Source organism: Ammospiza caudacuta, chromosome 2 (assembly GCF_027887145.1).
Source record: "Ammospiza caudacuta isolate bAmmCau1 chromosome 2, bAmmCau1.pri, whole genome shotgun sequence".
Taxonomy (NCBI): domain Eukaryota; kingdom Metazoa; phylum Chordata; class Aves; order Passeriformes; family Passerellidae; genus Ammospiza; species Ammospiza caudacuta.
Genome location: NC_080594.1, coordinates 46615189 through 46903546, shown reverse-complemented (window position 1 = coordinate 46903546; position 288358 = coordinate 46615189). Strand labels below are relative to the sequence as shown.

General features: G+C 39.9%; 2 protein-coding genes across 2 annotated transcripts; both read left to right on the top strand.

Annotated features, from left to right (window-relative positions):
• The first annotated feature begins 1827 nt into the window (after nt 1-1827).
• Nucleotides 1828-3519, top strand: LOC131572402 (vitelline membrane outer layer protein 1-like). Its single transcript, XM_058825574.1, has 3 exons — nt 1828-1995; nt 2450-2547; nt 3234-3519. The coding sequence occupies exons 1-3, from the start codon at nt 1828-1830 to the stop codon at nt 3517-3519; spliced, it is 552 nt and encodes a 183-aa protein (XP_058681557.1).
• A 48057-nt stretch (nt 3520-51576) lies between these two features.
• Nucleotides 51577-188626, top strand: GUCY1A2 (guanylate cyclase 1 soluble subunit alpha 2). The gene is made up of 8 exons (XM_058825719.1): nt 51577-51834; nt 66137-66198; nt 66674-66795; nt 78195-78913; nt 127386-127871; nt 145020-145163; nt 175625-175779; nt 186506-188626. The coding sequence occupies exons 1-8, from the start codon at nt 51577-51579 to the stop codon at nt 186711-186713; spliced, it is 2154 nt and encodes a 717-aa protein (XP_058681702.1). The 3' UTR covers nt 186714-188626.
• The last annotated feature ends 99732 nt before the right edge of the window (nt 188627-288358 follow it).

Genomic DNA, 288358 nt, shown 5'->3' with positions numbered 1-288358 from the left:
TAAGTGCTGTCTAAGCCATCTACTGTGAAATCAAGGCATCTCACATTTGGCAGCCCAGGTCACCAGCTGTTTGGGAAAATGATCCTTTCCAGGTCTTGGACTAATAGTTCTCTAATAGTTCTCCTCTTGAGCTTCAGTTTTCTCCTGGTTCTGTGAATTCTGCACAGGAGTCATTTCTCATGGCCAAATTCCTGAAGGTGCCCTCACCTCCTGCCTTGTCCTGCTCCCCTGCGCACTGCGGGCTCACTGTGCCCCAGGATCCTCCTCTGGCAATGGGAAAAGGCAGGAATCTTATGATTTGAGCAGAGTCTGAGAGGGAAGATGGGTCCTGCCAGGCTGTGGACCTGCATCACTGCTGCTAGAGGTGAAGTGATCAAAGGTGGTGGTTTAGGGCCAGCAAAGGAGAAATGGGAGGGAATCCTGCTCCTTTTGTAGCCATTTCCCAGCCAGGTCCCAGCCATTTCTTTCTGACTCCTTCTGCTCCTTTCCATCCATTTGCTGCCAAGGGCAGGTCTGAGTGTCCTCAGCTACCACTGTGTGACCCTGCCTAAACAAACACACTTGGTTTGCCAGATGTGATTGCACAGTCCTTGTGGGAGAAAACACATCTCCTCTGGACTTTGACATCCCTTTGGAGAAGTAAAACGAAAGTTCTGGTTTAGAAAGGAAAATGGGTTGTGCTTTCATCACGTGCTGTGCTCTCTCAGTGCCTTTCACTAAAAGGATCGTCCAACTTCCCATCATCTTAATTTTCATATATTGCCAACTATACAGACCACTGACAAGTGTAAGAGGAATGCAGAGTCAAAAATGGGAAAAGCAGCATCGCCCTTTAGTGGGACAGGAATAGATGGAGCAGAACAGGGATTGGAAGAGAAACTTAGAAGAGGGAAATTCTTTATCTTCTGTTGGTTCAAGATTTGGCACCTCATCTTGCTTTAACATCCTGAGGATCAAGATACTTCTCTAAAATGTACTCTCTCTTCTTTGCCTAATGATCTGAGTGAAAGCTTCTGCCAGATGCTGCAAGACCAGCCAAGGGCCCTCTGAAGCATTGGCTAACTCTGTGTTAAGGGAATCTCAGCTTCAGGGTTTTGAATTCCCCTCTCTCTGCATTGTGACATTCTCTAAGATGGTGCCCTCAGGCTCAGTGTCACCTTTTCACCTTTCTACTTTTCCCCAGTGGCACTTAGCCCTGAGAACCACAGTGGGCATCCCAGCATATCTGACTTTGGCTAAGCTTGCTGCAAAAGCAAAGCATACAGGGTTTTTGAGATTAAAAAGGCTGTTGAAAAGAAGGATATTAAAACCATAAATTACCTAATTTGTTTAGATTCCCAGGAATCCTATTCAGCAGAAGGTTTTGGGAGTCACGGGCCTTGAGTTTACTTACTCTTGTTCCAGGCCACATCCCTTATATTTCTTCGTCTAGTCTGAAGTTCCTTGCCAAATAGCAAGAGGTAAAATGGTTATGGCAGTTACTCTCAGAAGACAAACACTCCCATGGCCAAATATCTGCATAGCCAGAAGCAGAAATCAATATTAAGCTTCTACAGTAGGGAGCACACAGGTGCTCCCAAAGCCCTTCAGTGGCGGGGGATAGACCTATGGCCACAGGATCTGCTGCATGTCAGCTGCTGAGCTCCCAGAGGATCTCCTCATGGGCACTGTGAGAAGGTCAGCAAGTGCTGTGCCATGCCTGGCTGGAAATTATTGTTCCAGTGGTGTTTGTCAATGGGCTGCTAGGGAAAGGCAAGCAGCCTTGGGAGGGTACAAATTCCCCAGGCCATACACCAGCTCTCCTTCAGCAGAAGCAGAGCACAAGAGATGAAGTTCCTCATGCCAGCCACCCTCCTGCTGCTCCTCCTGTGCCCCCCAGGCTCAGGGGTGCGTGGTTACACCTCTGTCCTCTCTGTGCCCAACGGGGGCCACGGGGGCAAGTGGGGCAGCCAGCAGTTCTGCCATCATGGCTATGCCAATGGATTTGCACTGAAGGTAAAATTCTCTCCATTCCCTACCCTCCCTGTCCCTAAGGATTTTCTGCAGATTTTTCCTCTTCTTGAGTATGATGTTCTGTACATAAAGCTATGAGTCTCCTGGCAAATGTTGCCACTGTAGCTACACCAAAAAGTCTGCATGTGGCTGATGTTGCAGGGAGAAGTCATGTGGGTGAGAAAATCTGGATTCTGGGAGAGAAGCATCCACCACCAGTGTCTCTCCTGAGACTCTGCCTTACCTGTTGAGTCAGAAATAGAAAACACAAAGAACATGTTACAAGGGTTAAGTGGTTTCCCAGTGACAGCTGTCTTTTCCAATGTGCTTCCCAAGACATTTTCTCTTTCCCATTACAGAAAGGAGGTGGGACTGTTTACAACAGGTATGTAAAGGACTTTTCCTGGGTCCTTTTCCCCTTGCCTTTACCTCTGTCCCTGTGTGACTTCCATTGCAGGTGGAGCCTGACCAGTTTGGAAGTGATGACACGGCTCTGAATGGCATACACCTGCATTGTCAGGATGACTCAATCACCATTGAGTCCTTGGTGGGGGCGTAAGTGACACTGTGGTTTCTCTCCTGTTTGTCATCCCCAGCTCACAAACCACCCATGGCTGTGATCATTTGTAGGGGTCTCTTCTCTCTAACTTGCTGTATTCATAGTGCTGTAGTGTAGTGAATTAAAACAAGTGGTTAGGGGTTGTTTTCATTAATTTTGAGGGTTATTAAACAGGGTTTAATAACTTTAACTTAAGTTAAAGTAACGTAACTTTACTACATTTTGTTTGCCCTTGGATTTCACTGCAGAGCACGGTGAACACCAGGGTCAGAGTCTTTCTTTGGAAGAGTTTCTAAGCACGCATTTAGAAACTGCGAGGTCCAAGCCCTGGCCGTGCTGCAGGGAACAGTGCTGCACCTCTGGCTGCTCTCCTGGCTGCCTGCTGAGTACCCGTCACACATATCAGGGATGCATCATAAAACCTACACTCAGGCTGCCCTCAGAGTTTCCACCAGAACCATAAATATCCAATCTCAGGCTTCCTGGTGTTTTTCTGATGAGATATCAATGAAAAGTACATCTTTGGAAGGCAAGGAAAAGAAAATTAGAAACTAAGGGGCCCCAGACTGCAGCAGGATGCTGTGTCAGAGAAGTGTTAAGCTTCTGAGCAGCATGACAAGCAGAATGATCATTTCCCAGCAGCTCACAGAACCCAGACATTTTTCCATTTGCTTTTTGTCAGGTGGGGTTCCTGGACAAGCTTCCAAGTTTGCCCTGGAGGCTACCTGATCTCCTTTTCACTGAGAACAGAGAAGTCCCAAGGAGCAGGTGATGACACAGTAGCCAACAACATCCAGTTCAGATGCTCAGACGAAGCTGTGCTGGTTGGTGATGGACTCTCATGGGGCAGCTTTGGCCCATGGACCAACAGCTGCAAGATCTGTGGTCTCCAGACCAAGGTAGAGCCCCCACAGGGACTTCAGGATGACACAGCACTCAATGATGTGAAGTTCTTCTGCTACAAATGAGCACTTCCTCCCAGTTCCTCGCTGCCTACACATCCCATATCCCACAGCAAGTGAAGTGTCAGAAAGGCTTTGCTCTAGCTTTATCCTGGGACGTGCCCATGATGTTTTGACTGCTTGCATCTTGCTGTTCTGGCCAATGCCTTAGATGATGATGACTTTTACAGCTACTGCTAAGTTAGCATAGCCAAATCATTGCATCATGTACTGCTGGTATATTGCTCTGAAAATGCTCAATCTCTAGCAACAGCTCAGATCTTACAGATTTCTCAACTTTCCTCTGACTGGCCAGTTTCTTTGAGGTTTGGTCTGCCCATTTTCCCCTTATTTGAAGTAATACTTGATCTGTTGGTATGACAAACAGGGAAGAATGGGTATTTGAGTGCATTTGAATCTTCTGACCAAAGCCAAAATGAGTAATGAGAGACAAGCAGGGTGAAACAGAAGTTTGGGTGGGCTCATGAGAAGCATCAAAGGTTTGCTGTAATTTCCCACTCCTAGCTTGAATTGCCTCAAGATTTGTACATGCTTTTTGCAAGCAATCTGTTAGCTCCTGCCTGAGCTCCTGCCTTAGGAAACATGGCTAGAAAGTGTGTTTGCACTGTGCATTCATCTGTGTGGCACTGAACCACCTGGTGGGTCGCAGCTCCCCAGGCCTCCTGAGCTGCTGCTTTATAGTGTGCTCTGCTGGCTCACCTGGCTGCTAGTGCAAAACATTCTCGCGGACTTGGATTTTGTTTGTTGCCTCTGGGTTTCATGCTTTAAATAGAATGGGGGAGAATCCAAACTAAAAATAAACTCTATGTCATTCATCCATTTTTTATGCTCCAATATCCTGGTTAAGCTGGAAGTTATTACCTTGTCCTGATATGCTAGATGTAAAGAATGTACTCTCAGTTCAGGGAAAAATGTTTGGAGATCATTATCATGCTCAATCAAGCCACCAAGCCTCTCTGGCAAGAGGTTGAGAAGACTTGCTGCCTCTCTGGGCACCTCCTAGGAAGTGTAGCTGTTGCTTTTTCCTCAAAGCAAGGCATTATGCATCTTTGTGTGCTTGAAAAAAAGGTAGGGACATGGTGTTGGCATTCTCCAGGTGACTGCTGGGGTTGGGCTGTGGGATGTTGTGTCTGGGACCACAGCCATGTGGAGCAGCACAGAGCTGATGGTGGAGATTCCTTCTGCCAGTTCACATCCTCTCCTCAGCACACACATGGCAGCCATCTCCACTCTGGCTCTTCAGGTACACAAATTTTTCTTACTGTTGCTTACCTCAAAAAGTACTTCAATAATAACTGTATTTCCTTCCACTGAAGCACTTCAGCAAAGCTTCCATAGTGCACGAAGAATCTCAGAAAAATTCTTGCATTTGAATGATTTTATTAAAAAAAAATTATTATGAAATTTTCTAATCAGACCTCCTGCTGCAAATTTTCATAGTTCAAATTTGTTTAATCTCAGGATTTGACTTATTTCTTAACATTTGGTATTTCTAAATGATCCTTTAACTGCTGTCTCTCTTCCTCTTGATTGCAGACATTTTAAGTGTGCAAATGCTTTATTAAAGAAATGCTTACTTTGTAAAACCAGCCCAGTCATCACTTGAAATACTGATTATTATCTTCAAGGAACTGTTTTGTAGCTTCCATCTCAATTTAGCAGTTTCTGAAAAAATCCTTATTTATCATATATTCAGCTCTCTCTAAACATATAAATCCCTCAGCTCTAGCAATTAGCCAAAAAAAAAACCAAAACAAACTCTCCCACCCCCCCAAAAAAAAGCAACAAAAAACCAAAAACAAACAACCACAAAATCACAACCTCTTTTTAACAAGGGGAACCAAACTAAACTAAAACTAAATTCTGATGCTATCACAGTTAACTGGAGTTAGCAGTGCCCACACCATATCCTAACTTCCAAAATTACTATTTTCAAGCCCCACAAGAGGACATATTTTAGTTTGCATCTAGTTGCTTGGCTTTCATTTTCCTGTGAAACAGGAATAATTTCAGCTTGCAGGCTGACATCCAGTGTAATTAGTGAGGAAAAATTAGTGAGGCAATATTTGGGGACATAAAAGTAAAAATAGCTGCACTGATCTAAGCAAAACAGGCTTAATTTGATGAAAGTGAGCAGAAATCGTGGTGATACAATTATCTTCCAAAGCTTGGGAATCCCCTCGCTGAGGCAGAGGCAGCTCCATGCACTTCACAGAAGTCTTAGAGGGCCAACTGCTGGTCACCTTCCACCAGAGCACATTGGACAAGCACAAACCATCAACTATTAGTACTACAACACTCTGGGATCAGTGTCACCAGCAAATCTGGCAACAGGACATTCCAAGTGCTTTTGTTTCAGCAGTGGTTTTTTGAAAGATATACTGAGTGAACCTGTGTCATTTGTGCAGCCGATTACGTGAGGGAAAAGGGGCCAGGTAGCTCATCATCTCCATATAGAGAAAGTTTCTACGAGAGTTAATTTTTGGAATGACCTATGCCACTGAGATGAAGTGCTTGAAAGAAGGAATGGCACTTCTTTTGAGTGACTTGTTCAAGAAGAATTCTTATATATGTGTATGCACATGTAAATGTAGATGATGGAAAACTGGAGCTTCATATTGCGCATTTCTTCTCCAGAAGGTAATTCAGGCTGGAAGACTCTGATCATCTGCTCCTTCTTTGCAAATGAATGATTCAGTTAAATTTTGAGGTTTTGCTGTGGGAAGAATTATTCACAGCGCCAGCAAAACTGACCTTCTATGCTTTCCTGCTGCGCCAGGTGTGACACAGCTTCCTAATGGAGTGTGAATACACACTCCAAATGAGAGCTGTTCCAAGAAATGTTTGGAAAACAGAATACCATCTTCTCCTCACATAATTTCTCATGTACTTATCAGCAACTTGAAAATTGAATGGCTATTTTTTTATCATCTGGATATTGATGAACCAGCTGGGTCTCCTCTGATGGTCCACTTGCAAAACATGGATCATACACAAACTAGAAAGTAGATCTCAGGCATTTACTTCACTCAGAGTGGAGAAATCACTCTTATACCAGAAATGAAGGTATAAAACCATCATCTAAGTGTGCTGGAGCTGGTGTGGCTGAAAATGTGCATGGCTGGAATCTGTGAGTGGCAACATCTGCATGACTCAAGAAAGTGACTGTGTGTCTCTGGCACATCTACAAGTCAGGAATATGTTGCTAAAGAACTAACACATAGTCCCTGTGGAATGTTGGTGGACTAGTGGCAACACCAAGGACCAAGCAAGAATTATCCCTGAATCGACTGATAACGTGGCAATTTTGGATCTGGAGCATGAGTAGGCGTGGGGATGGCAAGGAGGAGTTTTCCACTGATCCCTGCATACATGGTACAGCTCCCAGGGAGACTGGCAGAAGCAGCAGACCTGGAGCTTTCCCAAAGTGATTTTTAAAAGCCAATTCTATTGAATAGGACTGAATCAGACCAAGACCAGACCTGCTGTTAGTGGTGCTCCACTGAACCAAGCTTTGAGTCTGCCTCTGAGAAAGATGACCATAGAAATCCTAGCCTTCATGGCCATATTGTTCCTGTTGCACAAGGAAAATAGATATTCCATTAATCAAAAATGCTCTGAGGCTTAAGGCTCTGAGGCTTGTTAATTTTTGTGAGATGCAGGGGAAACAACTGAAGATGCTTTAGCTGCCTTTCATTGTTAATACTATACATGATGAGTGCATCATGCAGCTCATGCTCAACCTGTCATAGTTAGCAAGTTTTCCAGCCCCATAAAACCAACCCTCATTAACTAGTGTGAATGCCAATGAAGAAACAACTAAAACCATCTGGTTTTGAATTTTCTGAATACCATTACTTGGGATTGGTATGTGAGGAGGAAAGAACATTAACCTATGGATCATGAAAAGAAAAACGTCAGGACTCTGGAGAGCTGATTCATGAAGGATTGAATTCTGGCTTCCATGCTCCCCACAACACTGTGGGCATGCCTGGGTCCTGCAGGACTGAATATATATGGTATTGTGCTTGAACCCTTACTTTTAGTCTGAGGAGCTGTTGTGTGGCTTGTACCTGCCTGCTCTGTCTTCATCTCTCTAGAAAGGGAGCCTTCCCAAGGCAGTCCAGGCTACAGAAAGTAATGTTGGAAGCTGTTGTCCTGGCAGGAAGAAGGAGTATCTGCTCAGTGAAAGCTGGGGGAACGCATGAGCTGTCTGGCAATGCATAAACACGATTAGCAGCAAGGCAGCAACACCAAATATAAGGAAAACATATTGCTCCTGGGCAGATAATGTAGAATCTTTCTTAGAGACTTTTGCATTTGGTGTGTGTTTCCTGAACTTTCCATGTTCTACTGGAGCAAAACTGGGTAAACATCAGCCACCTCATAACCCCTTCCAACACAGACTGACTCTGTACTGCTTGGTAAGGCTTGATGGCTTTGGCACAGGCCACCTAGCTGGGTGACATTTGGCTCCACTAGCACCTGGGCCTCTCCAACAGAGAGGCTTTTTTGAAATCCCAACAGAGATTTCTTTTTGATCACTCAAAACCAGTTCAACAGTAGCAATGGGATAATGGCAGTTTGATGCACTTCTTAATGAACATAAACCAGCAAAATGGACATCAATGACCTCTTCAGTGCTGTGTAGAAAGGGAAAAAATTACAGTGCCACGGGAACATGTGCAGGAGTTTATTAATTCGGTTTGTGAAAAAGAACATTTTCAGAGGGGACAGGACAGTATGAGAGGTCAGGTTACTGTGGGAGTCATTTCAGGATCAGATCCTGAAGAGGCCCAAGACATCCCCTTTGTGTTTCTGCTGTTCTCTTTCTCAGGGGGAGCATTCTGCTGCTGTCTGTGAATGACTTAGAAGTCCATGGACAAAACTGTACATCACTGCCTCATTGAAATCCAGAAAGGGCCACTTTTACCCTAAAGGAGTCTCTTCATACATTCAGAAATAATTTAACCAATTTCACTTTTGCAAGTAGTAAAAGTAGATTAAAATATTAATTCCCCAATCTGATGATGTGCCTAGCATGACCTTCAATCCTTGTACCAATTTTTGACAGTGAACTTTTTATAGTGAGATAACCAAAAGTAATATAAAAAGCAACTTTCTGTCCCAGCTTTTGCCACTTATCAAATAAGACCACATTTAGTAATTCTAGTTTATTGCTATAGAATCCACAACATGGCTAGAAGTGCTGTCAATTGAAAACATGAAATAGATTCTAAAAGTTGATTTGAACATGTTCTTTTCTGAGGAGAAAACACAAAAACAAATTTTGTCTCCTTCTAGCTACATTGTTTGTACTTCACTGTGACAGCAACTTCTGTGTGCTTGCTGGCAAGAGCAGTGTCAAGGGGACAAAGCTTTTCTACTTTTAAAGGACACTTTCATCTCAGGAAAAGTATTACCTAATGAAGAAAATATTACTTCTATGTCCAGGTTTTTTTCAAACAAATATCTGGGAACACATCAGTGTTTATGGAAAAAACATAACTGGGTTTCTCCTCTGGGTCATGCTAGTGAAGTTGCACATCTCTGAAGTAGGGGAGAAGTAAGAAAGACATAAACTTAGGAATCATTACTGTGTAAACAACCTGATGAAAAATTTCCTTTCAAGTCCAACCAAATGACTGCAACTTTCCATGTGAGATTATAACAGCCATGCTGCGGTGCTAAGTAGTTATCCAGCAGTACCTGCTGAGTCTCACTCCTATTAGAGGTGTAAGAAATCCACTGGTGTCCTCCTGGGCTTTAAAACCCAGCTGGAAGTTTATCAATGGGTTACCTCAGAGGTGGCTCACCTTGAATGAGATACAGTGTCACACTCTTGCTTGTTAAGCAGGCTTTTATATAAGTGTTATGGTTTCCATAGAAACATAACTAAATCTTTCCTCCAGCATAATCCCCAAAAGCTTTCACAGACCTGGAAAATACACAGTGAACAGTCAAATCATTTTTTATGCTGACAAAAAGAATGCCACAGTTGTCACCCAGTCAGGTTTCTCACATGGGGCAAAATAAGTTTAAATCCCACACAGCAGAATTGCCTTGCAGCATTCAGACATTTTCTGGAATCCGATTTCCCTGCAAGTTCAGTTTTAAAAAGCTCTAGAGAAACCTTACAGAACTGTGTGAGCTATAGGTGGGAAAGACCTTAATTGTGCTTCCCAAAGCATGTTGGTGAGTGCAAAACCCACGAGAACAGAAACAATAATTATGCTGAGGATCTCTTCCCTAGGCCTGTATTGCTTTCAGCTGTACATTTTCAAGTGTTCTTCATGATGAGTTTTAAATGTTCTCCTTCATAGCTGGGATTGCCAGCATGCAGCAGGGGTTCTCTGGGCTGAAGGATTTCCCCCTTACAGTCTGTTTTTCCTCTTGTGCAGTGTCACCCCACTTCTCTTAGCAGTTTAGGACCCCTAGGTCATGGCTGAAGATTTCCTTTAGCTTGGAGAAAAGGAGGCTCAGGAGGGACCTTATTGCCCTCTGAAAGGAGTTGTAGCGAAGTAGGGATCAGCCATTTCTCCCAGGCAGCCAGGGACAGGATAAGAGGAAATGTCCTCATCTTGTGCCAGGGGATGTTCAGCTTGAACATCAGGAAGAATTTTTTCCAAAGGGTTGTCAGGCACTGGAAGAGGCTCCCCAGGGAGGTGGTGGAGTCACCAGCCCTGGAAGTGCTCAAGAAATGACTGGACATCGCACTTCGCACTGTAGTTATTTGGTGTTTGGTCAAAGGTTGGACTTGAGGATCTTGGAGGTCTTTTCCAACCTAAATGATTCTGCTAATTCACTAGGAGGATGACTTCTTACAGATCTGTTTTTAACTCTGCCTGCTCTTTTAGTGTCTTCAAGAATGTGAGCAGAGCAAGTTGAAATAAAATCTGGACAAAACTATAATGATTCATCTAATTAACACTGTATGAAGTTATTTATTTTTTTGAAGTTTAAATATACAGCGCTGCTGCAATTCATTTAAGCAACTGAACAGAAGTTTAATGCAGGTGCACGGAGAGTTTTGTCACTTTCAGCACTTTAACAGTGGCAGGTGTTGAGCTGAATTTGCTTGCTAGATTATTTATTATGAATGACAGATATATGAACTGCAGTGCCCTCAGGTGGAACTTACCTAAATGAATATGGACACCTATCATTTATAGTCCATCAGTGACCATGTCCTTGTCTTCTGCTTCTGTTATGGAAACAGGTCTGATGTTTAGCAATAACCTAACCCTGTTTGTTCTCTGTTTAAAGGGTAAAATGCAGTTCTTTCAGCTTGTAGTTAGGTTGCACAATCCAGGCAGCGAAAGAAAAATCTTCCAAGGAGCTGGTTCAGGGCTGCTGGCTGTGGATGACCAATGGGTATTAATGGCAACTGATGGCTTGTTCACAGCCCCCCAGACTCTGGGGGCTCTCTGTGCATGCAGTCCCTGCTGCAAAGCAGATGGCCTCGTCCACAGCCAGGAGCCAGGCGGGTAGCGAGGGCTGGACACAAAATTCCCAGACTCTGCATCATCTCCACTTCGTGTGGGAGCACGGAGCAGTTGTCAGCTCACATTACATCCCTGTCAGTGAACTCAGTGCCTTCCCAGCTGGGCTAAAGCAGGGCTGGCTGGTGGAGACCCAAGGAATGGCAGCTGCTCTGGGGACTCTCAGCTTCCATGAGGCAAAATCCCTCCCCGGTTCACTGGCTGTCCTGCACGCTTTCCTTGGGGCAGAGCAGACAGGCAGGGAGAAGGGCAGTCCCTTCCATGCTCCTGGCATGGGGAGAGAAGGGGGGGTGAGCAGCCCTTGTTAGAGCTGTCCTGCTTCACCCTGGGGGTGACACCCAGCTCATGAGGACTCTGCAAAAGGGGAGTGAGTGGGGCTTGAGAAGGGACACAAACACTGTCTTGAGAAACAGCTGTGAGATGAGCTATTGTTTCATGTCCCCGTACTTACTGCCAGGAGTTACTTCCTGAAACTTTTTTTTGGAATCAATTAATTTAAACTTTAGTTCAAGATAGCTCAATGTCAGGAAGTCCCAGGCGGGTTGGCAGTTGATACAGATTTGCTCTGGCAAGGCCAGGGTATCCTAGGAGCTTGTTGAGAACTCTGCAGGGATGATCTACACATCTCTGCCAGGGTTGTGTTCCAGTCAAACTGTTGGACCTCCAGGTGAAGGGACTGATGGAAGAGCTGGATCCACTACACAGCATCAGGTAGGAGGAAGGGAAGCTGTCCCTTGAGGTGAGACCCCAAGCCCTGTGTTGCGTGGAGGGAGGAATGGCAAAGAGCAATCCCTGAACAAGTAGAGGATGGGGATTCCTGCGGTGGGACTGACTGGATGCTTGTGAGCTATTGCAGCAGGAGAAAGGCTCCTTCACCACCTGTGCAGGGCCTCAGTGGGTGAGACCAGAGGTTGTATTGGGGTAGGAGTCCAAGCTGGTTGAGTCTGATCCGTACTCTGGAGCAGTGTGAGCCTCCAAAGTGGTGTTTGTCGCTTCCAATGAGCTTCCTGCTGCTCTGCTTCTGCTCCTTTGCACTGGGCTTTCCTAAGAAGAAGCTAATCAGGATGCGTGTCCCTGAGCTGCAGGTATCAGTGGGTAGCACTGTTAGATGTGTTATGTGTATTCCCACTGTGAGAAACCATCCTGTTCTCAAATAGCCTAGAGTCAATCAATACAGGAAAAACATGGACAGGCAATGGTGGGTAGTGAGGCTGTGTCTTTGATGATGGCCAAAAATCAGTGGAAGAAATTATGGCATAAAAGCTGCAGGAAAACCAGGAGTGAATAGGCAATTATAGTTTAAACTCCTCTTCCCAAAGAGACCTGTGGTCTTTTTGCATAGATATTTATAGTGTTCAGTCTGCATTATAATTGTCCTTTGAGGGACTAAGCTTCGTGAGATGAATAAAGAACAGTAATACAATGAAGTAATTTAATTAGAGCGTTATTTCATACAATAACATGACAAGTGTCCTGCTTCCATTCTCCCTGGAAGCTGTGTCCTTGATGTCAGCACTGACAGTGATGCTGCAGGAGCAGCATCAAACTGGTGGTGATGTGGAGAGCCAGGCTCTCTGCTGTGCTGGGATGGATGCACCAGCTAGGAATGGCACTGTCTGACAGCACCACCTCTGGATGCAGGCAAATGCAGGCCACAGCCATGGGATTTGATGGCTTTGTGATGTGTCTAATGAAATGTGGGTCTCTGAGACATGTTCTTATGAACCTTTCTCCCAATTTCTGCTAGAGATCATGAAATAAGAGGAGCCACTGTCATGTAGGATATGTACCCCAATTGAACAAGGAACAGAGTGCTCAGCAGGATAGAAAGTGCTTCTCTAGCATTACTGCAAGTGCATGCCACCTCCTGGGATTGTGAGAGAAAGGAAAAAACTTCCCAAAACTCCACAAGCAGAAATTAAATACTTACTAAAGACCAGAGGCATGCAAATGCCAATGTCTCCCTTTTAAGTTTTAGAGCTAACTAGGAAGATAAAGCTATCAATCAGGTAAGCTGCAAGTCAGATCTCATGCTTTGGCTGATCCAAATGGCCAAAGATGACAATTTTATCTGAGGTGAGGCAATACCATCAGCTTTCCCAAGACACAGCATTGCAGAGACATTCCAGACCTGGTGAGGAGTCCTAGTCAGATTTTTCAGATGTGAAAAGAGTGGAGAACAAGGGAAAATTTTGATCCACTTTAGGAGGAAGGTTCACTGTCCCTATGACAAAACAGAGCAGTCATTGCCTGCAGCACTTGTCAGCTTCCTTAAAGACCCCAGACACACTGGGGCACACCTAACATAGCAAGAACTTCCAGAGTGCTAAGGATGCATACCTTCCTTCTTTGTAGCAACATTAACCACAAAGAAGTCCAATTGCTGCTTAGATAAAAGGACAAAGGCCCCTAGGAATCCAACATCTTGGGAAAGAGCTGTTTAGAGCCACGTAACAACAGCTTAGATGACTATTTACTGTGAAGTTGCAGTCTGAAGTGAGTATTGCTTTTATGGCCAAATTTTGATTTGGCACCAAGTGCCTCTTTGCTAAATGCCTGTGAGCCAAGGACCAGTTTGGGTTAGAGCTTGATTTGGGGATGCTTCAAAGCCTAGATACTTTTCCTGGACTTCTACTGAGGAGAAGTAGAGCTCTTTCCATGAACTCTTTCCGTCAGTCTCCATGTGCTTCCTACAGCATTTTCTCTTGTGGACCCTGAGAATCACCTCCAGGTGATCTTCAAAAGAAGTACTGGTTCATGTATTCCCAATCCTTTTAAGCACTTGCAGAAAAGGAATAATTTACCCATCACTGGAGATGGAGATATGCCATCCATGTGGTCACTCACCCTGCACCCTCTTTACTCTGTCTCTCAGAGCTCAGAATCATGCAGATGGTGACTGTGTGCCAACTCCAGCCATTATTCACCCTGTGGAGCACTGAGGCCATAGGATTAATCTCAAATCACCAAGGTACAGCAAAAGATCCCTAAAGGAAGAAGTCTCCTGCATGCTGTTGCAGGGAAGGAGGAGAACGCATTGCTGGGAAGGGCAAGAAACCTCCTGAAAACCTGCCTTGTCTGCAGGAGCACCTCTGTGACATCTTGGCTCTGCCAGGTTGTTGCCTTCATGCCCACAAAGTGGCATTTTGAGAAGAGGAGCATTGCATCCCTGATGGCACAGCTGTCCCCTTGCGAACTGACCCATTTGCCAGCAGTGACTCTGACTATGGAGCACAGCTGTGACCTGTGAGCTGCCTTGTCAGTGTGCAAACACTGGCTGTGTAATGGGACAGAAGAAAAGCAGCAAACATCGAACTTCCAGCCCAGAGTGAGATTCCTCTCTGTTGAGATTCCAGCTAGGGCTGGGGGAGTCATGAAAGAGGATGTGCAAACAGTGTTCTTCAAAATCCCTGACCTGTCTTGAAGTGGTTTGATGTGTTTTAGCTGATAGCACTTTCCATGTGCTGTCACAGACACTGACCATGCACAAGGTGCATGACCCCTGCAGCAGCCATCCTGCTGGGCTCACCAGCTGGACAATAGCTAGGGAAGTGCTGCAGCAGTTTCCCCTCAGTTTTGTATATTACACTGTGTACTACCACACTGTGTGTAGGTTCAGCAGGGGATTCCCATCAGGGATGACGTGCTGCAGATTGCCATGGCTGTCTGCCAGTACAGACAGCTCTGCTCAGACTTCCCTGCACACCGAGGCCAGCAGGAAAATCCCTGCCACAGATCAGACATCAAGGCATGGCCCCCATATCAAAGGTGAAGGTGTGGAGCAACCAAAACCTTTGGGAATACTGTCTGTGTTTCACAGCCCTGCTCCTCAGTTGCTGGTGTTCTACAGACATTACCCATCCAGGAATTGTAATAGCATGTAGGAATATGTGTCCTTTAACAGCTCAAACTTCAATTTATCTAAGTAAACAATTGCACTCATCTTGTTTTAAGTTAAATATTTGGCTCAAAGAACTTAACTGCACAAATACAGCAAAATCTTACGAGAAAGCTGGAAAGGAACTCTTTACAAGGGCATGTAGTGAGAGGACAACAAGCAATGATTTTAAAATGAAAGAGGGCAAGTTTAGATTAGATGCTAGGACGAAATTCTTCACTATGAGGGTGGTAATCATCTGAGCCAGGATCTTCTGCTGTCCTTTCAGTCTCTGAATGTGCTTTTGGGGAGGGACATGCTGCAGCCTAAAGCAGGGGCTTTATAAAGGATGCAGAAAGGCTGCTGAAAACACAGAAAACACCCCAAAAAAGGAATGTAATATGTAGAGGAAATGCTGAAATGTGTGAGCTTCAAAGGTTTTGGGATGTTCAGACTGCTGGAAATAAAATTGAAACATTGTTTGATTGTGACCTGGAAAGGAAGAAAATATCAGTTAGTGACTGGCTCGTTAAGCTCAGGGCAGAGAGGAAGGTTGGATGAGTTACAGTAGCTGGATGCTCAAGATGGAAAATTTGAGTAAGAAAAAATAAGGTGCTGATATGAACTTGACATGAAGAGCTGTTAGAGCAGGCAGACAGGAAAAGAACAGGGTCTCCACCTCTGGAGGACTCCCAACATCAGCAGGATATTTCTCTGGAAGACTGACAACACAGATTGCCAGGGCTTGAGGAGGAGAACAAGAATATCCTGCAGGAACTGTGACATCCCTGGTGAGGTGAGGGAACTCACTATTCCCAAAAGGACTTAAACTCTGGATCAGTGAATAAAAGGAGTGGGATCACATTTCATCTTGCTGCAGTCATCAATTGGTGCATCCATTCTGCACGTGCAGAAAGGCTGGTTGGGAGTACTGCCTGCTGCTGCACTGAGCTAGACACCTATGGGAGCTACAGAAATGCAAAATCTATTTATTAAATTAAATTAGTACCACTAAGGTGTCAATAGGTAGAATAGTCCGTTTTCCAGAAGGATGATTTGCTGCCAGAGGTACCATTTTCCTTTAAAATTAACCATTATGTGCCAGTAAGCCTTATACAACAAATACCAAGGAGTGGTTTGAGTGGAAGATGCAGAAAATAGGGCAGCCTAATCAGAGGCAGGCTGAAATCAATCTCCTGCTGTCCCTGACCCAGAGACACTCTGTGCTGAGATCTCTGCTGCATAAAGACAAGGCACGTCCTTGCCTGTGCCCTGCAAGGGAGGTCATCAGGGATTCACAGGAACGGCACAGGAGAATCTGAGACCTCACATTTGCATTCTGAGATTCACCACAGCACTAACCTCTGCCCTAGCAGAATGAACTAGTTTCAGCTTTATGCCACAGGTTCCCCTGCAATACCAAATCCAGGAAAGGGACTAAATTACCTGTGCAAAAACACACATCTGTGCATTCAGACATGGATCTGGTGCTTACCTTAATTTTCACACTAACAAGATAAATGCAATAATTTTAGCATATGGAAGAAATATTAAAATTTGCAGGACAGTAATGAACAACCCCTTTTGAAGTGGTCTGTCTTTCTCTCAAGAGAAGCTATTTTTGTCTGTTTTCATTAAGAAAATAATAAACGTATTTTTGGTGGCCAGCCAGTACAGAAAACAAACTGGCAGTGTTATGCTGAGCTGATCTATTAGTGTGGATACCAAGAGGCACTCTGCTCTTCGTTTACATTGTGAAGGAATGGCTTCACATGCTAATGCTCTCCTTCCATCAGTGTCCTACACATGGAATCATAACAGCACCTTGCAGTCTTGCCTGGGTGCTCACAATTGTGCAAAAATCTCAGCAGAAATCCTTGGTAAGTCCTTACGCGTCCCTCCTGAGAAGTGGGCAGCTTTTTAAAATAGACCCCAAACTGCCTCTGAGCACAGCAACCCCTGGAAGATGCATTATTTGTGTTCAATAATATTATTTTTGGTAGGGTTCATGTCAATTTGAAAGAGCATTTTAAAAAGGTAGAAGAGTTCTTTCCATAATTACAGCTACACCAGCTTAATTTACAAACTCCTATAAATCTGTTGACACTTGGTAACAGTGGTATTTAATCTTTGTTCTAATATCAGATTTATACTGGTTTGGTACACTCAGTGCCTTTCATTGCCAATTTCATCCCAAGTGCCCTTCATTTTTCAAAGATGGGTAAAGGAAAAATTTGTCTAAACTGTGAGTGTCTGGAAATGCACCATGGTACAGGTTTTTGTTCTGGGAGAATAAAACTGTTGTGCCAAAAGGGAAGGGAAGGGAAGGGAAGGGAAGGGAAGGGAAGGGAAGGGAAGGGAAGGGAAGGGAAGGGAAGGGAAGGGAAGGGAAGGGAAGGGAAGGGAAGGGAAGGGAAGGGAAGGGAAGGGAAGGGAAGGGAAGGGAAGGGAAGGGAAGGGAAGGGAAGGGAAGGGAAGGGAAGGGAAGGGGAAGAGGGATGACACTTAATTGATAACTGCTCAGAAACTTAGACTGGTCATAAAATGTTGAGTCTCAGCTATACAAAACCACTGACTCTTTGTCCCCTGCGATCCAGTTAGTAATTCTTAGACACCCTCGAGAATCTGGGCCTGAAATTCTGATTTGAGAAAGAAAAAACTGAAAATGTACTCTCTTTTCATCACAGTTTGGCCATGGAGGAACCAACAGATGCATTTTAGTTAGCAACAGAGTGCAGACAGATCTCTTGGTACTGAGAGCCATAAGTCAACTACTTCTGTTCTTGATGCTGCAATTAGTCAATACATTCTTCAAACTATCAGTTTTCCCCAAACAGATCAAATTACAATCTCCAAAATTCAGTCCCCAAATAGACTTATTTTTAAAAAACTATCAACCATCAACACATAGCATTGCTTTCCTTCTTACAAGCAACAATCCTTTTATAAGAGGATCAAGAAGGTAAAGTATACATGGCCTTTCTGCCCATGATGAAATTCTTAGTTAGTCCAGAGCACCCACTGAGCTCTACTGGAGCCATGGGTGATGCTGGCTTTCGCACTAGTGAGCTTGATGTTCAGGTGAGTTTGGCTCCCCAGGATGCACAGAGCCCCAGGATCAGTAGGAAGTCAGGAGCAGGGGTGGTGATTGGATGTGCAGCACAGTCCTGGGGTGCTTCTTGCCCCCTAGACCCACTCCAGGCAAACCTGGCCCTGGTGCGGTGCCGAGGGGAGCCTGGGTGCAGCTTCCCTGTATTTGTATGGGTCTGGCACCCACTGTCAGCTGCAGAAGTCAGAGGTCTCCACCCTTGAGTTGAAGCAGGGTTAGTGAAACCTTGCAGAGAGTAATAGGAACAATAAGGAAAAAATCATACATCTAAGAAATTAAATACATGGTCTGAAATATTTTGAATATAATTAAATTGCACTTAGAGTTTTCCCTCACATCAATCAAGCCAGCTATTAATTTTTTTTAATTTGAACCTTAGGAAGATTTGATGCTTTAAACCATTAAACCCAGATATTATAATTTCCCCCATGGCCAATATGAACATTGTATTAATCATGCAGCACCCACTGCAAGCTATTTCTACCGTGCTGCTTTTGTCCAGTCCCCTAAACTATTACCATCCATCTACTACATGAATTTCCTGTAATGGATTGTAAGAAGTCCACTGTGCAGCACACTGACTGAGTGATCAGAAGAATTGGAATTTTTTCCTTCCTTTTCAAAATTTTCATGCATTATCTTCAGTGACTCATAGGGTTCAGTTTTTTCCAGGTGTGCTTTAGGGAAAAATGAAAATAACCCACCTCCAGCATAGGCTCAGCCTCTTAGGAGAAACTGCAAGTTTTTTGTTATTACTATAAACAAGATTTTCTGTTTCAGAAGATCCGGTTAGAGCCATTACTGTTCCCTGTATCCTCTGGGCAGGAAGTCTCTTCTCAGGCTAATAATCGCTTGCAATTTTTTTCCTATGGAAAAACAATAAACAAAAAACCAAAGGATCCTCATTGGTAATGCTGCTCATATTACAGATTAAATTGCCAGAGGAAATATACAGTTAGGTATATTAAGATTTTTCTGTGAATCTATTACATAAGCATACAGATTTTCATTGCTGTCAGCGCAGCTGTTTGCAGGTCTGCATTCAGCAAAGAATGTCAATGCCAGCGCTGTGAAAGTGTCACTCAGCAGCTCTGCTGCTTCTGGGTCTGATGGTAATAGATTGTCTAAGAAATCTGGACACGTTCATTTTGCCAAGGGATCGTGTGTTGCTGGAGGTAATGCACATCAGATGAGATGTCACACTCTCAGAAGAAGTGCGGAGGCGTTAAGACAAGCCAAATTCTCGGCTGTTTATATTCTTCTTTACCAATCAGGGTATCAGGATGCAGACTGAATTTATAAATACTGGAGTGGGATTTGTTGCATGACAGAAGCTCTTGGAGAATGACATATAGGTTAGACCTTTTGCCTTATTATGCCTCAAAGAAAAGTGATTACCTGCGTTCACAGTTTAAATTAAATAAATATGTTTGGTTGTGGAGTGATAGAGAGATTTCAGGAGAAGAGTGCTTCAGACAGCACGTGCTGAAGGCTGTCGGGGGAAGCAGAGAACAGCAGCCAGCTGTGTTTTGTGCTGCACAGGTTTCTGAATGCTTCAGAGCAGCCCTGAGAAATTTTGCAAGTTTTAGAAACAACTGTCTCCACTAGTTCTTGGCTCTATTTGAAAGCTGGTTTTGGGTCACTGGTAACTTCCCTGAAGAAGGAGAGAGGAGAAAAAAACCCCTCTGTTGGGGATTAAATGAGAGCCAGAGACATGGGTGTAGCTTCCTTGTGGCTGTGCAGGCACTGGTGGAGCAAGGAGGCAGGATTGTGCTGGGGTGTTTTATTTGGTTTAGCTGGGGACAGCAAGAAGCAGCAAGAAGACAGAGTCTAACAGCATCTCCTTAGCTTTTTGCCTTTCAGTCTTTTTGCCTATCATGGTTTGACTAATCCTTTAAATATATTTTGCGTTCGTTTCTCAAATAACCAGCAGACATATGGTGCTAATGAGAATGAGAGAGGGTTTGTTTTTTTAATGAGAAAGAGCAGCTGGTAAGCAGAATATAAAATTAAAAATGGAGGGAAAAATAAGCTCAAGGGGATAGATAAGGTTATTAATCACAGCAGAATTCCTCAGCTCTCTCCTCTGATGAGAAGCATCAGGTGGAGTGGGACACCGGTGACCTTGGAACAAGTGTGTGACAGCCTTTTGCACTAGGTGAAAAACAAGTGAGTGATACATGCAGCTGTGTCACAGCTCTCCACGGCAGCAGAGATGCTCTTCCCTGTCCCTGTGCAGGCAGCCTGGCTGGTGGCAGCCCCTCCAGCTGCCCCAGACTGTCACAGCATGGTCCTTCATTCGGGACGGAAGCCTGACACACCTTGTGGGTGCCATCTGCAGAGGGACAGGTGAGCACAGACCAGCAGTGACACATCTGAAAGGGAAATAATTGGAAAGTGGAAAAAATTGCTCCAGTACATCCAGGGGTAAATTTGCCATTTCTGAGTGGTGCTGCATTGCTGGGAGGATTTGTGGCAGATGCTCACAGCTTTCTTTAAATGAAAACCACTTCATTTTCTGCTATTTAAACATGTCATCCTAAGCAATACAGAACAATAAGGGACTTTCCCAGGATGCACCACTGTCTGACTGAGAGGCTCAAAGTAACACAAAGAGCCCTCCTGCCCAGCAGCCCAAGGTTTCTGCTGCATCACACTGCTGTTTTTTAAAATCAAGCCTATTTCATTTAATGACTGGAGGCAGACAGAGCCCAGCTCACAGCTTCTGTGCTAACTTACATTCACCGGGATGCACAGGCTTTTCAATACTGCTGAATCAATCCGCCCTTTCCACTCAAAAGAACTTCTCTGGATTGTCTTGAAGCCTGCTCTTGCCAGCAGCCTGTTCCTGTCTTGAAGCCTGTTCCTGCCAGAAGCCTCCTGCTCACATGGTTACTGCTGGCCTGCAGTCAGGTGCCTCCTATCCCTTGCCAGACAACACCTGAGTCACAGGCAGTATCCATCCTGTGATGCAGGGAGCCCCAGGCTCTCAGGGGCCCCGAGCACCCCCAGCTGCACTGGTTCCATGGCTGAGGTTGTCTCTGTCTATCAGACCCTTTGCCTTTTCCAGAGAAACGTGTTTTTCCTAGGTATGCCTGACTCTTAGAGTCAAGTTGTCCTCTGCTCTTTGCACGTGCCTGGCCATGAACGATGGAAATGATCTGGTCTAGTTCTTGGTGTTTGTATGAGAGCCAGTTTGTTCCTGCAACTCAAGGACAGAGGAAGAAGGTGAGATTTGTCTCTCCTAATACAGACACAGCATTTTGGACAGGTTAGTAGCCTTAGAGACCTTTCCCTACTGTGGCCATGTCAAGGACAAAGGACAGTCCTATCCCTCCCTATGCTTACTGGAGCACACTTTGATCCCAGTAACTGTGGGGCAGAAACACAATTGTGATCCCAATTCCTTGCTCCTCTCAGCAGGCTAAGGACATTTATGGACACCAGTGCTGCTTTCAGTGTTGGTCCTTTTGGTGCTGACAGTGGTGGGGAGGGACAGGCATGGCCCTCTAGCTAACCCTTATTTGAAAGGATCCAGTTTGTATCCCCTGAGACACACTTTATGGTGTGCAGAAAAAGTGTGTGGCTGGCTGCAGTGTGCACTCTTGATCTGAGCTGCAGCACTGGTGGGGATGTACCTTAAGAGCATTTGACAGACTGCAGTGTGAACATTACCAATTGCTGGCTTCTATGACATTATTGATCTTATAATTATTATGCTGAGGGACGATGATGATTTGCACAAAACAAAAGCAGCCTCTTTTCTGAAAAGAATCTTTGGTAAATTGTTCATCCCTCAAATTTTGCCCAGAACCTGCCCTTAATTTCCAGAGTCAAATGCATGCTGCAGTAAAGAGACCACTCTGAGCAGGAGTCTGTGCCATGCCTTTTCCTCCTAGAGCAGTGCAGTCACCTTTTACTCCTCTGAGGGGAACTGAAGGTTGCTTTTTCTTATAATTGAGCAGAAAGTAAGGTAGAAGTAAGGTACAGCCACTGTAACAAAGGATTATGACTTCTTCACAGGGTGAAATCATAAGAATCTGGCTATATGGGAGGAAGTTCTTGTTTGAACATGCAATTTGAACAAGTAGCAAAGAGAATCCTCGCAGCTGAATGACACTAAGTGGTTTCTTCTGTTTAATAAATATACAAAATATCTATCTAGATCAGTTGGATGAGTAATGGAAGCACTCAAACCCTTTAGGGACACTTTTGCTGTCTTGCAGGCTTGCATCCTTTTGCACCTAGGATGAGAAGAATTGAAAAGGCAACAGTGGGAGATGATTGCTGCTGCTAGCAGCAGAGAAGAATGAGTGCAGATGTATTAGGTTTTACCCCCTACATGATAACAACTTTTCTAGGAACAAAGAGATTCTTTGTGCCATGGAATTTGGTGGAAAAGATGGGTGTGAAACTTCAGGGACATAGCTGAACATGCTGGGTTCAGAGAGAGGTGAAATCATTCCAAATCCATTTTCTTCTTATATCCATCTGTAAAGCCTTTGGTGGACATAAGCATCAGGCATGCTGTGGCAGCCCAGCTCTGTGCCTAGCAAATGCTCTCCTGCTGCATGCTCAGTCCCAGCAATCTCTTCAGGAAAAGACTCCATGTGGCTCACTCTCACCAGGACCCACAAGTGCCATTTGAGCTGTTTGTGCTGTGAGATTCCCACAAGCCCATTGTGGGGGATGCACATTTTCAAAGCCTGGCTGGGGCAGCTCTCTCTTGTTCACTCCCCTGGGGTAATCATAGGGCTATTTTTTGCTGCACACTGTGTGAGAGGGAAGGGTCCCATGGTGTGCCTGAATGCTGCACAGTGCAAAGCAGCACTGTGCTCCCTCCTGCCTCTCCCAGACCCCCCTCAATCTCCCAGAAGGGAGAAAAGGCTCACGTCAGAGGGATGTTTATGCTGATGTTATTCAAATAAGCAATGAACAAATAAAATGGTATTTAGGCACTGCCTTTGCTTCTCAATACATTTCTTCAGGCAAAATTACCCGCAGTGGTACTTAAACCGCCTTGGGGGTCTGTAGCTCTTGACAATGTTTTCTTTCCTGCCTGCTACAGTTTGAGGGGGAAAAAAATTCTTTATTGTACTAGCACAGCCCACAAACTTGCTGAGATACAGATGTGAAACTCTTGTCTTAGAAAGAGCAAGGAGGAAAAAGAAATCTGAAAATAGAGAAAAATGTCAAGGGAGACATTCGCAGTTATATAAAGTTCTTCTTCCCGATTTAAATATTTCTGTAACTTATTCTGAAATTCAATGTTTGTAAGTAAGAATAAAAACTCTTTGTATGGAACAGCTTCTGGATAACATGTTTGTGCAAAACAGAAATATTGAAGGGTGAAAAAATCGATACTCAGAGGGAACTGAATGGCTCAAGCTATGGCCAAGTGTATGGAGGCTGCCTTGAAGAGCTTAGCACTTCGAAATTCACCCTGGTCAGTAGAAATGGAAACTAATTTCCAGCTAGCATCTTTTCTGAGGCCATTTGTTAGAACCTGTCAAGCTGATATGACCTCTCTTTCCAATCTCAAGAGGGCAAATGCTTCTATTTCCTATTTACAGGGTGTTTATCACCAGGGCAAAAAGAAGTCTCAGCCATTAGACTGGGGAAAAAAAAAGCCTAGCCACAGAAATAGGTACAGTTCCTGCAAGGCAAATCAGTAAATGAGGTGTCACAAAGCACAGTCAGGAGAGGGGTTGCCTATTTGATTTTGAAGCTGCTTTGGTGTGAGTGATGCAGTAAAGGCATCGAGCCTCACCACCTGAGCCAAGGACTGAGCAGTCATCAAGGGCAGGTGACCAATTTGATTGATTACAGGATAGAAAGGCAGGAGAATAATACTGACAAATGACATTTTGAGGAAATGAAATTATTCTGGGAGAGCTTTGCTTTCACGGATTAAGAACCGAAGGGCTGCTGAGCATGGACTTATCTCAGTCATGTTAATTTCTCCAGCATAGTGGACTGGTCGAACTCTCCAAAGGAAAACCTCACTACTAAAATCCAGAATAAATTAGATGACAAGTGTAATCTATCAGCCATAATAATTTCAGCACACATTGGAACCAGAAAATTTTAGCTCTGCTTTAGTTCCCTGTATCTGGGAACTATTTGAGTTGGTGAGGAGGTCTGTCTTTGCCAGTGGAGAAAAGCTCCTTTCTATCCTGCTGCACCATGATTAATATACCCCCCAAATTATATCTCCTTCTCAGAAGATCAGTTGGAAAGTGTTGGCTGGGAGCAAGTCTATAGACCTGAAGGTCAGCCGTGCTCTTACCCCTGCAAGTCAGAGGTGGCAGAGCAGACAGAATTACGGCTGTGACTCATCTGGTGACATCCTGGAAGAAAGCCTGTTGTGAGAGGGCTTGGTGGCTGTCAGCCCCCATGAACTGCAGGACCACTGGGAATGGAAAGTGTGAAGCATCCCTCTCTGAGTTCACAGAATCACAGAACATGCTGAGCTGGACCCATCCGTATCCCCCAAGTCCAACTTCTGGCCCTGCACAGGAGGACCGATCTCACACCCAGGGCCTGAGCACACTGTCCAAATGTTCCTTGAACTCTGTCAGGCTTGGTGCTGTGACCACTTCCCTGGGGAGCCTGTTCCAGTGCTCGTCCCCTTTCTGGGTAGAGAACCTTCTCCTGATGTCTAATCTACACCTTCCCTGACACACTCTGAGGCCATTCCCCCAGGTCCTGTCACTGGGCACGAGAGTGAAGAGATCAGTGCCTGCCCCTCCTCCCCCCCATGAGGAATCTGCAGCCTGCCAGGAGGTCTCTCCTCAGTCTCCTCCTCTCCAGACTGAACAGAAAAAGTGACCTCAGCTGTTCCTCATAAGACTTCTTCTCAAGGCCCTTCACCACCCTCATTGCCCTCCTTTGGATACTCTCCCATAGTTTAATGTCTTTTTTTATGTTGTGGCACCCAGAACTGCCCCCAGCCCTGGAGGTGAGGCTGCCCCAGCCCAGAGCAGAGCAGGACAATCCCCTCCCTTGCCCAGCTGGCCGTGCTGTGCCTGATGCCCCCAGGACAGGGTTGGCCCTCCTGGCTGTCCAGTTCCAGTGAGAAAATGTCCATGCCAGCTATGGCTGCACTCACAGGCCATGTGTGAGGTCACTGGCATGTCCCATCTGGATGTCAGTCACCATGTTTTCAGTTGTTGTGAGGCACAGGTAATGCAGAGCACAGAAATCTGTGAGACTGTCCAAGACTTCACTAGAATGGCTCCCTTCTCCTGTGGGACTCAAGCTGGTAGTTTCGGATCCAGCAAGAGATTTCTACACGTCACATCACTTGGTTTCACTCCAAATTGATGGGTATAAACATATCAAACTCCCTTTGCATGCCCCACTTGGGAGAATATCATAACCCCCAAGTTCAAGCATCTACAAAGATTTAGACAGAGTGGTTGCTATTCCTCTTTTCCCACTGAGAAGGTGCTTTTGATTCCACAGTGCTCTCATTGCCTGACTGAGGCTGTGGGCAGCCTGTACTGTACCTGCTACTTGAGGCTTACAATAAGTTGTTCTCATTTACCTGGTGACCTACTTCCAGCTGTTGTTACCTGCAACAAGTGAGAAGTGGCCCATACCCCTTCTCTGCCTAAGATGAAGCCTGTATGTGTGCTGAAGGGCAGCGGGCCGTGCCCTGCTAGAGACTCCCAGCTGGCTGACAGCTTCCTATCCTCCCTGTGCGCTCCTCACAGGAGGTGACACTGCAGCCACCACAGCACGTCCCCTGGCAAGGCACAGCCTGCACAGGATGAAGCCCATATCAGCTTGCTGTGCTAGTTTCTTTCCTGAGCAAGGAGGAAGAAATACCTTCCTTTCTTTGCAAACTGACTGTATGTGCTGTAGATTATTTCCATCATACTCTCTGTCTGTATTACCGGCATTAATCCAGTACAGCGTGGGATGAAAATGTGCCCCTGAGACTAAGCATGCACGTAACTTTGACTACCAGCTGACAACATGGATGCAAAGTTGTCTCTTCAAACTACTCATAAAACCCTGTGGATAGTGACACTAAGTAGCTCTCTTTTATGCAATGCAGGCATTACATTTTTTTTTTAGTGTGTTGACACATCATTATATTTCTCAACAAGGCAAATTAGAGCAATGATATGAAGTTTTGTCTTGAGAGCCTTGAGGATTTTTTATGGTTCTGGGAGCCTTCATTAAGACAGACTGTAAAGTGGGGTGTAAATATTATAATGATGAGTTATTTCTTCCTGCTTGCTAAGAAGCAGCAGAACCACTGTAGAAGCCAGCATATCCCATATGGATTGCTTCTATTATATTTTACAACTGCTGCATGTACTAATTGCTTTTAGTTCATGGGGACCAAAGATAATGTTATGAATGCTCAAAGGAGAACTTATGTTGTACATGACAGCCATGGCTAAACATCTCCTTTCTCCTGCTCTTGCTGTAAAGACACCCAGGTGGGATTTCCTTTTCTGTTTCTTGTTTTCTGTCACCAGTTTTGATGTCACTGTGAGGATGCGCAATAGTCTTGAAACACTTGTTCCAGGGTCTAGCTGCATGACAATTTGTCCCAGAGGTGCCTACAAGGATGGATTGTCCATGCCCTTCTCATCAGGGGCAGGTGGGGTGTGTGCTGCCAGAGTCTCTGTGATACAACCTTGGGCCTGCACAGCCCTTTCTTCCCCTCAACCCCAAGAGCTGTGAGCATCATTCTGTCTGTGACAGCACAGCCTTTATAAGGAAAGAGGACTGGGACTGGGGAGGAGCGCAGCCACCATGCCATGTTACCTCTTTTGGGCACCACTTCTCCCTGCTGTCAGCCCATCTACTCTGACTAGCCAACAGGTATCCAAACAGACTTACTGTGCCACTCCTCACAGAAAGGACATTTCCACATGAAAGCTGACCAAGAAAATGTAGAAATTAATATTCCACAGGACCCCTCATTCCCTATGTAGAAACCTGCTTGGTTTCCCTTTTCTTGTTTCAAAGACGTGTAATTAAGCACGAAATTAAACAGGGCTGGAGCTCCTGAGATGTGCTGCAAATTCAGTGTGTCATGGACGTTTGTAGTTTAACTTGCACACTGCTAGGTGCTGGCATTTGCTTGGGCTGCACCCCACCTCCTTGTCAGGGGCAGGGGTGGGAGAGCACAACTGCATCCCCATTTTCCTAGGTTGAAAGCCTGACCACAGCAGCAGGGCACAGTGCTGTGTGCTCTTAGATAAGGAGGTCCCCTACCAGAAGAGTCAATTAATGACTAGTTAGTGAAAATCCAATTCTTAGCAAATTATATAAATTATATGGTTATTATATAACCATGAGTTCCACCCCCACCTGTCCCCACTCCCCCAAAATGTAGGGTCTCTTTAATGGTCAGTCTCTAAATTTCATTAGCTTTTCTCTACTGGTCGCAGCCAGGTGCAAGAATACTCCTGCCATCTTCTGGGAACTTTCCTCTGTGTGAGACACCCCACTGAGAACACACAGCATCCCCTGAAAATACTACCATGCAAAATGCCAAGAATTGAAAAATTCCTCAGTTTTGGTAACTTAAGTGCTCTGTGTGTAAAGCCCAGTGTGTTTTAAGCATCTAGCTCACACCAGTCCTTTGAGACTGGATGAAGTGTCCCTTTCTTTAAAGCTTTGTCTTTCTGAGGAGGAATGACAGCAGGTTTCAATTTTCAGTCTTTGTGATAGTTTTCAGTGAAATAAGTGTGACTTTTTCCTCAATCTGCCTTCAATCCTCCTCAATCTGCCTTCAATCCTCCTTTAATAAACATACATCAAAAGCAGCTAAGGCTGTATTTGGCACAACATTCACTTTTCTTCATTTACCTGTAACAGGACTGACTGCTGTAACATCCTTGATTTGCACATGACTGCTGACTTTCGCTCTGCAAAAGGCAAGATCTGGCCAAATGATGCCCTTGTACATTCCCATTGGCAAGCTTGGTCGCCAAATATCGGCTTGTTTTGTATATGCCAGGTTAATTTGCTATACATACATGACTTTGCTTCAAAATCCCTATGGAATACAAGTTCCTTTTTCTACACAGGCATAATTCTCTCAAGCTTCAGTGTCATCCATTAACAAGCTGCTAATAATAAATAAATTAATAATCAATTTAGAAAAACTACACGGAAAAGTAACCAGCATAAGAAAGGGCGATGTTCCCCAGCAATCTCAGCTTTTTCATACTGCACAGGCTTTCTTGTCTTTTTTTTTCCAGAACTATTTCAGACAGATGCCCCAGTAACCTCTGATGTTTCCTACAGATCTCTTCTTTTTGACACAGAAGTTATAAAAGCAGCACTCTCAAAGAAATTGGAAACCTTGTATTCTGCAAAAGCTCAGTTCTTGATGTTCTCCAAGGAAATAGAGTATACTCTAAGTCTCTAATCCAGATATAGCAAAAAGACCAGAAGGTGCCACATAAATTTATTTTCTGTACTATCTAATGTTATTTCTGCATCTGTATATTTAGAATTCCTGCTTTGTTAGTACCTTCACAATGTAAAAATTGAATGGAAGTGGTGTGAGTTATGTTTTGTTCCTGTCAGATGTAGCTCTGAGAAAAATGTGAGAGAGGTCATGGTCACCCAATAGAAGATGAACAAGAGGCTTGGACTGCCTTGGATGCCTGCCAGTGGATATTGGCTGATGCTCGTTGGACAACACACTTGTGTAAACAACTTTCTTCCTGCAGCAAGTGCTCAGAGGCTGTTGACACCCACGAAGTTGCCAGGACCTTGACTGCGCATCTCTTGTGAGGGGCGGCACCGTAACCAAGGCTGTGTGCAAGCACTGGTTCATAGTGCCACCTACAGAATCAGCACTTCCACTGGATGATGAATCGGATTGCCTCTCACTCCTTTCTCTCAATTTCATTTAACGTTACGAAGAAATTGTGAAGCAGAAGTTTCACAAACTTTAAGCATTAAATTACCAAAGATTTTCAAGTGGGCAATTACACAGTGCAACAGGGTATTTTTAAGCATCTCCCTTTAATCTAGCCTGTGATGAGGATATTCCTACCCTGGAAAGTAGAATAAAATTTCAATTAACTCAATTTCAAGTGGAAGGAAGAAAGGTCTGAAACATTAAGAAAAAGATAACCCCTAAGAGAGATGTGGGGACATTGAATGACATAGGAAAACATGTAACTTATTAGGCCTGAAATTGTGGAATCTACTTTTCATATTGAAGGATATTTTTATTAAAAAAAAAAAAGAAATGTGATCAATACACCTGTTTCCAAAAATGAAAATGCTCTTTTTATGAATGGAATCCTATGTGTACGATAGGATTATGTGTAGCAATATGTGTAAAGAGATGATATGTGCACCTGGAGAGCTGCATTCTAGAGCTATAGTCTAAAAGACATTCATGACAAAAGCTTTGGGCACCAGCCTATACCTTGAAGGAGTGACTCCTGTCATTGGCACAAAATGAAAGCTGTTATAAAGAGAGCTATTAAAATAATATATTGAGATGAAGAGACCTTGTGGAATGTCTTCCTTTCTTTAAGGTTAATATATAAATGTATAAATGAAGACAAGTAAACTGAACAATATGGGGAAATTTGGACTCCATACTCCTCTGGATTCCTCTTGTGTTAATTTATGCTTGCAGAATTGAAGGTCACTGTGAGAAATATAGAGATTCATCACCTGAGTTTGAGAAACCCAGTGGCATCACCAACAGGAAATGCATATTAATCCCTTGTGTGACCAGTTATTTTTGTATCAAGTGGGAAAGAGATAGGGTGATGCATGTTAGAGAATGATTTCAGTTTCAGACCTGTTCTCACAATGACTATTTTCAGTGAAAACTTACACACACACAGGTAATTGCACAGCAATTATGTGCTATATGTATGGTGAGACAACAGTAATTGCTTCTTGTTCCAGGTCAGGCCAGGTGCTGGGAAAGAGGTAAGCTCTGGTTTATCTTTATTTGCTATCCCTTGGTGCATACCACATCTTGGAGTTAGTCTTCTTGTATTGGAGTCCTGGGTACCTGTCCCAAGGACATTTGCCTGCCTCTGGTGTGTATGATGGGAAAGCCCTGGGAAAACAAATTGCATCTAAAGAGGAATAATTGAAAACAACAATATGTGAAGTCGTAGTATACAAGAGTACGAGCGCTCCTGCTACACCAAGCTTTAGTGTTGGAGAAAATCCTAAAAGAGATTGTGGAAGCTCTAGCAGTGAATTAATCGGCATATGATTCCCCACTGAGAGTAGTACTTGAGTGGGAAATTATTTAAAACAGGTGGAACAGAGTAGGTGTTATCAGTCTGACTGTCACTCTGTTCCGTTTGGGGAATCTTACTGGTCCCTAAGGAAAGAGAAATCACACTCATGCTGTGCTGGTAAAGGATGATATGTTCAAATTACTGGGAACATGTGTTGTATTCAGTAGACAGCAGAGAGAAGGAAGAGCTCCTGTAGCATCCCACTTTCTGAAGTACATATTTGTACAAACTGGGCTGAAAATTTATGAAATAGGAAAGAAAGAGCAAATAACTGAGAGAGGACTTTTTCAGCCCCTCTGTGAGTAGCTACAAGCTGCATTTCTACTGGGTTAAAAATTCTTGCACCTTTTATGTGTGATCTTTGTCATAATAAAGGCCAAGATGAGTTCCTTGCGGTTGAAGTATTTGACTTAATGTATGACAAGGTGTAAAATCAAAATACAAGAGGAAAAACTGAATTTAAAATACCCTTTTATTGCTATAAAGTAGACTGAAGTTGTATATCTTTTCTCATGTTTGCCCTTTAGCTTTTGATGCTCTTTAGATTTATGGCATAGTGCTGAGTGAAAATGATAAATAGGGTATAGATACTGGAAAATGGAAATGTTGCTTGCCAGCCTGAAAAATATGAGCAGCCATTCAGTCACTGGAAGATATTACAGGTTTAAATGTACTTTGTGATGCTTCTTTTAGCCCGACACCTTTTTTTTTCATGCCTCTTTCAGAGATACTATCTTACCATGAAATAGGTGCTCTAAGTAGCAAACCAGCAGCTCAGTTGTGGAAATTACTTTGCATTGCTCCCCTGCAGAAGTGTACCTCTCTGTAAGAAAGCACTGCAGCCTAATTGGAACAAAATCTTGGAGCATGAAAGTGAGGATGGCTTTGTTGCTGAATAGTCAGATCATTAACATAGAGAGGAGTCATAAACTATACTTTTCTTTAACTAAGTTGTGTTTGTGATTTACAAGTGATTGGGTACTTATTATTAACCCAGTAGCTGGGTAAATGTGTGATAAAGGAATATAAACTGAGAGCTCCATGGTGCAAAGACCAGGCATTCTTTCAGTCCTAGGTGAAGTCCCATGATGCTTTGGAGTCATGGAAATAAAATTTAGAAATTCCAATCAGTCATACATCTTTTAAAGATGGAGTGCCCTAACATGACAAGGATAGCCATAGCTCTGAGTGAGGAAGTCTGGGATCAAGTCTCCTTTCTGTTTGAGCCAGAATACTGTTGCAGTGAAGGCCAACCACATCTTTAAGACATGTGAGGATTGGGGTGGATTTTTCTCATCTGTCTTGTTGAAACTGTTCCAATCTTTGTCAGAATTTAAATCCTCTGGGGCCAGAACACAAACAAGAACATAAAATTAACTAAACTTCATACACTGGGCACTCAGATGAGGGAAAGGGAATGATGATTTGTATTCACCCTCTTTTCGAGGGATATGTTTATACACAAAACATCCTGTAACATCTGTGGTTGAACATTCCATAATATCTGTCCTCAGAAGGCTGATTCTCAGCACAGCTGTTTCTCATAGTTCATAAAGGAAGAAGTCTGGTGCTAATCTCAGGCAATAAAAAAGAGATCAGTAATGTGGTATTCAGATGATTATATCCCAAACTTCCTGTGTATTTTAGATACCAAAGGCCCTGAAATGTCAGGGTGTTTGGGAAAGAAAACGGATTATAAAAAGTTTTGTGCTTTGTTTTTTTTTTTTCTTCCTTAGCGTTGAATTTTAACAAGTGCTTAGTTACTTCCACACTCCTGGAAACATGAATTTTTTCATTTTAAAATGTCATGTACAAAATATGGATATTTCCAAAACATTTTCCTTCTCCTAGAGAAGAGAGAGAGTGAGGGAAATGTGAACAAATTCCACTATACCCACACTGCACATCAGTTTAAATATAATTAATGGAATCATAGAATGATTGGGGTTGAGAGGGACCTTAAAGATCATCTAGTTCCAACTCCTCTGTCATGGGTGAGGGCACTAGACTAGATTGCCCCATCCACACATCCAGCCTGGCCTTGAGCATTCCCAGGGGTAGGGCAAGTTTTCTGGGCAACTTGTTCCAGTGCCTCATCACCCTTAGCAGTGTAGAAATAGTAAAGATTTTCTTCTTAAAAAAAATCATATTGGTAAAACCAAAAAGCACAATTTTGGTAAATAACTTACTGATAGCCTCTCCTCCTTTCCTCCCTTTCCCCAAAGTTAAGGATTCCACAAACTCATAGATAATGTTAGAAGACTATAATCAGGAATGCCAAGCTAGACTTAAAAACAATGACAGGAGTAGCAATTAGTGATTAATGGGCTCCTTTTATTTGCCTTCAGTTTTTCTTTTGTGGGTTTCTTTGAAAAGAACTTTGCTGAAAACGAGTTGACCAATGGCTCCTCAGATTCCATTAGAGAAACCCCAACACTTAAACTAATGGAGAATTTTCATTATTTCTCTCAAAATACCATGGTGATGAACACTGGTGAAATGACTATTAATCATTTGTCAGCTTCAGGAGCAATATGATTTACTTTTATCAGGGATTTAACCATATGAGGACAAGAACAGCACAGGACAGACTGCTTAGTCTTTCACATCATTTCTCTCCAAAAGTCTTGGGTTTTCACTGGTCTGACAGAGGGTCTTGGGGAATCACTGGTGATGGCTGTGCCTGCGTGCAAGGTGAGTTATCAGTGAGCAGTGTCAACGCTGGAGTGAGGGTAGTGCCTGGGAAATGTGAGTCTTACAGACAGGAGGGTGGCAATGCCTCTGCTTTCCAAGGGAAGGCAGGAGGAGATGGGCTGGATGGCTGTAGATCAGTAGGGATGAATTGTTTCAACATAATTGCCCTAAGGAAAGGACTGAATGTCTTCCAAAGAAAAGGACTAAACAAGGCAATTTGCATATCAGAGGAATCCAGTAATGAAAACTTACATTAATGTGTTAACTTAGTAAATGTGAGAAAGGTGGGTGTGAGGTTGTCCAGTGAGATGCAAAGATCTGAGAGAAATGACCAACTGTGTCCCATAACAGTTACTCCACGACTGCCAGTCTGGAGGGCTGACACATCTACAGCTTCCCCCAAATCCCTGACTGTATCCTTTCTCCCACTGCACACACAGTCTTCTTCCTGGTTTGTCAGAATAACCGGGGTCTATCCAAACTTACTGCACCTGCAAATAGCCCTGAGCTGGTGATATTTTCCAGTTATTTTTCACCGTGGAGCCACCAGAAGCATTCATTAATAACAAGTTTCTTTGCGTGACTTGATTTTCATCAAGCTTTGATCAAACCTTCATGGAGAAGTTTGGGTTAGAGGTGCCCTGAGGAGAGTCACAGGCTCTATCCAGCCACTCTATCCCACCCTACAGTGCTGCAGAGGGTTGTTGTGGCCAAAGTGTAAGACCCAGTGCAATACCACTCATGTTTTCTGTGCAGCACCAGCATTGTGACATATTCAGGAAAAAATACTGCTCTAAGGAAAGCTAAGAAGACATCTTCTCCTGGCTCCTGCCCCCGTGAGTGTATCTTGCTGTGCCTAAAACCTTGCCTGGCTTCTGGACTTTCAGCCTACTCTTAAAAATCTTCCCTGATGGAGACCCTGGTGTCTCCCTACAGAGCCTGTTTTGGTCCCTAACTAGAGACAGACATTTCTTGCCTTGCTGCAACCATGGGGTCTACCCACTCTCCACAGAGCTATGGTGGCACCCAGCCCCTCGTCTGCAGTCACAGCTCAGCTGCAGACCAGCCATGGCTTGGCAATGCAGGGGAGTAAGTTGTTTAAAATTACACCTAAAAGAGCCCTAATCCTCCTCTCTGAACAAACGAGTAGTCCAAGTGAATTGCTTAGCTGCGGCGAGCTCTGTCACCTCATTCCAGCATGGATGACTAAGGAAGGAGTATGGCAAAAGTTTAAAATATTAGAACATATTTCTACCCTAATGTAGGCATGAGCACACTGTGATTTCCAGCCTGTGAGCAGCTGCTCACATTGGGTCAAGGCACACTGGCACTCTTATTTACTGTGGTCCTTCATTTCTGGGTTTGCATGGGAATGGCATGCAGGTTTTGTGACAGATGCCCTGCCTCTCGTGGGCTGAGCATCTGACTCAAGGCTTATTGGTGAAGCATTACTGCAAAGCATTACCTTTTGCCTTTCCTCAGCTGCTTGTTCTCCTTAAACTTGATCCTTAAAGAAAGCCATTCCCTCATCCCAAATTACCACTAAATCTGTTTAAGCCCAGACAACAAAAATGACCTTTTAAAGTACTATGTTAGTCAAAATATGATTAATTAGGGTTGAGTTCTTTTAATTCCAAATAGTTTAAATACTTATAAATTAAAATTTAAATAATTATAGTCTTCTCCGGATATTTTAAAGAAAGAGCTATGAAGTAGAAAGTTGAATTTTCAATGCCTCATTTAGCATGCTGAAAAGAAGGAAAAGAATAATATTAAAATATTTTATATCAGAGGTGTAAAACTGAAAAGAAAGAACTAGCATTCTGATTACTAATTAAGTTCTCATTTAACACAAATAAAGCATACGAGGTTGTAAGAAAGTTTGACAAAAAGAAAGCCTGCAGAGATCTGTGTTTTTTGTGCTATAATTATATTGGTATTTCTATATTATTATAGTCATTATCTTGCCAGTATCCAAGACAAAAAGCCACTATTAAATCCTCTGAAGTGGATAGTGGCTGCATATGTCTGTCTGTATGTGTGTAAAAGTGTGAAGAGTTGTAAAAATATTGAATGGGGTTCTGAAAATAGTCCAAATTTATGCAACCACTTAACTGCAGCTACTGCAGCTTGAGTTTGACTTTGTGTCTGTGAGAAATCCAACACAGACCCACTAGAGAAGAACCTTGCTCAAGTCATGCACGGCTACCTACCCTTGAGTTTGCAGGAATTCCAAGAGCAGGCAGGTGAATTACTGGCTGCAAACACAAAGCCTGATCTAGATATTGAATCCTACAGTTCTTTAAGGATGCTGGTTTGGCTGACAGCCCTTCACCCCCTGACTGTGAGCAGTGTGTCTCCTGAGAGCTCCTTCAGCATTGCTCTTGGCTGCAGGAGATGAAGAACAGAGCATGAGGCTGGCAGAGCAAAGTCTGACAGTGCTCACTGTCCCTTGCCTGCAAAATGTATGCAGCCACAGACAGGGGAAGCCTGTGGACTGCAGAAGCTGCCCAGTCTTGCCAGTCAAACCCACTGGTTCCAGCAGGGGTGTTCCAAGGTTACTTTGCTTCAGCTGAGGTGAGAAAGGAGTCCAGTATATCTTACGTGTTCCTCTTCAGCAGCCTCCATAATTCTCGTTATGTTGATTTTTATTACTGTAGTTTAATTTACTGAAGAGGATAGAAATGATTTGCGAGTGAGGCATGTAAATAATTTTTAAGAATGGAGTAAGAGTGATTCTTAACAAATACACTTGGATTTTTCTGGGAAGGCCATTTTTCCATTCACATTTAGATGCATTAAATTTCTTATGGAGAACATCATCATAAGTTGCAATGACATGAATGAGGGATGAGGACTTTTTTAAACTGTAAAGTAGAATAGCACTGATCAATAATTCGACTGGAAGTTAAAACTAACTGGAGTTTGGAGATTAATTTGAAAATGGTATATGTATTTTATTTTCAGGAACCTTTATGCATTCAAAGTGTGAACAAACTCAGGGCAATCAAGAGGAAAAGCAGCAGCTTGGGAAGATAACTTTTTATGACATTAGCATTATGTTTTCAGAATGAAGTTGCGAGCAAACCTCTTCAGCTTTAGTTGGAGAGTTTGTGCATTTAGGCCAAGCCAGATCTCACTTACAGAAGATTCTCCACAGCAGCAGGTTAGCTTTAGTAAAGTTGCAGAAGGGACTCCCCCTTTCAAACCTGCTCTGTCCATCTCTGATAAAGAAATCAGTCAAGCTGTGCTGATCCGTCTGCACATCAGGAGAGCAGGGAAGGTCTCTAGTGAGGAGGGCATCAGAGTCACTGAGCAATGGTCTAATGTTGGCCATGGGGGCCAGGTGTCACAGGGAGACCCAGGGAGGTTCACACCCCCACACAGACACTGCCATAGTACATCACAACATCATAGAACACTGCCATACCACATCACAACATCAGAAAATGGTTTGGATTGGAAGGAACCAAAAAGATAATTCAGTTCCAACCCCCTTCTGCCACGGGCAGGGACACCTTCCACTAGAGCAGGTTTCTCAAAGGCCCTTGGACACTTCCAAGGATAAGGTATCCACAACTTGTCTGAACAACAACTTCTATGCCATCTTCCTTGAAAATCAGAATAAAAAATACTATTGCTATATCAAGCAAAGGTCTCAGGAAGGTTTCCAGATTGAAGATTTCAGTTTAGGAGTTTTTCTTCCTTAGTGCTCAAATTAACAATACTTTGGTCATATGTGGCTAGCAGTTAGTTGGTAGATACCTCCACTTTGAAATCCATAGTATTTGCCTTCTAATCTTTTCTCATTAATTAACTTGAAGAGCCAGAGCCAGCCTGTCTGTGTGATCAGGTAACCCTTGTCACACCTCTACCATGGTCTGTGCTTTTTTTGCTCCGCTCTCCAACCACCCCCTGACCCAACATTTCCTTTATAAAGTGCTACTGCTGGGTGGATTAGCTGCAGAGCAATTTCCTCACTGGTCCCACAGTTCATGCCAGGCACAGCCCTGTGCACCATGGGGGCCTTCTCCCACAGCAGATAAAGAATATCCCCCTTGCTGTCATCCATATTTTGTTTATGTGTCAGCAAAGAAGCCAAGTAACATATTTGCTTTGTCTCTTGTGGCATTAACACACCCAAGAGACAGAGAAAAGTGTTATTCTGGAGACTAGTCCATGGCTGTGGAGCCCATGAAAGGAAAATGAGAGTGAGAGGTGAATGCTGGGGCTTGGGTGCCTGCTGCCACGTGCTCACAAAATGTTTTCCATGTGAAGGCCTCCTGGAGGGATCTCACACCAGGTGCCTGAGAGTGTTTTCCAAATGCTCCTTGAACTCTGTCAGGCTGGTCCTGTGACCGCTTCCCTGGGGAGCCTGATCCAGTGCTCATCCCCTTTCTGGATGAGGGAACCTTTCCCCAGTAACCAACCTAAACCTGCCCTGACACAGCTTCAGGCCATTCCCTCAGGTCCTGTCACTGTCACCACAGGGCAGAGATCAGTGCCTGCCTCTGCTCTTACCCTGGTGAGGGAGTTGCAGACTGCAATGAGGTCTCTCCTCAGCAAGTCCTCTTCCCCAGGCTGAGCAAGCCAAGTGACCTCAACAGCTCCTCATAAGGCTTCCCCTCCAAACCTTTAATCATCCTTTGTATACCCTCTAATGGCTTAATATCTTTTTTGTATTGTGGTGCCCAAAACTGCACAAAGGCACAAGAGAGACAGAAAATGAGCATAGGGTATCCTGAGGTGGGCCAACTATGAAGATTAGAGGAAGAAAAAAGGAACAGCGAGAAGGGAAAACCAGGGTAGAAAGAATATTTCATCAATTTTTGTCCAGGGAAGAAGAATTCCCCCAGCAGAGAGTGAAACCATATTGTAATGAATGGCAGCTCATGTGCATTAGCCAGCAGGGCTGACCCAGACTGTGGTGGGGCTGTGACCACTTCCCACTGGTCTCATACCCTGGCAAAGAGTGTTTCAGATGTTTACTGCAAGGCAGTGAATTGTTAAAGGCTACCTGGGGACTTTTCACACTCAGTTGGATTTTCTGCATGCAGAGATCATCTGCTTTCACCTGGCATCCTCGTTCTCAAAAGCATGACATCAGCCTGATTGTGATCTGCATGATGTCTCCCTCACTATTAATGCTTCCCTCAGTATTAGTACATTTCCCTTCTTAGCTCATTGCCAGTACAGCTTTCTGTTATCTCTTGGTCACTGTTTGGATTTTTTTTTCTCAGTAGTTTTGTGACAAAACCCAGATACAGGTGAAAGCTGCTGTGTAAAAAGCAGCCAAGCACAAAGGAGGAAAAACCACATCTCTCCTCAGTGGCAGGGAGCTTCTCTGTGATTCACGGTCCTGCTGCTGAGCTCACAGCTCTCTGCTGGCTTTTTAACTGCTGCAGGCAAAAGCCAGATCAATCTGTTTTAGGTGTTTGTTTCATTGTTATTCTGCGCTGTCAGTCACAAAGGCAAGGGACACTCTCCCAGAGACAAACAGATGATGGCAATTTTTGCTGCGCCAGATGGGGGTGTGCAATTCAACACTGAGAGGAACTGCCAACCAGAAAGGCCATCATAAATCACAGTACCCACATTTTCCATATGGTTAAGGTCTGTCAGGTCTCTGCCAGGCATAAATATCCACAAGCATGCTATCATTTGAATTTTGGAGCACTTTTCTGCACAAGGAGTTACCATTTTACACCTGAGTACTCCTTGGAGACTAAAACATGTTATCTGCCTGACTGAGGGATGGAGGAAATCCCCACAGGACTTTGGCACATGTGAACAGTACCTTCCCCCCGCTTTTTTCCAGGAAATCTCAGCTGGCTAGGACAAATTCAAATTCTGCCATTGCTGCAGGAATTTATGAAGTAAAAAACTGACCTTTGTCTTCAAAATTCGACAAACATCAGCAGAATATTTTTTACACCCTAATCCTACAGTGTGAAAGTCAATCTGATTTCCTTCTGACCCAGATATAATGACCTTAATTAGTTCTTCATGCTGTCATTGTTCAAGAGCAATCTTGCTCTTACAGAGTTTGCCCACAGCTGACACTTGGGGAAAGGTGAGATATCTGTGCCCTAGGGCTTGGAGTCAATGGGCTGTGGTCATCTGAATGCTGCAAGAGACAGATCCCTTTGGTATGGCAGCACTAAAGATGTGACCTCCCTGGCAGGGGCCAGTTGCTGAGTTCACCCACCATTATGACTCTCCCATGACTCTCTGTGCCTGAGTCTTACTCCAGCAGCTCTGCAGCGCAGGAAGATGACAGCGGATATGGCACAACCATGCAGCACATCTGGCCCTAACATATATTTGACTTGTAGGTAGGGTTTCTGTCACACAGGAAATACCTCCAGATCTATTAAGATCCAAAATCTTATCTTCTCTCAATACCAATCACAAAAATTCTGTGTGTGTTTGTTGTATTAAACTCCTTATGCGTGGAGGGTTGAGTAGTTATATTTGTAATGTTATTTAACCTTTTTGGAGGCATTATACAAATTTTTTCAGGTTCTTATTTAGTATGTTAGTGCAGAAAATATAATTTTGTATTACCTAATAAACATACTTATTAAAATCTATTTGATGGAGGGAACAAAAATCCAGTCTGTGAGCTGCAATAAAAGTTTGCAGAGGAACTTCCCCTGTCTTTATGAAAGATGCATGTAAAGATGATGTGAAGCACCTTTTCTTTGCATTGTGGCTGGGGAGTAGGATCATCTCATACAATTACAGATGTCTCTGGTGTAAGTCACCCTAGGTTCCTTTCAGAGTCAATTGAGAGAAGTAGGTATTTTCAAGAAGTGATTCACTTGACCTATTTGTAGCCATCTATTTTAGGATGAAATGATCGTCCCCCCACCCCCCCCAAGTGCCTATTTCTGTGCATTGACTGTAAAGAGCAGTGAAAGCACTAGCTGAAGGGTAAAACATTGCAGGTTTTTGCTTTTGGCCAAATGAATTAGTGCATCTTTAGATTTTTTTTTTACTTATTCTTGGCTCAGGCCCTAATGTTATAGTAATGGGTAGTTTTGGGGCAATGTAATCACACCAAGGACTGCTCTTTTTTGCCCCTTTTGTCTCTGCCTTTCATATTCTCATTTTCTGTTTCTCTTTTCTCTTTGTTGTCTTTCTGTATCTCTTCCTTTTCCCTGCAGCAGTTTCTAGTCCTTTCTTGTTCCCTGAAATTGTGTTAAATGAAATAATGAATACACTTCCTTAAAATATTATGAAGACTTTTAAGGTAGTATGCCAGTAGGAGTAATGGGAAGGGAGAGAGTTCATAACTCTCAGAATTCCTGTGCTGGTCAGGTTTCAAGGTTATCTTCCCAGTTAGTTAGATCTGGTTATCTTCCCAGTCAGAGGGATGGAAGTAAGCATCGTAAAATAAAAGCTTAAGCTGTTCAGAACCTGGACATTGCAGCACCAGAATATTACACCAAATACGCTTCACTCAGACCAACCTATTCCAGGGAGGAGCTGCTCAGTGTGTTGGCTGGACAATTACTGAAGACCATATTTCACTCATGGGTTTTTATAGTTGCTCTAGCTTGGGTACATTTCCTCCTGTCCCCTTTGCTGAGCTGACGGCAGTGAGGCTGGCAGTGTGAACCTTCCAGCAGGGCACTCAGGTCTGCAGCACTGCAGGGGTGGTGGTGGTGGCAGGAAGGTGATGGGGGCTGGGGCTGGCATGGGTGTGCTTGCATCCCAGCAGCCCAATGAAAGCAGGGACAGCTCTACCTGTCCCACCTAGTCCTGGCTCCAAACTGCATTCCCAGCCCTGGGCTGTGATGCCCAGGGCTGTGGTGCCCCCTGATATTTTTGGAGTGGGATCTTCTGTCTCCACTAACTCTACTCACTTGTCCAGGATGGAAGATGACTATTTCCGCCTCTGATTTTTTTCCTGCAAGCATAGTGGCTTGCTGCTTTTCTCATTTCCAACCAAATTATGCAAAACCTAGCATAAAAAGATTTAGTACCTCATCTTTACAAAATTCTGTTTCTTTTATGTCTATGGTTCAGTTGATCCCTTTAGTGCCTGATTTTCTTCCCTGTTAGTCATCTTTGTTTTCTTAGCTGGAAAAAAGCACTCAAACTTCATAAATTCCAGTCCTCTAAAATAATAAAGCTGTATTATTTGTGTTGTCTTTGATGCAGAGTCATACACACACATTATGCACGTTGCTCTCTCATCAACAGTAAAGGAACCCAAGGTATTTCAGAAGAAGAAATTAAGAATACAAATGTTGCAGCCCTTTATAACCTCTCTTTAAAGTTAAAGAAAATTAAGGAAGAGTTGCAAAGTTGCTTGAAGTTTACAGTGAACTCATTTCTGTTCCAGAATTTGCTAGCAAAATTAATTTTACATTGCTACGTTTTTTAATGTGGAATTATTGACAGATACTCAGCTTCTGGTTAGGCTCATAGAAGATAATGGGCTGTCGACAGGAAATAGAGATTTCCTTGGAGTGGCTTCTTGTTTCATGGAAAGCCAGAACTGGAATCTTTGAATAAAATTCAAAGAGGAAAAGAGAAGTTGACTCAAGATTTACAAGTTTAAATTGGTGGAACTTTTTCTTTGATAAAGTATAGATGAGTACTTTACCTATCCGTTTCTAATTGGTCCTTTGCAACATCAAACCTGCCTCTCTGCCTGTCTCTCACACTTATATTTCTGATCTACCAGAGATGAGGCTTTGCTCAGTACAGACCTTTCACACTATTTAAAATCCAATTACCCTGAAAATCCTTCTCTTCCCAGCTATGTCTCAAGTGTTCAGGTTATGATGAAATTGCTCTGCTTGACTGTAACAGGTGCACTTACCTTACTAATAAGAGTTTTTGCTTGTGTTTTATATATCTGTACACTTACACAAGTCTGCTTGAACCAAATGTTACTGTTTTTAATATTTAATGAGCTGTATTTTTTAATATAAATAACAGTGAACAGAATAGGACAGGAGAAGATGGGAAGGAAGACGAGAACAAATAATTTTGAAACATAAAATATTTAAGAATTACTGGCAGCTGTGGAGAAGGGGGAAGCTACCACAGACAGTAGCACTGTGCTTTCTGTTTCTTCTTCTCAGACTTGCTCAAAGAAGTTGTTTATTTAGGAACTTACTGTTGTACTATTCTTCAGATTCTTGGTTTTCATACCAGCCAGAATAATTCCGTGCTTCTTTTTCATGTCTCTATAATTTTTTGAATCTGACTTTTTCATTTTCAAATCTTGTCTGCATTAAGTAATTTTAATGCTTTTGTAGCAAGTAAAAATTAAATTTAAAAATTAATTTTTAATTAATTAAAATTATCTTAAATTAATTTCTAAAAAATTAAAAATTCTGCTATATGATGAAGTGAATGGGGTAACACTCTAATGCTATGCACTTCCTCTGAGTTTTCACCTGCAAGGAGTTCAAGATGCTTCTTAAAATCGAGGGAAGTGTTTGGCATTTGAGGTAGTATAGATGTTTTAATGTTAAGCTGCTTCTTTCTGCTGCAGAGCATTTGCTTTGTGTTGCCTTTGTGCCCAACGAACAAAACAATTGCTCTTTAACTTTTTTGACACCTTATCATGTTGAGTCATGTGAAGCATTAAACTGTTGTCAGGGGATGGAAAAGATCACACTTGAAGATAAAACATGAGGGCATGAGAGAAAAACCATGACATAAATTTGAGATTGTACAGCAGGAGTACATTTTACTTCATGGTAAAAAACAGGACAAGATACTTTGCAGAAACTTGGTGTTGTGCACAGATTAGTACTAAAAATAGTTTGAACCAACTGCGTTAGCACTTTCACCTCTCTGGAATCAAATTCTCATTGCTTTGCAGAAGCATCTGGAGTTTAGCTTTAGCTGAATCTTATTATTGAAGAATAAGGGGAAAAACTGATTGTATAGAAAACCATACCAGTGACCTGAACTACAGCACTCTCTTTACAAACCAGGCACTTGGCTGCACCACTGCAGAGAGAGCTAAGACTTTTTTGTCTTTTTAGAAGAAATATTCCAAAAATATGGTTTACTTATTGGTCTTACTAGCAAAATGTTATATTCTTTCAGGATTTTAATGGTACTTTTCTGTAAAAATAATTTCATATTTATCTATCCACAGAGAAAAGGTTTTTTCAACATTACTCTACTAGCAGCAAATGTTGGTAGATACAATTTATTTCTGCATTGCTACAAGCAGCCAAATTCCCATTATGTCAGTATGTGAATTTTTTTTTCCTGTAAAAGATTTTGAGATTGATTCACCCAGATTCAAAGAAGTCCTGAGGATTACTACAAGGTGCTGACCACCTCAGCCTACATCAGCAGGGATGAAAACTATAGGGTTTGGCCCACACTGCTCTCAACTCCCCACTGAAACCATTCTTTGTTTGAGCTTATTTACATTACATATTTGCTTTGTAATTGCTTGCAAATCACCTTGAGAAGTTTGGAATGAAACACATTGCAAAAGTGAAACATTCATGTTACGGCAAGCACGTTGCAACTCCCCCCACCCCCTGCCCCTTCTCAAGGTGTGCGATTCCCTCAAACTAGCCTACCTTTTTTTGACCTTTTCTTGCATAAAATATGTTGATATGAAAGAGAGCTTGAGAGTCCACTGAGTCTTCCATAGAGAAAAGGATTAGTCTTTCCTTCCTATATTTTCCATCTTTTGTTTCTTCATCTCCTTCCACTCCCCCTCAACAGAACATTTATAAAGATTTCGAATCAGATTGTGAAGCTGAAATTATACACACACATACACATATGTTTCTAGTTATGTCACCATTACAAAATACATTTATTTAAAAACTCCTAGTGCAGAACTTCCCTATTAGTATTCACACTAATCTCTGCATAGAAACATTCCTCTGGGGACTGACTGTCTGTTTTGCAAAGAGCACAAAAACCTGTGGAATAAGAAATGGTGGTATCCTGATGCTCAGTAACATCAGCAAGAGTGACAGTGCTGAGTGGCAGAGGCACTCATATCTGAAAATTGTGTTCCTTCACCAAAACTAACTTGACAGGAAAATACTTTATATTTGCCTGTAGCCTTGTTTTAAGGAGCCAAGTGAAAGTGAAGAATGAAGTTAAACAATCAATTAAGTTTCAAGTGCTAAAACTTTAGTCACCATATTTTGCAATGCTTTCAAATATTTCTCTAGAATATTAGGAATGTTTTAACACAAGTATCCACAGCAGGTTAGACAGCTGAACATTAGAAGGAAAAGGGATCTGAACACTATTAAGTACATAAAAGTGCTATGCACTACTAGGCACAGACAGACTGAAGTTCATGTTGAAGGTACATGTGATGAAAGACGCTGGGACAGCCATTGTAAGCAGCCACACACATTACATTTCACTTCTTGAAGAAGTGCTTTCACAACAGGATCCTTTGCCACCTCTTGGAGAAATAGAGTAGATTTTATTACAGTAGAGTTTATCTGGATGCTCAGTAGGATCTTTCATTTGGACAGCATTTTGGCTGACTCACTGTTCGTGAATAATATCCTGTAGGTAGACATGGTAGATAATTTTTCATTTACTCAGACACTATCTTAATGGTTTATTATCATCTACATCTATAACCATGTTCTTTCTCTCCCTCTCCTGTTGCTGAAACAATATAAAAGTAAAACCTCTCTCTTCCTTTTTGGCCTTCATAGAAGCAAGTCTTTGGGACAAATAAAAGAATTCAAAGAAGTTTCCAAGAGAAAATCTTCCCAGTCCTTATATGACAGAAAGTTTCACTTTTCAAGAAGTCTGGGTAAAATATAGTGGGATTTCCTGTCATTAAGATAAAATCGAAAAAGGTAATCTAATCAGACAAGATGTCAGTGTGAATTAATCTTAGACCAGTTGGTAAGGTGATATTGCCACATAGGTGGCAATAATTTACATTTTGGAACTTTTAAATAGGAAAATATCTGGTGGAAAGTTCAGTTTGAGAAGTAACAAGTGTGCGCAGTGTTTGTGGCAAGAGCCAGCTCGCCCAGACAAGAGAAAAGGAGCTGCAGTATGACACTCTGTGCTTGGCCTCCTCTGGTCCTGCTTCCAGCCAGGTCCTGCTGAGCTGCTGCAGAAAGCCCTCCTTACACCTCCTTACACCAGCTCTGCTGCAGGCTTGTCCCTTCCCAGATGCTGTGCAGCACTGCTGGCCTACAAAACTGCTCAGGTTCAAACCTAGTCACACCTGGTCAGTACTTTGTGATTACCCTGATTTTCCAGGACCTGCCTGCTAACTCCTTGCTTTTGCTTCCAGAGCTGCTACATGCTTTCCTGGTGCTTCTGGGATCACAGGGCTGCCTGGAGTGTGCTGTGAGAGACCACCAAAGGGAATTTCTACAGGCAAGCCAGAGGACTGGGAGAGACATGAGGGGCACCTTTCCTCATGGGCATCCCCTCTGCCTCTCCTCAGGAGAAAAGGCAGTCCTAGCAGACAGCTCAGGAAATTTGAGAGTCCTGGCTTAATTCAGCCTCTGTCCGGAGCATAAGAAGCTCTTAAAGCTCTTTCCATTTTGGATTCTCATGTTGTATGAAGAGTGGAAGGAGCTTCTCCAGAAGTCTGGAAAACGTGTCTATTTGAACTCCTGCTATGATACACAGGGTGCTTGAAAGCAAATTTGGTTCAATTTCATATGTACATGCCTAGAAACCACTGTATTTTCTTTGGCTTAGACTTGTGATGACATTGATATCCTTACAAAAAAACTGCTTATAGCAGGAAGTATGTCTGGGATAAATATGTTTGCGAGAGTGGAAACAAACTGGCTTTCTGTAGGGAGCTGTTCCGTAAACAGTGGCTTGACAAAGCTGCAAAGACTGCTGGGGTGAGGTAGCCCTAGACCATAAAAAATGCTCATCAGCATCTTCCTGTTTTAGAGTTTTAAATTAATTTCAGTGGGGTTTAGAGGTAACTCTGAGGCAGGACTTATGCTGCCCCTGCTGCCTGGTGTCCTCAGGGTAAAATACTCAGGACACAGAAGAAACACTGATCAAGAAAAGGTTCAGTTTACCTCATCCAGGGCTGAATTCAGCACATCTGCCTTTCCGTGCAAGTGGAATGGAAATAGGAGATTTTGAGTTCTGAGCTACAGTTTTTATTTTGCAGTTTGTAAGTTTTTAGGTCTGAATGTTTAGCCAGCTGAGTGTTCATTCTAAACAATTAGTTACAATTGTATACCATCACTTCTCCCTGAGATTTGCAATCTCAGTTTGACCTACTCATCTGGGTCAAAGCACTGCTATTTGGACACTCTTATTTTTCTCACTCCATCAGGCATTTCCTTCACCTTTTTTTTTTTTTTTTTGGTGTGTGAAATATTGATGATGTCAATATACCTTAGCTCTTTTTACAGCCCTGACATCTATTTTTGATCCTATTTTGGCAAGTCAGTATAGTGAAATCCCTAAATTTACAAGTGGATCTGATGCTGTCCATTCATGTTTCCAGCCAACTGATCCTGAATAAAGTTGTCTTGAAGTTGGATTAGGCAACAAGGAATTCCTGATTCTGCCATTGATCTGCTAGGTGGTGTGACTCTTGTGGTGTGTCACCAGTGCTTTGTTTGCTTTTCTCATCCACAAGAAAGAAGTCCTAATAGTGTGCTGAGGGTCACAGATTAAAGATATTTTATGAGCATTAGGACACTGATTCTTCTGCTTTCATTACACAATATGTCATCTTGCAGTGTAAAACAGATTTATTACTGCTTCAGTAACATGCTGGACTCTAACATAACCTGATGACTAGAACAACAACTTAGACCAATGTGAATTTGCTGCACTTTGCACATAAACTATATTTCTGAGTAGTTGAAATATAGAATTGATTTGTTCTTCAAGCCAGCTGTAATTCAACAGATCATTAATGACAAATGGCAGAACGCCCCAGCCATCCTTCCAGGCACTACTCCAGATGGAAGTCATTGGATAAAGAACAGGAAGGTTTGGCAGAATGTGAAAAAGAATAAATTCGCTGCACATCATTCATTTTGCCCGACTGCAATAAAGTAATTGTAGCACAATGTTGTCACAGGATAACAGTCTCCTGCTGCTTTAGAAATGCTTTGCAAAACAGGTGTTTACTTTCTCTGTGGGGACACATTGATCCCATGACAACAATCTTTTCTATTAAAGGAAAATTAAGTACTTGTAGGTTCAGCAGTACCATAAAAAAGATTATTATAAAAAGCCATATAATGTGAAATGATATGAACTATATATATGATATATGTGATATGTGCAACTAATAGAGGGATTAGTTAAAATACTTTCTTTTAGCAGCTTTACAGCCAACATTTTCTCAACAAAGGCAGATAGGACAATGCAATGCACTATGATGGAGTTGTTTTGCTATTTTAATCTTCCAAGGCTGTGTGACCTGTAGAAAAACAGCATTTGTGAATAAAAATAATATCAAAACTCCAGCATATGTCTGATGAGAAATGCATAGTTAATAGCAAATAAATAAAAAATCATGAATAATTAACAATAAAGTAACACACTCTAAATAATGGAAATTAAAGACCATGTATTTTCTGTCAGGACTGAAGTCAGTTTTGTAAATTTTGCTCATTAGCACTAAGACAAAAATGTGAAAATAGATAAAAAATATGAAAAAATTTGTGATTTTAATAATCTTTTCCTTAGAATCACAGAGACGCAGAATCATTTAGGTTGGGAAAGACCTCTAAGATCATTAAGTCTGACCTTTGACTGATCATAACCTTGTCAACTAAACCACAGCACTACTCCATCACCTCCAATCCAATACTTAACACCCTTTCTGTGGAAAAACAATCTTCCTGATGTCCAGCCTGGATCTCTCCTGGCACAACTTGAGGCAGTTTCCTCCTGTCCTGTCACTTGTTTCCTGGGAGAACAGGCTGACCCCACCTGGCTGCACGCTCCTGTCAGGCAGCTGCAGAGAGTGCTGAGGTGCCCCTGAGCCTCCTTTTCTCCAGGCTGAACACCCCCAGCTCCCTCAGCTGCCCCTCACAGCACTTGTGCTCCAGACCCTTCCCCAGCTCCGCTGCCCTTCCCTGGACACGCTCCAGCCCCTCAATGTCTCTCTGGCACTGAGGGGCCCAGAACTGAGCACAGGATTGGAGCTGTGGCCTCAGCAGTGCTGGGTACAGGGGGACGGTCCCTGCCCTACTCCTGCTGGCCACACCTGGCTGAGCCAGGCCAGGATGCCATCGGCCCTCTGGGCCACCTGGGCACACTCTGGATCATGTTCAGCTGCTGTCTAATGAGAAGAGTAATTATGCATTAGAAATTGTAAAAGAATTAAAAGTAGTCAAATTTTTTTCCGAAGCGTCTGTAATGTGAGACACATACATCACACTCTGTTGTAGTATGAGAGAAAAGTTGCATTGGCATTCTTTTAGTGAACCTTATTCATTTTACAGACATTCTGCTATTCACCCAATAATGTGCCAGCTACAGGTTGGGGCTGATGAGACATGTATAAAAGAAGAATATTTGTTCTCTTATATGCTGTAAATGTCTATGTCTATGGGCTCTCAAAGGCATTTGACTGCCAGATGAAGCAACCCCTGTGGTATTTATCCTTTGCCAAGGCTGCGTCTGGATCAAGAAAAATGAAATGAGAATAATTAACTGGGGACTGAATGACTTGTTTGCTCACCAGACTCACCTCTGGGATCTGCATCATCTTGAATCTTCTGCTGTCTATTTCTATTTAGCTAGAGACAACTTATGATGGTGTTTGGTATTTTTCCAGCTGGTTGCTCTATTCAGCTCTGTGCACTTCATATCATGAATCCCAAACAGAGTTGCAGTATGCACACTACTGGTATCCTTAGTAACTGTATTGGGCAGGTATGAGGCTTAATTTCACAAGCTTTAAAGGTTGTATCTAATCAGACTAGCCAACATGGTCTGGGTTTACTCAAAGGTCTGCTTCATCTGAAGAAAAATATACTTGAAGAACCTAATGGCATTTTTTTTGCTGAGTTGTGAACTTCACTATCTAGACATTGAAGGAAAATGTCCTTCATGTTCTTCAAAAGAGTTGGTTTGGTACAAGTACATTTGGTTATGATGTCCTGACCTCAGGAATAGTCACTGAGGCAGATAATTTTCTTTTCCACTTCAGGATCACTATATTATAGACATAAAAGGAATATGGCCATGAGGAGCATTAGGAAAGTAATTTTTAAAGCTGCAAAGGTAACTCAAAGCACTGTCAAATGCTACCAATAAGTTGCATTGGGAAGTGCTCCTTTAAACTTCAAGAAAAAGAGAAAACTGAAGACCTAAAAGGTGTAATTTTTGTCATGTTGAAACCCTCTTCCTTAGTGCTGAATAAAATGCAAAATGCCTCCAGGCAAGTTGCTTACCCTACAGCTGAAGTGCTGCACATGGAACCAGTTGACACTTTGGTATTTTTGCAGTTTAGAACTTATAAATATGTATTTGCATTTTCTGTGCTAAACCATGTGGCTCTTACACAGTTGTCACTGTCACTGCATCAGCCAGGAAACCAGTGGTATTTTACTTCACTGAGGAATATATGAAATGGTCTTTGAAAAGGAAGTAAATTTAATGGAAACTGGAGCATGTGAAGGATGTTAACATCTTAACACAGAGATGTTAGGGGGTGATGCTGTGCTAGGGGTGGTGCTTAGCACCAAAGGGCATCTTTCAGACCCCTTAGTTCCTGAGTCCCCACAATGGTGGGAGCTTGGCCTGCGGGCCAGCAAGGGCTTGTGCAGCTGATCTCAAAGAATCTGTGAAAAGGAAACACAGAGAAAGACAACAGACCTGAAGGTTTGTGTGTGAATTACTTGAATGCGAAGTCATGCCTGATTCATGTCCTAGGGCTGCTGAGGGAATCACCAGGACTGCAGAAAAAAAAGTCTGTGCATCCCAAGTGTAACACTTCCCATGGCAACAGAAGGTACTATGGAACACTCTGGCTTTACAGGACATCCTTTCAAGCCACAGGCTTCAATCACCAGACTCCATATCTATTTCTACTAAAAAAAAGAAAAGACACTATGCAAGTCAAGGGAAACAAGGATGACACACTGAAAGCAATGTCCTGGTTGTTGTGTCCCAGTTAAAAGCAGCATGTTCAGGCATAGACCTGTGCCCCCTCTGAGAGCAGACATCGGCTTGTGCTGCCTGGGGCCACGCTCAAAAGCTCCTTCACACCTGTGGAAATCTCCCTCGTTTCTTCAGTAAGTCCTTGTTTAGGCTGCATTCAGACATTTAAAAGGATAAGGTTGTAAAACATGTCATAGTACAGTGAAAAGGTAGAGTAAAAACTCCCTTAAAATAATTTCCTTTTAAAATAAGTTTTTTTTTTTTTTTTTAACAAAGGGAAAGTAATGACAAGCTGTCTTCATTGATGGTAGGACAAACCACTTCAGCTGAGATCACATTTCCTTGGAGCATTTTTGCTGAGGAGAACTACATGGGGTTATCACTATTGTAAAGAATCTCAAAAGGTGTCTTTAAACTGATAGCATGGGTCGGGAAAGTTGGGAAGAAGACACCTTGTGTGCCATCCGGGATCGAAGCTCCTCTGCTTTGGTCATCTCTCTTAGCCCAGCCCTTTCTCCCATTTCCAGGGCTGTAGCGAGAAAATGAATTTAGTTTCTTTGCAGTTTTGGACACAACCTAGAGTGCTAAAGGGAGGAGTGCTTGCACAAAGACGACAGCTTTTGATTCTGAAAGCTGATGGCCGGCATCCTGTCTCCCCAGTTTTTAAAATGATTTATTTTTTAAGCTTCAGCTTCCCTATTGTAATTTCAAAAGTTCGCAGGCGGGGAGGGCTGGCAGGGAGCGCGCACCGGCTTTCCCGGCCGCTGGAGCTGCCAGGGAGCTGTCCAGCACCGCGGCGGGACTGGAAGCGGCGGCGGCGGGGCGGCAGCCATGGGAGGGCCCCGGGATCGTCCCCATTCCCCGCGCTGGCACCGCCGCTCTCCGCGGAGCCGTGCGCGCTACCGGGCCACGTCCCCGCTTCCCCCAGCCCAGCTCCACAGCTCCAAAGCGCAGAGCGGAGCGCCTTGCCGCCCTCCCGGCACCGGCAGCGGCTGCGCGCCGGCCCTGCCCTCGGCCCTGCCCTCGGCCCGCCCCGCCGGGGGCATCTCCGCGGCGCGGGGCAGCGGGGCCGGCGGGGCCGGCGGGGCCGAGCGCGACAGGCGGCGAGCGGGGCGGGGGAGGCGGGAGGAGGTGGAGGAGGAGGAGGGGGAAAGGGCTCCAAACAACACGTGATCCCCGCGGAGCAGCGAGGGAGCCGGGGGAGGGGAGAGCGGGGCGGGCGGCCGAGGCAGAGGAGGGCAGCAGCCACCGCGGTCGCCGCCGCCGCCGCTTTAAAGGCTCCCGGCGCGGAGCGGCGCGGCACCCGCGCTCCCGGCCCGGCGCGGAGAGCCGCGTTGCGGGGCAGCGCCGCGGTCTGCGCCGCTCCGGCGCGGCGGCTCCGCCGCTGCCTCCCGCCCGCCCAGGGGCACCCGCGGCCATGCGAGGCGGCCGCCCCCGCGCCCGCCCAGCTCGGCGCTGCCCGCCGCGGCTGCCCGCCGCCCCGCGCTGAGCCCGCCGCCGCCCCGCGCCCGGCCCGCCCGCGGCACCATGTCCCGCCGCAAGATCTCGTCAGAGTCCTTCAGCTCGCTGGGCTCGGACTGCCCGGAGACGAGCCCCGAGGAGGAGGGCGAGTGTCCCCTGTCCCGCCTCTGCTGGAACGGCAGCCGCAGCCCCCCCGGCCCCGCTGACATCCCCTTCGCCGCCGCCGCCGCCGCTGCCAGCGCCGGGGCACGCCGCGCTCCGCGCCGCCGGCGGGTCAACCTGGACTCGCTGGGCGAGAGCATCCGCCGGCTGACGGCCCCCGCGGTGAGTGAGTGAGTGAGTGAGTGAGTGAGTGAGTGAGTGAGTGAGTGAGTGAGTGAGTGCCCCGCGCCCGGCTCCCGCCCGCGCCCGGCACTGCCCCGGGGCTCGGGTCCCTGTCGGGAGAGAGGCGGCGGAGCCCGCGCCCCCCGCCTGAGTGCTCCCGCCGGGTCGCTGGAGCCCGCTGCCTCTCCGTGCCCGCTCCGGCTGCCGGCTGCCAGCCACGCAGATCTGCGGGAGTGCAGCTCCCGGCAGCCCGGTGCTGGAAATCGGGTCGAGAGTCACGCTTAGGAGCAGCTGCCGCTTTGGCTGGGTTTATCGTTTCTGCCGAGTGTCTCTCTGAATGAAAACAGAGCAATAGAGTGTTTATAACTGGTACTAGCGACCGTTTTTTTTCTTATTTTTTTAATATATAAAAAGTTACATCTATATGATGCATGGCGTGCGCATTGTTCCTGAGCAGTGAGGGGATGTGAACTTCTTACATTTGTAGGGCTTCTCTGTACTGAATAGGGTAAAACAAAACAAAGTTCCGGCTGTGTGTTCGTAAATATTTCAGCAACAAATTTCCATGTGCCTCCTGGATGCGCAGACATTACTGACAGGTCAGTTTCTTTAAAGCTGACTTTGAAATCCACGACTTAATGATTGCCTAGATAGCTGCACCTGTAGTTGAGAGTCAGGGACGCATTGTCTGTACGCTGTAAACATCAGGAGCGAATTCAGGTAGAGCCTGTAACATATGCTGGTGTAATTCTGTAAGACTTACAGAAAAATCAGTGTCTCAGGAGTTCTCGTAGATTAGTGTAAAAAAGGTTTTTTCTCCAGCCTTTGTGTTAGGATTGCGCTATGCTCCTGTACATACGTCTGTGATCACTGCTAAAATTTCCTCCTGAAGTTTCAGCTGCAACTGAATATTTGTTTGGGCTCTGAGATAGTTTAATGTATTAAAGAATGAAACATTAATGGCAACAAGTAGTCATAATGTGCAGGGCAGCTGTATCTGCTATTGTGGCATCAGATCATATTTTTTCATATTACTGGGCAGGTCTGGAAATTCCTTACGAGTCTCATCACCATCAACTCTCAGTTTGCATTGGTTTTAGTATACTCTTTTCTGTTTGGAGTTCAAGTGCTGGACAGGAGTAGACAGGGTGTTTAATGGGAGAAGTTTTAGGGCATTAAACAGCTAATAGTCATCCAGCTGCAGTTAAGACTTTCCTTTCCCATTGAGTTTTTTTCCCCTCTCCACTGGGAATCTGGTCTTGTAATGCTGATATTAATAGATGATATTTCAGGTGACCTGTCTTGTTTTAGTATACTAAAAAAAGAGAGGAGCTATTTAATTTAATAGCAATGCAATGGTATAATTAGAGCATATGTTACCCCAAATATTTGAAGTATTCAGAAGTAGTTCAGCGCAGCATTTTGAGATAACCTTAGTATTTGTGTTTTCTAAGCTTTGACTGTTATTTCCTGTGTTATGTTGCTATAAGAGACAATTACAGTTTTACATATAAGTTGTTGAATTTGTTTTCAAAATAAACGCATTCCTTGAATTAAGACATTAATAAAACTCTGATAGATCCAAGTCCTTTTTCTTCCCTGCTCGCAGAGAAATTTTGTTTAAGAATGCAAAAATTTCATCTAACATGGTTTTGATGTCCCAAGCAACAGCATTCATGGTTTCCCTGGGAGGTAATTATAGCAACCCTTGTTGCTAAAAAATAGGTTATTTAAGAATTTTAATGTTATATACATTACTTAAAATTTCCCTTTTTATCTTGGCATCCTAACTACAGCTTCATTCCCATCTTACTCATTTTGGCATAAATTAATGTCTTTAAGTCAAAGAAGTCTTCTTGTCCTAGTCTTGGTTTAGGGAAAGAACCAAGTCCCCTGCCTTTTTATTTTTCACCCAGAGAAGCCACTGTTCAGATGCTTTGTTATTTTGGTGCTTTCTTACTGAGCTCTGTAGTACTGAATATATGCCTTCACGCAACAAGTCAAGTTCCCATATGTCTAACACTTTGGATCGGATTATTTTTTCACATCTACTGATATAAATCAGGAATAACTTTAATTGGAAGTAAAAAAAAACCCACTTTGATTTAATAGGATTCATTTATGTTGTTTGTTAAATTAGAAGGCAAGTGTGAAGGGAGCACTGGCAGATGTTCTTTCTAAATAAGAAGCTCTAATACTATTTTATAGATGTAGACAGATCTTCATTCCATTCTACTATAGATAGGGGTGTCTGATAAGTATATAAACATATCTGTGTGCATACAGATGTTTATACTGTATATCTAGCCTGCAAGGTTTAATGTTGTCTCTTCAGACATGAATGCAGCAGTTCTTTGTCCTCATTCCAACTTTCAAAGTTGAAGGATGCTACAGGTTCCTGATGTTTATACTTAGCTGTAGATTTTTGTGCTTTCCTTCAGCAGTGACTAGGATTATATACTCAGTGAAACACTGTTTTGTGTTTTCACTGAAGAAAAATTCTGTGTGTGTATTTAATATTACTGTACCATGCAGAGAGTTCTAAGTGGTAGCCGGAGCTACTGAGAGCTGCTCTGGGGATGTGGAGAGCATTGAACAGAATAGGAAGGAGCATCCAAGGGGAAAAAGAGCTTTGGGCACCCAAGAGGGGTGTCTGTAGGGCAGAGCAGCAAGAAGGCTTCATGTTAGGAGTGGTTGTGCAAAAATGTGTATGAAGTATTTCTTCTGTGCAATTAATTCATGAGTTAGTACAGCTACGAGATTCTGTACAAGATTCTGTACAAAGAAATGTACGAGATTCTCTACAAAGAAATGCAGTAATGAGATATTCAAGATATATTACACTAAAATACCATGAAAACAAGTTACTGCATTTTTTTTATCACTTGTAATCTTGGTTTCAATTTTAGCTGAATATGACTTTGCTCAAACATTACTTTTTGTGGAACTATGGGAAAACATCAAAAAGTGAATCTTGATGTGTTGCAGCATTGAATCCACCCCATTCTCCTTGCTCCAGGACAACAGCTTCTAGCACTTTCCAGCAGGCATGATATTCCACCTTTTCCCTTATATTGATTATTGGAGATTTTTTCCTGCAGTAGTTACACTAGAGGATGTAGGGACCTGATCCCTCTTTTGGCATGGGTTCATTTTATGTTCCTGTGGGTTTGTAAATGTTCCCTGACATGCCTGGATGGGTGAAGGATTGCTGCTGTTTGTCTGGAATGTGCTCACTGCAAGCTCCCTCTTTTCTGAGCCCCAGAACTAGAAGGATGATAGGGCTCACATCCCACCAAAACAGCTCTGTGTTTTGGGGAAAGTGTGTGGTGAGACTTCCATCTACATCTCACCGCTGGCATTTGTGAGTAAGCCGTGCTGGGGAAGCAGGGTGCACAGGCAGGGAGGCAGAGCAGCAACAATGCAAGGAGAGGCAGCTCTTTTGTCTCAGCTTCACTCAGCAAACTAACTGTGCATGTGCTGAACATGTCACCAAGCTGCTGCCCTGCTGCCTCCCCCAGAACCAGTTTGCTGTGTAGCCAAGTGCCCTGGCATCAGAAGGGTGGAGGCACAGCTTCTGTGGGGCTGGGGAGCTGTGCTCAGCACCTGGGTGTGACGATGATGGTTGGTGGGACCAAACTTTGCTGCCCAGTACAATAAACCCCAGGCTGTGCACACAGGTCTTGTGGCTCCATCGGCTCACGAGGTTCTGGCAGCAGTGCTCCCTGCAGATTGCCCCATGACTGTCCCTGCCCTCTCACAGCCTTTGATCCCTGTGATGTTCCCACAGCTCTGTGTAATTGTGAAGGCAGCTCCTATCCGTTCCAACATGTTCCTAAATCATGTTCCTGACAGAACACAGATGTCCCTCTGTCCTCCTTCATCTGAACCGCTGTCGAATGGTCTTTGGTTATGCACTCTGATCAGAGAAATCTGGAGCCAGATCCAGCTGCTCCCAAAACAAACAGTTGCCCTTGTCACCAGGCTGGGTTCAGTTTATTGGAGATAAATAATAAAATGTTGGGAACTTAATAGGGACATTGATTTATTGACCTTGTTTTAAAGAAATAACTTGGTAATTAAATGCACATCACAAGCAAATTTAATGATACATTCTCCTTTTGATTCCAGCTTTGTTATTGAGTTCTGTTTTAAAGGATGGATTTTACACCCACAAAGACATACATTTTGATTAATTATAAGTAGAGAACATGATGCTATATGATATTCATTATTAAAAAAAATTTTTCTTCCCTTAGAAGCTCTACTATAGGAGAACAGTATCCTGGCACCAGTTGACATAGCTTGAGTCTTTAAAAGTGCAGTTTAATATGTGGCTGAATTCTAGTTCCTTGCAGCAATTTTACTTTTGCTCCAGTTTTATTTTGACTTGTATCCAATACCAGGCTGAAAATAGAATCTAAATCAGAAAAACATAATTTGTCACTGATTTGAAAAGTCAAATACTCTGCTCCCATCTAAGAGGCATAGGCTGTCCCTAAAGGATCTGAGAGTGACTGGGTGTGCATTCAGAGGAATCTGTGTACCCCTGAGCACTGCACTGATCTTTCTGAAACACAAATTACAGCACAACACAGCATTAAACTGACTAACACTTCCATTTGATTTTATTTTCTGAAAGGCCAATGTAATGCATTGCTTACAAAACTGTTAAGTGAAAATCACTTCTGTTATACTTTTCTGTTCACTTAGAATTATTTCTGCTATTCTTTAAATGCCCAGTTCAAAACACATTAATGTAAGAACCCTATTTTTTTTTCTGTGTTATTTAGGAAGCTACTACTGGCTGCCGCCAAATAGTTTGAATTTAAGAACCGGCTTTCTGAATGCAGCCCTTTCCCTGCCAGTGGAAGAAAAGTGAATGTAAAAGCAGTCATTTATGTTGGTGTGTAGGCTATGACTTATGTCACAGAACTACTGTAACTTCAGATTGCTTAATTGCAAGTGAATCCTCCAGTGAGCGGAGGTGGGGTTTTGGCAGAGAAGTTGCAGTGTAGCAGCTTATATCAAACGTGGCTCCATCATAAACCTCTACCACTTAGTGTCCATGAGTACTACTCCTTTTATTAGCTTTTTACTTCTACCCCCTTAACAAGCTGCTGCCACTAGCAGGAGAGGTAGCAAATTGATTTTTGCATAAGATTTTGGAAAAAATTTGCACAAGTATTCTGAGCTCCCTATCACTTACATGAACACGTTGTGTATAGCTAAGCTCTGCTGTTGTAGAAAGGACTTCTGCCTGTCTTTCTGAATGAAATAAGGTAATGTCAAATGATACCCATATCAGTGCTGTGATGATCTTATTCACTTAGTAGCCCAGGCTGGATGACCTTCATACATGAGTAACATCCTTCTCAAGAATGTGGGTGTGAAGCATGACAATGGTGAAGAGAGGCACATTCTATGGGAAACTTTTAATTTCTCATTTCAGCAGGCGAACAGAATGATTTTTTGGAAAGTATAATAAAACCAGACTTTTGCTGAGTATCTTTTAACTCAACATAGACAAAAGTCAGTTATACAGAAGGTCACACAAGCAGTCTGTAGTCAGTCAATCTGTTATTTCATCATCAGCCTGAAATGGAGCTGTGATGTCTTAAACAGGAAAATTCAGGAAAATATCATCAATATGAGCATCACAGTGGGTTTTAGTTGTTTTTCTTGTTCAGCAGTTTAACATCTGATGCAAAGAAAGTTCAGCTTCAGCAAATAAAATACTGAAGAAATTATCTGGCCAAGGGCCTGCAGCATTGTATTGACCTTGATGAAATTTTATTGAGTGTGAGTTTAAGTATTTGACATCTAATGCTTAGACCAGTCATAGTAATATTGGCTTTCTTAATATTTGTGCTGTTCCAGGCTGAATCTTAACTTCCCTTCAGTGCTTGGAGAAAATGTGTCTCGGAAGCATTCATAGGTTGCAGACAAGTTTGCTGCCTGGGAGCAGTGAGCATATCCCTGCTGGGGAATAGGCTTTGCCCACGGGCAGATCAGACCTGCTGGCTGGCAGAGCAGAGCATGGCAGCACTAGTGGTGATCCCACAAAACTGATCTAAATTGCTTTGCACTTCTCTGCCTCTCCCCTGGCCAGAGTGTGCAGGTGCAAATAGAGAAAGGTGTAAGGGAGATGAGAATGTCAGGATCATTAATAAATGCCCCTACAAAAGCAGTGAGCCCTCATGGCTGCATCACAGTGAGCATGAATGTTTTTCATTTGAAACTGTTTGAGCAGAGCCATTTACCACCTCACAGCAGTTGGTTGTGCTCTGATAAAATGCAAAATGTTAATACAGAGGAAAGCTTGCTCTTGCCTTCTACCTCTTGCGCTAATGTTAAAGGCTGCTATGAAGTGCTTTGAGTAAAAGAAGTTATTCTGTCTTGTATCCAGATTTTTCGGTATGTGTCGCTTTGCAAACTCTCAAACTAAGTTTCAGAATGAAGATTAAAAACATCTGGGGTTTGTCTGTAGGTTTCAAAGGGATAAGTACCTATGCAGAGATGCATATGAAATTATGTCCAGTTACACTGGGGAAATTGGTTCTTCTTCTATCTCAGCAGAAAAAAAAAAATCCTTGAAAAGGACCGACCTATAAAGCTTTTCATTTCCTATCAGTCTGCTGGAGTAGCACTGATGATTTTATGTAGTAGATATCAGTTGCATTAAAAGATGAACAGGTAGTATTAGCAATAGATCATCTGTTATAATCTTACTGAGCACATTCTCTCTGCAGCACAGAACAGTTTTTCTGTCCATTTCAGACCAGGCTGAAATTCAGAGATTAACAAAGTGATTGCAGCTGGTGTTATAAGGGATAGCACCCTGAGATATTTATCCTTCACTGTCAAGGAGTTAGGCTAGATGATCTAATAGGCAATTCCATCCCTAATATCTGTGATTCTTCTAGCTGAAAGGCAGTTGGGGATGCAGAACTTACAATTTCTAGTCATTATTTAGCTCTGCTTTATTTCTTCACAGTGTTTGCATTGTTGCCATGAAATAGTATTGGGCAAAATTCTTAATCTCAATGCTGTTTATTAAATTAAGGCAATTCTCTGATGTGCTCCAGCATTTCTCTGTGAAGAGGACCCCAGTTTGTATGAACTGAGGAGCAGAAGTGTCTCAGGTTTGCCTGCCAGTCGCGCTGAGCTCGGGCACTGCCCCCTCGCACGGTCCCGTCTGGATCATCCTGAGCTGTTCCAGGCAGCTTGTTTGCCTCCAGCTGTCACTCACCCTGCCCTGGATCCCCAGACAGTCCACTCCTGGGGATTATGCATCTCCCTCTCTTGATACCGAATCTGCTGCTAGCCATGGAGGTCTGCAAGCAGGGAGTGCTTTCATCTGGAATTGGGAAGCTGGTCTTCATGAAGAAGATACATTTTTTAGCTCAAATAGAAGCAGTTAAAAAAATAGGTGCAACTTAAAATGTTCAGAATCTAGAGAGCTGACTTTTTTTTTTCCCTGGTTATATTATCAAAAACACTATTAAACCCCTAAATATTATTTCTTTTTTAAAATTTCAGATGATTGCTTATGTTGTAAAACTGTTTCTCCATTTCTGATTTCTGTCCCCTATCATTCCTTTCTTCAGCTCTTGGAATGGGACAGGGAGAGTGCTGACTGTGCAGGACCTGCTAGGGAGTTTTCTTCCTTTGTGCATCATCAGAACATTGCTGGATGCCAAAGGAGCCTTCCTTTTATTTTTCAGTTCTGCTTTTCCCTAGCTGCAGCAATTTCAGTGCTTATCTCTCCACTCCTGGCACTTGGGAGTGTTGATAAATGTTTGTCTTCAACTGGAGCCTTGATTCTTTGTTTACAACCTCTTTAATTCAATGTTTTGCAGACCAGAAGGACAGGGAGGGAACAGTTTTTCACTGCTTACATGATCATGGGGTAAATATTAAAAATACGCAGACTGAAAATGACTGTTTTGCCATTTATCTTCTTTCGGATGGGCCAGATGCACACCTGCTCGTGTGTGCTTAGAGATCTGCAGTCACCTAAGCACAAAGGCCTGACTAAAATTGGTTTTGAAATATGAAAAAGGAAATGTTTTTCATTAATGAATGATCACCAGCAGTGAATCTGGTGACTAAAATCATACACATCTGCTGAGTTTATGATTGAACACTTGAAATTTGAAGCATTTAAAACTTTCAGTGCTGATTTGGTGGAGGTCCACAGGCTCTCCTGCATGCAGGGGTGCAGATTCCTCTGGGAAGGACTTTGCAACTCCCCAGGGCACAACACTGTGGGAGAGCCTCCTGACCCAATGGACATACTTGAAGAAATTCTGATAGAAGCAAAGTGGTTTCTAGCAGAGCCTGTTATGCTCTTCAGTGCTTCAGTTTCCATGTTTAAAATTTTAAGCACTCAGGTTTTAACAGCATGACTGCTGAAGCCTTTGTGAAGCTCAGCTAGGAGCCACTTAGCTTTTCTGAGGAAAAAATATTTAAAACTTTGTGAGGGCTAAGGAGGAACTGTCTGTGTACCTGGCTGCTCTCTTGGCAGTGTTCTGTACAGGCCCTTTCTTCCCTAATTCCATCTGGGTATCTTAGGATGCAAAAGGAATGGCATGGAGAATTTTAAACTGCATTTATGTAAATTGAGACTGAGTCATCTGGGATACTGTGTGCAGTTCTGTCACCTCAGTGTGGGGTTTGTCTGTCCTTACCTAAACATTTTAAGATGTCGAAGTCTGTAGCAATCAATCAATGTCTCTTCTAGACAAAAGAAAGAAATGGGTATTTATAAAGACTGAGTCCTCAGGCACGTATTAGATGCCAACCAGAGGATTAAATTAATCACTGTGGGTGCCTGCAGTTGGGCAGATGAGCCCTACCGTTTATTTCCAAAGGTGTTGCAATCAAATGAAAGACATTTCAGAGGCAACAGAAAATGGCTAGAGAATAGGCTGAAATCTCAGTATTCTGAGAAGATTGGAAAGTTTATGTTTGAATGCCTTAGGAAAGACATTTGTAAGAAGGGATGCGGTAAGAAGGGATGCAGTTGAAGGGGAAATTTTTTCCCCTTTGCCTTGAAAACTGAGGCAATGATACTGCAGGAAGAGAAAACTGAACTCAGAAAAAGAAAAAAGCCCCACAGTTTAAACTAGAATCCTTTCTGCAAGAGAAGTTGTCTGAGTTTAAAAACCAGGAATACTTCAAGTTCATTTAGAAAAATGTCTTCATAAAGATTTTCTCCAGTTAGTTATAGAAAGAGTTTTTGAGGAACTATTACTCCTCTATCTTCAGGACTTGAACAAGTTTTGCACTACTGGGGAGCAGGATGAGATCCAGCAGGAAGGGCACATTTCTCTAGGAGTGCATCTTGTAACCAGTGGTGGCTGGCAGTGACAGTGGCTGTTGTGGCAGGGCTGCCACCGCCGGCATTGCGGCCTGGTGGTGCCAAAGGCCGGGCACTCTGGTCAGGGAGCAGTGAGGTGCCAGGGGGAAGAGCTGTCGTAGAATAGTGAGGGAGGATGGACAGATCTTTCCAGAGGCCCTGCAGAGCCAAGAAGCTGAGCTCCATCTTGAAAGAAAGGAGAGAAAAATAGAGATAATCTTTGAGAGTCAAGGGTGGAAACTTTCAAGATGGTGAGGGCTGGAGGTTGGTTACTGCTGACAGCATAACTAAGGCCCCTGTTCCACCTGTGATTCATCAGGTACAGAGAAGGTAAAGTGCCTGTGAAGAGGTGGGAGAGATGGCCTCCCTCCCTTCAGATGGGGCAGCAGATCCAGCAGAGCCTCAACCCTTAGAAGGTTCCAGCAGAGGAGGGTGTGGTAGGTATCAGAAGCTCTCTCCTGAGGAGACAGAAGCCATTGTGTGCCAGCCTGCTGTGCTGTCACAGGAGGTTTGCTGCTTGCCAACAGCTCACACATGAGCCTTGCAAAGAGGCTGCCAGAGCTTGTTTGTCTCCTGGACTATGACTGCTGCTGCTCATCCATGTGGGCACCCATGATGCAGCCAGGGAAGACCTTGAGGAGTCAGGAGTGACCACACAGCTCTGAGTGCAGGGGTGAAAGGTGCAGGTGCCCAGCTGGGGTCTCCTCAGTCCTGTTGGTGGAGGGGAGACGGCTCTGGCTGGTGCAGGCACATCTTGCAGGCAGTGATGGTGGTGTTGTTAGCCAGGCTGTGATCTCCAGGGACATGGGGGATGCTCTGAGGAGCAAGGACTGCTGAGCAAGAATCTGACAAAGTGAGCTGAGGTCATCTCTAATTGACTGCACAACCTTGTGAAGGTGGCTTTAAATGATGCTTATTGGGGAAGGGGGTTCATTCTCTGAAGAAGAGGGTGAGCAGAAAGATGCAGTCTACAGCTAAACTGAGCAGGGTGTGTAGGGAAGATGGAGCCAGGCTTTCCTTGGCGGTACAGAATGGAGGAAGGATGAGAGGCAAAAAAGATCGGAGTTTAAAATCAGAATTATGGAAAGAAATGGGACATCATGAGGGTGTCCAGATGCTGGCACAGGTTTCCCAGAGAAGTTGTAAGATCGCCATCCATGGAGAAACTCAAAACTTGTCTGAAGAATGACCTGAGCAACCAGTTTTAACTCAAATTACTTTGAGGAGGATGTTGGTCTAGGAGACCTCCAGACGTTCTTTCAAACCTGTATGACTCATTGATTCAGTAGTTTTTTACAAATTATTCTGACACATTAGGGTTAGCCATGGCCTGATATCTGAATTCAGAGTGATTTTAGTGAAGTCCTCTATTCTTTGCCACGCAACAGATCAATCTGAGTATCTCCAGTGTTTCCTTATACCTTACATGTCATCGTACCATATGGAGTTTGGATGTGATCTGGTATGGCAATCCTTGGATTAATTTACAGTTAGGAATAACAAGAATTTGTTTTACTTTGATTTGTCCTTAGGCACATGAGCAGATGTGACTACTCCTGTTGTGATGCATACAAATATTAGTTAATTATCATAATCAAAAGGAATTGTTGACATATAATTGTTTAGGTAATAGTCCCTGGCTTATACTTACATTAAATCCTATAATTTTAAGTAGCTATGAAACTTTACAATATCTTCAGTAAATTACTGGTACTGAACACCTAAATGGCATAACAGTGGAGGAGGTGGATGGTTAAAGGCTGTCTTTTACCTCCTTGAGTGATGGAGCTCTGTTTCTGGGAGAGGTCATGTATGCTATGCTGCTGGGAGAAGGTTTAGCTATTTTGCCTCCATCCATTCTTGTTACTGAATTAAAAAAAAGAAAAAGAAAAGAGGTGGAGATGTTTTCCTGCTCATTCTCTGTCTCATGAGCAATGTATTATCAGTAGTGGAAGAAGCAGTGCCCCAAACTGCCCTTGTAGGCAAACAGGTGTCATATCTCTTCTCACTGTTTTGTTTAGACATGGCCCTGGTAACGGAATTACATTTGTAGCAAAATGACATTCACCAGTGATGAAATACAGCAAACTGAGAAGGTGAGCATAGTGACACTCTTAACGATGCACAGCAATATGCCATCATAATTCTTGTCTGAGATGAAGAAAGGCTTTGTGACTCCTTGGATCGGTTTCCATTCTGGCTCTGAGGCATTACATCGAGCTCTGTTTATGACCCATGTTTTAATAGTAAATCCTGTTTTTTTCTGTATTAAATTTGTAAGATTTGATAAGAGTTGCTGGTGAAAAGTGGTGTGAGTTCATGGGGTTGTTTAGGATTGTCTGACAACAGCTAGGAAACTGATTTAGCTTTCAGGAGAGAAAGTTAACATGGGAATTTTTTTTTTTTCCATTCTGCACTGCAGGAGAAGGGATGTTTACCATTGAAATAAGTTCAGGACTAGGAGATTGCTTGTATTATCAGATCTTGAGGTAGTCAAAATTATTTTTCCCTGGTTTAGGAAACTTCTAACCCCGCTCCCTGGTTTAGGAGTGCAGTATGTGTTCCAGGCATGAGAAGGACTAAGACAATCTGTGGATGATTGCTCAGGTGTTCTAAGCTGCAAAACTTCTTGAGCAGACAAGAAGCAGTTTTTCTTCCTCTCTGTTGTGATACCAAGCATTGCTGCATTCCATATTCTTGCTGTAAAAGCACTTTGGGGCAACGAGAATGGAGATTCAATTTAGCAATGAAACATTTCTATTATTCCCTATTTCATGTCAGAGGAGTTGCTGGTGGAATACTGATATTCTGTGTGTAGAGAGTGGGGCTGAGGGAAATGCTCTATGGAGATGGGAAATGACAGGTCTCACTTCTTCACTTAAAGCTATTCTGCTTTGCTTTGTTGCTGCTGTGAGAAAATACATCTCTTCTAGACGTAGAGAATGGATTTTTCTGCCTTCTGAGCAGAGGAAAGCTTCTGAGTCTCAGTGAGAACATGCCATTAAATATGTTTGCAGCCCATTAGGCTTGAAGACTTCAACATGTGCTGTACCACTGAGAAGGAGATGTTTTTTTGATATGTGATGGTTTCACTCATATGGTGCTTCCATCATGTTTTACAAGAGAACATGCAATTTTTAAAGCCTTTTGGCACAGGTAGTTAGTTAGTTCCCACAGAGATGTAAAGTGATTACCTGATAGTTAACAAGAAAAACCTTTTCCAAGGTTTCCATCTAGGTTCTTTTTTTTTTTTTTTTTTTGTTAATGGGATCACAGAATAGTTTGGGTTGGAAGGGATCTTTGAAGGTCCTCTGTCCAGCCTCCCTAGAATGAGCAGGGGCATCTTCAGCCCAGAGAGAGCCCCATCTAACTTGACCTTGAATGAGTCACCTACCACTTCCCTGGACAATCTGTTCCAGTGTTTCACCACCTTGCTATAAATATCTTCTTTCTCATTTCTAGTCTAATTCTATCCTCTTCTAGTTCTAAAACATTGCCCTTGTCCTACTGCAACAGGACCTGCTAAAAAGCTTGTCCCCATCTTTCCTATAAGCCCTCTTACGCTCTTTTTGAGTGCATGCATTTAAATTTTAATTTTTACAATTTAATTAATTTAATTTTTAAATACAAAAGTGTAGACACTTTCTTACAGTTTGGTATTAGAAAATAAATTTTTTGCAGTTGTACAAACCTAGTGTAGCCTGGTATACAGTTTTTTCTTCCTGCTGTCATTAGGACAGATGACTCCTTCTGCAAACTCATGAGCAAGTGTTTGAGCAAGGTGGGAAGCTCAGCTCTTGAGCTGCTGAATCTGTAGGTCAGTAAGCAAAATTTGAGACTTTCAAAGGTGATTGTGGTTTTAGCATGATATTCCTCTAATTAAGGAGCATTTTGACTATTACTTTCTAAAACAATTAGATGTCTATTCCAAAAGGCAGCAAAAGACCAAACATCTCTAAAATTTCAGTGCATGTTGTTGTGAGTCTGATCAAAATGTCCATGTGTGCTTTCGATACAGAAGAAAAGCTTATAACTCTCAATTGCGTATCTCTGTCTGAATTCTGGCACCAGGTCAAAATAGACAGGTGAAGAACCTCGGATTTGATACAAGCTAGTAATTTTTGAGGAATAACATTTTGTCGTAAGTGACTTGGAAAATTCAAGAGAGAAAATTACATGGATATCACATGTCCTTTTTTTGCCAAAAGATCTCTCATGAATTCATTCAAATAATAGCAGCCTCAGCAGCAGTAATAGTAAGAAAATAAACATTTATATACATAAGTATTTTGGTGAACTCTGTAGTAGTGGTAATAATGCAAATAAAGACAATTATATATCTGTGTAGTTTGGTGAACACCTATTAAAGTGAAATAGCATAGAAGTGCTTGAAGCATGCCATGATTTTCTTCTGATGAACTTGACTTTCCTGGTAATACGAAAGATGACTGAAGAGTTATAGCTTGTAGGAAAATAAGCCGAAATAAATTGCATCTTTATAATATTCTTTATTAGAAAATGCTCTAGGGAGCATATAGAGTTTAAAAATTCAATGCCTTTTCCTGGTGATACTTTCATCACAAAATAAGGGCATTTTCTTGCAGACTATTTCAAATTAATTATTTTAAATTACTGAGATAGTTGGCGTGTTATAGTTTTTGAGAGCTGTTTTTGAGAGAGAAGTGGCTCCTTTGTTATGTGCAACTAGCCTTATAAGCAGTATTAATTATGCCACAATGTAAAATTCTTCCATTTAAATGGTGAAGTAAGATACAAGGAATGAATAATAATATTTAATATCTGTTGTTGCGATGGGCATATGGCAGGTAGAAGATAAAGAGGAGTAAAACTGAAGAAAAATAGTGCATGAAAAGATCTGTTAATTGAACTGTGCTCCAATTCCCTAATCTCACAATTTTTAAAATTATTCTTCCGTAGCCTCAGACCATTCGGCAGACTCTTCAAAAGACACTGCAGTATTTTGAGCATCAAGTTATTGGGTAAGTGTTAATGTGAGGTGGGGAAAGGTGCATGGTAATGCTTTGCTCTGTGCTTTCCAATTCACAGCCCTCCATGATAAGCTTTTAAATTTAATTTTTAACTTTTTCTCTCAAATTCTTAGAGTTGCTTTGGAATAGCAATACATAACCAAGATTGCTGTTCAATCTTGCTTCTGTACAATCCCCTCAGATGGCGACTGCTTAATGAACTGGAATGTTTCTTATAAAAAGAGAATAGCAACTCCTTTTCAGTCATAGAATATCAGGTTGGCAAGGGACCTCAAAGCTCATCTAGTCCAACCTTTCATGACAGAAGCATGGCCTAGACAAGATGGCTCAGCACTCTGTCCAGCTGAATCTTGAAATTGCCCATCACGGGGCAATTAATCCTTAATCCTTTGCCACCACTTCTGAAAGATATTTGTTGACTTTGCATTTGTATAAGGAGTTGTTATAACTTTTTTCTTTTCTGTAGTTACAGAGATGCAGAGAAGAATTTTCACAATATATCAAACAGATGCTCTTATACAGACTGCTCTGGCAATGAAGAAACTGAAGATGTCTCAGGAATTCTCCAGTGTACGGCTAATGTGCTTGGTATGTGTTTTTTCAAGGGAATTTGTTTCCTTTAGTTGCAAGGAAGTTTTACTGACCATCCTAATGCCAACAATGAAACAAGAAATTTTTGCTCCAACCACAGAAATTTAGAATATAGGCAGCAACATACCAGTGCACTGTTACTACATTTGTTTCCTTTTCTACATACATTTTGCACTTTTAAGACAATCCAGACGTGATTGTCAGTGGAGGCAATGAATGTGTATTGTGCAGTACCCAGTGATTTGAGAAGTTTCAAAGGCTTTTGGCAAGTGGACTTGCTTCTGTGCTGGCCTTGGAATTATCTTTAGTGTTTTTATAGGAGTTCTGAAGAAAAACAGACACTTTTATCATCTGTGGACCTGGTGAGTAGAGGGCCTGAGAAACAGCAGCAGGGTGTACCTGAGACATGAAACATTCTGGAAACTTAGATTTTCTCCAGCAAGAGGCAAAACACTGAAATCTGACTGTATGATAATTGAAGATAAGTTTTAACTTTCCATGTCAGGGGAATATGGTGAGGTGATAGTCTGCTCACATTATGGTCTTTACCCTTGTATCCTGCTGACTTAAAATACTTTTGGAGGATATGCATTGTGTATCTGTCTTTCTTACTGCAAACTGTTAAGCAGACTTGATGTGCTCTGTGAACAGCAAACATGATCTAGTTTTGGGATGACTGTGTTTCACTGACATTCAAAATGTTTTGTCTTTTTTTTTTTGCTATCCAGTGCTTTATTCTGTAAAATGCTAAATGCTCTCAGGGATGTTCTGTGTGTCTTTAGCTGCTGCTAGAAGGAGGTGGTGTTTTGTATTTTGCATGTGTGGTCATGGAGAGAATTTAGAACAAATCAAATTCTAAATGTGTCCAGTGTTATTTACCTTTTTTTTTTAATTCTAAAATTTTTGCATGCTAGTTCTCTAAAATAAATGCTATGAGTGATAAGGAAGGACTCATGCAAAGCAGAGACTTTTCATGTTATCAGGTGCACATTAATATTATAAAAAGCCAGACTAGACATTCAGTACTTGTTTCACCATGACACAAAATATGAGTTATATGAAACAGCTGTGAATAGTTTTTCACCTTCATAGTGCTTTTAAAGCAGTGTGTCAGTCCCAGTACCTCAGCATGGCTGAATAATGTGCAACCTGTTTCCTCAGTGGTATCCTCAAAATGCATGTTTATTAGGGGCAGATTGGGACCACAGTATAGGGATAACATCTAAGCATTACTATGTTGGGGAACTATTAAAGTGGGTTTTGTTGAAAATTAGGTTGCAGAGACTTTTTCTTGGACAAGTTTGCCTCTTAAAGAAAGACTTCTTAGCAAAAAAACTCCACTTCAGTATGAGCAAAACACTGTGATAATTTAAAAGCAATCCTTCTCCCTATCTGGGATAAGAACATAAGGGAATGAACAGTAAACCCAACTTATTTATTTTAATTGTAGCTCCTATCACAACAGGGAAAAAATTAATGGAGGCTGTGTAATTAATTCTCACATACACAGTTATTTTTCTTGTTGAATAAGGATTGGGAAGATCGGCCTCTGTGAAAGAGGGATGTAACCACTGGGGTGTGTACCTGGAGCAAGTGGCATTGCTGAGACAGGAGGCAAGCATGAATCTGGTTGTGATGAAGGCTAGAGAAACTGTTGAACCAAATCTGGCTCTTAGTTCATTTATATGAGCAGTAAGAGACACTTGGTGTCTAGGGCTGGAAGAAAATGTTTCCTTAAAGATGCTTGGAAGCATCTTCCTGCTCTCTGACCTTAGATACTGCCAACATAATTCACCTCTTCCAGTCTCCTAACCACCTCTAAAAAAGTCATTTGGCATTCCTTATTCATCAGAAGAGTGCAAATGCTGAGATCTCTGGTAAGCTTGGAGGACTCTGAGCAGATGCTTCACATTGTGGTCCTGGTGCTTGCGCTGCTCACAGGGAAGTGCTGACTGCAAGCTGTTCACTCAGCTCGGTGCATGTGATCCATCATGTATGAATGCTGCAATTTTCCACCTGTCAAGTCAGCACCAAAGTGTGTCACCATCTTCCTGCAGTGCAAGGACCTGGTTCTCCTTGTCTCCTTACTGAGTTGCTCTGCTACAAGTCTAGACATCAGTAGAAGTCTCCCTGCTTTAAACCACTGTAATGGAAGGAACCCATGTCCATCAGATTCACATGCTGTAAACTGTGTGTGGTATCAGATCAGTCCCACTGTTTTCCTTTACAAGGACAGCTTCTGAGGCTGGAGTATTTTATTTAACTTTCCATCCTTTCAAAAATAGTCCAGACAACTTCATGATGGACTCAGCTTTCATTAATTAGTGCATGCATACTTTTACAGTGTCCTTCATAAGCATGTAGAAACAGAGAATCCTTTAGGTTGAAAAAGACCTTTAAGATCATCAAGTCCAATTGTTAGTGCAGCACTGCCAAGTACACCACTAAACTGTGTTCAGAGGAGATTGACAGTGTCGGTTTGAACCTATTTTAGAAATAAATGATAAGAGAAAGATGTCCATGATGAAGTATGTTACGTGGATTACTACCACATTTCTTTCTTAGGTGACTATAAACTTATACTGAGGTATGTTAGAGAGAAAAGTTGTATCTGAAGAGATTCCTTATTTGACCTTGGGCAAGTTTTTATTCTTTCTGTGCCTCAATTTCCCATCTGTATAATGGAGATAACAGGATTTTTGTAATCCTTTAAACCACATGTCAGTGCTATTCAGATTTCAACCTTCTTGAAGTAAAGACATTTTCATACCCATTGTACATTCAGCATTTTGAACAATGACAGCAAATCTCGTTTGGGACTGCTTTTGTCCTCATGATTTAAAATAATTTGATTTCATGTAAGATTAGAGTGTGCATTTTTACTTAAATGCTTCCAGAATACAGCAGAAGACCTTCATGTAGCTGCAAATTAAAACTTTGGAACAGGAAATTATGGATGAAAACTTTTTTGTGTTTTTGTAACTGCTTTTAAGGAATTTATTCCAGGACATAAAGCCTTCATGACCTATCTCCTGTTTATTTCTTTGGCAGATATTCAAAGAAGGTCTGTGCTACTGAGTTGTACAAAGCAGTAGAGAAATGCTCGATTTTCTTTTTGAACTCCACTCTGTACTTCCAATATATCACATGATATTTCTCACATCCCAAATGCACAAGTTAGATAAAAAGGTGTACAACCTTCACTTCACCTCATCCAAACACTCTTTTCAGACACTGCAAACAATTAGTGTAGCCTTTGTGAATGTGAACTATTTTTCACTCTTCAGTCCTTCACAGGGAAAAAAAGAAAGGGAACTTCATTAAGGCAGTTATCTGTCTTTTAAATGGCATCGGTATTTCCTTTGGAGCCTCTCTGCATCTTGCTGAGGAATATGTAATCTGTCCTCACTTTGATAGTAAAACTAATGAAAAGTAACCTAAATTCATAGTCATATAAAAAGAGCTGTTGTGCAAAATCTGTAAAGCAGCAGTAACTGTTCACACCCAGTCTCTGACGACATGGAAGAAGTTGTCTTTGAAAGCCCATTTGTGTATTTTAAACTGAACTATCTAAATTGCATGTACTGCAGCACCATGTTAGATAAACTCTATAAATTACACTTGGTCACGCAGTCTGAAGTTACAAATACACTTGTATCAGATCATGGTTTCAGGAGAAAGGCCTGGAGAAGTAATTTTACCTATCTAACTTTCCATTGCTTAAGGCACTGAAAAAATTTCTCCTCCATTTTTTTAATTCAAGCAAATAATTTATACAACAGAATTATTTTTTGTCTCGTAAAAATTCAGCTTAAAAAATGCACAGCACATATCAATGGCTAAGTCAGCTCTGCATGTGGACTCAAGTGTATTGCAAGAATTTTTCCTATTAGGCATTTGTGACTTGTGGGATAATAATGCTCTTTCTTTAGATTTTGCTTCAGAGAGTGGCATGAAGAATTTGCTTGTCTGTCCATCTGTCTGGGCATCTTCTGTTTGGAGGATGATATGGTGCAGTGGCAATTCCCCAGGGATTCCCTAATACCCTGGTGATAAGGTGTATGGAATCCTGGCCCAGAGCCCTGTCCTGTCAGGGAGATAAATTGTGTTTCTGGATTCAGCTTCCCCAAGTCACCAAGGAGGAGGTGGAATCCATTGTTAGTGTAAGGTTTTAGAGAGTTCTTGCTCTGGGTGACATTTGCTTGTCACTACCAAAGAGAACATGTGCTGCAGGCTGCTTTATATAGGGCAGATCACTTCATGACTAAATATATCTTGCAGGGCTGATCCTTCATTTAGTACAAAGGGCATAATTCTATAAAAGTCATTTGTTGTCTGTACATTTGTCAGAGTTAAAGATCTGTGTTTCCTTTGTGAAACTAAGAAAATCTTAGCCCTTATATGAGACAATGGCATGAAGCTGTGTCAGGGCAAGTTTAGTCTGAATATTAGCAAAAGGTTAATCACCCAGAGGGTGGCTGAGAGCTTCACTGAGGTGAAGGCTGTTCAATTTTTATTGCTCCACTGCTGAGCACTTGGGAAGTGGTCACAGCACCAAACCTGACAGAATTCAAGAAGTGCTTGAACAGTGTTCTCAGGTATATGGTGTGATTCTTGGGGATGTCTTGTGCAGGGCCAGAAATTGGATTTTAATGATCCTTTTAGGTCCCTTCCAACTCAGAATATTCTATGCTTCTGTGATTCTCTGTTGTTAAAGAGATGTTTGGGATCATTCTGGTAACTACTAAATAACTGCTGAGAAATACTGTATTTGAAAAGGCAGGAAATCATTGAAAAGGACATGCCAGGACATATCTTAGCCTACCTTCTAACCATCTTAGACTAAGTGTAGTGTTTGGAAAAGGTAAACAAAGGTTTGGGACAAACAAAGTCAGCAGACTGACTGCTTGGGAGGTGTCTGAGAACTGTAAATGCTTAGATATTGAAAGTATATAAATTTTTATCACTTCCCTTTGCACTTAGAACTGCAACTAGTCATTAGGATGCAACTAATTTAGGATACACAGCCTGATTTATAATTAAAGTTGTTGGTTTACAAATGGCATAAAAGGAAATGTTACACGGCCCAGAGGATTTACAATACCAGTGGATTCTAATAATACTTTATCCTGGGGGGTCTCAGCTATACTCACAGGGCTCCTGTTATTTAGCAGATGTTACAGTGCACTGGCAACACAAAAGTAATCTAAACAAAAAGCACATAGTTCATGTGATTTTGAAACTGAGATGAGTACATCTCAATTAGAAAAGGACAAATGTTTATACCAAATGGCCTTAGACATCCCACTCTCCTCAAATCAGAGCTATTTATTGTTAGAAAGCAGATGAACTTCCAGCAGATAATGAGCGGTTTGGAATTATGATGTACAATAGCATCTTGTGGAAGTCTATTTATAAAGAACATTTTCTGGCCATGATTCATTGACTGAATGTAGGTGTTTGTCGTTATCTGAGGTGCTGTGAGGTACCTTTTGGCCTCTGTCAAACCTTCAGAAATGTGTAGGTCTCCCTTAGGTCCCTCGTCTTGGCAGATACAGTAACTATCTGTTGGTTCTTTTTCTGATGCCTTATGAAGACTCAAGGAGCATTAGATTTCTATATTTAGTCAGATGAGTTGAGCCCTTTATATATGTGAGGAGTTATGAGAGATAATTTTGCATTTCATGGGAAGAGCTTTTAGATTTCATTGCAATTTTATTCGTTCCAGGAAGTGCAGTTCTGCTCCCTGTGTTAATTTAAAGACATGTATATTTACTTTAATGAAAAAAAGCAAATTAAAAAAATCCTTATTGCTGTTTAATCTTTAGAGTTAGCATGAAACAAACCTGGTCTGCCTAATTTTTAGGAACTACCAATCTAATGACTGCAGTTTTCATTTAATGAGCCCTGTGCAAATATAAGAAGGGAGCCTCCCAGGTGGTGGTGGGGGACATAAAATCATGATAGTCTTGCTTCACATGGCTTGGCTTTGCTTCAGAATTGGCTGCTACTGAGAGCACTATATGGGGGCAAAACCCTCTTCCACTGCCTGTTCTTAATATCTCATGTGAGCTTCCTCTGTCAACAGTTTTGAGCAGAATCTTTTATATTTATGTTAAGAACTGGCGATCAGCTCCTCAGCAAGAGGCAATAATTACAGTGGTATTTCTATCACTGGTCAAAGGACGAGGAAAGAAACCACCTCATTAAAAGTGGATAAAAGAAATATTATAGGTGAACAAGTGTCAGGAGTTCTTTTTTTAACAGTAGTTCTCATTTATATTCTGTGAAAGATATGCAGGCCCTGCATGTCACTGTAAGAGAGGTGTTGTATAGATTTTTCAGTTGTGTCACAACCACATGTAAAAGCATAAAATGGTGTTACTGTATTTATATAAAAAGCACCAAAAAGGTAATATAAAAATGCAATCTGGATTCCCAGGATGATATAAATACACAATAATAATGAAGTAAAATCTAAGTCAGTTATACAATAATTAGATACTGGTACTAGGTTCACTTACAAGCCAAATGATTCATCTACTGTCCCTTCAGCATTAGTCTGAACACAAGAAAACCTTTTTTATTTAGAGACTAAATGTTGCTTTCCCTACCATCTGAAATAATTCTTTAAAATTCTGAGCTGCCACCTGTCTTTCTGTCCACAGGTCTGTTTAAGGAAAAGATGTTACTGATGCCAAAAATTTGGTAATCCAAAAACATTTAGGAGACACTTGCTATAACTGAGGGTGGCAAATTCTGCTTCTGTTCACAGTATGAGGTCTGGAATTGCATATTTAATTGTTCCAACCCCTTAAGGTTTGATATTTACAGATTCTGAATGGTATCTCAGAAAAAAAAAGTATTTTTCAATGCCAAATGAGTCAGATGCTGGCCACTCTGCAGCCATTGTCTTAATTATTTACTTTTAGGAAAAACTGGATGGCTTGTGACTGCTTCTGCATGCTGCACCAGTTAATGAATTACATTGACTTTTTTTTATCACATCACATAATAGTTTTTTATCACATTAGGTTTTTTATCTTCTGATTGCTTCTCAAGAGCCTATGATTTGCAATTGTCTTTATGGGAACAGAATCTTACCTAATTTCTCCACTTCATAATGTACAAAATACTTAAAAATAGTGCATTAATTCCTTGACATTTTGTAGTGTGTTTTCGGTTTACATTAACTGCTGAAAAGAAAGTGAAAATCTTTTGCTAGTATGTTATTATAGGATGAAGTCATCTATTTCTGCTCCAGTTCAGTGAAATACTTAATTTGTACTTTGAACCTGTGCTTAAAGACTTTGGTAATTTTGGATCTGGATAGCAAATATAGGATCCCTTCTCTTAATGTCTTTGAGACACAATTTCAAAGGATAATAATTTTTCACAAGTCCAAAAGTGCTTTTTAGTGGAGGTCTGTACCAATATTTTCATTCTGTGGTTGCTTTGCCTCAATTTCCAATGTGCATATTCAATTTATCTCCAATATGGACTAAAATAAAAGTGACATTGTAAGGAAAAGCAACAAAAAGAAACTACTAAGGAAAAACCATTAAAGTTGTGATATGTCCTCCTGATGTCAATTTAAGTAGTAGGAACACAGTAGATCCCTCTCCAGGAGGAAAACAAATTGAGACTAATGCATTTTTAGGACTTCATTTACAATATTAGTAGAAGGTTTGTAAAGAGTAGAAGCTCCAAATAATGAGTTACTTCAGCTGGGGAGCAGCAGAGAGTGTTGGGATGATTTTAACCACTTAGTGGGGTGTCTTGGTGAAACCAGGGAAGATCTTTTCCCCTCTGTGTTAATTGCAAGCCAGTGCTCATTAGGAAGCTGTGTTGGGGTCATACATGAGGTGATAATGGGAGTGCAGTGGCCTCTACATTTGGAAGTGCTGGGCTGTCCTACAGATATCAAATATATATTTTTTTTCCTGGGAAGCTGAATGAAAATTTTGCTTAGAGGTTCACAGTGAAAAAGAAAGAATGGAGATGCTGGCTTTTCAGAATGGAATCGCAAATTGTCAGTTTTGATGAACAGAAGTTGACTCACATTTTCAATGCCATATTCAGTCTGAATTAGTCCAGGGCAAAATCAAACAGAAAAACAATTGTTCAACAATTGAATGTAAGATGAGTTTGAGAAGATTGGACTTTTTATGTAGATGCATAATCTGAAGGTTATAAGATTATTTTAAGTTTGTTTGTATTTTCTCAGCATAAAAGAAAAAAACCAGGAAATACCATATATGTTGAAATTGGAAATCATACTGAATGTAATATTTAAGGATAATAACTAGCCCATGGAAATCTCTAAATGTAAGAAAGTGTGCATTATAGACACAATGAGTTCTGGGTTCTTTTTTTTTAGCATGAAGGTTTTTGTACTTGTCATAAAACTATCTCCCAGTCTGGTATTGTTTTGGATTTATCTGGGATACAGTTAATTTCTCCTCAGTAGCTGGTACTTTGCTGTGTTTTCGATTCAGTATGAGAATAATGTTGATAACGTACTCATGTTTTGGTTGTTGCTAAGTAGTGTTTATCCTAAGCCTAGGACGTTTTTTGTGTCTCATGCTCTGCCAATGAGGAAGGGCACAAGAAAGCTGGGAGGGAGCACAGCTGAGACCCAAACTGGCCAAAGGGACATTCCACACCATTAGAATGTCACGCCCAGTTTATAAACTGGGAGAGTGACCTGAACGAGGACAGGGACTGGCACTGGTGGTGAGCAATTGCATTGGGCATTGCTTGTCTTACTGTATGGATTTTTTTTTTTCTTTTATCATCATCATCATCATCATCATCATCATCATCATCATCATCATCATCATCATCATTATTATTATTATTATTATTATTATTATTATTATTATTATTATTATTATTATTATTATTATTATTATATTTTCATTTTGTTTCAATTATTAAACAGTTCTTATCTCAACCTACAAGTTTTACTTCTAATTCTCCTCCCCATTTCTCTGGGGTGGGGGAGCTGACCAAGTGGCTGTGTGGTGTTTACTTGCCAGCTGGGCTTAAACCACAACAGCTATGTGTAGAAATATGGGTAGGGAGAAAATCTACAAAAGATTTGCAAAAGGTTAGGATCATTTATATGGTAGCAAGTGAAAAGGTTATACTGAAGTATATACAGAATTAGTGCTAGGTGAGCATCTGTTCATCATTGGTTTAAACGAGAGGCAGGAATAATTCAGTAAAAAACACATATCAAATATTTTTTGCAACTTTACACAAAGACATCACTGGAGCAAATAGCTTTGCAGAGAAATACAGAAAAATTTAATCTGTGTGTTTGTGTAACAAGGAATTTATTAAATTAATATTTTTAATTCAAAGATAAACATCATGCTTCATGCAAAAATTACTGTCTTGTTGGTAAAGCTAAGGAAGAAGCTTCCTTGAAAGGAACATTATGATTTTTGGTTCTGAAGGTTGCTTAACTTAGTTTAATTTCCTTAGTATATCATAGTGTCTGTTCTTGTAGAGAAAATTCATGACTAACATAGACCAGCAGTTTGGTTGAGTTTGGTCATATCCATTTTTCTATTAGACCTGATCTGATTTTCTGCTGGTACTCTGTGTAACTCAATTCAAAGCTGAAATGTTCTTAAAAGTAGTGGGATGTCCTCAAGCCAGGTATAATTCCTGTTGCTTGGAGTCAGTGTGTTGCATCCAGACTGAACAGCCAGTTCTCCAGGATGGATAACAAGACCAATCTAAGACAATCGGCAAAACCTCAGGCCAAACACTGAGATAGAGTTCCCAGCAGTGATAATGAGGTGAGGCTTGCATGTGTAGCAGCAGAGTCCAGGAGTGATCAGTTCTGCAAACCTCATTTGCAGTCAGTGGCGCCAGGGCAGCTGCTGCACTGTATTTGTACAATACATTTGAAAAGCACTTCACCTATGCTGTCTTTTGGGTGGCTTTGTGGGATGTATTTGGCCATTTGTATCAATATCCCAGGGGTTTCTGGTGATGTTCTGTTCCCCTCTGCAGTCTTACAGCCTTGGGTGTCCCTGCTAGACTGCTCACTTTTACACACAGACTTCTAAAGTTGCTCACTATACAGGCAATGAGATTTAAAAGTATGAATATCTGTTTGTGTATACATATGAATATGATGATTTCTTAGCTATTTGCTATTAATATCCAGTTATGACATTATTGGTATGGGTTATAATTTAATTATTTTTGGACTATAGTGAGTATTTTTTGGTAAGATGTTACAATACCATGTTAAGCAGGCGTAATGGTAATGAGTCAGGAGTTGGCACACAGTCTTCTGAGTCAGGATATTAGGGGGCATTGTGTACCAGAGGTACTTTCTTTTGGCTTAGCTGTAGAGCTGACCATCTGTGGTCATAAAAGATCCTGGGAATATTTTTGTAATAACCTAGTTTAGTGACCAAATTTCTTTATGAGTAATGGCATTTGAATGAACTTTCCCAAATTATAGCTATTACTTCTTTTATAAAATATGCTTTGTCATGTTTTTATGTTGTCATATTTATATATGTAATTTTATGAATTTTAATTTGCTATTAATCATACATCATTGCAGACTGTAAAGCTGGGTAACCCTGAAATCCCTTGTGAATATTGTTTGTATTAACTATGCCTGTGTACATAGGTAGTTCAGACACTGCCTTGAGTTTATAAAAGGTTATTGTCTGCAAACAACATGACTTCTGTTCCCTGTTATACCTCAGGTATAAAAGTCACTAATCACTCTGTTCTTCCCAAATTGAAGGCCTAGAAGCAGTCTAAACAATGAGAAGTTCAGTGATCCACTGGGATATTACCAGTGTTATAAAGCATGCTGAATACACATTAAAATAAAGGGCCTGTTGTGCTCTCAGGAAAGAAATAACTGCCCTTCATTTCTGTTCAAATTCAAGAGAAATTTTAACGTGTTTCCCTAGTTGACTGACAGGTAATTCTGTATGATTTCAATGTAGTGAAGAAACTATGTTGTTAATTCCCAGATTACTTTCCTTTGAAAACTCTGGATATTTGTAATTCTCAGACAGGTGATATATACTTCCTTTTATTGTTACATCTTAAAACAATAAGATTAATTAAGTTAATTAATTAATTAACAATAAGGTTAATTTTGTAACAGTGAGGAAAAGGAAACAGGCCCTCTAATAACTGGCTGAGCCAGCAAGCTGAAACAATGAGGACTTAAAAAAAAATGGTTTCTAGGGTTACTCCCAACCACCACAGAAACCTATGGATTGGCATCTAGTGAAAAAGCTGCTCTCACTGTTTTGGAAAAATCCTGGGCAAATACAGGCAAAAAGGGAAAATGTGACATAGTAGCAATGCTATTTTGTTGATATCAGTGTCTCATTGTCCTATAGGTCTGAAGTTTGAGGAAATGCAGGAAAAGTTTGGGGAGGAATTCTTCAATATCTGCTTTGATGAGAATGAAAGAGTTCTTCGAGCTGTAGGTGGGACCCTTCAAGACTTCTTCAATGGCTTTGATGCTTTGCTGGAGCATATTAGAACTTCATTTGGAAGACAGGCCACCCTGGAATCTCCTTCTTTCCTATGCAAAGAACTCCCAGAAGGCAATCTCATGCTTCATTATTTTCACCCGCATCAGATTGTGGGATTTGCAATGACAGGAATGATAAAAGCGGCAGCAAAGAAGATTTACCGCTTGGAAGTGGAAGTAGAACAGGTCACAAACGATAAGTTGTGTTCAGAGGGGACAAACCCAGGTAACTGCAGTTGTTTGACTTTCCTTATCAAAGAACATGAAAATGCAAATACCACAAAAGCACTTCCACCAGGAACTTCCCAGTCCCCCTTAGACCTGAGGATTAGTATCAGCACCTTCTGCAGAGCTTTCCCCTTTCACCTGATGTTTGATCCAAACATGCTGGTTCTCCAGCTTGGAGAAGGTCTTAGGAAGCAGCTGAGATGTGACACTCATAAAACACTGAAATTCCAAGAGTGCTTTGACATAGTCTCTCCTAAAATCAGTGCCACATTTGAACGAGTTCTCCTGAGGTTATCTACACCCTTTGTCATCCGGACCAAACTTGAGGATTCTGATTCTGAAAGTAAAGATAAGGTAAGAATATTAATTTGGAAGTGGATGTGCTTATACGTGTGTGGTGGGAGAGGATTTTTTGCTCAGAGAAAGGCAGCTCAAGTCCTGTGTACTCTGGAATGCCCACTCATGCCTTGCAAACAGGGGCTAAGTGATATTCCCCAGCCAAGTGAATATTTTCCTAGATTATTTATAAGCTTTGTCTGTGAAGTTGTAGCAAATCCTGACATTTCCATTCAGAAAATTCTGCACAGTGGGGTTGACTAGTACAGCTTGAATAAAAGGGTGAGGAATTTTACAAAATACCTGTATCTTATCCTTAATTTCACTCTGGGTATGTTTTGATAAGAATAGGTTTTAAGCCATTTACTAGGACCTAGCTTGGAGTATTTATTTTGAAAGTTTCTCACCGCTAGTTTCACATTGCTACCTCAATGTATCTTATTTCCCTATTTTGGAATGCTGCTTTCCTATAGGTTTCTTCTTACCTCTCACCCTGCACTCAAGAAAACCAGGGCTGTAAGTGGTACTGAGTGTCACTTAAGTCAGTTTTATTGTGTTCCAGTCATTCAAACAGGCACTTGTCCTCCCACACTGCATCTTTCCTCCATGTTTTAGGAGACAGCTACCTTAACCAGTGAGCCCTGTGTTGAGTTCAGTGCATTCAGCTGAGTAGACTGAGAACATGTCTTTAGTGTGGAGTTCTCCAATGGTTGGATGGAATTTGTCTCAGTGCCTATCCTGGAATTACAGGGAAGTTTTTTGGTGTGAAGTAGGGTTCTGGGTTTTATGCACCAAAGTACTTGTACTTAATTAAAACTTGCTTAAAGGCTTGAAAGTCTGTGTGTGGGTGCCCTGAAAATACTGCTGCCCAAAGTGGAACTGGATGATCTTTAAGGTCCCTTCCAACCCAAACCATGCTATGGTTCTATGATTCTATGATAATTAAAAATATAGTTACTTCTTACAGCAGCAGTATTTCCAGCTCCTCTTTGGCACTATACTTTGGCACCAAAAAGCACACGTCTGCTGCATTTTCCTCTGGAATTAATATGTTCCCCCAAGAGAAACAAACTGGTGCTTTTCATTTTGTATTATTTGATGTCATTCAACCTTCTTGAAACCAAAAGGGAGTTTATTTTTCAGAACCAGTCCTCAGTGTCACCCTAGCCTTTAATTACAAGAAGGAAATGAGGTGTGAAAGGAGTGGAGGAGTTGGCTCTGAGCTACCTTATGATACACTTGTTTCTCCTTTGGAAGAGTCTGGTTTCACGACGCTTCCGGCAGAATGCACCTATCCCTCTCAGAAACCTTCCCCTCTCCCAGGACAGTCACAGCCCTTTGACTGTCTTCTGCTCTTCATGAATCTGCTGTAAATCACTCTGAAGAAGAAGAAGGTTTAGGTGGAGGAAGGAGACTTTCAAAGCCTTTTCCCCTGTTTAAGTTAAACACACAAAATACTCTCTTACCTGGACAGATTTCATATGGCTGTGGCTTGCGCTCAGGAGCAGTGGCAGGAGTGGGGCTGGTTGGAAGCAGGATTTTAGATTAGGCAGTACTAACACCAGGGACACAGGTGGAAGGGGACGGCAGCACAGGACATCCTTTTCCTGCCAGCAGCTGGGAGAAAAATTGTATCTTGAACAGTGAGGTGTGAATTAGAGTCAAAAGGGTGATGGTGAGGTGCAGGGGAGCTGTTCTGCTGAAGGCATGGGAATTAATTTGAGAACATCAGTTTATCTGAAGAGGTATTTTCTTCTGTCTCACCCATTTGATAATCACTTTCAAAAATGTATTGCTTGTGAATAGTTAAAAAAAGCTCAGCATAGGATGCATTTTGCTAGATATTTGCTTTTTAAAAAAAAGAATAGTTGCACAGATTCATAGGCTATGGTTGACTTGCTTACATAGATTTTGAGAGGAGAGACATAGCAATACAGTTTATGTCATGTCATTATCCATAAAAGTCCTTCATAGATAAAAAAAAGTAGACTGGGCCTTGGGAACTGCATGCTGTATTATTTTCCCATAGCTCATGTCACTCATTTTGGAATTCTTTTCAGTTTGCCAGCACTTGTTTGGAAGTTGAATATTGGGCAGGTAGATCAGTAGCTGTAAACATGACCCTGCTTAAAAGTTGCCAATAACTGACTTAGACATTTCCCTATTTCTCTGCCACACACCTCTCTTCAGTTCATAGTGGAATCACATCCCACTTAGAGCTATTTATCTTTAAAAAATAATAAATAAATCTGACTCTGCAATAACTGACACTTTTCAGGCTTGGTTACCTTCAATGGCAGCTGTAGGCATGTGACCCAGACAACTCTGCTGCAGTGTTGAACCTGTTCAGATGTCTTATTGCATTAAAAAAACCAAAAACTCAGAGGCTTTGCAATGAACAGATGCTGTTCCAGCCTCTCTTCAAAAGATGTTTATTTTCATTTCAATGCATAAATCATACATTTTTTTCAGACTAGCAGTGAGAAAGACAGAATCAGAAAACAGTTTTCATTTAGTCCTGACACCAGCTCTGTGTTCAGATGAAAGTAAGTCATAAACCATGATCTTTCCCTAACTAAACACCTACAAGCAAAATTAAAAAAAAACAATCCAAAACCCAGCACCTGTCCTTGCTTTCAGGGTTTTGAGTGCTTGTCCAGTTTATTTAAAGACTCATTTGTGTGTTTCACTTTACTGGTATTTGAATAATTGGAATAGATAATACTATCCTAAATTTCTGGTATAAGTCCTGTGAGGTCTGGGTGATAGGGAGCACTTCCTGAAAAGCTGTATTGCACCTTTGCAGAAGCACAACCTCATGCATTAATATCTTAGCAGGATTTTGTTAAGTTGGTATGTCACCACCTCTTCCTTGGAGCTCAGAGCATTTACAGGATCCCATTGTTCTAGGGACCAAGCAGGAAAAAAAGGACTCTCCACCTGAAGAACATGGATACCTAGTTTTAAACATGATTTTCAACACCATGTTTCCTGCTTTTTCATGCAGCTAAATGCTTGTTATTATCTTTTTTTCCTATGGTATGGTACTACCCAGATGTTGAAGGGCCCTGTTGCTGCTACTTCTTATATAAACATTCTGTGCTTTTCACATTTCACTCTAGTTTTTTGTTTTGTGTGTGTGTGTGTGTGTGTGTGTGTGTGTGTTTTTAACCAGGGACTTTCACTAGCATCCAGTTAGGTTTTCCAAATTTTGGATATTGTCCCAAAATATCAAGACAATGTTTGCTGTTTAACCCCTCTAAGGAAACTAATTCTACACTTCTCTATGGGAGCAATAATTTATTGCAACAATAAAAAATAAATTTATTGTCACAATTAACCATTTGGGATTGATCTCTTACAACTTCACGCATGGTTAGTACAACTGTACTGCGCAGAAGCTCAGTGAATGTTAGTGGAATCACATGTGGGATAAGAAATTACGAGGGCTGAGTCTGAGCTCGTGTGATGGAGTGTTCTGAAATCCATGTCAAGCCCTTCCACTGAGGTGGAGGTGCTGGCATGGGAGGGGGCTGATAACCCCCCCAGCAGTGAGTTGTGCATGCAGGGCAGGTTGGTGTCCCCCACCATTGCCTGCCCAGACAGGGGCTAGAAGCTCCCACAGGTACATCCTGAGTGCAGCCATTTTCAGACTGTAGTGATGAACAAGGCCATCTGTGACATGATATAAATACTCGTCTCCTTGACAGTACACTGAGGTGCCTGGAGCTGCTTCAATTTTTAGCTGAATGGGAACACAAGGAATTGTGTTTCTGGAACTGCTTTCACTCTTCCGGCACGTTCTCCTCACGTGCCCCTTGTGAGCCCTCAGTGCTGGGCAGATTGAGAGGAGATGGGGCTGCTCCCTCAGGGACCCACTGTCCCCGAGACCTCCATCCAGACCCAGCCCTCCTGGACCATGGATTGGCAGGATGAGCCCTGCCAGCACTTTTGGTGCCCACCAGTTCGTGGGCCTACATTTCTGAAACTGGGTTTCAGGTTCCCTGCCATATGCTGTGCATTTGTATTTTCCTTGTAGTGCTGCTCTTCAGCTCAAACTAACAGGCCTTTTCCACATTTGAAATAAATCAGTTTTTTAAGGATACTCACTGGCCTTTGACTTAGGCCTCTGGGCACTTTAGAAATTATCTAAGAATAAAGCTGGCACCTTAAACTGCATTACTGGAGATGCCCAGACATTTTTTTTTGATGGAATGTATTTGTTTTGAAGATTTTATTGAAAGCATAACTTCCCAGTTAACAGTTCAGCAAAATGTCTTCTGGCAAAAAATTACTTTTATTTATATACGTGAGTAAAATTTTTTCCGTAATTTTAGACATAAAATACTTTTATTAGGGAAGACAGTTTATCTTACAAATTATAATATGCCTAAAATATGAAACACTGGGTTTGACAAAAATGACCCTCTGAAATTTTTATGTTGGCATAAATTCCAAATGCCACATATAATTCAGATTTATGAATGGATTGAAACTCTGTCAGGGGAGGTTTAGGTTGGATCTTGGGAAAAAGTTCTTCACCCAGAGGGTGGTTGGGCACTGGAACAGATTCCCCAGGAATGGTCACAGCACCAGCCTGACAGAGTTCTAGAAGCACTCGTACAACACTCTCGGGCACATGGTGTGACTCTTGGGACTGTCCTGTGCAGGGCCAGGAGTTGGACTTTGATAATTCTTGTGGGTCCCTTCCAACTCAACATATTCAGTGATTCAGCGATGAAAAGTCCATCTAGACCAGTGCACTGATTCTCACAGTGACTGAGAGACAACCCTCTGTGAAATCGGTAAGACAAGGTTCAAGCCTGCAGCGTCCCTCTCTTTTAGCTCTCAGGGGAGGAAGCGCATCCTCTTGCAGTGGTATCCAGGATGTGGTAGGGGATAGCCCCCTCAGGACCAAGCCTCTATGATTTGATTTTCTCTACTGCTTATTAGCAGCTGTGAATGTGAGACCCCTCTGGCAACTCTCAGCCAGGTGTGCACATTGAACATGGAGTAAAACAGCTGGCAAAGAAGCCTGCTTGCCCCTTGCTTCAGCAAAGCACTTTCCCAGTGTGTTTTCCCAAGTGTGTTTGTTGATCACTGGAAACTGTAAAAAAGTAGTGCTTTTTAAGTGCTGGAAGGATGCTGTCCCCCTTTTTATATTGAGAGTCAGTTCTTTATCTCCTTCTGTATTTTTAGTCTGGACCAACTGAATGAGACAAGCAGTCCTGACACTAGCAGATTAATTTAAAACCCACTGTACACCATCTCATATTTTTCTTTTGCTCTGTAAACTGTTTTTCCTCTTCTCCTAATAAAATTAAAATGAAATGGCCTGAAAGTCATTCCGGCATAAGGGACATATGTCACTCATGATCTAGGAATTCTAATTTTTTTCCTAGAGTTGATTTATTCACAGTCAGACAGCTTTTGACAATAAGCTCCCGTTGCTTTGCAGGCTTGTGGAGCTCTTGGAATCAAATTTGTGTCTTCTGTTTCTGATAATGCTATTATCCCACCCATTTGTTTGTCAAAATGTGTATGGACTTTGATGGTTTTCAAGATGAATTGAGTTGGCTGGTTTGACTGCTTCTAGAGATTGTGGTGGGTTATGAGAAACAATAGATGACATGACTTTCTTATCTCACCAACAGTTGTGCATTGGAGAACTTTAATAACATTGTGAAATGGGCCCAGAATTGTTAGTAATGCTACTTTAGAACAGGCCAATAAAAATGCCATTTTGGAAGTGTTTTCAGTGATAGGACTGAAAAAGTTTAGCAACCTAAAGTTAAAATACATCCTTCTCATTTACATTAGCTGAAAAACAAGGAAGCTGTTTGGAAATTGTTTTGTCAAGTGAAGTGGTTGTTAAAACAATGTGACTCCATGTAAACTCTTCCTTATTATGATTTGTATAATGTTTTGATAAGGAAGCTGGTTGGACATGAAAATGTCCATATATCTCCTTTTGCTGCAAGACTTTTGCATGGGCTACTAAACTACACTATGTCATAACTGGAACAATATGCATTTCATGAATTTTTGCATTACATGATGGGAATATTTAGACACAACTCAGTTTGATTTTCAGGAATGGTTTTTTTTCCTACCTCTTTGTTCCACTGACTAAAATTAATTGTTGGTTATTCAAAATACATTTTCATGCTTTTCCTCATTTGCGTGTTTGAGTTGCTAAATGACTGTGCTTTTCATGGCATCTGATCTGAATGGGTGTGATGTCAGTGAAAAGCCCTTTTCCTTGGGGTGGTTGAATGAAAGCAGATGCATCCAGTCACTCCTTGCCTTGCTCCTTCCTGTCCTGGCGCTTGCAACGTGACAATGCATGAAGTCAGGCTAAGGTTTTATGGATGTGTCTCTTTGCAGAGGCTGAATGGACTTAGAAAGAAGGGGGAAAGCTGGAGTGTCTCCCTGTGGATTGAGTGAGCTTTGTGCAGGAGCTCTCCCAAGTGCATGGGTGGGAAGGCAGAGCCTGTGAGAACACCTGGGTGTGCCTCTGAGTTTAAACGTTGGGTTTATTGCTCTGAGGAGCAGTGAATGCAAGTGTGGCACTACTTGCATTGTCAGCTTTGGGTTGTAAGGCCACTTCTACCCAGCAATTGCCAAACCTCCTGCCAGCCCTGGAATATGCTCCGTGCCTGAAGGCAAGCCTGAGTTACCCCAGGTCACTTGCAGAACTGTCCTGCACAGCCAAAGAGTCCACTCAAAAGAGGAAGCTTATCACTTTCTCCCTCCACCTTAAATTTTGTCTTCAAACCTCAAATTGGGACCATGGGATTCCCTTCCTGTCTGGTTTTTAGTGTAGCTTAGTAGTTTTGGACCAGTTTTTGACTACTTAGCTTTTTTCCTCCAATCATGTCTCATAAATATCTAGTCTTTTGAATTTAAATTATAGTTGACAGCATGGTTTGACTCTAAATATTAATTTATTCATGCTCACTGGGCATGCATCTTGTTGTGAATTTTTCATGCTTTATTTCCATGGAAGCAAAGCTCTGAAGTTGTGAGACTGTGTATGAAACAAAAGCTTTACTGATGTTTTGTGGGGCCATGGACCCAGGTGGAATAGGCAGTTAAAAGAAATTTACTTTGCCTGAGACTTGTACCTGCATTGGAGCTATTTATATTCTGGGAATGTAGCTGAATCAGACATTGTAGACTGTGAAGGTCATAAAACTCTAATCAAGGGGAATACTACTAGGAAATAACACTTAGCTGGTTTTGCCTTAGGAATAATTAGTATGAAAGAGCAAGATAAGAGTGATTTGCAAAAGTCAGGACTCCAAAGCAGATGCTGATTTGCTGATACCCAGCCAGGTATTTCTGCTGTCTCTGAGCAGTACTGGAGATAAGTTTGACTAGATAACATTTTGCTGCCTTTACTCTTGCCAAGGATGTGTGATATTCACCCTGCTCTACTCCAAGGTCTTCCAAGAGACTGACAGTGTCAGTAGCAGCAGATCACCTGAGGTCAGGCAGGTGGCCCATGCCAGTGGTGCTAATCTTTGTTTCAGTTTGTGTTTTGCAGTGATGAAATGGCTGAGGAGGCCAGAGCACTCAGTCGGAAAGGATGAGCCTTTCCTTTGCAACTCTTTACTATGCTGAGGAGGGAGTCACAGTTCAAGTGTATATACCAGCCAGGCAGACCCAGTGGCTGAGTAACTGGATTTGCTCCTCTGGGAATATTCCTTTGCCACTTGAGGGTTTTTAGGGCATGCTGAAGCAGAAGTTACCTCACTAAGCAATATATGAGATGTAGAAGTTGCATAAACCACAGAGGTTTATTTAACTTATGTATGCTTAGAGGGAACACAGGGATGAGCCCAAGTTCTTCTGCCTGTGCTAAAGAATCACCAAAAAAAAAAAAAAAAAATTTAGATATTTGTAATGTGCTGTTGTGAGGATTCCCCAAATTTTGTAGGTTGTTTCATTTTTCATTTTTTTGAATATGCCTTTTACAACCCTATATGTTCACATTCTCTCCAGCTGGAACACCTAAGATACATTTCCTTTAAAAAAACATATAGTACCTCCCTCATATTGTCATGATTAAAGAGAGTGAAAGAACTTAACCCATAAAATAATATTTATACTATTTGTTCCTGTCACTAACCTTTGGCTTTTACAAGTAAGGACTGAGTATCTGAGAAAAGAATTAAATGTTCTTTTCCCACAGGCACAGGACAGGCATGCAAGATATTTCTAACACATAATTTTCCTCTTAAAAAATTTTTTTTTCTCTTTGCAGATTGCAAACAATTAATAAACGTTTTGTACTTTGACACCTCAGAAAGATGTAAACATTTTAAAATTTGGTCCTGGATGAAGGATATTGAAATATAATTTTCAACATTTTGAATAATGTGATTTTTGTCTGCCTTGTGAGTTTTATGTATTAGGGTTTACTGTTTTTCTTTCTTTCTTTCTAAGAACAGAAATCAATCTTTTTGTTCACATTAGACAGAAGCTTTTTCTATAATGATTCTCATTCTGCTGTGGGCTCACTGGAACAGCAGCATTTATGCAACCATCATGGGAATGAAAACATATTTCATTTTCATTTTCCCATTACCTTTCTTTTTCTTTGGCACTTTAATCTTTTTTTCCCTTTCTTATAAAGGGCCGTTATGTAGTTATTATGTGATCTTCATAAAAACAATTTCAGCTATTATTTTCTGTGTCTACCTGACAGCATCTTCATAGCAATATTCCAGTGGAGTGGCTGTAGTGGATTTCTCTCAACACTGGAGTTGGTAGGATCTGATCATGTCCTGTCTCAGTACTTCAGTCTTGTACTTCTCTCCTCAAATGTTGATCTGGTAGCTTTAAAAATGTCTGTTCTGATGAAGATGCAGGTCAAAAGGATCCTGCTTGAGACAGTACAGATAATAATATTGAAGTGTTTAAAAAAACCACTTACATTGACAGGTTGCAAAGATAACTGCCTTTGAAAATTCATAAAATAAAAGCTTAGAGCATAAAAATGTTTGGCCTGTGATGTGTTTGGAAGAATCTGAAGAATGACCTGAAATTTGCAAGCAGTCTATTAATAAATCAATTTCTTAAGCAGGTATTTTAATGGACAGAGATACTCAAAACTGAGATAACTTCAAAATCCTCATTCTTGGCTGTTGAAGGGAGATATGCCTGTCCCAAAACAGAAGTGAAGTCATGCCCCATGGCTAGAGGAAGAGTTGTTTTTTGTTCTGTCTGTGATGGGTGGGGTAGGGCCTCTCAGCCCTCGGCACGTGGTGCTGTTCTGGCTCAGTTTGGGCAGGGAAGTTAAGTGATGGTGAGACATGGGCTGCAGGATGGGCACCAGGTGTGCATCAGGGGATGCACTCATGTTCCCTCCTTCCACTGGTGTTAGGGGTCTTGGCAGCTTAAATTCTCCTTTTGATCCCACCCTCCCCCCCAGAAGGAGTGTTGTATTATTTCAGTTGTCAAGTAGCTTCTCCTTATCAGGACAACCTTGCTTAGAAAGGGATGGTATTAAAACTGATTTCATACAATACAGCACAGGCTGATTTCTTGTATTAGTGTAACATTTTCCAGTGAATGCTAAATTAATTATATTTTAAGTGTTTCACTTAATAGAATTGTTATACTTTTTTTGGATAAAACTGTTGGTATTTTCTGCTTGGTTACCTTAAAGGCACCCAGTAGAGGGAATGTTTGAATGGATTAACAGAGCCTGGGGATTGTTTTGGCTGTGCTTGCTGTGGCAAGCTCAGAGTCCTTTGCTGTGCTGTGCAGACTTTTGGATGACTCCCCTGTGGAAGTAGATTCTGCCTCCATGGTCATTGCACCTGGTAGAAGTCAGGCAAAAGTAATGAAGAGCTCCTGTATTCTCAGAGTTCTTTTACTGCCAGTAAAGGAGAACTACCAAGCAAAGAACAGATGAGGCTGTGTTAATTCCAGCTCCACTGAGACCCAAGGGGAAAAATACCAGTGCTTGGCAGGTATTAAAGGAGATTCTTCATATTGAAAGAACTTTGATTTTTCAGCTTCACTGAATTGTATTTAGTTTTTCATTTTAAAGGAAAAATTGCTATAAAAATATTGTCTAAAGCAGTGATGTGAGCGCCGTGCAGACAAGCGGTGTTGTTTAATTTCCATGTGAAAGAAGCATGGAACATATCATTAAAAGAGCATCAAATTTTCTCACTCATCTCAGAAGACTGCTGATTCAGTTTATTTCCTCTTTGCTCAGGAAGGCTTCAAATTCAGTTATTGGATAACTTCTGTGTCTTGAACATTCAGTTTCTGGCATTTGTTCCTGGGAATAGGAGCATAAAATAACAGAGAATATTTTCTGTCAGCCAAAAATGCAGAGACCTCTGAGAGGTTTCCTAGCTATGTTCAGCAGCATCAGAGGGTCCTGAAAGGCTGTTGGAACCATTTTGGGTGATGGGGAACTCCACAGAGAATTCCAAGGACATGGGAATAACACTAACAAATGTATAAACAGTATTTAAAAATAACTGACTTACTGCTCCAATTCTGTTTTTTTCCCATGGTGTTACATAATTATATTGGGGCTCACGGAATGTGTTGAACACACCAGGGTGCTCACTGGACTAGCAGGACTTGAAGGATCATCCTAGCAGCCCCCTGTTTGCACTGTCCAGAAATTACACATTGTTTTAGTAGGGTGTTCTGTGAGTGTTGGTGCAGTTGGGTAAAAACAAAGAATATAAAAATGATAGCATAAAACCAAAGAGAAGTACCAGTGGCTGTGGTCAGGACCTCCTGACCCCTAACTGATAACTGAAATCAAATTATAGTTCTAAACTAAGTTTATTGTGCTGCTACTATGGGACCAAAATCTGGTACCTTTGCTCAGGGTAAGTAAGACGTCACATCTTGATTTGCCTTACTAGTTATCATTAGCACAGGTGCAACAGGATTGCTTTGGGAGAAGGTATTTATTTTGAGTAAGGAGAAGAAAATAAAGTCTTATTTGGCATTGAGAGAGCTGGGGATGTTCAGCCTGAAACAGAGAAGGCTCCAGGGAGACCTTATAACACCTTCCAATACCTAAAGGGGATTACAAAAGAGATGGAGAGGGACTTTTTACATGTCGAGATAGGACAAGGCTTTAAAATAAAAAGAGAATAGGTTTAGAATAGGTGTTCATTCCTGTGAGGGTAGTGGGGCACAGGTTTCCCAGGGAAGCTGTGGATGCTCCATCCCTAGCCAGGTTGGATGGGGCTATGAGCAACTTGGTCTAGTGAAAGTGTCCCTGTCCATGGCAGATGATTGGATAATCTTTAGAGCTCCTTCCAACCCAAGGCTTTCGATGATGATGATGATGATGATGATGATGATGATGAAGTGCAGAAAATACATTTGGTGACTGCTCCTACAAATGCCTTGAATATGAGACTTTTGGTAACAGAAGTGACCCATATGGCATGTTCTGGGAACTAGACTTTTGTTTCTAAATTGGAGTCATTAACATCGTCAATACTGTATTGCTGATTTTTTATTTTAAGAGAAATGCAATCATAAATAATCCTCCTCTTTTCTTTTTTAGAAAAAAGCCTTTTTGTCTAAAAAAAGAATTTTCTATTCAACAAATTGTGACTTAAAATATTGTATAAGCTTTGTATTTTTGAATGTGTTAATTTGATTGACATTTTAAGACTTCTTTCTATAGTCACTGTAAAAGTAGAGATTGTAGCACTAATTATGGGAAATGTCCAAAGAATCACCAATTAATAATCAGAAGTGACTAACATGTTGTTTTGCATGTATGACAAAGTACAGCTCTACAAAATTGAGGTGAAAGAACTGTTTGATCACCCACCCAAATGTTTATTTCTGGATTTGTTTTAAGCTACAAATGACTTTTGTAGGCTAAACCAAAGGCTTCTTTCACTAAGAGATCTTGCAGTGATGTTGGAAAATGTTGCTCTGATTGATTACTAGGTAAGGATATAAATTACATGTGAAGTCAAGTAGAATTTGACCAAAGAATATCTAAGAAAATAGGGCAGATCCAAGATACTGTTTTAAGATGTTTTCATGGAAATATCTTAATATACTTTCATAAGCAGGAGTTATTTTGCAAATTCATAATATACAAGGAATTAACATGCAGTCTGCTAAGGGAAGCAACACCTGAGTGAGGTGTTAGAGATGATCAAATGAAAAATTTCATCTGTTGGCTTTTTTGTTGCACAGATAAAAATGTTCTCTATGAAATACCCTATCAGCAAGGCTCTTGGCATTGAATCTTCACTCAAAGGTGGCACCTCTGTGGGAATAGTCTTGCTGGGTGAAACTTGGAAGGATGTGTTAGCCCATTGCCCCAGCACATGGAACATTGGCAGGGCTGGCCAGGAGTATAGTGGGCACACAAAGAGCTCTAAAATACACCCTGTGGTATTGTGATGGAATCTGTGGGTGAGCTCCATCCACCTCTGCACTGGTGTCATGTGGCCAGTGAATGAGGAGCCAGGTCATGGCTGGTAGTGTGGTGTGTGATGCCCCAGCCATGCTGATGCCAGGGGTTGCTGACTGAGCACTGCTGCAGCCTTCCCCAACAGCAGGTCAGCAGCCTAATCAGTATCACTGGGAAGGCAGCCTCAGGAGGTCCCTGGGCATGGAAATTGTCCAGATTTCTCCCAGAGTGTGAGGGGCTGCTTAGGAGCTAATGATCTTACAGAAGTGCATCTGCCTCCAGACTGATTCTGTTGAGGAAGGGATGTTGTACATCTGGGTGAGCTCTTGTTTCTCAGCTGGAAGCTCCATTTCACACCTCAGGCTTCTTCCATATCTCAGCTGACTGAGGACCTTTGCTGCACGCCCGAGTCCTGCTGAAGTGCTGTTGCTTTTTGAAATTGTTACAGATATCCTTTAGTTCAGCCCATCCCAGGCTCCTTGCAGGTGAGCATCACTGAGTCAGATCAGTTGAATTCTGGTTTAGCAGACAGCTAACACTACTTTCTGTCAAAAGAAAGAGCTGTGATGAAGAATAATGTGTTTTAAAATTATGTTGCACATTAACTATATCAATTAGTAGTTAAATGAGCTGACTATATGCAAAGCAAAGAGCATATCTGTCTTCTTCTCTGACCCTTTCATTCATTTTCATGCTCTCCACTGTGCACGACGAGCTCTCTAAACCAGGACCCTGGCTCTTCACTTGCTGTGAAGAGTGGATGTTTCTGAAAAAGTATTTTGGGACATTTACCTCTCTGTTTGACTACCTTCTAATCCCTTTTTCTGTTACTCCCTTCAGTTTATCTGTGTTTCATGAGCAGCTTGGAGCAGAGGGAATCCTTGTCCCCTCTCTGTGGGCAAGGCTAACATGTGCAATATGCTTCTCCTTGAACAAAGAGGTTCTTCAGGGTTTCCAGGTCCTTGTCTGGTGGGAAGCCTCAACCCTTTAGCTCTGATAGCCCTGTTATTTGCAAATAATTGTGCCAGTGAGTGATCCAAAGTAATAGAAACACCACTACAAATTTTCACGCCCTTGAATAGTCTTCACAGGAGCCGATACTCAGGAGTCTTCTTTAAGCAGATGCAGGAGTATTTTCCGGCTGAGGGTCCTTTCCTGAAAGGAGGCTTCTTTGTAACACTTTTCCCAGCTGTGCAGTATTCAAATTCATGACAGAAATAGCCAGTTGCCAGATCAGAGATGGCCTTAAGCTTCCCCCTGTTAATTGCTTTATCTGGTGGGTTGTGCAGGCAGTGATAGTGGCTGCTGCTCAAGCAGAGCTTTCGCACATGACTGGGGAAGCAGAGGGATTACATGCAAAGGAAGAACAGATTCCATTTTCTAACAGGCTGCAGAGTTATTAGCATTTTTAGAGAATCTGCATGTGTTTCTGAATTGTGTCTGCTGAAGTGAAAGTTGTACAGATGATCAGTGTTTGATAATGTGTTGCGGAATTAGAAAAAAAGAGATAGTTTTTGATCCCTGCATAGATTAAAAAGCATGAGGCTTATTTCTTTGAAAGAAGTGATGTGTGAATCACAAAAAAAAGCTTTGGGTGTTCAAGCTTAACAGATCTTTTCCTGCATAATTCCTGAAGCATTTGTATTTGTATGTAGTCATCTACCAAAAGGCTGCCTGGTGCCTTCCCACTTGAGTTAGAGAAAATTAACAGAAATAAGGCATTCTGCTGAACAGGACTGATATCCCACAGCAGATTAAAAAGGCCATGAGTAAATCCATCTTCCCCTTAGCAGAATTAAGACTGAGAAATTAATTTAATTTATAGGTTTATTCCGTTTGAAGAAATGTATCAGTAAAGGGTATTTGTCAATCTGCTACTGCAGATCTGTGAGAAGAACCTAATAATATAACTCTCTGTTCTTGTTCATGAAAGTGATCTAGATTTAAAATAACCTCTCCCAGAGGAGTGGGAGTGGAAGGTTTGTTTTAAACTGGGGTCAGAAACATCTTGAAAAGTTTATCTGAGTGCCCTAGTTACTGGGACCCATTTACTGTTAATAAGTTTGTTACAGAAATATTTTTGCAAAACATAGGGAGTTGGAAAAAAAGCCAAAAAGCTGTAGGAAAAAAATTAGTTCTTACACAGGCAAACAATAACCTGAGACAGCCAGAGAGAGTCTTGCACTTGACACTGCACTTGTACATGAGCTTGGTGCAGAAGAGCTTAGAAGTGCTGATCTTTGTTGGAAGAAATGCCCTGTCTCCACTGAATTCAACAGGATTTGTTCAAATTACTAAAAAAGACACAGGCAGGATTTTAGCTAAGATGAAAACAAACAAAAATATATTCCTTCAAGTACCCTTTTGTTGGAATTACAGACCACCATGCTGTACAACTAAAATCAAATTGTAAGTCACTAAGTCTGATTTTCTGTTACCTTGTGTTTTGTTTAAGAGAGAATGAACAGTTCTATACCAGCCTTTCTTATCTGCTTGACCTTGGTGTCTGAAAAGAAGAGGCGAAGAAATATCTTTTTACTTACACAATTTGATGTAGTTGACAATCCATCAATGTACTTACTTTTAAGAGTACCAGTTTGCTCAATTTCTTTTTTTTTTTCATTTCTCATTGAAGAGTTTTCATTTTCTATTTAAAGATTTCTGCTAAGTAAATAGGAACACATGAGTAAAATCACCAGCACATATTTTGGCTATACGACTGTTGATATTTAAAAATTCAGAATTTTCTTACTTCTGAATGTGTTAATAACATAATATTTCAAAATTGTGTCTTCATTGATTTAAAATATGGCATGTATCCATGTCTGCATTCAGAAAAGCATTATGTGGGTAATCCTTTTTTATACTGTGGGCTTTACCTTTTAACACAGTGCACCTTCTGCAGACACTCTGGCAGTAGATGGGAAAACAGTATTGAGGCCATATATATCATTATTTACACGTGCTTGTATTGGGAATAACACTGAGAGATGAAAAGTGAACATAGATTTTAGGAGTTCACATTGCAACAGTGTGTAGTGTACCTTTGTCCTGTCAGGCATTTGCAAAATTTTCTTTTGAAGAGTTTGCCTGTCAGTGTCAAATGTAACAGTTCCTTCCTCCATCTTACCAAATAAAATCTTATTTATTTCCTATTAATGTAGGACACGGAAAGCAATTTGATATGGACTGCATTGAAAGTCTTCTTAGATGAAAGATAGTATTACCTCTCAGTAATTTAGACTTTTGTTCAGGACAGTAGGCATTGGAGGAAGCACCCATGAGGGGTAGAATTTCCCTTGAATTGCCCTCATTACTTATTTGGCATCACTGGTTTGGGATGCTACTGGTACTGGCTGGGAAATTCCCCTAATGGTTTTACTAAGTAGCTTTTAGTTAGAGTTATAAAATTTTTTTTTCTCTCTTATTTTTGAGAATACAGATGTCTTGAATCATGGATAGTCCAGTTAGTGTGTGAATTTCTTGTAAAATTAAGTGTTCAAAGTCTGTACAGCATTCTTTGTAAATCAGTAAGAGTCTGTATACATTAGACACTGCACAGGACTAAATAGAGTGGAGCTATTACAGCTCTGTCTCCAAATCTGAACCAACAAATGAACAAATACGGTTTGTATGAAAAGAAAGTTCTGAATCCTTTTTATGCATCTGGCAATCTTGCCATCTGCTCCAGGACTGAAGGGAGAAAAGCCCTGTGCTTTTGGGCTCACTCATGAAGCTCAGCACCTAGGCTCCTTGTTCTGTAAGGCAGCAGGTGTGATGAGCTGTTTTAATGTGAAATATTTTCTTTTCTGTACCTGATGTCCATAAAGAGGCTGATCTGCCACAAACCACCTCATTGTACTGTGTAACTTAGAAGTTTCACTGTCTCTTTTTTTAAAGAAGTTCTCAATGCTAGAAGTAGGAAGGGACAGAGGAACAGAAAAAAAATATTTTAAAAGGTCTAAATTTTTCTCATATAACTTGATGACTAGAGTGTAATTATAACATTTGACATTTTCTGTGGCTTTTTTCAGTTATGATGTGACTGTCTAAATATTATTTGTTTATTAATGGACTCTTTCAGAGGAGAGATAAGCTATAGTAATAAATACGATACTGGGATTTGAGAGAGTTGATGTATTTGGCCATTTCAAATATCCAATAAGAACAAAATGTTTTCTTTGTTTTGGTATGAAATATTGTTGGCTAAATACAACATCGCATGATAAGCCGTGCTATGTGTTGATACAAGGCCAACCAACAGTCCCAATATCATTTTCACAGTCCAAACCATTTATAGTTCTCAGACCCAGTCAACAAACTTGAGCTGAATCCATCTGCACAGACAACAGAAAGCTCTTCCAATTAGAAGCCCTTAAGAATATCTAAGAAAATTATACCATTTTAAACCAATTTTTTTTTTTTTTTTTTTTTAAATAAGAAAGATTTAATATCAAATGAGTATCAGGTAAAAAGCTGTAGTAAGACAGTGCTAGAATGGTGGGAAGCACAAGCCTAAAGCAGTAAGAAAGAGAAAAGTGCTTCAGCCTAAGGAAGACATGGCAGTGCAGGACGCGTTCTGGGTAACAATGGCAGCTCTTCAGAGTCTTTAGAGCTGAATCTGTCAGGAGAAAAAGCAATAGAAAACTCAACAAAATGGTTATAAAGTTATTAAAGTTGACTATCTTTTGAAACCGAAGCAAAAACGGCCTCTGTATTCTGCATTTGGAGGTTTGTGTGCAAGGGCCAGCCTTTAGAGCCAGAAAGGGCATCTGGAGCCCTGGTCAGCATAGCAGCCTGTGTGCCGTGCCGTGCTCTTGCTCTGCTCTGAGGCACTAAATACAGGGAGGCACACGTGTGTGCATCTTGCTTTTTCCTGCCCCTTTTAAAATTTAGCTTAGAATCCACTGTCTACATATACTCCTGTTTCGATTTACTGCTTCTGCAGTATAAAACTATTATCATATTACCAGTATGAAACTATTAACACCATAGCACATTTAGATTGGATCTTGGAGTTTTCTTAAAATACAATATCTTTTTATGGGGATGAAGGAGACAAGGAAAAATAAATACCTTTTCTTTTAATGGATTAGGTGGTTTAAATTTCAGGTTACACTGAGGATGCAAAGGGTCTGGGCTAATTCTAAGTCCTTCCAGGATTTATGGAAAGGGATATGGACCCCTGTACTCCTCCTCAGGTAGGTCTGTGTTATTTTCACGGTGAAGTTGAGTCTTTGAGGCACACAAAAAAATTCTGCTTTGTAGCTATTAGCATGATAAGTATGCAGTGCTGCAACCAAAATCTATCCTTTAATTCTTTGTTCAATTTTAATTGCTTTAATGAAATAAAGAATATTTATGAGTGATAATTAATGACTGCATGAAGCGCTATCCATTTCAAAGAGAGTACAAAGGAAGAAATGGAATTTAAGATAAAAGTTTGACCTTCATATCTGACAGAGAAAAAAACCCTCAAACTTAATATGGACTTCATACTGCTTGAGGCAGGATCATCTTTTTTGTCTGTAATATAGGACAACCAAGTACCAGTTGAATTAATTAGTTTCCTAGGCACACTAAAATGTTAAAAAATAAACTTAACTGATAAAACCACAGAATCAAGGAATGTCTAATTCATCAAGTTTGTTCTTCAGAATTTATGTCAACATAACAAAATTTATAATTTATAGGCACATCCCAAAGTTTGTAAATAATAGGCACACAAGCTGTTTCTAGGCTGCTGGGTCAGGAAGCAGCGTTCCTGGGTGCTCAGTGAGGTGGCTCCCTCGGGGGAGGGCTGTGAGGGTGGTGCTGCTCTGCTGAACGTGCCTATTCTGATTTCATTTCACCACACCCTCAACTGCATTTAAATCTTCTTTTATAAGACTAGTTATGACTCCCTCACACCCTCATCTTAGGGGGCTTTACAGCCTTGAAAAAATTTTTAAAAATCTCTGTTTTCTTCCTTATCACTTCACATTTTTAGAGTACTACTTTGCTTTTAATAAATCAGTTAATTTAATAAGTGTTTTACCTCGCTTCTAGGAGGTAAAACATACCGCAGTCTTTCTATGGAAATCTTTATTACTTGGGTTGTATTTAATGTTTGGTAATGTCACTATATTTCTCTTTAAAAAAAAAATCAAACCAACTATTTTAAAAATTCATAACAAAGAATGCTTCCTTTTCAAGTCTAAAGTTTTGGCTTAGAGTCACTCTGGAGCACATAAGAGACTGACGGGACATATTAGAGACATTAGGTATGTTTCAGATAAGTTCTGTCTAGTAAAATGGGCATTTGTCCCATTTGTAATTAACAAGGCCATAATTTAGAAAGAATAAATTAATTGCTCACAGCTATTAGGTAAGTAAACTATCTAAAGAATTGTAGTTATGTTCAGCTAATTTCTTCATTGTTTTAGCTATATTCAACTGTTTTAATACCTCTGTCTAGTTTTCCTAATACACCAATCTGTAATTTACTCCTTTTTCAATATTCTAGGTAGTTCCATTTTCCATTTCATCCTCTGTAACAATTCTTTTTGGGGTTTTTCCAGTTCTTCTGACTTTACTAAACCAAATTTTTATTGTGTTGACTGTTTTTCATTGTAATCCCAGTAACTGCATATTTTTAGGACCCTAAAGGCTACAGTTTCCTGTGATTGCAGCTAAATTTTTCATAAAATGAACAAGTGCTATTTTAAATTGTTCAGATTTTATTTTTTCGCCAGTTCTTCTACTCACAGCAATGTTCCAATATGTTACTCCCCTGATGGTTGGAGTAATTCTCTTCCTGTTTAAATATATTTGTTGTTATCTTGTGCGTGTTTATTGTGCAGAGTGTTGAAGGTACTGCTAAGACACAGTAATCTAGGTTCTGATGGCTTCTTACAAGATGCACAATATAGATGACCATGCCTTAGGCAGAGGAAGATTTCATTAATGTAAAAGACTCTCAGGTGACATATGAGACCAGTGGGAACAGTCATGTTCTTCATGTTCTTGCTCCCCTTCAGCTTAATCATAGCTTAGCTTATAATACTCTTCTATCTCAACCCAGTAAGCCTGTGGAAAGCTCTGAGGTTTGAGCTGTAAAGCTTTGAGGTGGCATGTATGGAAAGCTGATGCTCACTGCATGACTTTGAATTTCTTGGTGCTTTATTTTAATTGTGTGATGATTATGTTGGTTCTCCAGATCCTGTGTTTTTTTAAAGCCGTGTTCCATACATAGGGCTTTTTATTAATAAGAATTAGCTTAAACATTTTGCCCTGCCATCTTACATTTATGACATTCAGGGTGGCTGAGAACCAAAAATATTTTATTTGATGTGCTTTAAATGTGTGCTGAAAACCCCACATAGGATTTGTGTCACAAATGATCAGCAAAATGTAAGAATCAGAGTAGACCCATTTTCAAATAATAATGAAACCAAATCTTTGTGAATAAAACTAACTCCATATTTGAAAAACAAATTCCTAATTTTGTACCACAATTATTCTACTCATTTCAGAGCAATTACTCTGGTTTACATAAAATGTACGTAATTCTAAGGTCAAACTTTTAATGCAGCTCCTAATTCTGTCTCAGGAAATACTGCTGACTGAATGTCACATAACTTTTGTTTTGGTGTTTCCAAGGAAACACAGCTTGCTTCCACTGACATGTGTGGAAGATATGTATTTTTTTCTCATCTTATACTTCTCTGGATTGCTTTAAAATTCCCTTCTGTGGTTACTGCATATTTCACTCTGCATCTGCAGTGTCTTTGCATTGAATTGAACCAGGTTTCTATTCTAATCTTGATTTACTCAGGCACCACACAGATTCAGCTGTCTTCCAGCCACAGTACATTGTAGCTGATCTTACATTTTGGGATTTTGTTACTGGTTGGTTGGTTTTTTTCCCCATCACTAAATGCTTCCATCACTCAAGCTCTTTTGCTCCTACACACTTCTGCAAAACGGTTCCTATGGTGACACGGCTAAATACCTCTCTGTGTGCCTTGCATTGCCCTCTGTCATCTTTGCCTTCAGGAGAAAAGATGGCATCATGACATCCCATCCACACTGCTTTTATTACAAAGCTAAATTAACCTTTTTGGTATTTTTTTCTACAGAGCATTTTCAGTAGCATTTTTTATTCATAGAGGTTCTTAATTAAATAGCAGTACGCGTGAACTTTCAGTTCTTATTCACTCTCTCTGTGGCTTTGCCTATATTTCTTCACCTCTGTAGAACTTACTTTCGTAATTGCTCTCTGCCTGCAACACCTGACATCTCTAATGCAAAGGGCACCCTCCAGGACATGGCCATGCTCTTGACTTTTAAAGTGCTTCAAAGGCTTTATTACAATTTCTGTGAATGGCTTCATGTTTGTGAATGTTGCACTCATGCATATTTATGTTACTTTAGAGACCACAGTATAAAAAGGTGCATGGATCAGCTGCAAGATGTTCAGGATCAGCTTCATGGGAACATTTCCATAAGGGCACCAGTATTGTTTACAGGGCATGCACCAAGCCAACCTAACAGTTCACCTGCACACCTTTTGGGAGATGTAAAGGTGCTCGGACAGCTTTTGCTGAGTGTGATGCCTTAGAATTATTGTGAAGTAAAGCATGCCCTGCAGCACAGGTTATAGAACATTACAGCTGCTTTCTTCATGATGCATTTTTACTGTAGCCATTCCTATGCCTGACTTGGTTCCAAATCTAGTATTTCTGTGACTTTGTATGCATTTTGTGAATATTCCTCCAGCAGCATGCCAGTTTTGTCTGCCTATAGCTTGTTAAATACAAATATGCCGCAGCCCTGGGAATTATTACAGGATACTTTGCTTTCTTGCATGGAATAGTTCACCTTTGCTGTATTTACCCCAATTTGAGATTTTAAATTTTCTTTTCAATTGCTATTTTTAAAGCAAAATATTCTGGCAAGATAGTCTTTATTTATGCAATCAGTGGAATTCTGATATTTTTTATTATTTCCATGATTCAGAAGTGAGCATAGGGGAAATCTTCTCCAGAAATATTGCAAAGTATTCAAAATTCTGAAAGATTGTAATTGATTTGGTATTTTCAGCAGGATCTTTGCTGTAAAGTCTATTAACCTATCTTTGCAAATTGGAGTTAAAAGCTTGAAAGTCACATAGGTCCTTACTGCATCTTCAATAATATGCTTAACAGTTCTTAGTTTTTATCTTTGTACTTCTAGTAAGTCTTGGGGATTTTTGCTTATAAAGATTGTCAATAAATTGCTCAGGTCTGAGTGCTTTTTTTTTTTTGTGATATGGTAGAAATTGGAAAGCTAGAGCTTTGCATTGTTAACTACCAAAAATATGAATAGTGTTTCTGCATTGTAAGAAAAGTAGCTCAGTAACTTACTGTTGAGCAAATACAAGATAACTGTGCCCCCAAAGAGTGAGAAATATGCCTGAAAATACATTCTTGGGAAAAGGTAGATTTTATCTTATCTATCCAGCTCTCTTTCCCTCTCTCTTGATCTATATCACTATATTTATGTGTTTTATCTTTTTTTTGGTTTTTTTTTTTGTTATGTTTTGTTTTGTTCCAGAAGGGTGGGTAATTGTAGTATGTTCTGAGCCATCTCTTCACACTCAGTTCCTGTGTTTTCACCCAGCAGTGCACATAGTATCTGTGGTCTGGAATTGTCTGTCCAGACAATAGCAACACAGGCCGTATATCTGATGAAATGTGCTACCAGCTGTCTGATAAACCTGTTTTTAAAGGGTCTCTGCATCTGTTAATTTGGATGAGCTGACACAATGGCATAACCACATGCCTGATACAGATGGTAAATTCTAAATTCATGCTATTATGTGCAAAAGTACTGGAAATCACCAATGTAAGGGTTGTTATTTCCTACTGCATTAGGATTGATTTGCTGTAACCATGAGGACTTTCTGTTTGTTTGGTGGGGTTTTTTTAATGGTCCAAACCATTTTGGTGCAAATTCTCTAATGTCATGACAACCTGAGGGATATGCTGGAAATGGAAAATTTCAGCCTGAATGGTTCAAATATGACAAATTTATGAGCAATGGAAAATGAGATCTGTTAATGGGAAATGTTTGTCACCTTTTGTAGTAAAACAGGCTCATAATATTGCTTATGATGCAGATAGAGCAGCTTTTAGTCACTGTTTTTTAACCTTCTCAGCATGTGAAGAGTAATGCATTTGAAATGATTAGTTGGTTTTAGCTCATGCCAGTCAACAATTCATTACAGGTGTCATTAATAAAATAGATGATGGCCTTTGCCATCTGCTTAAGTTAGGTTTACAAGGAAAACACTTTCCCCACAGTGTAAGGACACAGGTAATTTTGTGTTGGCAACTTGATTACTTGTGAACATTTATACTAAAAACTCTTCACTCAGCCCCCACACTCTACCTCCCAAAAGAACCCTCAGCAGCCACAAAACATCATAGGTATGCATGTGTCGTGTGCATGTAATGTATTCACTGAGATGCCTGAATTCTCTGAAGATACTCAGTGACCCCCATGCCTGAGCCAAGGGTGGCTTTGTCAGTGCTCTGAGCTTTGTGTCTCTTTGGGATAGGAAACATGGGTTAGAAGATGATACTGAAGAGAAAAGAAGGCAAATAAACAGAGACCAGAGGTGATGATGACTCCATCTCTATATCTCTATTGCTCTTTACTTGTAGGATTGTGGATTTTAGGAAATACTCAAGACCCAGGGGCAATAAGTGTGTTGTCTGATGCTAAGTAATATTGTGGGGTTTGAGTTGGGTCCTTTGGGCCCCTTTGAATTATGCAGCTATCACACAAGTCTCTGTAGTTGTGAGATCGATATTCCTGGCAATCTTGAACCACAATGAGGTTCCTGGGATTCCTCCCCTTCCAGTGAGGTTAATGTCAAAATTGCCTTAAATCTCTTCTACCAGGAAGATGCCTGAAGATGCCTGAGTTACTGAGACATAAAGATTACCAGGCATTTGTGTTTTCAGCTTGCATTACCATTTTTCAGGAGAATATAATGGTATGAAGAACAGCAAGACGTGTATTTCTGAATAATTTGTCTGTACCATGACTGGCTGATTTAACCCAGGATGCTGTCTCTCTCAGTGACTGGCAGGATTTAACTGGAGGCAGTTAAAAGGAGGAATGCACACTAACTTATTTGGTGGGGAATTTTTTCTGACTTTCTGTCTAGTGTGAGGTGTGAAGGCAGTCTTTTATGGAATAACTTGGGATGTTTTATTACCCATGTAAAGTACTAAATGTACTTCTAGTGGTTACAAAATCCTTTGCTTGGACGAATATTTCCAATAGTGGAACAAGGTTATTTTTTCAGTGTTAATTAAAAAGAATATTCCCTATCCTGCTTTTAACTCTCTCTCTTCTTTCATTGAATGTCACCGTTCTCATTCATTACGACAGGATCATTAAACTTAAAGTCAGTACCTTTAATGTTTATATTACAGATCCCCTCCAGCCTTTCTGGCTGCTGACTTTATAGTTGTTAACTCTTAAGTTTTGCCATCTCAATATCGCTGTGGGAGGTTTTTGGTGGTTTTTAGATAATTGAGGAAAAACCAAATGCAATTTCTTTAAATATCATCATCTTAACGTACCTCCTCTGAAAAACTGGTCACTCTGTGTTCCCCATTCCTTCCCTTACCTTGCCTCTGAAATGAGAGAATACCAGCTAACCCAACAGATGTACTTCCTTTCTATCTTCCTATGAAAACCTTTGCCACGAGCTTCCAAGTGTTGTACATGTTTTCACCTTTTGCTGAGTGTTCCTTTCAATAGGATTCCATTCTTCAGAATTAAATACTTTGGAAAAATCATCCTATTTGCATTCTTGTATGTGTATCAAGGTGTGAAATAGTTCTATTTCAGTAATTTCATGATGAACAAACTAGTTAGGACTGAGCAAATGTTCTACTTGCCTACAGATCACATAGTCAAGCATGAAGCTTTTTAGCTGACTGAGCTGCTAGGAAAACAGGAAGAAAACAATGCAATGTCTTCTTGAACTCAGCTGAACACTGGTGTCATAAGAGATCACAGACCCCCTTATTCAGTACCTTCCCAGGCTGGTGGCTGTGAATATGTTGTGATTAAACCCATTTTTTTCTAGTACCAGCTCTTCTGACATCTTTCTCAGACTACTCCTCCTTAATCAGAGCTTCTTAGCATCCTATGTACGAGGAGAATTATGATAAAGGCATCATCTTACCTCCATGAAAATGTCCTTAGTCTCCTTAGTGAAGAGTTTTATATGTTTGAACACCATGTGTTGGTGTGGTTGAACTGTAAATTCATTGCTTCTTCCACAAATAGAAGTGTGAGAGGGTAAAGAAACTCTCCTGAGTGATTTGGAAAGCTGCCTACCATCTGGACCTACCTTGCTGTTGGTATGATGGTGGCAAGAAGCCTTATCATGTCTAAGCTTCCCTGGGTCTCCTGTAGGGCTGCAGCAGGTGGAACTGATGTGCAGCATGTGCTCAAAAATGGCAATTCATACATTTAGGAAAATTAACTATGTGATGGGATTGTCTCCCACAGGGAGCTCTGCAAAATCAAGTGGCAGATCTGTAATGACCTCTGAAGCAAGCTAATGAAAGGGATAGAGAAGTGTTCACAAAATGCCATGAGCATTTTATATTCACTTTGCTTTAGTGAAATGCATGGTGACACTTTCTTGGTTTAAGTCTGAGACTTCATAACCATGCAAAAAAAGCATATGAGACTGATGACAGACTGTAAGTTCTGTTCTAGAAATAATTTTTAAAAAACTTAGATACTTTATGTTTATCATAAAATACACCTGTATGTGGGCTGGAAAAATACTTTTCTGTGTCTCAATGCCTTACTAAAGGGCTGACATATTAAATACTGAATATCAGTTTTATAATGGATTTTATTGTGATTCAGGAATTGCAGAGCCAGCTGGCTTTGGGGACATAATACCAACTCTGTTTATTATTTGCAACCACATGACATGGATGTGACAAATTGATAGCTGAGGTAAGACCAAACTTTAAGTGCAATGGCAATAGCAAATGCAATAGCATTTTCAGTAGCTGTTGAGAATGAAGACCACACTGAAACTTAATATGACTCCAGAGCACTTTGGATGGTTTTGAAAATTCTATGTGTACTCTTAGGTAGTAAAACAAATAGAAATCCAGGATCACCACAGAAATGTAATATTTTCTGAAGCAGTTACATATTTGTGATAGATAAGCAGCACCTGCTAGCGGCAACTGGCAGTGTGGTTTTTTGAGAAACAGAAATGACTCAGGGCCTGATCCTCTGCTATGGCAGATCTTGGGTTCATGGACATTTAAACCTGGGTGAAGTGACATTCAGTCTATCAGGAGTGTGCTGCATTCATTTACTCTTCGCAAGATGACTGCTTGAGTTTCTAGGCAAGGAGGAATTGGGGTCATGACAATTTCATAGCTGGTTTCCAAGTTTAGCTTTACATACATATGCTAGCAAGTTTGCATAAATTTGAACTGGCGTAATGCAAGAGGCCTGCACTGCATGTCAGAAAGGGCATGTTAGACAGATTAGCCTACATGCAATTAACTCCCAAAATTATTCAAGAATTTACTTGATATAAACATAGTCATGACAGCTGACTGTATCTACACTAGTAAGCATTGTTGAGTGCTAGGAACAGACCTGGAGGGCAAAACAGCAACTGTTGACTACTCAGCGCTGACATTATTTGTATTTCTGTGGGTTTTACTGTGGATGGGCTCTCATCTAGTCCTGTGGGCTGGCTGCCCTTTGGAATGTGGAGTTCGGAAGGGAAACTCCTAGAGAACAGTCTGTGCTCTAAGCCTGCTCTGCCAGGCTTTGCTTCTGAAGTGAGATCTTGATCAAAATTAAAACACTATGGTAGATAAGCAGCATCTGAATCTACAAATTTACTGAAACAATTAAGTGTTTCAATCATAATTATTGTGCTATGACCTACATAAACTATTCATTCTTTTCTGTGCAGCCTCCAAGGGGAATTTGAAAGTTGCAGCTAGTTAGTTCAAATGAACCCTGATCTTTAAAAAAGACCTTTGAGTAGATAGTTTTGAATCCTGAAAACAACTCGTTGGAGTATCTACAAATAGGAAAAATCTTAAATCTCAGATTTACCATTGTTCTGTTACTGTTCTAGACAGTCTGTCTGTCTGCTAAACATACAGACTTTTCAGTTACCTTCTTGAGACACACGCGTCTCCCCAGGCAGTGCACAGGAAAACAGATACCTGGGGCTCAATTCAGTTTTCTACTCTGAATTAATTGTGTGCCTGAGATGCCCTACAGCACATAAGAAGGTCTCGTAGGGCTGGTGGAAGTGGGGGAGACCTGTGCTCTTCTGGAGCAGCAGTAGGAAGCCAAGAGCAATACCACAGAACACGTCAAATGCTATTAATGCAAATATATCAGCCAGTAAATTTAATACATACATTTTATGCTTTGTTGCACTATGCTTATTCAATGTAGAAAATGTTATTTGAGTATAACCCCCAAATTCATACAATTAGCAATGCCAAAAGCAGCGATGCTCCACTGTGAAATGGTAAGACACATGATTGTATCATAAAATAACACCTCAGGATGATGACGGCTCACCATGCGTTTGAATGAGTAGTTAGCAGGGATTTGTCATATTCATGATTATAGAAGTGTCCTTTTCCATTCACTATTAGTGAATAGTAGCTGGTTTTCTTTTGCATTGTTATGGTCTTTTTTGTGGTTTGGGTTTTTTTTAAGGAAAATTCTTTTCTGTTAGTTTGTTCCACATTTTCTAAGTTGTAAGTTTACAAAGTCTTCTGCACAGCAGCACAGTTGCAGTGCAAGATTCTGAATCTCATCTACATCTTTTGTTACATCTTTTTTTTGGTCTGGTTGTCAGCAGTTTAGTGTTTTAAGAGAGTATTTATTCCATGATAAGTCTATGTTTTGATAAAATAACATTACTATTCCTTTAAAATTAGATGATGTATGTTCCCTTTCTAACACATTTGTGTCCTAATTCAACCAATGGACTTCATGATCTTGGAGATCTATTCCAAACTTAATGATTCTGTGATCATTTGATAAAATGTTAAGCTTTTTAGAAATTTTTAAAACATGCTGGATCTTTAGATGTGCTTTCTAAGAGAAGAAAATCCATTCATTAACTTCTGTTGGCTTTCTCTCAATCTAGTATTGATTTTAGTAAAGTACTGCTACCCATCAGTAGCCCAGTTAGATTTAACAATTTAAGTGCATTCTTGAAGGTTGGAATATGCTTGAAATGGTTCTTTGAAAAGAGATAAACTGCCAAAAATACACCAGATTTCAAGGGTTTGACCACAAATAATGCTAGTTCCTGTCAAAAGATGTATTTGGGACAGAAAGGAGGTGTATTGACTCTTTCCTCAACTGGACAGATCAGAACACATTTAAATTATTTCCTGCAGAAAAGATAATACAATTTTTGTTATGAGTAGCAAATGATAAGCTTTAATTCCTAGTCAATCTTAGTTATTAATGACAGAATCAAATACTGCTGCATGTTTGGAAACTGTCTGCCCAGCATGTTTCATTTTCTGTGAAGAGCAACTGGAATTAGACACTAATTTGCAGCATACTTCACTTTCAGAGCAAATCCTAATGATAGTGACATTTAAAAAAATATATTTTTGCAATAATGCCATTACAAAGCCATTTAGGCTTCATATGAGTAGCAGAGGTTATTGTTTTCTGTTGAAATATCAGATTTCTTCTGGAGGAGAAAACTGGAATACATTTGTTAAATGTACCATAAAAGCAGAGTTACCCAAAGTTTTTAATTTTCCTTTTTAGCAGTCCAGTTTGATGAATTGTCCTGATTAGCTCTGAGGAAATAAATTTTAAAATTAGGTGGGACTAAAAGGAGAAAAATAGTGACATGCCTGGGAGTCGTCACAGACTGAATCACATGAAGAATTAGATGTGTCAGCTAGGAAGAGGCGCATTTATTCAGTTTGTTTTATTTACCTCACACCGAGAATCATGCTAACTGGTTCATTAGTGAATTCAGAAGCAGAGTATCATTGCCTGACCCATGCACTGGCCCAAACCTCCCTGTGTTGTGGTGTATCCCAGACCCGTGGGAGGTTTCCTCGCCCGGCACAGGAGCAGTGCCCGCAGGTCTCTCATGGGAGTGGGCGGGCAGCACATGCCAGGAGATGGCAAAGTGAGCTCTGCCAGCCCTGACCGGCTCCTAGCTGCTGGAGAGGACTGAAATCACAGGCCTGGTCTGGAAAGAGAGCCAAGCAGGGGTCTGGCTGCTGCAGACTCCGCTGGGGCACCCCTGGGCATGGGCACAGAGCCCTGCATCTGGTTTAGGGTCAGCAGGGAGATGCCTGGGGAACCCACGTGTCCCACACTGTGATGTGAGGCCTTGCACTGTTTAGCACTTGTGCAGAAAAGCTGCTGCAGAGCTGTTTAAGTTGTCTAAATCCTTTCTTTTTAGAGCTTCTTCTTGGTTCCTTCTGGCTAGCCAGAAGTAAAAATTGAGATAACAGAAATAACAATTTTGTGTAGCTCACATCTCAAGCCGCACATTTTGAAGAAAGGAGGGAAAATGTGTGTTGATGAAAAACAGCCTTCTGGTTTAGTTCTGTAAATCAGTAACAACAAAACAACTAGGGGAGTTTGCAATAAATTCAGAATGTACACTTTAATGTAGACCCTTCATGCACTCTGGTCTGCAATGGCAGGCTACTGGAAGACATTCTCCATGTTGTCATGCATTTTAGCTCCTTAATTTGACTATTCAGTTTGAACTACAAGTGCCTGGATTTTTAAGTGTAGAGAGACTACAAGTCTCTGGATTTTCAAACCCCTTGACTAACGGAGTAGATGGCTTCATCATTGCCTATGACAAAAAGGCATGCTAGAGGGTATGCCAAACTAACTTCATTTCTTTAATTTAAGAGGCACACATTGCTGGATGACAACTAGTGTGAAATTGGACATGGTTGGCTTACAGTAATGATATAATTTCTTATTTTTGCTTTATTATATCTGCCAAGTACAAATTTACGTGCAGAGTTTGGTCAAGAGGAAAAAATATCAAAAAATATTAGCATCCTACAGAAAAGGCTTTGTTAATTTTATTTCAGCAGTTCTTTTTCTTCATTAGTCTTTTTTTTTAAGAGACTTATTTTAAGAAAATATAACTAGTTCTTTTATATGGCTCCAGAGATTGTATTTTATAATTATCCTTCAAATATTTATAATCTTTTAATAGCTGGCTTTTTTCCTCGACAACATGACAATAATTGCTAGATTAAAAAAAAAGAGCAATTTGATCAAGCTTAAACGCTGGCTTGATCCTATTTCTGTGGAAGTCAGGGAGACTTCTTCAGTAAGAGGAAAGTTGGAATTTGCTTCATGATTGTTTCTCTTCTCCTGCCAAATCCTCTTTCACTCATCCAAGACAGCAAAGAGTTCTGCTTTCAGTCACAGTGCTGTAAATCTGGTCTATCTACATTGATTCAATGGGCTTATTTTTGTAGAGATCAGTATAAGTGAGAAAAGGATTTATCTCAGTTGGATTCATGCTTCTTGTTAGTGAGTCAATGTACTATATAATTGGTGCTGTCAATAAGACTTTCCCAGTATTGATTCCTTTTTCAGTATGGAAACAGAAGGAATATATCATAGGGTCTAACTGATATGAATGTACAGTATCTTGCAAAAAAAGAGAGAGTTTTTATTTGGCTGGGGCTTTTAATCTTTCATCCTGAGATTTTAAAATAGCAACAAAGTGACATATATCATTATCCATTGCTCATTTTGTGTTGTTCAACTTTCCTAGAAGTCACTGACAGAATTGTAACTGTTTGAAGGGTTGGATCCGAAAGCAGGAAGTGCACAAGGTGCTGCTTATTATTTATAGCGCCCACAAGGTGCTATGGATAGAATATCAGAAAACACATAATTTGAATGTTAGTCAATTCAAAGTTAATGAAAGAGAAGTCTATGAAGATAGCAACAAAATCTGACAAAACTCACATGCTCATAGCTTCATTGAGAATTGGCTTTTAGCTTGAAAAAATTATACTTGAGATAAAAAATGTTCTCTAATATAGCTATTAGAAAACAGGAAGGAGAGGGTCTTTTCCAGACAGATGGGAGAGCCTTAATACAAAATCTTAGAAGGAGCCTTATATTGTTTAACTTTGTGGAAAAACAGTTTTGAGTGGTTGCTTTGATAATGTGGGAGTTCTTAGGCAATCTCAGTTATTATATTTTAGAGCCAAGATTTCTTTGGCATGGATTTTTATATGGCCTTTGACATATTTATTTTTGCTGCAGTTTTTCCAAACCAGCAGGGACCATGCTTAGATTGTGCTTAGAAATCTGGAATATGTTCAAGCAATAAAAGAGGGAAAAAAGATAATTTTGTTCTTATAAGTTCTGATATAAAAAATAGCTAAAGGGGTCATTGATTTATGTGTTTGGTACTTCTTTTATGTTTTGGCAGATTTATATATGTGTATATATATTTTAACTCTTTTGCACTTGTGTATGTGTTACAAGAATTCATGCAACATAAATTAGTATGTATGTCCTGTCTGATATATTGTTTGTGAGGCAAGAGCCATTACACTATGTCATTTAGAGATTATAACACATTCAGGAAGTTTAAATTATTCATCTTTACAGAAGGAATACAAAATTAAATTCTGACTCGAGCATGCCATTTCAAACCACCTTGGTTCTCATTAGGGTTCTGATAATCTAATGTTAGATTCATTACCATCTAAAATTATTGCAATCTGCTGCCTTTTGTTTTGATTCAATGTCCATAATTGTTCCACGTGATGTCAGTAATTACTGAGGCTGCTTTTGGAAGATATGCAAAGACACGGCAAGAAAAGATGATCAAGCCAAGTTTAGGTTTGTTATCTGGTTGTACATGTGCGTCAGAAACTACATTTTAGTAGTGTATCTGTTTACAGTTGGTGTTGCATAGGTTCCAGAAAAGGAGGAATTATGCTGCAAGATAAGGAAAACAAATTAAATATAGTTTTGAATCATTCAAGATTGAAAGGAATGACTCCTGGCTGGATGAGGATGAAACTTCTGTTGTATTGAATAATTTTTTACTTTGATTTCTTTTAAAGACAATATATGCTCTTTCCTTTGTAGAATCTGCTCCCCCTCCATACAAAACAGAATAAAACAAACACTCATACCTGCTGAAAATGAATGCTTCTGACCCCAAATTACATTGCAGTTTATAGAATTCGAAACACAAAAATATTTACTCTCAATATATTTACTATAGTAATATGTTCTGCTAAGTTTTTCTTCTTTTTTGTAAATCAGTAAGGCTGTCACTGCACCCTTTATGAGTGGGTGGAGGAAAAGGAAGGATGAAGCAAACTGCATTTCTATCATTTGCATCCATATTCCTTATTATGAACATTTACTAATGTAACACTACATCACAGTCTGTTCCATCATCAGAAAAGTTATAGCTTTGAGACAGCCTGAATCCACTAAAGGGACAACACTGTGCGTAATGTTGCATCTCAGTTGTGTTTGGCAATGTTTAAAAAAAGTGGATATGAGAACTAAGACATGGAGGTATGATGGGGGATGCTATTTGAAAGATATTTTTCATCCCATAATTTTAGTTCTCTTAAATATTCAAATCTTGGTTGGCAGAAGCTTGTGAGAATTTTGATAATTTCCTCACTTTGTTCATTTGTTTGTCGGAGTTTTATTTTTTTTTTTTTTTTCTAGTATATATACCCACCTTTCTTTAGAAGCTTGTATTCTTTGAGAGACAGAAGGGGCTTATTTAGAGTAAATCAAAACAGAATCTCTGGCTAGACATACAATAGATTCAGCAGATCTTGTGTGTTTTAGTTTCTGATACATTCAATTAAAGGACTTTTTATGTTCTGTAGTTGGAATTAGAAAGAAGTAGCAGAAACCTGTAAAATGTTAGAGTTCTCAAACAGATGTATATTTATTGGACTACTTAACATGAAGAATGATTTAGGAAAATCAAATGGACACCTGTGAAAAAAAGCTGTTTGTTCTGGCTTTTGCATGAAGAAATGAAAAAGCATCAAGTTTGATGCCAGTAAACTGTCAATTTGTGGAAGCAGCTGTAAACCAAGTACTGCTTTATTGTATTGCTGCACATTTTGAATAAGCTGGATTACTGCAGTGGGAATTACTTTACATTTGTACTCCTGAACATGAAAACATGATGTTTCCTGAAATCACTAGCCAAAGCTTATGACAAAAGACAGAATTTACTAAGGAGAAGAAATAAAGAAAAGAAAAAAAAATCAATGTTAAAATCAGATTTTAAGAGATTACAATAAATAGCCTTGTGCTCTTACTTAGTTCTTAGTCTTATTTTATTAGGTTTAAGAGCTACCATTTATTTTGTATGATGTGGAAGAAGGAGAACAAGTATTGAAATATGCTAGAGACAAGTATGATGTCTTACTGTGTTAGAAAAGCAAGCTCCCTTTCCAGATTAAAGACTTTTTTCCAGAAATATACAAATGGCAGATTGTTGTTGATTGCCAGTAAGTATGATGAGAGAGAAGATGCTTGGAAATTTGCCCCAGATCACCTGGAAAATTCAGTAAGCAAAGAGATGAAACCACATTCTCTGGAGGCATTAAAACTTTTTACTCCCACTGTGGAACAAAGACTAATGCCAGTCATCCCATCAAAGAGTTTTCTGTCTCTATTTATAAGAAAGAGAAAGGAATTAGTGGCTAAGTAAAAAACAGATTACAGAACACCAGAAATTGGCTGTGTTGGAACAAAGCCTAGAACTTCTCACAGCAAAGCTGCTAAAATAGGAGAGAAGTTCTGCTTTTGCTGACTCTGAGCTCCCAGGGTGGCTTTGTTGTTAGCATCCCATGTGGGGCTATTTGGCTTTCTAGTTAGGTCAGTTTGGAATCCTGTTCTCTTCCTCCTCACCTCAAGCAGCAGCTGCTTAGACTTCTTTAAGATAGCTCTCAGGGAAAAAAAGCCCCACAACAGCAAAACGAAACAACCCCCCAAAATCACTTGAAAAACCCCCATAAAAGCAAACATGTCTCTTGGGCACAAAGTACATCAGCAGCCCTGGTCATTCTGTCTAGTGCTGGTCAGCAGCAGGCAGGGGGCAGGAGAATAGAGGACCACAGATTAGACTAACACAGCAAATCTAGTGCTGTAATTGTAGTGTTTTCACAGTGGCAGGAAAAAGTACATTATTAACTTCCTTCTGAAAAGAACCCCTTCTATTCCAAGGCTAATGTATGAATAAGCATGGGTAAATCATTACTTTTGCAAGGAATTGAGCCTGGCTAATCAGGAAATGTGTGAAGCTAATGCTGTTTGCCAAATACAGGCTGTTCATGGAATTGGTTGTTTAATGAGAGTAATAGCACAGCTGCATCAGCGTGAGAAAACACAGCATGTCGTGTTTGCAGGTCTAACTAAGAAAAATATGCTCTGATGTTACCTGGGGAGGTGTACAGAAGTCAAAATGAAGACAAAGAGGGGGAAATCACTTTGGCATTACTTAACCTAAGCAAAAGAATCAGTCTCTGTTAGCGGAATGCCAGCTAGGTTTGATAACGAATATTCAGTGGAAAGGTATGCCCACTATTAATCTGAAATGGATTTTTAGACATCTGCTGGGTTGCATCAGGACAGAGATTTTTCTATTTTCCTTGTCCCAAATCTGATAGTATTTGATATATCTGAAAATATAGTTTTTTCATCTGTTTATATTAAAAGATATTCCTACAAGTTATGCAGCCTTACTATCTTTTTTGATTGAAAGTGCCTGTTTCAATAAAACCATAACTTCTATATTTAATCACTTTATTTAGTCATTGTAGGATTGAGGAGTTTTGAATTTGAGTCCACATGGATACATATTTTGTTTTATCGTTTGGCTTAAGTAATGTATACCTGTGAAATATGTCTCTTTCCTTGAATTTTCATTTCCTGACACAAAAAGATATTTTGCTAGGGTGTCTTTGATCAGCTACTGTCAGTGTCTTCTGTAGCTATTAAGAGTGCATCTCCCAATCTTACCTTAGGGAAGGGACTGTTTTTGAGGGTGGCTGAAGAGCTTGCTAAAGTCGGCTTCACTGGAACTGTGTGCCTGCAACAACTCTGCATATGAAACTGTCACCAACTAGGAAAAACAGTAATGTTTAATATACATTCCTCAGATATATTCCCAGTTTGAAGTCTCATTCCAGAGGAAAAAAAAAATTGCAGGTTGTTACACTGATTAATTTTACTGCTAGGTTTATTTCTGGAAGATTTATTCTGTTAGAAACTAAAATATTTGGAACAATCTTGCTTATCCAAAATGTTTCATTTACTGTGTGATCTGATTTTAATACAAAATCAGAAATTTTAAGTTCTATAATGAGAATGTCCTGATATAACAGATTAAATGTTAAGGCACTGTGAGACAGCAAATGTTGTTGTAATTTTTTTTGTGTGAGTCAGAGACAGTTTTCCTGATGTTGTTGATTTACACACATGAAACTGAGATTTGATTGATCTTTGCAGAATTTAGGCATGTGGTGATGTGAAGTGAGCAAGACAACATATGGAAACTGATGTCTGGAAAGCTTTTCTAGAATGAGCTTTGATTTCATTTTTCTCCTGACTTCAATCATTATCTGCTCTTGTGAAATATGAGCATTAAAATGTTGTGAAACTTTGCAATCACTAGAGAATATATTTTATATACATGGTCATCCATGTTCAAATAGTGTATAATTTCAGAGCATGGGACAAAGCTGCAGTGGAGATCTCTGCATAGTTAAGTTGGCTGTTTATCCATTTATTTCACCGTGTCAGGATTTTTACTCTGGGGGCTTCAAAGCAATGAAATGCCTTGGTAATCTGTGATCATTTAACATACTTCAGTTAGGTTATTGTGTATGAAATACAATGGTGTTTTCAATTGACTGAGGGGCCATTAACCAAAGCAGAAAGGAAAGAAAGAAGTTTAATTCTTCCATCTTTTCACAACTCACTAATACCTCATAATGACTTTTCATAAATAATATCTTATTTTCTTGCCTGTTGAGCAAAGGGTGTTATTTCCTTTCACAAACATGTGTGGGAAGAAATTGGAGAAAATGGCTAGTTACACTGTTTAGGTATGACTGACAAATCACAAATGTCATCAGAGAGTTGTTTGTGCCAGACTTTCCATTTATTTCCACTGATGCAACATACACTTGTATGTACTGATAGATATAAGCTAGAATGTTTTGTGTGCTGCAATAAAAGGGGAACCTATTTTGATCATTTTAGAAAGGAGGGATTTTCCACTTATTTGTGACCCTGTGTCCTGGAGTGTGCTGCTGTCAAAAACAGCCTCTCCATTAATTCCAAATGATTTCAGACTATGCCTTTTCATTGCTCCAGCTCAAGAGCATCCCTTCTGGAGAGCCATGTGTTTTGAAAGCAATTGGAAAATTTGTTTAAACAAAAGATCTCATACTATCTTTAGAGAAAATTTGTCTCTTAGCAGAGAAATAGGCAATCATCAGTCTGCTTTTCTGTGTCATTTCTTCTTACCTGAAGCTCGGTAATCATCATCATTTTCTCTTACTTCCTCAACAGATATAAGAATAGTTTCTTATTTTTAAGGAATCAACTGATCTGTGTATAATGCCATTGATTTAAATCAAGACTGTTGCAGTGTGATTAAGGACTGCTAAATTTTACTGTCTTTTAAAAAAATTATTATTATTATTGTGGAATATTGTGCAAGAACACAGTATTTGAGAGAATTAGTTTAATTTATTTTAACTTTATAAAAAAATCATATGATCACACTTGAGAAGTCCAATATTCTGTATTCTCAATACATCAACCAGTGTTTTATTTCATATAATCATCAGCCTGATAATGCAACAACATTTAATATTCCTTTAATTGTTCTCTATAGTGTTAACACTTTATTAAAATTTTATGAAAAATAATGCAATTACAAAAATTAAGCATTCTGGAGGACACCATGTCTAGCCAAATATTGCAAGTTATATATGAAAACTAGGGAGAGATTCCTTGATTTTGTGTTTGTGTTAATTTGAGTACTACAAAATGTAAACTGCTAATATTCAGAGAATAGAGGATTTCCAGTGTAAATGTGTTGGAAAAATCTACATGTTATAGGATATGACAGCACTCTAGCCATATCTGGTATCAGTGCAAAATAATTTCCATGTAATACACAGCTGTGTGTGATTACACCAGTTCTTACTGCTCGTTGAATCCAAGTAGATCCTGACTTGTGCAGAAGGAAGAGAGCATTTATAAGAGCCTGTCCTTGTAAATGAAGTACAGGAGTCAATGACAGGCCATGTAAACCCCAATAAATTAAAATGCAGAACAGCTACTGAAGACACATGTATTATAGATGCTCAATAAAACTTAGTTCACAGTTTTAGCTGAAAAGGATGAAGATTTACAGGTCAAACCTGAAGAAAATAAGGTGAACTAATTTCCACAAAGAGAATGTTTTCTTTTTGGCTCTTCTCATAAGACCATTTTCATGGGAGACTTTAGGCAGGGCCCCCTCCTCAGCTGCACAGGGGAGAGAAAGTTGTGGGTCAAGATGAGGAGATAGGGAGAGATCACTCATCAATTACTGCCAGGGCCAGAACAGACTTGACTTGGGGCAGTTAGTTTAATTTATTACTAATCAAATCAGAGTAGGATAATGATAAGTATAACCAAATCTTAAACCTTCCCTGCTCCTTCTTCTTGGGCTTAACCACTCTTGAATTCCCTGCCTCTTCCCCTCCTTCTGACTCTTGCAAAGGGAGTAAATATCTGAAATGTGAAATTTTGAAAGGTGTCTAGATCTTAAAACTGACTTCTGAGGTACAGATTTTAGGCTTAACAGCTTTAATTCTCAAAAGAATTGTTGGAGTCAAAATGCTGAAAATGGGAAGGCTCATCAAATGCTCTGCTCTTTAGGGAATTCCCATCTCCAAATTAGCTGCAGGTCAGTATTTGCATTGGTTATGAATTGGTTAGAGTTGATCCTGTGGATGTGTGTACAGACAGCTTTTCATTAGCTCCACTGAGCCTGTCCTGGGTGAGCTGGCCATGTTCCAGCAGCAAGGTGGCTGTGTTAGCCTCCTGCTGTGCCTGAGCAAATATTTTCTGCTCCTCGTCAGGGTGTTTCAGCTGAGGCAGAGCACTGCTGGGGCAGCTCTGCCATTTCTGGGGCTGGCTGGCTGTGATCTGCCCAACACAGACAGTCCTGAGAAGCTGTGCAAAGCTGCCCTGGGGTGTCCAGGGGCAGGAGGAATCTGCAAGCTGAGTGGGGAGCTTCATGAGGCAGCAGTTCTCAGTATTATTAGACAGCAGATCACTTCTGTTGTCCTTCTTTGCTGTAAAGGCTGGGTCTCCCCATTCCATCCACACTCACACTTGCCCCATCCCACCACACTCCCTCCAGGCTTTGGTGGCTCCCATGCAGCAATGGGAAGCAGCGACTTGCTTAAATGCATTCTTCAATTTGTGCTAGAAAAGTCAAGGCAATAGAGAATGACCGTGCTTTGGTTTCAAAATATCACCTTCAACATTTTTTTTTCGCTTTCTTTACTACCATATCAAGGAAAAGTCAGTTAAAAGTAGTGAAGAAAATTTAAGCTAAACAGATATTTTAATGTGCACAGAAATGTGAATATTCATTACATCTGACTGTTCCTTCTCACACTATGTCCTATTTATAGTTAAATCAAAGGCATTTTAATGTTTTCATTTGCTTTTCATTTCTTGATGTGTTGTAAAATAAGTGCTTTGTGGAAAATGACACCCCTAACCTGAGGCTACTAAACCAGGCCAATGCATTTTTCCCAAATTCATTAATGCAGCGTGTAAGAGACTCCAAAAGGAGACTGTCTTTTACTGGTACCTCTCAAATATGCTACTTACAGCAGGTTATGGATGAAAGGTCTCTTAATGATAGGTGGATTATGTTGAACACTCTAAAAGAAATTCAACCTTTTTAAGAAATACAGAGAAAGTATAATTTTAAAGGCCTGGTACAGTTCTCACTAAAATCAGCTTGATATATTTACAGTGACTTCAGTGAGAGGTAGAATGGGTTTTTCTTATTATAACTAACTTAAGAATTATTGGACTGGGAAAAGAAGAAATTTCTTCTCCTCATGTTCTGAAAATTTATACTGCGCCAGGAGAGCAGAATTGATTAATCCCAATATCAAATTCTAATGATAAAGCCTTTTGTCAAAGCTGCAAAAGTACTTGATATATGGGTTAATAAAAATCAAAGCAAAGTAAAAATACCAACAGAGGACTCCAATTCTCATCAGCTTCCTTGGTGTGGTGCTGGCAGGAATTTCGAGCAGATTTATATACTTAAGATGAATTCGGGAAAGAGTCAGATTCTGAAAGTCCTGAAGTTGAAAAATTCTGCAGGCTAGCTAGTGCATGGGCTGAGAGATCTTTTAATCAGAGGAATTTTAAAATACCTAGGTTGGTGGTGAAATGTGATATCTCCTAATGGTTGCTATATATATCTGTTCTCACAGATCAAAGGGGAATGCTGCTTCTGCTGCTCCTTGCCCACTGTTTTTATGAATAAACATATGCACTTGTTTAACCATTTCACTGCTTTTTGCGAAGAACCATTTCCACAAAGAAACAAGTGAACCTGAATCTGAGAGAGAAAAGCACTTACTAAGAAATATCACATAAGTAAGAGTACTTCCTGCTAGTAGGACATCTCAGGCAGCTGGGACAGATCTCGTTCAGAGGAGAAGCCCTTGACAGGAGGTGAAGAGTCCTAGGGGAAGGATTAGGTGAAAGACTGATTCATCCACCCGCACAAATCTTGGGCCAAAGACAGTAAGAACTAATTCAGAAAGTAACAACACTGTGGAAAATGGCAACATCCACACTCCCTTCAGTGTACTGACACATTCCTCCATAATTTTGCTTGGTTGACATTGATAGAAATAAATAAAAAATATCTGTCTTTAACAAGCTGACACATAGTATTTGTCAGTTATAAAGGTTTTCCCAGTCATGAGATAATTAGAGATTTGATTATGTAAATGTATGTAACATTTTTTTTTAACCAGGTGTTTAACAAAAATTAATTGGAAATTGATATCTTTCATAGAGAATATTAAATATGGAAAATTTCCCTTCTACTTTGATTGATCTGTTGTAATTAAACTGTGGTGGGATCATAAGTACAAAGTGCATTTTGCTTTGGTTGAAATAGGAAATTAATGCAAGTGTGTGGCTTGGAGCATGTTATTGCTACCACCACTTTCATAGTTCACAGATCTTGAGCTTGTTGCCCAGAGTGGCTGTGGATGCCCTGGCCCTGGAATTCCCCAAGGCCAGGCTGGAAGGGGCCCTGAATAAGATGGTCTAGAGGAAGATGTCCCTGCCTGTGGTGGCGGTGGGGGGTTGGAACTTGATGATCTTTACTGTCCCTTCCGGCCTAAGCTATTCTAGGATTCTGTAATTCTAAACAAATGAGTGTGTCTCTGAAAATTGTTTCCACTCCTCTGCTCCTGACCAAAGCAGACTTTTTAAACACTGATACTGCATATTTTTAGCTTTGAGTTGTTGGAGTAAGATGGGCAGCTGAATATCTGCACAGAGTATCCTGGCTTTTAATAGAGAGACATGTATTGTTGAAATGTAAAACTCTAGCATGCTAATCAAGGTGTGTGCAACCTGAAAACAATCTTAGGGAATGAAATAGATTTTGCAGTAAAATGAAAACCACAAAATCATAGAATATCTTGAGTTGAAAGGGACCCATAAGGTTCCTCAAGTCCTACTCCCTGCTTCTCACAGGACTACCTAAAACTAAACCGTATGGCCAAGACCATTGTCCAGATGCTAATTGGTTGATAGGTGTTTCAGGTAAAATGTTTTCTGGATGCTCTCAGGGTAGTCAGTGTGCCAGGAGCTGTGGGAGTCTGCAGGCTGGAGGGGCAGCACCTGGCAGCCAAGACGTGTCCCAGGCACCCAGACTGGGAATGTGAGGGCAGCCCAGCACCAGCACTGGGACCTCCCTGGGGTTGGGGATGGGGAAAGACTGATATTGGGCTGGAACTCGGGCCCTTGGATGGGCCCATGGCCAGGGAGGGCAGGGCAGGGCTGTGAGAGCATGGCTAAGGCAGGACTGACAGCCCAGGGGGCTGGTGTGGGGTGCAGGGCCCTGGGCGGGGCCAGGGTGTCCTGGAAGCTGGACAGGGACTGACAGGCCAATGGGGCCTTTGGGACTCACACAGGTTGTGTTTAAGTATATGAAGTTATTTGTTCATGGAAAAAACATTCAGTCTGTTCTCGGTGGGTTGATATTCAAAGGGATTTTGAAATTCTCTTGGGAACACTGGTGAATTTCTTCTTGTGGTGTTGCCCATGCCATATTCTGCCTGTCTGCCCTGTTGAGTTCACCCACTCCTCTGCTTGAGAGCATCTGTAAGGGAAGCTGATCAAGGAGCACATAGAGGTGAATTCTGACTCTTTGCTGTCTTGTGTAGATAGATGTTCCTTTGAAGAAATTATTTTCCCATTGTTTTTATTCCACAGGGCTAGATTTATCTTGCACTTATCCATGTAGCAGGAGTACCTTCTTAAAAGCAATTTCTGTGTCTTGAAGCAGGAAAAAATAAACTGTAAATCGTCTTGACCTGTTTCAAGTGGAATCCACTGTTGCCTTTTGTTTCTCAACAGTTGGTTTGGCAGACTAATGTGTTAAGGATAGAGTCATCTCATTTACCTCTTCTCCTTTCCCCATTTCACATGTCCTTGCAGGTGGCTCCATGCTTTTGATATGTCATGCATACCTATGCTTCTTGTGGAGCAGATCCTATGTAACCCTAACTTGTTTGCTTTTAATCTGCCACACTTGCTCTTCTCATACCAAGAAGTTATTTTAGAAGTCCAAGTTAACAACTGAAAGATATCAATGTTTCTTTCATTATCACTTTCTCTCTCTTTTACATTATAGAAAATGAATGTACTCCCACCAAAATTTTGGATTTCTTAAAGGTACAATATTTTGCTGCCAGTCTGGGTTTATGAGGTATCTATGACATACAGAAAATCTTACATTTGGTCCCTTTGCTCTGAAGTCTGTTGCATGTTATGAAACACTCCAGGGTTTGCTATAAATAGTGAGAAATTTTTTACAGTCACTTTGCTGCTGTGTGGAATAATATTCTTTTGACAATGCAGTGAGCTGGAAATAAAAACTTGTAAGCAAATGCTGAGAGTTGCAATTTCACAAGAAGCCAAGCACATCCTGAGTTGTGCTGAGCAAACCTTATCTAGTTTATTCAATTGTATCAGGCATCGACTGAAAAGTTATTTTTCATTTCTGTGGAGATGATATGTATTTCTCTTTTTAAATAAAACATGGGTGTAATGGAAGATGATATTTTGTTATTTTTGTCTACAGAAAAAATAGCAAATCAGGGTTTCATTAGAATAAGATTTTTTTTCTTATTTTTATGAATCTTTCTCCACAGCTAGTTCTGCTTGCTGTGGCTCTGACTTACCCCACTCTACAAGCAGAGCAGGAGTATTGGAGAGGTTTTAATAGCTGTTTATTTTTCTGTCTTAAGGGTCAAAGTCATGCTTTGCCTATTTGGTGGTCAGCCAGCCACAGAGCAGCACTAAATTTACAGGCTTACCAAGACTTCATTTCGTTGAATTGAGTTTTGGAGCATTTAAAATAGAAATTAGTTAGAACAATTGAGAACTCATATTTCCCTTAATGTGCTTAACATATTGGCATTTAGGTACCTTTCAGTGCACAGCAGTACATTCACTCCTATGAATTAAGTTTATTCTGATAGGAGGTAGACTTAACCAGTACAGGCATGTATGTCCAAGCCTTGTGCTCCCTTCACAGCAGAGAAATGTAAGTATGTCTACACATGGGGCATGACTCATTTGACCATGACTTAGATGTGTCACATAGATCATGCAACTTTTATTCCAGAAGCACCTGTTTCTGTTGTTGCCTGTAGAAAGAGTCATAAACTGACTGAAGCAATGAATTCCACACTGACACTACGTTAATTATCCCAGAACTAACTTGTGTAGTTTTTGTTTGAATACAAAATGATACCCTACGATGTCTCCCCTTCCTGTTTCCACCTAAATTTCTGTTAAGTCACTGGTTAATTCCTCTGCTTTCCAGACAGATTGATCACCTTTGACAGGTCTCACAAATCAAATGCACAATCCAACTTCTCACCATAATCCAGCTCCTCACCAATGATGTTTCCTTTCTCACTCTCCCTATGAATACAAGAACATCCCACATTAAACTATTTTTTTCCAATTTGAGCTTTTTAGTTTTTGTTCATTTTATAGACTGAGGTTGGAAGGAACCAGTGGAGGTCATCTGATTCAACTTGCTCAACTTGCTCAAGCAGAGCCACCTAGAGTCAGTTTCCCAGGACCACATCCATGTGGCTTTTGAATATCTTCAAGGATGGAAACTGCACAATCTCTGCAGCCAACCTGTAGCACTGCTTGGTGTATAAAACAAGTGTTCTCTGCTGTTCAGAGGGAGCCTCCTTTGGCTAGTTTACGTCTATGGCCTCTGGTCCTGGGCACCACTGGAAAGATCTTGCTCTGTCATCCCTGATCCCTTCGAGTACTTATGTACATGGATAAGATCATCCTGAGCCTTCTCACCTCCAGGTTAAACAGTCCCAGCTCTCTCAGCCTTTCTTCATAGGGAAGAATGTCCCAGGTTCCTATCATCTTTGTTGACCTTTTCTGGACACTGTCCAGCATGTCCATGTGTCTCCTGTACTGTGGATCCCAGAACTGGACACAGGACTCCAGGTGTGGCCTCACCAGTTCTGAGCAGAAGGGAAGGATCACTTCCCTCCACCAGCTACAACATTCCTCCTTCCAGAGTCCAGAGTACTTCTAGTCTTTGATGGACCGTGTTCAATTTGCTGTCCACCAGGGACTTTCCTTAAAAGCTTTTGCCACAGGATTTGTGTTTGACCTCTTTACATTGGCACAAAGTGTTTTTTTCATATGCCCACACTCAGATTTTTCATCTTTGGGGCAAATCATCAAATGTTTTCAAATTTTTTTTGTAGGTCATATTTTTTAGACCTTCCATTGCCTTCATTGCTTTTCACCAGATTCTCCAATTGATCCACCTTTTTGTTATACTTTAAAAGGGACAGATTTGCCCTTCTGGGGTCTGAAAATTGGTGGTCACAGTATAAGGATAACTTCTGGTGTTTTGCAAACTGTATTTTTTGTTTACGTAGTCCTGTATAGTGTTTTATTTCTACATGACAGCATGCCGTGTTGGCTTACATTCATTTGTTCCACTCTGTGCACTCTGGGCCATCTTCTGAGGAACAGTTAGCCTGCCTGTACTTTTTGCATTTATTTCTATCTAAATATATTTATTGCCCTTATTTTGAATTCCAGCTTTAGCCCATTTTTCCTATTTAAGACATTTTTTTTTAATTCCAATGTTGTGTGTCATACTTTCAGCCCTTCTAGATCTGTCATGGAAACATAGCAAGAAAGTCATTGCATTTCTTTCTGCAAGTGTACTGTTGTAACTGTACCGTTTTGTCCAGTGTTCACAAAATCCGCTAAGCCTCTAACTCCTCAGATGTTATGAAATACCTTGCTGTAAATGTTCCTGAGGCACTGCTATGTATCCTATAGGACATTCAGAGAAGTCCAGTTGTTTTAAAATTTAGGTTGGCAGCTGGACCTCCTTTCTGGAAGTCACCCTAAACTCTTTGTACCTGGAAATTATGATGGTGATGGTGTTCAGGTTCAAGCTGATTTTGCCCCAGTCTTTCCATCCTCTAAATAACTATGAGCCTGATAAAGAAGCAGCTTTGTTTTCTCTTACTGAACTTGTCCATTGTATAAAATCAAGCATGGATGTGCAGCTGTGTATGAAAGTGTGGCCTAGCACTGTAAGTTTCTAACCTAATCCCAATTGATAAAACTAAAAAAAAAAGAAGACTGTAATCACAGTTTGGGAGGGTTTATGCACTGACCAAACTCAAAGGAGCAGCTCCATTGAAATTTGTGGATTGCAGAGGCTGCATAAAAGGTCTGGCCAATTAGAAGGCAAGTCCTTTTTAATCCCCCAGTTATTTCTCAGGGATACCATCCTGTATTTCCTTAATCTTTTTGAGGAGATGTGTACACCTTCTCTCAATCACTATTCTGAAACACACATCTTTGTATGAAGTAGTGTCATCCCTCAGTGCAACCCATGAAACTTTTCCCTGTGCTTTTCCTTAAAAATTAGGCAGTAGATTTGGCATTTGATTCATAAGTTTTTTGTTCCTGGGGTGGCTTGCATCCAGAGTATGCAGAGGTTGTGCAGAGGGTTGGATACTGTGTACCTAATGAAGGAGCTGGTGATGCGCTGCTCAGTGGGAGACTCTCCATGTTCCCAAAAAGCACCTTTAGAATCTGTCAGTGTTTCTGAGCTGGGTCTTTGGGGAGAGACACTGAAAGAGTTCCCTGGAATCAGGAACCATTTGCTCCCTTTCTTTCAGTGACAGGGTTTTTGTTTTTCATCCCAGAGCTACTTAGGCTGCGCTGTCATTTCACTGCAACATAAGACTGTAAAATATGATATATATAATTGCTCTTTTCAAAATGTTCTCTTGCACCACTGTAAATCAGTGGAATGTCCTCTGAAAATGGTAGAATTAGTCTCATTTTATTCAGTGAGAATATAATTAAAGAGACAGGAAGGCAACGAAATGTAGCAGTAATGAAATAAAACTGATGACAGAAATGTTTCTATCTTTCCCTGCTTACAAGGAAGATGGATGATGCCATCCTGCTTGCCTGTAGGCTTATGGTCCAGGTGTAAAGTTGTCCAGCTTTGGGGAGGTGCCCAGAAGTGTGACTTACTTTGGCAAGCTTCAGGCGAACTTGATACCGTGTAACATCAGCTATGTTTTTAGATAAAAAAGAAGAATATAAGAAGCACAGAAAAATCAAAGAAAATAGATGGAGGTCCTGCTGGATCACAGTTGCAGACTGAAGTCTGCTAGAAAATGTCTGTTTCATCTCTGAAACTTCTTTGGGAAGAAAAGGGCTTTGCAAAAGCTGATAAGAGTGATGCAGTCTTAACTCTTCTCTACTGTTGTTCTTTACAAGACCTTAGTGTTTTGCCCCAGGAAATCTGGAGCAGGTTTTTTTCTGCTGTCCTGTTCCCTGATTTGGCAACTTGAAGAGACTGGCAGGCCATTTTCTAAAACATTCATCAGTCATCAAGAGAGAGCAGGACGACAAAGTCACTAATGTAACATGAAAGAAATGATAGGAAACATCAACGATTCCTGTTAAATGGAACACGTGATAATTTGGGGGATAAAGCTGAAATATCACGGAACCTTTGGCAGTTTTAGGAAGCTAATCAGTTTTGTACTGAGAATATCTTTGCAGAAATTTCTCAGAATGCTCTGGAAACAACCTTGTTGAAGCAGAGGGCAGCTCACTTGTTTACTAGTAATTAGGCATTTTACAGGATGGTGTGTCTTTTATTGCTTTTCACACATAAGTCTCCAAGTGTCTTACAGGGTGGTCAATAGCATTGTTCCTGCTGTGCTGAAAGGCCACATAAGAAGTCAGGATTGATAATCTGCCTGAGGTTACCCAGAAGCAGAGCAGAGGACTCCAGAGTGCCTATTTTGTACATTATTTACACAGTCAGTGTTTCCTGAGAAAAGTCCACCCGGGGAAAGCTGGCACAATATATTAACACAGACAGTGATCACATCAAAGAGTTTAACACCTCAAATTGACAGAGGCGAAGTGGGAGCACAGGGGGATGCATTGATTTTCTTCTAGTCTCGCAGCAGGTTAACAGGAGAAACACACCTCCAAGCCAGGTGCCTTGCCTTGCTGACATGCAGCTCAAGCCCAGGCTAGGCTGGCTCGGCCAGGATCTGTGGTCACACTCTCTCTATCCTCCTGAGCTGAAAACACCCTGTTTTCACCTGGAGATGGAAGAGGCAAGTGAGGAAGTGATGGAAGAGGCAATATGAGATACTTTTATTTTGCACAAGAGTGAAAATCAACAAACAGAAAACTCTCCGGCGCAGGGGAACAAAATAGGAAGAGAATTTAGAAATGCTGTACCATGTATTTCATATTTGGCAACTTGTACTTCGGAGTTAAAACAATTTTGCATGTGCCCTTTTGGAAGCATGAGGCTGCATGCATGCAGAAAGCATCCTATTTCCCAGGGAGCCATGTTTCAAAAGTAGAAAAAGAGCACTTAGCCATGGAGCATTAAATCAGCTCATGCAGTTTGCTGACTGTCTTTCTCACTGAGATGAATGTCCCAGAGTGAAGCTGAGGAAGCAAGGCTTAGGAATGTAAATATTAGTAGGTGGGCAGGAAAATAAATTAGAAAATTTGACAATTTTAATGACTTGCATTTACTATTTTCACTTGCTGAGTTCCCTGGCTGACATCAGGAGCTGAATGTTAGGTTGCTAGCAGAGAAGGCAGAGGGCAATAGGGACAGGATAGGCTCAGTTCTCATGTTGCCATAGAGTTTACAATGACAGCATTATGTATAAAAATATTATGTAAAAACAACTGATAGAAAGAGGTGCTTCCTTAAATCTCCCCCAGACATGGAAGTACCATGTAGGATTACCTGTCACCTCAGCAGGAGCTTTCAGACCACTGGACACTTAAATCGCATCATTATTACAGACATCTCTGGATTCCCTGATGGAGGTTTTTCTATTTTGCTTGGTAGGATTATGGATGGAAGGAGGATTAAATGATAAGTGAATAATGTGACAGCAAGCAAATGGCTACATGATGAAAGAAATGGTCACTGGAGGAGGCCTTTTCATTTTAAGATATTATGTGGAATAGAAAACACAGATACAAGGCATTATGGTGCCTAACACTGCTTAGGTGAACAAGGTTTGTGTGTTGTGCCTGTATTGATTGTGAGATCCTCAGGGTAAGGTCTGTGGGTATTTCTAGATCACCTTGCACATTATTGCCCTGGTCTTTGTGCAGTCCTGGAAGGGAAACATTAATGGAGTTGTTTTTCATGATGGAGGCTATGGCAAGCTGTGTTTACAAAGAGATGCAGTTTGTCTGATTTAATTTAGTTTTCAGTGTCCATTTCAGTCTGGCAGTTCTGTGCTTGACTCCCATCATGGAGCAAGAGGTGACAATCCACGGCCTCAGTTATATCCACCCTTGGACAGTGCTCAAAACATCTAGACATCTAACAGGCTAATGCAAAAGCTATAAACCAGTTGTTTATAGCCTGATGCTCCTTCCCTACTGTACCTTCTGCTATTCCACAAATAGAAATTGGATGAAGCTCTGTTACCAAGAAATTTGTAGATTCTAACTTAGTCTGCATGTATGAGAAGGAAAGCAGGAAACAGGAGGACTAGTATGATATTTCCATGCCATTTGTTATTTTACAGAGCTGTTTTTCACATCTATTTTTATTTGATTCCTCCATAAAATGGCCACAATTGACTTGTATTAGATATTGTGCTGAAAAAGAACAGAAGGCACTTCATTTCACTAACCTGCTTTCAGACAGTTGCAATTTCTCTTCCCTTTTTTGCTTTTTCTAATTTATAGCTAAGTAACAGAGAAAGAACAACTCAGAAATTTGCTTGTAAGTCCAGGTACATCCAGGAGCATTATTTAGACAGCACTCTGAGAATACATATTATTGCTTTCTTATTTAATTGGGTACAAACAAAATCCAACATCTGATTTGGGAATACTTTTGTGTCAATTTAGTTTGTTTTCTGACTCAATTTGGTGAGCAGACTGTGAGTCTCATTACTTGAGTAGGTGAGTGCAAAAGGCTTCTGTATAAAAGGCTACAGTTAATTGTTTTAGCTGAAAAGACAGAGGAAGTAGAATGAGGATCCACATCTATTTAGTTGATTTTCCCCCTTGTCTAAACTCTTTCTTTTTGTTTTACAGGTGATGGAAATTAAAGGACAAATGATTCATGTGCCAGAATCAAACTCTATATTGTTTCTGGGTTCCCCCTGTGTGGACAAGCTGGATGAGCTGATGGGCCGAGGCCTCCATCTTTCGGACATACCTATCCATGATGCTACTCGTGATGTCATACTGGTTGGGGAGCAAGCAAAGGCACAGGATGGCTTGAAAAAACGAATGGATAAGCTGAAGGCAACGCTAGAATGTACACACCAAGCCCTGGAAGAGGAGAAAAAGAAGACAGTAGATCTCCTTATTTCTATTTTCCCCGAAGAGGTGGCTCAGCAGTTGTGGCAGGGGCAGCAGGTTCAGGCCAGGAAGTTTGATGATGTGACCATGCTCTTCTCGGACATTGTTGGCTTCACTGCCATCTGTGCCCAGTGCACGCCCATGCAGGTCATCAGCATGCTCAACGAGCTCTACACACGCTTCGACCACCAGTGTGGATTCCTTGACATCTACAAGGTAACAGCTCAAGTCCTAACCTAGCAAAACATAACTGAAATGAAGGCAAAAAAAAAATATCAGTTGCTTTTTTCATAAATTGCAGACCTTCCTCAGAAAAATATGGAGGCAATATTTTTGTTCCATATGTAAAAAAACCCAGATCTGAAATATGACCATTGAAACTCAAATGCTTGAATATGAAATGGTCATCGTGATACTCCCATGGGATTATTGGTCTCATATTCCCATTTTCTTGTAGAAATACACATCTCCTGTATTATAGCCTGGTTTCCTTTAAATGACACATCAGCCACAGCGTTCTAACAATGAAGAAGTGCACAGTGATGAATCCTAAGCCAGGCTTCAGCTCCTCAGAGGCATTCACCTTTGACTTGAATGGTTTAGGGCTTAGGCATTTATCTTTCCCTTGAAAGAAATAAATTTTCCATGAGGAGCAGAGCATTCACTAAAAAACGTTATTATAAGGAGTTTCAACTTCCACTGAAAAACAGGAAGAGGACAGCAGATGTCTATGCATAGTAAACGTAATGAATGGGACATGGTGCAGGTGTGCCATGCTCTAAAGGAAATGTCACACATGCTGGTCCCATTAGAGAACTCTTAGAGAGCTCATCTACACTTCTCTTAAATGGATTTGGTGTCCAGTATGTATTTGAGTGAAAAAAAGGGGGAGGTAGAATGTAATAAATGCACTGAAGATATTAGCAGTGTAATTATCTTGTGAAACCTACAGACTGTTTTGTATATGGAATGCCTTTAATATTGTGATAGAAGAAATAGAGCAAGTCTCTTTTTATATGTTAATGCACAAGAGAAAAGAGATGTGGTTGTAAAATTATATATTGACTTTATTACATGCCTGAGGTTTGCAAACTAACAGTTTTCAAACTATTTAATATAGTATTTGTTGATAGGCTGTAGAGAAAAAGGTCTCAAAAATGTCCTGCTCCTTTCATTTCTAGCCTTTAATGCACTTTAAAAGGAATTGAAAAATAATTACTACCCATCCAAATAATAATCATGGCTGAAAAGCTACAGCATGTACCACAGATAAAACTGAAAATGGTATAGCTAAAGGTTGGTAGGGCAGTTTACCAAAGTAAACAAGTACACTGTAAAGAAGTTTTGGGCTCCTGGTTTAGGGGTTTGTTTTCCTAATGCTCAGAAGCCAAAGGCCATCTTGGGACATGAATGCAGTGGAAGGTACCAGCCCTAATTTGAAAACTGATGTGGTGGTGCTGTTTGAAAAGATGGTGAGTGTGATCTCAATTTGTGTTAATCTAATGTTGCTGCACTGGATTATGACCCAGCTTCAGGAAGAGGACTTGAGGAAATGCTAACCCAGAGCCAGGAGGATACCTGGTGACCCTGCTTCACATGCTGTGTGTTCACTCACTGTGTTCCCAGGTGATTCATTTCAGCTGTTTTGAAGCATTCAGAATATCCTTTGTTGAAAATTACGGCTGTATGGGAATAGGATATAAAGTATGCAAAACTCTATGATCTAACTGCAGAGAAGGTTGGTTGAGTCCTCTGAGAACACTAAGAAGGAATATTTATGCATAGGAATAATCACCACCACAACAATTATGATTTTATAAGTTATTGTCAGGTAGTCAATTTTAGATACTTAATCACCACTACTTGTACCCAGGCCACCTCAAAGATATATTTGTGTAACTAGGCTACAGAAATTTATCATGTGACCTAAATACATATATTTTTAAATTTGCTTGTTTTTAAGCAGCATGGCAAGAATAATTTGCAAAGATTATTTGGTGGACACATCTGAAAACCAAATGCACCATTTTGTAAACAGAAAATTAAGTAAAATACAATAAATAAATTCCATGCTGTAAATTATTTACCCAGCTTTACTGTTACAGAATTTTGTGTTCAGAACCTCACTGCTTCTAATGCTGCAATGAATGTAGTATTTTCATTTGTCTCATGCTGTTCATCCAGGGATGTTTATAGAGAAATATGGCACAGAAAGAACAAAGATCCTCACATTTAACTAATCAGACATAGAGGGCAAGCATAATAAGCTTTTGGATACAGACTGAAAATGCTTGGAGAGAGCTGAAGGGTGATGAGTTAGACTTTGAAATTTCTTGGAAATCAAAGTAAGTAGCTATAACTGATGAGGTAGGGAAAGCTTATCCAATGGATGGAGGCACAGGTGAGAATGACACAGACAGATGATGGGCTCAGGAGATGAATTTCACAGCAGTATTTTGAATGGATAGCAATGATGACAGATTGCATTTGTCCAGGCTGAGGGAGAGCATTGCCGTAATTGAGAGGCACGGTGCTATGAGCCTGGGTGACAGTTTTAGCAATCTAGAAGAATCTGTGTTTTAGAGAGTGAAACTTAGGAAAGAATCTGCTGATATATAGCCTTGGTGAAAAGATTAGGAGGGACATGCTCATGATAATCACAGAAGAACAAGGAGGTGAAAGAGCTGAGACCTGGTGATGCATTTGGAAACTGGGGCTGCTGACTATCAGAGCTAGTTTATTTGGCTTGAGGTTGAGGAGTGGGAGAAAAAGTCAAGCAGGGAGTGCAGTCCAGGTCAGTGTAGCTGCAGATGCTTGGCAAGCTGGTGTTTGTGGACATGCAAGTAAAAGCATGGACTCCAGGAGCAGAAGTCATGGGAGAGATTTCTCAGTACATTTTGAAAGCTGTGGCTTTGGGTAAAATATGTACTTGTTGGCCTCTTTTGACCTGTTTTGCTCTGCCTCTGAGTTCCTGTTGTTTATCAGCCAAGGACTGGGAAATGGTGCTTCAGTTAAGCCATCTCTTTATCAAACAAGCTATTTAGATATGCTGCAGCCATGTCTTCTGGCATTTAGACTTAACCCTGCGGTCTGAAATCTTCCCTGCTTAAGATTCCCACAGCTTCTGTTTCTCCTTCATGTAATATGTATTTGACATTGGCTCATTTACAATATTTGTTTCTTGTTCAGTCCTTCTGCCTTTGTAGGCTTACTTTCTCAGCTCTTTCCCCCTCAGTTTCCCTTCTGAAGCATTTCCCTCTTGCACCCTTTAACTGTGTAAAGGCAGCATTTATTTAAAGGCAGCATTTATTGTGCACGTTTTTTTGGCTGCATAGCTGGGTAGTGTCAAGCCAAACAGAGCAGAACCAGGCCTGATCCTGTAGGTTTTAGTTTCTTTGTCCTTTCTCTAAACAGAGCAGAATTTGTCCTTGAAGACATAATAGATTTTCTCTGATGCTATACTTCACATTCTCTGAAGTCCTAAGTCCCGCTTTCCTTGTCTAAGCAGACAGTCCTAAATGTTTTTTGAAAATGAACTGTGGTCAGCTGCCAGAATTTCTTTGCTATACATCTTCATCGTAAACATTTTAATTGAAAGTTTATTGATTATTTATATGAGACAGTATAATTACAGACATTCATTTTGCAGTCAGAATCCGCCACTTCGCTGTGTGGATTCCTGCTTTCTTTTTGGTTTCATTATTTGGCTGAACTGGCACTCTCTCTGAGCGGTACCACATGCAGCTTCCATGGGTTTTTATTCCTGGCAACATGATACGCTTAGTATGTTACATCTTTATTTTCTGATTTTATATGCCTAACACTGTATACAGCCTTAATGTTTGCTCATTGTAAAGACCCAAGACTAAAAAATGATGGGAAATCTGAACTTACCTGCAATCATTCAAGACTGATACTCACCAGTTTTGAAAAATGTTTATATGTAAAAATGTTTGTATTTAAAATGTAATTTTAAACTCCCATTTTCTAAGAATATAACTTTGCATTTCTGTACTGGTAGTTCAAGTTGCAGAAATCTGTACTCGTTTCACAGAAAATACCAGTACATTCTCAGTGCCATGACCGTCCTCTCTTGAGAACTAATACATCTTGTACTCAAATACAAGTAGTTGTACATACTTGTACTCAAATAATTGTTCTCAACCTTACTATCAGTGCTATAATGACTAAAGAATAAGCAGTAAGCAGAGTCATGAGCTTCAGATTATTCTGAAGTTTTCCAGGCTTTATGTTTCATAAGTTAAAAAACATAGTCTCCAAGTTTTCATGTAAAATCTATGGCTACTATTGTTGCTATCTTTCCATCCAGCTTTAACCTTTTAAGTTCCGTGTAAAAACATGGCCATTTGAAGAAGTTTTAAAATTCTAAACTTCAGCTTAGGCATTTAGAAAATGCAAGAAATGCAATTAAGTTATATAAAATGATAGTGGTACTCTTACATGAGCAATACAGAACACATAAAATATTACAAGATACCTTTTTATAAAAATGGAATGGTGCAGTTCTGAGGATTACCAGTGAACCAGGTGTTGCTTCTTCCTGATAGCTTAAAGTCAGTGAGTTTTGAATGTGTAATAGAAGAAAATGGGCAATAGAAAAAAATTTGCATAGCCCAGAAGCTCGCTCTCTCTGCAGTCCACCCAGCCTGGTAGAGCTGCCTTCAGCACACTGCTCTGTTTGGGTCCCACCATGAAGGGTTCCTGAACCTTCTTTCTCCTGTGTCTGAGCTGGCAATGACACTTTCTCCTCCTTGAAGTCTTTGCCTGTACCTGGACTTGCTGGCACACTGGCATGTCTCACTCCAGTATGAAGTTAGAGCAAAGCCAGGGCAGCTCTCTCTTTGGGGAACTCAGAAGTGTTCTTGGGTTACGGGGAAGAAAAACCCTAAGGGAAGAAAAAAAGAAACACAAAATGTTCCACGGATTTTCTCTGCAGTTCTGGTGTAACACCACCCAAGAACTCAAGAATATTTTAAGACTTCCCATTCCTTTAAGCATATATTTTTCTCCAGCCTTGTGGACGATTTACACTTTCTGTCTTCAGGGAGATCTGCAAATGAAGCAAATAGACACTCAGGCTCCAGAAGAGTTATTCTTTGCTTTATAAACACACAGCCCTGCACAAGGCACTAAAACATCTGTGCATGTTCTCCTGCAATACATCACCCAAGAATCCTCTAAAGAGCCTGGGACTTCTGTTTCTGTATACAACTACTTCTCTACTTCTTCACTAATACCATACTTGTATATAGTTCCTTCTCTTTTTTTTTTCTTTTTTTGGTCTCTCTCCTTTCACTTTTCTCTCATCTGGAATGCACACTTTTGTTTGTAACTGCCCTGGTCCATTTCTCTCAAGTTGCATAGGAGCCTTAGAGTCTGTGTCCAGCTTACAGGTCCTGTGAGCACTTTCCAAGTCCTCAGTTTGTATGTGAAGCCTGGCTATAAGCTTTAACTTGAATAGGACCGAGAAGGGTGTCCTCCCTGCTCCAAACTGAGGAGCCAGCCCACATACTGCGGCCAGACAGGAGGCATGGCCAAGGGCATTCCCTCTTGCAGCACACAGATGCTATGTCCCTGATGCTATGTCCTTTGTTTTATTCTCTCCAGTTTTTCCACCTTCTAAATTTTGGTACCTCTGAGGGACTGGAGAAAATTAATTTCACTTTCCATCTGCTTTGGCCCTTTACATTTTTTAGCACTCTGGCTGGACTATCGTGTACCAAGATGGAACATTTTCATTCATGCAAATAGCTTTCATAACTGATCCTTAATTTATTAATTATTTAAATTAACATGGAGGATACTTAAGTAAGTTTATAGAAACTGGATGACATAGGAATTTCAGGACACATAAATTAAAGCCTGCATAACCTTGAGGAGGGTGTTCTGGTTCACTAGGAGTTTAAATACTGGAGATACCTCTGGCAAGTTAAGACCACACTTACGCTGAGAGGACAATCACATTAAACTGAAATGTGTGTCTTGGGTCGTACATGATTATTTTAATATTTTCATGTTTTGTTAAGTAGTTCTGCACTTCGATATTGCAGTAGGCAGAATGCCAGCCAGGAAGTTTTCTGTTCATCAGAGATAATTAGTCTGATTTTTGCAGTTTCATATTTTCCTACGGAAGAGAGAAATCATTTATACACTATGAATTTTGTATTCTGTGGCTGTTGTGTGCAAACCTGATGCTGGTGTCATGTAGACCGCAAGTCTTCTGGCATGACTCTTTTAACTACTGAAAAAAACCCCTCTTTTAAGATACTAGGTAGTAATTCTACATGGCAAATACTGTTTGCCTTTTTTCTTCTGTAAAGGAAGTAGCACTCTGAATTACAGTGTAGATGAAAGAGTTTCTCCATATATTGCATACTGAAAGATCTGTGCTTAAGACTGCTAAGTAGGTGCTTTAGAAAGAGTTCAAACACAGCTCTTCCTGCAAAATGCTCCTGAACTTGCCAGTGTGTAACATCATTAAATTCACTAAAAATAAGATGCCCTCAGGCCTGGTAAGAGCAATTGCTTCTTAATTAGGCTCCTGGGCAAGCAGCTTGGTTTTATAGGAAGTCACTTCTTTTGAAAAATGAGCTTTACAAGAATAACAGAGTTCTGAACTTCATAGGGGGATGCCTGTAATCCCTCCCTTCTCACACAGGAGGAGTTTTCCTGAAGAATTTCCAAAAGCGGAATGTCATGTCATAAAAAGTGTTGCAAAGTTACCTTGAAACTTGGGCACAAGATTTCACTGCTTAGGAATTGATTTTAAAAACATTAGAGACAGAAGCTAAGAGAGTGAAACACTAAGTAAAAACTGAAGGACATTCTTTGAAAGCAGTTGTGTTCTCAGATCCTATCTTGAAAACTTTATAATCCTTTCCAAAGCAGAAAGTTTTTTATAATATACCAGAGATTTGGAAATCTATAAGTAGTGCTGTATGCTGAAGGATATTGTTAAGCTTAAGCAGTGTTGCAAAATTCAACTGTTTCAAAGCTTTGCTGACAAATCTTTGCAGTAGAAAAAACTTAGAGAAAACTTCAAAATGCAAACAGAATTAGGCCTTAATTTGTATTCAGAAACAGCATAAAACCAAATAGATTTTATTTCATTTGAAAAAGGACAGTATTCACTCATTGCAATGTAGACAGAAATGTGTATCTAGACCTACCTCAGGATCAAGAATACCTAGTCCAAGCTCAGAGGAGGCTTTTCTCAACTGCACTTACACCACCTCCAGAGAAAGAGCACACACACTTAATGTCACAGGGAAATAACCTTATCTGGTTTCCCTCTGGCATGTTTATTTGTTATTTCTTTCCTTAGAATCTGTGTTTTAGATTAAATGACTTGTTCAAGTCTTTGTACCATAAGCTGCCCAAAATACTTCACATCTGCTCTCCCTGCACTTAGTGATTAATAACATCCGCTGACCTGCATGCCAAAATATGCGTGGCCAGAGCCAGGACTTTCTGAGCTAAGCAGGATCTTGCTGTTGTGCTGAGCAGTGGTATCGTAGCACTAGCAGTCAGCACACTCATGCAGTCCTTCTCCTGGCTTGGGGTATGCTGTGGGAGCAGGAACATGCCCACTGTGCTGCACTGTCAAAGGCACAGAGCTCCCCTAGAGTCTTCTGGGAGTCTCACAAACTAAGCCTGTGGCCCACATGAACCTGTTTTTCAGGCAATGCCCAGAAACGCATGCTGGTGACAGCATGGGAGGGGTCTTGCATATCAAGTGACAGTCTGGGCATGGATGCAGGCAATTAAGCAAAGACACACACATTTGCATCCTGCTGTAGGAAATGGGAAAAAAAGAGGTTTACAGAATTCAGGATGGAATGTGTCATGCCTTGAAAATTCATTTTTCTCTTCAGTTACTATAGAAAGAGTATAGATGAGTATACTGAATTAAAGCTTCATTTTTGTATGACTGACACTTGGTAATGTGAGCTCCATCATGAATTAGAACATTGTGAGGTTATGACTGATCTGCAGAGATACTGTGAGAATGATTTGGGTAGAAGGAAATATGGGAGATGTCAATAACATCTTGAGGTAGAATATGAATATCAAATAAATTGTTCCTGTGATGAGTGCTGAGATTGCTGACTTAAAAAAAGGACAGAATCTCCATTTTCTTCAGTTTTTGTCCCATACCAGTTAAACGCTGTCCTGTTTGCTGCTGGACTAGAAGTCATGGACAGGAATAATGAAGCCCAAATGAAAAGTCTGAAGCACCATGTTGCCACATACCACAGCCTTTTCTGTATTCTCCTGCTGTACAACTTAGGGCAGAAAACAGATGAAAGAAAAGCCACTGAGAGATACTAATAACTTCAAAGGTTTCCTTTACAGTTAGACTTGCAAGAATTTCATCTTGAAGCTGAATTTGACTGAATTCCTTTAGAAGGAAGACATTTCAGCTTTCATAAAAGAAGTACATAGTTTTGAGGTACTGTGTAGTTCAGTCTTGCAGATGGAATGAAATATGGATAAACAGGATAATGAATATTGTGTGAAAGCATAGGTCTTTACTGGAGGCTCTGATAATTTCCAGTGTTCATTCATATCCTGAATTTTGGCCTCATGCTGGGATGAAACTTACAAAACCATCGCCTTTAATATTTATATATGCTGCCATGGAAGTGCAGCCTGGGTGTGCAGGAAGCTAAGATGTGCTCCAGTAAGTCTAGGCTGAGGAGTACAAATAGAACTTTGACTTTGCTCATTAAGAAACCAATCCAGGTCTTCAAATCAAAATAATATGCTAGAAGGCTTTGATTTTGCTGTTAAGGTCATCATAAGAATCACTTAAGGTTTGCTGTTAAGGTCATCATAAGAATCACTTAAGGTTTATACCTCTAATAAATGCTTTTCTGGATTAATATCGAAGACAGGAAAGGAAACTGATCTCTGGAGTGTAGAAGGTTTTTCCACTGGTTCCTCTGGCAATCTAGAGATCAGCTTTCCTAAAGGACTGTTTGATTTTGCAGAACTTGCCATGTCCTCCTTTTAAAATTGACCTGCCCCTGTGACCTTCAGAGGTTCAATCTGCCCTTCTGCCTCTTCACATAGTCTTGCTAATTCTTCCTTTTCTACAGTTCTGAGGTAGAGGTGAAAATACGCTACTTTTAGCATAGAGTTAATAATTAGACTTATCCTCACAGTCAACAGAGGAATGTTTGATTTTATAGGGTAAGTGTGAATGTTTTTAAGTGGTAGACTTTTGTTTATGAAGGAGGTTCTTAGCCCAGGTCAGGTAACTGCAAGAGTTCCCATTGGGTTCATTGATCATGAAGAGAATTGCGAGTGAATAGCTCATATTCAAATTGCTATATTAGACATATTTCTGGTTAGGTGAACTGAATCTCACCTGTGTAGATTACAGCTGCTACATCTTGGCAGCTTACGGTCTGTAAGGTGCAGCTGCAGCTGAAATACTGCTTCTTTCTGCTAGTGCCATCTACTTTTCATGTGTTTTATGGTTATTTAATAATGTTATAGTTTGATGCCATGTTATAGTTAATGCACAGAGTGTATTTTAACTGGGCTAAAGGAATTTTTTTCTGCATTTTGATTTCTCTCATACAATCAGTATCCACTCAAGTTATTTCTTCCTGCCTTCCTTGATTTTTGTTATAGTGCCACTGGATTAACTCCCATCACCACTGGCATAGATATTCTGTTGTCTCTCAATAGGGTCCCTTAGAATACTTAAGTGATTAATTCAAAGCCTGAATTTCTATACATTATATGAATGAATGTGATGATTGTTGTCAAAACACCTCGTCATTGCTCAGTCCCACTGAAACAATTAGTAACGTAATTAATGGCTGTATTTGAGAACAGGGAATAGCATATAGTTATATCTTGGATTATTTTAGAATCTGCCAAAATAGTGCATTATAATGGTCTGCACTTGTACTGAATGTGGTTGCTTGAAGAAATAAAAGATGCTTTGTGAGCTACTTATGAAATGTCAGGCTCATACAGCAAATTTCTTTATAGCATTTTCATTTTGAGATTTACCACCTAAAATAAAAAGATTATGTTCCTTATCCCCATGTTTGCTGAAGTATCTATGGAAATCTTCACTGTCTGCAGATGCTTGATTGCTTTAAAAAGCTTCTTTTTATCTGAGTAAGACCTTTTTGTCAGTAAGTTTCACAGGTTTCCCTGTTTCCTAATTCATAAGGATGCTGATTTCATTTTTTCTCTTGCTCTCTCACCCTCCACCACTGTGGAAAGCCCACTTGTATCCCCTCAAGTGCCATGAAACCATGTCTGCTGCAGTCTGGATAAGCTCAGCTCTCCCAGCCTGTTTTCCCAGGTGCTCCAGCCCTGTCTTGCTGGCCCCAAAGAGTTGGATCCAGTTTATCAATCTCTGTCTTGCACTGAGGACCCCCAAAGTGGATGTGGTATCTGAGTCTAACAAGGGCTGAGTGGGGGCTGATTGGCACTTCCCTGGCCTCTGTTCATACATCCAGAATGTCACTGGCCCTCTTTGCTCCCAGGACTGGCTCCCGGCCCATGTGACATTGACTGCCCAGCAAGACCCCCGGGGTCTCTCCCAAAGAGCCACTCTTCAGGAAGTTGGCTGTATCAGCTCCAGAGAAATTCTTTCCCAGGGACAGGACTTTGCACATGTCCTTACTGAATTTCCTAAGCCTCATCCTGCCTGTTAAGTCACTCAGGATGGCAGCCCAGCCCTAGAGCAAATTGACAATTCACCTGTCTCCCCTTTTGGTATCAACTGTAGATTGATGCAGGTGCAAATAATGTTATTATCAGGAAAAACACCCCACAGATTTTCTTATAAAACACAGATATATTTTAAAATTCTAGATTTTCTTTAATATACTGTGTTTTGAAAAGTGTTAATGCTCAGTAAACATTTTATGCACTGAGAACAGTGTGTCTATTTTTGTGGGAGAAGGTAAAGATGCATAGGAAACAGGCAGAAGGAGAGGCAGGTTAAGGTGGAGAATAATGATCTTCAGTGCAGATTAAAAAAAGACCAAAAACTAGAAAAGTTAGTTTTCTCAGAGAGAATAGTTAAGTGATTAACAGAAGAGCATTAAACTGCAATTACCTAAAGCATTACCCCTTTCCCTGCTCATTATTTCTGTTTTTCTCACTTTCAAGCTCTTTAAGAGGAAACTGATGTAATTGCAACTGCTGTTTGTTATTATTTCAGTTTTACAAAATAAAGTTTTATAGACTATCTCCCAGCAGTAGGATAGTTTCAGGCTATTGGCAGATTACTCATATGTGATAAGAAACAATTTAGTAATGATCTTCTCTTCAGCTAAACATAGCATATACTTTGTACACTGTGTCTGTAAACAGGGTGTGGAGCATAGGAAAATTGTTTAATATTCCAAGTTTCCTTGCCAACTTAAAATTACAGTGATTATGAACACATACTTACTTAAGCAGAAATAAATATTTCTGGTGATTAAAATAGCAGAAAGGGGGGAGACCACAAGCAGGATTTGATGCATATGGAAACTCAATTCAATTGGAAGAAACATCTGTTACTCTATAAAAAGAAGGGTAAGAAATCAAGACATGGCTAAAGAATATCTAAGTCTGGTTATTCTATCTAAACTGTATGTGTATGATACACTTATATAGATTACCCATATATATATTTTTCCTCAAATATGACCCTTTTTTCAACGAAGAGAAACCTTTAACAAACATTTGATATGAAATTTGTATATATTTGCTTTCCAAAGTAATCCTATATTCTGGTCATTTGTGTGTAGCAGGAATATCCTGTGGTTCTTTATCCTGAACTGGAAAGCAGTGTCACTTTTTATTTCCAATTTATTTTTTAAAAAAACACCATTGAACCAGGCTATAAAGGACAGTGACATAAATTATTTTAGGTTAAATGGGTACTAGATATTGCAACCCTTATGAGTGAGATAATAGATCTGTATGCAACCCTGTGAGTATTTTAGAGATGAAAACAATAGTACATAAGTACCCTTCAGAGGAAGGTGAAGGATCTACAAAAGACATGCTGTTAAAGGTAGGTTTTCTTCTTGAAAAAAGACAGAAACTTTTGAATTTTCAGACCCATTTTTGGTATGTATTTCATTTTGATTATAAACAAAGAAGCCTGATTAATATGAGTCTAATTTAACCCATTAAAAACACACAAACTGCACTCAGATTTATTTATGTCTCTCACCTGAAAAAAATAGTAGTGAGTACTCCATTGTAACAGTTCTAATACAAATTATATATTAGGTTTTCACAGGAAACCTGCTGAGAGAGACAGGACTAAAACTACAGCCTGTTCTCCCTCCAGCTACTTCTTTCAATGTATTTAATATTTCTGATTGCAGTAGAAATTTCAGATTAGAATTGCCTCAAAGTGACCTGTGCAATTACATTTTTTATGTTTATTTCCAAGCTGTGCTTTGAAAAAGGTTCTGAGTAGGACTCATTAGAATTGAGTGTTTGAATTCCTGAGTATTTTAGGTGAAAAATCTTCAGCCTGCTATTTCAGGTTTTACTTTAAAAAACGGTAACTCTGCCCCATGTATGACACTCTGTGAAATGAAGTGTGACACTTCAGTTTTTTTGTTACCTCTAGAAGTTCAGAAAGTTAATGGCTGGTGCATATTCATGAATTCAGGATGAAGGATGCAAAGCAGGGATGTTACATCAGTGCACCACATTTTCCCTTAAAAACTGTCACTGAAACAACACCCTGACTTTATATGCATGAACATCATTTGGCTAAAACTTCCAGTTTCTCAGTTTAATAACAAAAGACAGCATAAGTTTTAGCTACTGATAGTTGGAAGAGACCTGTTGGAGCTGCCCAGGGATCAGGTTGTTAATCTCTTTTCTATGGCACTTTAGAATTAACGGAATTACATTTAGACTTCTGTGCTACTGAGTTGATCTGCAATCACATTCCATCTCAAATGGTTATGAATTAAGGATAAGTGACTGTAAGACAGTTACTATAGGGTTCACCCTCTGTAAAAATTGCTGTTCACATCTAAAGCAGGCATACAGTATCTACTGATGACTAACAGGAGCTGGCTGTATAGAAAATGACTTCTTGAAAGCAGGAGGTGTTTGCTTCTTGCTGCAATTGGATGCATTATCACTCTTCAGTATTCAGCAGTGTTGGGATACCAGTCAAGAAAGTTTCCCTGAAGTGTAGAGTACACAGCACTTCAACTAATTATTAATTTTAATATAAGATCTTTTGAGGGCCTGACTGGAAAACATTTGGACAGTTACAGTGACTTGAGAGTTAAAGAAGGCTTTAGAGGAGGCTTTTGTATAGCGGTGTAAGTAGCTGCAAAGTTTCCTGGATTCTTCATTTGTTAGTTAACAATAAAAATTCTGTTATGCAGTTTTTAGAAACTGGTCTTTTTCTTGAAATCCAAGTTCAACTTCTTTTCTGTGGTACTGTGTATTAATTCCCAGTTAATGAAAACTCCAGTGAACCTGGTTATGGTAAGTGTAAATCGGTGAAAAGGGATGAAAAGTTGGTAACAGTTGTCCAGGCAATCAGTGTGTAGCTAGAACTACTAGGAGCAGTAAAAAACTACAGTTTAATTAAAAAAAAAAAAAAAACCAAAAAAACAAAAAAAAACCACCCCAACCCCAATTCTTATTAATGGTAAACTGTCAGTCATCTGCAAAAACGGCTTTAATATTCAGAAGAATATTAATACTTTTTTACAGAAGCAGCATAAGGCATTCCAGTCTTAAACGATTGAAAGCAAAATATCTTTTCCTGCATATGTATCTAGGAAGAATATAAAAATCGAATATACTACTACTAATGCATCTTAAAAGTCACATTACAAAGTCAAAAACTCAGAATCTAGTTTATCACATGGTAGAGATTTTCTCTGGACTTTTATTGCTGTATATCATCATTTCAAAGTGTATCAAATAGATCTGAGTGCAGCAATTTTTAGACACTTTGAGTAGTGCCTGCCTTTTCTTTTTATCCTATTGGCATTGCATATTTATGGAGTAGGTTGCTCTGTGGTGTGCACAGTTTCATGATCTACCCAGGCAATACTTTGGAGCAAGCTATGAGCAGTACTTTGTGTTTCTAGTCCAATTGCTAGTCCTCAGCTGAGACAAGAGAAATTCCCTTCTTCCCTGTGTGCATCTGACCCACTCAAGGGCCCAGCCTGAAATTCTGAAGTGTGATGTATCACTCTTGTTACAGTCTCTATTTTAATGTCCTCATATACCCTTGTGAAGCTCAGCTAGGCCAAGTGAAGGTTCTGCATCTGGCTCAGGGCAGTCTCCGGTATTTGTAAAGACTGGTGGATGAATGGATTGAGACCATCCCTCTGAAGAAGGACTTGGGAATATTGGTAGATAAAAACTTTGACATGAGCCAGCAATGTGTACTTGCAGTCAAAGACAGCCAACCATACTCTGTGATACATCAAAAGAAAATGTGGCCAGCTGGTCAAGGCAGGTGATTCCTGCTCTGCTCTGGTGAGACCCCACCTGCAGTGCTGCATCCAGCTCTGGTGCCCTAAGCAAAAAAGGGACATGGATGTCTTGGAGTGGGTCCAGAGGAGGGCCACAAAAATGACCAGAGGGCTAGAGCATGTCTCCTGTGAAGACAGGCTGAGAGAGTTGTGTTATTCCACCTAGAAAAGATCTTGTTGTGACCTTTGATGTATAAATGGGGCATTTTACCAAGGCCTATTGTTACATGACAACAGTCATTGGTTGTGAACCAAAAGTGACGGTATTTGATATAAGGAAGAAATTCTTCACAATGAAGGTGTTGAGACACTAAAACAGGCCCAGAGGAGCTGTGGGTGCCCCATCCGTGGAAGTGCTCAAGGCCAGGTTGGATTGGGCTCTGAGCAACCTGGTCTAGTGGAAGGTGTCTCTGTCCATGGCAGGGGAGTTGAAACTAGATAATCTTGAAGTGTCCCAACCAAAAACATTCAATAATTTTATGACTACATACAAGTGGACCAAATGCAAATGCCATGGACAATCTGAATTACAAGAACTCCTGGAACTTTCGGAAGATTTGTCAAATCTGGTTTTGAAGAAGGATGGAACCAAGGTTAAAGTTTCGTGGAGGTACTTGTAATGAAAATTTCAGCTTAAATGCTTAGTTGAGAAAGACCCTAGAAGTGACTGAAAACAGGGTTACAGAATGATAAATCATTAGACAGACCTGTCAGTACTCATCACATCCAGTTTAAACTACCAGGTCAGTCTAAGCAGTCATAGTCCTTCCCCTACTTCTCCAGTATTGCTGTCAGATGAACTCCATAGGGACAAGCACTTTAAAGAGTAATGGCATTATTACAGTTTTTATTTTTGTATAAAGATGAATATGAGGCAGCTTCAGTTCCGTTTTTCTGGTAGTACAGTACATTCAGTGTGTGGAATTTAGCTGTTAAATTTCAGCTATGGAAATTTCCAAGGGGGAAGAAGCTAACAAAATAAGTAGCTTTGTCTGAACACTGCAGGAACAGTATTGATCCCACATCTATGCAACCAACTTTAGTGAAAAAGCAATTCTGAAATTGGGACATTCAACAAGGAACAGAATTTGTATTTAATTTTTGTATCTGACATCACAGACTCCGCTCTTTCTGTAGTAAGCTCTTTGATGTTTATTCATGATTTTAAAGAATGACAATGGATTTCTGCTAATGCTTCCTTCCAATTTAGAGTATTTTTAAACATCTATTTCTTCAAGACTGTCTTTTTAACTTCTGATACTTCTCACTGGGCTTGTTTGTCTTTTTGCCCAGTTTCTACATTTTTCACCAGCCATGGATATATTCTTGCCCACCCATTTATCTTTGGAAAAATAAACTCCTAAACTGCAGGGCTTTGGTAGTGTCTGCTGCTTGTGGACAGTCATCCTGAGATAAGGCAAACAGGCAGACAGCAGTATTGATTGCTCCTATGTGTTTTGGTCTATATACAAGTACTATTAGGAGCTTTCAGAGTATTGAAGGATCTCTAATGATTGTCTCATCTCAGGAGAAACCTTCAGCTTCTTATCTATATTTACATCCTCCTGCACAATCAGTCAGAAGGGTTAAAGTGGCAAACTTCACTATGGGCTTGCAGCAGATTAAGTTTGGTGGTGGGAAGTATTTGCTCAACCAGTTCTAGGTTCATACTCTGGGTATGTTTACATGTGATGCTTACTATTCAGGTATTATTTATACAGTTTATCAGTTTATCACAGGAGATTAATCTGAGAAGATCCAGGCCTACTACTTAGTAGATTCTCTGCAGAGAGATGAATCAGCTATATTTATTCTCTGAATAACTGCTTTCTCACTGCTTGCTTTCTTCTTACCCTAGTCTTTGCTGAGGCATTTTCTGGCATTCCTGTAGTGTTGTGTGCAGAATGAAAGCCAGATTAGTTATGTCAACAAAACTAAACTAATCCTTGAGGTCTGCTTGGGCTCATGTTAATGGATTTTGTGTGAGAATGTTACAGATGTGTGAGCAAACAGACTGCAAAACACAATGCTGTAAATAAAGCTGCAGGCCTAGAGGGCTGCAGTGTTTCTCAGGCTGCCTTTATCCAGAGCCAGAGGGCTGCTGCAATTCATTTTGCTCCCACTTCCTCCTGGGGGCCAGCTCTTTTTAAAGCAGATCAGGATAAGAGAGCAGTAAGGCCTGCCTGAAGAAACCAGAGGGCTCTGTCTGCTGAACTTCATGGCTGCAGGCGGGGAATGCAGAGTAAGACATCCTGCATGGTAGAGAGAGACATCAATTCTTATTTGAAAATAAGGGACAAATGTGCAGGCAAAAGTCTGTAGCAGTAGCATCTCTTCATAAATTATACCAGGAAGAGCTATCCACTAATGAGAAGTTAGATAGTCTTCACTGTTTTTTATGGTGATGTTTTGCTTTTTCTAATTCTCTTCCTGATATAATTTTCTAGCATATCAAATACTAATTATGAGTGATAATTATGTGGTGCTACTCTTACCCAACAGCAAACTTAGCCAGGATAGTATAAAATGAAGCTGCAAGTGATTTCTCATTTAGGAAAATGCAATTTTCTGTGTTACTGCTGTGGGAGAATGTTGTCATATCTCAGCCGATGCCATACACTATTCTAGACAATCTTCTTTGGTTATTAGGTGATAAACCACTGTGGTGTTGCTTGTTGGGTTTTCACTGTACCTGTTTGCAGACTCAGGTAATTATGCTCTTTTGTCTAATTGCTTATTTATGGGTGTTTTGCTCACATGTTTTAAGCAACTGTTTGATTGCAGCCCTAATGGCAGGGTTCCCCTCTCATTATCACACCATAACTCCGGGTTTGTCTGATTGCTGCAGGTGGAAACAATAGGTGATGCGTACTGCGTTGCAGCAGGGCTCCATAAGAAAAGCCTTAGTCATGCCAAAGCCATTGCCCTGATGGCACTGAAGATGATGGAGCTTTCAGAAGAGGTTCTTACTCCAGATGGAAGCCCGATTAAGGTAACCCCTTTGCTCTTTACTCTCAGCTAGTCAGTGATACACAGACCCGCTTAATTTTGTTGTGTTCTGTGCCAGAGTGTTTACTCTTGCATCACTATGTCTGCAGCTCTGATGGGCCACAGGCCCCTTCTCCAAATTGGTGTAAACCTGCATGAAAGAAGAATCTGTGGACTGCCTGCACTTTCTCACTGTTAATGTGCTTCCTTCCCAAGCTATGCCATTTCCGTTCCCTACTTTGTTACAATGGGGGAAAAACCAGATGTCCTTTTGTAACATTTTCAAGCTCCTCTGCTGTTCTGCTTCATTTGGTTCTATACCAACATATTCAAAAGAATACCATTCTGAAAAAATATGTTGGACTGTGCATCTTGAAGAAAATTCTATTAAAACTTCATGTGAACATTCATTGAACACAAAATAAGCATTAAAAGACTGAAGATACCAGAAGACATAGCATTTTCAGTTTTGATGGAAAACTATTTCAAACAGATGTTAATTTAATCCTACTAAAAAATATATTTTTGATTCATTTTATTTGCTTTTCCAATAATTAACGGCAGTTATATGTGCTAACTACACTGGTATGTGCTGGGAAAGCTGTCTTCCAGAGCCTCTTCATATTTTCACTTTCTTTTGAGTCATTGCTTCAATTGTAGGGAGATTTTGAAGGTGTATGTTTTACTCTGAGACTCACTTTTTGTGACTGTTTTCATTAACACACATTATTTTTCAGAAAAATCCTCTTATTTTCACTGTCTGCATAACAAAACCTGTTAAAGGAAGACATAAAAACATCGTAGAGGAAATATGTTTGGAATAAAATGCTGGGAATAACCAAGTATTTTCAAAGAGTGCTAATAAACCTCCATTAGAATTCAGAAGAAAAAAGTTTATCATACTTAAACTGAAAGTAGAGGTACTGAGAAGTTCATCTTAATTTCTTAATTGTTCTGTTTTTGGTTTTAGGTGTAATAGATTTCAGGGCAGGAGGGATGGTGATATTGTAGAATGTTGCTACCTTTGTACCTTATCTGGAAGCTGTGTTTAAAAATAAAGCTTATCTTTCATAGAAGGATATTCTGATGTTCTGATTTTTTTTTTTAAAGTTTATTAAGATTAGAGTTCCTCTCATGTGGCTACCTTTACCCTGTAAACTACTGCAATAAAGACTTTTGAAGAAGTCTACTTTAGTTTGTCCTAGTTTAGCTGTCTACTCTAGGACAAGATGAATCACTCCCTAAAAATGTGGGCTTTTTTAGTTGTCTGTAAGGGAGATTTATGTACTTAACCTAAATGTGGATGTCTATGCTGTGAGCTTCTACGCTCTGTCACATGAGTCCTCCTACAAGTGGCAAGGAATGCATAATTTTTCCTAGTGGGTATTTCAATGATCATCATAATTAAAAACATACTCATAATTTCTAAATTCAGTTGGCATGACTTTTGCCTTCCAGACAATGTTAAATTGGCTAGAGTGACCCCTATTTTTGTTAGTCTGCAGTTTTTCACTTAAAAAAACCATGAAGGGGCCCATTGTGCCACAGATTCCCGTTAGCAAATGTTCCATGTGCATTAAAATGTTTTAAAGCAGCTTCAGGGAAAGTTCAGATTGGATAGAAGGGAGATGTGGTCAATCACTTGAATGAGCTTATCAGGAAAGTTATCATGGCCCCGAGTGTGTATGTGGTTAAGTGCTTGGACAGCTCTTAAATTTATGAAATTACTTTTAGGTTGCCCTGTGTGAAAGTTTACGGAATATATGTATTTTCTAAATTGCTTTGATGGATGTCTTTTGTTGTCATCTCAGGGCTGAATTCACCAGAATGCAAGGATTTACTTTTTGTGGTTCTTGAAATGTTCATCCCTGTGATAGCAGTGAATATCTTATTAAGTGACACTTCAGGTCTCAAAAAGTCAGGATGAAAAAGTAAACGAATAAATTTTAAAAATACCATATCACATAAACAGGAATATAGATTTTCATCTATCAAGTGCATTAGTAGATGATGAAATGAGGCTTGTTATCTGGGTACACTGTTATCATATGGTGTTGTTCATTGTAGTGATCACAAAAATAACTTCTTTGTACAACCATTTAGATGTTATGAAAAATCTGCCCCTTAGAGCAATGCTAGTGTGGGCAGCGAGCAGTCATGTGTTGGATGGAACCCTGGATGCTGAGAATTTTAAACTTTCTGTGCTGAAGGCACAGATTTGCAAGACAGCACTGCATTTGACCTGAGGCTGTGGAGAAAGCTTCCAAAATTTTTTAATAGCACTGGAATTGTGGGTAATATCACAGAGTGGAAAACTTAAGAGTTTGGGGTTTTAGAACGTAGTAATAAACATGAAGCAAGATGGTAGTTTTAGGGTTGGAGGCAGGTTGTTCTTCACCTTCTTCTTCATGGGTTTGGGTGATGTTTTGTAGTTGGACAGAAAAGTCTGCATTGCAGGCTTCCAGGGATCAGTTATTGGGTTAAAAGGGCAAATAATCCAGGTGTCATTTCTTAATTGGATAGTTTAGTCTTAAGTGACCTTGTAAGAAGAGATAGGCATTTTGTGCCTTGCTAATGAAAGGCTGCACAGCTTATGGTTGGGAGGCTCTTTCACTGATAACAAACAATAAACACCTGAGTCTGAATGTGAACCACCGTCTCAAGTGCCTTCAGTCCTGAGCCCGGCAGAGGTAGAAAAAACGAGCAGAGAACCGACATGATGGACCTCAGGATGGTGGCCAGGTGTACCAAGCAGCTCTGGTTTGTACCCAGATGATGCTCCCTGCTCTGAGTCAGAGCTCGTAGCATGCTGATGAGAGAGAACCGTGGTGTGCAGCTCACACCTACTCAAGCATTTGGCACTTCCAGCAGAGCCAGAGGCAGCACAAATGCATGAGCAGGATGGGAACTCTGTGCCAGCACTCCTTAAACCTGTGTGAGCAGCCTGGCACTTGAAGGGTAATGAGAAACTGCTATTTTGCAGAAAGAGAGAGCGAGCTGTATTACAGCACAGCACACAAATCCTATCATCAGTGTTGTAACACAGCCTGCCCTCTTGGAAAGAAATATTTGTAACAGAAAACGGACTGATCATTCCCCTGTGAATGATGGAGGAGGCTTCAGGTCCCTGCGTGATTTTTTTAAAACTCAGTTCTACTAGAGGCAAAATCCTGTTACTTTAGAATGAGCTAAGGCCTTAGTACAAGAGAGAGACTTTTGCTTCAGATACTGTGTGTAGAATTTGATATAGATTTTTGTCCTTTCAGCATAAAATTTTAGTTTGGAAGCCGTCTTTTGATTTATATTCTGTACAACTATTTATATGTAGCGCTTTATGACTTTAGTCTGAAAATATTGATTTAAAATTGCCTCCTACATTTAAGTGAGTGTTACTTGAGTATAGGATGTGCTTTTTACTTTACTACATTTATTTTTTTAGCTAAAGTGGAATTATATTAATTTTAATAGCTGGAGATAATACTGTAAGAGGAATTCTCCAGGGCATTGACCTTCAGTGAAAGGTTGCAGTGCAGATATGGAATTCCTAGAGAATATTATTACTTGGATAAATTTTTATTATGCTTCAAAGTTTATCTAATTAATCAATGTATAGTGTATATCCCAAAGAAAGAGGAAGACCTTCTTTTCAGTTTTTCTTTTCAAAAGGGCTGCTGTGACAGAACATACCTAGTTTCCTCTAATGAGATTTCCTGAAAGAAAATTATCTGCTTCATTTTGTGGTATATGAAGGTTTATGTAATAGGGTCATGAAGAGATAAGAACTGGGAACTCGGAGGAAAAGTAAACTATTTACATGAAGCTGCTAAAATTAACTACAATTATTTAGATTAATTGTGTGCAGGTGTTCTTGTCTAAAGCATAATGATTGAGCCCTACCACAGCAATTCAAAACACATTGCAAGATGTTTTGCTACAGCAGAAAAATTTCATCTATATTTAAAATTATTTATGTTACCATAACATGAGAATTAGACCTGTAAATACTGTAATCCCAAGCCAAAGCAAATACATGCCCCTACCTTTTTGCTCACTTTCTCATGACTAGTTTGTGAAATACTCTAAACAGAATAGTGCAGAACATTTCTAGCTGATGCTGGCTTCAATGTGATTAATTTCTTCTCAGGTGAGGTAGATGGGACCTTGCATTTGCATGGCACATAATCTGGTACTAGGATCAGTTGTTTCTTTATTATCACTTGAAGCTTCTAATCATCACCTTCAGATGTGCCAAAGCTATTTTATTATTGGATTTGTAGGCTGCACTCAAACAGTGTAGGCATTAACCTCATCTAATTTCAAACACTAACAGTGTGAACAGGTATGGCTAAAATTGTTACTGTAGCTCCCTCTTAAATGAAGAGAGTAAATTTAGTCTGTATTCATCTGAAATGCTTGCAGTGTCTAATTTATAATGAAATATATGAATTAATATTTGTCAGGTAAGTCCTACCTCAGGAGTGAACAGGTTAATGACCTCTCAGCATGGATGATCCCACTGAAAAGAGCTGAACTGAAACAGAGGTTCACAGCTTTGATCTGTCACAGCTTTTCCATTTGAATTTTAGATGTGATCCAGACTTTCCATACTTCAGCTTTCCATATATAGGAGACAGACAAAGCTTTACAGGTAGAACCATTAATTTAGCATGTCTAAGATGTATGACCTTGCAGCATTAGTTTTGGTTTATGTTATCTATTTTAATACTAGCGATCATGGTGACTGAAACAATGAAAACCTGAGGTTTGATAAACCTCTAATCTCTGCTTGCCAAGTGGTAAATTTTAACTAGCATGAACTCTGACTTGTGAGTAAAGGCACAGAAGAGTCAAAAAGGCTCTGTAGATTGTAATGGCTTATGGCCACAGTGAGTGACACACTTTCCTAAATAACATGGAGATAGGCAATGAATTTTAGAGTGCATACCATCTTCTGCTGGTTCATTAAGTATTTCCCTTTGTATTTCAGTGATATGCCACTTGGGTCCGGGACCCACATAGAAGTGCCAACATTTGTTTGTATATGTGGGATTTCTATTTTTTTAAGTGAAGGGGCCATTCCCAAAAACAGTGAGAGAGGGCAGCAGGTGTTGTCTATGTTATCCTTTTCAGTGTTCCTTCCTTGCTTATTATTCAGGTTACGGTGTGCTGGTTTTATAACAATTTAATGGTTCTATTGAAAAGTACATCTTTACGTAAGCAGCAAAAGGTTGTCTGGTTTGGTTTAAGTTGTGAAGGGCTGAGTGCTGATGCAGGCATTCTCATCAGCCCTGTGTGAAAAGCTGCTGCGTTCCTGCAATGCTCCTTGCTCCATCCGTGGTCTCCTAGCAACTTCGCCTTGTACCTAATGTCTACATCAGACTCTGGAAGGTATAGAATATCCTACTTCAGCCTGCAGAACTACTGGAAATTAGAAATATCCTTGTGTTGAAAGGAAAAAAAATCAGAAACAGTTCCACAAAAGAAACCTTTGCAGTAAGAGGTTTTCAAGAGCTTGTAGTTTTACAGGTTTACCAGCATTAGAGCATCATGGCAGTTTTGGGGGCCATTCAGAGCTGCACATCAGGGAAGCTTAGTACCTTTTCTTTACAGCATGCTTGGGAGATGGTGAGACAAAATCAGCCCTGGTGATGATTCCCTGGATGTGGGAGAGTTCATGATTGCACTTCCTCAGTTTGGCCCAGTGCCTTTGGAAATGTAAAAAGAGAGGAGCTGATTGAAGCATATTTCCCCAGGAATGTGGGAAATGGCAAGTTTTGTTAGACCACTCTAAGGGAAAATTCACTTTCCTCAGCCCTACAGTCAGTTTCACTCAACTGCTTCCTTTTGCATGATTTTAGTAATGATCTTTAAAAATCCCAAACTGCACCCATTATTTGCAGCTTCTTTTCTTTTGAAGTGACTTTGTCAAATACAGTTGTATTTTAGATGCATTGTAGGACAGTGTTACTGCATATGTTGCAGTAACAAGGCAAAGTGAGATTTATAATGAAGAATCTGGTCTGAAAAATTAGACTGGCACTTAGTCTGCTGAAGAGGGGAGGTTCCCAAAGGGTTGTTCACTCTTTCAGATGGCAAACATTTCAGTTCTTAGGTAAAGTCTGCTGTAGGTGCTAAAGGTAGATTTTCAGAGCTACGAGGAGTTGATTCTACACAACATAATGATCCACCTGCTCAGGCAGAGGCATCATATTGGGATTGGCAACCTAGTGTAAGTCAAACTTGAGTAAACTAGAAAGCTATGGAGATATTTTTTTTTAATGACTGCTGGGAGAGAGAGACCTAAAAGACAAGCAAGGGGCTAATTAATAACGTGAGCATCAGCTGAGAAGAGGTTTTGTCATTAGACCTGGCCGTTCTCCTCTCATGCCATGAGTTCTCTGACATTTCGTCTCTGGCACGTAGGAAGCACAAGTGCCATTCCATCTCTACTTGACCCTGTGGCAGAGATAAAACATGTTTGTAGAACCCAGGGCTGTTACACAGGGCACCTTGTGAACTTTCCCACTGTTTATTAGTTCACAGTGATTACTACATGTTCACAGCTCTTTGACTCACAGTATGCAGATCTGGCTGCGTGTGAAAACGCCTCTGTAATTCAGTCACGTTTCCTGTTCCTCAAGGGAGACTAAACCTTGCTGTGATGGCTGCACCTAGCTTATGGCTTTGTCCTGGTGCCTCACAGTGAGCAGATACTTTCATTTTCTTCTCTAGGTGCTATAACTACGTGCACAGGGAAAACCAGCAAGGATTTCAAGGTTTAGATCCCTGCAGGGAGCACAGGATATGCAGCTGGGTTGTGGGGTCAGCTTTGAGGTCACGGTGTGACATCTCTCACGGTTCAGCAGTCATTCCAGACACAAACGCCTCCAACTAACACTCCAGATGTCTGGCTAGCAGTAGAACTGGTTGGGAATTTTCCATAGAAAACACTTCTTGGCTGAGAACAGTTTATGGTAAAAAAACAAATTACCAGGCATATCTACCAGCTTTTGTTGAATCACTGATCAAAACTCACTTCATAGTACTAAATACCAATAGTTACTGGGACAATGACCTGGGGAGAAAAAACCCAGAACTTTAAAGAGAGTAAAGCATTAAACTTGTATTCTTTATGAGGAAAAAGACCTCTGCATTCTCATTTATCTAGGATGGAAGATATCCTATGATACAGTTTTGCTCCCGGGCTTGGGTTGGGACATTTTTTGCAGCTGCCAGAACTTCACATTCTGGCCTTGACTGTTACAGTCAGTGGAGGACTCCCATGCTGAAGCTGAAATTTTCTGGTTTTGGTATTGTACATTGATTCTTTATTCAGACAAAACCAAGCAATAATAACAACAGAAATGCAATCCTCCAGGTGAATAAATAATTAAATCTGTGCTGCATACAGCATTTCAAAAGGTTGATATTTTTGCATCTTTATGAAGGGAAGAATAGACAAAAATCTAAATTTAGAATTGCCTGATGTACAATGATGTTATATGTTTATATATAATAGAGATATGAAACTTGAAATGATTAATGAATATTTAAAGAATTGGGCTAGGGAATCTAGGGTAGCAGAGAGCTGAAATTTTATTTCTCCTAAGTCCTAAATGTGTGTTCTCTTCTTCCATTATGTTTCCTGTCAAATAAAAATTAAAAGGTCTGGTTTCCACTATACAACAAGAGTATTTTTCTTATCTCCTGAGATGGAGAAGAGATGAAAAACATTACACAAAAGTTCAAAAAGGTAGTGATATGAAAATACACAAACATGCAAGGACTCACAGAAGATAAGCGGTAATACACTGAGAAACAGCACAGACTATGCATAAAAATAGTGCTTGATTGGCTTTTATGCAGTAAGCATGCCCAGAAAATGCTAGCCTTGAATTGCTGCCTCATTGGGTTAATAGGCACAGGTGATCCCAGAGGCCTCAGAGAGAGATGCAAATGCCATGCCCTTTAAAGCTGTAGAGGTGGTTACTACCTCAGTGTCTGTTTCCAGCTGCTGAGATGCTGTCAGGCAGCTGCTGCCCTTTGCTGCTCGAGCATCTGCCTCTCCCTTCAGTGACTGAGCTGTCAGCACCTGCTTTGTGGTCTGCCGGCTTGAAAATAAGGACGCCTATTCTGTCCAGTGCTGGTGATATTTATTTGCTGTTGTAATCTCAGTTATGTACATTCTCTTTTCTAAACTGGACAATATGTTGCTTTAGAACTACCAGTAAATCACTTGATACCCAGTTTGTGTCTCTTCCAAGGGCCCCAACAGTTTAGTCACCTAATCCAAATGGATTTCTTTATCTGGAGTCACAGTGTACCATAAATTGTAAGTTTTGGCAGTGAATGGGGCAAATCTTCATCCTGACCCTCCCCTAGAAGAAGGAGATGGTGTTATACCTGCTGTAGCCTTACAGTGTGCAAAAGTAACATATCCTCCTGGATAATGCAGCTTGGGCATCTGTGGGCTAGATGACAATGCTAACTTAGCTCCTTCTTTCATCCAGATGCAGCCTGGAGAAAAAGATTCAAGAAAGAGCCTTGTCCCATCTACACCTTCTCCCCTCTTTCTTGTCTGCTACTGCATGAGTAGTTTTGGATTAGGTGCAGCTGGAAATAAAAAAGAAAAAAAAAATTTGAGCTGCCTGCAGCGTTTCATACTGTATGACTTCTGTTACACATTTGAAGTGTGTTGTTCTTCTCTCCATAACCTATTAGTACTCTTGTCCCTTTAATGCAATTTTTCTGTGAGGATTATCTCACTGGTAGAAAGAGACAAAGCTTTTCCATGTTGCAAGGAAGAGCACCTTGGTTGTCCTTCTCTTTCCTTACCCTGGACTGCAAGCAGAGCCTTGCCCTGAGTCCCAGAGGAGCTGCCTGTGGGTTGTCTCATGGAAATCAGTGTCTTTGTCAGCCCCACTGGGTAATTCTGTAGAAATGTTAACCTTTATCCATCCACAGCTAAAGCATTTTTAGGAGCAGCTGGCAGCATCTGCTCTGCAAGTTTAAGAAGAAGAAAGTGCATTTGTTAATGGTTGCACTTGGCTTCTCCCATTCTCTCCAACATGCAAGTTCAGAGAGGAAAAGTCAAAGTCTGCAGTTTAAAGCACCAGTTAAAAAACCCTATGGCATAACTGTTGTCATTATTCTGAGCTAAACAGTGAGTCATTGCACTGTGCTATATTTGAGTGAACAGTTCAGATGAGGGGTGGATGCTGGAGGATTGTACTTGGCCTTCTGTTTGGAGCTGACAAGTTCAGCAACATTGTTCAACAGTTTCAGAATAGTTTAGTTCCCTAAGGAAGAATGCATTTCCTGTCATAAATAAATCCATAAACTAAATGTTTCATGGTATTTCAGCTTTCTTTCATATGAGACATAGAGTGTTTTGGAAAAAAATGCCAGTATTTCCAAGGGATTTGTGACAGCCTTTTTCTGTTCAAATACCTCATTTAAATCTAAACTAGGGTAAAAGTAATTCAATGCAAATAATCCTCTTCAGAAACTTTATGTTGAATAATTTGAACTTTTTTAGCATAAAAATCTCCATATTTATATTGGATTTTGGTTTTGCTTTAGTATTTTAAAGAGAGAGGAGATGAGAGGCAAAAGCATTAGTTTTGAATGGAGTAGGAGGGAAAACAAAGCACAAATAATCTGAGGATGTTCAGTCCTGCCATGTGACCTATTTGATTGCAGCAATGAAAAGCAAGGGCAAAGTGGTATAAGGAAAAGTGGATTAGAATTTACAAGGATTTCTCCACCTGGCAGAACTTGGAGGGGCCAAAGTGATCATTATCCTGAAGGAAAACCTGATTTTTGTCTGGCTTTGGAGCCTCATTCCAGGAAAAGAATCTACCCTGAGAAGGAAGATGGGAAGAGATGTATTTCTGCGATCTCATTTTAGCCTCCTGCAAAAACTCCATAAAGCAAAAGCTCTGGATGTTTCTTGCTGAGATATAGTTTTCCTAGATGAATAAGATATTTCTTGACATTTAGCAAATATTCTAATACTTTCACCATTATTTTGATATCTAAAATGACAAAAACTGATTGTAACAAAGTTGTCAAAAATCACAAAATCGTAGAACAACCTTTAAGGTCGGAAAGGATTTCAGAAGATCAGCTGGTGCAACTTTTTGTGCCCAGATGACATTATTGACCACCCTGTCCAAGGACAGCTTGAACACCTCCACTGATGGGGACTTCACCACATCCCTAGGGATGTCGTTCCAGTGATTGATTGTTCTCACTGTAAAAAAAAATTAATTCTTATGTTGAGATGAAGCCTCTTCTGGTGCAAGTTGTACCTGTCACCCCTTGTCATGTCCATGAGTCCTCGGTGACATTCTGTCTTGTTTGTAGCTGCCCTTTAAGTACTGGAATACTGTCATGAGTTTCCTCCCTTAGGTGTCTCTTCTGCAGGGACGAAAGGCCCCACTCCTTCAGGCGTCCCTCACAGGACAGACTCTCCAGCATCATGACCATCTTTGTGTTTTTCCCTTGGACACTCCAATTTGTCTGTGTCCTTGCTGAGCAGCGGGGCCAGCGCTGGGCGCGGTGACAAAGGGTGAGCAGGGTGGGATGTTCAGGTCTCCATCTGTGCAGTGATGCCCCTGCGGATGCAGCCCAGGATCCAGCGTGCCTTTGCTGCTGCAGCAGGGCACTGCTGGCCCTGCCAGCTTGTCCACCAGGACCCCCAGATCCCTTCCAGCTAGGCTGCTTCCCAGCCAGCCATGCAGATCCAGACTTGACTGAGCTCGTTAGTTATTCTGGCCCAGGTAACAGGATGATAGGTTTACATTGGTAAAATTTGATGTTCATCTGAGAGACATAGCATGTTCTTTACAACAGTGTGTATTTTCACTTTTCTGTAGAGTTTAAATGGAAAGTGAGTAATTAAATCCCTATGTGCCTTTCTGAAAATTTGTCTTTTCTATCATCTCTCTTCAGAGTACCTGTTTTTCTTTCTGTGACAACTTACTTTGTTGTAGTAGGTCCATTTGTGCTGCATTTTAAAAAATGGATGAAAAAAATGAGTAAAAACCTTTACCAGAAGAAAAAGAGTCCTAAAAATAGGGAGATTTTTTAAACTGCCATACAGTTCTTTGGGAAAGGAACTAACTGCTGTTGTTACTGCTTTACTACTGTCATTTCTGCATAGTGGCGCCCACTCTGTAGCCACAAACAACACTTTGCAGAATTAGAGTTATTGTTCCCTTTGGGAACATCAATATGCTTTACGTAAAAGAAGCAGACTTTTACAAAACCTTAAATTGAAGAAGTCTTTTTTTTTTCTTGACTGATCTAGGACAGTGACAACAAATATATAGTATGAAATGACACATATATTTCCCTGTTATTCCAATAAGTGTTTCTGTGAGTTTTTTTAATAAATGCTATGATCTCAAGGTGTTATGATAGTCAGAAAATAATTGAGCTTTGTGGTTTGAAAATCAGGCATCTGGGGGCATTTCAGGTAGGACAATGAGAACCACTATAAAATCCAAACTTTAAAGTAGATAGTACACTCAAAAATTTGTATTTATAGTCCCTGTTTATAGAACTTTGATATTTTATTTGTTATTTCAGTTTGCATCTGTGTATGTTTTTTCATCTTTCCCAGTTTACAGCCCATCTTGCTTACTTAAAATGTTTTGAAAATGTGATCATCTCATAGCACACTGGTTGCTTGAACTTAGAGAAGAGCTTCATTCAGATGTCTTTTTGACCAAAATGCCTATTTATTTAATCAGATACGGTCCAGCGTTTATGGATAATTTCAAACCTGGTTTAGCTAACTATACATTTGTAAATGTAAGTGCTTTGGGGGCTGAACTCAGGTCCTTTTATTTGAGTAGAAAATCTTTTGCATTTAGCTGCCTTTGTTTAGACTTGGATTTTTTGAGGAGAAACTGTCATTTCAGTTCACAGATACTGAAAGGGATATAAATATAGAAAGAATGAACATTTTCTTCTCTATGTTACAAGTCTATTTGTCTTCAAGAATTTGCTCATGGTGGCTATTCTTAGCTTATATTCACCAAGACAACATGAAAATTAGTGACCCTTTTCCTACATAAACTCTGAAAAACTAATTAATTTAATTTCATTACATGCTAATTTTAGCATGGACAAAGTATTTTTGTAAGATGCAGAGTGACTGTTTCATTATTTTTAACTCCAAAATATTAGTCTCCTTTCACTTTGAATAATGACTTTTTCAAAGGTAAAATTAAAGACGACATGGAGGTCAAACTTAGGGGGTTTATTTCTGTATGTGTTTTTCACAAAACTTCACATCTCTTAGAAAATTATTTGATGTTCAAATTTTCAGTCTCACTTTTCTTAAACTTCAATGAGAAAAAAGCATGATTGTGTCCTGTTTAGCACTCCCTGGAACCTTTTCTCTATCATAACTAGGAAAAAAAACCTTCAAAGGCTTCAGTGAGTCCTTCATTTAACCCCATTTGTCTCCAGGGTACCATCCATTGCATACTGGGCTCTCTGTTATGTCTGCTTCCAAGGCCACACTACTGCACTAGATGCTCTTTTGGTCTGATTCAGTACAGTTGTTCTTACATTCTTATCTAATTTATTGCCTGTTCCTAGTCACAGATCTCTGCAGCTAAATGTCAACTCCTTTTTCTGAAGGAATGACATATTTAATAGCTAGGATAGCTCAGATAACAAAAGCTACAAAAATTCTGTTTGCTGTGACTGAGATCATGGTATCTATTTCAGTGTGGTTACCCTACAGATTTTTATACAATAGAATCATGGAATTATGGAATTGTTTAGGTAGGGAAAGACCTTTAAGATCATCAAGTCCAGCCATTATCACGGCACTGCCAAGTCCACCACTAGACCATGTTCTTGTGGTTTGTTTATACATTCCCATTTCCTCCTCAACAGACTCATAGGAAACTTATGAAATTGCTAGTCATAAAAATATTGAGTACACTATAACATTCTTCTTCTGTTCTCAGAGCTTTCATTACTTTGGAGCATTTGCCAAAGAATTCTTAGGCTTTTTGTTTTTCATGAGCTCTTCCTTGATGCTTGCCATTTGTTGCATTGTGTATATTGGATACCTAAATTATGTGATGTTCTGCTGTCTGGACAGAAGAAAAGCTTTAGAGGCATGAGAATGAATGGCAAATAGCTAAATAATGAAGTCTACTCTTGTTCACACACGAAGGCTATTGTTTACAGGAGATGAGATTAATTCTGCTAAGATCTGTTCCCTTGTGAACTCATTGAATAAGTTTTTTGGTCTGACTGTTGATGACTAAAAAGAAATGAACAGCCATTCAGAATCAGTGGGATTGTTTGCAAATGTACCTTTTGCAGAATGGAGGAAGGCTGTTCCCGCAGTAGAACTGTCTCTCCTGTTATGTCTTAACAAATTTAGGGAGCCACACTCTACAAACAATAATCTATAAGACAGTCTGAGTTTCCAGACTAATTTTCCAGAGTTTCCAGACTGATTTTCAGTAAGCATTGCATCCTGGATAGTGGTAATGTCGGGTTCCACTTCCCTTCACCTAGAATTGTGAGGTAGGTATATGTCATACTTGTTGCTGGTTTTGACAATTCTGTAATAATAGCCACCCAGGGTTTCTTTTTTTATATGGTTTTGGTGAAATATTTTGCTCACATTAAACCAAGATTTATTGTAAATGCATTCCTTTATGGGTTTTTAAAATAGATTAAGATTTCTGGTAAGAGAAATTGTTATTAGGAGTAGCCAGTGTTTGAGGGGAGTGGGGAGAACAAAGCTTAGCCTGTATGGCTTACATTAGGAAAAGGTAAATATCCCACACCCCATATGAGGGAGTACCATTAAGCCCCAAATAGAGTAATGGCTGTTCTTGAGCCTGTCATTGCTTTGTCATTTCAGTTTTGTTTCTCAGAAAAGATGTTTAAGAAGTGCAATGTGTACGAAACTGAATGTTTTTCTTGCTAACCCTAACAGCAAGAATCATCAATGCACAGCCCACATAACACTAATATTAAAATTAAATCTAAGCTTTAAACAATGTTTTGCAAGAGGAATCAAAAAGTGTTCTTGAGAAATTGGAAAGTGAGAAATAAATGCATGTTTTAGAATCTCTTGTATGCTCAGTGGGCATCTGAATCCCAAAAAATTACACTGTAAATACCTCTGTTTCGAGCTATGACCAAATTGCACCAGATGACTGCTTTTAGTTTTGTCTTCTGGAGACCAGAAAGCAATAGGGAACCCTAATGGCTTCCTGAAAGTTCTTCTGTGTATACATTCCTTCTCTCCTCCACAGAAATGGAAAAGGAACAAAAAGTCAATAGGATAAACAACTCTGAACAGCAAGCATAAGAACTGAATAGCAAGTTTACAGGCTGTAGAAAGCACTGAAATTTGAGGAATTTTCTGAGAGGCCTGTAATACCAGTTTTTCTGTTGCTTCCTTTCCAAGAACAGCAGCAAAGAGCAACTGTTAACTGGAATTGTGTCTTCCTCAGTAGGATGTGTGTCCGTGCATATGTGAATACATAGAGAGAGGGCATATAACCCTCTCTGGAAAGCATTCACTTGGATTCATTCTGCTTGCAAACATTGCTAAGCCCATCTCCTGATGTGTCATAGACTCTCACAACAGTGTTACGAATAATCAAGATGCAACCTCTTCCTGAGCATATTGACAATTTAGTTGGACAAGATTCCAAAATGACAGTGACTTGGGGTCTCTCATTAGTTTGGGTTAACAGAAGTTGATACCTTTATAGCCCATTACCATTGGAGGAATTACAGCTTTCCCATGGATACTGTGACACATCTGGAATTCTTACTGTTACATGAAAAACAGATGTGCATATTTTTCTGTTACTGCCATGTTTCACTCTGGACTTAGCATACCAAAACTTGACTGTCACTGGTCCCCTTGCTCCATGCTCCTCCTCTCCCATTCATTTTGCCTTGCCTTGAATTTTGCTTTTAAGTCATTTTCTGTGAGTGAGATTCTCTTTTGCTCAGTGTGGTTATGCTCAGACATATTAATTATGGCCTTTAGGATTTGTTAGCTACAGCATTTAGGATCACTGTGGCTTAGTATGGATGAACATATATTGTTGTCCTTGCCATGAATGCCTTGGGGAAGGCCTGTGTTTTATCTTGTGTCACAGCCTTAATCCACAAGTCCCTCTTCCCTTCCTAATTGCTGTTTTCATTAAACCCAGGCATCCTAAGCATCCCACAGCATACTGTCCACTCACCAGCTTGCATAGCTGTCTGCTGTCCTACACTGCCTTTGGCCCAAATCCTTTCCCAGGCACCTTTTGAGTCAGTGAGAGTTGAGTAACAAGGTTTGAACACTGCTCTGTGTGTAATGCAGATCTGCTGCAGCGTGCTGTCAGCTGTGGGTGTCAGCACAGGGCTAACTGGGTGGGAAAGCAGGGAGATAAATCATGTGCTTTGATGCTACCTTCTGTTTTAAACTCTCTAGGACTACACTGAGGTGACGTCAGAAGCACCACTTGTGACCCCCACAGAAATGGCACATTTTGAAAACTGTTACTTTTAGAAATCATTTTTGGGGAAGGTTTCTAGATGTCTCCTGGTTGAGCAGAACTGATTCCCATTCTTATGAAAAATATTTTAAAATTCATGAATTGCTTTATTTAAATAAAATCACGGATACGTAGAGGGGAAAAGGGACTCTTACTGTGGAGTTGGGTTGGGTTTATCATTACCTCATACTTAGAGCCAGGAGGGCAGACCAAGGAAAGAGGAGATGCAGCCAAATAAGCTGCCATCAATTAGTGCCTGAACAAAGGTTACAACAAAGCCTCCCTTCAGTCCCGTGAACATCTGAGGAGTCCACTCAGTGCATAGCTTTGAAAAATCTGCTGCAAAGAAAGATGACCAGAAATATGCTGGGACTCAGGGACAGGCAAATATCAGAGTTATCTGTTCTGGTTTGCTCCACTTAGTTTGAGCAGCCATAACAATCTAATGAGGGCATCACAGAACGTGGAACTCAGCAGAAGGTGATGTATTCTTACCTCAGAAGACTCAGAGCTGGTTGGAAGCAAGGAAGGCTGGAAAGCTATTATTCTTCATTTGCCATGTTCTGACAATGTTTTATGGGTGTTGAGCACTGCCATGGTTTGTGTCAGGATAGTCCTCCTTGGACTGACCCAGCAGCAGTGCTGTGATTCTCTGGCTATATTGGGTCAGATCTGAACAAGTTGATCTTAGCACAGCTTGGAGTCTGTGTGCCTCACTGAAATGTGCAGTGCAGGTAATAGCTTTAAAGGTATTCAAATTTTAAAATAGCCTTTCTCAGTGTGGCAGAAATTAGAGATACAAAGAACTTGTGTTTGCTTGGCAAAATTTCCTTGTGAATAATGTGGAAGTGTACTTCCTTGTTAGCAGGCTCTTCACACATAAGCATAATTTGTAAAAAAATCTGCGTGTCTGTTGAGATACATTGTTCTATGATTTAGACAGACATTAATAAAACGCACACTTTATTGCTTCTGTTTGCTCAAATTTGCTTATTAAGTTCAGCTGCATGAATTTGGATGGTTTTTGATTTGAAGAAAGCTTCTATTTATTTCTATAGAAATTAATTTATTTATTTCAGAGAAAAGGAAGAGTTTTCATTACTCTTCCCACAATTCTACAATAGGGAATGGTGTCTGTGGAAAATGTAGTCTGAACATTATTCATCTTTCCCATGGGGATTACTAGAAGTAAATTATGATTCTCTGAATTTGCTTACAAACCAAGATCAATTTCTAAGTAACACTAAATGAAGAAAAATTGTGGTGATTTATCAGACACAGTCCACTGTAGTAGCTGCTTTATAATGAGCTTTGAGACACACCATAATGCAGTCTTTTGTTGCAAATATCTTTTGTACACACACTGCCTACCTTTTATGAATTAATTGGAATTTAACATGCTACAGCTTTGAAGTATATGAAGCCAAACCTTAATGTGGGAAGCTTCTGGGATTTAAACACTTTTGCAATGAGAAATCTTAAATATGTTTTGACTAATTTCATTCAAGGATCATCTACAGCATTTTTATGTAAGTGAATCTCTTAATTTCATGAGCCTTACCACTCTAATTAAAAGTTACATTTCAGTCCTTAGAACATTTCTAAGAGACCCATAACTTTTTTACTTGGTAATATATTTATTCTTATAGCATGTCAGTTACTGACTAGAATTTTAGCACCTACATTTTTAAATTCATGATCACAGGCTTGAAAAGTCAATGGAAAGTAGTTAGTTTTGCTGTTGCCACTGTCACTCATGGCACAATAAGTGTGCCAGCTCTTCAAGTAGATCACTGCAACAGAAAAGGATTGGTGGATTAATGGAGTTTGTGCTGAGGCCCTTCCATCTATACTTAATGTTTTTGAGATTTTTACTTGAAGTGATTTTGTTCCTCATACTAAATGTCTCTACCATACTAAATGCCTCCACAGATCTGAAAGATCAAATGTTGATTTACAAACTGATATGCCTCTAAAGGTTTGTCTTAACTTTGGTGTACATCTTGAGAAGAGCTACTGCTTTAATTTTCTTTAACAAGGTTCTATTTTATGCAGAACAAACCATTTCTTGAAGTGAAGCAATGTAAAGTAAATAGGGGCACTTGGGGCAGGTGCTTCAAAACCATGTGGAATGGTTTAAAAGCACAACCACTAAGTTGTACTTTGGAGGTTGCTGCCCTTTAGTGAGGTGATTGTTCCTGTCATTCTCATGGAGGCTGAATGTGCAGCTGCCAAAGTGTTTCCTGTGAAAGGGTTTGTTTTGTTAGTTATCCACAGGAAGCTTAGCTGTGATCATGAGGAGCAGACCAATGCCAAAATAACATGACTAGATATGATTGCAGTGTAGTAACAGAACTGAGAATTCATCATGCAAGGATGACTGTCTAAAACTTTTGTTTTCTAATACAAATGTTTTCTGTCAAGCTTGCACTGTTTTGCTATTCATGGGTGTGCTTGTTACTGCAAAGTATGTTGTTGACATTGATCATTGTATGATTATCACAGAAAGGATGTTAAATATCTGAGTTTATAGCATGAGTAAAATGGGTTCAACACTGCTGCTGTCTACATTTTTTTTTAGTTTTAGTAAAATTCTAAAGACAATGTGAACGAAGGTACACAATTTCTCTTTGAGCTGAAATTCAAAATTCTGTTTTTTTAAGTGGTTTCAGAACATTAAAAAATATTTCTCCCACCCCATCTGTTCTTAAGGATGACAGGAAAACAGACTTTGCAGCTGTCATTTGAAACCCTCAAATGTAACACCACTTTTTAATTAGTTGTCCTTCAATGCAGTATGATGTTAGAGTTAAAAAAGACACACATATGTTAATAGATCCTGTCCATCTTCCAGTCAACATCCTCACAATGTGTTTTCCAGTGTTTCAGTAGTGCCATAATGAAATGATGTAACTTAGCACATTTACCTCAAAAACTTGTCACTGTCATACAGTACGGTCTGTATAGGCCTAGATAAGCTGGATATTCACCTATGTCTTCATTTCAATTGTATTATTTTATACATCCTTCTTTGATATGAACATCTTGCACATACTGGTAGATGATTATCACACTTCCCCTATTGAGGAATAATTAACCAAGCTGTAAGCATTTACAGATTTTTAGTTTCCCTCTAATTAAATCCTTTCTGAAGAGATTCTTGATCTTTTCAGAAATCACAGCTGTTGACAGTATCTAGGTTTTAACTTAATAGGCTTAGTGAATTATGTAGGAATATAAATAAATAAAATTATATAGGTGTCAGATGATGTTTATAACCCCAGATTACTTCTTTCATGTGATAAGATTGCAGGCTATCTCAAGTTCATTTTGATCTTCACTCAGAATTTCCCAGCTTTCTCTCTTAAATTGTGTATATTTAATTCAGAGTATATTTCTAGATGCATTCAGTTTGCAGGATCCATTTTCTTGCATTGTGTGTTGTTTATTGCAGATCATTAACAAATACAATAAATAAAAATAGATTATGCTGAATTTTATTTATTACACACAACTATGAGTGAGATTTCATCTACTTTATTTCATTTATCCACAAATTTCAACTCATGTTAAATACAAATAAAAATTATCAAATTTTCATGATATAATATTCACAGTTGTCTTCCTCTCAGACACACTGAAAAAGAACAAGGCACCAAAAAAATAAAGGAATTCTTTTTAATGAAAACACATCTTGCATCATTTGGGAAGAAAGGAATAAAGAATGAGACTTAGAGCTAAGGGACTTGTCAGAAAAGGTTGCACCAAGAGAGGTTCTTTGCCCACTTCTTGGTTGAAGAATTTGACTGGAAAAGTTTCAAATAAAGCATAATCAGTTGGGAGCAACAGCAGGAAAGAAGCAAGCAATGAGAATGCTGGATAAGCAGAATCCAGGGCTGGGGGTCTGTGCCCCTTAGCAGCCAAATGCACCCAGTTGGTGTTATTAAAGGTTGGCTGGAGAGCAGTGACAAACAAGGAAGTTATAGATATGCCATGCTACCATCTTCTACTGCCTCCCAAACTAGATTAGTTTTACATTTTCAAAAGAACATGCATGGGTAATTGAGATTTAAAGTCTCTGGCTTTCTTTTCTGGTCATACTCACACAAATAATAGCATAAGTATGCTTAATTTTTTTTCTGTATGTTTGTGGATTATAGAAATAGAAATTAATTGATAAAAGCTGGTGAAGATGGGCAGAGATAATCTTGGCTATGCATATTAATGTTTAAATTTTTCAATTGCAAACTGCATAACCCACAGAAAAGAAATTATTATAATAATTGCATTAAGATTGCTATTTTTTATGGAAATTACAAGCCAAAAACCACTGTATGTGTTGCCATGCTTTGTTCTTTGTCAGTGTGTCTCTGAGAGAGGGATGAGTGTTAGACACAGTGGGAGAGATCATTGAATGAAATGAAGGAAAGTCATTAGACTGAACATTGAAATCTTTCCTTCCCATAAGTGATTCACCTTCATCTGAGAGCAATTAGTCTTTGTTTGGGTTTTATCATATTCTTGACATCATCAGGCATTCATTTGCTAATTTTTTGAAAATAAGATCAAAGTCTTTCTAGTCATGAAAACACCAGAAATTCAAATTTATCCTGAATCGTCTTCTTTAAATTATAGTGCAGTTAAGAATTTTCTCTGAAGCAATTTAAAAAGTGAAATAGTATCGCATTCCTATTCATGGTACATCTGATGTTGAATAACAATCAGATATTGCTTGTAGATTTCCACCTTAAATATAGGAATAGAAAATGTTTCATTTTGTATGAGTTGCATACAAAAGAGTGATTTTTCATTCATTTCATTAACCATTTTATTTACAAAAGTCCTTTTTTAAACCTAGATTTTCAGTGAAGGTAACAAAATTGTACAGAATACTTTTGAGTTCTGATCCTAGCTTTTGTTATGATTTGTTTTGTAGTGTCAAGAAAGTTTGATTGACTTGCTGAAATGCTGTCTATACAGGAATCAGGAGACTCACTAAATGCTTAGATAATTTGCTAAAATCCTCAGTTCAGTGCAAACCAGCTGCCTTTCTCTTTGTGCTAATTCCCTTTGTTGTATGCAGAAGTTATTCACAACTGTCTGGATTTGCTGTCTGAAAGACTTCAGAAAAATCATTTTATGTGAATGTGTATTTTGAGCTCACTGAGGAGGAATTCACTTTCCCTGCAAAGGTCTGCAGCTTTGTGATGGTGAAGTACAAAGGGCAATAAGGAGTATTAATAAACCCCTTCCCAATTATAGCCAAGGTGAAGTCTTTTAGTCCCTTGTTTATAGATCTGTGCAGTCACAGAGCCTCATTTCCCTTTGTATGCAAACTCCACTGCCAGCTGTCGAGGTTTGCTCCTGGCTTAAGAGTTGGGTAAGTTTTGCAAAAATTATTGTCATCATCTCACATTGTCTTGTGTTCAGTCTGTAGAAATTGCAGTTCTTAAAATCAAACTCATGAACAAGCAAAGGAACGCAACAGCATTATCATTATAGAGTAAGGTGCTAATGGTTATCTAATACAGTGAGCTGTTCAAACATTGGAACCTATAAGGTATAAAATATCTGTATGTCCCAGCTGTCATGTGGAAACTTTCTTTACTTTACAGGCAGATTTATATTTATTTTTGATTTGAGCATGAGAACAAGTTGTAATGTTGCACATTTAGTATTCATTTAGTATTTGCATTTAGTATTCAAGTCTCTGTGATTGTAGCAGTGCCTTAAGTTTCTCTACAAAGAAGCAAACTATTTTTTAGCTATTAAAGCCTGCAATTCTACACAGTCTTTATACAAAGCTTGCCTTAGCCTTTTATCTTTCATGTGGTCATTCCTTGATTGACTGTTTCAAAAGAGGGCATAAATTGACTTTTTTCAGGTATTTCTCTATATCACAGAGTCACAGAATCACACACTTCTCAGTCTAACAGACAATACAGCCAATTAAATGGTTCAAGAAATGACTGGATGTGAAACTTAGTCTGTGGTCTAGTTGACAAGGTGGTGATCAGCCAAAGGTTGGTTGGACTCAACAATCTGAGAGGTCTTTTTCAACATAAATGACTGTTAGACTGAGAAGTGATGAAGGAAGCAGTCTGTCTGCTTTTCCCAACTTAAGAAAAGATACATTTTTAAAACCTGACCCACTGTTTTTTTTGGGGTTTTTTATCATGTCTACTGTGTCCATATGGAGCAGGGAGTTTATCAATTTTTTATTTTGATTATATCTGCCTTGGTGCTGATTGCAAGAAGCTGGTGCATCCAGTAGAAACTACAGGCTTAAAATGTATCTCCTCTTCGTGCAAAAAGTATCAACATACCTTGTGGTGGTAGAGGTTTAAATGATTAATTTCATTAATAGTGTGGAAGCCATTGGGAAGACTCTGATACATCATTATTGTAGAGGCTAGATAAGGTTGCTTCTAGTAGTAAAACTGTAAGATTGTTGCAGATCAGTGGTTCTGTTTAGAAGCTGCTATGATCCTTGTTGATTGGTTCCAAGCTCTTCCCAAAGCAGATCAGTCTGGCTTTCATTGATGTATAAGAACATGTCCTGTGGTCAAAAGATGAAGCGTGACTCTGCCATTGAAAGGTCATTTCAAAGGCTGCAGGCTAGATTCAAAGACCATTGCATTAAAACATCTGAAGAAATTTCTGCAGTTCTACAAATAGAGTGATCTTCTGATGGGGTCCCATCCATCAACACCAGTATTTTTGATGATTTATGCGCAAGAGTGTGGCTCATTTTACATAAAGGTAAAAGTGTGTCAACTTTGCCAGGCTGAGAGTTGATTTCATCTCACCTTTCTTCAGCTGTCTGTTTATGAGGTGTCCAGGTTAAACTTAAAATTAAATGTCCCTCTCTGTTCCACCAGGAGAATTAAGACAGGTTCAGGAGTGGATGATTCAGCCTCTTCTGTGTGCCAATTTTAAAATATGAAGAATTGCAGCCCTGAGGTTATTTACCTCCTGTTTATCAGGAGTCTAAAAACCTAACTTAAATGAGGCTGGCTAACTTCTAGGTCGCTGCAATTAGATGAAATTTACCTTAAATTACTAAATTAGGAAAAGTATCAAATGTTGATACTTGAGGTTAAAACACTTAGGTCAGACTTTTTTTTTAAATAGAGTTTTTTTTTTCTCTTAAATATTTTGAGCATGTGTCATTTATCCTTGTTAAAGTATCACCCAATCCATTCAGTATATGTCATATGATGGCACTGTGAGACAAAGATGTCCTCCTACACCAGGGATCAAAGAGAACTTTCTGATGAATATTTTTCTTTTTTGGGTGTCAGTGGTGGGGAGGCTGGGAAAAATCCTCCACTGTTATGTGGGCTTGTATAAGTGATTAGCTCTTTTTTAAGTGCCTGAACACACAGGTTCACATAGTAATTAAATTCCTACTGTGGAAATTACTATTTAAAGAAAACAATAAAAGGTGGTTTTGATTAAATGCCCCATCAACAATGAAATGCAATGTTTTATTGGTGAGTGAGAAGCAGCTCATGAAAAGGCACATTAACTTTAATGTTTTTTCTTTGGAACTGTAGGGGAAGGATACAGGTTTTATTTTCCTGTTTAGCAGCTCTGAAAATTCTCATTTACGTCATTTAACACCCACCTCTCCACTCAAAACCCCCTCCAGTAAATAATTTCAGGTCAGAAGTTTCCTTACAGATGACCCAAATCTTCTTCTAACCTAGACACTGAGCAGTTCCATACTGAATTCACATGATCCCATTTGGCTCAAAAATAGCTTGCCCCAGTGTAAATTTTCCTTTGATGCTAGAACTCATGAGCTCCCAAAACTAGTCTGAGTCTTCATTTTTGTTTTTACTTCATTTAATTCTACCTCATACTGCTGATGGAGACTCACAGGTGTATAATTTCTCAACACAGGTTATGAAATATGGAGTTGTGAAATAAAGGAAGCTGCAAGGAGCCTCTGGAGGTTAAGTAATCCAACCACTATTCAAAGCAGGGCTAGCTTAGCTCATGGCAGAAGAACTTCAAGGGAAAGAGAGAACTAATTTCATCCTTCAAGTCTGGGGCTTCTTTATGTAGAAATGATTCATAGCGCCTTTTCCCACATTCAGTAGAAGTGACTGTATGCCAAGACCATAGCCCAGGGATGTACATATGCAAAGTGCATCACATTGGTTATAATTTAATTGCATCTTTTTTGCACAAACCACATGATTACCTTACCCAATAACTACTTAAAATGGATTTATTGATCCCAAGGCATTCACTCTTATTAGTTTATTACCTTATTTTTCTTTGTATAATTTGCTGTGTAATTTGCTTCAGATGGGTTGAATAATTCTTTGAGTGAAAAATCTAGGAAATTCTGATTAGTAAAGAAGTTAAGTGTTTATTTCTCCAAATGATATTCAAATGGGAGGGAGGGATGGGGGGGAATGTATTCTGTAGTTTAGTTCTATAGAACACCTTGTGAAATTCAAGTGATCTAAATTTTCCTCTGAGCAGGTCTGTTCCTTGGCAACAATTCTGTAGTGAGCTGTACTGTCATATGTCCCTTTCCAGAAAGGCACTGTGATATTTATAAATCTATCTAAGAATACAGATAACCCACACACTAAAGCATATGTCAGGACGTAGCTGTCAGTCCTATCAACCTGCAGTCCTCTGAAGGAGCAGAAAGGCACATTGACTCACTGGTGTGGGGCCCTGATTTTAGACCTCTGAGCTCTGGAGAGTCTGTTTTACATTAAGACATTTTACAAGTAAATCTCCCTGTGCAAGGAATTTGTTGGGATTTACAGATAGCGCTGCTGTAGAAGCTGCTAGAAAATATTAGAGCAGAAAACACCCTACAGAATTTGGCAGATTCTGTTTGAAATAATCTGGCTCAGTGTCATGGGCTAATAGCTAAGACACCATGCAAGAGGTGAATTTTTCCTTTTTGAAGGACACTGCAAGGACAGAAGGGAGAAGGTCCATACTGAAACACGGAGTGTCAATCAGTATATTAGGCCAGAAAGTGAGGAGTGCTTTTGTCTAAGAAATGTTACTGTATAGATACTAATGTACATTGTTGAGGCAGAGACCAAAAGTCCTGATCCAGCAGAATGCTTTCTATTGTATTTAATTGCTTTTCTGGCTTGGGCCATCCGTGTGCCTGGAACTCTTTTCATGCAGCTGCTGCCTTGTGCCAGCCCTGAGCTCTGCTCAGCTTAGCACAAAGTCTTGAGCAGCTGTCAGTCAGTCACGTTATTGAGGCTTGAAAAGCTCCAGGTTGGCAGAGCGGGGGATCACTTCTGCCTGTGGTTGTTTTCCAAGCTGTGTCACCTACTTCCCAGCCTGCCCTCTCTCCTTCATCTGTGTCTGTGCAAGGCAGACAGTTCTGAGAAAATGGATTCTGTGTCCTTCTGGATGCAGTTAACCTGTGAGACAACTGAGACTTCTCTTTCTAGCATGGCAGTGTGTTTTTCAGAGTGTGAGAGCTGTTTATTAAGGTCCTTCTTTCAGTGTGTGGTGCAAAAAAAGAATGCATGCTGAAATGTTACTCTAATTCATATTTGGGGAGGAACTGAACATCAAACACCTTTTCTCTACAAAAAGAATTTCTTTTGGCTCAGGAAATCCCTGAACTAAAAGTTTCTGGTTGCAGAGAGAGAACTTTGGAAATGAGCATGTTTTTTCACCCTGTGCTTATCAGAAGACAGGTTGCGTAGTTACCTTTAGTGTGAGTTGGAAAGTCTGCTTGCATGTTTTAGTATCAACTACTCTTTACTGGAAGACAAAAATAAAGGTACCCACAGCATCTTCTTCTTCCTACTTTTCCCTTCAGTTTATTAAATAATCCCTTTATTAATTAGACCACAGAAAAATGGTTCAAGCTGTAATGTTTCCTGAAAGGAAAAGTAAGCCGGTTTTAAATTATTCCTCAAGCTTCTTATGTACATGGTGCTGTGCAAAAATATTTGCAGTCCTTTTCTTTTCAACTCAGAAATCATTCTTCACAGTCATACCCTTATGCAATTCTCCATGCTATTGCCTATTAGTCTTTTTTTTTTTAATAAAGCATGAATTATGCTTTTTAAAATAGATTTGTAAGCCCATACCAAAAATTGCAAATATTTTTGCTCAGCACCATGTACATATGAAGCTTGAGGAATAATTTGAAACCTGTTTAATTTTCCTTTCAGAAATCATTACAGTTTGAACGATTTTTCTGTGGTCTAATTAATAAAGAATTGTTTTAAATCTTGTAGTGCAATGTCTCAGTTTTGACTGAAGAGAAATAAGGTTAATGTATTCTATTGCTTATCAATACGCAAACATATATTGGTCAAAAAATTTTGGATTTGAGGAGGTTTTCAAAAACATTATTGAGTAAGCAAGTGCTACTTCTCCGACTGTCTTTCCACTTGCATTTAATTTTTGTCTTGAAAATTATGTGGAGAAATACAGAAAGAGGAAGGAGAATACATTTTTCGAAAAGGTTTCAAAAGAGAAAAAACTCAAGAGCTTTGACCATAATGAAAATGACTGGATTTTCTTTTTTTTTTTTTTTTTTTTGAGAGTACTGATTAACAGAAAAAGCTATTAAGAAGCAAATTAGCAATGATTAAATTTACTTCAGGCATGCCACTGCATTCATTTACTGTTATTAAAATACTTTTGCCACTTGCCTATAAGGTTAATTTTAGATGGGTTGTTTAGAATTTTCAGTGTTGCATTTACTCTCATCTCAGTTGGAATAGGCTTTATTTTGATGTAAGAGTATAGTTTTCAGTATCGTGCCTAAGAAGGCATTCAGGCAATTGCAAGTAATTGAAATTGAAGGGCAGATAAAAAAAGAAACAAAACTAAACAAAGCAAAACCCCCAGTTCTTCTGGATATAAAAGAGGAAAATAATGCTTTGGCAATGAGGAGGTGTAAAGAAGTAACATACATTTTTTTCAGATTTGGGACATCAGAAGAATTCAGTAACAGAATGTTCAGTTCATAAAAAGAACAAATATTTTTGTGTTGTTCATCCTTGTTCCTGTTTGTTCTTGACTTTCCTCTTGCAGTCTAGTCTGCACTATCAGCTCTCACTGATACCACTTCTGGCACATTTCCACTGCTCATTTTAGATGGTGACCAGTGCTTCTCATCTTTCTCATCTTTCTTTATTAATCTTCTTCTTTATCTCTGCTAAACAAAATCACTATCCTTCTGGTCACTCAGGTATCAGAAATTTCTGCTCTTTGTGCCTTATCCAGTAAAAAATATTCAAATACTGCTACTTTCTTAATACAAGCTTTGGAAGCTTCTTTGGCTTCACACATAGCCACATCTTTCCTCTCACATTGCATTGGTCAATGCAGGCTGCTTTTCTTTTACACCTCTGACTCATCAGCTTTTCTCCATTTCACTATTACCACAGCTCTTGCAGAGATCAGATCTGTTAATCTTTCTTTCTTGTTTTTCATTGCACTCATTTCAAGTTGTCCCTCTTCATCTAAAACATCTCTCACAGGTCTCTCAGTATTTTTCCCACCTGTTCGTGTCGGTTTTGCCATTGTGCCTTCCAGGATAATGCTTTAGAAATGTCTGGCTTTTGTGGGTATCTTCACTGTTCCTTACCTCTTGGAGGAATGATATTTACTGGTTGTTTTTTTTCACAGCTGTCTTCTCTTTGTGATAGTTTCCAAAGAGTCACCTTTCCATTTGTGTGCACAATGCATCTGAATTTGCATCAGCTAAAACTTCCCTATTATCTTTAGCCAAATAATTAAGGACATACAAAGGAACAGTTGGTACAGGTGAAAACTATGCATTTTATTAAAAATGTTCCATTTAAGACAGTTAATAAATGTATAATTTGTAGTACACGTATATTTAAAGGAATAAACAGTTATGATAGACAAAAATTGCATCCTAGTGTTGTCACCTCATTTTCACTTTCTGTGCTATTTTTAATATTTAATGGTGACTGTTGTGAGAGAGCGCTGATAAGGGCTACATGTACAATATAGCCTGGGAACTGTAACTTTATTTGTGTAACTGTTGTTGGTATTGTTCTAAGTTGTGTGGTCTAGGCAGATTTTCTTTACTGCAAGGGTAATGTGAAAGGTTGATGTGCCCCAGTAAGTGCCTTCTTGTTAATAATTTGATCACACTTTTTTTTTTTCCTTTGTAAAAGAGCCTGAAGCTGTTAACACAACAGTTTTCAACTCTGTGAGGAAAAGACCAGAACAACGAATCTGCAAATGAAGTAAAATCTTGAAAAGACACTTTTAAGTAAACATATTTCTCTAAAAATATGGTCTAATATAGGACCAATATAACGGTTATTCTTGGTATAATAAGGCACACGAAGGAATACTTTATGAGCATCAGTGTTTGCAGGCTCTTTTCTTGTAGAGAGCTATATAATAAAGCATATGTGGAGCTTTATTGTGAACCATTCATAGTGTAATTTATGTCTAAGTTTTATTGAGAAAGCCTACATCAACTTTCTTCTGCCAAATGAAAACTTCAGGTTTTGACTCTCTCTATGCAGTTTAACCTGTATTTGTGAGACAATATCTACCTTTTTCAATTGTAGGAGCAAGTGTTTTTTAAAAATCTCTTAAGATAGTACAGAAGAACTCTTATGTCTGCCACTGAAGCACTGAGTAATAAAAAACTATGTGGCCATATAAAAGGAAGCAATGAAAAGGAAACAATGAAAGTAACAAAACAACCAACAATAACTTCAGCTTTCACTGCATATATTGCAAAAGCAAATTTTATTTCCTTAGTATGTTTTTTACTGTCATATTTTCCATCCTCTCTAATGTATACTTTTATTCCTGTGTTTTTAGAGGAAAACAAGGCTAATACTTTTCCTTACAGTTTCAATCTGGCCTTTACATGTGATTGAATGTACTGTGGAAGAGGTCACAGCACACAGTTAATTTGTGATTTTTAAATAAACAGGCAGAGTAGCAATGGAACAAATGAGTTTCATTAGCTCTGTTCCTAAAATTATGTACAAAGTGACTACATCACCTCCCATCTCACAAGAACAAGACATTGTAAATAGGTTGTTTATTATTTATTGAAAGGATGCTCGTTGTTGTGTGAGCAAAACTTCCTGCTCATAGTCTTTCACTGAGGGCAGGTACTGACCTCACCTACAGGGAGAACAGCTGTTTACCCAACTCATGGCTGCAGGAGCACTTTTTTCCACTGGTAATGGGCAGTGGAGTTTAAATGTATGTTGTAGCAAAAGCAGGAAATCTTATTGCTCCAAAAGATGACCAAAATAACCCAAGTGTTATGAATTTGCACAAATGTTAGCAGGCAAACTAAGTTAGTGGATGCTTCCCAGCCCTATGGAAGAGAGGATTTGAAGGATTTCTGTGTCTGACTTCCAAACCATAGTAAAGGTTTGAAAGTTTGATTCAAGTGAACTTTTTAACTTAAAGAATCACTAAAGTGATTCTTATCACAGATTTAAAAAAGAAAAAAGAAGGAGAGAGGAACAAAAAAAACAAAGAACCTAGTCTGTAATTAACAATCTTGTTGTGAAGATTGAGGGTTTTAGGCTTCCTGTGAGAATGTTGTAAGTAGTATCAAATGCAGAACATGTCCTTAGATTATGCAGGAGCTTACTGTATAGCAGATATAATTCTGAACCCATTGTCTGTGACGCATAGGAGAGGAACAAAATTAGAAGAGTGCTTAGCTGCATGATGGAAGTCTTGGGCATGTGGGAAGAACCATAGTCAGTGAAATAATGTGGGGTCCCACATGTTCTTAGAACTTCATGGACACCAATGTTATCAAATGCTGGCATTTTCTTTACATAAAAAAGGAGTAAAAATGATTTTTTTTTAAATTTGTATTTGAGTCCATATGTATTTTTTATTAAAAAATTAGGGACTGATGGACAAAAGGACAGTGCAATAACTGTGAGTTAAGTAAGTAAAAGGACCATATTGAGTACGGTGTTAGGTAAGTCACTCATTCTTACCCCATCAGACCCTCTTAGTAGCTGCTATTTATTTCCTTCACCTTAAGTTTTGCAGCAGTCCAGTTGCTATGAGCAAGAGTATCCTCAGAAGATATAAATATCTTCTTTTTAATTTTTAACTGTTATAAAGTTAACAAGAGAAAAAGACTTCCCTATCTGTAAAAATCATTTTCTTGGCAAACACAATTGTTAGCTAAAATGCATGCAGAATAAATCTCTGATTATTCATTCTGAAGTAAACTTGGATGGTGACTCTGAGCTGTACAGGTCTATGCAATTGCCAGGTCTCAGACAGTTACAGGGAATGATTGCTGAAATAGTCGCATGGGTTTTTTAATTTGCTGGGGATTTATTCCTCCTTATTTTGAGAAGGATACAATTACCTTTAAAATCATTGGTGCCTCAGTCCTCAGCATGCTCACCACTGCAATATCTCTCTGTCTGACAAAGTGATAAAGACCTTAGACCTTGAAGAGTTTGGAAGAAAAATATGGAGGAGATAAAACTTAACTACTCTTCTTGCCAGTTTGAGAAAAACTGGCTATTACTTCAAAGCCTGTGTTAGAAGTGGTGGCAAAAATAACCTCTGTAATGTATTTATTTGTGTAATTAGATGGCTGATGTTGCAGTAGTTCTGGATGATCCCAACCTATTCTGTTCATGATCTCTATTTTGACTGTCACAGTCTCCAGCAAATGTGCACAGAAGAAAATTGTTTTAGTGAAAAGATAATAATATTTTTGTTCTTCTTTCTTTTAACTGCATCTGATCTAAGCTAGAAGAATAGAATAGAGTCTGGTTTTTTTCCACTTCACTCTTTCTTCTTTAGTTTACTCTTTATTTGAAAGGGTTGCTTGTAGCTGAGTGCTAATGACATTGCCCTTGGTGGCCCAGGAGGGGCAGCCTGACGTGGATCTCATGTGTTTTTCCAGATGAGGATAGGCATTCACTCAGGTTCGGTGCTGGCCGGCGTCGTCGGTGTGAGAATGCCGCGCTATTGCCTCTTTGGGAACAACGTCACCCTGGCGAGCAAGTTCGAGTCAGGGAGTCACCCACGCCGCATCAACGTCAGTCCCACCACATACCAGTAAGTCCTCTTCACCCTTTCTTTCCTGTTGTTTTTGTTCCAGCCTGTTTCCAGTTCCAGTTCCTGTAACATGCTCTGTCCTCAACACACAGAATTCAACAGAAAGTTGGTAGGGCATTGGGACAGAGGAAGGAGGCATTGTGTGGGGATGTCTGTCTTCTGTTTGCAGGTTTGTATCAGAGTGTGCAAAAAAGTCAGGCATTGGAGGCAAGGAAGCACAACAGAAAAGTCAGCCATTCCTGCTAAAAATAATATGTAACAGAAGAAGTGGAGATATCTCCTAAAGTGAGGTAGTTTTATGCACTATTGCAGCTTTTGACTGGGGATTTGGGTTCCACCTGCTAAACACAGTTTTCATGAAAGAAAGCACACTCCCATTGTCTCAGAAGGAAGTCGTATTTTGCCAGTAAGGCCAAGAGATTACAAAGAGATTTAATGTTTTCTTGAAGACAAAATTTCTTATTTAGCACTGTAAAGACGCACTTGATAGAAGCATGCTTATAATGTAGGAAAAAAGATTGAAAATGGCAAAGCATTATCCCTAGCGTTTTGAAGAAATTATGCAAATGGAAAGAAGGCTTGATTAAATCTGGTTATGAGGAACAGCTCCTAAATAAAAAAGGTGTTCCTTATTGTTCAGATTTGACAGTTTGATTGTTAGAATTTCTACTGCTTAGAGTACAGCTGATGCACTCACTTTTTTTTTGGCAGGATATCTCAATCTTCCAGTGTTCTGTATCTGAAGTAATTTTCTGAAGTAAGGTTTTGAGACTGTATGGTAAATATCTACATAGTTGCTCAAACAATATTACTTTTCTTTCTTTTATTTTTCCTATTCAGAATCTCAAATCTTTTCCCCCATAGCTACTATGTAAATAAAAATTTTAAATGGGATTTCTTCAACCGAGTATTGAAGTGTCTGCTATGCTAAAATGTGAATCACTCAGAAAGTAAAGTTAAAAGTAATTAAACTAATACATAAAGTGACATTCTTCTGAAGAATGTCCATTCACTTGAGACCATATTTTGAGAATGAAGCCAGTGTAACAAATTGAACAAGAAGTAGAATAACAATAGGGTTTGTATCATAAAGTGAACAGAAATCGATTCATACAGCTGTCTGGTAACATGCAAGAGAAAGACAATCTGCTATTTTCCAAATCTATCCAAATCCAATCTATTATTGTTTACAGAAGATATTTTCATTTAAATAAAAATAAATTCAATAAATATATAGGAAATTTCTGTTTGGAGCTTGGTATCATTTGAAAATAAATTTGTTTTGGGACCTTCCATACACAACATTCTACAGTGTTTGACTCTTGGTCATCCAGTATGGGATAGAAGGAAGCCTCTAAAACCTGGTTTGAACACTCACCATAATTTTGTTTACCATTTGTGCTCCAGTTACAAAAATTACACAGTAGCAGGGCCTTCCATGTGTGATTTGTGGTCTGGCAAAAGGTGACCAAGGCCCTGTGACAGGGAGCTGGACTTCTCTTGAGTAGGATCAGTTCTTATAAAATGCTGTTCTCCAGCCTCAGATAGTTTTCCAGATACTCTGAAAGTTCTGTCCGTACTTTTTCAGAAACGTGGTTCAGAAGACTGATTTCACTTGGGGCTATGGTGTTGTTTGCTCATGTTTGTGTCCCTGAGAGCAGAAACTGGTGAGCTAAACAACTTTATGGAAATATAACTAGAGAGCAGCTGTGGGACCCATGGTGCACAGAACTCTCTTCATGCTGGGGCCAGAGTCACCTTCTGTGTACCAGTGCACAGTGCCAGTTGTGTTGAATTTGGTTATGAGTGATACGGCACCTCCTTTGTGAGACACAAATTTGTGGCCATTGAAAAGCCTGATCTAGCTGAAGATGTTTCTGTTCATTGCAAAAGGGTTGGACTAGAAGGGCTTTAAAGGTCCTCTCCAACCCCATTGATTCTGTGGTTCTGTGACTGTATTTTCTTTTCATCACAGTGCTGATTAAATGACTGTTCTGGAAGTTGGTTTGAGGGCCTGTGTATGGAGCTTGTTAGAAATCTGTGGGTTTGTGCTGCCCATTTTCTGACTCTTAGTGCATTCTGGCACAGAGAAGATGGCTTCTCTTCACCTGTGTCTCATCTCTGCCCGGCTGCCACTGGGTGTTTCGTACCATGGCAGGTCAAGTGTGAGTCACCTTGGAGAGTGCTCTTACTAAGTCTAGGCACCAAAACTTGAGTCAGATCTTCTCACCTTGCATATCTTTCAGGTTGCATCAAAACTGGTTTTTTTCACTTCCCTTTAATCCTAGAAATCCAGTATGAATAGGACTATTTTTTTCACGATTGCTGAACTTTCACCTTGTAAGACCCTCATGTCTGTACTTACCTTGCAGACAGTTACCAGTGTGGACTGTTGCTTCAAAAAGGGAAGATAGAAAAGTAACTGATTTTGTAGTAATGCTGTAACATAAAATTGCAAAACAATACACAACAAAATACGAAATTGTTGGCATTTTTAATCTGTGTGATTGTACTCAGTAAACAATCTGCTGTTAACATGCTAAACAAATTCAGTTCTTGATTCAGAGAACTTGCAGTGGAAGTAACTGACTAGACACATGGTTACAGGTGAAGAAAGTAGAAATGGAAAGAAAATATATGTTTGAATAAAATACAGGTATCATTCAAAATGAGTGGCTAAAAGTAGTGATTATGAAGCTAGGAAAAATTTTATATTACAGGCTTTGGAAAATATGTGAAATAATAAAATTGATGTACATGGAGCAACTTGAAAAGTTGATTTCAAACTATACCTTCTGTCATAGTTGGAAGCTTGAAAACAAACAGGGAAGATGTCAAGAAATAGCGCTGTTGAAACAGTGGCCAGAAGAGACTGCAATTACAAAATACTCAAAGGGAAAGATTTATCCAGAGTTTCTAAAGATAGTGATCTGTGAGATTTAACATAATATCCTTGTGGTGTCCAAATCAAAAATAGTGATCTGATGCATCCATATATAACTTTTCTTAAATATAATTTGTATCAGCATTTATTTATTGTGTATAAATGAAGTGATTCATCACAAACTGAAAATGTATTTGTATTTGACTTTATATTCTGTTAAATTCTTCTATTTGATCACACTCTGCTGCTGTGCACTCTGTTAATACTGCTATTGTTAATATTTCTATTATCTAAGAATAAGTGTTTTCCAAAGTAGATGATTTTGCAGTCATTATGAAAACAACAGAATTTTCAATTATATGAAACTACTGGCATTTATCATCACAGCCCTGATGGAAGTTGTGATTCAACTTTTATAAAGCAAGCAAACTTTTATAAAGCTTGAAACACATCCAATACTTACCAGCTTTCATTTTACAGTAAAGAGATTATGCATCCTAAAATGTCATCAGCATTCAAATAATAATCACACCTCAGAATACCTATTATTGGTTACAGACACTTCCCTTCAAGCCTGTAATCTGCCTAAGTAAGAATCAGAGTCTAAAATGATAAGTACAAGGTGTGATGTTTGTTGCTTAGCAGCAGCAGTGAGCCTGGGGCAATCTTGCTCCAGTTACACCTGCCTGGGCAGAGCTCTACTAGGTGTGAAACAACAACTTTTACAAAGATGCACTTTGCATTTTTTTTTAATCTGAAGCATCGCTTCTGTTTGAAATATCCTGTTCTCTTGACTCAGACAGGTCTTTGGATGCAAGGGTCACAGATCCCCATTTGCTTTGAAGCACTGAGCATTGTGAAATTACATCCCTGGAATAGCATTGGTAGAACTTCCAGTAAGAAATGTGGAAACTGGAGAGGAAGTTGAGCATCCCAGACTGGTCACTTGTATAAACATACGGACAGAAAAGAATAGGAAAATAAGTGTACTTGAATCATCATTATCCTGAATTGAATAGAATTACCCTATTTTCCATAGTCAGAAAGAAAGCACAGTAAGATTAATGAGACTCTTCAGCACAGGAAAGAAATAAAATATTTTTTAGATTTTTGTTTCAGCCTTTAAAAATTATTTTTATGAGATATTAATATAATATGCCCACATTTGTCTTGTTTTCCTAGTAGTGTTGCAGTGTGGTGCTTTGGGATTTCTAAAAGGTTATCAAAAGCAGGTAAACATAGTTGCTTCTGTTTGTCAAGTAACTCCTATTTAAGAATTAATTCTTTTTTTCCTCTTTCTACCTCTAGTCTTTTGCAGCATGTATTTCTCTTTTGGAGAATGTGCTTCTGGCACTCAGTGCTGGGTACAGATACTTTCCATTATCACATGTTGGGCAATGCATCTGGGACCTGAGCTTAGACAAAGATGAACAGCCTGTATCCCACATCTTTATCTTGATTTAGAAGAGAGTGTATGTGCCTCACTATTGAGCTGGGTGAGGTCATTGTATGTTCATCTGCATAAATTGCTCCTCAGCCTTTAAAATTGATTGAAACTGATGTAGGTTTTTAATAGTTCTTTCACAGAAAGTTGTATGAAAGAAGTTTTATGTAATTAAGAAATGTTTCTATACTTCCCTCTTTACAGGGATTTTAAATTAAAATTAGGCTTTTCTTTAAACTCCTTATTGATTTTTATTTTTATCAAATTCTTTTTCCTACAAGTTATATCTATTTATATGTATTATTTCTTCTACAGCTTATAGCTATCTCTACATCTATATTTTTCTGCCTCCTATGGTCAAACCAATGGGCTTGCTCTCCCAAGAGCCTTATTTCAGATTTTGTTTCTCAGCATCCTTTAAAAAAACTGCTTGTTTTTATGTTGTTCAATTCACAATGTATATTTTCAAGAGGTGTTGGTGGACAGACAATTTAGTTTTGGACAGACTGGGAATACAACCTATTCACAGGCACAAAAAATTATTGCTAGTCTAATTTTAGAAGCATAGTCAAAACACACTGTTTTTTCTTGGGTTTCTGCTCCCAGTGTCACCTGCTTCTGTGAGGCTGCACCTCCAGGATCACTGTGTTTTGTGATGCTGGTCCTTGGGCCTCTGTTGTCTGTCTGTGCTGTGCTTTGTGACACTGTACTTTGTTCAAGGTTCTCTCTACACAGGATAGCTGTACTAGATCACTGTTCAGTAGTTAACAGTGTATCTTACCCCACAGTTTCACACAGCTGATCTAAAGCTAAAACATCTTTAGAGAAAAGTCATCTGTTGGCTACGCAGCTGTTGAAACTACAAAAAGCTCAGGCCTGCAAAAATCCAGGCAGGTCCTGAGGCCAGTACTGTTACATCACTGTAAAGCCTGAGGCCTTTTAGTAGCAAACCTGTGCACTGAGCCTCTGATGTCCCAAACAGAGAGCAGAAAACCAATATTCTTTTTGCTTAGGTGAGTGAGGAAAAAAGTGTTAAAGGTCAGAGATGGACAATCACCATGCTTGGCTGCATGTGGTTTGCAATATATTCCATTAAAAATCATGACCGGCCCTTTCGTAACCTTTCCACAGTTGACCTGTATGAAGAAGGGACACCAGTACACTAACTTTCATAGTTTAAAAAGTAATAAATGCAATGTGAAGTTAATTAGGTAGAGATGTGGTCAGGGTTGTTTTTTTCCATTCTTGCTATGTTTATAGCATGCACAGAAACTGAGGGAGAAATTCAAACCTGCTAAAGTTTAGAACCAAGTGCACTGATTTTTTAGCATTACAATAGCAAATTCATATGTTTATACAGAGTATTTTAAGAGCAGCCTTCCAAAATTTCTAGTGAGTGCTGTAATAATTGATTATCTGTATTCATATGGAAACAAATTAGCTGTTTTATGTTATCAAGAAGATGCCCAGTTGGTGAAGGATAAAACTTGTTGCCATTGAGGAAGCGAGCAGCAGTCCAACAGGAGACAGTCTTCTCGTAGCCTGTTTGGAAAGCCATTAAAATTAGATTTTCCTAATTATACTGGTTAATGGGCAGATGTGAACAAGGGTAACTAAAGGTTTTACAGTACTTTTAGAGTTGAGGCAGAAAGAATCTTTTTCTTTTGTTGTTTCTCTCCCTGTGATAGATAGGCTTTATGGAAGATTGACCTGGCCAATGGTGCTTACTGTGTTTCGGAGTGCAGTGCATAGTTTCCTTTGTTGTAGAGCATTTTATTTCTCTTAGAACTTTTGTTCAGTTTTGGTCTATACAGACCAATTTTCCTAAAGAAAAGTTCACATTGAAGTTTAGTTCTGAGTGGGTGCTTTTGTGCTCTGATTCAGCAATCCAGTGAAAAGTACAAAAGCCTGACATCTATGAGAGACGGAGGGGAAAACTGTGGGCATGGAGGGAGTAAAGAATCATCGTGGGCAACATGCACTCAGTATAGAGGGCTTTGTAACAAATAATTCTCCAACAGCAAGTCTCTGTTAGTTCAAATGGGAGAGATGAGCAATCACCATTTCCTACTTCAAATTGGAGGGCTGGGCCATAAGAACCATTGAAGTTTAATAAGGGCAAGTGCCAGATTCTGCACATGGGACACGGCTACCCTGCTTGTGTAGACTGGGGAGTGAGAGGCTGCAGAAAAGCACTGTGGAAAAGGACCTGGGGGTCCTGGTCTGTGACAAGTTGGACATGAGCCAGCAGTGCCCTGGCAGCCAGGAGCTGTGGGAGCATCAGGCACAGCACGGCCAGCTGGGCAAGGGAGGGGATTGTCCTGCTCTGCTCTGCTCTGGGGCAGCCTCACCTCCAGGGCTGGGGGCAGTTCTGGGTGCCACAACATAAAAAAGACATTAAACTGTGGGAGAGGGTCCAAAGGAGGGTGAAGGGTCTGGAGGGGAAGCTGTATGAGGAGTGGCTGAGGTCACTTAGTTTGTTCCACCTGGAGAAGAGGAGACTGAAGGGAGACCTCATTGCAGTCTGCAACTTCCTCATGAGGGGAAGCAGAGGGGCAGACACTGATCTCCTCAGTCTTGTGACTGAAGTCAAGAAAAAGGCACAAAGCTGTGTTGGGAGAGGTTTAGTCTGGATATCAGGGAAAGGTGCTACACCCATAGGGTGGCTGGGGTCTGGAACAGGCTCCTCAGGGAAGTGATTGCAGCACTAAGCCTGAGAGAGTTCAAGAAGTTTGAACAGCACACTCAGGCTCATGGTGAGAAGCTTGGGGATGGTCCTGTGCAGAGCCAGAGTTGGACTTCATATTCATCATGGGTCTCTTCCAACTCAGCATATTCAGTGATTATATGGTTTTCTGAATATAGAAACTGTGATGAAGATGTGACTGTTTCTTGCCAAGATAGTTTGAAATATAATTACTGTATCATTTCATCTATGTGAAGAAAGAGCTACAGCTTTTAAAAGCTTCTTCAAGATTCCCCCTAAGTACGATCCCAATTTTCATTCACACACAGACATCCTGATTTTTTTTCTTAAATGAATGAGCAGAAGAGAAAAAAAAAAAAATAGGATAATTCTCAGATACTCTCTCTTTTTGTCTGAAAGCAAGAGCATTCCCAGCAAGGAAGGGACAGAAAAAGAATTTTAAAAACTCTGAAAGATTTCAGGTTAGGAGGAGAAGGTGTCAAAGTTAATCAACTGCAAATCACTGTTTAAGAAATTCTTCCTCCCCTGAAACATCATTGAAGAAGACAAGCTGAGGGCAGACCTAATTCCAGGCAATTTATAAGAATGCCTGAGTACCTTGACCCGCACAATTTGAGCTCTGAATTGTAAATTGTGTATCCAGCTACTTGAGTGGAACCCAGAATTTTGAACCTGTAAAAAACCTACTATAAAAATATCCTTTGCAATAGTGCCCTGCAGGGAAATTCACAGAAGTGATTCAGAAAATACAGCTAAGATAAATGCTTTGGGATATTTTCAGACTAGTTGTTATATGAATATTCCTGAACTGCGGAGGTTGTGTAACTTCAGCTTAAGCTCTCAGAATATGGGACAATCTGGGGACATTTTTTATACAGTTAAAGCTGCAGCATAATTTCCTGAAGGTGAAGTATAAGATTGTGCTCTCAGGGTAGATTGTTCTTTTCACAACTGGCAGCCTGTCCTGTTCAGAAAGGAGTGCTCTGAGAGCAGTCTGTGAGGTGAGGCAACCAACCTGAACTGGTGCCAGCACCCAGGAAATGTTCCAGAGCAGAAGGTTTTACACTGGATCTTCTCCTGATCCAGAGAGCAAGTGCAAAAAATGGATTGCATGGGACAGAGTGGCTTGGTCAGCACCTGGTGTCCAGCCAAGGTCAGCCCGTCCCTAAGGATGTGCTCTACTCATTCACCTGCTTGGCACAAGGATCTTTTGGGGTTCTTTGTTCCCATAAAAAGGAATTCAGTAAACTTAGAAATGGGCATGGTCATCAACTGCTATTGATTTCTTTTTAACATCACAGGTGGCCTAAAAGTAAGAGGGAAGATTTTGCAGAAAAATATCTTTGCTGATATGCACTGAGAATTTGCAGATCACTTGTTTGTTTAGTATATGCAAAAAGATTTAAGAAATCAGAGGTAATTTCTGAATTTTGATCTTACTCTCAGATTGGGAAGCCAAGTATCAGGACCAACATATTATTTAAGGAATTTGAAGAACCTGTTCTTTAGGAGAAAGCTAACAAGAGGTCATTTTCATCATGATGAAAATCTTTTAAATAGGATTATTCTATGAGCCAGATTTTTTTCTTTTTTCTTTTTTTTTTTTTTTTTTTTTTACTTTTAGCAATGTAAAGTAAGTAGGATAGAATGTAATCATAAGTAACTTCCATTAACATTTGGTAACAAAGGTTTCCTGCCATGCTTGCTTGAGAGCTGAAACATTATCCCAATGAAGGCCAGCTTGGACAATTTCCGAGGTTTAGAGGCTGATTCAGGCGTCTAATACAGGATGTATTCTATCACAAGCCACAGCAGTGGAGGAATCTTCAAAAGACTAATTGTCTATCAGTCCTGGAGCATTTAATTGTCACCAAGTTACAATTCACAAAACAAGTGAAAATAAGATGGGTAGTTAATATCTTGCGCTTTTTTTTCTATGAGGAAATGGTATAAAACACCAACTAATCTTAGTGTCAACCCTGACCTTACTGAAATAATGTAGATATACTTTACATTACACTTTACAGTTTTGGATTTGTGTAACTGTCATTAAAATTACCTGATGTTAGACTCTGATGAGGAAACCATTGATTTTTAGGAAGGCAGGATGCTCCATGGTGAATAGTCAGTGTGGGGAAGAGTGGCTACAGTGAAAGCTTACAGATTTAGCTCAGAAAGTTCTAAGATTTCAGCTGTTACATGCAGAAATCTAATTTGGGAAGCTGAGAAGACTTATTTCAGTATGTTAAGCCTGTAGTTTGGGCACACAAAATATTTACTGCAAACATTGCAGAGATTAAAAGAGAAGCTTCTCTGCAGAGGCCTCCACAAACATTCATGCAGTTTAGAAAAGATTCAGTATTTTGATCATAAAATTGACAATGTGGACTTTCAAACTACATGCTAAATAAAGTTCTCCACAGAAGTCCAAAGGCACAAACTTTGTTGGATTTATAACTAAGTGATTACTAAAAAGCTGGAAAGAAATTGCCTTTATATGTCAATGAGCTTACCTACTTTTGTCTCACGCAAAAAACTCATGAAAAAATACTCTGTAAAGGAAGTGCCATTGCATATACTGATAATCCTGCAAAATTCCCCTGGCAAGAGGATTCATTCATTCATTTGCTTTCCAGAAATCAACTTTACAGGCATTAAATAATCTACCTATTACAAAATTCCATGGAAACTTATAAAATTCTTCCCAGTTATGTTTTTTAGCTTCAAACTGATTGAGAGAAAGAATTAATATTGTTGGAGGGAAAAGAGGAAGAATGCTTTTATATATCCAACTGTGCTCAGAATTTGCCATTGTCTCAAAACTGCTCTTTTCAATGCTGCAAGGGATTGAATACCACTAACTTAATCTACTTTGGAAACAAAAAGAAAATGTCTAGAGTTACTTCCTTTATTTTACAAATCCAGCTAGTCCTGGTAAAGATGCCCTAAATTTTCAGGTCTAACCAGACAGAGATTTCTAAGGTGGCAAATGGCAGAAGGCAGCATAGTGGGGTCTGTGGTGTTGTGCCAGCTGAGCAGGCATGCCAGGAGATGGCTTTGTCAGTCCAGGGAACCTGGATCCCATTCTGACCCAACCAAATAGCCTAGATGAAACCCATGGGTACTGTTGGTGAATAGTGCCAGATTTAGTTCTGCTGTTGAAGATGGATTTGCTGTATTTGAACCCAATTTATGGAAAAAGTACTACTGAGTGTAAATGCACAAACTGACCTCCCTGCTTTTATCTGGGAGAACTCCCAAGCACTGCCACCTTCATACCAGCCTTCCAGTGGGAAACCTGGTGGTAGCCATTGCTCTGAAATGTTAATTTCTGCCAGACCAAAGTGTTTTAATTAAGCCAAATGATGTGTTCTGAACAACTTTCATTATGAATTTGGTTCTCTTTCTGGTACATTATTTTCTGAATGCTGACACTGATTTTCAGAGAATGTTTTTTTGAGCCATCCCTTCAGCTGATCTCGGTCAACAGAGTTCCTTGAAGCTTCGAAGTTAATGATGATAAGTTCATACTGATCAGCTGATGATCCTGACTTAGAATTTCTTTATATGCTACACAACAGTGTAAACATATTTTTTACTAGGTTGCACATAGGATCCACCTCTTCCAAAGAGGCATTTTTGCAATGTGTTTTACAGTGTTTTGTGTCCCTGTGTTTTTTTTTTTCTCCAGGCTTTTGAAAAAGGAAGAAAATTTTATTTTTATCCCTCGTTCCCGTGAAGAGCTTCCAGAAAACTTTCCAAAGGAAATTCCTGGGATCTGTTACTTCCTGGAGGTCAGAAGTGGTCAGAAGCCGCCAAAACCTTCCGTCCCATCTGCCAGAGTGAGAAAGGTGTCTTACAACATCGGCACCATGTTCCTCCGGGAGACCAGCCTATGAGGCCTGCTGCAGATCAAAGACTTGTCAAAAAAGCACAAGCCCAGAACTGGGTCATGACAGGGGAGTTGGAGGTTCTTTGTGTTTCACTGCCGCCTTCTGAACAGGCAGTAGAAGCTCCATGTAATGTCAGGCAATAATCATTTCAAAAGGTGGGTAACTGCTGTTGGGAAACAAAGTGGAGATAGGGAAAAAATATTAAACAATGTACTTCCACTTCCAGAGGAATTTCTTTCATAAACTTCAGTCTGGCCCCTCTATGGCAAACAAAACAACGAAGCAAAACCCCAACTCTCAAATTAGAGGTTGGTCTTGTTTTGTGCAGAAAGGATGATGGTTCTCTGTAGATTTGCACCAGCTAAGCAGAATTGAGAGTCAGTTCTGATTATGCATTTCTGTATTTAATGTGTTCTTCAGTAAGGTAATGATGTTTTTTAACTTTATGAACAAGCATTTCATACATATACTGTAGAGCTATTGTAACCTTCCTGGCAGGAGGAATTATGACTCAATACAAATATTGTAGGAATTTTACCTATTTTTATACATATTTCACTTTCTGGATAATTACATTCCACATACTGTAAGCTGAGTGAGCTTAGATAGCTTTTCAGAAGAAGTTACTGTATATTTCATACATTCTACCTATCAAAACTTATTGTTATACAAGTGGGAAGAAGGCATTTCTTGACTTTTTTGGCAACAAAAAAAAGAATCAATATTTACAGAATAAACCCCCCACTTTGATAAATCACTTTATCTGGTTTTTATGCTAAAGCTTTAGATGAGCACTGTCTTCTTATATAAAATAATGTTCAGTATTTGTCCTACAGTGTTGTATGTCCAGTCCTTCCAGGACAATGTAAACAAAGTTCAGAAGATCAATGTATGGACAAACAGAAAAGTTCTCTTGTTTTCCCTCTAAATTATCAGCCAAACTGATCTTCAGTAAAAGCCCTGAAGTTCTCTAAAATTTTGGTCTTGTGAAAACTTATTCTGAGGAATTCCAGCGAACACTGGAAGATCTCTGGATGGTTTTCCACATTTTTTTAAAAGGACTTGTGCTCCTAGTCCAGATTGATAGTTGAAAATCCATTCTGTTAATAATGATTGTTCATTTGGAAACCTCCTCTATTGTTGGATTGGCTGAAAGTCCCCTGCTTTATCTAGCTGACATCAAAAGAACCTCAAAAAGGGAAAGGCAGTACTTTTCCAGGTTTAATGCAAATGGCAGGTCAAGATTTTTGTTAGTCCAAGACAATTAAAAAAAAAAAGAAAACAAAACCAAAAACCAAACAAAACCAAAACCAAACAAAAAGAATTTTTAAAAGGCCAATTCTTTGCTGTTCAAAATTAATACAGTATTATTGTTTTCAATTAATCCAGTTCAAGCAACATGTGTATCTGGAACATTTTCAGGCATTTTTTTTTTCTCGGGTTTTCTTTTTCACAAGTAGTGGTGGTCAGTTTTCCTCTGTGGGTGTTCTGCCTTTGGATCCTGCTGGGGTGGGTGATGTTGTTGTGAGCTTGCAGATTGCTAGTTAAAATCTGTGCCGTGGTTCCAAAGTGGCTTAGCTGCACGTGGGCCTTTAATCACTTCAATCAAAGATAAGGCTCAGCAGCAACTAGGAGGCATAAGATGCTCTGCATTTCTCTAATTCAGAACAGAAATGAGTTTGCTTATGGATTTAGTAGTCACAACATGAGGCATCTCTTGAAAATAAGTAAATAACTTTCACCACATTTCAGGATTGTCCCGCTGGATCTTTCTGTGAAGGGAATGACAGTTCTCTATTTCTCCCCTTTGACCAGTAGCCCCTGTGAGTCAGCATAGCACTGCTAGCCTGTGCTGAGAATGTTTCAGGATTCTTTTCCATGATGCCTTTCTGGATGAGAAAGGACTGTCTTGAACCTTCACCGACTTCAGCAGACAGACAATGTCTGAACTTATTGTGCAGGGATGAGTTCTTCCTTGTGTAAGGAGGGTAGATGCATGGGAATTAGCCCCAAAATCTATTTTAATGCAAATTTGCTCACTTTCTAGTGGGATACTGATGTTAAAGATTTCTTCCATTGGTATTAGAGCATTGTTGGGATTAGAGTTGTTATTTTTTCATCTACCTTGATAAACAGCATACAGAGTTTTGTGGTCTATCTAAAAAATTACTTTAAAAAACTGTTCAATTTGAGATTGTGAAATTTCCATCCAAATTACAGATCTGAGAATTTCCTGCACAGGATGACAAGTTTTAGCCTATAGCCATTAGTTTGCACATACACAGGATGTAGCATGCATTTTTTTACCCTGGGAACACCAGTGAGATGTGTAAGAATCAGAAGTGGATCAAAGTTCATGTTTCACCACTGAAACAGGAATGTCACTTCCCAGCTAATAAATCCATAGTTCTGATGTCATTACTTAGTTCCCTAGAGTGAATTTTTTTTCAGATAGGCATTAGTAGATTTAGATTTCAGTCTGACTTCTCTGGCACATCTTCATTGTTCAGTAGTTGCTGATGTCAGAGTCCCAGCCTATCTGGCCAACTCTTTTTCTCTTCTCACTGCCCACACTCCTATGTGAAGAGTACAAATTTAGAGGTTTAGACCAAAAGTTTGTAGTTTGATATCTTGTCTCTTACAGTTGTTAGTAAGAAGTGTCTAGGTTAATCCTGCACCTGATCTTGATAATGGAAACATTTTCATAGCAAATGATGGATAAATTCTAGTTTTACTGGCAAATTGGAGAAGCAATCAAAACCAGTTTGTATCAACATCCTCATCCTCTCAGAGACTTTTTGTTGTATAAGGAGACTTAAAATCAGAGAGATCTGTGTGAGAACTGGTACCACCATTGATAGCATTCGCAAATAAATCATTTAGCTCCCCAAATCAGAGTACACTGACTGTATAAAAATATGCAGTCTTTGTTTTTCATAAGCTTATGTAAAGGTAACATATCTAGAACTGCAGTGCAGATGCTAGGTATTACGTTATTTGTGTTATGATGAGGGATGTTAATGAAAAAAGTGTGGGCTCTCTGGGGACATTTTTCTCTGTCAATGTGAGGAAGGTGTAAAACAAACTCTCAGCACTTTCTAAATTAGTAGTTGCATCTGCTGCCTTTCATATTCGGTTGCAAGCTTATTTTTTTGGACACCTTTACAAAGTGAAATGAAACTTATTATCAAGATTGATGTTGTCATGTCAATTAGGTGGTAGTCAGACTCAACATTTCTCCAACAACGCTTACTTTTAGTGATAGAGAAAAGGTTCTCATTTTCCTGGCATTGTCTTATAAATAGAAAGGTTCTCAGAATGCTGTACCTTGAGATGATGAGGTGAAGAGGTTAGAGGTGCTGAAATGGTTACAGAAATAATATACTCTAGTTGGAATTTTCTTTCAACTTTTTACTTCCTATGAAACAGAGGATCTTTGCCTCCTCTGAGTAAGAATTTGCATTCTTGTGTTTCTTCACGTAGCTGCAAGAAGCCACATCTGCTGTCTTGAGTTTCTGTGCAGAACAAATCTACCCTCTCTGCAAAGAGAAGGAGGAGATCTATTTTGTATTGCAGGTACAAGGCAAAGGGAAGGTGATGTGAGGATCCCCCTAATGGGTTCATCAATCTCTTTGTGGCCAGTTGCTTGTACCAAGGCCAAAGTAAAGAGTGTCCACAGCCATTTCCCCAGAACACTTTTTACAGATCTTGTGTCAGATTTTTCCATCTGTTTGAAGCTCTCCATCACACAGGCCTTTCTGTGATGCAGTTCATAGAGATCATGAACTCAGAGCAAAAGGGAAATAGTGATGAAGTGGTAGGGTGGTGGATAAATTTTGTTTTGCATCCCTCTGGTAAAATTTGCCATTCAAAGACAAAAGCCTCTGCATGGGAGAATTGCTACTAAGCCAGGACTCTCAAAGTGTGGTTTTCTTGCAAGATCCCAAAGGATATTTCAGTTTTAATTTCAGAGAGCCAATAGTCATTAACTGTGATTGTGGTTTTGGCTTCTCTGCTCATTCCCACATTCTGTTTCAGATCTGAGTCTGTTTTGAAGCCTGGAAACACGCCTCTGCAAACAGAAAACCAAAGCTCTTAAAACCTTGGAAATCTTGTATGGGAATTGCCTGTTTTGAAGAAATGCTTGTGATTGAGTCATTAACAGTCCATGGCAGTTCATGTGTGTGCACATGCCATTTCACAGTGCTGTCTCCTCTTGTGCTTACAGTGTTCCCTACCAAGCCCAACAGCATCCATCATCCATTTTTAACATCCGTCTTCCATTTTTCCTATATAAAGCAAGCAGTGCAAAAACATGACATGCTGCATGCATTTAAAAGTATCTGCACTGCACTAAGATGTAAACTCTGATAACCAGTTTCGTATTGTATATTTCTTGCTCTGAATTGATCCTTCTTTCAGGCAATTTAAAAATGAATGGAAAAAAAAATAGCACCCAAAACTGCAGTGTTGCATTGCAAATGAGTCTGAGAGCTGTATTGGTTGTTGGGGCAAGCTGAATTGCTGGACAGCTTTGTTGTTCTTGAGCTGCCACAAGCTGTCACATGTACATGCTTCATGCAGACAGTCCTGTCAAGGAATCTGTAATCCAGCAGCAGGGACATCTGAGTTTTCCTCTTCTAGTCTGAGGCCACTATTTCACCTCTGCTGAGTGCACAGAGCTCACTGAGGAGAGCTGATTCCCTGTCCTAATGCAGTCTCAGAGCTTCTGGCTTCCTTTCTGGATTCTGGCGATCTTTTGCAAAATTGTGCATGTGTAGTATTGGAAATAGCAGTGTGCTTAAATTAGCAACAAAACAAGAAGCTAAAAAAAGCTTGTCAAACTCAGAGACAGTTGGTTCCTTTCCCTCGAGGTGATACATTATTCATAATGCTGTACAGGATTGAGGGTGCCAGTGACAGGAGAGGCTATGGATGAATTAAAGATGCTGAGTGTGCAGTAGACTCAACAAGTAGGAGTTGATTGGCTTCTGCTACTGTTAATAATTCCATTATCTTGCATGCTGTGTCCTGCTCTTGTCAGGGTTCTGCTCTCCAAAAGATTTCCACTTCCCTTAGCACACTGTATGTGACATAGTGAACAATTCCTATTGTTGTTCTAATTAGCATATATTGTTGACACAGCTGCTTACATCTAAAGAATAACTGGGGTTAAAGGGCTGATCTTACTCTTCTTGCAGCAGAGACAAAACTGCTACGGTGGCACAGCAGGCACTCACATCCTTAGAGAGGAAAAAGAATGCAGTGCAAGTTTCCACTGGTGAATTTGGGTGAAGTCATTGCATGAACAGCCCATGGCATGTTTTTTAGCTTTCACGAGCACCAAATTTATCTGTGCAGATAAGAGTTACGCCTTAACGATGTTATTCATTTGCAATGCATGAGCAGGCTTACAACAAAAATCTGTGAAGTGTTTAACCTCATACACATGATTGATCTTTTGTGGCTTGGCTGTTAATCATGCTTAAAAGCAAGAGAGACAGTGAAACTGAGGAATGCAGCAATTCAGTCACAGGCAACAGATCATTCACCTCTGCAGTTGCTACCTTGCTCCTGTGGCTTAGAAAGGTTGACCTCCAGTTGTCTGTGGTCCAGGTTAGTGTCACTGTGTCACTGTAGCAACAGAATGGCCTCTGAAAACAGCATGAGGCATCTCAGTCTGCTTCCCTCTGGGCTAGGGTTCACATTAGAGAGCCCAATACAACATGTGATGCAAAGTGGCAACTTTGCTGGCAGCCTTAACAAAAGAATCAGTGGAAACAGATGTTAAACCAGCTGTTTGCTCCAGGGATTTTAGTTTCCAAAGGCAGAGTGAGGCTGAATGTGTTTTAATTCGGAGAAAAAGAAAAGAGAGGATTTCAGAGAAACAAGTGTCTTCCTTGGCTAGCAAGGAGGCAGTGGAATTACATGAATCAAGAGGGACATGCTGATTACCTTGGCTGCAGCAGTGCCTTCAGTGTCTGGCCCTCTTTGGCATTCCAACAATCAAAGTTTCTTTTGAAAACTGGAGGACAGGCACTTTTCCTGTCAGGCACTTGTCCCCTCTGTTTTAGAAAGAGTATGAGGCTGCCTAAATCCTTGAGTGTGCTTAACTTTCTCAGTGACCACAGATGGCAAACTTAGACTAGACATCTGTTTTTTAAGATGGCCAAGATAAGGGAGACTGATCCCACTGAATTACATTCTTTTCAGCCCAAGTGCTGTGTCTCTGATCTTCTGTTGTGCTGCTTTTCAGCATCTTGCACTGGCCAGAATAAATAGAATCGAGCTAAGTGTCAGAGGGATAGATAAGCATATTCCAAGATAAGTGAAGTGTTAGCACTGTAGTCATGGTGACTGTTGCGAACATGGGCTACTGCGCTTCTGCAGATCCCTCCTAGCATCTGAGCCCTTTGCATGTGATACCAGCACTGCCAGCACAACTCTGGGATGCCATTAGGAGTGTGATTTACAAAAGGTTTTGAGCTTTGAGCCCCTAGCCCGGTTATGCAAAACCTGTGTGCCACATTCATCTGAACTGTATGCCAGAATGCCTGTGTAAACCAAACCTTATCCTGATGGTAATAACACATACAGATTCTAAAGAAAAGAGAGCTAGCTACCAGGTTATCATTAACATACTTTTTTTTTGTGCTTTTGTGCTTTTGTTGGCCCAAAATTAACTTTCTATTAGCAGAAGGTGTCACACTGAGCTTCTTGTTTTCTAGGTAATTATTCCTTAGCAATACTCTCTAATGACTACTCTTGAAGCAATAAGTAAAGCCATGTTAATCTCTTCTGTGTAGGCTCCTGTGCAACACCTATCACCTTAACAAACCACTTTTCAGCAGGACATTAAATGGCAGAATAACACCCTGATGTGTACTGTTGCTCCTTCCATCCTCTTCCTCAGAGAAGAAGAGCATGTAATGGAATAATTTGACTTTTTAAAGTGGTGGTTTTTTTTAGTTTTCTAAAAGTATATGTTGCTACTCAAATAATTAAGAGCAAAATCAGAACTATGGACCAGAATTAGAAAAGAGTTTTGGATGTAAAAAGTATTTTAAAAGACTGTCTACTAAGTAAGACTGGTCTCACATTCTAGATAAACAATAGGGGTAATAGATGTAAGACACACCCAGGAATGATAAATAGGAGTAGTAAGCCAGGCAGGTACATACAATGGATTGTTTCTGTTTTATACACAAGAGTAAATAGATGCTTAAACTGATTAATACCCACAGAGGGCAAATACTGTTTAATCCATTTCAGCATTTGTTTATTACCAGTACATCCCTAAGGTATTGTTTTTTCCTTTCTTAATGAGATTGGAACATACTGTTAAATCAATATCAGAGTTTCTGAACTTATTGCAAAAGAACAAGTTTAGGAATAAATAAACATCAAGGAGAGATTTTTTTAGATGTGAGCCATTGCATGAGAGAACAGATCACATGGAAAAGAAAAAGGAGGTACTGACAGATATATTTATTTTAGAAGTTTCTATGGCACTTCTGGTTGATTTAAATAATTCTGAAACTGTACACTGAAAGCCTGGCATCTCAGTTCAGATTATTTGCATTTCCTAAGAAGAAGCAGGTAATTTTTAAATTCACATTAAGGGTCATAGTTCTCAATCCCATTTTCTCTGCTTGAATGCAACATTTTTCTGAAAGTTGAATCTTTGCTGAGTGACCTTGACGTTCTGGATGCCTAAATAAGTTTTGGAAATGTGGGTTGGAAATCCCCCCTCTAAATTAATTCCCATGTGTTTGTCAGTGTTTAAGTGTATAAACATTCTTCTCTGGAAACTTCTTGTAGGTCCTGCAAGTATATAAATAAGAACCATCTGAAGAAGGTGAAGTATGTGTGTAGGAGAGGGCAGCTGTATGTAGATGTGGTGCTGATGTTAGCTTTTATCTATTTGGAAGCTGGATGACACAGAAATTGTTCATACAAAGGGCAAGAAAGTATTGCACATAGTGTCATGAACTCTGAGGGTATAAGGTTGAATTTTAGAGTCTATAATCCTTGAAGTTTTAGTGGAATTGCATGAGAAATGCATGATGTCAGAGTTTTTTATTTTGAGCAAGAGTTGAATCTCTACTTACAGAGAAAAATTGTGGGGGGTAAAAGAAAATCTAGAAGGCCTAAATGCAAAATGCAAAGAGGGTCCTGCTGTTTTGTATTATTTGGCTTTTCTGCAGGTAGGACTAAGAATTCCTCCATGAGTTTCAATACTGAATGCAACACTAGATGTGAAACAGGGCAAGTGAGATACTTTGCCAACTGGAAATTTGGAGGTGGTAGTAAGAATGTCTTTTAAAAAGTATATAGGGATAAATGTTAACACTTTTTTAAAAAATGGAGACTGCTTTGCTCTGTAAGTAAATATTGTTTATAAATATCTAAACAGAAAGAAAGCTTTAAATATTCTTGTATCATCATAAAAAGGTACAAAGTCTGTGAGATAATCTGCAGTGGACACCCTTTCCTTTAGAAACAGGAATATATTGAGTTTTCAAATGCAATTCAACCAAGGGTTGTCTGTAGTAAATTTCCAAGGAAGTGGTATTTTACCCAGTAGCTTCTGCAGAAATATCATGCAGATTATGTTGAGTAAGGCCAAAATTTAATTCCATTGTTCAGAGCTTAGTAAGAGATACAGAGCATCCCAAAACCAAGCTTTAAATATGCTCACTGTCAGGACAGCATTGTGCCCTTTACTGAAGTCTAAACAAAACCCATTCTAGACAAAACTCCCATCCTAATACGTGACATTTATACTGCCTTGCTGAAAATTAGGGCTTCACTAAGTTGCAGACATTAATGTCTTTGATGTGAGAATATTCCTTATTATTCTTATGTCTCACTGTGCCCAAGTTGCACTGGGGTCCTCTAGAGAACCAAGGTTTTGGGGGGTTGCTGTAAATATGAGTGAAATTCAGCTGATCTGCATTTAAGCATCTAAAACTTATGTCTGGTCTGAGCTAGTCAGGTCAGTTCCCTCTACAGTCAGTGCAGACATCCTGGCATTTTAAAGATTGAGCTGTCCTGGACAAAGCGTTAGGGATGAGATAAACCACTGTCTTAGCTATGCTCTTCCCTTTCCTCCCCAGTGACCACTGTGGAGGACTGGTTCAGATTACCTGCCATGCTGTAGGTGAGATAAATCCCACTGCTGTGAAGAATAAGAAGGTGTAAAAAACAGAACATCAAATACATATGGAGACAAAAACACTGGGGCAAGGGCTAGGCTTCAGCCAGAGATTCAAAGGGACATGACAGTAAAATTATTAATATATAAGATTTTAGAAGTCTGACTAGGAGTTTATTCTAGTTATAAGAAAATTCATTTCAGTTTAAAACTAACAATCTATGATTGTTGCTAACTCCCCAATTTTGCTCTAAGATAGCACTAGTGTATTATCTGATGTATTCACCAAGAGCCCTCTCTCCAAACCATCATCTTTACTGCTCGATTCTGTCTGGAAATAGCTACTTAATAAATCCATCCATCCATCCCTCCCAGAAATGTATATTTTTTAACACTGAAATATAAATTTTCCTCAACAATTTTTTTTCTGTTTTGTTTTCTTGAAAAAAATTGCAGACACTGCAATATAGTATACAGGTCAGTGTCTGCAGTCACTTGGGAAAGAAAGGAGAACAGAGGGTGAGGTGCTGGCTGGATGTTCTCTCACACCGATCATAGTTACTAAAGCTTCTATCTGACCCCTCTGAGTCACACTTGTGTTGTGATGCCCTTGGAGTACCCACATTCTCAGGAGTCAGGAACATGTGTCAGGCTCTGAGCCAGAGAGGAGTGGGAAGAACCAGGGCTGCTCCTCTGCTACACTGCTCCCATACGTCTCTCTTCTGTTTGCAGTTGCCATTCTGATCCTTAGACATCTGTGGTGATTTTCATTGCAGTCATGGTCCGTGGGAAAGTTCTTCTTGAGAAGAATCAATAGTATGTACTCCTCCACACTGTGAACTGTTGCTCTCCAGAGAAAAGGATTAGAAATAGTATTGTCCTCAAGAGCTGAGAAAACTTGCAGATATTCCATGTACAGTAAACAGTTTCTATAATTACCATGAAAACAAAACAGAGAGGCAGAGCTGTGCAGCAGGGCCAGCCCATCTCATACACACTGCTGTGATAATGAAATCCAAACCCTGTGGAATTGCAGACACATTATTCTCACTTGCTTTAAAGGTCAGCTAAAAAGCTGATTTCTCAAATGGGCTCATAGCTCTGAGACAACGTAACACTAGTCATTTCTTCCAACAAATTGCAGTTGTCAGAGAAACTGGATTAGTAGCTCATTGAGCTAAAAATAGACACTATGAGCTTGCCAGAGAGGGGTGAAATCAGTGACAGAGGTGAAGGTCCATCAAAATAACATCTGGAGAAAAAGCATCAAAAATGCTGAACTGAAATCCAGCTAGCCATAAAATTACATTACAAAGAATTGTAATCACAAAGAAGAAGAATGACAAGGTTTACTTTTAATTCTTATTCACCTTCTAAATCCGCTTGCAGTTTCTGTTTTATCTGCTGAATCAGTTTGGCCACAGTCCCTCCAAAGTTAAGTACTACAAGTTAAGCACTGGAAGTCATGTTAAAGCCATTATTTGAATACTGAAAATAAGTTTTTGGCTTGACATTTCCATCTTCTTCGCAGGAGGGAGGAGAAGATAATTTATTGCTAAATTTATTCAACTGAAAAATAAAAGCTAAACTCCCAAAACCCAAATCTAATAACAGAGCTGTAGTGAAAGAAAATTTCCAAACCTCAGCAAATCTTTACTAAAAAGGGGGTAATTATTTTTCCTTGCCTCAAACATTTGCATTTTAAAGAATTCTCTTCTGTGCCATGATTTTGCAAGTTCATATTGCTTCTTGCTTGGATTTAACAAACTAAACTAAACAAAACAAACCACTTATTTATTCTTAATTCTTCTTCAATTACCTATTTTCTGCAGCAGGGCAATTCCACCATACTGTGTATGACCCTGAAGGAGCAGCAATCCACTGCAGACAGAGAACCTCAGCCTGTTTAGTCAAGGTGAATAATTGTTCAAGGAACAGGCTGGAACTCAGCTAAGACAGGGCTGGCAGGAGTTGCATGCTGTTTCTACTATGACTTAAGTAATTCTTTTTATTATATATTCAAAAGCTGACCTGTGCATAGCTCAGGAATAACCTTCACCACTTTCTTTACAAACTCTTCCTGTAGTATGTGTCTTTTCTGCACACCTGTTATAAAATTTCTGCATTTCAGATCTGGGGCACTGACAAGTACAGGGTATAAATAATAACTTATGTCAGTGAAGCAAATCACTGTAAAAAATATTTGTAAAGTATTTATGCTCATTGTCTTTTGGATATCTTATCAGGTGAAGTTCTCTTTGCAAATTTTTGTTCTTGCACAAGTCCTCATTGTAAAAGAGGTCAAGAGTAATCTTGATTTTGGGAATTAATTAGCATCACTGCAGTTTATCTGGCATTCAGTGTGTCCCATTATTATCAGGGTGATGAGGTTCAGTGGTGGAACAGAAATGTCAGGACAAGCAGCACGAGCAGTTACCTGCATCGCACGTCCTACATATTATCTAGGCATTCCATGGCACACTTTGAATTTTATAGAACATGATGTGACTGCTTAAATTTGCAGAAATGTAGTTAGAGATAAATAATACAAATATGTGGACATTGTCTGATAGCTGTATTGAGATATTATGGATATAGTGTCACCTACCCTTGGGATTACTCTAAACCAAATCATGCACCTTTAGCATCCATCCTTAGTTCAGTGAAAAGCTTGGCCATCTTCATCCCTTTACTTTTTAAACTTTAGTTTCTTTAAAGCCCAGAGGTCAATGACTCAAGTATTTTCCAGCAAAGTATTACAAGAGAACAGTAACTGGGGGTTTTTTTGTTGAAAAAAAACTGAGTATGATGTGCTCCACTGCTAGGACTGACTACATTCCTGCTGGATATAAGCTTGACCTTTCCCAGTTTACTAAAATTTGCTAAAGTTCTTCTTTGCAGGATCCCATAGTGTTTTGAAGAGGCTGTGTGTATTCTGTTTGTGCAAGTCACAGGTGCAACACATAAATATTAAGGTGTTCTCAGATCACCATCCTACAGAGTCCAACCGATTATTTCACAGCCACAAATAATCCTCTAACTCTCTTTGCCACTTTTCTGTGCCTCTATGGCCAACCTTAGAGAAGGAACTGAATGCTACTAAAAATATTCTACTGGTTTATATTTATATATTTCAGTGGGATTAGTTTGCAATAAGCAGAAACTTTTGCAAAACAAGCTTGTATTATTGGCACGAAATTCACAGCCTGGGCCTACCAAGTCATAGTTCAGTCTCTTCCCAAAACCTTTGAGAACAAATTGAACTTTGCAGTATCTTGCCTAGAAGATAACAGTTTTCCAGTTGTCTGGGACTGTGATTCTGACTCTCCCTTCTAATCAGGAGTCATGAAATTCAAGAAAGTGTGAATGGAAAGTAATTTCTGGTACTTTGTTGAACAATTTTTTCCAGCAACCAGCTGAAATTGTTGATTTAACTGGTGATTCATTCAGGCTCATTTTCATTTCCTCTGAAAGGAAAGCTAGAGGACAATTAACTTTGCTGCCTTAGAGTTGTATCTTTCAACTTTTCCCTTTAATTTCTGTGTTGCCAAAGTAAAATCTGAGGGCTAATTCCTATCTAAGATGGTCACAAACATCTGTAGTAGCAGAGCCAGACATTTGTGAAGATGACTTGGATAACTGTAGGAAGATGGATTTCACTTGAGTTCATGATGCTCAGTTCTGGGAGTGGGAATTTTAGGAAGGGTTATGAACCACCATTGCTGGTGTGTCAATTACTGAGAGCAGACCAAAGGGACAGAACTGTTCGGTAGAGTACAGTTTCAGTTTCAGCTTTATGAATGCTGAGAATTGCTGCTTGTCTTGTTTCAATCTGCTCTGTTCTGGATGCTGGATAAAAGTATTTGGTCCTCCTAAAATGTGAAGAGTGACCACCTCCAAGGCTGCACTCCTGTGGAAATGGACAAATGTCCATCCCCTGGGTGCAAATGCTTTTTGCGTAGTTCTCTAGTACTATTTTAGTGTTGTCTTACAGAGCTTATTTGAAGAGACTTGTACAAGCATTTTGCAGTAATAAGATTACAACCTTGCACTATCAACAATGATTGTTTAGCATTAAAATAATCTTGGATGCCATTAAAGAGTACTAGAGTTCTGTCAGGGTTTAGAGCACTGAGATGTTTGTGGACCTGAACCTATTTGTATGAAATTTCTTACAGACAAAGGATAATCTAATTAATGACAGTATTTCCAGTTTAGTAACACACAAAGGAGGTAAGGCAGTGTCCCTAGAGACTTCTGTCAACTTAATGATTAAGAGATTCTTTTTAGTACTCTGTAAATCTGAACATTATTTTGAAACATCAGCCTGCGATCAATTGGGAGGGGATGGGGCTGGTTAGAGTTTTGCTGTCAGAGGGCATGAACAGAAAAGCCCAGAAAACATATAAGCCAGGGTCTTCCCACACTGAAATCAAGGGATTAATTGCAAAATTGCATCTGATTACTTGTCCTGTAACTAGCTGTTCAGCAAAGGAATCCACCTGCCAACAGAAGCAGACTCCATACAAACTATCACATGCTGCATTTCAATTTTTTTATTGGGATTTGTTCGGCAGACTTAGTTGTCTGGAAGTTCCAGTAAGTACCTCTGGTTGAAAGTTGCTATTTCAGTTATGATTGCTTCCCCAAACCAACTGAATTTATTACTAACCAAAGACTTAACTACTTGAAGAAAAAAAAACAAAAACAAAACAGTAAATTTGGTTCTGTCATTTGCGTCTTTGACTGTGAGCAGTTGAAGTGCATGATGTATGTACTAACCAGGTGTGTGCTGTGGCATTGAACAAGTTATTCAGGGCTGCAGCACCAGAATGACACATTTAGTATTCAGTATTAATCCCTCCTTGGGACCATGAGTCTGTGTAAAAAAACTTGATGTGCCATATGTGTAGGCCATGGGAAAATTGTGTGTGCAGTGAACTATACACGGTCTTAAAAGCTTTAACATTTGTACTGCTCTTCCTATAACAGAATGTATGTCTTGATAGCTGTTGATCCTATGAGCTTCTGAAAAAAAATTTAATCTAAAGTTTATTCTTCTTGTCTTAAAATTACTGTTTTGTGTCTAACTGTTTACACAGACCTGCATACAGCAAAGGGTCTTTCTCTGTATGTTGCTGGGAAATGGAAAAGCAGATGCTATTTGTAAATCTTGCAGGCTTAGAGAGATCAGTGAATGCCTTTCCTGAATCTCCTCCTGATAAGCCACTTCTATTTACTAGCAAATGCAAACAGTGCCAATAGCCTGGGCCTTCTTTAGAGGAAACAAAACAGCCTTGTTCTGTTCCACTTCTATTGATGCTTCTTATTTTAATCTTTTTGCCTCCTTTTGAGTAGGCTTTGGTGATACAATTCTTCCAAAGTGTAACTGAGGACAGTTTGCCTTTTTTACCCCTCTTTTTTCAAAGCCACTGAAGGCCTCAAACAAGAAGAAGAAACTTTACAAAGCTCATGCAGGTATGTTGTTAACAGATAGCAGAAGGTTAAACAGCCTTCTCAGAGTAGCCCAGACTATCTTTCAGCAGCATGCCTGCACTGTGTTGTGACTTGACATCTCGCTTTCATAGTGTGACCTGCTATTAATGGTGTTTGTTGCAATGAGGTCCTTTTAGTTTGTCCTAAAAGATTTTACTTGTTTGTCGCCATATTAGAAACATAATGTACACTCTATAAGAAAAGCAATATACAATATACTATACATCTTCTATTTCAATGCCTCCAGTTTTAGGCTAGTATTCATATCAGTGTTTATAATCAAAATACAGGTTTTTCTCATTCTTCACAAGACCAAGTGAAGTTTTGCCTTGTCTAAATACTAACAGTAACATTTCTATTCAACAAATGCTCTTTTCTCATGCTTCTAGTTTTCTTGTGATGGGCTCCATACTACTGATTCCCCATTAATGCATTTGAAAGGGAAAAGTAATGGGCTATTTCAGTGCATGACCTTTGCACAGTACCTGATTCATAAAGATAAATAGATCCAAAATTTCATTTATGAGTTACTGGAGATCAGCAAAACAACAAAAATCCTTTGAAGTTCAGCTGAGGAAATTCTGAAGTTCTTGTATTGCTTATTGAGTTTTGCAGTTTTTTGAGTCGTTGTAATGGATATATTTGATGAAGCTTTTGCCATAACACTGGCATCTTCACAGAAGCTGTTCTAATTTCTGCTTCCAGTTATATGTGAAAGTGTACTGTAGAGAAATTATCTGGATTTAAAAAAAAATCATGCAAGTTTTATTCACGTCAATTCTTGCTTTATTTGACCTCATCCTCTGGTAGGTAGCTCACTTTAATTAATTCTTGTCATAATAGTAGTACAGTGTCCATAAAAATGTTTCTGCAATGAAACCTCACTCAAAAATATTTTGATCCTGATTGTGACCAGGATGCCTTTATTTCAGAGTTCAGTCACTGAAGAGGTGGTCAAAGAAGACAGAATATTAGGAAAAATCAAGAAATTTTTGTGTATATGGTTAAAAAAAGTGATATGACAGAGAAGAAATTGAGTTGATTTTTTTCATTAAAATTTGCTTATACACATTACAGCTGCTCATAAAATATTTATTTCTTCCTTCACTGTCTTTCTTTTGCAATCAAAAGATTTCCAAAGCAAAAAAGTTACCTGGTGACTTTGTACAAATTACGTAGCAAATGCAATCCAGACACCAAATCCATCCTGACTTTAGTAGTCCCCAAGGCAGCTAATTCACTGGAAATCATTGACAGAGCTTGTTCTTCTGAACACTGTAATGACACAGGATGAAATGCACCAGTTCACTTACATTGTTGGCTGCTCAAGATTCCACCCAGACTGTATTTATTATTCTTCTCCCATTGCTTGGAAAGGAGGAAAAAAAAAGGAGAAAAAAGCTTAGGTCTGTGTCTCTGCATTACTCGAGTTCCCATATGTGCTGACTGCATCTGATAGTGCATTGCAGACTTGATTTCCTATGACAGAGAAGATGGTTTATCTCTTTTGTGCTACCTTTCTTTTTCCCTGTCAGGAATTTTTTGACATCTCTTCAGCCATGTCAGTAACTTTTTTTGGGCTCCTCAATGTCTGGAAATCCTGGATGAAAGGCCATGCTAAACATGTGCAGAACAATTCTGTATCTCAGGTGAGAAGTTTTGTAAGGATATTTTAGGTTTATTGCTAGGGGCAGGCCAACTTTCCAAGTTCAGTGGGCTCAACTTGTGCTGTAGAGCTGATGTGTAAAGGCACAACCCATGTTGACATGTAACTCAGACATGCAGACACATGGTCAATGCAGTTCAGCACGGCAAATCCTGAGAAAATGGAATTTGCAGCAATTGGAATTTCAGATGTTGGCAGGAGTACACGATTTGTACCACCTGCTCTCTCTTGTGTCATGGAAACTATCTAGAAATATCGGAAAATAAGTAGGAAAGAAAAAAGAAACAAATGAGGGCAATTGTGAGGCAGAGCTCATTTATCGAATTTCACATTCCAGAGGTGGAACTAAAACCATTCAAATTCAGTGGTCAATGCTGATCAGCCATCTCATAGGAGTTCCGTCTCAGTTTCCATATGTAAATTTCATACTGAGCAGCTTTAATACTGCCACGGGCAGGAGGTGTTTGGCTTTTCAATAACCACTAAAAGATTGGGTAGAGATTGGTTGCTGGAGTGCTCAATACCCAAATACCCAAATACTCAATACCCAAATACCCTGCTCGGTCTTGGCAAGTGGAATTCAGGTTCCAGCAAAGTTTTGTGGCAGGAACTTTGAATGTTCTTATGAATCAGGACTGACCAGGGATGGTCCCAAGCCTTCAGAACACACATCCAGGACCAGTTTTACACACATCCTATACACATGCCTATGGATTTTATGAATCAGGTCTGTGATCAATGTTTTGAACAGTTCGTTTGCTGCAGTTTCATGGGGTTATTCTCTCTTGGTTTGCACTGTAAATAATACTGTGCATCTCCTATTTTATTATACAAATGCCATGTGAGTTGCTTATTTTTAAAATGTTATATAGCTCTGTTATGATTTATTTGCGATGCCATAATACAGTATTGATTTAATATACAAGGTATCTCAATTGCATGAGTGAAAATGCTTATATTTTGCAATGTCAAATATTTTATTTTTGTTTTTTAAAATTAATACATTTCATCCTATGCAGTTCCATAAATGTTTCTTAAGTGGCTCATTATATCTGGAAAGATTGCTTCCTCTCCAGTAGTGCAAGCATAAGAACTAGTATTCCTGATCAAAATCATCAGATATATCATCTAGCAATTTCAGATTAGAAATGTATGTACAAATATGTAAGCATTTATAGTTAATCAGAACATCTATTATATCTTCCTTGCTTTTCATGTAATGATACATTTTAATCATTTTGTATTCTTTTTATTTGTAATTATTTGTGACTCATACACAGTGTAAATAACATGTTTCATTATGCAAGTTTTCTAGGTATTCGAGACTACAAAAAAATTTGTATATGAAAAGAAATTGATAGTAGATTGGAATGACATAAAATAAAGTGGTGATGACTATGTTCTATTTATACTGTTCATTTCCAAGATGTCTGTTAAAGAAAAAACATTTTATTTGCCCTTTAATGTCCAACCAGTTATTTGAAGTATATTTACATCAATAAATCATGCAAAAGTCTATTAAAAGTCATGAAGAATCATTGAAATTTTCTTTTTTTCTGTTTATGGTTTACCTATGGACAGCAGAATTTAAATATACTAAAATCCAATTCAGTGGGAACAGTCCAAGAAGTCAGTGCAGGTATTTGTGGAAAAGAACTTTTTTTCCTCAAGCCTCACCTTTTAGCCCAAATCCAAATTTATTTTCAAACAATAAACCTGTAAAATATGTTTTAACAAAATGCTAAATGCTTGAATACATTTTGCGTATTTTCCTTGATATGTAATCTTTGGTTTTCATGACCGTGGCCATGCTAAAACCCTACTAAAGCCTTTGTTCTCAACTGAACTTCTGACATTTTGAGGCAGAGCTTCTCAGGAAATTTAACAGATTGTTGGAAAAAAAAAAGTCAGGTGTGGGTGATGCTACAAAAGCTGATTTCAGTGATTGTTCAGTTCTTGGTTCTGTAGAGCAACAGAGCAGATCAGATTTCCTTCCTGGAGAGCAGAGTGAGAGAACAGGTGACATGGCAGGGGAATCCCAGCACCAGCTCCTTGCTGCCAGTGCAGGAGCAAAGGGAGCTGGCATGCTCTAGTGCCATGAGCTTGGCAAATGCTGCTCGTGTTGCCCACTTTTTCATTCCTTCTTAATCTTTCCTATATCCCCAAGTGAGAAAATGACTCATTCTGCTCTGCTATTTTTTACAGAAGACCATTAAGTAGAATTGGTTGCAATATTTTTCTTCAGAATGTGCTACTGGGAGAAAATGGAATTTCAATCAATTCCATGTGTTGTTGGGGAGTTGATTCTGACATTTTTGTTCTAAATGTGCTTGGCTCTTACATGGCTAAAGCTACAGCTAAGGAAGGTCTAACCTGTCCTGAAATTTCAGGGCTTTTGCTGGCTTTAAGCCTAGTGAATATTTTCTAGGAAGCAGACTGATAATTTGCCTATTCCTGTCTTGAAAATTACTTCAGAAAATTATTCTGAAATTTTTAGATGGGAAGTTTAATAACTCCAGTATATGGAAGTCAGTTTTTGTCCTCGTATTTGAGCATCATGTGTGTTAGCCAGGAAATTATGATAAAGACAATTATCAGAGACTTACTGTGAGTGTTAGTCTCTTATGAATATAACACTACATTTTGAGATTTCACTTTCTCCAATAAAGTCCTTTTATGTGACTGTATAAATGCAAGGAATGTAAGAAGTGCATTCAGCTTAACACCCATGTGCATTAAAGATAATTCCAGGAGAGAAGTATATAATAGGAATAAAAATTTGTGTAGACAAGGACAACAGTACTTATGAAAGCTATTGTTTATATTCCAGAAATGATACTGGAAAGAATTTCTCAGGTTTGAAAAGATATGACTGATAAAAATCTCTGAATCCTCTGTTGAAAAGGGATAGAAAATGATTATTCTCTGTTTCTTATAATGGAAGAATTAGAGGGCATTAAATGAGGTTACAGGCAGCATATTAAAAACAAGTAATGCAAGAGAAAGCACTTTTTTTTCCCCTTAGTGTTTAATCAAATTCTGGCTCTCAGTGCCAACAGAACATTTAAAAGACTAAAATAGAAGCAATTAGAAAAGCTGATGGAGGGTAGATTCATCAACTGATTTCAAACATGTTGAACTGCATGCTATTGTCAGCTCAGAAAGCCACTAATCCTTTGTTGCAGGGATCTGGGAGAGTGTCCCAGCCAGAGGTCTTGTAATTAATACTTTTTTATCTACTCTTTGCATACCATTCCCTATGGATATCATTCCAGAAAATTTGCTGGATAGATGGAGCTTTCAAGAAAAACTCTGGATTTGTATTTTGATATGGGAAAGACTGGAAGAAGAGAGTCCAAGATGATCTGCAGGCTGGGGGAAGAAGGGGGGGAAGGGAATTTGGAAGCCATACCAGCATCTGGGGGTAGCATAATGCACTGGGAACTTGCTGATAATGTGCAGTCTGGACATCAAAGCTGGTCTGGGGGAAAAGAGGTGATTTTCATTGGGAGACAAATCAGAAAAGAAGATTTTTAGATTTTTGCTGAAATGACTCAGCACAAACAAGTTACCTGTGATCTTTCACAGCACTATCCCTATGCCTGGGAAAAAGCCCCAAAAATATGGACCAAGGCAATAAAAAAATACCCAGCAATGAGCCAAGATCAGTTTTGCAAGAAAGACTTGGAGAGTTGTCATCCTCTTGATAGGAAAAACATTCTTGTGTGTTGACTCTATGTGAGTACCTGGGTCACAGACCTTGTAGGATGAAATCTGAGTAACAGCTTTGAGTGGAAAGGACTGCTTAAGTTTCCTCACATGTAATATTCCTCCTTAATTTCAGTACAGAGGGAGGGAAAATTGATAAATATACCAAATAAAGAAGCTATTCCTGTAGGTCTGCACACCCCTTATGTATGAGCAGATCACAAACTTTAATTCTGTTTTGTGGGCATGGGTGAGATGCACTGGCCAAGGAGAACAGAAACTGAAGTTGAGGACCGCTTTGATTGAGGAGTTTCATTGAAGATCTTAGCACAGAGGAGAAGAAATTGCATCTGTTGATGGCACAAAACAGGGAGCTGTTCTGTTAGCAGCACAACAAGAGCCAAATGAAGGAAGGGAAGAATAGAGCAGCCGCCAGACCACATAAAATAGAGGTAGTCTGAAAGGATAAGTAATATCTGCCAGGATTAATTGCAGGTATTTGTGTAATAACTGGAAACTCGTAATTTAGAAGTGACAGTAGAAAAAAAAGAGATGGAAGGGTACTGAGGGAGAAGTGTATGATTATACCCACTAATGTCATGTGAAAAAGAGAGAGAACTGTTTCTGATAGATACAGGGAGATATCAGTGATGTTGCATAAGGTACTTATGTGATCATATCTGGAATACTGTGTGTAACTCTGGTTATTCAAATTCAGGGTATTTTTGTGACTGGCAGCAACATAAAGCCCAAGGGAAGTATAATTATTTAATTAGCTGGTTTCTTTTTGAGTAAACCATGCATCTTTTAAAGGGCATACACATAAAGTGTGCCTGATATATTTGTATGTCTTTAGGTAGAGAATGTGGTATCAAAAATGTTCAAAATACTCACATTTCTTCCTGTTCAGTAGGCTAAGGAGGTACAAAGTGATATAGCTTGATAAAATAGCCAAGAAATAGAGGTGGCTGAGTTACCATCTGGTGTTACTCTTGACAGGTCTAGGTTGTGGTCTTTAAAACAGTTTTTCTTGTTATGTGGGGCTGGAATGAACAGGTGAAGGGTTTTCAGCCATTGCCTGCGCTCCTGACTTTGCTTAAAAATGTGAGCAAGAAAGTTAAATAGCGATTTTTCTGCAAGGCATCTTGGTTCCTCTTCCTAAACACAGATCTCTCCTGCACTTTAAATGCCCTCATTCACCTTGCTTTCTATGTAGCTTCTACATGGCTGAAGGCCTTTTGAATGTCCTGGGCCATATTCACCACTGCCACATTGACCTCTTAGATGCCATAAAATAGCAATGTATCCAGACAGCTAAATTAATTACATGGTGCTGAGTTTTTATAATTTATTTCCTAAATAAAAACATCACACTGCTTGAAGGAAAAACTAGCTAGCCAGATGAAGATCACAGGTCATTCTTCTATCAGTATATGTGATTACTTTTAGCGGAGTACATTCACAAATGATGAAACAAAGCTTTGCATATGGGCCAGAATATATTAAAAGAGGGTTCAATAATACTCCTAACATGGTAATGTAATGATCTGAATACTTTAACAAGTAAGTGAAACATAACTGTGATATGATTTATTTAATTTGTCCCTTAAGACATCTCTTTACATCTGTGGAAATAGACATAGTATTGTATAATTTGCATTTTTCCTCCCATTGTTATTTCTGCAAATAGACCTTCTTTGGTCTGGCTGCTATGTCTTGTATAATATGCCTTATTGTAATTGCTTTCAGAAAAATCAATATAATCCTACAGTGCACAAATCCAGCTAGACTGCTTGTCCTATGGTGGCGTGAAAGAACAAATACCACTTTTATTTCAGTTGTCTGTCTGGAGCTGACAGGTTATAATGCTGCACATGAAAATGATGGTATTGAGAACTTTGCACACTATGGGAAGCTGAGTGCAGTGCTCTTCACCCGAAAGGACTCCTGATTGTGTAACTGGCAATCTACAATTCCCTGTCACAAAGTGCCATGGCAGGCAAGATGGGGCTGCTCAGCTCTGGCTTTATAAACCCCAGATGGTCCCTCCACAGTGACAGTGGCCTGGTGGTGAGTCAGGTAAGAGAGAGACCTGTGGTCACACACCTGAGTCATTACAGGGCAGGTCATACAGCTTGTTGCTGATATAAATTCCTTGTTCAAATACGCCTATGAAAACTTCCCAGTTTAAGGACTGAATGTTATACATTCCTTTCTTTCTTTAATCTTGCTTTCCTTTCAGGTACCTGCCTTGGGAAATGCTTGGCTAATGAAATATGACAAAAGGCTTAGCTTCACTTTTCACCTCCCTTTGTGTCCAGATGCATATACAGTTTCTGACCCTTCCAGTCCTTTCAGGTCTGAAGGCATCAGAGTGTCGGAGAAATTATTTTGATTTTTCATTTACATTTCAAAGCACTTTGTTATCAGAATTCTAATAAGCCATCTTGTGCTAGATATCCAAGACCTTAATGGGTCCTTCCTCCAAATGGACTCAGAATTTCTCTTGCTCTCTTACCAACACATAGAAGCATTAAAAAATATGCCCAGGCCCATGGTGTGAGTCTTGGGGATGTCCTGTGCAGGACTCAGTGATCCTTGTGAATATCCTATGATTCTATGATTGTCCAACAGCAGAAACACAGACAAATGAGGTATGAGTGCCTAGTTTGGAGTGAGAGCCATATCTTCCTCTCATCTGCCTGCTGGAAATACAGCACAGCCAAGAGGAAACTGACCAGGAGGTTCCTGGAGTGAGAGTAAGAGAACTTCCTGACATGCATGAAATCGGAGCTAAGTTAGAATCTAGAACAGAGCTCAAATATTGAAATGAGTACAAAACCATCTGAAATAGTCTGGGGAAAAATGGAAGGTAGAAGAAGATGTACTATAAACTGGGTAGGACTTGCTAAGGGCAAAAGAAGAAAAGAAATGATGCTGTCACCAGTAGAAAACTTCAGAAATCTATTATGAGGGGATGCTGAGCTTCTGTTTAAGTCATGAAATAATAATTTTGCAGACCATTATATTATCTAAATCTGCTGCTGAAAACCCATCAATAACTGTAATACCAGTAATCATGAATTTCACTATAAGCGTGAGTTTAAAATTAGTTTGAACATTGAAGATTGTAGTTTATAAGGAGAAAAGAATTAATTCTTAATGTCTGTGTGGCATCCAAGGGAGGAAGACAATTTTTTTCTTGCAGTAAGGAGAAGATTACTGTTAGAAAAAAAGAAGGCTTACTCTTCACTTTAGGTTCAGATTTATTATGTATTAGAATCAAGGAAAATTCTTTTCTGTCTCAGAAAAAGCTATGAATTTCTCAGATACTCTGGAAAAACAAGAGCTAATCAATTTTAATTGTGTATAGCAGATTATTACATCCAGGAAGTGTAATACAGATTACTACTTGACTGAATATTTGCCGTGTGCTCCAGGTCAAAAGGAGCTTGTGTAAATGTCACTGGCATAACTGATCTGTGACACTGGAAGAGTGTGGTAAATCAATATTGTCTTAATTGCATTTTCTTGAGGCAATTATATAGTAGTCAGAGAAGGATGGCATACTTAGTTTTAGTTAAGAGAGATTGACTAGTTAATCAGTAAATTCATTGTCTACAAGTCATTAAGAAACCCCAAAATCAACTGAGGTCTTCCCATAGTACTCCTGTACCTAGGGCATTCCTGGTGGAGACGGTGTCATGGGTGCTGTTCAGACCCATGGGTCACTGTGCTGAAGTGTTGCTGTGGTGCCACGTTGCCTTTCCCAGCACAGGTGAGGGATGCCAAGGCCATTCTGGCTTTGCAGCACCTGGCAGCACGGATCGACATCTCCATCCCTGAGGACAGCACAACTTCCTTGCAGGACAACGCCTGTAAGAGAAAATGCTTGTTGAGTCTTAAAAGTACCCAGTCACCAACAGGAGCAATGCAGGAGGAGCAGAGGCAGCCTGGTGGCTCACCTGCTCCTAGGCAGCTCTCTGCTGTGTGGCTCCTCCAGGGTACAAAAGCAGTCACTTAAAATAAACACTGAGATAATGCCAACACTCTTCTTCCTGAAAGCCACTTCTCATTCCACTGTCCTTCCTCTCTAATAAAGGGCTAATGCTATAGAATTTGTTTGATTAAAGAACTACTTCTCAGAGGCCAAAATACTGTGATGGATTTCTCTACTATGCATGCATGAAAAGTGCAAGATATTCTTTACCAATTCTGTTGTTAGAGAGTGCAGGCAGCACAGCTCACTGCCCAGGTCACTGCCCCATGAGAACTTCTCTGCCTGACTCATAGCAGTGACCCTGCTCGTTTTCTTCCCTTATGTAAATAATTAATGCCATTAAAATGCAATTCTCCTTTAATCTCTGTGCAGCAGTGTCACTCTGTACCTTTAGGACTTAATTCCTTAATTAGGCTCCAATGTAGTCAATTTTAAAAAATGTGGCATCTCACTCAGGAGTGAATAGTTGAGTGAAGTGACTCACTTTAGGCATGCTTGTGAATTCCTACTCCCTCCCCACACGCCCCAGTAGATGGTGTGGTGTAAATGAAGAAACGGACCTAGAAGAAAATGGTCTTAGAAAAAGAAATGTGGTAGGAAGGAAATATTTATGTATAGGCTAGGGAAAAAAAACCCCAGTTCTGAAAAAGAAGAGAGAAGGCTCAAATTAACCAAAGTTAAAGTACACAGAACTATTCAGAGCTATTTTAATAGCATCTGCTGCAGAGGTTAAGAAAGCCGGCAGGTGAAAAGGACAAGTATAGACAGCAAGTCAGGAAAAGCCAATTCTGCAGAAAGACTTTTCCATAGTCTCATCAGACTGAGGAAAATTGGTAGGGAGGATGACACAAAGACAGGGAATGCTGTCCTCCTGGTGAAACATGCTTTTATCTTTTGTGCAGGCTTATTATTTTTTAATTCAGCTTCATTTGCCATTTCAAAAAGAAAACTGCTGTTCATAATTTAGCTTTGCTTTTCTCTATGTGGTCCTGATTTGGTTGAGCTGAATTTTCTTCAAATTTCTTTGTAGCAACACCCATCAAATATATAAATTATTTTTATTTAAATGTTTGCTTCCTGATTATTTGCTGAACATGACTCATAACTGCATTTTTTTTTCAATTTTGCACATTTGCTATGAAGAATGCTGTACATAATTCACTTTCACTGTGGTGAAAATACAAAGATTCATTTCTTGGCATCCCCAGGAACTGAGAAAATTGTGGGGAATTACTTGGGTGAAGTGAAAAAAGAAGAAGTAGAGAATAAGATTCAAACAGATATGGCTTCAACCAGTGAAAGATATAGCTGTAGTATGCCAAGAGCCCTCATGGACAATAAAGCACTGAAGAACAAACCACATCTGTATGTGAAGAGATAACAAAGACAAGAGAATTCCCATCAAAACTGGCTGCTTTCAAAATGGCATTGCAAGTTGGGAAGTGCCAAGGAGGAAATCGGTTTAAAGGCTTTGCATGAAATTTGTAGAATTTAGTGCAGCATTTCATCAAGCCTTGTCCGAAGACTTGATTTGCCTAATGGCAAATTATCTTTAGCAAAATAAGGTCCAAAATACGAATTGACTTGCTAACATATAGCAAGAAGTGTCAGAAGTTTTAGTGCCTTGGGAACAGACTTGTTTTTCCCTCTAGCTTTGCCTGTAGACCAGCAGGGAATTTGGCTGTGGTAGAAACATATCTGGGTTTTTTGCAATTCCTTCCCCTGACTGTTCATTGCTTGCTCATCACCAGGAGGGAGAGAAGCAGCCCTGGCTGGGTGGGTGGGTGGCTGCAGCAGCAGGTGATTTGAACACAACCCAAAGACAGCACATGCTTTGACATCCTGTTTGGTTCTTGCCCAAGAGAATCCATAGCACTGAGTCTGGTCTTCCTTTTATATATAAAAAAAAATATTTATATAATAGTTTATCATCCACACCTCATTTATCTCTCAGTAGAAAAGGCCTTACACAAAACCCACAGGTTTCATTGAAAGCCACTAGCAAGGGCCTCTGCAGGTTCAAGATAATTTCTCTAGAAAGAAGATGTATAAACACATGACCTGTAGCTCTGCTGGATATTTTCTGCATCAACTTAACTGCAAGATGACACTGGATCTTTGAAAAAGTACCAAAACAACAAAACAAGCACAAAAAATGTGGCAAGTCTGTGGTCTCAGGACAGGGTACAGAACTCAGGTTTGTCAGCTGTTCAAACTGAAGCATTTAATTGTCCTTCCCTGTGGGACCAGAGTAAACCCAGGCACAGCCAGAAACCCTGGAAGGGAAATGATATTTCAGGCTTTTTATTGCAAAGAACTAAAATAATAAATAGTGGATATTAAAACCATGTACCAGGCGCTGTTACATTAGCAGGTTTAATAACTTTCTGCAGATATTACCTTGTTGTAATTCGGAAAATGACCATGACTACATTAGCAGTGTGGGTGACTACTGTGTTGGTGAGATACAGCTACTGCTGGGCACATTTGCTGTCACCATGGGCTCACAGATAATAAACATAATTACCTCCATGGTACCAGCCAGTGCATCTGCTCACATAAATTATTTTGCAGCACTGTGACCCACGCCCATGTGGTGTGCTCTGCTGCTATGCTGTGTCATGATCCCATTTCAGCAGGTTATTAGCTGCACTGTATCAGAGACATGGAGCTGTTGAGCACAGCTCCTAGAGGATTTTGGCCATTCACTTAATTCCAGAGAAGGAAAGATTAATTTATTACCAGCGCTTCAAGAGTGTCCTTGGGTTTTCATCTTGAGAATGTTGGGCAATTTTTCCCTTCACCCTGTTGAAAAGGCATGCTTATAGAATCTGATTTACACTTCTAGGTTTGCACATATATCTGATTTGCACTTCCACCCCCTCTCCTGGGACAGTCTAGACAGCTTTATAAGATTGATAGACAGAAAAGTTTCATGAAGGCTGCACTTTTCTGTCCAAAGCTGCTTGGATATTTAACACCTTTTGGCAGTAGCCCTGAATCTGGAGGAGTAAAAGCAGTTCTTTGAGATGCACAAACCCTTGGAGAACCAGCACTGCATCAAACATACTCAACTGGAAACTGTCTTGCACACAATGCATAATATCAACAAGCTGTTAGACAAATGTCAGGTTAGCTAATCTCTGGAAGCATAACTGCTTTTTGCAGCATCCTTTCTTCCTGCTTCCTAGCGTAACTTTCCTTCTTCAGATCCCTTGTCACCAAGGACCAGCAGCAACACCATTTTCCAGAGCTGAGACACACAGATGTACCCTGTATTCAGTCTGGAGCAAAGCCTGGTTCAAAGCAACATAATCTTTGTTTCTGATAAGACGGGTAACAGCACATCTGTCTGCCTTTCTATCTCTGTAATATTCAGTCTTCAGAGAGATGGCAGGGCTGTCTTGATCATTCTCTGTTAGTGATCTGTCTCCTTTCAATCTCCACTCTGACAACTATCTATGTCCTACCAGCATCACTGCCTGCAGGTCCTACCTGCCTCCCAGGACTTACTTGCCACTGGCATGAAACAGGGAGAGCTTGTCTTCCCATATCTTTTGGCTGCCTACCTGAAGGACTTGGCAGGATTTGATCAGGAAGGTTTGGATGTAACCCATGCTATGCCTGACAGGGCACCACCTCTGTAGAGTGCACAGACCTGGCTAGAGAAGACATTACACTTGCCCTTGGAGGACTTCTAAGAAGAGCCATTTGCTTGAAACTGCCTGTTATTCACCACAGAACATGGTCACAGTGTGTGCTTCTGCAGCAAACTACAGTCTTTGTACTCCTCCTCTTAGCATGGGGTTTTAAACATTTGATTTTTTGCTTTGTGAGTCGTTTAACATATATTAAGAGCACAAGGCTTCTCTGCTGGCTGCAAAAATTAAAATTTCCACTGGCATAAGCAGCCCAGGCACCTTTGGTTCAGCCTGTGAAATGGTTGTCTGCATGTTTCTCAGAGTGGTCTGCCTTTATTGTTTAAATTGATAAGCAAAATCCTAGCTCTTCAGAAATTTTGCAGGTGTGAAATTATGCATGAACTACATAACAAAGGAAACCCGGCAAATAAAATTGAAGGGGGAAGAAGCAGCACTTTACTATGCAGGGAAATAAATGGCATTTTCCATTATCATTAAAACAGTGAAATATTTATTTGATTTTCTTTTGCATCAGAAATTTAGTAGGCTCTGTCTGACAAAAGACTCAAAATACGAATCTCAGTCCTTATTCTGAAGTTCTGGTTACCAAATATATCTATCCTGGCAAGAGTTATGAGATTTAACTTGTAAGCCTGATTAAAAAAATGAAAGTGGATCTTGCACAGTAGTTGAGTGATGGCAGTGATTTGCCTGCGTGCACACCCAGTGAGCTTAGTCACTGTTCCCTGGGGACTCCAGGGGCTCCCCAGCACCCAGGAGGCACAGGACTGGTTTGGTTCAGTGCACTAATGTGTGACACAGTGCTCAGCTGAGCCACTGGCTTCACTAGGAAGCATTTGACCAGTTTTGGCAGCTGCTCTCCAGGGGAGTTTGAGCAGCCCTGCAGGCTCTCCTGGGCAGCTGCTGCTGTGCACAGACAATGGACAGGCAGTGCTGCAGTGCCAAAGATGTCCTGAGGCCGTTCCTGCCCCAGAATTGACAAACTGAACACAAACAGGGCACCTGTAGGGGCAGTAGGAACTGATTCTGCAGGTGCAGGAATGGCCACATAGGAAAGTGCTTTGTACCTACTGGAGATAGGAAAAGCTTTTGCACAATTGAAGAAAATCAGTGTCAGTGGACCTTGCTTGTGTGGGTGCTGTTGTGTAGGACCATGGGTTCATCTGGATATGAAAAAAATCCCCCTAAGAAGGGTGCTGCTGCAATGATCCTCACAGAGTCCATCACCAACCAGACAGCAATTGGTCATCTGTCTGAGACATTCAATTTCCCTTCTGAGTATTATCCTGTGTAGAGATTTCAATAAATCAGTCTATCTAAAAAAAAATTCTCTGTCATTGTCTGCACCACTATGGCAGAAGCCTTATCTTCACATTTAGAAAGCAAATGAAACCATTATAAATAAATATAAAAATAACTGGTGTCTCTCAGAAACACAGTAATAACCTTAAAATAACTTATTTAAAAGCCTTGGTGAACAACAGAGGATGCTTTACTTCCCCACAGGCTCTTAAGCAATGGTGAAGACAGTTCCTTATTAAGTTCAACTATTAATGATACTTTATATTTTCTTCCCACATTAAATGTCACAGTATTTTCTCATAAAGTTGTGAAAATCATAAGCTCAGCTCCCAGGAGACTGCTACTGTAAAATTTATCACCCTTCCAGCTGAAGAAAGGGAGATTCACCATAATGGACAAAATAAGTATGTATGAAAATAGTACCAGAGATGTTAGCAGCTGTGCCACGGGTGTAAATTGGCCTAGTTTAGTTCTGTGTAAGCAATAAAGATTGGCATACTGCACCAGTGTCCTAGAATCTCACCAGCTGGAACAATGCTAAAGGATTTAAAAATACACAATCATATAGCTTTTAATTTGGAAGAAGAAGGAAATGAAAGAGAGAAAACTGGCAGAGAATCAATGCGAAAATTTTCTTATCTGCATAATTTTAATGTATGGACAACCTGATAGATTTGAAGAAGCTTTTCAGGTGTTTTCTGTGAAAAAGAGCCCACAACGGCCCATAGTGCTGTGCTGCCACTGCCTCTGCTGAGAGGAAGAACTGGAGACACCTCTCTCACCTGTTAGTCCAGGTTATCCACAGCTGCTGTGGAGTTTGTTGGGAATTTCAATGAACTTTAATGTCTTCAAGAAAGGACATCCAAAGCTTCTTTAAATTTTTCTTTAAAGTTTTGAGTTTACTGTCAGCTTTCTTCTGTTTCTCTCACAGCTTCTTGCGGCTTGGTGAGAAATACAAGGTTGGTTACCAAGTCAGCCTTTTATTTAGAGAGTCACCATTGCATTTCAGTTGCCTCAGAGGCAACCCAATCAATAAGAAAATTCCTGTAATATCATGTTAAGACAAAATACTATTTAGCCAAACCTACACTAACTTCACCCCAATTCCCTGACCTAACCTGATGACCTCAGACAGCGTGGCTGATCAGTGTCCTGTGGGTCAAATCTGTAGCCTGAGGAAAAGCATTACAGAAAGGTAGACCCTTCCTATGTTGGCTAGGTAAAAAATATGTGATTTTTCTAAAATAGTCCAAGGCTAATGGTTGGGTGCAGCTTTGAGCCAAATAGTCTAGAAGAAGGTGTCCCTGCTCACAGCAGCATGGAACTAGATGATGTTTAAGGTTCCTTCCAACACAAACCATTCTGCAACTCTATGATGCTTTGAAATCATCAGTCTGTGAGCAAGCTTGAATCACTGGTACTGACTGTTGGCGACATAGCCATTGAAAAGATTTTAATAATGGACACTGTTGTTTTGGGGTTTTTTTCTGGCACATTTTGGTGAGTTATACTGATATTTCAGGTGATGAGAGAAAATCTGCATTCTAGAATTTGGGATCTGGGTATTTGACTTGCCCTGTTGTGCAAGCACACAGGTTTTCTGTGTATTGCTCCCAGCCCAAGTGTTTTGATACAGCACTCCTCTTGTGGTCAAATAATCCAGTGCTTGATGCACCACCCAGGGAGAGGCTGTGTGTGCCACAGGTGCAGTGGCAGTGGGGAATGTGAGAGGTGCGTGAGGGACTAGTGAGAGTGCCCTTCACCTACTCCCTCTTGCTGCTTGGGTGACATGCCAAATCCACCACTCTACTTCACACAAAGCACCATGTTGCAGCTTGTCTTGTCCTTTCTCTCATTCTATTCTCTGTACAATGTGGTTATTGAAAATCATTTCTACACACAAGCAGCGGGCACAGCCTTTTCAGTCTCTCCCACCTGCAGGTGTGGCATAGGTACAGCTTGATGGTGCAGCCTGGAGCGGGAAGACAGCCTGTGTTCTTGTCCTCACCTGAGCAAAGCATGCACAGGAACACAGGTTTGGAAAAGCCACCCACAAAGGATGTACTTATGGGCAGTCAATGACCAGATTAACCAGGAGAGCCAGAGTTGGAAGTGCATCACAGGTTTCTGACAGCTCAAACAACAGAAAAGGATATATGAATTTTCCTATCCCTGGTTCTTGTCTTGACAGTCATCTTAGCTGCTCTGAAATCTGTGTGGGTTTCAAAACATTGTGGTACTAAGGACATTTGCTATCCAACATATTCCTCAACTTGACAGAGATACCTATTGTTGGAAAAACAAAATAAAGAAACCTCAGGGATCAATAGAGCAGAACCATGCCAGAATTAGCTGTATCTGCAGAAGTATGGGGTTTAGCTACAGTAATGATTAACCATTTCTCTACAAGTGAGGATTAATTTTGTTAATTCAGGGTCTTTCCTATTTTCTATTGAGTGAATGTAGATGGAGAGCTGTCTGTTTGCTAATTAGGATGCAAATCTCAAGGTTTAAGATTCCTTACCTGAGTATGAGAGGTCCTTCTTTATGCAAAGTGGAGATACCCCTCTTTCACAACAGATCCTCAGTAAGTGACAGATAACATGCTACTACTAATGGAATCCATGTAGTTATTTAGATGTTGAAATCTCATCAAGTTTCCTGATATCACCAAACTGGGGGACAAGACAGTTTGCATGAGGTCAGGGCTCCTATTCGAGGGTCATGGGCAGCCTAGAGGAAGAGGACAGTGGGATCCCCATGAAATGCATCAAAGCCAAATGTCAGCCATGCTCCAGAGCAGGAAGAGTCTTCTCCAGTAATGCAGGACATGAGCCAGTAACAAGCCACAGAAACACTCAATGGTTGAGGTCCAAGGGACCTCTGACGGTCATTTGGTCCAACCCCCATGAGCAAGCAGGGCCACCCAGAGCCAATGGCCCATGACCATATCCAGATGGATTTGGAGTATCTCCAAGGCAGGTGACCCTGACACATAATGATGAGATCCTCCTGCGCCTTCTCTTCTCCAGGCTGAACATTCCCACCTCTCTCAGACTTTCCCCATATTTCAGATACTCCACTTTCTTTATCATCTTAGAGGCCCTTCATTGGACTCTCTCCAGTACATCCACATCTCTCTTGCACTAAAAAGTCCAGTTCTACAGATACAGCCTCACCCGTGCTGAATAAAAGGAGAAGGATCCCCCACTCCTCCAGCCTGTTGAGGTCTCTCTCCAAGACAGCAAAACCCTGTGGCATATCAGCAAATTCTCCCACCTTTGTGTCACCAGAAACTTGCTGGTGGCACATTTTGCCCCATGATTAGTGAAGTTATTGAATCATCTTGTGATTCTGTGGTCTTCTAAGAACTATGGCTGACCACTGCATTCCTGCTCTCTCCAAGAACACTTTTCACACTCCTCCACTTAACAACGTGTACTTTTTACACGGCCTTTGCCACAGTCCAGTGTGTCACTGCTGTATCCATTTGGGTACTTTGAATTACATTTGCTTGAAGAGCACTTGCTAAATTGGAGAGTATTTAAGGGTGGGCTGAAACCTGCCTTTTATCAATACAGAGAAGGACTCTGCTGTAATTTTTTTTCCCCACTGTGAGGACATACATGCAAGTTTTTAGAGCTTGATGTTCATACAAATACATTTACCTGTGGGAGGGGAATGACTCATCTCTGGATTTTGAAAATGGATGTGATGACTGAATTGTTTTCTGAAGACAGGCTTTTACACCATCTGCAATGTTGTCATGTTACTGTGAACAGACCCAAAATGCAATCGGAACAACACTGTAAAATAGACTGATGTGAGAAATTCCATTGGCCATACTGTGGGAATTTTACTAATAGCAGTGAGAAATGCAGTTTATATTAAACAGAAAGAAGCCTGGTACTGACAGCCTTTTACCTGTTCCTAGAAGTTAGACACTTGGTTAGGTCTGAAAACTGAGGCTTTATCTTCTTTCTGATATTCTTTCTGTCATTATTTCATGTAACCATTCAAATTTCATTCAGCCTTGCAGAATCTTTGACCTCAATTGCACCTCTATCAATGCATTCACACCACACTCAGAATTATCTCCTGTAGGGAATGGATTTTATCAGTTTTCATTCTGCCAGCTTTCACATTTGCTAGCATGTCTCCATATTCTTGCATCACAAGACAGAGGAAACAGGAATTCTCCATCTATCTTTTCTATCACATTCTTTTGTTTAGTATGGTTATTTCTCATCTCCTCTTATTAATCTCATTTCTAAAGGAAACAATTACACTCTTTTCAATCTCCCCTTAAGTGTTTTTCTGTATCCTTAATAATTATGCCCTTCTCCAAGCCCTCTATAATTCTGCCCAATTTTTCTCAGGAAATGGTGGCTGGGGTTGTATAACTAGCAACATAATTGCATTAGTTTTGCACTATTCTCCTCAGCCCATTTTGTGTGCATTCTGACATATCATTTGCTTTTTTCTGTCACAGTGATGCATTAAGTAGGTGTTCCAGTGATTTACCTGTAATGGTATACATATTTATTTCCTCAAGTGGCAAAATCAACAGATGTATAATTCAGCTGTTGAAGAACAAATAGTTTAGGGGGATTTTTTGTACTTACCAACTTCACATTTCACTTGCCTATATAGTCTGTCTTGCATTCTAAAGTTCTTTGTCCTATTGTCATGTTCTGAATAGAATAAATAACTTTATCAGGTTTCATATTTTGTGAACAGATTTTGTAGGTAGAGTTCTGACCATTCTTCTTGTTCTGTCATTATGCTTTTTTCTTGCGCAATGTAAAATTTCAATTTTTGGTTTTCTTTTGTTGGGGACATTCTATTTCTCCCGAAGTAAGCAGACCTACCAACTTCATTATTATATTCAAATGCAAATCATCACTTTTCCACAACTGAAGGAATAATCTTCCCTATATTGTACTTTGCATCTTCATGCCTATACTTGGTGTTAGCTAGCACAGGTCTTTCTGTAGAGATATTCTGAAATGTTTCTATCATGGCTACACTGCAGGAGGGAAAAGGACTTTGTCTTTTGACACCTCTGGTGTGTCATGTGCAGCTGTGCTGCCATTTCTATTTTGAAGTTGTATCTGTACCAAAAATTGCCAACCCAAATGACAGAAGCAGAGGGACTGGATGATTGGGCCCATTAGTCACTCTGAAAGAAACTTAATTTCCAAGGACCCTGGATATGACTCTTTTAATATAAAAATGATGGAAGAAATTTTCTTTAGTTGTTCAGGCAGATGAAACAGCACTGAAATTGGTTGCTCCTAGACTCACTTGCAGCTCCTCAGTTTTGGATTTTTAACACCTTTTGTAAGTACCCTTTTAAAACAGTTTTTTGTTTGTTTGTTTATTTGAGTTTTTGGGTTGGTTTAATGTATTTGTATGTTTGTTTGGGTTTTGTTTGTTTGTTTTTGGTTGGTTGGGTTTTGTTTTGTGGTTTTTTGTGTGTTTGTTTTGTTTTTGTTTTTCTCACCATGTTCAAACTGTTTAGAAGCTCCAGGTACTGAACAGGTCAGGGAACTGGAAATGCTGATCAAGGAGTACAGCAGAGTGCCTTTGCTTTGCTCTCACTTATGTAGATAAGCTGACCAAGATGAAAGCATACTTTCAGTAACAAATACTAAAACTGGAGCATGAAGTCTTGATTCTCCTATTAGAAGCAGAGGCTCCATTTCTTTTGCCTTAAAATGATATGAAACAGCAATTTGAAATCCAAATATTTGGAGGTCCTGACTTTCCCTACTGCAATTTTTGCTCATATCAGTTTCCTCAAAACCCCTTGAAAGCAGCCTGATGGAATTTATTCAGCACCAAGAGAACCTGCTGTTAGATTAGACCAGTTACAAAGAAGAGGAGTAAAGCAGAGGAAATAAAATCACAGAGATCCTCTGAGGAAGAGGCAATATGTGCTGTGAAGCACAGAGAGCTAACAGAACAAAAAGGGAATTCCAGCTGAACACAAAACAGGCATGTAGGACTGGGATTGCTTTTGAAGCAGCTATGTTATACTGGTACTGAGATAAGGAGGTAAAAAAGCAACAAAACAGCTAAGGCTGATGGCAGTAAGCAATGAACAGGAAAATCACTTTCTCTGCTATGAGTTGCTGAGGAAAAACTGAAAGCAAGGACAAGGAAAGAAGGAAAGAGTTTAGTTTAGTTTAGTTTAGTTTCCTAGAAAATATATCTTTCTAAGTGAATTGTTAATCAGTGGAACAGATATATGAATTGCCCTGCACTGGCTGTTTGTATTGAAAAAAACCTGGTGTGTAGATTTTTTTGGGTTGTCTCTGGAAAATAACATTATTTTTTCTCTTTTGCGTGCATTGCATAAATTAGATTCCAGCTACTGAGCCATGAGAAGCAAAATCCTGTTTAATATCATATTCAATCTGAGAGGAGCAAGCCTTCTGCCATATTGTATACCAAGAAGGAGACTTGTGGAATGTGTAATAACAGCAGGAATGAAACCTGGAGATAATTGAGACGTTTCCCACATGTGAAGAATATATCTTTTTATCCACTCTATGTATACTTATCCTCTGGAGGGGCTTTAAACCCATTCATTTTCAACTCAACACCCTACATTTTGTAGAGATCGATTTTGTTGCACAGAGGCATCCCTCGCAATCTCTTTCCTCACCCTCAGGCATAATTTATCTTTCTGTACTAGAGACCAAAAGCCACTCTCACCATGCTGGAAAGTATCTGGGAGTACTAAAAGTAGAGACAACTTCAGGCAACAAAACATGCAGAAGCTCTACATGGTTTTCCTGTTTGGAGGAGAAATCTGGCTTTAGATCTGTACCTACCAGGTTTCCAGCATGCCTACACGCATGTCCATCTGTTGGGTGGCACCGTGCCTGTTCTCCACAATGCGGCAGAATTTCCAAGGAGGAGCAGGCACCAGCCAGAGTGGAGCTGACAAGGATAGCCTTCCCACCAGAGGCATGGCCCACACAACAAGCTGTGTCCATCAGCACTGTACTCTCTGCAAGGCGCTCCCTCTGTGATCCCTCAAGACTCTTTTCCTTGGGTCAGGGGTAGAGGCTGTCAGAAGTTACTGCAGGCACCAGTGGGCACCTCCCTCCAATGCCTTCTGAGGATGCCTTCTGAACTGGTCTCTCTCTGGTGCCCCACTATGCCCTATTTTCTCTTGGAAAACTTGTAAACAGCAGAGAATCAGTGAAAACCTCTTTTATAGGTATTAAGGAAGTTGCAGCCCATTTTGTTGTAATTCTTTGCTCTTCAGATACTTCTGAGTTCCTCCTAAGACTCCCTGACAAACAAGCAACCTGTGGAAATGTTCGCAGCGTGGATTGGAAGATACTCGTTTTTACATATGGAAAGGCAACCAAAAAAGTTTGAATTTTTTTTTCCCTAAAAGAGTCATACTTTTGGAATCTTTTGAGTTGGCTACCAGACAGAGCTGCTTTCTCTGTACCTCACCCACTGGAGACATGAGCTGCACACTTGTGAGGCTGCTTGGCTGAGGGTTTACTGAGAGGGAAATTCCAGCTGACCAGACACTGAGGGTACCCCAGAATAACGTGAATGGATTGTGTTGAAAGTGGCAAACCCTGTGCTGTGGAAAGGACATTGGGAGACAGAGGTCCACCTACACCAGCTGAGAAATCAATTTTTCTTTAATAATGTAGCATTTTTCATTAATTTACGTGATTTTTCTCTGAAAGTGTTACTGCAAGGTAAGTTGGGTGTTGACATTGGCCTAACTTTGGCTGGATAAGGAGGCTGTGAAAATTAAATAAACAACTATGCCAATGGCTTAGTAATATGGAGGTCAGGAACCTTATCCATTTGGGTTTGGATGTTGATGTCTTCTCAGTGATTACTCCAGTGCTTTGAAACTTATGTATTTGTTGAACTGGGAGGCCTTTCTTCCCTTTGTTTCCAAGTATATTCTTGTTCTGTCTTACTTGAAAATGACATGAAAGCTTTTTCTTGATTTATGAGAGTTCTTCCATAATTGAGAGAGCACAGAAGACAGACATATAAAGTAAAACAGTGAAATCCCCTTTGAACTGAGTTTTCATTATAACAAGTTACGCTTGCAATTCAATTCTTAATGGGGATTTTCTCTGAAGTATTTCCTTTGAATTTCAATGTAGGGTATCCTTATATCCAGAAGTATCAATCAGGAAGGCTAAATATTTCTGAAATCCTCTATGATTCTAGTTTGCTGCATGAAACCAGGAAAGAAACCCCTTTCAGGGACTAATTTATTGGTACTGGGTCTTGTGGAATAAACCATGAAGTGCAGTAGGCAGATTTATTTCTGAGCAGAGATAGTTCTTCCACAATACTGACTTTCAAGCCTTTGGTATGCAAGCTGGACCTTGATCTCACTGTCTTCTTATTAAAAAAAATTCCCTAAATAAATAAATAATTTGCTGAGTCACTACAGTTCTGTTTCAAGACTGAGTTTAAAATGCTTTTTCAGGGTGTAAAGGGATGACTTTTTGGGGTTCTTTAACTATCAATGAAAACTTGCTTCCGAGATGAGTGGCTGCCTCATCACCTACCTATCCTGTATCTCAAAAAAATATTAGAAATAGTTTCTGAATCTTCTTAGGGTATATATCGAACTGCAAAGAAGAAAAGTATTCTGGTTAGTGAAAATAACTTGACACTATTCAACTTGACATACCAGGAGGTCCTTTCTCTCAGATAACATTTCCCCTGTCAGTATGTCACAGCTGTGGTATCCCATCATGGGGTTTCATTCCCATGCCTGGTCGCTTTTCTGTCTGTGACAATGCCCCAGTGACCAGCAGGTCTTCTGGTGAAACTGGGCCTGGCTCAAACAGCACCCAGTTTGTGATGGGCCAGGGGGGAGACTGACACTCAGATCCTTGTCTTTCTACACCACTCATAAACACTTTTAGCTCACCACTCTCATATATTCTCTTTTTTGACAAATTCATATTCTCGATTGCTCACACCTAGTTAGCATGCAGTGCCTACTGGAGCACTAACCCTTTTAGGGCAAAAAAAATCACGAGCTGCCAGAACTAACAATGCACTTATGAGTTTATAATTTAAATTATGAAAGGCATCAACAACAACAAAAAAAGAAATTCAATTATTTACTAATTGTTTCAGCTAGAAAAATAATTACAGCAATTTATTGAAGGTTCTTTAAAGCATAGATTGCTTTCAAAAAGTCTTCCAGTTGACTCAGAGTAACTTGAAAGAAATTCACTGCAGTCTTTGCATGACAGTGAGGGAAGGAGGCACTACAGCAAGGTAAAAACGGACTGTTCTGAATTGCTTTATTAGTTCTTCTGAAGCGATCTGTGGCTGAGATAAAGAGTGTGTGGTTTTTGTGTCTAACTAAAGTATGATTTTCTTGAGCACTATTCAAACTGTGTAAATAGCAAACCTGTGGCTAATCAACAAAATGGTGCCAGGTACTAGAATCTTGTAGTATTGACAGCATCATATCAGCATCATAGTCAATTGAGACACACAAAAATGGATGAAACTGGAGAATCAACACACTTTCTTCCCCCAAAATCCACACAGAAGAATGTTTTTGCCTCACCAGTACTGATAATAACTTTGGATCTAGAAAGGCCTTGCTTTTCCCCAGTTCATTTTCCCTTTCCCCTATTCCTTTCTCCAGAAGTCTACACTGTTAGTTTTGGCCATAATGAATTGAAGATGTGGTTTTGATTTTTTTTTGAAATTCTTAAATAATTCTTTTTTAGCAGAGTACTGAGCGTTCTGGATTTAAGGGTAGGATTTAGATAAAAGTTCTGACATCTACAGATATATAACACAATGCAGACTATTTTAGAAAAGCCATCAAAGCAATTGAGGATTTTCCGGTTCTGCCACATATGAGTGCTGCCCTCTAATTATAATGCAAACACTCCTTTAACCTCTGAGCCAGGCATTTAAGCTGCCATTAAAATCAAGGGAGATTTAGTCAAGTCAGCCAATGGAGTAGAGAGCTATTTACCTGTGCAAATGTAGGTGTTTGCTTTTAGAGGAGACAAATGGATCTCCAGAGTTCATATCTGCACCAGCCAGACCCCCATTGGCTGCCAGCAAAGGTTAAATTTCCAGCTCATAGAGACACCTACATTTAAGTGCCTAAGTCTTCAGATACACTGTCTGAATCTGTTAACCTGCAGTGTGTCTGACATTTATTTACACAATGCTGACACAAATCACTCTAAAAATCACTTTTCCCTGCAATGTACACCATTTTTTTCTGAGCAAAAGCTAAGGAGGTAGTAGCAGAGGAAAGTCCCAGGCAGAGAATGGCTATTGTGCTCAGAAATGTCTGTAAACTTAGAGAAGAGTCCCAGCCTCAAGCAGCTATCACTTACATAAACCTGAGATGTAAGTAGGTGTTTATATATGTAAAGCCAAGGAAGGAACAAAAGCAAACAAAATAAAAAGGAGTGGATGAGTGGAACAAGTATTAAATATTTTTTTCACACTTGCAAGATTTTATTAATTCTTTACACTTGCATTTATGTGAACAGTCCACTGTCTTGATACTTTTAAAAGCTGGGACCATGTATATTTGTAGCAATATCCTGCTTTGCATCTGTTCTTCCCCTGGAATTCTTCTTCCACATGTGAATAAATTATGTCTTTACTTGCTCATTTTTTATTTTCATCCTTTCTCCCTTCCAGTTGTAGAGCATTTTGTGCTTCCTTTTCAATCTAATCCTTACTAGTGTGTCCCTTGGTCTCTTTTTTTCCCCATCTATTCACAAGACTCACTTTGATTCTCCAAAAAGCAGAAGCACATCAATTTGAATTCCAACTTTGCTCATCAATTTAACTTTCTCTTTCAGATTTATGATGCATCTAATTTATTTTTTTTAAAGAGAACTAGAAACTTTCATGGTGCTATCTGCATAAAGACAATACAGGGGTTTTTTTCCTCTAGGCTGTCACCTTTTATTTTCAACTTCACATTGTAGCACCTCTTTTCTATTGGGTTGCAGTGTAATTGTTCCTCACTGGTACAGTGAAAAGTGAAAGTATAATCATCCTGCTGACATTTCTCTTTTGGCTTCTTATTAAGTATTAATGTGAAATGTTGGTAATATGATACAACATGTCTATGATATTTAAGGATGCTTAAATATGTGACAACAAAAAGAAAAATTGCAATCTTTTAAAAATCTGAAGAACTCTGTAAAGGATATTATTGCTCCAATGCCTGAGAAGCACATTGTATTACACATCTGCAGAAATAACATTCTAAAGTATGCTATTTGACTTACCCTGAAACACCAGAACATTTTCCTGGGTATTACACTAGTACATGGTGAGATTTATGTATTTGTTTTTCAAAGAGCTCAATAAACCTGATCGTACATGACTGGATTGCAAAAAGCCTAGGAAATTGTGGCTCCCTGCATTCAGGTTTTTGCTCAGCTGCACCAATTGTAACACAGGGAAGAATGATTGTGTCACTGTGCCCTTCTCTAGCAGAAGAAATAGAGGTGGAGGGGAATGATGTTACAGTGGGCATCAAGCTAGACAAGTCTATCTTAGGAAACTTGGATGCAGTGTCTCCATCCCAATGTGTACAAAGTCAAGCAAAGACAGTAGCAGCTCTGCCCACAGGAGCAGGGGGTCTCTTGGCAAAACTCAAACACAAAAAACAAAGTATAAAAGATTTGGAAGCAGGAAGAGTTGGCCCAAAAGGGATATAGAGGCACTGTTCAAGAGTGCACAGTTAGGAAAGCCCAAGCCCACCTGGAACTGAAACTGTAAGGGACAACGAAACTGTGAAGATCAACGAGGAAAGTTTCTACAGGTACCTCAGTAACAAGAGGAAGATGAGGGAAAATGTGAGCCTGATGCTGAAAGGAGCAGAAGGCCTGATGCCACAGCACATGGAAAATGCCAAGACACTCAATGCCTTGTTTGCCTTGTCCTTTATTGGTAACATTTGCCTTCAGGAATCCCAAACCCCTGAAATCAGTGGGGAAATCTGAAGCAAGAAGTTAAGTTGGGGAAGATTTAAACCAAATCCAACGTATGTGAGTTATTGGGATATGGTGGGATACACCCAAAAGTGCTGTGGGAGCTGGCCAATGTGAGGCTGCTCTCAATTACCTTTGAAAGATTGTAGCAATCACAGGAGGGGTTTTGGAATGGGCATAAAGCAAATACCACTCTGACATTCAAGAAAGGCAAGAAAGACTATCCTGGGAACTGCAGACTGCCCAGCCTCTCCTCAATCCTGGAACATTCCTGGAAACTCTTTCCAGGCTTATGAAAGACAGGAAGGGAGTAGTCATCATGGAGACACAGGATAGATTGGCCCCTAGGAGCACTGTCAGCTCCTACAATGAAATTAGTAATTTAGTACAAGAGGGGAAAAAAGTGGACATGGCTTTGGCAATAGCAAGGCTTTTGCTCTTTACCATAACGTCCTCACAGACCAACTGAGTCTGTGGTATATATGGAACAGATAGTTTTTGGCATTTAGGGAACAGAATTTGCCTTATGCACTTCTTACTGGATGTGTTCCCACTTCCTTCATGGGCTAGCAAAAGATCCAAAACTTTTCTCTCTCACCTGATGAAAAGCAAAGGGTTGACACTTGGGTTGAATGTGTCAACACCTGCCAAATTATCTCAAGAAAGGTTTCTAGTCCCAAATCAGATTGCTTTCCCTGCATTAAGTTTGCAGACGTGAGGATCTGCAGTGGTTTGGATTTGCCAGCTCTTTTGAAAACTGACTCATTTGAGAAAATGATTAGTTAGACTTTTCAGAGCCTGAATGTGGGCTGTCATCATTTTAGCCTGGGCCATGGATTGGGCTTCTGCTTATGCTTAGTTCTCTTTACTCTCTTATCATATCTTAAAGCATATGGCTGAAGTTATTTTGTGTCTTGGTAAATGTGTCATCCAAGAAACTCTGACACTTAAAATGTTAGTCAGATGGTAGTTTTCTATTTGACAAGTCAGGATATGACATTGTGAAGCTCTTGGTTTCTTAGATGCTGCTAACTATATGCAAAATATTGTCGTTTAATGGGAATTTCAATTTGCCATCACTATGCATTGCATCGGAAAATATAAACAGATGGGTCACCTTGTGATAACTAGGAACAAAATAAATGGAGTTGTTATCCTAGTTTTATACCTCTATAACTGAGGGCAGAAACTGGCTGTTAGGGCATTTGCTGTCCAACTGCATTCCAGTTCCTGACTGTATGAGGTACTGTGTGGATTAAGAGCTACTGAAATTCACTTCTAATAGATTATGTTTTATATCCATCCCCCATTTGCTCCCTCTGCAGCATCCCCAGGTTCTCTGTGCTTCCTGAATTCCCATGAAACTAGATTATCTCATGTCCAATATCTCTCTTGCTTCCCCTACTCCCAAATCATTCCCTTGCTACTGTGTTCCCTGTATGTTTTCTGCTTTCAAGGCAAGAAAAAAACAAGTCCTGTAGCTAGAGGAATTACAAGTGCACTGACTGGCCATCTGGTACTCGTGTCAGGTCATATCAACTCTCAAAATAGATAAGCATTCAATACTACTTTCCTTTCATAATTTTTAACTATTTGTTGATTTTCACAAGGCTTGTTGGCTCTGGGGTGTCATGTGGTGCTTTCCCAGTTTAACAGTAGTTGAAGTTAACCAACAGGTTTAAGGGTTACAAGTGGAGTGGAGATATTGTATTCCTATATGGAATGGATCCCATAAATACAGTTTTCATCAGCAGACAGGATAAGCAAAGGATAGCAAAGCAAAAAAGAATACTAGAAATAATTCTTTTCAAAGCAGAGAAATCTGTTTCATTTTTTCAAAGCAGAGAAGTCTGTTTTCTGTTTCATTTTTGACTTTGGTGCTATGGAAGAAAATTTACCATTGGTGGGATTCATGTCTTATATGCTTAAATTTACTTGTCTATGTCATTTCATAATAGGTCAAAAGGTGGATTTTGAAAGAAGACTAATTTTATTCAATCACAGGTCAAATGAATCTTAATCAATATTCACCTCTCATAGACTAAAATTAACTAACAGGAATCCCATCAAGTAAGACTAAAAATAGTTCAATCTCTTTTAATTTAAACATAAGAAAAACTCCTTGTTTTACTCTGAGTGATCAAACAGCGGAACAGGCTTTCCAGAGAGGTGTGGAGTCTCCATCTTTGGACACATTCAAAATGCATCCTACTGATCATCCTGAGCATCCTACTCTAAGTGACCTTAGTTTGAGCAGGGTGACTAGACTGGGTCATCTGCAGAGGCACTTCTCAATTTCCACCGTTCTGTGATTCCCTGATGCTGCTTTGTTGTGCTACAAAATGCATGCCTAGGAAAATAGATTATATGGACAGATGTGCCTGCACCTTGCAATGATTCTTTCGAATTCATTATTTATTCTCCTGCCAGTCTCACTGCTTAGGCACTGAGAGATCTATATGATTTGTATGCTGAACTAATGTCATGCAAAGTTGTTTGTCTTGAAAAGATGATGTTTACTGAAGATTTCCTGAGTGTTTTCACAACTATCAGGAGTGGAGCACACGATATCCTTACAGGAGATATTTAACCAACATTTTAAATCTGAAGCACTCATTGTTTTCTTTCCCTTAGCTTATCTGAGTTCTCCTGTGAAGGGGTTCAAGGAGGAGGGGTATGACCATCAGTTAACACTGTTCACATACTCATGAACACTGGAAATGCTTGCAAGGACTTGGCCTGCATGGGTTAATTTGACTCTGGCTGCATCCAAGGATGCTTAGAGAGTGAATAAAGTCCTTGCAAGTCTGCTCTCTATCATCCCTAAAAATCATACCTGTAGAAGGGTTTCCAATGACAAGAGGAAAGTGTACATTGCACTCCTATTCAGAATGGCCAGCAGATCACCCTCAGGAACTACAGGTTGTTCTGCCTTGTTTCAGTCTGTGGGAAAATCAGAGTGATTCCTCCTGGAAGGCACTGCTGGGCACGTGGAGGACAAGGAGATACTGGGAACAGTCAGCATTGATTTGCCAAGGATAACCAGTCTGACTGTGAGGATGGCAAGACACTGGAACAGGTCTTGAACCAGCTGTGGATGCTTCATGCCTGGAAGTGTCCAAAACCAGTTTGGATGGAGCCCTGAGCAACTTGGTCTAGTGGAAGGTGCCCTTGCACCTGATAGTGGGGATTGGAACTAAATGGTCTTGGAGGTCCTTTCCAACCCAACCATTCAAGGGTTGCCACAATAAAATGGTTCTGTGATCTGACAAGATGACAGGAAAGCCTGCTCTGTCGGTGATAATAAAACTGAGATTCTGATGATTTTTTTGGACAAATGGCAACTGAAATAAGGAGGAAGCTAATGAAGAGCTTGTCTATTAGGAAACACTTGTTGGAGCACATCTACGTTTTGTTTGCTGGTTTTTGATTGGTTTTTTTTTGTTTCTTTGGTTGTTTTGTTTTTTTTTCCATAATAGAAAGTGCTTGGGTTCTTTTGTGCTGAATTCTAAGTGTGCTGGTATAGCTTGAATACCACTTTTTTGTTTTGTTTTGTTTTAGTTTTTGTCTTTTTAAAATTTTTTTTTGTTTTTTATTTTTTGGGGGGGTTGTTTGTTTGTTTGTTTTGTTTTTGGTTTTTTGTTTGGTTTTTTTGGTAGTAGCAAGCATTGAAACCTGAGTTGATGATCAGTCAGTGCTAGGAGCAGCAGCTGAGGAGCAAATTGCCATTGTCTATGCCCAGAAGATCTGCTGCTCTTCGTAGCTCCTCCTCACAAGAGACTGAGCTCTCATCTCTCCAGCAAAGGCTTGGAAGCAGAAACAAAACTTTTCTACTCATCCTCTCTTCTTCCACCTCATATAAACTAACATATCTAACCTAAACCCAGGTAAATTGCTTATCTTCATTTCGCATTTCTTGAGTCTTATGATTGAGATGTAAACATACTCTAAACATTTTCCGTTCCTTCAGGGAAATGGTCATAATGGGATAACTTCTTTTTCCTATAAGCAGGTTGGATTGACTTGTGTGTAAAGCAGCTTGAAGCCTTTCTCTAATTCTCAAATGAAAGCACTGAATTAAGCCCCTGATCTTTGCTGATCACATTAAGTCTGTGTGTTCATCAAAACTGGACCAACCAATTTGTCCTTAATTCTATTATATTTTCCCCTTAGATCTTTCTACAAGATCCATTACTCCATTTTCACTTTAATATGGTTTTCAGTGGGACCTAATATGAAAGAAATTATTCTAAAATTTAAACCTCTGCAGAAGAATTCTTTCCCATTGCAACTCTTTCATTGGCAATGGATTATTTTGTTCCCACTTCAAAAACTCTTCTATTATTCAGGTATTCCTTTTATATCTGTACATGTGTTCAATGCCATGAAAGTAAAAACCCCAAACAATTGGATCAGTGGAAAAAAACAGCTGGAGAATTAACAGGTGAAATAGAGAGCAGTGGAATTATAATTATCTGAAATGCCAAATGAATGAAGGCTCAGAGACTCACCCTGAAGTCACAGCATAATTTTCTCATCTCTACTCCCATGGCTTACTAATATAGTACTGCTATTACTAACAATAGGTCAGAGGGTGTGTACTGATTTGGCAAGATTTGTTTAAATTTTTTCCGTCAGCCCGGGGCTTTGTTTTCATTTGATCAGAACTGCAATTTTTCTAATAATCAGCAAAGCTTTTTTTGCTTTGATTTCAGGAAAGGAGATCAGAAGCCTTGGGGGACATTTCTGTATATACTTGCTCATTTGCATTTCTTTGTTTCTTTTGTCAGTTTTGCAGCAAAAATGGCCTTGGCAAAATGCTTGCATCTTTCCTTGCATGGAGTCAACTTTGTACTTTCACACTGCAGAAATGAAAATAATTTCTGTAGGAGAGTGGAATAGAAGTAGGGAGGAAAGCCAGCATATTTCTAATGAATGAAGACTCCTCACAACTACATATTTTGTGAAGTAAGAAGCAGTTTCTTCTAGCATTTCCTTGATTCTGCAGGCCAAATGGTACCACCAAAAGACGGGACTCACCAGTGTGAAGGAGCAGGATTTCCTAGAGGAAAGCAGTGTGATGTTTGTAGAACATGTCCTCTGTACTCTGTGTTGGAACTGATACACGCAAATCTTCCCACCTTCTGTCTGGCATTTATCTATTTCTTGCTGCCTGACCTTACCACCTTCCAGCAGCGTAGACAGCAGGACTCACTGTGGCTTTTTCCCCTGGTGTCTAGTACAGTAGCTCTTGTTTGTCTAGTACAGTAGCCATTGTTAAAAATTCCTAGTGACCACTAAAAATAGAAAGAGTAATGCATTATTTATAAAAGGTTGGAATATTGAATAGTAGTAGTGTTTAATTTTGGCCAGTCACTGAACTAAACACTTCATGCCCTGACAAGCTACAATGTGGAGATACAGGCATTCAAGTGTAAGGGAAAAAAAAGGCTCTGAATATTTGTTGGGCCAATACATAAACAACAAGTCTAAATCTGGTGAGGTTTTTTTTTCATTGCTGTTGAGATACAGAGATATGTTTTTCATAGGACAAATTCATCACATGAATTCTTCTTCCCTCCTGGATCGCAGTGTTATGAATGTGCCAGGCAGGTCTGCTAAAGAACTAATTACAATTTCCTGATTCTGATCAGTATTGCCAGGGCAGGGGGGTCAGCATGTGACGGCTAGGAGATGGCATGTGATACCTGGAAAGTGAACATTGCAGGACCTATGCTTCTCTGAGGGCGCGGTGCAGCCCTAGGGCTCTGCTCAGAGCCATGCCTCTAGCTTTCTGTATCTCATTCTAGGTTTGGATTTTCTCCTGTCTTTTATGGGCCATGATATTATTTCACACATTCACTGGTATCAAGGTCAGACTTCCAGAAGAAATGTTTTTTAACAGCAAGCAGGCCTTTGGCTCTGCATTCTCTTTTACTCCCATCTAAAAAGAAATCTGACTTTTCCAGTTCTCAGCTTTTCTGGTGAGTTCTAAAAGCCTGTTATTTTTATAGCTAACATAGGTACTTCTGAAAGGATCCAGCTCTTCAGCTAGAATAAGTCTGTAGATTATTAGAAGAGCCTGAGATTACTCTCCTTTGATTGTCCTTTTCCATTTCCCTGCACTTGTCCTGTAGAGAAACTGAAGGGACTGTGGAAATTACCCTGTCATCTCCAGTTGCCAAATTCAGGCAGAAACTTGCAGAAGTGAAACTCGCAGAAGTGAAACTCTAAACCGATGAACATTTATTGTGTTCTGAAACAGAAAGCTCCTTGCTGGCCTGGAAGAGACTAAAAAGCAACCAAAGAACCTTCCAGGCTTCCAGTTCATGAATATTTTCAGGTGAGCTGGAGCTAAAAGCACGGGTCAAACAATAGATATGTGTCTAATCCAAGAGTAGACCCTGGTGATTTACACACCAACTTAAACTTTTAAGTCACCCAGGAACAGTTATCATTTAGATGGTGGTGGTAGATAAACCTTTTCTTCTTTCTCTTCTGTTCTTCTCTTGACACTGAGAAGTTTCTCATATAGACATCTGGCAACTAAAGCTGTATTTTAAAGCTACACTGAACCTAGATTATAGGAGGCAGATGGTTTCCATGGCAACTTCAAAGCAAATTTTAGAGCAATTTCTCCCCACTCTGGTATATTGCAGTATAACACTCATCACCTGCTGGTTTGAAAACTCTATTTGTGGCCACTTGAACTGGCTAGGTGTGACGAGAAATAAAAATAAAGGTGACCCAAACAGCCCACAGTGTCATGCACAGAAGTATCCCAGGCATAACCCCAAAGCTCAGCTCATCTCCAGGTTTCTGGTGCTCCCCGATGAAGCAGTTGCCAGACTAAAGGAATGACAAACTCCTCTGCCATGTCCTCAGTCACATCTCACATGGAAGAATTTTCTGACCAGGCATTTGTGTTTGTTCATCTAGTTTCTGAAGGTCAAAAGGAATTGAAAGGCAGTATAAGATTCATCCCCTTCTGTCCATATGTCATGGTTAAAACATTACAGTAAGCTTATCTAACAGCATTACAGGAAAGATATCAAGTCAAGATAGGTGACCAAACATTTATCTGCCCCTTCACAGGTAAAATGAAAGAATCATCTGGACTTTGGGGAGCTTCAATGAAGCCTGGGATTTAAAAGTGCCTGTACAGTCTGGAGACAAAATATGCTGTGTCTTGTTTTGTTTGTTTGCAGGAAAATTTTGGAAGCATAACGATTACATGATTTTAAATTGGTGTGCCTGCAGGCATATTAGCAAACCCAACTTCTCAGACATGGATTAGTACAATAGCATAAAATTCTGCTTGTCATGATTCTTGATAAGGTCAATAAATTCTGTATACATAAAAGGCACAAGCTATCCTTGCCAGTATAAATGAGATCAACAAAGAAATCTTTGTATGGAAATTCCCTGCACAGTGTTGCATTTGGTATTGATAAAATACCTTCTGAAGCCAAGAAATCCTTAGGAAAGGCACTTGCAAACGACTAACAACTTTCCCTCTTAAAAGTGTACAGCTAAACATAATAATAGACATCTATTTTAGTTTAAAATGTTAATTAACAAGAATTAACTATTTATAATATAATTTATGCAACAAATGTAATAATATTTAAATAAGATTTATTCCTTCCATTTTTACTTGATTAAAAACTGTAAACCTGTGTAGTGTCCAGCTTTCCTGTTTACATTGAAGAGAGAAATAGTCTGTATCATCTAGAATAGGAAATGAAGCTCATAGATTAAGATCTGCTTTGTCTCTGTGCATAAAATAATCTTGTGATGAGCTCTCACTGTTGAAAATAATATTTATGAATTCTGTAAAGTATTAACTCAGAGTTTTTTGGTGCTTTTTCGTCAGGATTTCACTTTTTCTGCTAACCAGAATTTGACAGAATTGCATTGGAGGAAACCAGCAAGCAGTGCTGCCAGGTCTGGGGTACTGAGCTAAGCTAAATATGTGTTGTGAGGTGCTAAAGAGAGGATTATTTTTTTTTCCTTCAAAGTTCCAACAAACATTGCTGGAAACCCTGGGTACTGTGTGCCAGCAGCTGAGTTTCTATGTGACATATCCAAATGTGCACACACGTGGCTCTGAAATTTTAATTAGTCCACTCCAAAGTGCACTTGTTCTCACTCAGAAGATGCAGAGAAAAAAAGGCAAGGCTGTGATGAATGTTTGGATTTGACTCTTCAGCCTAATGTGACACCCCAAGTTCTCTTTTCCTTTCTTTATTCTATACAATGAGGAAGATACATATAGCTCTCACAGTCTCTGTTAATTTGATGCTATTGATGGGGTGGGATAAATATTAGCTCAGGACAAACTCTTCAGAGGAAGACTGCCTATACCAGATACTCCTGTTTTGATACATTTTGTAGAAAAATTAATTTTATTATTCTCTTCTGTAAAGGAAAATACTACATTGCAATGTAGACATGAGCCAATATGTGCTTTATAAGGACATTAGAAAATTAATATTGAATAAAGAGAGGTCAGTTGAGGTAAATAAGGAATTTTATATGGAATATGTTAATTAGTTGAAAGTTGTTCCTTGAAGGAGAAGACAAAGAAAAGTTGGATGGGAGAAAGATCTAACTTAATAAAGATCACCTATTTTTTTTATTAATAATCAAGTGATTGGATAGGACACATATAATTCACTGAATACATGTGGTGGTCTTTACACTCTGATCTTCTCTAGGATAACAGCTCCCTTATCTTACTTGGCTCAATTCCTTTTCTTCAGTCCTGCCATTTTGCTTCTCTAACATGCAATTTCTATCAAAACACATCTGACACTCTTTTGGACTGATTTACAGCAGTATAATTTACAGCACTTATGAATATTGACCTTTCAGTTGACAGCATAACAACCATTATTTTTCTTGCCAACAAAGCCCGAACAGGAATATCCAGAGAAGAGCACAAACCTCTGCAAGGAGAAGATAATTCTCTAGGATAGGTGTGCAGGAGGTTGGCCCTGTCTGTGGAGGAGTCACACATCCCACAGCAATGGTTAGGTCACATTGGGCTGAGATTGCACTGCACTACAAAAGCCTTCAAGGACTCCTTGGGGGTGCAATCCATTTAAGGGTGAGCTGCCTGTTCTCACTGACATCAGAGCAGCACCAATAACATTGGCAGTGCTTGAATCCCTTCAGTGGAACTGCTGCTGGTACTTAACAAGAAGCCAAATGCCTACTTGCAAAGTGTGGCTAATCACCACTGACAGCACATTCACACTTGGGTGTCCCATCAAGCTGACTGTAGTGAAATGTTAATATGCTGGTGTCAGTGGGAAATGTACACGTGTCCTCTAGAGGCTGTGTCTTTCTGACAGTGTGTCTGAAGGCTGTGTGTGTCCCACGGTGGTGGTGCACCCAGTCAAACAAACAGGGTGGCGTGTGAGAGTGCACTGCTGCTACCCTTCTGCCTGGCAGGGCACATCTAAGCCTCCCAGTGACGTGAGTGATGGCTGTCATCAAAGCACACAGTCACAGAGAGATGGGAGCTGCTCCATGCCCTCTCAGAACTGAGTTAGCCATTAGAGAACTGAGCCTGATAATGCCTAAGTGACAAAACTAAAATAAGTCTCTCTTGGCAATCTATTTCCCTTGGTTTTAAACTTTTCTTCCCCTCCCTTTCAAGAAGAGTATTCCTTCAAACCTTTTAAGGATCTGGAATCTGTAAAATGCCAAACTGAGGCTATAAAGTAGTGCAGCATAATGGCAATCATTTGGAGAAACAAACAGATTTGAGGACCCAAAGTCTCTACTCCCAAGACAGTTTCAACTGCACTAACTGGATCTTTTTAGTTAGAACCCTTTGAGTTCAGGGCACACCACCGGCCCCAGAGCACCACAATGGGGTCCTCTTCAGGTTTACCTTCATCTAGAACAACCCATTTATGTTCTGTGAGGTCACCACATGGAGCTATTTGCCTCCAAACCACACTTTTGATCCAAACTACAAGGCACTTAAAGTTACATAGTATTTCAGAGTCCACTGGGGTAACCTAGAAGTTAATTAACTACCATTCTGAGACCATCAGATCACTTTGAAGCATTTCTGGTGAGACAGTTAAATGTGAATAGTATCTAATATCATCAGATACATATGCCAGCTGTGACAGAAAGCTAGGAGAAATTTAGACAATGGTGAGAAACATGCGTACCTCTTTTACCCTTTTTTCCCTTCTTTTCAAGGGAAATATTACTCACCATCAATAATCTGTGCAGCTATCTAGTCAGAGTAATATTCTTCAAGAAAACAGAGTGTGCTTTCTATTTTATATTTTTTCAATTTTTCAACTTTTATAGCCAATGCATACTTGAGACATAAATGAAATCTTGTGAATAAACTCAAAAGCTATAATAAGTCAGATGCCAGAAAGCTGAATGTTAAACTGCCTGAGGTTTAAGTAAACACCAGAAAAATACTGCAACTCCCTATAGTGAGGAAGAATTAATAAAATGGTCATTCCCTGTAGGGAAGTATTTACTAGGTCAAATAAAGTACTGCACATTTCTGGAGGTTGGTAGGCTGCTCCTGATCCAGGGGGCCTCAGATGCTCCTAAAAGGAACATCCCTTTTATTCTTGTGGTTATCAAGGCACCATAACTGTCCCCCACTTGTAGGGATATACCTGGTGTGCTTTTGAATGCTTGGGTCAGAAGAGGTGTTGGTTTGGTGGTGAGGAAGAAAAGGATCCAGTGACAGGCTAGGAAAGTATATAAAGAAGAATTTCCCCTCTTCTGCTTTACTGATCTTTTGGCTGTTGTGGTAGGTTGACCCAGGCTGGAGGATGCCAGGTACTGACCATGCTGCTCTATCACTCACCTCCTCAGCTGGATGGTGAGGGAGAAAATAAAATGAAAAACTACTTCATGGGTCAAGATAAAGGCAGTCTAATAAAGCAAAAGCTAAGGCTGTGTGCAGAAAAAGAGGAAAACAAAAGGTTTATTCTCTACTCCCCATCAGCATGTGATGTCCAGCCACTTCCCTGAAAGTGGGGCTTCAGTACACATAGGGTTTGCTCCAGGAGAGAAATAGAATAACAAATCCCCCCATTATCCTTGCTGTTATTGCTGAACAGATGTCATATGATATAGAATTTGCCTTCAATCCATTCTGATCAGCATTCCCAGCCATGTCCCCTCCTAAGATCTTGACTCTCCCAGGTGTGCTGGTGAGGAGTGTGGTGTTGTAGAGACAGCCCTGATGCTGTGCCAGCACTGCTCAGCAGCAGCCAGAGCGCTGGTGTGTTATCAGCACCTTTCTAGCACCAGTGCACAGCACTATGGGGGGCTGCTTTGGGGAAAATACAGTCCATATCAGCCAGAACCAATACAGCTGTAAATGGGTACAGCAAGATTGATCAGTGTCCAGCTTTTCTGAATCAGCCTTTATCATCTTTCCAGTTTCCATCTACTCTCAGGTTTCAAGAGCAATTCATGTAAAATTGCCATTTCAGGTGGTCTCTTGTTCTCCATGGCCTTAAAAACTCATAATAATTTAATAGATTCAGTTGACTTGACACAGTCCTTGCTGTGTAGTCCATTTTCATACAAGGGCTCTTGATAGCGCTTCCATTGCAGTTGAGCCATTAGCTGTGGGAGAAATTAAATCTAACATGCTTAATCCATTGCAATCATCTGATGTGGGCAATGCTATTTCTGTCACATCCACAGTCACAAGCCTGAAATACTCCCTGATTCTTCTGCTAGCTGGAACTACTGCCAAAGTAATGGAAGTGACGAAAAACTGTTATAAGGTTTTCAATAAACTGCATCTTCTGTATGGGGAAAATAAGGCATGGAATTACAGAAAATAAGTCCTGTTGAGCAAACTGTTTACCTATTTTTTTTCTGTATTTTCAATTTTAGTCAGTAAAACCTCAGCAAATATAGCAAACTCACTGGAGTTTGTGTTGACATAATGCAAGATTCTAAAAATGCTTGTTATCATGAACCAGGTATTAAATGTTCAGAAATATTAATTAGAAAGTTCCAAAAGGTGGAAGTCTATGAAAAATGAAACAACAATCACAGAGTTACCAAAAGCATGACTTCATATGTTTTTTAAGAACAAATGGCTTTCAGTTTGAGCAAGATATTTTTCTCTATCTCACTGGACAGGGACAGATGGGATTTTCTGTAAAAACTCAGCCCTTCTCCAGGTCACCAAATGGAAAGGAGAAGAGATGCTTTTGTGAAGTTTAAGCACGGCTTTCCTAAGGCCTGGAACAGCTGGGACCTAACAAGGTGTGAGATCTCTGACTTCCTCCAACATTAAATGGAATCAGTAGCCAGACTGGCAATTGTACCAATCAATTGTCAGACTGAAATGCATCAATCCTACCCTGATTCTATCCTCATTACATACACTGAGCTGGAGTTTGCTGATGACAGGCTCCATGGGGTGAGTGCAGGGAAAGTTCCAACTCCCTGTAAATTCTGGGAGCTGTATCTGGTCTGATTGTCTGCTAAACAATGAATTGATATCAATATAATTGTCAAATGCTCTGTACTATGCTTCCACAGAGAAAGCAAAGTGTCTGTGTCTTTCTCTTTCAGAATTCAGTAAGACTATAAAATCAGATCCCACACTTAGACATTTTTTTCATAACTGTATAAAGGTTCTTCAGCCTGGTTGATAGAATCTTAGATTACATTAAACACAAGAATGGAAGACTCTTAGATCTTTTGGGGATGGAGACAAGTCAGAATGACTTCTAGAACAGAAGCTAGTCCATGGAATTACTCTGCCGATTTATTCTGCCCTATGTCTGGAGTGGACCATTGTAAGTTGTTTAAGCTCACACTTTATTTAAACACGGAAAAGAGAAAAATCAAAAGCCCTGAAAGAGACTCTTAAGGACATTGAATAGTCATGGGCTAGTAGTGTGCAGTCACAGATTGAACTCTGTCTGTGGAGACAGAGAAGAACAGAAAGAGAAGGAAAATCACCAAGAGTGGTGGCTGAGAACAGACAAAATTCAACCTTGGCAAAGGACACATCCTTGGATTGTACAAACTGAGAAGTTCATGCACATTACAAGGCTCTGGATGAACTGATTAGTTGTAGCTATAAATATGTATGTATTTATATGCAAGTACCTATATATGCATGCACACACTGGTATAAATTAACTTCCTATCCATCAGAGTTCTCTGCAGTTTTCATGATGTGGTTGCCCTACCCAAAGATGTCTTAATTTTGATTTAGCATCTTGTTACTTTTTCTTATTCCTATAAAATCTTTATAGAAGGGAGAAGTCTTAGACTTAACTGTAATCACTTCTACCCCAAATACAAAATTATGAGGGAAACATGACAGTCTTCCAAAGCTGAATATGCATACTTTTCTAATTTTCTGCAGTTTTAATAAATAAGTACCATATAAATATTGTGTATTTTTTTGTAATTTTCCAAATCCATTTCAGTAAACAAAAATATTTTTATAAATAATTTTCCTCTCCTCTCCTCTCCTCTCCTCTCCTCTCCTCTCCTCTCCTCTCCTCTCCTCTCCTCTCCTCTCCTCTCCTCTCCTCTCCTCTCCTCTCCTCTCCTCTCCTCTCCTCTCCTCTCCTCTCCTCTCCTCTCATCTCCTCTCCTCTCCTCTCCTCTCCTCTCCAAAAAATTTCTATTCACAAATGTGAAAATAACCATAATTTGTACTGTGCAAGGAAATTGCAATATGACTGTGTCAGATGTTTGAGATCAGACCATTTCAAGATGTTGAAGGATCCTTTTTTCCCCGACCTAAATAAGAGACTTAGGAGAAAAAGTGTTAAGTGGATTGTGTAAAAGAAGTATTTCAGAAATTTCCCTTGGAAGACAGATGCTGTTACCCTAATATGGGACAATTTTGGTAATCCCTTCTCTTTCCCTGTTTTCTGAGGTCACTCACCATCTGTTTGAACTATTTGGCTGTGTGGCTTTACAAGTCAGCTCATTTCTCAGCTCAGGAGGAAAAAGTATCTTTGGAAGTTACCAGAGCAACCAGCTCTGAATTACAGAACAATGTCTAGGCAAGAGAGATAGTCTTTATTTATATTCTTTCTATTTTTAGAAAACATTGTGTCTTGTAAACCACGGGTCTATTTTCTCTCATTAATTATGTGAAATTATAAATTTATTTTAACTACCATGAAAAGAAATAAAGACAAGCGAGACCACTGACACCAAAATAGCAGCATCCAGAATATCCAAACATACCCTGTGTGTAAGGGACAGGACTGCAATGTGCATTAATTAAACAGATGTCTACGGCTGCCTTGTCAGCCAGTCTTGATCCCCCCTCTTCTGGCTGACATTGTCAGTATATTGCTCTTTTCACCTCCATACCTCTTCCCAGCTCATCAATTTTGCTGTGCAGCTCCCCTACCATTGCACCTCTACCCTTTCCCCCTGTCCAAGGTGTTTCCTGGTCCCTTCACCATCTCAGGATTCTTACTCAAGTTCCACCTTCTTGTCTATTCCTTTTCTAGTTATCCTCCCTGTTTTCAACATGGCAAATCTTCTCCCTTTCCCTATTCCTTCCTTTCTTCCCAGGGCAGAAAAATTCACTTTTACCCTTTTTCCATCTAACTTATTCGCTTGAGTTGCCTTTGCCCCAAAGCCTGTTTTTATCTGAACTGACAATTAAAATCCAATTATCCTGACATTTTTAAAATTTCATTTCTTCCTAATGTCTCTTTCCATTCACGATCCCAGCACCCCTTGTCCTCTACTTCTCTTTCCATTTTCATTATCCCTACTCTGTCTGTGACAGTACAATCTCTTTCCTCCTTCCAGCATTTTTTAAAATTCCTAATGGTCTAGAAAAGGAGACATCTTTCCTCTGAGTAGTATTCTCAGATAGTTTCATCAAGAGGGGATGGCTGAATATGTGTAGTCCATCAAAATATGGTGGAAAGAAAAAGAGATAAAGGGAAAAAATCAACAAAATTTTTGAAAGGTGGTCCGTTTGTATATATATATATATATATATATATATATATATATATATATATATACAGATTTGAATGACATTTCTGTGAAAAAGCAAAATGTGTCATAAAAGAGAACAAAGTTTATAACTTGAGGATGTGAAAAAGTCTGGCAAACAACTAACCATGTCTATCTCTGGGCAGTATGACTTGTCATCTTTTCCCAAAGCAGCAATTTGCAGTCTTGTGGTACTAAAGTCATAGGCAGTAAGTGGGAAAAGGCAGTTTAACCAAGCACTGTTTGTTTTATCTTAAATATGTGTGAAGTTTTATATTGTTTTTCATCTTACGTGTTCTTTCTTTTTCAATGCATAAGTGTGAAAAACTGAAGCATATTATTGGTAGTTTAATAATAAAGTACTTTTGCCACCTGGCACCAAGCTGAACAGCAGCATTCTTCATGCATCTAAATAATACCCCAATTTAGACAGTGAACACATTAAAATGTCCTGCTAAACTACTGAAGAATAGCATTAAATATTAGAAATGTGTAAACTTGAGCAGAAAATATCCTCCGTTTCAGTGCCTTCCACGGTTTGTCGCCATTTCTCTTGGCTTGAATTTTTAAATGAAATGAGTTCTGAGCTTTCCCTTTCCACCCCATCCAGGCACAATAAAAGGCCATGAAGGCAAATATATTGTGCATGTTTTTGAAAATCCTAGTGAAATATCATGGAGGAGAAGAGGTTAAAATAGCAGAGAAATACACATGAAAATGATATTGAGGACTGCTAGGAAAATTGGTCTTAGGATCATAGGAAAATCTGTGTCCAAATGGACCTGGCTATTGTATGGTTCACCCCCCTGGCCAGGACTGTCCTTAGATTAAGATAAGGTTGTTTCAAGACAACCTTAAAAGGACATTGAAATCCTTGGATCTTTCAGCAAGGTTTCATAATGGGTGATAGTTGTCAATGCTTCAAAAAGTTGTTGATTTCAGTGCTTCTGTGTGACAAGAAAAGCAAAATCCTGGAGCAAATGAGGGTGTTGGGTAGGATTTGAGAGATACAGCCTCAGTGTCTACAAACTGGGAGAAACCCAGAGTCAAATGCTGCCTTGTTATCTGTGTGAGGGCGTGCACAGACAGGGCTGGGGCAGGCTAGACAAAGGCTGCCTTGCATCATGAAGGAATCAATTGAAGTTTCTGACAGACCATGCTTCCTCTGGACATCCATCTTTTGTTTTGAAGGCAGCCAGACTCAGTGTTTAAGCAGTAGGAATGACTGATGTGTCTGTGCAGAATACAGTTTCAACTCTGCTGTGGAGAACAATCAATTTGTTTATTCTGAAATTTGGTAGCTGCATGTGGCACAGCGTGGCCGGCAAAAGTAGAAGAGAGGAAGAATCCCAATGTTAGACTCCTCAGAGGGAAACAATTTTTCCTCTGTCCTTTCCCAAGAAGCAGCTTGCTCTAGAAGCCAAACTGAGCATGCTGTGGATCTCTGAATCTCCATTTAAAACCCCACATGTCGTGAAAGTGCTTTCCATGACTCTTCGGTCTTGGTTAGAGTGGTCTCTGAGATGAGGGAACAGCCTGGGCCATGCATGCCACAAGACATGGCAGCACACAATAAAAAGGCAAGGATGCTTATGCAGCAAACTGTGCACAGGAGTTTGTCACAACAGTGTCTGCTATAAACATCAGGTGATATTTTGACAAGGAGACCCGATGTGGTGTGATCTGCCACAACATGAGGATAGGCTGGAATGCATGGGACAATCCTACAGCAGTCAACCCTGCTCTCACAGCAGAACTCACCACCCTGCTGAGCCTGGATTTGCACCCCAGCATTTTCTGCATTTCTGCACTGCAATCTGATTTTACCCCCTTCTCACCTGTGGTAGTTTTCTCTGAGGGACGATCTGGTCATTCTTTCATATTTAATTTTCTTATTCACAGATATATTTCCTTTAATTTTTTGCTTTTTCCACTTTTGTAGAAATAGTGACTACTTGCAGTCTACTCATTGTGCTTTCTGAATTTCATGGAATGTCTGCTTATGGCTGGTGACTGGCACTTTTAAAAGATGAGACTAGTGCATGGAAAACAGTGAATTACTTACAGCCCTATCTCAGTGTAAATAACTGTTAATGTTAAGCTTCATTGAATGTTTAGTAGTTATGCAAGCAATTATCAACTAATTCATTGTCATCTGACCACGCAGAAAAAAAAGATATTATTACACCATGAAAAACTATGTATAGAACTCAGTATGCTGAGTTCTATGCTCTAATGTGCCACTTAAGAGGACATTAGAACAACTACATTTGTAGTGTCTGATTTCATCTAAATGGGTATTCCATAAATTTGAAGAGTACGTTTCCAAAATTATGTTTTCCATCATCATCTTTCTTTCATATATTTCCATAGAGTGGGTGTCCTTTTAATTTCAATAACATATTTTGACAAGCGGTTTCAAGGAAGGCATGTTTTATAAGTGTTTTTAGCAAACAACCAATATAAAACTATGTTCTATAGTTTGGCTGAGTGTTAGAAATTCTTTGTCAAAATACTCCTTCAGCCAAATCTAAGGTTTTATTTTAAGGTGACACTGAAATGTTTAAACAAGTAGGCCACTGTTCTAAGAAATGCATCTACTCACTGGCAAAACATTACTAATTATCCCTGATATGTTCATTGCACTTATTTATTTATTGAATTTAGGAAATTCAATAAATTTATTAGAAATGTATTGAATTTCCTAGCAGGATGGCATTTATTTTAAAGGCATATGTGAGTTATAGTGACACTTGATTTATTAGTCTTTTACAATCCAAAAGTCCTGTTTGGTTTTGGTGAAACAAAGCTGTAATCCTGCTAAACTTCGTCATTTTATTGGCTTTCTTTGGATGCTTGTGCCTTCATTGCAATGTTATCATTAACCTTATTAGTGAATCAGACCACCTTACAGCTTGGAATAGCAATCTCAAAATTTGGAGGGATGACTTTCTTATTTCACTTCTGCAAATAAAAATTACTATAACACTAAGCAGCATTGTTTGTTGTTTTGCAGGTAAAATTTTTCTGCTGAAAAGTTTGTCAGTTGATGGGTATTCAGCAGTCTAAAACACTTTTTGTCTTTGTGTGTGTGAGTGTGTTTTGAGAAAAAGTATCTATATCTGACTTTTATCCAAATATCTTAATTTAATACCACTTTTAATAAGCTACATAAAAAAAAAAGCTTGTAATGAATAACTTAAGAAAATATGGTTCTCACTCAATCTCCTCTAAAATATCCTTGGGAATTCCAAGGGTCAGAAAAGCAAATTAAAAATTCCTTTACAGATCATATGAGCTATTGCTTATTAAAACACAGATTAATTACTTCTCTGTTGACAAATTACTTCTGACACATGTAATTAAAGCAGAAGATTCAATCATTAACTTCAATCACTGTGAAAGTACACTTAAGAGGAGAAAATTGTGATGCACAAAGGGTAATAGCCTAATGGTACACTTCTTTTAAATATATCTGGATATCTATCTAGATATAGATTTATAAAAATATCATGAAAGAAAAAAATGCTTGAAAAGGTTTTTTCAAAAAAGCTTCAGAGGGATAACTGACATGGCATGGTACATATATGTAGCACACATCTCTGATGTTCCTTAGGTGCAAACAAGCTGGTGCCTGACAATATTATTATCTGGCTAGTGATGGTACAGTCATGGAGAGAAAGGCAGTCTGTGCCTCAGAGAAATGTCTGTGACATTAATAACTGCACCCCTGCAAGGCTGCCTCACACAGCAAGGAGAAAAATACTGCCCCCAACTCAGAGACAGGCCACTGCCACTTAGCCTGGATAAATGCTTGCTGGTGGAAAACATGCAGTGATTTCCAGTGACATGACTGCCTTGGAGTATCTCATGCACTGACCAGTCCTGGTAAACTGGTTCCACTTTGAAGTGGCTGGTAAGAACCAACTCTGTGTGTTTTCCAAGCCAGACTTCAGCCATGTTAGCGCATTTCTCCAGTTCAGTTTCATGCTGTGCCATTGGCTACCACCAGGCTAAGCAGCTGTCCCTTGCTTAGGAGCAGGGGTCAGGTAAACCATTATCCTGACTGTTCCCTCTGGGATTTGCGTAAGGAAATAATAGATGCCTCCCGTGCTGCTTGCACAGTCCTGCATTTTCTGACTTGAAGTCCGTGTTGTTGAACTCCACCCTGAGGAACAGAGCCTGGCACTGGGAAACTTCTCCAAGTGGCTCATGGAAAAGCTTCATCCCCTTCATTCTTTATATGAGGGACTCTGTAATAGATTCCCAACAGATTGTCGCCAGTGTTTCTTTGCCTTCTGTTGAGGACTGTCAGGTTCTCAGCAGGCAAAGGAGGACATACATTTTTCTCCTTTGTTAACATGTGATACAGGGGAAGGGAGAGAAATCTGAAGGATCAGTGGTCAGGCCTGATAAATATTTATTCTGAGAGAGTTTTGATGCACTTCAGAGACGTTTTCCCATTAAATTAGGAATAGCATATATATAAAGGGGACTTACAAGAAAGATGGAGACAGACCTTTTAGCAGAGCCTGTTTCTACTGGACAAAGGGCAATGGCTTTAAACTGAAGGAAAGTTGATTTAGTTTGCATATGAGGAGAAGATTTTTTGCAATGAGGGTGGTGGAACCCTGAAACAGTGTCCAAGAGAGCAGTTAAGATGCCCACCCCTGGAAATAGTCAAGGTTGGGTTGGATAGGGCTCAGGATAGCCTGATCTAGTTGAAGATGTTCTCATGGCAGGAAGGTTGGACTAGATGACCTTAAAGGTCCCTTCTAACCCAAAATATTTTTTAATTCTATGATTTTTTGCTGAACCGAAAGGTTCTGATTGTCATGATGTTTTGAAGTTTAAACCTATCTCTGAAAGTGTCTGGAGTAAGATAACCCTTTTGGAAAAGGAAAATCTGGAGTTTGGGCACTAAGAGGAGGAGAATCCATCTGGAAAGGTGATGGGAAAGCTGTTGAAGCATCTTCTGTGGGCTGAGACAGAAAAAGCTGGAAAAAAATTTAATTTTTAGTGCACAGCTTTCTTGCTGAGAGCTGGAAAATCAATGTAGGGAACAACTGACAGTGAGGCCAGGTCGCCCAAGAGCTGTAGTGGGAGTGTCTGGTGGAAGGAGGCCAGACTGGAGGGTCCACAGCAGCTCGCTTGAGTCCTTGCTTCTCCCCAACAGTCCCACAATTACATTCCACTACAGGAGGAAAAAAGCAATTGCTCTATTTAAAATCTCTGTTGTCTATAAAATGAATGCATTTTATGACAGATGCCCAACTTTTAAAAGACAAAATTAGGTGAAATGTGTGTCACCCATAAAAATGAAATCTTTCTCCAAGACCATAGAGAAAACAGGAAATGAAAAGCATCACATTAAATTTAACATAGGCTGTAATGTAGAGGGTGATTGGGAAGAGTACAGCTCTGCCTTCATTTATGGAAATGAAGTTGCATCCACTTACACAGAAATGATTATAGCTCCCACTGTCCTAGATTAAACAACCCCCAGGTCTCATTTACCTAATGTGCCCAAAGTTCAGATTCATCCAGCCTTTCTTGACATTTGAATAACAATTTGAGGCTTCAATTCTTTCTGTCCTTCTTCATTCACAGTTGCTAAATTCTGATTACGCTTTTTTAAAGCAAGCAGCAGGCCAGTGACTGTCTTGCCTGAAGTATTTTTCCTTTCAGTTTTTTGTTTGTTTTGTTTTCTGTGTTGTTGTTTTTTGGTGGGTTTTTTTGTTTGTTTGGTTAGCTTTTTAAAGACGGAGTAAGGAGATCTCAAAAAGCTTAAAACTTCTGAGTAAAGGTATCAGAAGAAGAGTGTGTTGCTTGTATCTAATTCTCAGCCAATGGTAGCATTGTACCACCAGACACTTTATTCTGGCCTTTTATGTGTACCTGTTGCTATTCAAATAGTTTGGAAATTATACATACAATTATTTTATTGATAGAAATTAAAAAAAAATCTCAATATTCTATAGATAATTTTATTAACACAGTTTCTTAGGGTAAATAGCAAGCACCTGGCAGGATGCGTAAGAAAACCGCATTACAACAACTAACTTTTGTTTTGGGATTGCCTAGAAAAGTGTTTGATGCAAAATACATTTCCTTGCCATATTTTTCTGCATTTTGGTAGAATGATATGGAATAAGATACATGGATTGGGTAACCAAGGAGGAGAAGAAGATACTTAAAAAAAACATCTTTATCATTATATTTCTTCATAATTTGTTAGTGAAGAATAGTGGAATGGTGATGCCACATCAGAGAAAAGGTCCTTTTAGCCTTGCTCTGTATGTCAAAGAGTGGAGGATGATGGTATCACTGGATAATTCCAGCAGGGATAATTCCTCAGGAGGTCCCTGGTCCAACCTCCTGCTTGCAGCTGGTTTGGCTCTGGGGCCAGTCCAAGCTGCTCCTTGCCAGTGCTTGCACATCTCCAAGGACAAAGGCTGCAAAACCTTTGTGCCTTTGCCTGACTGCCCTCTCATGGGAAAAGTTTCTCCTTATATTGAAGGCAAGCCTTTCCTGCTTCAGTTACTGCTGCTGTCCCTTGTCCTCCCACCCTGCACAGCTGGGATGAGCCCAGCCACATATCCTTCATGGTCCCCGCATAGGTACTGTGCCTGATGTCAAATTCCCCCCAAATCCATAGCTCCAAGCCGTAGAAGTCCAGCTCCCTCAACCTCTCCTCAGAAAAATACTGCTTCAGACACACCTTCATGTCCCAGTAGAAAAAAAAAGGAAGACCTGAAGAAAAAAACACTATTTTTTAGTTAAAAACAGCCCTAGCTTTTGTTGCAGTGTGTATTTATGTTTCTTTTGATTAGCTTGCCTATCCAGTTTCTTACCCATATAGTTACCCGCCTAGCTTGGCTATGGTGTCCAAACATGGATATTGGAACATTGAGGGAGATGTTTCTGAAACTCTGGCCAAGGTTGATGTGATTGGTATTCCTGCTCTCTCCTTGTTCACAAACTCAGCCACATTACTGTAGAAGACAACCAGGTTGGTCTGACATGATTTATCTTGGCAAACACATGCTCTCTCCTCTCAGCCACTTTCCTTTCCTCTCTGTTGTCAGAAATGTGCTTCAAGAGGATAGAAACTTGTGCTCAGGGAAACATGCAGAGCTGGGAATGCAGGGAGTCATAACTACCCTTGCATGCATTCCCTATTTCCAGCACACTTCAGGGTAGAGGCTTACTGAATTGAAATTGGTGTCTTTGTATTAGGGAACATTAAAGTACATTATCTCCCATTAATACCTCTAATTCCAACCTAATTAAACAGGGAGCATCTCCAACAACCTATGAAAGTGTCACACTTTAATTTTGTGCTCTGTGAAGATGCAGATGCCTCATTTTAGGGTCAAGAGACTTCCAATCATCAGTCTTCTCTTTACATTCAGTGATGAAAAGCAGGACCCTAAGCAGGAGGAACAAGCTTGTTTGCTTTGATTGTGTTGTGTTTTTTTTTTCAAAAGACTTTTTATTTTAAAGTGCTTGCTTGGAACAGTAAATAAAACTCTCCTTTTTTTAGATAGAGGCCACAAAGGATCAAAGACTTGTATAGAATGAAAAAGTTGCTCCTTTCTCTGCCCAGTGACCTTTGTCTGGATTTGTCAACAAACTCAGAAATCATAATGATTTTTACTTCCATTTGAGGTCTTTTTCATTTAATTTTCAATTATTTCACTTATGGATACAGTTTGCCCAGGGAGAGGTCAGGGAGTTGGAAATGCAGATAGAATATCTGGTTAAGCATGATAAATGCAGCTACTGAGCAGGTTCCATGGGATCCCCAAACCACACTGTTATATAATGACTCTCCTTCTCCTACAACTGCTTTGTTGTAGGATACTTTCTTTCCGAGGATTTTACAAATACTTTATGCAACCTGCTGAATTCAGCTCCTGTCATTCAAGATGAGATCCCTAATTTGGTCACAACCACTTGATGACAATTATTAGTGTTATCTGCCCTAGGGTTGATACACAGAATTTCACTTGACACCACATCAGCTTTAGCCACATACCCTTAGACTTCAGAGTATTAACCACAACCAGTGTCTGTGTGTACTTTGCAATAACTTTTTGAATAGCCATTAATTTATACAGAGCTGTCAACTTCATTTTTCCAGCTGTAGGAAGGTACGAAGTACTGATGTCTGAGTAATTTTTAATATCTTAAGGGGCATAGAAGTGCTTTAATGTGTTCATTTTTTTATATACTTATCTTTGATTTTATCTAGGCCCAGTGCTTTAAAAGGTGCCTCTTCACAGTTAACCTTGGTCACTTCCATAAATATTTCTGTGAATAGTCAAGCTCCTCTAGCTGTTAAGAATTCATGGCTGAAACTATATTTGCAATTAAAAGTTCCTTGTTTCCTCAAAAAGCTGTCTCACAATGCAGGAAATGCCAAATATTTGTGCTTGGAAAAGTATGTTGTACAGCTGTCAAAATAAAAATGTTTATATGGACATCAAATTATCACATCTGTTCAGGCAGGGGCGTGTGTATGTATGTCTGTAACATGGTTGTATTTCATACATACAAAGGATAGCTGAAGTGCTGCTTCATTCGTTTCAAAAAGAATCCTTCTTTGTATAGAAAGACCATATGTACATATGAATGAGAGTTATTTAAAAAAATTATAAATAGAAAACATCCTGCTGCTGTTTTATTAGGAAAATCAGCAGCTAGTCTTGAAGTGTCTTATCTGAAATATTTGAACAGGTTGCACTTGCAAGCACAAGGTTTTCATTTCTAATTTTAGAGTGCAGCCAGCAATAATAGGATTTAAGGAAAATATTTCAGTTTGTATAGACATTTGAGATAAATTTTTAAGGCAGCAACTAGAAACTCCTATTACTATGTCATACGTAGTTGGTTTATTTGATATAAGAATAGGAAAGATAATATACTTCAGGGAAAATGAATGTAATGCAAACCAACTATACCTATTCAAGAAACATTAATTAGTCTGGTGGCTGATGTGCCAAATAAGTAGCATCTTAAGGAGATCAGTGGCTGTAACTCAGTACACTTCAAAATATTTGTACTTGAATGCTACATTTTCTTTTGAATTTTAAGATATGATTAACCTATAGGCAATTGCAAAAATGTTTGTGACAGGGATGCTATGTTTGAAGAGAACTTGTGAAAAATTCCAGTATGACAACGTCACTGCTGTAGAATCTATAATCTCTTAACCACGGAGTAGTGAAAGAAGATTACATTATAATTCACCTTGGGTAGTAAGTTAAATGAAGATTCTATCCTGCTTTGAGTGAAGGAATAATAAAATTGCAGTTGACTTCCCTGGGGACAGGATGGGGTCCTACAGGCTTGGGATGATAAATCAAAATAATATATCAGCAGCAGATGGTTGCAACAGATGATTGAATAAGCACTATGTTTAATTTTTATTAAATAACTTTTTTTTAAACATACAACTTGTCAAGAAATTAAATCTGACTCAGATGAATTCTAAAATGTGCTATATTTTCATCTTGGTATGTAGGGGACAATTTCATTTGCCAAAATAATCTCTATAGCAATATTATTATAAAACAGTAACATAATATATATACTCATTCAAATTCAGAAAAAAATAATGTTGTGCAATGTAAGAAAAATGCAATAGAAATAAGGAGAGAAAGAACAAAGAGCGAGTAGGAAGAGTTTTAAAATATTAGCCACTTTCTCTCCAGACCTTTTTACTCATACTACAAAGGCATTTAGATATCTATTCCCTGTGAAACTGGGGGAGTCTGGCTTCTAAAAATGGTGAGGCACCTACATACCTCTGTGGATATGTCTCCTGCACACAGCTGATGGGGTGTTATATATAAAGCACAGCGTTGAAGCAGAAGGGGTGTTTTGACTCATCCTGTCAACACGCATTATAGACGGCAAGAATCGCACGCGTCCCTGTGGCTGCTCCGTACACAGCTGGGATTCCCCAGCCACTGAGAACATGTGAGGCACTCTGAGCACACAGGGAGGGAGCTGGAGCTGCCCTCTAGGCATATGACAACTGCTCATTCAGTGGACAAATAATCACAGAATCACAGAATCACAGAAATTCTAGGTTGGAAGAGACCTTTAAGATCATTGAGTCCAACCCATGTTCTAAACACCTCAACTAGATCATGGCACCAAGTGCCACATCCAGTCTTTTCTTAAACTCTTCGAGGGATGGTGACTCTACCACCTCCCTTGGTAGATGATTCCAGTATTTGACCACTCTTTCTGTAAAATACTTCCTCCTTAATTCTAGCCTGTATCTCCCTTGGCGCAGCTTGAGACTGTGTCCTCTTGTTCTGTCTGTTGTTGCCCGGAGAAAGAGACCGACCCTCAGCTCACCACAGCCACCCTTCAGGAAGTTGAAGAGAGTGATAAGGTCACCCCTGAGTCTCCTTTTCTCCAGGCTGAACAACCTCAGCTCCCTCAGTCATTCTTCATATGGCTTGTGTTCCAAGCCCCTCACCAGCCACGTTGCTCTCCTTTGGACACGCTCAAGCATCTCAACGTCCTTCCTAAAGTGAGGGGCCCAGAACTGGATACAATACTCCAAGTGAGGCCTCACCAGTGCTGAGTACAGGGGAAGAATGACCTCTCTGCTCCTGCTGGCCACTCCATTCCTGATACTGGCCAGGATGCCATTGGCCCTCTTGGCTACCCGGGCACACTGCTGGCTCATATTCAATTGACTGTCAACCAGCACCCCCAGGTCCCTTTCCACCTGAGCACTGTCCAGCCACACCGTTCCTAGCTTATATCGTTGCAGGGGGTTATTGTGGCCAAAGTGCAGGACTCGGCACTTGGACTTATTGAACTTCATCCCATTAGATTCTGCCCATCCATCCAACCGTTCCAAGTCCCTCTGCAAAGCCCTCTGTCCTTCTAACAGATCAACACACGTTCCCAGCTTAGTGTCATCTGCAAATTTGCTAATAAAGGACTCTAAACCCTCATCCATGTCATCAATAAAATACAGCTCCGTACCAGCCACCCAACAGCTCCAGACAGGTGTTCTCCAGCTCTTCTGGATGGCCTGCAGGTACTCAGCCCCTTGAGGATGTCAGGACCTTCTCCTTCCTTCTGAATAAGCCTAATAGTTTTATTAATACATGTCTGTCATCTGCCATAATCATAGAACCGTAGAAGGATTTGGGTTGGAAGGGACCCTAATTGTCACTCTAGTTCAACCCTTCCCACCATGGGCATGGACAACTTCCACTTGACCAAGCTGCTCAAAGCCCCACCCAGCCTGGCCTTGGACACTTCCAGGGATGGGCCATCCATGGCTTCTCTGGACAACCTCCTCCAGTGCCTCCACGGTGAAGAATTTCTTCCTAATGACTTCTTCCATAATGCCTACTTAGGTTTCCATAGAAGCTGTATTTACAGTCTGTGAATGAAACAACAAGGCATTGCCTCTCCTCACACAGCTGACACTGCACACCCAGGTAGGGAGGCCTCACTGAGTGCACCTCAGAGACTTTGAAAACAAATATTCACTGTGGGCATCCCACTCCTGCCCACCCTCAGATTTATGAAATGTCAATATTCCCTGTATTTTTTTTGAGGGGCGGTGGCAGGGGACCAATTTGCTCAAGCCAAACTCACGCCATGGAGAGTGCTAAATATTTAACAGCACACATGGTCATGCAATGTGCTTGAGACCAAGGCCAGACTCTTCTCAGTTTACTTATAAAGACATAGCAAACTTGCCATAAATCTGTTCAAATATGTTAGGAAAGGAAGGAGCTTTAGTCATGGACACAAGTTAATCTAGAAAAATCACATTATCTAGGAAAGATTTTCATTTAACACCAGGACTCCAAGAACACATTATAAATTAGAACAAAAAAGAATAGATTTGTAATGTGTTCCCTAGATAAAGCAAGCCAGATACAAAAAGTTTTTTATTGGAGCAGATTTATGCACATAAATGCAGTGTCTCAGAATTGCATACTCAGTGCACTCATGGCTGAGACATTAACCAAATTTAGTGCAAGAATGAACTATGCCTTGTAAAGGTAGTGCAATAAATTATTGGGACAATGCATCAGCTGCGGTGGGGTGGTTTTTGTTACTGGAAAACTTGAAAGCAGAACAAGAGAGCTTTCGAAAAGTAAGATCTCAACCAAGGACTCTAAGAAGAATATAGGAGTTACTGGATAGAATCCTGAGCCACGTAAAAGATGAGAGTTTTAGTGGTGTATACAAGGCCACCCCAACAAGGAGAGGCAGGTTCATCTGAGTGTATACTTCAGGGTCAGTGCTTTCTCACTAGAATGTCACAGGTGAACAGATAATCAGTCATGAATTCACTGCCCATGGGTAGTGTAGGGGCCTTATTTCAGGTTCTTGATAGACTTCAGTCATTCTTCTATGATTTATGAACACTTTGATTTTAAGAAATTCTCTTCCAACTGAAGTATCTGCTATATGGAATTCTGGAAAATATATTGCAGATTTTTCAAAATGCACAGGAGACAGCAGCAGGTCTGAGCATTAAAGATGCCATTTTTCCCTGCCCCCAAGCACTAAGCAGTTGTCATGCCTCAGTTTGGTAGCAGCTGGATTGAAACAGTCACTGATCTAAGGATTGTTGTTCAACCAGATGTTTGCAATGTCCTCTGGGACCTTCAGGGAGAAAAATGGATAATCAACAACTATTATAAATAGCAATGGACTCAACGAGGCTCACAGACTCTGCACAGTGTGTTCAGCAGCTGTAGAATGTGTCTCTGCCTTAGCTATGAGAACAAGAGAAGTCTGAAAGTGGTTCACCTTCCTTACAGCTCTTTAGGAGCCCAGGTTCCCTGAAAAATGATGGGAATCTTTCCAGTCACTTCACAGAAATGTGGATAGGTTAGGAGAGGAATGCCCTACCCAGATAGGGTAGAAGAGGAATCAATCAGATTTTACTATTTAGTGTCATCCTGTGAAAGGTATTTGCCAGGAAGGGATAAACCATCTAAGCAATTTTCCTTATCAATTTCAAGTAAACAAAGCTAATATGGTTACAGAGAAACTATGCAACGTGCACCATTCCAAGAAAGAATGGAAAGTTAAAAAAAGTAAGTTAAAGAAAATACTCCTGTGACATATATGAAGACCAATTTTGCTTAAAAGGGCTGTGCACTTTGGATGGAAGAGCAAAAGCCTAAACTCCATCCTCACTACCAGCTAATCACAGGATAAAGTCTTAAATGTTGACTGGTGGTCCCTTGGGAGCTGTTATGACTTCAATATTCCCTTGATAAATTAATTTCTCCAAGATGTTCCCAGGGCTTTTGTACATTCTGCTTGTGGCTGCACTGATAACCAAGTCACATTCCTCAGCTCTAAAAATCCAAGAAATACATTGTGCTGTTTTGTGAGATTTGTCTGGTGTGCATTGGAGAGCCAAGAAAGAGGGCATGACATGACCTTTAGCATATAGCCTTCTGATTCTGAGAACATCTTTAAATTTGTGTGTTAGAGAAGCCCACAGCTCCTTCCAGGAAGCGTGGCTGCACAGCCCACACCACAGGCATGACCGCTTTGATGACACGTAGGAAAGAAGCATCTGAAGGACAGCATACTGTGACCTGTGCTGCTGGGTGTTTAAATGGATACCAGCTGCATGAAACTCACCTCAGTAAAAAACAGATTCCTTATTCCAACAGGACAGTCTACAGACACAGCCCCTAGCCTGCTTAGGTGCCTAAGACATCACTGCTGCCTGTTTCCTCTAAAATTCTTCCATGCAAACTCTTCTTCCTCTACTGATCAGAGGTTTTGTTGTGTTGGGTTGATCTATGATCACCCATAGATCACATATATGTGAATAGTAGATGAATGTTTCTGTCCTCCGTAAAAGGAAATCTCCAACAACTCTCACCTGTTGCTTCTTCCTAGTGCAAATGCTTGGTTCAAGTTTGGCTAAATCTGAAGCCCCTCATGATGAAGGGGCTCTCTGTCACTTCCCAGGACACTGAACCTGTCCTTGCCAGTCTGCACATGGAGTAGGAGCCTTCCTCTGTTTCCAAGTCTCATATCTCCACCCTCCTCCATCTCTGTCATCGACTCCTGAACCTTTACAGCTTCTGGCCATCCCTCCTGTGGAGCAATGAAGGTTCAGCCTCTTGCCTCTCTGGGGTCTCTGTACAGATCCTGTTAATGCTCCTGGATGCAGCTAAACCTGCTCACGTCCTCTGGCAGCTGCTGCAGGTGGCAAGTCAGCTCCTCAGCCACAGCCTAGCAGGTAGGACACCCTTACTCCCAGTCTCAGCAGCACCAGACACTCCCTATGGCCCAAGTCTTGTCTGGCCATATCCTCCCTCTGAAGATCCCTGATTCTCCAGAGATAGCTTATCCAGTTTATGAACTGGACTATGTTCCCTGTTGCTCAGCAGCCACTTGCTTTCCTAAGCAGTTTTGGGGATACTTCTATACCTCATTTTGCACAAGGTGTGGGACCTGTTGATTTGAAAACCATGTTCCTGAAGACATGAGTCCTCAAGAAGTTCAACAAAGGGAAATGACAAGAACTTCTTGAGTTATTCCGCCTCACCTGAGGAGGAATAACATCAGGCATCAGGGTGGGTTGAAACACTTATATGTCTGAAGCTTATATTAGTTGAAGGAGTACCTTCTATTTAAAAGAAAAAAACAAGCAAACTGAACAAAAAACCCAGGGGAAAAAATCCTGAATAAAGGCAGTTGCAAGACTATTAATCATAGTAGATTGGATGGTCTGAAAAAAACTCCAAATGTCACATCAACATTCCTGATGATATTAAGCCCCAAAAAGATGTTCTCATGATAGTTACTGTGCCACAGAAAACAAAGTGAGTCATAAACTTGAAAGACATCCAGAAATGAATGGGGGGAGGCAGGAGAGTGTCCAAATAAAAAATTTAGATAAGCGTTAGTTTTCTCCCATAACCTCATTAAATTGGATTTTTTGGCTGCTGTTGTATGACAGCAACTTGACAACAGGGAAAGGGAGAGTTTCAGTACATTTATCCTCAGTATTGGCCTTAGCTTGTTAGATTCCTGGAGAAAGTAAGACCAGGTCCCAGTTTTATAATGTATTTCATCCCTTAATTTAATGTCTTTGAGAATATTCTCCATTTCAGTGTTCTGATCAATGAATGGCGGTTTTTTGGGTTTTTTTCCCTAGGTTTGTTCCAAAGGATAAGAAACATTGCTGAATTTGGACGTATCTCCTGGAGAACCCTCTGCAAGCCTTCTCTGAATCTATCAACCCCAATACAAAGGCTTTATTTCTAACCCAGAGTGCAGGACTGAGCAGGAAAATAAATGGCTTTTACCCTGTCTCAGCTTAAATGGATACCTACCAGTTTGCAGTGACTCTAAAAGGTGGCAATCAAATCTAAATATCCCCTTCTATTATTTTAACCAAAGCTGAGTTTCATCCTAATGGAGTCTAGAGTAATGAGACAAATTTATGCAAAATTCACTCGTATTGCAGGAACAAAAAGGACGATGATAAATATAGAGCACTGCGGAATTTGGCCCTTAGTTGCTATTACTGACCTTTCACATGTAATGGAAATTGCCATTATGTCCCCATCACTAAGTAGAGTTTTTATCTGAACAATTATAGCAGTTTCTATGGTTTTGTTTAACGACTAATGTTAAGTGTTCAGGCTCTTTTCTCTTTGTATCTGTCTATTAATTGCATAATTAACTGGCCTATAGATCTTTGCATTTCCTCTCTTTCCACTTTTGGAAGAAACTGGTTATTCTCTTTGACCTTAAATCCTCTAGCATTTCATCAGTACCCTTCTTGTTCCCTGCCAAGTGATCATCTCCAATTGCAGCCCTGATTGCAGATTTTCAAAGGTCACAATAAGAAGCATTCAAGGGTAGAAAGACTGGCTGGCCAGCTCACCAAAACAGGGGAATAATACCTTCCCACACAACATACAAATGTAACAAGGCAACCTATTAAATTAATCATATTTTAAATTCTATGGTGTAGTCTTATATGTCAACAGAATTATGCCTAAAATATACTAAATGACAGGCAGCTTAGTCTCCGTGAATCATTTCTGTTTATGTACTTGAATGGTGTCAAACACAGTCCTGGATCTCCCATTAGATCCTGTCTGCCCACCATGATAAAAGAACCAAAACGTTTATGATGATGTTATCATCTCATAGTAATGGTAAAAAAGCATAGTTCTTGCCCAGAAGTACTTGGAATCTCGTCCATTACTTCTTCAAAGTTTGCTTTTATTTTAGATAAAGATAGTAATGCTAAGTGATTTCAGAAGCCTGATTTCTCCACTCCTGTTATGCTAGTCATATATACCTGGTGACTTTCAAGACTACCATCAAATATTTATGAGATTCCATCTTCAGGAAGACAGTGATGAATTATAAACACCATCTAATTCGAGTTCACAGGCAGGAATGTCTAGGGTGCTAGAATTAGTGTCAAATCTAGACAGCTCCAGATTTCATGGGAACCTCCAAAGAGGAAAAAACCAATTTAATTGGTTAGCATCTCATATGCTCAAGTTTCCCAGAAGCAAAATTAATTTTGAACATTGGCAGAATGCAGTACATTTCCTGATCTTGGCATAAGGGGAATATTTGGAGATAACATACTTGGGCCTCTGTTGACAGCTAACAATAGCAGATCCACAAATCAGTCATGCTGGGATTCAGTTCACATAGCTGTGAGTGCCTGCAATGGACACATTGGCACGTGTGATAGCACTAAGCTTTTTGCATACCTTGTAGTGAGGAAGTTACACTTCAAGGACATGGGCTGTTTCCTACTCTCTTTCAGATACCTACTCAAAGAGGCAATAAATTAAGCTTGCTTTTTACCCTGACCCTGATCACTGGCACTCTGGCAAGTGACACTGGTAACTGGTAACATGTATTGGCAGGCCTGGGAGAAGAGAGTGGGATATCTCCTCTAAAAGAGGCAACTCCGGTGAGATCCTGGGTCCAGCTGTCTTTAAAATTATTTTTGCAAAACAGCAGAGATGAGGCAGCTAAGGCACTAAAATATGGATAAGAACTCAGGGAGCTAAGAGTAAGTTTTTCTACTTAAAAGGCAAAACATGAAAAATACAAATTTTATTTTCAGATTATCTTCAAAGGACAGAACTCCAGTGCACTTCTATCCACTGTTAAAAACTACTGACAAATCTTCAAAAAATAATCTAAGGACTATTCAGTGTAAATATCTGCATATACAGGGATATTGGTGACGTTTCTCATGCTTCTTCTAAAAATTATTTTATTGTCATAAATATAGAGCACTGTGTAGAAGTGCTTAAGGCCTTTAGAGAAAAGAGAACCTTGTAGCTGTCCTTACACATTTAACAAAGTCATGCATTGCCTTATTGTCATATTTCATCCCTTCTCTCCCTATCAATTTCCTACTAGTCACTATTCCCTCTTCTTTCCATAAATGTAAAAATGAATTTCAGGTACTGCAGTAGTAATGAAGTCATATGGATGACAACAGGCTAGTGCTCACACCCACATTCTACCTCTATTCACTTTACTGGTGCAGCTGCAAAACCACCACCACAGCTGGAGAAAGAACAAGGAGTACAAGAGTACAGCCCATCATGTGCCTATTCACTTGTTCAGCCATCCTCCTGTAGGTACCTGTGTTTTTCCTAGAGCAGCATTTTCTGACTAACATCTCCAACTCACAGGTGCTGAAGTGGAAGCAGATGAAAAGCAGTCTCACCTTCCTGCTGCCCAGCCTGAACACAGCTGTCGGCACTAGGCAAGCGAACACAGTGGGACCTACACCACGGACATTGAATTGCAAACAGCTCTAAATTAGTCACCCAAGATATAAAAGGCATTCTTCAAAATAATTTTCAGTGAGTTTTGATGCTAGAACTGTCATTAATCCAGATTGCAAGTAACATTTTAGATAAGCATGGTGTCATTGCTGGCAGACACATAATGCCAGTAAGTGCATAGTAGATAATGTCAAATAACAGAATACTGATCAATACACAGATGCAAAAACCAGAGAATGTGATGGGGATTTTTTTACAATAGGCTGAAAGCAGGAACAATATGAAAAATCTAAGAACAAACACTGCTTTCACTGACTATGACATGTAGAGTAGTCTCAGCAAATGTAGTTCTAATACTTGATGGAAGTGTCACTTATTAACATTGTGTTGAAAGATGGTATTTTCCCTAAAAAACCTTGCAGGATCTGCTCAATGTATGGATGGATTCATCAACTTCCATTAAATAAATTGGCTTATTTTCTTGTCATAACAAGAAATGTTTGCTGACCCTTAAAAGCTACGTATTTCATTAGCTTGCCTTTCAGGCAAGCAGCCCAGGGGGCAGGAGAAGTCATGTAGCTGCAGATAATGGAAAGAGACTGGAGTAACTAGGCAGAGACATGGCTAAATAGCTTTTAAATGAGATTGGAAGAGTGGGCGGGAGGGGGTGTAATAGAGGTCATCTCAGGGAGAACGCGCAGCAGAATGAGGTGCAGGAATGAGCAGCTCTTGCAAGTCTAGATAAAGAGTTGGAAAGATGTTTCTCCTTTACTGGTTGACTGGAAAGTAACTCAGAGGGTGTTGTTGTTGTTGTGTACACATCATCAATAAATATTCTCTCATTCTCCTCTGTCTTCCTGCTTTTTTACTCTGCATGGAGATATGTGGAATATAACTCAGAGAGTGTTGCTGTTGGGTATAAAAACATGTAAGGACTGGTGAAATTATTAGCTATCTTACTGACATTGATGTTTTTGTGAAGAGATGAGGGAGCTTTAGGAAAATTGCTGCCGAAATTTGGCTTTGCGAACAGCAACGCAATTTAGTGAGTAGTTCTTATAACACCAAACTGGGAGCAGCTATCATTGCAGTGGAGCTGTCACCAAAACTCCCTAAATTTTTTGCTGTAATTTGACTTGAAAGCAGAATTCTAGTTTTTAAATGTTCACAGAGTTTGGCAGTACTTCTTAAAACTTTAGTACTTGATATAAGAGTAAAAAATTCATATGGAAAATATTTTAATTGTTTATTTTAAGCTTAATCTCAGTTTTTAAACCTTGTACTGCAGGCTCCAGGAATTTCTGCTATGGCTTTTTTTTTAGATCACAAAATGTGTAAGGCCTGATGTTTGATCCAGAAGATGCATTTATTTATGCTTGTCTTGGAACATTTAGACAATAACCACGAGAGAATATTCCCATTTTTAGTCCATGATTAGGACCTCAAAAAAAAGATAGCCTCTGAATGCCTCAAAACACAGGCAACTGTGACAGCATGGCAGATGACACTCTTCCTCTTGGAATGTTTGATGATATGCAAATCCAGCCCCACACTGTATGTATTACACAGTAATGGAGGATGTCATTGCTGGAAGAAAAATGTCACTGTGTCACTTTCAGGGTAATTGCTAGGGAGCAAGGCTGATTTCCTTCAAATGTAGAGTCAGAGCTCTTTGATGAACAGATTGATGAGTTCATTTTTATCTACAGTACAGAGAATCTGGATGTTTACTCTTCATTTTCTGTGCGCCCTTTTTTTCCTCCAAAGGAACAACAGTGGCAACAAAAATCCCTCTTCTGCCTGCATTATTGGAAAGGATAAGAAGACTTTGTTAGCTTAAATCGCCCTACAAGTTCCTCCTTTCTCAAAGCATTACCCTCAGGGGTTAAAAGAAAGCTCTTTCCAGAAAAGTAACAAAGTATTTTAAAGAAATTAAGTTTTTCTCCTTACTGTTTCAAAGCCAGCATTTTTATAAAAACGTGGAATGGACTCTGCGCAAGAATGAAATAATCCCATAAAATTATTTCCTAAAGTGATGTGATTTTTGATACAGCTTTCATAGCTTCAGTATAAAGAGGATGGAACAAAAGTGTTCAGAGAAAATAAAAATATTGGCCATAAACTAAAACTCATTGATGTAACCTTCCAGTTTGATAAACTCAAAGAACCTATAAATAATTTATCATTGTTTTGACCTTCTGTCTCCATTAGTTTTTAACTTGCATCTGTTACCTTGAAAGGCTAAGACTTACTTTTTACCAGTGAAAAGAAAGATGAAAACTGTCAGATAACATGAGTACACCAGGAGCTGCTACTTGTGTGAAAACACAATCAGTTTTGAAACCAAAATAAACCCAAAAAAACCTTCACAGATAGCATTGGAGCTGGCTTTCAGATAAGAACTCAGGACTGAAGGTGTTGTCATCTTCTTGGAGAGGGCTTATGAGGCCTGACAGAAATACAGTCTGTACACTCAAGTTGCTGCCAGCTTTTAAAAATCATACCATTTTTGGTGTCCTGTCAGACCTTATCTGCAAATCCTCTGCAAGGTCCAAAATTGACTAAATTCCCAGTTCTTCTGTCCCATCAAGAAACTTTGGTTACTTGTCCTGTGCTTACCTGTAGATTGTCACATTAGTCTGCTCAGAACTGCAGAGAACTAGAGAAGACAAAACATGCTGCAGCAGTTAACCTAGACTGGGTTTTCCACCAGTGAAGTCTCCCATGGGCTGAAAATGACACATTATAACCTATCTGAAAGCCAGTATTACGCTGACATGTATGCTGTGGATGTGCAAAGTTTGAAAAGACAGACAAAGTGCACGAATGAAAACCAGATCATATAAATAGGACAAACAAAAAATTTATGGGGATCGGACTGATGACTAAGGAGGTCACAGAGCTGAGATATTCCTATGCAGAGTTGGAAAAAAAGCCAGCTTCAGTTCTCCTTAAAACCAGCCCCAAGAACTGGAGTGTTCCGGTCCAAAGGGCTGGAGTATGTGCCATGTTTAAGAAAGAATACCTTTGAAGAAAATTTGTTCACTTGAGAACTTCTTTGAGGGTTGATTATCCCAGTTCAAGAATTTGTAATGAAAATAAGACTGAGATCTAAGGGAAGATTTTGAGTTTTTCTCATTGAAAGAAGGCTTTGCAAGTCAGGGGTTGCTTCAATGCTTACTGACCAGCCAGGAGAAGCTATTTACAAACCTCTGTGTAAATTTATTCGTGTCCATGTCCCCAGGCCTCTACAGAGCTCTCCTTTAGCCTTGGGGGGGACATGAGAGTCTGGAGGTGAGAAGCTGCAAATGAGTGGTTTAGGTCACTTTAAAAATATTACTGGTGAGGTATCAGCAAAAGCAAGTTTAATACAAATTTGAGGAACTTCAATGGCAAGGTTCACTCTCTTGCTTACTGTGTAGATAAAGCACACAAAGAGAAACCTGATTAAAACCAGTCTACAATGGTTTATGTGGAGACCAGACATAAAAAGGGTAAGGAAAGAAAAGAATAAGGGAGGCTCTTCCATTGAGTCACAAGGTTTAGAATAGACCCCCCCTACCAAACTTAGACTGGATCAGCAGTTTAAGTCTAAAGGATTCAGCAACACTAAATCATAACAATATCCAATCCACACTGTAATTGCAGCACTTAATCAATTAAATAATCTACCACTTGCAAAATGATTCAATAGATTTTTCTATAAGTGTTATAGTAATTTAGCCATAAATCTAACTTATCCATAAGTTTAACACAGTTTTTAATATTTACTCATAAATTTAATTATGAATCTAAAAATGCAACATTCTTAATGTGCACGCACACAGACATAAAGAAGGGTGTGCAAAGGTATACCTATGAAAAATTCCCCTTGAGCTCAGTGAAATTCTTATGTTGGAAGCCTTTGCATCTTCTCGATGGGCAGAGTTGATCCTCAGGGAGTGGAGACTTGGGCTCAGGCTTCATCATCAGCTTTCAGCAGCTGTCATCTGCATGTGGCAAACTGGAGATTTGGTGAGCTCCAGGAGGAGCGCACTCAGAGTATGGTACCCACAGTGGTTCAGGTTAAAGGGCCTCACTTGGCACCACTCTTTGTAGGGTCTCAAGATGCTTGAATTGTCAGTAAATTTCCATCCTGGCCACAATCTGGGTCAGTGATTACTGAGTTTTTCCTCAAAAAGCTCAATAATGAAGTTACCTTACTCTGTTGTTCAGACAGAAAAATAAAAAGTCTCAAGGCAACTTATTAGAAAAGAATCTCATTAGGCAAAAGAAGTTCTGGGAACAGTGTTTCTGCTCAAAGGGAGGTAGCTGCCCAGGTTTCATCAATTAATAAAAGCTGAGTCCTAACAAGCATTCCTGAGAACATAGTGTGGTTGGGAAGGGGAAGGTGTGAGATGTGGTGGTGGGAGATGCAACACACCATGAGGCTGTAGAAATTAGATTATATTTCACCTGCTGATCCAGGCAAAGTGAGATTTTTGACAGGAAAGAGTTTTGCCAAAGTTCCTTATTAAAAACTTTCAAAAACTTATATGGTGGGAAGCAAGTTGATATTGTCCAAACTCTTTCTGTAAAAATGTAAAAGCAGAGCTGTGCTTTCTGCAGTTTGTACCAAAGTACAAACACATGTAAAGAGCACACTATTAACAATAGAGAATCCTACTAAATCCCTCAAGGGAGTGTTGTTTCTTCACAGAGTGAAGAATCTACAGTGCTATCCCCACTCACACTACAGAATCTCAACCCCTCTTAAGAGGCAGGTTGCACAGAATGCTGAAGCCTAATGGGTTTTGGGGGTTCTCATCATCTGAACCCTTGAATGATATGCATCATGGGCGTGGAAGCAATTTCACCCAAGTCTGCCATGGCACAGAGCAGGTGTGGCTTTTCTGCACAAAGCAGGTGCACAGGGCTGTGGGAAGGTCTTCCTCTTCTGCTGCAGGTATGGCAGCTTGAGGGAATTGTGAGAAGCCCATTCGTATTTGGGGGTCATTTATATGCCTTAGGGAAAGGGCTCCTGGCTTTTGGTGCTCCTCACTCAGCACACTGGCAGGCAGGTGTCATTCAGGCATTAGACACTGAACCATTTAAAGTGAACTCAAATTAGCCAAATCATGAGATTGGACTTCTTTTTCCCCTGGAAAAGGGTAACATAACTGGCCAGAGGGCAGAAGGAGACAACTGTCCTGCGTTTTCTAACCCTGGGTACTGTGGGTTTTCCTTAGACACAGTGCAGCCAACAAAGCACAAACAGGCAGCTGCAGAGAATATTTTAATCTGAGCAGACAATAGTAGAGTAACTCCATGGCTGGACAGATAACTAGAAAGGGATCAGAAGGCATCAGCTCAGTTTTATATTTACAGAATATTTTCTGAGGAAAAAAAAGGCAAGACAATTTATAAAACATCCTTAGCTTTAAGTCATTTGGGATTTTTTGGAGGAGGTGGTATTTTGTTTTGCTTTTTTTTTTCTTTTCTCGTCACATATTTTGTTTGCAAAATGTAGCTAGATCCTGAATTTTCTAAGATTCCAATTACAGCTGTCTTGAACAGAAACTCATTATCATTAAATTAGGAAAGTAAAACCAATGGATTTTTGAGTGGAAATTCAAAGGTCCTTTATTATATATTTTACAGATATATTTTTCATATATATATATATGTCTTCATGCATTGATAAACTGTGTGATGTTTTGATATACAGAGTAATAATAGACTGACATTCTTGTTCTGTTGTTTTTGAGGAATTTTGGGAAATATTTCAAGAATTCCGGAGAAACTGACATGCTTCTCTACTTCCCCTATGCAATAGATAGCAATAGGGAACAAAAAGGGATAAAACTACTTACACTGTGCTGATGAAAGACAGCAAAGATTCCCTGATCATTTGTGGAAAATTAAGGAAACATTCTTTTAACTCTGAACTGAGTTTCTAGTGAGAAAAGTTTCTGGAAAGAAAAAGTTTCCATCAAAGTGTTGCATGAGGCAAGATCCATTATTGGGACCATGGCTACACCCCTGGAGAGCAGCATTTCAGCTGTGATTTATTAGACAAGTTGTTTACAGGCTTTTTCTGCCAGCATCTGAATTTTTTTCTTGCCACTGCAGATTCATTTGATACAAAACCTGTAAATGGTATCCACAGCTACATATAGAAGAGCATCAGCAGTGCGACCATTTCTGTTTCTGGGCCTTTCGTTGCCTGGGGAGGAAATATGTTCCACCTGGAGATGGTAAGACACAGTGACAGCCATACCCATGAGTCTGTGACAGGTTTCTCTTTGAGTGTCTTTCCTGGGACTTGCCGTTCTCTGTTCATTCCCAATATCTGTACACTGCTTTTAGCATGCAGCAGATGCCTGCTCTCTGGAGGATCTAAAGAGAGTCCACTGAATAACTGGTCTACTACAGCCATAAAAAAAAGCTTTTCCTGATGCCTCAGAAAGTGTTTTTGGAAGCCATTGCTAGCAATGCACATCAAGAAAGAGTATGACTGGCTATCTAGTGTGAAAAAGCATCCCTCGGGAGAGAGCAAAGTCTGCTTTAGAAAAGCAGTTCAGTGTGAGGTGAGCTCTACAGACATTTTCTTTTCTTTTCCTTAAAAACCACTCACTCTAGTCCCTCTGCAGAAGCTTAATTCCATGAACAAAACCCAAACATCTCAATTTTCTCGCTCTCCTCCCCATTACCTGACACTCAGTTTTCTGAAATGCATCAGGGGATGCAGAATACTAGTTAAAACACCTTCTCCTGGCTGATGTGGAACAACAACACAGACTTCATCTGGAAAATAGTTACAAAGGGCTGGATTCACTCAGATCTGCATTAAGCATCAGGTTGACAAAAATGCCAAAGGATGATCCAGGTTATCAAGGCACTTGTTGAGGCAGTCAGGAGAGGAGTGACAACAGAGCCATGAGCCTGTGAGCCAAGCCAGGCTGGGAACAGCAGGGCTTCAGTCTTGTTAGAGCCCCTCTGAGGTGGAATGGCCTCACGAGGGATGTCTGTCTTGGATTTGCCCTTTGGGATTCATGGTTATTTAGGAGTTAGCCAGTGGCTTCTGACAGGATTGTCCAAGGAGGTTTGGAGTAACCACATAAAAAATATTTTTGGCTAATTGGCAGCCTAATGATATTTTGTCATGAGTCTGGAGCAATGTGGCTCATTGTGTGGGAGTCCAGACAGATATAATTCATGTTTTGTTCTGCCTGTGAGAGAAACCTTAAAAATTTGAGGAATTAATTCCCCTTTGAGCTGAAGGATAATTGGATAACAGAGCCTGTCATTAAGATAATCACTGCAGATCTGCTGCCTATGGCATTTCTGGACAATACCCTTACAGGCCCTTCCTGCTTGGCAGCTCCTGAGAGCACCAATCTTCAGTTCCCAATCCTTCCCATCCTCTGCACAGGGAGACAAAGAACTCAGGGGCCAGCAGTGCTCAGCCTTCACAGTGGATGATTATTGTGGAGTCCTTCAAAGTCAAATAAATGCATTAATGCAGCTCACAGTATGGAAGGTTAACAGATGGGCTGAAGGATCTGATCTACAGTTTTCAAAAATAACAGATGTAATAATCTGTGCTATAGGACACGAAAGAACACAAGCACACACTGCTGTTCTCAAAGTGAAGAAAAAAAAGGAAGTTTATTTTCTGACTCTAACATTACAGTTTTCTAAGAGTGACAATGTATTGGAGGGTGACAGTGCCACCTCTCCAATGACACTGGACAGTCTAACAGTCTATCAACTTTCTCTTCTTCCATAAAGGAATGCAAAACAATGAGTTATTTACAGAAACTGTGTGATAAAGTTCACTACAAGAATGTCAACATCAGAAGGCTTGGAAAATCTTAAAAAATCAGGGCGACAATAATCTTAGAATGTGAGTTTTGGTTTGATACCCAAGGAAAATGGTCTTTGATCAGTGTAGCTGCTTGGGGCTTGCAAGTTCACATGTGACAGGGGAAGCAGAGAAGAAGTGAAATCAGGCAAAATCCCTGATCTGGAGCCAGAAGATGGGGCTCCTACTGAGCCAAAGTGGCTGCAAAGAGAACATTGGGGCCAAAAGAGCTCCACCACTGCCCTCTCCAGCTGTATCCAGAGCCAATATGCTGACCCTTTGTCCTGCTTCCTGTCTACCCTCACTGAGGGATGGGAAGGATGGGAAATGCTGGCCTTTAAACCAGTCCAGTTTTAAGACTCTTCACCTCTTTCTCCTAAATGTTTTCATTTTCCTTAGAGGGATAAACTTATCCCTAAATAAAACTTACCAGCCCAGAAATGATTGATTACCTGGAACCAATCAAAATTACATTCAACCTGAAATTGCACTTGATGTTTTCAAGTAATGTGTATGTGTCTCAGACATTTTTTCATAGAAATCCTTTTCTTTGGGATTTGTTCATCTTCTGGGAAGCTGAGGCGCCAGAAGAAGAATGTAAACAATTGTTATCGGCTGGTGTGGAATGCAACAGGTGCAGCGGGGATTGGGCTTCTGTGAGTGCTTGGATTTGCTGACCACTCACAGAAAGAGTTTGTCCTTGCTTTCTGCTGGACACAGAACTTTGTTATTCACTCTTTTCTATGCTATTCTTAGGTTAGCAGCCTCTGCAACTTCTCTCCTTATTCTTTTTAGTATAGTTATAATGTATTATATATCATATATCAATAAATCCAGCCTTCTGATCATCAAACAAGATTCTCGTCCACTTCTCTCACCCTGAGACCTCATCAGGTGGCTGTAAAATGTATGTATGACAGGTTAAATACAGAAAAAATATCAGAATAACACAGTACAAAACAAAATGTATTTGCCAACGTGCAATATCAGTAAACCCACAGATCAATAAACATTTTCAGAGTATGAAGAGGTGACCTTCCTCATGTGTCAAAAAGTTCTATTTATCATCTAACATTTTCTACCTTTTTTTAAAAAACAGAGTAAAAGGCAGAATTTTATCAACTAGCATGTGGCCTGACAATCTCAATGCCTGTACTTTAGGGAAAAGCACACTAAACAGATTTGCCAGACTGGTTGGAGTGGAAGTGGCTTGCATGATGCTTTCTGTGACATTGCATGACTTAGTGTAAAAACTTCCACATGTCAAGAGAGGTGTTCATATTTCCTGTCCTGTGAGATGAAGCAGCCTGGGATAGCAGCTCCTCTTCAGGGATGCTACTTCAAGGCATGCAACTCTTCACATCACTTCTTTGCTGCGTTTTCTAGTACATGGAGTTTTTCAACCCTTCAACCACTGGAGCTGAAATTTTGAAGGAAGCTTCTGCCTGTCATCGAAGCTTACCTGAAATCAACAGAAATACATCAGATGAGCTTGACTTTGAAATGCTCTCAACTCGCAGTTTGAAGTAGACGTGCCTTGTTCAGCTACGTGCTTCCCTCTGTGCTGCCAGTATCAACTCACATTTAGCCATACTCTGCACTTTTCAAAGCCTGCAATATGCATCTACTCAGCTGATGAAACCTACAGCTGGTTTCTAAACTCTTCAGACATTTTGTATAAATGGGGTGTATGCAGCAGAGAGCTTATCAATATCTGTAGGAGAAGTGGTAAGAAAACTGGTTCTGGTTTTGTGGTGTTGGGGAGACTTAAATGGAGATTGCCCAGGCACTGGGAAAAGGGAGGAAGAAGTGGGATCTAATAAAAAGAAGAGATAAACTGGTATTTGAATTTTGGTTAAGAAACTTAGGAGTTGAAAAGGGAATATTAAAGGTGGATAAAGGCATCAGGAAACTGTGCTGCTGGAAAGAGGAACTGGTCACACAGCAGATCTGCGATAGATAGAATGATTGCACTGAAAGCCAGAAATAGCTGGGGAAGGAAAGGTGAAGTCCTTTGGAGACTCAAGGAGAATCCAAAGACTGAGAGAGGAGTCTAATGGAGACTGACAAGGATGAAGCCTGAGGATAAGGCAAGTATTTGGGGATGAGTTAAGAACTAAAGAATTTTATTCTCAGCTGCTGACTGCTGCTTCCTTATCTTTTGGGACAGCTCTAGGAAAAGTTTATGACTTTACTGCTAGGAGAAAGACTGCTAGGTGTCCACAGACTGACCTCTCCAGTGCCCAGCTTAGCCTCTGCCTATCAGTGACAATATTCCCATATTCTCCAACACTTCAGCAAACATATGAGGTGAACAGCTGCAGGATGGTTCCTATCCCACATCCTTTCCTTTGACTGTAAGATTACACATAGAGAACCTGGCTAAAATGGGATTTCTACAGAGGCAGGATTAGGCTACTTAATGCAGTTATCCTTTCAGCCTGAGAGGAGGGGATACTGCTGGAAAGGTGACTTACTAACACCTCCCTCAACAGCACAACCAAGTTACATTCAGGCCTTCTGGAAATCTCTCTAACCTTGCAACAGACCAAGTATTTCCCAGTTGTTTCCCATTTGTTTCATCCATGTGCTGCTAAACATTTCAGGACAACAGCCAAGTTACAGAAGAGGCAGAGTTTGGGGGCTTGGAGTTTTATTTTTTGACTCACTCACAATATTTGTTTTTTTACTCACTCACAACATATATTTTCCCTTTCTGTATTACTCAGGTATGTCCAAGAACAATTTGTTTTTCTCAGATGCTGTTTCCCCCTTCATAACTCATGAAGCATTCCTGTTGTCCCTGCACCACGCCTCTAGAAGACAGATTTCCTCTCTTCTAAAGTAAAATCCACTAGAGGGGGCATCTATCCTACCCGATCCTTGACTCCAGGAAAGTCCCTGGAGTTTCCTTTGGCTTCTCAGACTCCTCCTTTCGTCTGTCTCGACTGCCCACCCCACTGCACAGCTGGGTAAGGTCCTAACAGGGCCCTTTCACTGACGCCTTACCCTAAGTAAAAGCTTCAGTTTGAATAAGTATTTACAAAATCCAATACCTATATGGTGTTTATCATAATTGTTTTTAAGCTCTGTGGGAAAGGCCATCTTTCATCTAGGTGCTTCCCTGCCCCTTTAACAAGACTAATATTGTAGAGGAAAGATATGACCTTTCTGCAAGGTTTTTGTTGTCATGTATTAACTCCACTGGTCTTTCAATATCAAGTTAAAAAAACAACAAACCCAACTACATTATATACGAGATAAAGCAGAGAAATGAGTTGCAGAATGGAGAAATGGATTAGCATGTACCACAGTAATGTGTCTGTCTTAAAGACTGAAGACATTCATACATGAGTGTCCTTTTAAACTTTGAGAGGATTGTCCCTGGCCACAAGACTGCCCCAACAGCTTTGAACTGTCCTTTTGTCACAGGCTGCATAAACTTTCTATCTCCTATTGCTGTGCAGAATATTAGAGGAAACATTTTGTATGTGGCTTCCCACATCAGTAGTGCTCAAGGCTATTGCATCTTGTTGAGATAGAACTGTGGGGCATGGCTATTCAAAACTTGAAACATTCTTCAGTTTAGAAAGTATTGTGTCAGTGTAAAATAACATTACTGTTTCCCAACTCAATGTAAACTGTTCACAAAATGAAAAAGAGTTTGAGGGAAATACCAAACAGCAAAAGAATCCATCTCTCCCCACATCCCTCATGTTAAGTTAGAAGCCAAGGAAGGCAATAAAAGAGAACTGAAAACAGAACTTACCCGTGGTCTGAGGTTTACCACATCCCACAAGGCCAGAGAAGGATTGATCTACACAGTGTAGTTCTAATGATTATTTGTCAAATTTATTTTCCATAATGGACGTACCAGGACTAATGTTTTCCTGACAGATTATTCCACACTCTTGATAGATCATATTTTCCTATTGTTCCGACTCATTTTTCCTCTTCTCAATTCTGGTTCTTCATTGTGTCTTAGGTGAAATTTCACCATAATTCAAGAAAATTTTTGTTCCAGCTCTTTTACCTGAAAATATTATGGAAATTTACCTTTAGCACATTTTTCCCTATAAACCTAACTTTGGAAAATAACTAATTCTGTTCAGCACATATCCTAACCTAGGTCCTTCCACCAAGAATAACAGATGTCCAAAGTTTCTAGGAAAAGCACTTTAGTATATATCACAAGCTGAACATATTTGGAGTCCTCCAGTGCTAGACTTACTTGAATGAGTGTGAGCTGCCTACCCTGAGTGTTTTCCAAAGCCTGGCAACAAGGACTGGCCTCAGGGTGCATGGCAGAGCAGAGGGAGAGCTGAATGACTTCAGCTGATGGTTCCAGGTGTCTGAGAAACTGCACCTCTATTATGGTTCTCTGTGAAAAGAAAGACTAAAATTACTTCAGATTGACCAAAGTTGAACCCCAGCTCACATAGCAGAAGAAATAATAAGAATAATTTAGCTTATGTGTTAAGGTGCTTCCAGCAAACTACAGATTGGACCAGAGAATTTTGTTTTTTCTTTCCTGTACTGCTCACAGGCGAGAAGACTCTGACCAGAATGGTGTGAACAGAAGCCAACAAGAGCAGTAAATATTCCCCTACTACTGGTCACCAGGTCTCATTATGTTCCCAGTACTATTATCCCCCCCAACACGGTCAGACACACTAGGTTGTACTCTCCTCCTCTGTTTCTTACTAAAACAATAGGAAAATATCTGGTGTTAGAATATAAGATGTTTATTTAGCCTTTTAGCTCATACTGCATGTTCAATTTCAAAAGACATCTGCACTCAGACACAGTTAAAGAGAACTTGAGAGACTGTGTTTTAAAACACATTGCTTTATATTGAATTTTCTGAAAAAATATGAAAGCACTACATGCAAGACATTGTATAGCGCACAATGTTTTGAAACAAAATATATTCAAAATTAGTTTTTGAACAGCAGACAAAAATAAATCAGAATGTATTAGACTGGAGCACAAAATGTGATTAAAATCAAATGGCATTTGATAAATTGAATACACAAAATTAAATGAGATGTCATGCTGAAATGGGAGCAGTCATACTGTATGGAAGGAGGGAATACCAAATTGGAGATGATAAATACTGGTCTGAGTATGTGGCAGTGAAATATTTGCATCGTTCAGCAGGTGAAGAGAGTGGTACGAGCTAAGGCAAAGGACAGAAGGGAAGAAAATACCCTCTGACGGATACAAAGGAACAAGTTTAACACAAAGGCCTATCAGGTATGCCACATCTATAAACTATTAAGATACTTAGGGGAAAAATTTCTGGTCTTTTGAGAGGAAAAGTCTCAGAGAATGCATGCAAATGAAGCCTAAATGTGGTGAACTAAGACTATGACTATGATTTATTACAAAAATTTGATCCAATCACAATGCACCAAAGAACAATGAGCAATATGGTGAAAAGATACTACCTCATTCACTTGATTCTGATCAAAAAGCTTTTTGAAAATATTTTTTTAACATTGCAAAGCATATATGAGTTTACCTAAGAAAAAGGAACTGTATTAGCAGGTACAGAAAATGCAGAAACAAAAGAAAAAACCCTCTTATGATTGCTTTGAGAAATTACAGTATTGTAGTCATGAATGCAGCAATTTTATTTCTAAATAAAAAAGGAGATTAAGAAAGTTTGGTACACTGTTAGCACAGCAATCAGTGCAGCCTGTGTCATAGCTGTGTGCATTCTTTCTGCACTCACAGAGGATATTTTCCTGTTCACAAATTTTACCAAATCTCCCCTCCTCTGAGCTGCATTGCAGGCTGCAGTGCAGCTGCACACACATACACACATTGCAGACAGACCTGAGATCCATTTCCCTGCATCCTTAGAAGGTCAGCTTCCCATTAAATATGCCTGGGCTGCAGCTAGGAAATCCCCAAATCTCTTGGTTTGAACATTTGGAGATCATCTATGGGGGACAAAAAGAGACAGGATTTGAAGATAAAACTTGTCAAAACTGACTATTGAGATAGTTATTCCAAGTATTAAACACATTCACTGAAGGTTTTTGGCTTTCATTGCTTTGGAACTGATGGAATAAGGGGGCACATGATGTGACTGTGGGGTGGGTTCTCCTTGCAGTAAAAATATGTTTTATCTGGAGGGTCACAAGTACTATGACTATCAGTAGAGAGTCAGCCCCACTGGTTTTTTAACTCACAGGCAGAAATATTTCAAATCCCCTGCTGTCAGGATGGTAGCCTGAGACTTAACAAATTTTGCTTGTACTTAGATACCCATCCCCTGAGTGATGTCTCCTTTTCCCAGCAAGCATTTCCCCAGCTTTTGTTAACAAGACAGATTAATCTGCAAATAGAAGGAAAACTTGCAGACCCCTGCTGCCCTTGCTGGTGGAGCTGTGGCCACCACGGGAGGCCAGCACACTGAGCCCATTAAAATGCACAAGGCCAAGCCAATCTGCAGTGCACGGGAGAGGCGTAATCAGCTTTACCTTCTCATTGTAATGCTTAATACAAATGGATAATAAAGCATTTGGAGTACTGTTGAAGCAAAATGCTTTTTAAAATGAACCTGATAGCAAAAGGCTCAGTGGGCTTCCTTGAATCAAGTGGCAGCCTCAAGCAATCAAAAAGAATTTCCCAAGAGCTTTCTTAATAAAGGAATAAATGGAAACATTTATTGTACTTCACACTGCTCATTCTCCTCATCTTCTGTGGTTAACTGTGTTTGTGCTTGGGACCCTTAGTGATGCCTTCCAGTCCCCCAGTGGAGTGAGTGATAGTGTCCAGCACCCCTTTGTCCAGGCAGGCTGCTCACAGACACACAAGCTGTTTGGGCTGCAAGAGCAGAAACTACCTCTGTTCATCAGATGCCCAGGAGAAGCTTCGGAAACCTTCTAGTTAAGCAAGAAGAGAGAGATAAGGATCAAGCCTTGTTTCTGTCCGTTCTAAGTACCAGGAGTTCCATCTACAGAGGTTACTGGGCAATAATTGCAAGTGCAGGGCAATGTGCAGTTAGATATGCAATGTGAGTGATGTGCATCCAAAGGACATAGGGCTATGAGAAACTTAGGCTATAAAAAAAAGGTATTCAAAAGACATAAGCACCGTCTTTATTTTACAGATCCTTCAAGCTGTCTCTCAGGCCACAAAATTTGGAGGGCTACTGAACAATGCAAACAAGATATTTTTCTTATTATTTTATTATACTCACTGTTCTTTGTTTAAGATTGCATCCTTTAAGTGCTGCCCTTTTCCCAGTGCCACCAGACCAGGAGTTGATAGTGGGTCCTGCCTGTGAACTGGGAGATGGAACGCATCATCCACCCAGACCCACCAGCAAAGATCTATCCTTCAGTCAAGTACTATGCTTTGTCAGACATTGAATTCCTTCCAGCAGACACAGACTTTGGCATTAATCACAATAGATACGGTAATTTTGACTTTCAATGAGAGGAAAACATTTTTGTTTAAAAAAAAAAGAAGTCTGATCTATATTCCATTAAAAATAAATGGAAGTGCTTCCCTTAACTTAAAAATGGAAGATGACCAGGCTTTCAATTCATCACTTTATTTCCTATGTAAAATAAGTCTGGCACAACTTTTGTTTACCTGCAGTACTGAAACTTGTCAGGGGATGTTATGCACTGCAGGGGAAAGTGTCACAGTGCAGGAGAGTATGTTGAATGTCCCACAGGAAGAAGAGAAACCTTCTGCGTGATGATTCAGAGAAATTCTTGCAGACCTCTGCCACTACTACAGTCATGGTGAACTGCCACTGTGGTTTGCTTTTTACCCCTGTCCTAGATACAATATTTACACACATACAAGCTCTTGCTTTAAAATAATTCATTTTCTATTTTTCTTATTGTCTTACATCTCTGCCAACCATCAGTAACAAATGGATGGAATCCATCTTTTTCTTGAGGAGTACCAGAACAGGTTTGGAAGAGACAGTCAGGAAGAAAGGAAGATGCATCTGTTTATACATTCCAGTCTTGTGATAAAGTAGAATATTTAGCAGCTTGCTAATGAAGGTGGAAAATGGAATGTGTTTCGCAGAACAAAGCAATCCTTTGAGAACCTGCTTAATGAGATGAAGGTTAGTTGATGACGCAGTCTGTGGTTTAAAGTCCCAAACTACCTGTGTGGAGGAAAAGACACAAATAAGAAAGAAATTAAACTCCTTTTTTTTTTTTCAGTCAGGGCAGGAGATAAGATAAGCATCAGGCACAAAAATAGCAGAAACACAAGATTCACATCTACATAAAGAAAGAAGGTACTGTCATTCAATATAATGTAGAAAAAAAATTGTACACAATTTACAATGGTAAGCTTCAAATCTGTTTGCTGCAGTTGTTCAGTAATCTAATACATTATATTTAATAGCCTTACAGTATGAGCCCATATAATCACATAATATCCAGCATTATTCAGTTTGATCAAATTTAAATAGAAGGGCTAAATACAGACAACATTTTCTCCAGTGGGATTAACTGAATAAATGTAAATATGACTAATATGGATACAACTCACTGCCCTGAGCTGCCTTCTAGATTGAATCAAGGACAGAAACAGCCTGTGCATATGTTCTTCTGAGTCGAATACTTATAAGCAGAGCAAAATTTAGAAGCATTACGTTTACTTAGACTAAAAGGGTACAGGAGCCTAGGCTATACATTCTCCAAAGGAATATTGTCTTCTTCTTAGTGAGTGATAGATTTTAAAGCCAGGAATTATTCGAGATTGAAAAAGTCAGTAAATCCACTATTTCTATAAAGTTCCTAAAAGGCAGTCTTGCACATATTGCTCTTAAAGTGCAACTTTGCATAAACAACCCCCCTGCAGAAAAATGTTGCCATCCAGTTCAAGAGTTCATAGATCCTATAGGCCAAACAGACCCTTTTGTGCCATCTCATAGTGTCTGTCTGTTTAGGTTTGAAGAAAACACCAATATTTACCTCATAAGGAAGGATTGTTAAATGGCCCTTGAAAGCTGAGTGAAATTATTGTGACATGATGCATGTGGAAGGTCTTTTATAGCTTTAAACTCCTCATGCCTGGTACTTTCATGATTGGGAGATGGCAACTGGTCAGCTCTGGACTTCCCAGTTATATATTGTGTTGTGCCCTTGAAGGCTGAATGGAACTAATAGTCCTCTGTGTATTTGGCATTGAATAACCTAATAATTTTTGCAGTAAGTACTCTATTACAAAGTAAATTCTGATTTTCAGTGTATGGTGCAGTTCATGATAAATTGACTACTTAGTAAGTACTGGTTTACGGCCCTGACACATCTTTGTTTCCTTCTGTCCAGGTTTTCTTCTGTCCATGTGTTCTTGGAACACTTTGTTAAGAGAGAACAGGCACAAAGCTCACAGAGCAGGAAAGCTGAAACACGCAAAATCTTCTCTGCTTTTTGTCTGATTAGGGTGTGTCAGAGGGAGTGGATGCAGCACACAGAGCAAAAGATTCTGTTTTAAGGATAATTTTTAACACCTTCTATGTGTTTTGTTTATTAGAAATAATTCATATGAATTATCCACATTCAGAGCCACTGACTGCTACTTAATTATGATGCTATCAGTGCTGAAGGAAGAATGACTTGATGGAAAACAAAATCCTTCATACAATTTATCAGCCTGAATAACAGCCCCAAATAATTAGAACCATAGACTGCCACAGCATGCAGATGGCGCTGAAAAGCCAGCTATCTGCAATCAGTCCAATCAATATGGGTTTATCTTGGCAAGGGTGTTTTTCAGAGCCATAGAGAAAGGCTGTCATGCTTCCATATTTTATGAGCTTCTTTATCCTTAAATAATTGTTGAGAGGTCTTTTTGCTTTAGCCTTATCATTTTCCCTCTACTAGGCATAAATGATGTTCAGAAAAGTATTGCTCACATTCTACTGTATCATATGACAAATGAACAGAGACAAAGAAAAAAGAAGAGAAAACCCACAGACTAATTGGTAGGACTCAAAATTCCCATTGATTTTGACACAATGAGGAGGTGAAGTTCATAATCAAAAAAAAAAAAAAAAACAACAAAAAAAAAATAGGAAAATCAATGTTAAGATTTCCTTTGCAACCTTACTTTGACTCTTTCCATGACTTAAAAGATAGTTTTACATTCTTTTGCTCAGGCAATTCTTATCTGACATTTGATTTTTCCTCCCATTTTTGTGAAGTTACCATCCCCTACTTGCTGTTTTAGCCACTTTATTGAGGCAAATAAAACTGGCTTTTACAAAATCAGACTGGGTAAAAGGTCAGTGTTTTAATTTTCACAAATCAATAAAAGCAACCTTTATAATATTTTGACTGCATCATTATTTTTAACTGCTATTATTTATTATTGCTATAATAATCATAATAATGAAATATATGTTTTTCTCTGTTCTGTTAAGAGTCAGAAAGGTCTGCAAGACTGCTAGATAGCCCCCAGAAACCTACACCAAGGTTAAAACTTTTGCTTCATCCAGTTTTGCAGAAAGGCCCTTCTCACAGCTGGTCCTGCAAGGAGTTGAATGGTGATACCATTTCATTTTCTAGAGTGCTCTTAAGAGCATTGATGGTCAATAACATCTCATCTAATCAGCACAAAGAGGCAGGGAAGGTCTGTCAGTCTCAATGCTTACAGTGGAGAATTGTGGACATCTCTGGGGACAGAAGCAGCTCCTTGGTGGTGGAGGGGAGCAAGACATGAACAAAAAGGTGAAAGGGGGCTCCTTCTCATCTCCTTGTGACAGCTCCTGGATCTCTGCAGAGCCAAAAATGCTAAGTTCAGACATTTTCTTTCTGTACCTCTTCCTGACCAAGGGCACTGCAGCAAGAGCACTTGGTCAAGTCTGGCTGCAGGAGACAAACAGAGCAAATTTGATTGTTCAGTGTAAAGGAAAAATTATGCTCCCCATGAGTGAAGTCCAGACCTGCTGCAATACAGCTGACATCAGCCAAGCTTCCTTCTAGGACTACAGCTAAATCAAACAAGAAAGGCTGAATAAAAAAAGAAAAATAATGATTTTTTCCCCCTTTATTGCAACTTTGGGAAAAAATGCCCTGAGATGTGTACAAATGTTCTGTTGTGTATATGGCATAGACAGTGCTCTCTAGCCCTGTTCTTGATTAATTTTTTCCTCTTCTTCATTCATTAATAAAGAATTAGATTAAACATGCATATATATTGACATAATTTGGCGTTGTCATGGCAATGATGCTATACCAGAAATAAATGCAGTGTGAAAGTATAGTATAATTATAATCAGGACTCAGATTCAAAAGGAAATATTTCTGAGACAGCTTTAAGTCAATACAATGCAAGTACCTTATTTGTATGCATTTGCAGAGATCTTATTTTTATAACAAATCCTTAAGTAGAAAGGGCATTACTGAGGGCTCGCTGAAGACAATCAGATTCTTGCTGTTGATTTTAGCAATTGTTCTTTCACGAGTCTACATTCATTTTGCTTTGAGCCTGTGCCTGGCAAAACACAAAAAGCAAATTTATTCCTTTCAGCATTTTCATTTTCAATGCTCTTTTTATTTCAGGCTTTGGCCAATGAGTATCAGAGTAGATGCAGGTGAAGGGTGGCATTCTTACAGTCTGTAAGATTCTACATTCTTATTAGTCTGTAAATTCCCACCTCACTTTCACCTGCACACCAGGGCATGTGAAGGAAGATGTATGGAGAGGAGGAGGAGAGGGATGAAGATTAAATTATTTACAGTGCTGCCCTTGAAAGAACAACAAGAAACACAGAAGAAGAGATGTGAGGAAATGGTGGCAGATCATGCCCAAAGCATCACTGGGCAGGGGAGGAGGATGTATCCCTCATATGCCCTAAGGGAGAAGTGGGTCTCATGTCATGGAATTTCTCTTAATTACTGTCATGATCTGGAAGGTGGGAGGGACATCATCAAAGTGCTTGGATTTTCTGAACGGTAAAAAAAGGCTGAGCTTGATAATACAAGTTCAGGATAGAGGATTGTCTCACTTGTTACAGTAAGTCAGTGCCTTGAAAATATTGCTGCTGAATTGTCTGCCTGAACATCAGTGATGCTTCTGTCATACCCTTTATGGCCATGTCTCCTCCTATGGCAGGTTTACCTCAAGTGAGTGTGGCAAAGTGTCCCACGGGAAAGTCACAGAGAGAAAAAGTGTCCACAGGGACAGTGCAGGATGCAGAGCTCACACTGGTTACATGACAACATGTTACAGGAGAGGAGAGGGAGAGGGAGAGGGAGAGGGAGAGGGAGAGGGAGAGGGAGAGGGAGAGGGAGAGGGAGAGGGAGAGGGAGAGGGAGAGGGAGAGGGAGAGGGAGAGGGAGAGGGAGAGGGAGAGGGAGAGATTTCAATTGGAAGTGACCTACAACGTCTAATCCAACTGCCTGAACACTTCAGGGATGACCAAACAATAAAGTATTAAGGCATAAAGGGCATTGTCCAAATACCTTTTAAACACTGACAGGTTTAGGGGCTCAACCTCCAGAAAACTTATTCTGGTATTTGAACATCCTCTTGGTACAGAAATTCTTCCTAACATCCGTCCTGAACCTCCCTTGCTGCAGCTTTGAACCATTCCCACACATCCTGCCACTGTGTACCAGTGAGAGGAGGTCAGCACCTCCCTCTCCAAGTCCCCTCCTCAGGAAGCTGTGGCGAGCAATGAGATTTCCTCTCAGAGCCCTTTTCCCCAGCTAGACAAGCCCCAGGTGAGCTGCTCCTGTCAGGCCATTCCTTGCAGCGCTTTCCCCTGCTTTGCTGCCCTCCTTCAGAGGCATCCGGGCGCTTTCCCGTCCTTCTGAAATTGTGGGCACGGAGCTGCACGTGGTCCTGGAGGTGAGGCCGCAGCAGTGCTGAGCACAGGGGGACAATCCCAGCCTTTGGGACTGTCCCATGGCTGGACATGCTGTGCCTGCTGCTGGGCTGTGCCCAGGCTGGGCTGTGCCCTCCGGGCTGCCAGGGCTCCCTGCTGGCTCACACTGAGCTGCTGCCCCCCAGCACCCCCAGGCCCTCTCCAAAGGGCTCTCCAGCCACTCCTCTCCCAGCTGTACATGAACCCAGTGCTACTCTGTTCTACGTGCAGGATCTGACATTTCAGAGTGTTAAGTTTCAGTGCTGGCACTAAACACCAAGATTTCTCCAAACATTTGTTGCACTGAGCACTCAAAGCCCTTAAGCGGTCACAGGCCAGGAGAGTTAGCCTTTTGGTTTTTAATTCAGGTCACATTTTGGCATACATGTATCTGAGTATGTGTGTGTATGATTTTTACCACCATATGTTTTTAATTTATTTATAATGCATAACAAAATAGTATCAAATATTAGCAGCAGTCTTAAAAGGCATAGATGAAACTAAGTAAGAAACACTTTGTGTTGACAGAAAGGAGACAGGAAAATAATACATTCAGTAAGTGCATTATCATTTACAAGTGATTCTGATGCATCAAATAGCAGAATTAGAGTAGCAGGTTGGTGTAGCAGAAACTCAAGGAGATAGGTCTCCTGACAATAAGAGCATGTTTTTGGTTCAGGAATTGATTTTAATGGATATGCTATGCCTAAAAGGCTGTATAGTATTTAGAAAATTGAGGGCTTGCTGAAGATGTTTTACCTTGCAGACAGATGATTCTGCCAAAGACTGGATGTCTGGTTTTCAAGAGGCAAAAGAAACTTTGAGGGATTTGAATCTTTAACTTGTAGATCAGGCACAGGCCACAGTGCACTTCTGAGAGAAGAGGGGAAAAAGAGAGAAATGAAAAAGCTTTAAATGAAATTTAGGGAACTGAGACACAGATTTATTTTTTCTTACACAGAACATTGTTATTTAGGGATCACTGAGAAGCAAGAAGGGCTTCCATGCCTCTGACATTAGCTGAGGAGGACAATGGATTTGTAAAAGAGAAATTGCATTTCAGTGGGACTTGGGCAAACTAACTGACTACTAATTAGGCCCTGGAATTAGACTCCTGAAACACAGTAACTGTTCTGTTTTCTTCTTAAATAGCAATTAAAATTTGACTGCACTGCCTTCATGGATCAGTTCTGAATACCAAGAACTGCACCACTACAATGTTTATTCTATATTTTATTTATTTGAAATGAAAACTACTAGATCAGATACAGATATTTTCACAGCCTACTCTCTTACTGTGTGTCTGCCATAAGATGTTACTGAGAAAAAGAAACCAGTGCAGGTAAAAAACCCTTAAGAGGTTGAGAATATGTACCAGTAATGTCAGGTATATGACAGGAGTCAAGAATACAGTAATTTTCCTAAGCAGTGATTATTTTTTAATGTAAAATTTAGCATAATAATGTGTATGAATTTGTTACTGAGTAATTAAAGGAATTTAAGTATATAATCTAAAGTAATAACAAGGAAAATTAACTGTAAATAATAATTATGGTATTTTTCCTTAAAAAGTTGAGTCTTTTATGGTATCACAAGCACTAAAGATATCTCCAACGTCACTGCAATCTGAATTAAGAATAAATGAAGATAGCTTAACAGCTCCAAGCGCTGCTTCCTCCACACTGCTGGACTGTCTCTTGGATGCTGCTTACAGTACCACACCCTTTACCATGCTCCTGACTTCTTAAAAAATTGTAAATGCAGTGGAATGATTTATTTGTATTTCTTGATTCTGACCCCAAGTTATTGTTCCAAATATCTTATCTCATTTCCTCTACATGTAATCTGCGTATGTATTTTTTTCACAGAAGTCAAATTAAAGAATTCTGTGTTCTTTTTGAGACACCTAATCTCATTTTGAAAACTCCGGTGCAATGGAAAACATTGCACTTTTCTACGTAATCTCTGCAACTGGAAATTTACTGATAGAAAATTACAGCTAATTTCAAGGTTGAGTGTGATGACCTCAGTCCCAAGATGCTGCTTCTTGTTATTCCTTTTCACATCAGGGAAAAGGGAAAGTTAATACTACTGTCAGTTAACCTTTTTCCTTAATACTGCTAATACTATGCCAGAATAAAATAATTTCTTGCCCTTCTTATCATTTGCTGTCATAATAGTAAAAACCCAATAGCACCACTGTGCCTTTAGAATCCCAAGTATTTGCTTTGTGATCCATCCCATCCTCTTCCGAACTGAGGGCAGCACTGCAATGGTGATCTTCCCTGTGAAATGGACAGACCTGCACAGCCATTAGGCAAAATGAGATGGATCTATTCCCTTCCTTGGCCTGAGGAGAAAATGACCCCCTGCAGCTTAGAGCCCTTCCTGCTGCCTCAACTTTTTGGCCTTAAGCTGCATTAGAATGTAAATTAAGAACCTTGGTTATCAAGCAGGGAAAAGAAACTGTGACTAAGCCTTATCCCTAAATACCTTAGAGGGCAAAAGGGAGCAAAGGGTTGTGAAGGTTCCAGTCTTGACCATATTATGAAATTAAATAGCTAGATGCTGTAGCAAATGCCTTTGGAGTAAAAATGAGATACACATCTTTAACACAGATCACAATCACTGCTGCCGTTCATCATGAGACAGGAAAAGAAAACAGACTCTACAAACCACATGAGAAAGGTTCATGGGACCGAGGAGAAATATCAAGAGGCTTTATCCATGCAATGTGCCCTGTTGGATCTGCTGCCAGCAGTGAGTGACAGATCCATGCAGGGACTGAAGCATGGAGGCTTGGACAGCTTTCAGGTGTGAAGAGAAGCGCTGCTAAAGCATCCTGCTTAATGGGACAGAGCAGCTCCCAAAAGTCTCTCTGGGTATAGCTGGTGGGTTTTAGCTCTGAATTTCACTACTGGTCAGAGACTACTGGGCTGCATAATATCCTGGCTGTAAAACTGAAGGAGTGAAATAAAGCAAGGTGGGTTTTATTCTGTTTCTTTCTTGCTAAGTGAAGCAAGTGTACACCTGCTTCCTGGAAGTTCACATTAATACTGTTAAATAGTAACATTAGTAACATAAGCAAAAGGTGTGAATTCACTTACAAGGTGAAATGGGTTAGGATTTCTTACCTTTCAAGTTAGGAGAAATATTTGGAATATGTCTCCAAAATTTCTTCAGAAGTCTAAAACCAGAATCTTGCAAAAACATGGATTTTAAGAACTTCCTCATGGTTTGAGACTTTTTTTTCTTGGCACTCAGAGTTTCAACTGTTTGGGGTTAGGATTTTTTCCTTCCAAATTTATTAAAATACACATAGGTTTCATTCCCTTTCTGAAAAATCACCAGGTGCTTGATGAATCCTCTAGGCATGAAATATGGTAGCTCAGTGGGTGGCTAGAACTTTTCCCTCAAAAAGAACATAAACTTGATTCCAGTATGAATAACATCCAGCTAAAGTAGCGATTCACTTTCGTAAAGAGCAAATTAGAATGACATGATTCTTAATCTGCTAATGAGGACATTTGGAAGATGAACCAGAAATAGAAGTACACTTTGTACACAGAGCTAAGCCTACTGTGGACTTGGGGAGGAAGCAGCAGAGGTTGGAAAGCTGCGTGTGGAGACTACAGATGGAAAGTACAGCAAAGCCTGGCTGAGTCTCCTCTGCAGCCGTGGGTAGGAGTGGGATCCTTGAGTGCTGAAGGTGAGGGTATTTCTGAATTGCTTTCCCCACCTCCTTCAGCTTTCCTGAGTCCAGGAAGATGACAGAGGAGTCCTGCTTGCCCGTGTACTGTGCACACAGGCCACTGTCTCCAATGAGACAGTCCAAGTAGTTCTCTACTGCTCTCTTTCTCCACTACCCTCCAGCATGCAGACATTACAAGACTAAAATAGGGCTTTGTTTGCAGGTGGTGGGCCACTGCAGGTAGCCAGCTGAGGTCACTGTCTGGGGAGCAATCTAATTTCTATTTGACGCTATCCTGGTTTGCCAAGCAAACGGTATTCTATTTGCCATCTGTACCGCAGTTGTCTTCTGTTAAGTGGGCAGTTTTCCTTATCTCTTGCACAACCACTTCTCCCTCTGAGGAGACATCTGCTGATAACAGGCTGTTGAATGTCACTGCATGACTGATCAGAACTACAGCATCCCATTGTGAGATGCTCCGCCCAGAGGAAGGAGCCAAGCATTCCTACCCAGTTATAATCTTGAGTTTCTGGAACACCAGCACGACTTTCTCCACTGGATTCCCCAGAGGAACATCTGTTTTCTTCCACTGGATCTTCAGTGGAAAACTGCACCCTTCTACAGGATCCCTGATCCAACAGAACCAGACCTGACACTCCAGGAGGGCTGCAGCCACAGTTCCAATTGGACTGCTACCAACACCCTGATCCACAGGGTGTCAGGTCGTGTTCTGACCCTGTCAGTGTTGTTTTGGTTTACTGCATTGTTTATTTTATCTTTTTTTTTTCTTCCCTAATAAAGAACTGTTATTCCTGCTCCCATATTTTTTGCCTGAGAGCCCCTTAATTTCAAATTTATAGCAATTCAGAGGGAGAGAGTTAACATTCTCCATTTCAGGGGAGGCTCCTGCCTTCCTTAGCAGACACCCATCTTTCCAAACCAAGACAGACAGAAGGCTCACTGGAGGGGAGATGTAAATCTCCTCACAAGCCACTCTGGAAAAGAAAGTGAGCAAGGACAGGACAGTCCCTGTCTCAAAGTCCCCTGAAAAAGGGACTCAGGAATCCCTGAGTCCAGCGAAGGCTTTGCCACATCAACTCTTCTTCCTCACCTCCTGTGGTTTTGACTGTTATATCACCTGTTCCCTCTTCTGTTGCATTGGATTTTTAGTTTTCAACTCTCTCAAGTATATTTTAATAGTGCATTAAGTAACTCTTTATTAGAGACGCATCTTGGTCCCTGATTCCCAGGCTGGAAACTGTCACACCAAATTATTTTGGAGCCCACATGTTACAGATTATACACTAAAGCATGCAAGGCTTTGAAAGGCCTTCAGACCCCTAAAATATACACAGTTGTAATAGCGAGGAAAAGGCATTTACTTTGATTTTTTTATAATCTTGAGTAATAGAACATTGCTAATGGAAAGTAATTGGAATTTTTGTCAGGAATTTCAAATATGAAAATATAAAGTGCAATCCCTAACTACTAATTTAGAGAAAATGAGGACTTTAATCTTCACATTCTGGAGGGCTTTTTTGTAAACGCTGGTAAAAATGCCTCATTATCTTCTCCAAGCCTCCTCTTAAAACATTTCTTGACCTAATGCCAGGAACAAACTTATAGTGGCAAAACTGCTGCTGCAGTGGTCTAATGACACTCATCTTGACTGATGTTGTGTTACCGATTTCTTTTTGTTTCCATCTGCCTCTTTCCATCTGCTCTTTGTCTTGGATAGTAATGTCTTGAAAAACAGAACTTTACTTTTATTCTTTCATTAACTTTCTGCATATTTCTGTATATGCTGCATTTCTGTATATTCTGCATATACACATTCTACAAAGAAGAAAATAAAAAAATGTCAGGAATTTAAAATATGAAACATTAGGACATTTGTATTGGCTCAAACCAAAGATATGTCTCAGCAAGTTTCCTGCTCTAAGAACAGCTATCAGCACAGCTAACAGCTATCAGCACAGCTAACAGCTACCAGGACTAGTGAAAGCATCCAGATTTGAGCAATCTGAAGCTTTGGGACTTCCTAAACTAGAGGTGTTATTTTTTGCTTTTTATAATACTGGATTATGACATTTCCCAACTAAACTTACAATGTTCATGTTTTCCTGTGAAAATGTGCCTCAAGTCTTAATTGGACTTCATTTTGCTCATTTTTGAACCCTGCTGAACAGTTTCATTCATCACCTGCTTTGAAAACCTGTGGTAGCACTGACAAATCCATGGTAATATTGCCTAAGCAAGGTGCTGAACCTGCAGTTTATATTGCTGGCCCAGATCACTGCACTAACTAGAGCCCCACTGATTTTGGTGAAATGCTTTGCATCTGTACAGCCTTCACTGCTTGTCTTTCATGGTGTCTGAGGTATTCAGTGAAGTTCATATGGGTGTTCTTGACTTCTCTTCTTGAAGAAGTGTCTACCCATTTTTCATTTCTCTGCACAGGAAGAGGAACAGGAGCAGGGCATGTGAGGCAGTTTATGGGGAGCCACAGCTCAGTACTTCCACTGTTGTGCAGATTGTCTCACAGCAGACAGCATCAGCCATTGCCTGTGCCATCACCTCAGACCCATCACCCTCATGGATGCTTGGGTATGGATAACCTCTCACACACGGGCATATACCCACCCTGACATGTCTGGGAGGGCAGACAATTTAAAAAAATCTTGGGTAATCTCATTATTAGCTGAGCTTTGGAGCTCTCAAAGCATTATAGTTGTTCAGGGATGTGGGGAAAAGCCCCTTCAAGCCAAGGTAAAATGCATCTGGATGCATCAATGGTGTTATAATGTTCCATATCTGAGCACACATTGGAATGACTGCATCAGGAGTAATGGCTAAGTGTTTTAAATGTGCACCATCTGTGTTTTCATGCATTCTTGTTTCTGTTATTGAGATACTGAGATCTCCTGTTTCTGTTATTGAGATCAGATACTGAGAGCAGGCAGTGCAGGAGAGACACATTATGCTCTCAAATATTGTCCTAAGAAGCATCTGGGGCCTTGTGTTCCTTTCCTTGATGAGCACATTCAAAAGCACTTTTGGTGGTGCGAATACCTAAAACTGTATTCTTCTAAAAAAACCCCAAAACTAAAGTCAGAATCACCAGCCTGCCCTTTGGAATACCAGAGGCAGCTTCATTGTTTAGATCTTGAGTAGCAGAAACTGACAACAGAGTGTAGTTTTATGTGACTCTTCTGCCCAAAACAGTGGAAATTCCAGATGGATCAGCATTATCATTGAGTCATGGAATAGCTTGGGTTGGAAGGGACCTTCAAAGATCATCCAGCCCAACCCCCTTGCAGTGAGGGTACCCAAACCCACCAAAACACAAGCTCTGTGAATGTGGGTCTAGCAGCAATTGCTCTGTCAGAAGTTATGCCATGAGAACTGACACTGTAGTCAGCTTCTAGACCAGT

Bases quoted from the DNA above. Each gene is read 5' to 3' on its own strand.
- LOC131572402 (XM_058825574.1), top strand. From the start codon at position 1,828: ATGAAGTTCCTCATGCCAGCCACCCTCCTGCTGCTCCTCCTGTGCCCC. The intron at 1,996-2,449 runs GTAAAATTCTCT...CTTCCATTGCAG, and splicing joins CCAATGGATTTGCACTGAAG to GTGGAGCCTGACCAGTTTGG. The intron at 2,548-3,233 runs GTAAGTGACACT...GCTTTTTGTCAG, and splicing joins ATTGAGTCCTTGGTGGGGGC to GTGGGGTTCCTGGACAAGCT.
- GUCY1A2 (XM_058825719.1), top strand. From the start codon at position 51,577: ATGTCCCGCCGCAAGATCTCGTCAGAGTCCTTCAGCTCGCTGGGCTCG. The intron at 51,835-66,136 runs GTGAGTGAGTGA...ATTCTTCCGTAG, and splicing joins GCCGGCTGACGGCCCCCGCG to CCTCAGACCATTCGGCAGAC. The intron at 175,780-186,505 runs GTAAGTCCTCTT...TTTTTTCTCCAG, and splicing joins GTCAGTCCCACCACATACCA to GCTTTTGAAAAAGGAAGAAA.